The sequence below is a fragment of the Filicampus tigris genome, chromosome 1, assembly GCF_054856515.1.
Source record: "Filicampus tigris isolate MCC_2025a chromosome 1, RoL_Ftig_1.0, whole genome shotgun sequence".
Taxonomy (NCBI): domain Eukaryota; kingdom Metazoa; phylum Chordata; class Actinopteri; order Syngnathiformes; family Syngnathidae; genus Filicampus; species Filicampus tigris.
In genome coordinates, this window is record NC_141217.1 from 34,527,450 (window position 1) to 34,811,972 (window position 284,523).

Below are 284,523 nucleotides of genomic sequence, written 5' to 3' on the forward strand. Positions count from 1 at the left end.
ACACATAGAGTAGATGTGAAAACTGAACGAGAACTTCAAGTCTGATCTGAGAAACGTACCAAAGCAACTGAGAAAAATTGTAATATATTTTGGAAGGTTCCACAGTTTATAGTCTGATAAGGACAGAAAGATAGTCCAAATTGACCTGAAACACACTGTGTGAATGGAAAATGAACAGTGAGCGAGTGAATGAGATGTCTTGCAACATTTCTATTGTTGGAGGGGTGAGCTGTGTACAGAATGTGTTTTGTCTCGCAGGCCAATGAAGCAGTCTTATCAGTTTAGACTTTGTCTCCCTCTAGCGACAACGATCCCACATTTTATTTTATTGTTTTCTTATTCACGGTATTTTTAATCTGATGGTAAAAATGTTAATGTTTAGGTGGATAGGAGGAGAGAGCAAGACAGAGAGAGACTGTGTGGGTGTGTGGGTGTGTGTGTGTGTGTGTTTATGGATATGGATGAATGCGATTAACTAAGCGAACTTTATTGGTTGTCGATTGAATAAATTCAGTCCATTGAGTTTGCGGGACGACTCTGACACATTCAACATGGCGGACGCATTCACGTATCCTAGCAACGGGTCAACCTGCAAGACTGTGTCTATGATGGTGTAACGTCATATGTCTGGGACAACTATATGCCTACGTAATCAATTAGCGCCGGTCCGGTTTTACAACATGTGTGTGTCGTCTCAATCTTCTTTTCTAGCTGGGTTTCTTTGCGAAAATGTCTGTTTTTCACGACGAAGTTGAGATCGAAGACTTCGAATACGACGAAGACACCGAAACATATTACTTTCCGTGTCCTTGTGGAGACAAATTCGCCATAAGCAAAGTGAGTCACCGTGATGAGCGAACACATTGCTTCATTTTAGGACTGCACAGTAATGTACGTCATTTTAATTTGGATTATTTTGCCCGTTTGGATTATCCGATAAAACGTTCTGAAATAATTTAAAAGCTATGTCTACTACCACGGATATTGTATTTAATGATCAACCTTTTGTTGCTGAAAATGTACTAGTTCTTGTGCTAGACATGATAACAACTTTGTCATTGTTGGATACGAGCGAAAAGCGTTTTCTACTCTAAAATCACTACTGCTCTCAAAACTATATGTAACAGTAAGAATTATATACAATCTTGTACTGTAGAGTACATACTTTTGATTGCAAAAGAGTCAAAATTATGGAAAGTAAATGAATTTGTTAGCTACATCTAATTTGGTATCTCACTTATATGAGAGGCTGTGTGAATAAGTTTAAGTCATGTTTGCAGTTTAAACATGAGTACTATACATCAAATTTGTTATATATATTACCCCAGAAGATCATCAAGACTTATTTCACACAATTTACAGCCAGAGTGTAGTCCACGATTCTCGAAATCATCCGTGCATGTAGAGGGCGCACTCTCAATAGCCCTGCGATAAACAATGTGATTGAAGGATTATGCTGTAATATATTTTTCCTCAACCATATTCAAATTCATATTGATATAATTCATATTCAATGTAATAAATTCCCGCTTCCCCCCTCAGAGACTTCACCGCAGCAGCATTCATTGCTGTTAATTCCTCAATGTGTTTGTGCGTGTTGACAGGAGGAGCTGGAAAATGGGGAGGACGTGGCCACTTGCCCGAGCTGCTCGCTCATCGTCAAAGTCATCTATGACAAGGTTATTGACAGCTGATTGTCGCCATTGCCAGGAGCCACTTCCCAGATATTCACCTTGGCAACCAAAAGAGCAACACCTGTTTACATATCTCCTATCTTAAAAAACAACAACAACAACAAAAAAAAAGTACAGCGGGATCGAGACTGAGCCCTTTCGAGAATAGCGAAAAGCTGTGATTAATTGTAGCCCCCCAAAATATCTTTAATGACCTATATTAACTGTTCATTAACGTTAACATTAGCTATAACTACATCACTGTTCACTTTTCACAGCTTTGCACTAGCCCTTTTTTTTTTTAATGGGTATTTACATTACACAGACAGATAAGTCTCAATTGCTGATTAAAGGCACACGTATCTACACAAACTGATGATGTCATATGAGATATCTTCTGGAATTGCTGATTAAAACACACCTCACACCTAAAGAGAGGTGACAAAAGACGTGCATACACTCGGCTATTGCTTGTCACGTGAACGTATCGCGATTGGAATTCCCCCGCTTGCCAAATAAGGGGCGGGCGTTAATTCCCGCTGAATAAATTCGATGCGTTAAAAGGGACTTTAAAATTGATGCATTATTAATGCATACGTTTCGACAGTCCTAGTTTAAATAGGTTTAAAGAATGTGTGAAAGTTAAAACAATGTTAATTTTTTTTTTCTTTTAATATGGTCACTCAATATCGCGGATTATTACCAATTGCAGGCAGGTCAGGAATGTAATCTCCTGCCATAAAAAGGTTCGCTGTAGTTCTCTCAAAATCAGATTGCAACATTCCTCTAAAACAGGGGTCTTCAATCCTGTTCCTCGGGGGCCACTTTCCTGCCTGGTTTCCCCATCTCTCCCTGCAGCAACACACCTGATTCAAATGGTCAGCAAGGTCAGCAGAAGGTAGATAACAATCCTGACCATTTGAGTCATGTGTGCCGCAGCAGAGAGAGACGGAAAACAGAGGTAGGACAGCGGACCTCGAGGAACAGGATCGAAGTCCCCTGCTCGAAAATATAAATGGCTTCCAGAAAATTGGAATCAAAAAGAAAAACAGCACACGTAACTTTGGTGCCATCTTATGGCATTTTAGCACATTACAGTAAGAGTACAAAAAAAAAAAATTTGAATTGAAGTGAATTATAGGTTGACTGAAAATGTTTTTAGTAGAGGTTGCCTGGCACTCTCAATGATTTTGACATTTTGTCTTTTAGGAGTCTTTCATGTCAGGGGAAATCATCGAGGCCCCATCAGAAAGCAAATTGTCACTGGTTCCTACTTGACCAAGACTGAGCTTTAAGACTGCTGCTGATGTGACGATAACAATAACTTTTATTATCATCTGTAGATTGCTCGTGAGATCAACTGACGAAACTCACTGTCCCAAACCAGAGGAATTTGCAAAGCAGGAACAACTGATGTTTTTCTTTTGTTTTGTGTTTTCTTGGTTGAGCTTCGATGTTCACTTAAAGCGGAAGTCAACCCAAGCCTATTTTTTTCAAGAATATGTTCCCGGCAGGCCCACTAGTTGAAACAGGGCATTCTGATTCATTTTGCGTTTGTAGAATATAAATTAAGCAGCAAAATGCACTCGTTTTTAGCCATCTCCGGGGGCGGCCATTTTGTCTTCTGTCGACTGAAAATGACATCACAACTGCTCACAGCGACCAATCACGGCTGACCTGTTCCCTGGAGCTGAGCCGTGATTGGTCGTTGTGAGCAGTTGTGATGTCATTTTCAGTCGACAGAAGACAAAATGGCCGCTCCCAGAGATGGCTAAAAACGAGTGGATTAACACTTATTCCACAAACGCAATATTTATCAGAATGCCCCGTTTCAACTAGTGGTCTTGCATAGAACATATTCTTGAAAAAAATATGTTTGTGTTGACTTCCGCTTTAAGTAAAGTGTAAATATGTCATTGCTTATGTGCTCTTTTTAAAGTAAAAAAACAAAAAACGTGTGTTGATAGTATTATCGTTCTCATAATTTGTCTATGCACTTTAAACAAGATTGCTAACATACAGAGTTTTAACAACCAAGTTTTAAAATGCGAGAGACATTGGAAACGTCAGGAAAATACTCGTTATTTAAATAAACGGTGGACGACGTGGAAGCGGGTGGCTGTTGTAGTACCTTGAGTGAACTGTGAGAGGTGGCATTGATGCCAGACTGCCGGAAAATACAAAGAGGAAGAAATGAAAGAAGTTAGGCTAACATTTAGTTGGTCACTTTGCTACCTTTGTAAGCTGTAACATTGTGGCTATAAACTCTTTTTTACTGTGGTGAATGACTTGGTGGCACACGTTATGCAAAATAAATACGACTTTATTTTATGTTTCACGTCACAATTGTGGAGTCTGTGGTTCAGTCAAACTCGATATTGAATACTACAAAAGGAGCCCATAAACGGGCTTGTGCTGTCTTTGAACGGAAGATTTTCAGACAAAAAATTGCAAATTGTTGTAAGTGAGTGAAACACATGAACAGTTTGTGGTCAAAACATTCGCCCTATTTCAACAAAACCTGTGCAAAGTCAAAAAATGTTCCTTCAAGTATGCAAGAAGGCAATGAAAATAAAGATCAGTCACTCAGGAATTGATTGGTTATTTCTGACTGAGCATTTTGTGAGCTGTGGATTTTGAGCAGATTGTGTTAGTTTGACCCAGCAGATTGGGTAGTAAGATTGGAGGGGTTCACAATCGCAGCCCACCCACACAGGGCTCCCAGACTAACATTTTTGCACTGGTGCCCCAACTTTTTCTCTTGCGCTAAAGTTAGGCCCACCATCATGTTCTACATTCATTCGACATCTCAGTTTTACAGGTTTAACATGAGAGATTAAAATACATTTGACACTTTATTGATTGGTAAATGATTAACAATCTGCTCAGCAAAGTTCTTTAAAAGGGAAGTCAACGCAAACATTTTTTTTTCAACAATATGTTCTATGCAAACCCACTAGTTGAAACAGGGCATTCTGATAAATATCGTGTTTGTGGAATAAGTGTTAATCCATTCGTTTTTAGCCATCTCCGGGGGCGGCCATTTTGGCTTCCGTCGACTGAAAATGACATCACAAGTGCTCATAACGACCAATCACGGCTCAGATTCAGAAAAGAGGTCAGCCGTGATTGGTCGTTCTGAGCAGTTATGATGTCATTTTCAGTCGACAGAAGACAAAATGGCCACCCCCGGAGATGGCTAAAAACAAGTGCATTTTGCTGCTTAACTTTAATTCCACAAACGCAATATTAATTAGAGTGACGTGTTTCAATTAGTGGGCCTGCTGGGAACATATTCTTGAAAAAAATATGTTTGGGTTAAAAGTACAACTCCGCAAGAAAGGTACTGAAAAGTCTTCGTGCTCAAAGTGTTACTGCAATGAGGCAACGAAACAATAGTTATTGACACACGTAGGGCTGGGCGATATTCCTGCAAAGTGTTTCTCGATCAAGGATCGAAAATAAATTCATGCAGAGCAGTTTTGCAAATCGGTGACTTCATTTTTGGAGCAACTTTTAAATTTGTGGGGCATATTTTTTACAGGGACCTGAAGCAAGGGGTCAATAGGAATGAGCATTTTCTTTTTTTAAAAAATATAATCAACAGTTTTTATTCTTTAAATTCACATTGAATATAGCAGCACACTATTTTGTAAGCAAAGCTAAATTCCGGAGCTAGGCACTTTTACCCTTTTTGGTGATCCGTCCGCGACCTGGGTGCCCTTCCATCAACTTGTCCCTCTGTCCTTATAAATAAAATGAATCGTCCTGCGACCCCATCCGTCCTCGTCGTCCCTTTAAAACGCTTAGAGTCGATGAGAGACCCTTTTCTATCCTCCATCGGCAGATTGCACATGATGCAAACTCTGATTTTTTTTTTTTTTCAGTTGCACCATTGTGAAATTTGGGCACCCAAATTGGGTGCAGTCGGTGCGCCTTACTGCCATTCAGGTGCCCTGCCACAGAAAATGGATCAGTTACTTGAGTGACTTGCTGTGGTGACCCCTGATAGAGGAAAAGTTATGTCTTCTTTGAAAATGTTGGTAATAAAATGAGTGTTATTAGCCACAGTTATACTGATAACCGGGTAATCCATTTCTTGGCAGCGCTAATTCGTCAGTTTGGCTAGTTTTTACCCCTCAAACTCTTGACCCAATGTGCTGGGTATTTTGGACTCAGCACTGCGTTCCCTAGATTTCACCCACTTTGGGTGACTTTTGACCCAGCAGTTTTAAGAGTGTGTAATACTTGGCAGAATTTTTATTGGGGTGTATTTTTTTTTGCTAAAATTTCTCACGTTTGAGTTTTGATGCTGCAACATCATGGCAACCGTGTCCGACAATGTTTTCATTATCGTTTTACTTCATGTTTCCAATATTTCAAAGTAGAAGTCAAATGAAAGGCGACGCCCTGACAGATGCCCGCGGAGCTTCACACCTTAAAAAAAGCTGTTTACACTTTCATCCTGATGCTGCTGCTGCTGCTGCTGCTGATGATGATGATGATAATCAGGAAGATGGTGATGAGGCCTCAGCTGGTGACCAACCACATCAGCTGAGGCCTGTGTTCCCAGGCCAGGCTGACCTTCACATTGGTATTTTTACTGTGAAAAATCTCAGCGCAAACAGACGGCACTCGGGGGGAAGGTGCAGTAGCTTCACAAGACCCAGTCATGATGAGCGTGACATTACATTTATTCAAGATTGAGACTTGACACACACACACACACACACTGGTGGTAAATGTACTCACCCAAAAAAAGAAAAAAAAATGGTGATCAACCACATCAGCTGAGGCCCGTGTTCCCAGGCCAGGCTGGCCTTCACATTGGTATTTTTATTATGTAAAATAGTGGCGCCAACAGATGACACCCGAGGGGAAGGTGCAGTAGCTTCTCACTACCCAGTCATGATGAGCGTGACAGTACATTTTTTTCAAGATTCAGACTTGACGCACACACACACTGATGGGAAAAGTACTCACATAAAAATATGTGGCTGGATGGATGGATGGGGGTTGGGTGGGTTTGGTGGTTGGGTGGATGAATGGGTGGGGGTTGGGTGGGTTTGGTGGTTGGGTGGATGGATGGATGGATGGACGGATGGATGGATGGGTGGGGGCTGGGTGGGTTTGGTGGTTGGGTGGATGGATGGATGGATGGACGGATGGATGGATGGATTGGGGTTGCGTGGGTTTGGTGGTTGGGTGGATGGATGGATGAATGGGTGGGGGTTGGGTGGGTTTGGTGGTTGGGTGGATGGATGGACGGATGGATGGATGGGTGGGGGTTGGGTGGGTTTGGTGGTTGGGTGGATGGATGGATGGATGGACGGATGGATGGATGGATTGGGGTTGCGTGGGTTTGGTGGTTGGGTGGATGGATGGATGAATGGGTGGAGGTTGGGTGGGTTTGGTGGTTGGGTGGATTTGGTGGTTGGGTGGATGGATGGATGGATGGACGGATGGACGGATGGACGGATGGATGAATGGGTGGGGGTTAGGTGGGTATCTATAGATAGATAGATAGATAGATAGATAGATAGATAGATAGATAGATAGATAGATAGATAGATAGGATTTATGGTGGATATCTTTGCACATGAAAAGCGCCGTGCAGGCAGTTAATGAAGGCGGCTCCGTGGTATTGCAAAAGAGAGCAGGCTTTTTAAAAGAACCCATCACAACATGTTCAGTCGGTACTTGACCCGGTTAGGGACGGATGAAACCCCACTTCCCTCCTTGCTAAGTCCGTGCTTTTTAAAAGACTTCCGTCCGTCCGTCTACAAAATGGGCGTCCGTGCCGGACGGACGGACCGTTCCGTCCCGTGACTGTATGCCCATCTCTGGAGGTTGCACACCTGTGTCTTTAAGCCTTGACAGCATTTAAGCGCACGTTGGCTCGCGCTGAGCCAGTCGAAGCTGTCAGGCACACACGAGGGATGTTCATTGAGCGTCACGGGCGCTCTGTTCCTCAATAACAGGCGCACTGTCGAGCCTGCATTCCCATCACGTTTTCGGATGGGACGGCCATGAACCGGACCTCCGGCGTGGGCCCCTCCGGGCACGACTGGTGGAGCGACACGCCACGGGAACAGTTGACGCGCAGCGGTCACCGCGTGGTTTCGCTCTTCCTGGGTTCCATCATGGTGTTCGGCGTCTTCAACAACCTGCTGGTGCTGGTTCTGTTCTGCAGGTTCAAGACGCTTCGGACGCCCGTCAACATGCTGCTGCTCAACATCAGCGTCAGCGACATGCTGGTGTGCGCGTGCGGGACCACGCTGAGCTTTGCGTCCAGTCTGTGCTCACGATGGTTGTTCGGCCGGCTGGGGTGCTTGTGGTACGGCTTCATCAACTCCTGCTTCGGTGAGTGCAGTCCGCGCCACACCTGGCAAAAGTACTCGACTCACAAGTTGTGAGTCACAACATGAGAAGTAGAAGTGGATAGGCTACTTGTGTTTAAAAAAAAAAAAAAAAAAAAAGACTAGTAGAAGTTCAAGTAAATAAGTGCAAAAAGATGTTGTTTTCTTAACTATCAACGCCTATTTTGATAATTTGGCGCCATTTTTTTAAAATAAACGTAAAACTGTACAAACTCTGAAATTGACTCACTTTTATACTGTTCCGATCAAATATGACCAATTTTGTCATTTGACAGCAATAAAAAAAATAGCCCATTTGTCATTCTTTCCACAGGGAAATTTTACGCCTTTTACTTAAAGGGGGAGTTTGCCATTTAAAAAAAAAATACCCACACAAAAAACAAACACTACCTCCTATGTGTTAAAATCTTTATGACTTAACAATAGTACAGCTCATTATAAATAGTGTAACCTTCCTAAAATAATGAGCCACGTCTTTTTTCAGAAAGCACACAAAAGAAAACTGAACGAAACACGGATTAATACTGATGAATAATGCTGATTATTAATACTTATTAATAATTTAATTTCAGGGGTACACTGTCAAAAAGTACTGTTGGTAGGCTTGTGACGTGTAGTCTCTCGAAGGCACCGTAGTGCGTGTGCTTCAAGATGCAAGTGCTTCCATTTTAGGTCGGTGCATTTTATTAGTTGACCAGTAGATGGCAATGAATTATACACATTGTCCTTTTAATAAGACCATGAATGGGGAATAGCTTGATTCTCCGAATTTCTTGCTATGGTTGTTGTTGATGTTCACGGGTGGTCACATTGCTCCGTGGCGCTGTCCGTGGGACAGTAAGACGTCAAGCCAGGACCCACGAATCGGATCCCTCCAGGGGCACACCTGGCGTTTATTGCAATCAGCCATGTATAAAAGGACTGCTCCTTGTCGGATTATTCCTCTGCTTGCTCTTGACTTTAGTCACAAGTATTGCATCTTCTAGACACCGCTTCTTGTTCTCGCCTAGTATTTTTGCCCTTTGTGTTTTTGCCAATTTGGTGTTGTATTATGTTTTTTTTAAGTGTACTTTAATCGTGCATCGTACGGATTTGGATTTTCTCTTTGTTTTTTTTTACGACAAGGTATTTCGGTACGTCGAAAAAAAAGGCACGTCTTCTTTTGAAATAAATGCTTCCAGTGCCGTCAGCTGCTGGGGGTTCTACGTCTGTGTTGCTGGTCATTTAAAACAGAGATTAATGTTGAATGAAACAAACCATTTGTTTTGTTCATTTCATTTAGAATTGTTATGCGGATAGATTTACGTCTGAAGAGTGACACTGCTCACTGCTCGCTAGGATACGTCACAGCAAGTAAGCTAATTTGATTGGATGTGGGTGTGGCATGCCAGGCTACCTTCAAAGGAGCCTGTAGGTAACCTGCGCACACGTCACTGACGATCACTTCTGGATCCACGGCGCAAGTTAATTTCACAATCAAAGCGTGCCATATTTCCAAACTTGATTTCTATATGGAATTCTCACATCTCATGAAAACTCCACGATGCGTAAATTAGGGACACCCTCATACTTTACTGCATCACGCCCAGGGGCGGAGCCATGGGTGAGCCTGGGTGTGCACAGCCCCACCCAGGTTGACAGACCGCCCACCCAGTGAGATGCATGAAAAATATCTACTTTTTCGTAAATTATTAAATTATTTTTGAATTTGTGTTTTATTGTTTTGCTAAGTGGCACACTTATGATGGGAGAATCTTTCAAATCCAAACAAGTCTGACTTTTAGGCACACGGGCGAATGTGTCTCTTAAGTGATTTGTATCTGCCCTCAGGGATTGTGTCTCTGGTGTCTCTCGCCCTGCTGTCCTACGAGCGATACAGCACCCTGTTGGTGTGCAACAAGCAGAACCTGAACTACAGGAAGCCTCTGCTAGCAGTGTGCGCGGCTTGGCTCTACTCACTGGCGTGGACGCTGCCCCCCTTGCTGGGATGGAGCAGCTACGGGCTGGAGGGCGCCGGAACCAGCTGCTCCGTGACATGGACAGAGCGAACATCTCGCTCTCATTCCTACATCATCTGCCTGTTCATCTTTTGTCTCGGTCTCCCCGTCTTTCTCATGGCGTACTGCTACGGTCGCCTTCTGCATGCCGTTAAACAGGTGGGTCGCCGCAGTTGCGCAGCCATTGAGTGGCACAGTTACTCAAAGTCTGAATCTGCCTTCGGGGGTAGCAAATTATATTCACACTCTGTACCTAAATAGAAGTAGAGACATTTGAGTAAGAAAAAAACAAAAACAAAGGTAAAATTAAAGGTATCGATTTAGCTCAGGGGTGGCCTAGTCCGGTCCTCAAGAAACTACAATCCAGCCTGTTTTAGGTTTATCCCTACGGCAACACACCTGTTTCAAATGATCACCTCATCAGCAAGATTTGCAAAAGCCTGATAACGAGCCTGATGATTTGAATCAGGTGTGTTGCCATAGGGATAAACCTAAAACAGGCTGGATTGCGGCTCTTGAGGACCGGACTTGGCCACTCCTGATTTAGCATCTTTTCATCGTTTAGGTGACTCCACAATATGTAAATAGGTAGCAACATACCCTGTGCGCATACTAATAAATGCTGCGAATGGCTGTTGACAATGTTAGCGGGCTAATGTGGCTAACTGACCCACAAACAACATTACATGTTTTAACTGCAGGATACGAGCACATATGATTAAAAGCTACCCAAAAATAGATTACCAGTTTACCAGTGGTTCAAAATATTCATTTTATTACCAACATTTTCTAACTTTTTGCTTACCATTCACCCTGATTGGACTTTGAACCCCAGTCCCGCTGTCAAAGTCAGCGGTGTTACAGTACCAACCGAGCCATTTAGCTGCCATGAATTTTACAAGAAATTTACTTCAACAGCACAACACAAAAGCCCAACGTGGTAACCGACTTCAGCTCATCAGCCGGCACAACCTAATCTGCTGGGTCAAAAATCAAATAACCAGTCAACCTTGTATAAAAGTAACACAACCTGCTCAAATTCAACAGCTACACAGCGAGTGGGTGAGGGAAAACAAACCAGTAATGCGGCATCACTTGTGTCATCAGGTGGGTCGAATTCGCCGGACAAGGCGGCGTGAGTTCCACATCCTGTTCATGGTTGTCATCACGGTAGTTTGCTTCCTCCTCTGCTGGATGCCGTATGGCGTCGTCGCCCTGATGGCAACGTTTGGTCAGCCGGGCCTCATCAGCCCCGTGGCGAGCGTGGTGCCGTCCATCCTTGCCAAGAGCAGCGCCGTGTTCAACCCTGTCATCTACATCCTGATGAACAAGCAGGTGAGGTGGCAGCCACCATTTCAAAGGGAATTGCAGGAGCCTAAAAAAAAAAAAAAAAAAAAAAAAAAAGAGTAAAATATTTGAAATGTATAACGAACAGTTGTGCATTTGTCGTTACTGTACCATTAGCACTAAGGCATCACGGATCAATTTTTTTTACTTAACATTTTATAATATCAAAATAACTCGATCAAAACACATTTTTAAAATACAACTCAGCATTACGCTTAATGTTGCTACTGTAATTCGACATTCGCCTATGGCAGAGGTCTTCAATCCTGTTCCCTGAGGTCGGCTGTCCTGGCCGTTTTCCATCTCGCCCTGCTGCAACACACCTGATTCAAATGATCGGGATCATTATCACGCTTCTGCGGCTCTTGCTGATTATCCGATCATTTGAATCTGATGTGTTGCAGCAAGGAAAGATGGAAAACGGGTAGGACAGGGGACCTCGAGGAACAGGTTGAAGACCTCTGACCTTTAGGGTTGAATCCAACTGCTGCCCTTGTCTCATAAAGCGGAAATCAAGTCAATTTTAAAAAAATGTGTTCTATGCAGCCCCCACTAGTCTAAACACGGCTCAGCTTTAGAAAACAGGCAAGCCGTGATTGGTCCTTACCTGAGCCCTGGGTTGTTGTGATGTCATTTACAGTCGACAGAAATGACAAAATGGCCGCCCCCTAAGATGGCTATTAATCGGTGGATTTTGCTTCTTAACTCATATTCCACAAACTTAATATTAATCAGAATGCCGCGTTTCAACTAGTGGGCCTGCTGGGAACATATTCTTGAAAAAAAAAAAAATGTTTGGGTGGATTTCCACTTTAAAGGTACAAATTTAGCATCTTTTTTTTTTTGACAGTGAAGGACAAATAATGGCATTTGTTTTACCCGTCAGTTCCACCGCTGCTTCCTGATCATGTTCCACTGTCGGCACCAACTGATGGAGAACAGTCAGTCCATTCCGACCAAAACCACCATGTTCCATCTTAACCGTTTGATGGTGGGCGGCAGCCCCGTTGCACTTGACGATGCCACGGAAGCAGCTGTCAAAGCCGCAGAGGGCACTAGCGCCACCCGCTTGGAAAAAATGGAAGCGCCTGCGCTGTCGTTGCCTGACATCTCCTCGTAAGGTCTTGTGGGACTCAAAATTGACAAGAACATTCAACTAATGTCACCTGAAGCCATCAAGAAAGGCAACAAGTTGCAGCAGCTTCAAGTGCAGAGGACTTAGAGCTGTTGATTCTGAACAAATGTGAATATTTTCTGTTTAAAGTCAACCTACTGTAAACGTGGAATAAAGGTCTTTTTCATCTAAATATTCAAAACCACACATGAACACTACGTCAGCCTGGACACTCACTCTTTTGTCTGAGAAAGACAACATATCTGTCCAATTGTACGCTTTCGGTGTGATGGTGGAAACCCCTTTCAAACATGTACGCCATACATCGCGAGTCTGTATGGCCAATGTCAATTGGTATGAACCAACACTCACATTTGCACCACCAGCGAGTGGAAACTGAACCCACGCTACCTGTACAGAAGGCAGAACACCTTCAATGACAGCAAGTGAATATTTTTGAGGATATATATATACATATATATATATATACACATACATATATATATACACATATATATATATATATATATATATATATACACATATATATATATATACACATATATATACACACACATATATATACATATATATGTATATACTCAAAAATATTCACTTGCTGTCACTGATATATATATATATATTTTACTATGTTTACAATTTCTTGCAACCATTTGGGAGTTGTAAACGAGATGTTTTGTTTCAAGTGTTTATTGCAGGACTGAACAGGTACGCAGTTGAACAGTTTCGATGTTGCTTGTGACGAATCTGCAGACAGGAAAAAGAAAATGACTGGACTGGCATTGCCCGAACGGCCACAGCTGGAATCGGGAGCCAGTTAATGTGGAAGCCAGTTGAACTGTAACACAAACTAGTCCATTTACGTGCCCTTTTATTATTTTTTGGCCACTCAAAACAACTGTTGACCTGAATGTGAACAATACATCGCCACAATGCGCCGAGGCATTTCGCCGAAAACCCCGATAAGAATGGCAAAGCGCAGCAAACGTGACAGTAAACAATGCAATGGGTGACTGGCGACTCGAGCTCTTCTACTGACGTCACTCGCCGAAGATTACCAAAGATTGACGAACGCTTGCATTTTCGTTAAGCGCTTACTATGGGTTTGATTATGAATCTGGGTGGGTTAAGTCATAAAACGAAAGTATGCTTTAAATAGTTTTAGGCGTTAGTATTATTGAAAAGATGGTTGACCAAGTTTACTTGTGTTGTGCAGTGGTGGAAAAAAATATCAATACTGTAGTACAGTAGACAGTCACTCTACTAGTGTGTAGAAATGTCATACAGTAGTGGGAAAAAAATGCTACAATACCATTAAGTTATGCTAGTTCTACTAGCGTGCTGACCTGTCCATATGCTAGTACTCTCTTTGTCATCACTCATAAGACAATTCAGCGCACTAGTAGAACTACTACGGGCATGAGTGCAATGGCTATAGGGCACAGATTGACTACTTGTTACTAGTGTGGCAAAACTGTACATTAGTTGACATCTGCATGGCATGCTACAAGTACTACTAGTGAAGCACTAGATGTTAACATTTCATAATGCCACTAGTAATACTAGTAGCATGCAATTGTCAACCAGTTCACAGCTTTGCCACACTGGAAACTCAAGTCTCTGAGTGTGCACTGATGTCGTACAGTAGTAGAAAAAACATACTCCTAAGACATTCATTTGAATAGTGCGCTAAATTGTCTGACTAGTGAGGTCAATGACCATAAGATGATATTGAATAAATCCTCACTTTCCGTACCTCCCAATGTTAGAAGAGAAAGTTGATGGGGCAGAATTGGTTGGTTTTCAGCACCTGGCAGAGCAGGTGGGCGGAGTCTCAGGACAGCATAAGACATTCTGCTGTAGAGAGCCCCTCATTAACTGGTCACACAAAGTCCACCCACATGGTCCCGCACGTTGCTTAGAATCAAGCATCCGTCACCCAACAGAAGTGATTGTCAAGTCAAGTCGCAGGGGAAAAGATTCCGCAAGCTTTCCAACGCAGAGAGTTGTTTGGGAGTCCATCGCGGGACGAGGCGGTCTCCTCTTGGGGACGTCGGGGTCACTGCTGGGCCAACAGGATGCTGCGGTTGGCCTTCATCTTTTCCAAACGCTTGGCGAGGAGGCCATTCGTCACTTCCAGCTCCTGGATTCGATCCAGAGCAGAGCGCAACTGCGGACAGCAAACACGACGTACTTGAATTTTGAACTACAGTGAACCAACTATTAGCGCCTTGGAAAATGAAAAAGAAAAAGAAACGAAAAGGATGAACATGTAAAAAAAAAAATAATAATAATAAAATAAAAACTGAGCTAGCTAAAAACAGGTGGATTTCTCATATTCCACAAACGAAATATTAATCATAATGCCGTGTTTAGACTAGTGAGCCTGCATAGAACATATTCTGGGAAAAAAAATATGTTTGGGTTGACTTCCGCATTAAAGACAAAGCGTCTATGTGAAAATTGAAAACGTTTCCAAAATTGGACATACGTGTTTATCACAGGACAGTGACGATATACAACAGAAGTTAATCACCAGTTACTTTTTTTTCCTTTTTTTTTTTTTTTTTTTTTACTGAATTCTTATTTATGCTTACTGAAGTCATTATTTAAAGGACTACATTTTATTTTTATTTTAGTCATCTTATTAATTAATTGAGTAACAGTACTCTTACTTGAGTACAGTTTTTGGCTTCTTTACCCACCTGTGTGCAGTGAATAGAATAAAGGTGAATAGCCGGCAGTAAAGCCTCAAGTATGGAATTCCATAGCCGCTGTAATGCTAAATGAAAAAAGTGTTACTCTGTCTTTCCTGAAGCATTGATCAGCCTTTGGTTCTTAGTATAGATTCACTACTGGAAGCCTTCAACGGTGTGGAATGGTTGGGGGGGGGCCCATCATATTCATTAAAACCAATTGAAAATTGCCCGCAGCAACTCACAGCCGAATAGAATAAAAATATCCCGCAAGACTACTTCATTGTTTATTAGTTCCTGTACATACTGACTTTTGATTGCATTTAAATGCGGGGCAGTAGCGTTCTTATTTTCGCATTGACATTACAGTATTTCACAGTGTCACCGTGAAAAAGAATATTTTCATGTTGCTTCAACAAACAACGAAGATTATGCGGATGATTGTGGAAAGTACTTCTCTATGTAGTTTTCTCCTCTCGACCTTCAGCTCATCCTCGACCAACTCTGCGCTCTCTGACGCTGTCCTGTAGCGAGTCACCTGACCTTCCAGCCGGATGACCTGGACAATGGGAGACACCAGCGTGGAAATGGAATTTCAGTGACACAGAGGAGTTGACTAATATTCTCGAACATCTACACGATATTGCACGTGGGAAGAGGGAAAAAAAAAAATGTTACTTTGTAGAAGTCCAGGTTTGGAGGTGACATCCAAATTATATTGGAAGATAAAGGAACATCTGTTTCCTGCTTTAGTAATATAGTAAATCTCTCTCCATCACTGCACTTTTGCAGATGTTTTTTTTTCATAGTTATAGTAAGTTTAAAAAAATAGATATTTCTTAGAATGTGTATGTGAACTGAAGAAGGAATGAAATAAGAACAAGGCGAAAGGCGAACGACGTACATTCTGTTCCAGAGTGGCAACTTCTTGTTCGGATTTCACTAGTTTAAACTTCAGGTCGCTGATTTGTCTGTTTGCGTCTCCTGAGAGGAAAAATTTGCGATGGCAAAGTCAGCGAAAAAGCTGAACGTTCCTGTGAGCAAGAATGAGGGAAAAAAAGAGGACGGCTCACTCTGAAAGTCCGTGCCATTTTCCAGACCGTCTCCCTCTGGATTTTGGCTCCCATCAGGCCCATGTCTTTGTCTTAGAAGCAGTTGAGCCTTGAGCATTCTCACCTATAGAAGATGCACATTTTCAAAATCCTGCAGTCTGCTTGTTTGTCTCCCTCTTGTGGGACATTTTCAGACACATTGCATGATCATCATTGTGCTTTGATGGTTACGTGTTGATGTCATGTTGATAAAAAAAAAAAAAAAAAATCGCACCTGATCCTGGAAACTTTCTCTTTCTTCAAATAGCTTCTTCAGATGTAGCTCTGGAATGAGAGTAGCGAACGCATGGTTACTAACGGCCTCGCCACCAGCTTATTTGTTAATTCACTTCACGATTCATTAGAATGCAAATGATTTGAATGACAATTTGAGATTGTGAGAGAAATTGTATTACTGTGATCATTTAGTCAATTGGATTCAGTGGTGGTTTGATTCAGAAAATGTCAACCTGTTATTGTTGTCCAATTAGTGGACAGTTTGCATTCGTTTTTACAATTTCTTACCCCTAAGGAACGCTGTGACATCACTGTTGAGAAAACCATAACAAAGCGGCAAACATGATGTGGCAGTGGGAAAAAAAAACCATACTTAGAGCTCAACTCAACAGAAATCATTTATTGCTTTTCATCCCCCCCAAAAATATGAAACACCATACAAACGGTACTAGATCAGTACCCGGTAACTACGTCCACCTTCGTTCCAATCATTTGCCGCTTGCGAGTGTCGCTAAATAACGCAGTCGAATTATCTCAGTCCATAGAGTGAATAACGATTGTAGCACTTATTAGGGTGGTGGTGGGTAAGGTGAAGCCTATCCCAGTTAACTTTGGGCACAACCACTTACAACCTGGGCTGGCCGCCGGTCAAAAACACACATTGACAAGCTTACAAAATCGCATTCACACCTGAAGACTTCAGAGCAGAGGTGGTCAAATTTTTCCCTCCGAGGGCTGCGTACAGAAAAATCCAAGGATGCATAGGCTGCCTTGAAATTCTGCAACTTTCAATTTCTGACACACACTAAAACAATCCATCCAAGCTATTACATATTGTTGCCGCGTTATGAACTGTTATGGATTTCCCGCTGTGAACTGCTCCATCTCCTCACGGGCTTCCTCGCAACTGTCCATGTCCGCCGCTGAAGGCTCGTGGATAGCCCGCACGTTCCTCCCCGGTTTCTGGCTGGAGCCTTGCTCCTCAGAGAGATTTCCTTCGGGGAGTTTCAGCAGCACCCATTCAGGAGCCGCCATGATCTTGATTTCCTCGACAAACCTTCTGAACGTGCAACTCTGACCGACAGCAGCAGAAGTCGCCGAAGATCCGGGCCACTTTGTGCGGAGGTCTTCGGGAGGACCGGTGTCCTCAGCAAAGGGAGAATCCGCAAAAACAAAGTCAGTCACGTTTGAGCGATCTGCTTCTTCACGTGGCGATTCACGTTTCTCAGGGATATTTTCAGTGGCACTTTGCTCATATTTTGCAGGACAATCCTCACAGTCTTCACGTAGGAGACCCGCCGAGCAAGACGGCTCCACAGCGACACCGTCTCCCATCCCGGTGGGTGCAGAGAAACATTTTGCGAGCTTTTCATTCATATGGCTCTTCTGCTGGTCAGCCGAGTATCCGGATCTGATGTTCTTTTGGTCCAAGGTCAAGTCCGAGGCAGGCTTACCTGATTTGTGGACTTTTCCAACGGAAGTCCTACAAGCACGCGAGATGGATTTTTGCCATTTTGCTCGACTTTTGAACTGTTTTTTGGACAGTCGGGCGTCATTCAGTGACCCAAAAGACGACTTGACTTTGGGTGGAAACCCCCGGTCAGGATTTCCCCTTTGCTCCAATACTTGCTTTGTGATTGCTCTGTTCATGGGCACGCAACTTCCTTTGGGAAATGTCCTCATCTGATCTTTTCTTCTTCCCCCGTCATTCGTTTGTTGTCTTGCACGGGCATCTCGGCTCACGATCGACGCTCGCACGTGCCTGGCAGCCGAGCTGAAGCTGAGAGACTGCGGGGGTTTATTTATCTGGCAATGGTGGGATGTCATGTCTCCAGTGTTGCCTGAAAGACCACGAAGGATACATTGGAGCACCGAGCACAGACAAGGAGTCAACGACGGAGAGCGGGGACTTGACCAGACACTCAGGTAAAAAGCGAATGAGGTTCTCAGTCAACATAAGCATCGATTAGATTGATGAAAATAAACTGGAACATAGGAAAATAAACAATAATTGATCATGCTTTAGGGCAGGGGTGTCCAAAATGTTTCCTCTATGGGCTTCAAATTCTTTGACCTTAATTTATTACACACGATAAAAAAAAAAAAAAATCCATCAGGCAATTCAAGACTCAAAATAAGCGGTTTCGCATCGCTGTTTTCGCATCAAAATTCAGAAAGACTCACGCCGACCGTCAAAAGTAATGATGTGTATTGGGAGGTTGTCATGTTCATTTGGAAGAGCCCACACACGATTATCAATTACTAATCGTCAATTAGTCACGAGCCGAGCAGTCCCTGCGGTAAGAGCTCGCAGAGGAGGGACAACGCTAGCTAGTACGGAAGAGTGAAGAGATTCAAGACCATGAAGGACAGCAGGAAAAGGAGTTACAAATGGACACACGGATAACCTGCAAAAAAAAAAAAAAAAAAACGCTTCACAATGTTAGAAAGCTGCTCATCAAAGTAAGTTGTTGAGAAAAAGAAAAATGTTTCGAGCCTTCTCTCTCTCTCGCTCGATCAGATCAGTTTACCAGTATTAATTTGGTGACATAAAATGCTTGTCTTCACAGAACCATTACCAGGACATTTGAATTGAATTGTCATCAATATGAATACAAATAAATGCATGCAAACATAAAGATGCCAGCAATTCTTTCTGCATAAAATAGGATACCGGCAGTTATGCTTTCAGTATGAGTTTGAAATCGATTGTTAAATGTAGAAATAAAATAAACGTGCACATTTTATCAGAACATGCTCCACGCTTGGATGTATTCATTAAAATTGGCTTTTTCATCAAAAAGATGAGAGAAGATGTTATCTGAAATAATTTTATATCTGATGAAAAGGTTGAATTGTCAATGTTCAAAATCTACTGACAAAAAATGAAAGGATAAAATGAATGTCCTGACTAAAACTACACTAAAATGTGGACAGTTTTTACTGACTAAAATTAGACGAATAAAATTATGTTTACTCACTAAAATAAAGACAAAAATTCTGTACTCATAATCGACTGAAACTTAACCAAACAAAAACGGGATAAGGTTGACTAAATGCGGTAAAAGCTAACAAGCGCGATTATAACTGAGACAAAATTTTAAAATGGCTGATAAAATGTACACAGAGCTGGGCAGTCCGCCCCTGGGCCGGACCGGTCGGACCCTGCGGCCCGCCGGATGCCCATTTTTGGGGCGAGGGGGGCAGCAGGTGACAAATTTTAAGAAATGGCTGGACTAAGCATGGCCGGAAGTGGATTTTAGTCCGGCCCACTAATCGGCCCTCATGCGTTTGACGTGGTCGCGAGGCGGCCAAATTTCATCTCAGCCTACTCGGCAAAAGGCTTCTTTTTAGGCTTCTTTCTACTCCCGCATTGTGCTGTTGGCGACAGGTCTGCGACACATGCCACGCACACATCAGGAATTGTTGCTGCTCTGATCGCTCCATTATGTCACATGTTGCGATGACATACAGTTTCCCACAAGGAGAGGAGAGAATGCAGCACGCAGCTCGTTGCTGCTGCAAAGCAAACTAGTTTGGAAATGAAATTAAATGCATCGTCTAGTCATCTCGGTCCCTTTATGGTTGTAGCAGGCGCGATATCCATTGTTGTCGCTGTCTTTTTGAAGCGACGCGCCCCGACTTGTTTCAAAACAACTTGTGTCCACGAGTATATTCGAGCACTGACTCAAGGATGACGCTGGCACAAGGTGGAGTTCATGCACTTCATCTGGCGTCTTCCCGACTTCCGGAAATATGCCGTAGCAAACCTGCTGTGTATAGTGGTTTGCTGGTATGCTTTTATTTTGAAGGCCGTGAACGAAGGGAAGTGTGGAAAATAAATGAGTAACTTGTTGAATGCGACTTCTGGCCGTCTGTTGGACCCAAATAATTATACAATACGACAAAACCAACCCCGGGTCTCGCAATGGAAGTAATCACACGCAGTTGGGTAAGTAGTAAAGTACTAGTGGCGCATTTTGAAGCGTGTCCACAGCGGGTTTGAATAGTAAATTAGCCAGCTAATGATCCATCCTTAAAAGGCCTCTGCCGTTAGCATCTCTCCCGCGGCGGCGTCAATCACGGACCCTTTTTTTTTTTTGGGCCAGGGGGTGGAACGAGGTGGGGGGGTGATAATTTTTATGAATAAGGTTGGGGGGTCGCGGCCGGACCGGCAAAAAAGGGTCATGTGCCCAGCTCTGAATGTACAGTAGCGCACTTGCATCCCTGACTGTAACGAGCAGTAAGCTTTGGGTTGGTGCGGCCGCTTTAGAGCGATAGAAGTCACAAAATGGCCGCCGCCAGAAATGGTTAAAAGTGGGAGCATTTTGCTCCTTAACTCATATTCCACAAATGCAATATTAATAAGAATGTCCTCTTTCAACTAGTGGGCCTGTATAGAACATATTCTGGAAAAAAATATGTTTGTGCTGACTTCCTCTTGATGTTTAAAAAAAAAAAAAAAAAAAAAAAAAAAAAAAAAAAAAAACATAATAAAGAGTTAGGTACAATTTAGCAATGCATTATCCGTAGGTCTAAACATTAAACGTAACTACCGGGCAGAAGTGTCTCGACGTGACAGCAAGCTTCACAACAGCATTGCCGCTTTAGAGCCCCTCATTGTCAAAGCATGGAAAATCCACGCGACGATCCACTGGGATATATTCCTGCCATGGGGGGTTTTGATCGGATATATTTCGATTTTTATTACATAGAATAACTTTAACGTGATTTTTTTTAGTCTGTAATCGAAACGATTTGAAGTGCATCAATTTGCACTTATTTGTATTTGCAATTTAAATACATGAGAGCTCCACTGCCACCTGCTGCAGTGAATGTGCAATCACACTTACTTTATAGGGACTTCAATAGCGTTGCAGACCTTGTTAAATGTAATATTTGGGGCAAGTAAAAAAATGGAGGCAAATGGCCCTCGGGCTGTAGTTTGGACACCCCCGCTTTGCTGTCATTGAATAATAAAAGATGGATGATATTCTTTGCCTTACCCAGCATGCTCTCTCTGCTCCCAAGAGCTTCGTTCGCCAACCGGGGAGCGAAGCTGCTGCCGACTTCATCCCCAGCATCGTCCAATCGAGGCCCCCCATTGGTTGCGACCTCAGGAGAAATGACCCCTCCGTATTTCTGCTTGGGAGATGATCATTAATCAGTGGATCAGTGACTTGCACTCTTTCACCGATTGGCAGACCTTCCTTAAAAAAAAAAAAATGCTGAACGAGGCCAAATTGTTACACGTCGTGTCGTGTGACATGACCACACCATCGCGCGGCTTCTTTTTATGTACCTTGATCACATCTCGGAGGCTGAGCACCTCAACTCTCAGCTGGTCGCGCTCGATTTGAATGACGTCAGAGATTTCCCTCTGACGCTCTAATGCCTGAGAGGGACCAAGGACGATGAGTTGGTGTGCGGGAGGAAAGTCGCAAGGTAGGGAAAAAGGAGAGAAAGCCGGTTAAGTAAGGTTAATGGATTAGCGGTAATATTAGTATGACATTGAGTGGGATTCAAATCGGCTTCCTGTTTTGTTTTGATTTGATTTGATCGATATTTGAATGTTTGTAATGTTTGGACACTTTTCATCACGCCATACCGCAATCTTCTTTTCCTTCCACTGCAGAGCCTCCTGCAAGTCAGACACCTCCTGAGAGTAAGCATGCGTTTGTTCTCGTAACTGTGACACTTCCTGCGGGTGCGGAAGGAAGGAATAGAAACAGGAAGGAAAATAGAAAAGTAATGTGTTTTTTGTTGTTGTTGTTAAAAGCTGGTTAAAAGGTGATAAGTTTGCCCAAAGATGTTAATCTTGCGACATCTTGCTGAGATCGCATAGAAGAAGAATGTCAGCACTCCGCTTTGCACATTGTGTGTGTGTTGGCAATGTTTAGCGTTGAACTGACCATCAGCAGTTCTTCACTTCGTCTCATAGTCTCTTTCATCTCTTTAAACTGGAACTGAAGGACCAGGTGACAGTCACGCTCACGTTCATATGCCTGCCAACGCACAAGGGGGACATTAGAAATCTGTGGTGGGAAGTAATGACTCACAAATACTCTGTTACGGTACTAGTAGATTTATCATGTGCCTGTACTTTATTTGAGTATAATACATATCAGGATTTGTAGATCTTAAGGTAAGTAAGTACACGGCTTTTTAACCCCATTTGACATGAAATTAAAAGAGGAAGTCAACCCAAACATTGTTTTTCAAGAATATTTAAGAATGACCAATCATGGCTCAGCTTCAGAAAACAGGTGAGCTGTGATTGGTCGTTACCTGAGCCCAGAGCAGCTGTGATGTCATTTTCAGCCGACAGCAAGTGACAAAATGGCTAAATGGGTGGATTTAGATGCGTAACTCGTATTCCACAAATGCAATATTAATCCGAATGCCTTGTTTCAACTAGTGGGCCTGCATTGAAAATATTCTTGAAAAAAAAAAAAAAAAAAAAACGTTTGGGTTGCGTTCCTCTTTCAGGACATTTTCACCAGAAACGGGAAATCCAGGTCCAGAAAGTAAAAACCCTGCCACAGTTTGGCTTTAGCCACAGGTGCATCTACTCAACCGGCAGGTAAACGAACTGAGTTGATTTGAAGCATGTGGCTCAGGCCAAATGGTGGCAGGGCTTTTTTTTTTACCTTTCGGAGTTGGTGGGCCCACAGGCACCTGAGAGGATTCAAATGCGATGCAGGATAAACAACATTTATGTTCTGCGGGTAAGTTTATCAGTTTGTTTTTATTCTAAATTGTAAATTAATAAAATAAATAAAACTTAAAACGGATCACATTTAACTGGTGCATCTTGATTTTCGTGCAGGTGCGAGCCTCATTTAAACGGGAATTTGGCAGACCGCGCTGTGCCATGCTGGGCATTCCGGCGGACTGAAGGCGTTTTCTTTTACACGCTCTCAGCGCGACTGACAATTTGATGGCTGAAAGTAGACTCAACTTCAGAAAAGCTGTAAGGAGGTCTAAGTCGTGGCACAGGTGCAGGCAGATGATTTACAGCAGATGTGATATGTGCGGTGGATGTCGTCTTATTTCAGTCATCGAGTACACTGTGTGTGTACGGAGCAGTGGCCCCAGGCCTCTTTTCGGAGTTTGGTCGTTAGGTGCTTGCAAGCTGAGCCGTGATTGGTTGTTACCTGAGCCCTGAGCAACTGTTATGCAATTTTCAAGAGCAAGTGGCAAAATGGCTGCCCCCTGAGTTGGATGAAAACAGGTGGATTTTGCTGATTAATTCAATTTCCAGAAATGCAATATCAATCAGAATACCGTGTTTGGACCAGTGGGGCTGCATACAACATATTAAAGAGAATTCTAAGGCTGACTTCCTCTTTAAAGTTTTCTATTTTTTGGTGATGTTATTTCCAGTATTTTTGAGGCAAACCTGCCAATGAAATAGTGACTTTACAGACATATACCACTGTGTAGAAAATGTCCCTTTTTCCTCAATTGATTTGTCCCCTGTCTTGTCAAGAAACAACATTCTCCTTACAACTGCAATATATATATATTGAAAAATAATTGTGAATGACAATTTTAGCTAAACTTACACTGAATTATATTCATAATATAGCGTTACACAGCATTCACACCAGGCCTGGACAAGCATAAAAAGTGTTCTTGGACTTTAGTTTTGTCAGTCTATTGCTGTTTTACAAGAAGCAGCTGGGTCACCCGCGACTGCTTACTGCGGTGAGCCAGCAGCAATGAACTATAAAGTGTCCCGAAGATGAAGCAAAAGGACAAAGAACAACAACCCACCGTTTTGCCGGTGCTCAGCCCTGTTTATAAAACCGAGTAAAACGGGAGTTTGTACACTCATGCATCACTCATAAAATCAAGAGAGCAAAATACAGCAGTAACTGAAAATTGCATCACTCATTTTGTACTTAATAAACAGGTACCCACTCCAGATACACGCACAACAAAACTAGCCTCTCACACACAACAAGGATCCCTGCAGCAGGAAGAAAAAAAAAAAAACTACAGAGCGCATGCACGAGGGATGCATGCGACTAATGGGCAATCTAACTAAGCTCGTAACTGACAGTAGCAACGTCCAATCAGAGCGCCGAAAAAACAGCCCCCTTTTTAACAATGACAAATCTTTTTTTTCTTTTTTTTTTTCTTCCCCCTCCAATGGTACTTTTTCTTCGCCTGAGAAATGAAAGTAAACAGTGTGAGCGTGACATTGGACAGAAATGCGTGAGTGTTGACAGCTATGCTCATAGTAACGTTCCATTACGAGTAAGTCATGTTCATAACTTAGCAGCAGGGGTGGAGCCAGGACGTGGCGAATGGGTTGGCATGAATGTTTCCCTCACTGAGCACAATCCTCCTGTTCCGACATATCGTATACAGTGGTATCTCTAATTACGAAATTAATTGGTTCTGGAAGAAATTTCTGAAGTAGAATATTTTGTAAAGTAGAGACGCGTTTTCCATCTAAATGCCCTAATCAGTTCCAACCCCCCCAATATTCAGACATACATGTTTTATAAAGCATAAAAAGGCATCAAAACATGTAACAAATACATGTTACAATTAGATTATTGCACAATAAATGAGAGTTGTCCATGTCCGAGGTAAAGAATAAAAATGATGGTCGTTTACCTTTAAATTGCTGTCCTCATCGCTTTTTGCCCTCTTTGGTTCATGTTCTCTCTCAGAAGTGGTTTTTGAGTGGCGTTTTGTAAACAACTGATTTAATAACGTGGCGACTGTCACTACATTACGGTCATATTCTTTGGCGAGATCAACCAAACGCATCCCCTTTTCATACATTTCATTTCTATTATCTCTTGCTTTGTTTGTATGGACAAAAAAAATGATTTTCTCCTTTTTTTTTTTTTTCCTCGTTTCTAATTCACGTAAAAACACCTCATGGCCCGAGGGGCGAATGACGAAGACGCTGCATCGACATACCTATCACATATATATCTATCTACAAACATAGACACATACGGTTGAGGTCCCTCTTAGCCAATGGGATGCCAGGAAGATGCTAGGCTAGCCAATGGCAGCGCAGCGATGAGTATGTTGCGTTCAGGAAACTCCGGAGCTGCGAGTAGCAGCTCATACTGTATTTTTACCTTTTGTATCCTAAAATTTCTTTCGTAACAAGACGTAAAATATTTTCCTGTCGAGGCGTTTCGTAACTTGAAAATTTCATATGAAGAGACATTCGTAAGTAGAGGTACCACTGTATTCAAATAAAATGACAAACTGAATAATATGAAGTTCAGATCAGCCTTAGACAACAATTATGCCGTTCTTAATATCCAATACAATAAAGAAACACAAGGAAACACAAATTCAAAATAATTTCATAATAAATTACAAACATTTTTTAAGTATATATTCTTTCATGAATCTCATTGGGTGGGCAGTCCGTCAATCTGGGTGGGCCTGTGCACACCCAGGCCCACCCATGGCTCCGCCCCTGCAAGTTAGCAGTTGTGGCTAACGTCAACCTGTTTATAGTGCTAATGCTATCTTAGTATTGCGAGTGCTGCCATTTTATTGAAGCCGGATATGTGTTGTCTTTGAATTTGAGAATTGCGCTTGTGCATGTTAGTGAGGGGCACAGCTTTAGTGAGAGACTGAAGCGAGGCTACATTCAGATCTTGTTTGAACAGTTTGAACACCACAAACTCCCTCTTTCACAACAGAGAGTGAGTACTTTTCCACACCTCTGCGAGAAACATTCAAACAATGTCATCCTACTTACCTTTGTGCGCTCATCGGCATGCCGTCGTGCCTCCCAGAGCAGCTCCTCCATGTCGCTCAGTTCCTCCCGCAGAGTCTCCACTTGATACATTAAAGTCGACTTGTCGTTGTGCAGCTGAGCGTTTGAAACCATCGCTCTGCGATATTTTTCCTCTGCTTCTGCCACGGAGTCCTGAAACAATGTAGAATCAATCAAGAGTCAGATATTCACTTACACCTGAGAAGAAGGACAACATTTACCAGATTAGACATAGAAAGTGTGATTAGCCATATGTTTCCGGTCAGGTGAATGGCCGGTTAACGACTTGTTTATTTTGATGCATCTTGGACGATATGACACATGCGCCCACCATCTAAAAGAGCACTCCTAATTGACAGTTACATTTAGTGACTCTCAACCCAAGAGAAATGAACGCTTTTGCATTCAAATCAAAGAAAGTGTGGAGGGGAGGGGGGGTCATTTGACAGATTCAATATCAGTCCATCACTGAATTAACAGTAATCAAAATAATACCGACTATATGGATCAGTTAGGGTGTGGAAATGTTAGCACCTTCATCTCCCTGATTGACGCCTCCATCTCGACGGAGATTGACGTGTCACAGCTTCCTCTGCGAGAGGACGCTCCACCCAGGGAAGATAGAGTGGCTGCAGAAAGGTTCAGCGCTGTTCTGGAGCCCTAAGAAGGAGGACGTGTCAATACAATTCAATGGCGGAAGCAGCATAAAATAAACTTCCCACGGCTGAGCGATCCAGTCAAGAAATACAGTAGCTCTCTACAAGTGCCACATCAGAGATGGTTTTTGAGTGTCATTGTAACATGTGACAGGGCGTTCCTAAAGCCTGATGTTGTAGATTGACTTTTTTTTTTTTTTCTTACCAAACGTTTGTATGTATTTTTTTTTACATTTTCAGGGAAAAGGTTAATGGGGTAAGGAAGCAGCACTTTTTCTGCATCTATTGACAGTTTTGTTGGATGCACCGATTCCATTTTTTTTCCAGACCAAGTATAAATACAAATACTTACATTCAAGCACCGATACTGAGCACCGATATTTGATAATGCCATTACATTTTTTTTTTTTTTTTTTACATTTTCGGGGACAAAGTTAATGGGTTAAGGAAGCAGCACTTCTTCTGCATCTATTGACAGTTTTGCTGGTACTAGGGATGCACCGATTCCATTTTTTTTCCAGACCAAGTATAAATACAAATACTTACACTCAAGCGCCGATACTGAGCACCGATATTTGATAATGCCATTACAGCTTACAATTGTAATTATTTTGATTTTGTTCATCACCATAAAACACAAACTATTTACCGTCCGAAAGGTAACACTTTTTGGAGTAAAAACTTACCATTACTGACATTTTTTAACATCCATGTTTTCCTAACATTCCTGTCACACATTTCACTTAAAGGTAGCCTGTAATAAAAGGTATTTCAGTTATTTGGTGTCTCAGTCTGAACACTCGGTGGGATGATGTACTGTAAAAGCAGCACTTACAGTAGATAGAAAACAAAGAAGAAATAAGAGACAAAGACTAAAAGCGAGTCTGGTGGATATAAACAAGTACGAACAGATGACATGTTGCCTTCATGTGTTTCTAACTTGTCAGGTTTTCAGTATCAGTGCATCCCGAGCTGTTACATATCAATCCCTCCCAAAAAAACACGTGTTGACGTGAAATTGCCCAGCCCTACTTTTCATCTGAGCGTCAAATGAGCCAAACTCGACTTACTCTATCCAGGAAGTCTCTGTCCAGTCTCTCCTCCACCTAAGCACACACACAGTCAGATATTAGTGGCGATATTATATCTATTCACAAACAATTTGATCCGCCCTCAAATAAAACTGCAGCGAGTTTCCATCCATTACTCCCAGTCAGCTGCAACGACATGAGGTCAAACAGACCGAGCGAAACTTACCACAGGGCTCGCACGAGCTGAACTAGCTCTGGAGGACGCCCGGGAGCCGGAACCAAGAAATGAGCTGTAATCTGAAGGCTGCAAAGGTAGAAAGGAAGAAACAGGTGCAGGGATACAAGGATGGAAGGAGACGATCGGCGGGAAGAAACAAGGACGTATGCAAGGGAAGGAGAAGTGACAGGATAGATGCAAGGCACAAGTGTTTTAGAATGAAACCAGAAGAAGAAATAGAAGGGGTGTCAAAATCCCAAAGTGGACTGGCGAAGTTAAATCACCTTCAGGCTGCCTCGACTCCCCACAGACATCCGCTCTTCATCGTCCGACAGCTGAAAACACAAACACGAGCACACGTCGACATCGTAGCGTGCGAGACACTTGCCACGACGATGCGGCTTCACATTAAATCGCGTCTCTTTTCATACGCGGGAAAACCTCTCACGAAGCAAAGATAAGGAGGAAAAGGCCGAGACGATACAGACCGAAGCGATTCTCCGCGAGTGGCGAGAATAGCGCTCGCCGTCCTCCTGAAAGGCCGCGAAGAAGAAGAGAAAGAGGGGAGACGGTTACGATCAAGTGAAGAGTCACATTTCTGCCGGCACAAGAAAAAAACGATCAGGTGCTTGGTACCATGTTGACATGCAGACTAAAAAACAGAGGGCATTCAAAAGGAAACTTTAAAAAAAAAATAGCGTACGACTGCTGCGTAGCAAAAGTTGAAATGGAAAAACTACAACGTGGCGGTAGTGACGTCATCATCTACGCGAACACACGCACGGCAAGGACAACGGGCGACATGCAGTGTAGCTGACGCGTAAAAACCTTCTAACTCCACCCAGGTGACTTCATCAAGAGGTTGACATCTAACGTGAACATGACTACTTTATTACATTAGGGAGTTCTCGATTCTAAATGGCTACATGCTACATGCTACAATCTGTGCCGGGTCAGTACAACTGGTGCAATGCTCTTTTATTTGTTTTTGAAGCGATTAGGTGGTAGGAGGTTTTCATGGGCCAGCGGCAGATGCGTGGTCGTACCATCCACTGCTCAATGCGACCCCATTTATAATCCGGACCATAATACTTCTGTAGAGGAAAAGGAGCACAAATTAGAAGCATTTCTCCATTTTGAGCATCCTTAACTCATTCACTGCCAGCCGCTTTCAAAAGAGGATTCCCAATATTGTTGACAGAGCTTCCATTGCGTTCTGTGACAATTTCCGCATCAACCCGACCGGACAAAGGAACAGTCGCTCTTCTCTCGACAGACGCAAAAATGTCTGCTTCTAGCTTTTAACAGTTGTTAGTAATCAGTAGGAGAATGTGGCTTGGGTTCACCAAAAACACATTTCTAACCACAAAAATGGAGAAAACGAGACTTGAATAAAATGACACGTCAAACAGAATGGTGACTTTCATGCTAATATTTTTTTTGCTTTTGTGACACCTCAAACTATAAAACAAAAAAGACGGAAAAGGCATTTGACGGGAAAATAATAAATTGTTTTCAGATATGCATCTATGAAATGCACCGTGAGCGACGCCGACTCACCACTTGGCTCAAATTGAACAGGGGATTTTTTTTATATGTTGTTCCTCAGTCATTCCACAAATGTTGTCATTTTGATTAGGGCCCGCCCAATATGAATTCTTTTAATTCTGAATGTTTGGCAGAATAAAACTATGAGAACCGATTAATCGGATGATTAATTTAATGCTATATATTATATTTACCAGCTACGCCAAGTAGCCTACACCTGCTCCTTTTTGGCTTGTATTGGAAGCTGGCTGTGTTGTACAAGTCCCGGTGCCAAATGCAAATGATTATTTTGTCCTATTTTTGTCTTATTTCGTGGATCCGATCAATGATTGCGCAAATTATGACATTACAGTCGATCAGCAATTGTGCACAAAATGCGAAATATCGACCGATTTCCATCCAGTCAACCAGGCTGGTGTAATATCTAATTCAGGGGTCAAAAGCTTTTTGAAATTGACAGTTAATGTACTTCTTGGCTACTAATTTATGCCAAGCGCTACCAGTTTCATACACACTTCTGAAATAAATTTGTTCAAAATACCTGTAATAATGTTATTACTTTATGACATTTACAATAATTAATATTTATTAAGGTGAACATACTGATCATGTTAATAATTTCTCACAATAATTGGGAAACATAAATATCAATATCGTCGCTGTCCAGTGAAAAACACTTATGTCCATTTTTTTCCAGGGTACACCCTGAATTGGTTACCAGCCAATTGCAGGGTACACAGAGCACTTTTTTAAAATTTTTTTACGTGAATGGGGTTCCTGTGTTACAGACATCCCATTAAGGTGACATTATTTTTTTTTTAATTACAAAATTGGACATATGTGTTTTTTACAGGACAGCAACAACTATGCAATACTTTATTTCTATAAATCTTTGCCAATGTTTACATTTTCAAATGATCACTTCTACAACATTCCCAGGTATTCGCAATGTCCCATCACCAGTGAGCTATTTTCAGAACCGGCCCGTGGGCTACCCATGCAGGGGGTCCTTAAGGGCTACCTTTTTTTGCCAATATTTAAGGGGCTAATATCATCCACTTAAACTGGCCCTGCAATGAAATGATTGGGCCCTAATTTTTAGCACATTCATGACACACACTTTCTTCGACCTATCGCAACACGGATACAGATACTAGGGATATCATGATATCCAAATGTCACAATACGATAATATCACAATATGAACATCCCGATATGATAATTATCACAATATTGTGGGGAGGTTGGTGATATATAAAAAGCTCACGATATAGTATAAAATATATTGTAAAAAAAAAAAAAAAAAAAAAAAAAAAAAAAAAAAAAAGCTCATATAAAAAAAACATCTCAATATTGAGTTTTTGTACAAAATAACAGCATTCACAAGGAAATAGGCTAGGCCAGTCATGCTCTCCCCTATTGGCGATGAATGTGGGTCTTAAACATAGGTGGCATCAAATTAAACTGCACTAATAAACTAACCACCAGAGGGAGCGGCACAAATGGGAAAAGAACTTTTAAACAGATTTGCTGCTGTTAATATCATGACATGAATACAACGATATACATCGTGGCAATTTATCATTTTAATATCGCAATATATTTTGACATCCCTAAAAGATACTCTGTTTATACCATACATGCACATACTCTGTTCGAGTGTGAGGTGCCTAAACTTAGTTGGCATTTCTCTTTGTCATAATCGACGTGACAAGCCAAGATTCACCGCCTAATTTTTATATTCGATTGAAAACCTGAATTTCACTGACAGGCAGGGCAAGTGATAGAACAACATTATTCTTACAGCAAGACTCTCTTCCATACCTAAATGTTGAAAAATACACTTGGCACAATGGCAGTAAATGGTTGGCTTCCGATTCATGAATAATCATCCACAGCAGTGAATGGGTTAAGTAGAAGGTGTGTGGTAATTCCCAGCCTCAGGATTGGAGCTAAAGGTTTTTAAACTATGTGCAAGTTAGAGCGCAAAAATAATGATATGCTATTGTGAAAAAGGTCGGGGACAAAAAAAGAGCAGACAAAGAATGAAGGTTGGAGAACGACAAGAGAAGTGACTCACCGCGGGATGAATGCTTCTAATGACTGATGATTGAAGAACAGTCACACAGTTGCCTCTCCTACTATCTGACATCTGACCACAGGGTGTGTCACATGTTTACGTATTGTCACTCAATGGAAGTTAGTTGATTAGTGTTGATGAGCGGCAATGGTTTTTTTTTCGTACAAAATTTGCGGCGGAAACATTTCAGTCAATTTCACTGTAAGATGATTTTGAGACTTCCCTGTTTCACATTAAAAGTTGAGGTTTTCTATTCAACGTCTATCAACTCATATTTATTGAGTAGATGTTAAGATGTTAGGGATGCATATTGGTCAAGCTCCCATGAAGTCTGAGCGATTCTGATGAGGGCACCAAAAGCACATGGTGATATTAACCTATTCCTAGAATGAATTAATTACATGATTTCTAAAATTTGACAGACAAATGATAAGGGAAAAAAAAAAAAATCACCAAGTGGTGTACTTGATTTGACCAACACAGCACACCACCAGACATAACCATACCTTAACTTAGGGTTGTCACGATACCAAAAGTCGAGACAAAAGTCCAAAAAGCAGCAAAATTAAAACTGACAAAAGATCTTCAAATTAAAAGAAAATGTGTTATGACGGTAATTCAAAATTTTAGGATACGCTTGATAAGAAAAATTTTGAACAGTGTTAAACACTTGTGAACATTTGCACACACGTGGGTTAGTGGGATAAATATATTACCAGTACACTGTTTCTTTCTACACTTGATTATTTATATGTATAGATGTACATATAAATGTTAATCAAACTTTAAGAAAAACTAGGTCCCATTTATTTATTTAAACGTCACTAGAGAAAACGTGCACAGAGGTCTATGGAGCCATTAGTGTGACATCTACTGTAATAGAGTATTGAGCAGGTTATGATCATTTTCATGGCCAGATACGCAGCTGAATAGCCTCTGTGATTTATGGACATAGAATTGGCGAATTCTGATTTTAAGAATGACATTTCTTTCAATAATGAGATCAATGCCTGCACGTATATGTTTATATAAGCATAATTTATATATGTAAATGTATGTACATATATATTTATTCACTAAAAGCTTTTACGTTACATGACATATTCTTGACCTATTTGCATGCATTTCATGTCATCCATTGTTGATATCGACAACACATTTGCACCGTTACGGTCAAGCAAATACAGTATGTTTTTTTAATGTGTGTACCGCACCTTTAGACTGATTTAGATTTATGACTCAAACAATTGCGCAGCATATCGTCGGTGTCCTGTGAAAAACACCTTTCTCCAATTTTGGAACACTTTTTTTTTTTAATTTTCACATTAATGCGATGTCTGTAACGCGAAAACACCATTTATGTAAAAATACGAAAAATGATCAAAATTGAGATAAGTGTTTTTCACAGGACAGCGACGATATGTACTGGACATGCTCTACAATGCCGCCAACTTGGTCTGTGGACATTTTTTAAAAATTAGTTACACACCATCGCACCTTTTTGGGATAATCAGACTGCATCGTGAGAGATAGTAGCACCTCACCTCTTTGTGTTGCTTCTCCAGCTCCTTCATCCGAATCTCTCTGGCCTCTGCCCTTGCCGTTCGCCTCGCCGCCAGCCGCGCTTCTGCCTGTCACAGACATTGCCCACATCTAGATTAGATTTTTTTTTTTTTTCCACCTCTACAATTATCACCATAATGACCAACACTTAATAGGCCTAAGTGTTCATCAAAGACAAGACCGATTTTATTCCTTAAAGCAGAAGTCAACCCAAACATATTTTTTTCAAAAGTATGTTCCCAGCAGGCCCAGTAGTTGAAACACGACATTCTGATTAATTTTGCGTTTGTGGAATATAAATAAAGCAGCAAAATTGACTCGTTTTAGCCCTCTCTGGGGGCGGCCATTTTGTCTTTTGTCGACTGAAAATTACATCGCAACTGCTCACAACGTCCAATCACGGCTGACCTGTTTTCTGAATCCGAGCCGTGATTGGTCGTTGTGAGCAGTTGTGATGTCATTTTCAGTCGACAGAAGACAAAATGGCCGCCCCCGGAGATGGCTGAAACGAGTGCATTTTGCTGCTTAACTTATATTCCACAAATGCAAAATTAATCAGAATGCCTTGTTTCAACTAGTGGGCCTGCTGGGAACATATTCTTGAAAGAAATATGTTTGGGTTGACTTCCGCTTTAAAGTATGTTTAATATGCTTATAAGCCACTGTAAGATGATGCAAAACTAGTTTGAACATTAACACTGTGCTTAAATATAGGAACGTGAAAACACCGCATCCGTTTCTAAATCATTTAGCAACCAGTTTTTAAAGATTGAATACATATGTATTAAACTTCGAATTTAAATACAACTGAATTGTATAGTACCACTGATGGTACAATACATTGTGAACCACTCATCTATAATAAACATCAACCACACAATCAAAATCAATAGTCTTGGCTCACTGATGGACTGTTTTATTAATATTTTCTATTGGGAGTATTGGTGTTTGTTTGATGTATTATAGATAAAGGTTCATCATTAATAATTTATGATTATTGATGCAGACCTGCCAACCTGTGATGTAGGTAAGCATTTTTATATGGCAAGGCCTTGGAGCATTTATACAATATCCTACTAGTGTCCAAATTGGCCATGTACGCTCTTTGTTTACACTGGTACGACAACTTGGTGCACCTCTTGTATGACTAAGGAGCACTAGTAGAACGGCTGTCTCACCCATGACCTTTTTTTCCCACTACTTTATGACATTTCAGTGCACTACTGGAACAAAGAACAAATAGTAAAACAACATGTTGCTTGCTACTAGCAGTACTACTAGTGAAGCACTAGATGCTAACTTAAAATTTTATAATGTCACGGGTAGTACTTGTAGCACGCAATTGTCAACAAATTTTGCCTCATAAGTAACAAGTAGTTATTCTACTGGTGCGCTGAATTTTCTTACTACTGAGGACAAAGCGCATGGACAAATCACTGCACTAATTGGAAATTAAGGATGAACAATTAATGCAAAAAAGGCTAAATTTGGAAAGGAAAAAAATGCTTCATTTCAGTCAGCCGCTAGGCTTTTGTTTTTATATACATATACTGCATTTGTATTTTATTCATCCACCATCCATTATTTGAACGTACACTGTATATACCTACGTTAAGTGGATTCTACGTTTACATGTCATTGTTTCCTGAAACATGAAGAGTTAAAGTGATAAATCCAAACATTTGTTTGTATTATTGTTGCAAACTGACGTATGACTTACTCACTTATTTTAATGTCGCACTTGTTTGGTAGAATTTCATGAAGCTGTCGTGGAGGACTCGTAAAAGACTGTCAAAGTGTTTGGTAAGTTAACAAGTCGACTCTAATTGAAATAAATAAACTGTCATACTAGTTCATGGTTCATTTGCCTTTATTTTAGCAAAGACTAACCTATAAAACCAAAATATTTCTGTATCATAAATCTGGTATTGTTTATTGTAATACAGATTAATTTATTGCTTGTGTTTGTTAAAGTAGGAAGAGTTCAAAACACACGTTTGTCACACAACTTGTGGCGGCTTCTAGAATGCGCGATATGTGTGGCCGCACAGGGCAGCATTCCTAAGGGGCCGGAAAAACGCTGAAGCGAAAGGTTACGTCATGTAAGTATGTTCGTTGCTCGAATATCTCTGTATATGGGGGAAGAACTAAACATATAAAGAGGTTGAAAGAACATGACTGGGAGTCTCATGGCAACATGGGGGTGCCAAAGGAGGGTGGTGAAAAGGGTGGCATTTAAGATAATAAAAGGTCACTTCAATAGTCAATATACAGTGCTAAAGTAAAACCAACATGGACAAAGAATTTGACCCAATCTTGTCATGGGATTTTACTCCCACTCCCATGAATGAATGAGCGAGCATGACTGCACAACAATGTGGTGTAGACGTTCTGTTGTTCTTCCTCCTGACCCAAAACTACAACGGCAGGCTGGTTTGGATGATTTGTTCAACTTTTTTTTGAAAAGACTAACCATTGGATGCAAATCCCAATTATGAACAGGGTTAAACGAAATTGGCCAAAATCCATCCATCCACTTTCTATACCGCTTATCCTTCAGAGTCACAGGGATCTGAAGCAAATTCCAGCTGACTACGAGCAAAAGGCAGACTACACCCTGGACTGGTCGCCAGTCAATCCCAGCGCAAATATGCAATAGGACAGACAACCAGAACTTAATCTACGCAACCTGCATGGCAGGCACACATGAACCACCATTACACTTAACTGTGTCTTATATTGGTTAATGTGACTATTTATGTGGTGTGCAAGTTATTCACCACTATCATCTTCATACATGACTGTATCTGTCAGCTTTTTAGAAAACAACATAAGATCTAATTTACTACTGAGGTGCAAATGAGTGTGCACCCCCACTATTCCTTGGGTTGGAAATTTGGGAGGCCATCCATCCCCACCCATCCAGCAATACGGTCTGGATGACAAATGAGCCCAAAGCTGCAGTTTGTTTTCTCTCGCTGCTACAGTGACCTAGTGTGTGTGCGTGTGTGTGTGTGGGGGTGTGCGCGTGCGTGTGTATGTGGGGGTGCGTGTGTGTGTGTGCTGTGCCCGTGACCCCCATTCTTTAAGCCTCTAAACATTAATCTGCATCTCAACGGTCACATGACTGCTCTGAGAGACACGTTTTGTCTACAACACATTTTTATTGAGTTGTACATTTTACGTTTTCAAGGCAGAATTTATTTTCTGTTCAATAATAATTAATTTAAAAAAAGATGTTAAGGTATTATTATCAGTATTATTACTATACAGAAAATAAATAGTCTGCCTAATAATAGTGGAGGTTATTTTATTTTTACTATTAGTAGTAGTAGTAGTAGTAGTGGTAGCAGCAGTAGTAGTAGTAGTTGCTTTTAAAAACATCAATTATGATAAAAAAAAAGTGTCCTTTTGTAAAAAATTATTATTATTATACAGAACATAAATACACTAAATAGTTTACTGTATTATAATAATGCTAATAATAATCCATTTCATAATGATTAGATTATGCAGAAAATAACTATGCTAAAATGATAATTACACAATTAATGTGTAACAATAATAATAATAATCCATCCATCCATTATCTGTACCGCTTCTCCTCACAAGGGTCGCGGGGCGTGCTGGAGCCTATCCCAGCTGTCTTTGGGCAGTAGGCGGGGGACACCCTGAACTGGTTGCCAGCCAATCGCAGGGCACACAGAGACAAACATCCGCACTCACAATCACACCTAGGGGCAATTTAGACAGTCCAATCAACTTACCATGCATGTTTTTGGAATGTGGGAGGAAACCGGAGTGCCCGGAGAAAACCCACGCAGGCACGGGGAGAACATGCAAACTCCACACAGGGAGGCCGGAGCCGGGATCGAACCCACGACCTCTGAACTGTGAGGCGGACGTGCTAACCAGTCGACCACCGTGCCGCTAATAATAATAATAATACTTACAATTTATTGCAATTATAATAATTGCAATACCATTATAACAGTAATATACTACAAAATTGATACAAATTTTATAAAATAAAAGCATCAATTAATAACAATAAAACATTCAAATTAAAATAATTACGTTAGTTATATTATACAATTATAATTACAATAACTATTACTGTAATATTGTTTTAAAAATTATAATATGCAAAATAATTACAAAATTATTATACTACTAGTAGTAATAATAATAATAATAATAATAATAATAATAACAACAACAATAATAATCACCTCCCGGGCGATCTGTTTGAGAGCATCGTCCTCTGCGGTCAGCTTCTCGAGGTTCGGCAGCCTCTTTCTGCCGGGTCCTTGAGTCCCCATAGTCCAGAATTATCCAGCAACAAACCGTGCTGCACCTTATTCTCCGGGACACAGCACCCTTGGGATCACACGCTTCACCAACACAGACACACAGACGAAAGTGGCGCTCTTTAGAAGCGTGTGGTTCGGCTTCGCCTCCTTTTCCGGGCTCGAACTCTCATTGAAGGTTTGGTGTACTTGGCGGCGAAGCTAACATTAGCCCCGCTTCGGAACCACAAAACGCTTGAAACCGGCTCCGTCACAAATGTCGTCCCTCCTCCGCCCCGAAAACTCGTTAATCCGCCTCTTATCAACATCCGCCGTGAGCTTGGGAGCAGCCTACGTTGCTTCCGGGACGCCAAGAAGCAGGACACCCTTCATGGCTGCGACAGGTGATGTGCGGATAAGGACGCCAGCTGAAACGCTGCATCACGAACACCACCTGACCTTACCTTCCGCAGTGTGATGACGAAGGCGGGGGCGGGGAGCTTTTATAGGCAGTGGTGGGAAGTAACGACGCACAAATACGTAGTGACTGCACGAGAGTGAATTCGTCAGGTATCTCTAGCTGCCAAACTGCTTCTTATTGAGTTCAGTGTTATTTCTCATTTTTATCTTTGTTTATTTTTACTGACAAAGGAGGTTTGAAAAACAAAAAACAAAAACAAAATCTGTCTGTCCATTTGTTAAAACTGTCACTATAAGCCTGACAGGAGTGCATTAGTGAAATCACATGTGGGGGAAAACAAGGTCAACCCTCTCTGGTCACATCTTGTACCTCTAATTTGATTTTCAAGAAACCACCGTGTCCGAGGAAGTAAAAAAAAAAAAAAAACGTATATATAATCCTAGTGAAAAACTCTACATGTTTTCCTACAGTATGAATTTAAAATCACTGATAATGTTGTGAAGAGTCATTAATATTGAGAGCAATACAAAGTCTGACGTCAATCTAATTTTTGTGCTTTTAGATGGGTGATATTGATTATAATTGAATAATAATAATAATTATTATTATTATTATAATAACACCAATATGTAACTCTTTAAATCAATTTTATTTTTATAACCCCAATTTACAAATGAAGTTATCTGGAGCCCCATTACACAGTGAGCAGGTCAAGAACCACATATTGTACAGTACTATATACTGTACAAGAAAACCAACTGAACCCCACATAGGCAAGCACGAGGCAATAGAGGCAAGGAAAAAAACTCCCTCGAATAGGGGAAACCTCGAACCGAGCCGAAGCTCTGAGAGGCGACAGTCTACCTCAGCCGATTGGGTTGAAATGCAGAGACAGATAGAGGGACAGTGTGGGCAGAGAGAGAGAGAGAGAGAGAGAGAGAAAACAGGATAGAGAGACTTATAACTGCATTAGGAAAAAAAAAGAGAGATTTTCTACATTTGCCCACTTCCACCCCCCCCCCCCAAAATAAAATATTGAAAAAAAAATGTGCGAATACATGAATCCGCAGGTGCCAAACTGCAAGTATTTGTGCATCCACATTTTAATGAATCATCGCAACTGCTTATATTTTCAAATGATCTTTGATTCTGGAACATATTTCAAACTTGAACATCCTAAAAAATGAAAGATCTGAAATGTTGCTATTACAATCACTTCATTTCAATTATTTCCTTGATGGAGGAAAAAAGAAAAGATTTAAAACCTTTGAGACCTAACAGAGCAGAAGAAAGCTTCTGGTTCAATACATGTTGGATTTCCAAGCAGCTCCATTTCTTTCAGATTCTGTGGAGAGAAAAAAATATATAATTTTACTAAAATTATATACCGTTGAGATGAAACCTCCTGTCACAATTTGGTAAATTTCATATTTTTACACAAAGCTATACTATTGGTCAGTCCACACGTGCGGGTGTTATTTTAACACACTGTTGACTAATCTAAAGAGTTGAAAACGGCTTGCTCTCTCTGACGATGCAAACGTCGTTTTTGGGGTCTCCTGAAAAGTGACGATTTTGGAGGAACGAGGATTCCGCCTAACGCCGGCGATGTACTGTATACGTTAATGAAATTGCAAGAACAAAGTAGCCTTACTGCCATTGTGCTCTTGGCTTGACTTCTTCCTCTGTGATCCAGACACCTAAAACAAATCAAAACAAGAATTATATTCCGTGAAAGCGCTTCAAAATATCTCACTTGTTCTTTACCTTCTTCTTCGATCCTGCAGCTCTCAGAGCTGCAATCTTACTTTCGATATCGGATACCTGAAAAGAAAAGATAATGTAATTTTCCAGATTTTTTTTTTTCATAATACCTCAAATTTCTTGTATATTAAGACACAAGATCCAGTCCAAGAAATACTGATTGGTTGATGTGTGTGGCCCCGCCTACCTCACTTTCAGCACTCTGCACCCTGGCGGCTGTCAGCGCCACCACATCCTCCAGCTCGGAAAGCTCCGAGTCTGTTGTGCCGCCGAAGCGATTTTTGGCACTTTGTTCGAGTCGCCGCAGCTTTGTTTCCAGTTCGTAGGACTGGCCGGAAGCGATGTACACCTGTGACACGCGTGATGCATGAGGTGCCGCACAAGCCTATAATAACATTTGCCTCTCACACATACAAAGAAAAACTTGTCACACAGACTAAAAAAAAAAAATTGTTTCGCAAACAAAAAAATGTACAAAAGTGTTACACACACCCCAAAAATCTCTCGCTCACATAAAAAAACACCAATAACACTCTCACAAAAAAAACCCCAAAGTTTCCCTTTGGTGAGTGTAAAAGGCACCTCATAAGTCACATGCTACTTGACAATAATATGTTAGAGCACCGGTCCACAAGCCATTTGGTACTGGGCTGCACAGATATACTAGATATACGAAAAGAAAAAAAAAAACATTGTAGCAAAGCATATATGCCCTAAATGTAGAAGGCGGGAATGTTCATCACCTTGCGAGCAAGTTTTTATTCAATTTTACCTGTCGTTATTCTTTAAAATGTTTATCCTGTGTCATCGTCTCTTAGGGAGTTAGTATTTTCCTCTTGACGGCCTCATTCTGATTTTCGTGTTGGTTACCCCTCCACCAAATCAGAAACGGAGCATTGGACATTCGGCGCTAATTATCGTTTGAACAATCAATGCAATAGGACGCAGCTGTCAGTCACACGTTTCCATACGTCTGCTCACATGAAAAAAAAAATATTTTAAATGTACTATTATTAAATTTCTAATTATATTTATTTTTTTAGCTGTTTTTTTCCCCATTTAATGGAGGGCAGAACATTTTAGGACACGACTGCTTTGGCGGAGGACTTAGCAATACTACAAACAAAGAAACTTAGCGTGACCTTCACACACAGAGGTTAAGAAGGAGGAGTAGAGGCAAGAAGGCGTGCAATTTAGTGGAGTCTTACATTTTCCTCAAGTTGCCTGAACGCCTCATCGGCTTGTTTAGCATCAGTCCCTAACATGTGGGTTCTGTCGACCGGCTCTGCCAGGCCGAACTCAACCATCGCGTTTTCTGTGGCATTAATGGTTCTCAGGGCCTCAGTGGTGAGGTCACAGAGGGCGGCGGCGGTCGATCTCTGAAAGTCATGTAGAGGGACAGATGTTAGCTGGACAACACCAAACCTGCACAGAACTACCAGCCTGAACGCACCACTAGCCCTCCTCCCTAAGGATGCCTGCGGCAAACTGGAATTACCTCGGTGATATCTGAATTCAAAGCAGCTTCGGGTCAAGTTGATGGCTCCTCAACTCATGTTGCCGCTTTAGTTTAATACAAATCCTGTGACCAAGGCTTAGAAGTAGAGCACAGTATCTATTTGTTAAATTGAGAGCTTGACCTTGCAGGTTAGTGATTGCTTCATCACAACATCTGCCTTCTCAACTCTCATCAACAAGACCCCCAGAAACGTGAACTCTTTGACTCAAAAGCAGAGATTTGTGTTTTTTTTTTTTTTTTTGCATTTTTGCCTTTTAAACAGATAATATATCTTTTTATTTATTGATCTATTCGCACTATACGAAACATTGCGAGTTGTGCGTGTGAGGAAACGTTTTTGTTCTGGCCGGGGACTCACGTATCCAAAAGTCATTTAACGTATTTAAAATGGGCATGGTGTAATGTTCCTATCGACTGATCGCGGGCAATCATTTCTTGATTTAATAAAAAAGCAAGGTGAAAAGCAAGCTCATGCTTCAAAGCAAACAGAAGGTAATTTGACAGACTTTTGACATTGTTTTTAGAAAATATCGTGTTAGGACATAAAGGCACTCACATTCTGTTATGAGGGCAAGTAAAAGCAGAAAATGAAAATGAGCTGACATACAGAAAGCTTGATGTTTGACAAGTTTGTCCAAATTTCCGTGATTCAATCTCTTCCTTTGATCTCAAACCCAGCCACCCGTTTCCGGTCTGCTGCCACCCTGCCCCTGCGTTTGAAGTAGCACGCTCATCTCACCTTCTGTGCTTCACTCGGCACGTCGTCGCTGGATGAGCTCAGGTCCTTCATGGAGTCCAGAGTGGCCCCTGCCCTGCCACCGCCGATGCTTTTCCCTCCCAAAAAGGCCTTCTTGTCCACCTCGTCATCCGATGACAGGCGCTTGTTGCCTAGGTTCCCTGCCAACTCGCTCAACTTCTTCATCAGATTCTCTTCCTCGTTCGGTCCCGACGAGCCAGACGCCTGCCAAATATTGTTCACGCCCATGTTCAAATGAAAATAACATAACAACTGATAAGTTACAGGGAGTGGTAGGACATGTACGGTATGAGAACAGTGTTGACATTTTAAGTGGGGAACCGGGAAGTAGGGCGGCATCAAGGATCAGCTCTGAGCCCCTTCTAGTTTGCAATGACGACAGACAGCGATCTCTTATGGACTACGGTGAGAAAGGCGGAGGTGTGCACTGCAGAGGGACGGAATCAAGGGACAGACTGGAAGGTTTGGAGCTAAAGAGAGAGGTCGGATTGAGATGGCAGAGGAGGGACCGTGGATATGTCGGAAGAAGGATGCTGGAGGCAAGAGGAAGATCAAAGAGGGGATTTATGGATGTGGTGAGGGAAGACTTGGAAAGCTGGAACTAGATAGATGGATAGATGGATAGATCGATAGATAGATGGATGGATGGATGGATGATAGATAGATAGATGATAGATGGATAGATAGATGATAGATGGATGGATGGATGGATGGATAGATGAATAGATAGATAGATAGATGGATAGATGAATAGATAGATGGATAGATGAATAGATAGATAGATAGATAGATAGATGAAAGATGGATGGATGGCTTGATGGATGGATGGATGATAGATAGATAAATGAATAGATAGATAGATAGATGGATAGATGAATAGATAGATGGATAGATGAATAGATAGATAGATAGATAGATAGATAGATAGATAGATAGATAGATGAAAGATGGATGGATGGATTGATGGATGGATGGATGATAGATGGATGAATGGATGAATTGATGGATAGGTAGATAGATAGATGGATGGATGGATGGATGATAGATAGATAGATACCAAAATAGATAGATAGATAGATAGATAGATAGATAGATAGATAGATAGATAGATAGATAGATAGATAGATAGATAGATAGATAGATAGATAGATAGATAGATAGATAGATAGATAGATAGATAGATGGATAGATGAATAGATAGATAGATGAAAGATGGATTGATGGATGGATGGATGATAGATAGATGATAGATGAATGGATGGATGAATTGATGGATAGGTAGATAGATGGATGGATGGATGATAGATAGATAGATAGATAGATAGATAGATAGATAGATAGATAGATAGATAGATGGATAGATGGATAGATGGATAGATGGATAGATGGATGGATGGATGGATGGATGGATGGATGGATGGATGGATGGATGGATGGATGATAGATAGATAGATAGATAGATAGATAGATAGATAGATAGATAGATAGATAGATAGATAGATAGATAGATGGATAGATGGATAGAAAGAAAATGAAGAGGATGTAAATGAAAATAACTTGCACAGAGGAACAACTACTTTGAAGAAAGACCTCCTGTGTCACCTTGTCAGCAGGTGACATCTTTTCCTCCAAACGATTCAGCAGACCCTCGATGGCAGACATACGTTTGTTCAACTCGTTTATCTGCGCAGTCCAAACAACAACAAAAACATCACAAGCCAGTTGCATCATGGCAAATGCAAGGTTTTGGGAACAGGTTTCTCTCTTTAGGTACTATGAATGAAATATCAAACATTTATCCCATAGATTTCTTTTTACCGCATAGTAGCGTGAAGTCTAGTTTCCCCTATCAAATACATCATGGCATCTTTCACTCATTAACATTGTGTAAAACACTCTAAACATGCAACTTTTGAATCGCTACTCACTTGTGATTATTAACAAAGTACATAGGCGGAAAAACCTTTTGGCAGAGGTGGGCATTTTACGACATTTTCCTGGTCCGTCATTCGTCATCCGTCAGCGACCAGGGTGCCCGTCCGTCATTCGTCAGTCCGTCATTTTTCATGACAAACTGAACTGTAATCGTCCGTCCATCAGTCTGTCAGTTGGTCTGTCAGAAGTCCGTTGGTCCATCAGTCGGTCCACCCAAAAAATGTTAGAAAATATGTCAGTGACGGACTAACTGACAGACCATCGCTGACGGATGAGGTTGGTGACGATTACCCAGACCGAGGTGTCCCGTCATTCGTCAATAGTCAGCAAATCGGGTGTCCGTCTGAGACGGACTGAAGGACCAGTCCGTTAGTCAGATGGAACGCCCAATTCCGCTTTTTGTAAGTTGTAACTGTATATTATTACATAACTAGTTATATCGCTACTGCTGTGGCAAATTGGACTGTATTTATACTTTGTATAAATATTGTTTTATTGACTGTTGCTTATACTTTATTACTTTCCACAGCCTAACAGCAACAACTTAAAATCTGTCATTTCTTCCTGCTTTGATTAGATGTCAGCTTTCCTTGGGTCCCCCTCAATGCCGCTTTTGTATGTGTATAATTTCTTCTATTTTATTTAGTGGTTTGCTACAATATCTTGAATATATATTTTAATTTATAGAAAAATATGGCATATTTTGGAGATAGCTCGAATTACAATTAATTACGATTAATTATTTTTTAAGATGTGATTAACTTTTTTAACTTAAGTTTGACAGCCCTAATTATAATATATGTTGTCTTATACAATTATGTATTATAAAAAAAATCAAAACACCTATGACCAAATGTGAGTGCCTCAGTATATTATGCCAGTCCATCATTCATCAATCGCCGGCTGTCTGGCCACCTGTCCTCATGTCATCATCAGTCCGTCATTATTTCAAGCTCAATCCGTCACTCCGTCATCATTATTTTCACCGTGCTTCCATCATCTCTAAATTACTGTTAATAGCTTGCAGAAACTTTCTGCCCAATACTCCACAGCAGCTAATGCGTGCAGACACACTTGCTCCTTCTTGGCCTGCAACCGGGGGGATTGCGGGCGTCCTGTTTTGGTGACCACAAGACTAGACACCTGGGATCACCAGATATTTATCAAACTTTACAATATTGCTACGTTTCCCCAAAAATACCTCAAAATGGGCCAATGGAGGTATCCATTAAACTGGAACTAAAACAGTGAGTCAAATCACAAATGCTAATACTTAGCTTAGAGCATACATACATACCTACATAAAAATATACAGTATATGATTACATATACTGCTTGGATTAGATACATTTTCCTTGCTTGCCCTTCAAACGCGGCTTTGTGTTTGTCGTATACATACTTTATCTATCTAAAGACAAACAACACTAGGTTAGCCCATTATTTGGTGTTTAGTGGCATGCTTTAACAGCTGCATTGTTGCATTTTCTTTAGGTTCTTAAAAATAAAGCTGTCATTGAGTAAGTCATAGTAAAGTTCACAAACAGTAAAAAGTTCACAAAATTAAACAACAGATCACATACCTGTCAACCCCGGGGTGTACTGAATTTTACGACAGTTGTAATTTGCCCCAACATATATAATTACACAAAATTACACATTATTATATCACACATTCGAATGGCTGTTGTCACGTGAACGAAAATCAGACGTATGGCGTAAAAAGGTGTTTCCGCCTGTACAAATTATGCCGTTCATAGAATTTGTTAAAAAAAATAACTAGTTAGCTCCCTCCTCTTTTTTTTTAAGAACTGGAATCGAGAATTGTTCGAAACCGGAATTGAATCGAATAACCGGAATTGCCCGAATTCAAATAATGCCCAACCCAAGTGAGCAAGCATGGTGATTGTCTTACTGGAGGGTTTTGGCCAAGGTTCTCCTGAGATGAGGCCCGGCTGTTGCGACGGCGGTGGTGGGGCGGCTGGTACATGGGTGGAAACCGCGGACACTCCTCCTCATCAGATGTGTCGATGTACTGCTGACGAGCCATCGAGCTGATCTTGGACAAAGATCGAGTCCGAACCATCCGATTCTCACCGTAATCATCTGGAGCTGAGAAGAAACGCCATCATCAGTTAAAACAAGTAAACCTTTACACTACGCAAATGTATTGTTGGAGTTTGTTTGCACCACTTCTCATTGCGAAACGATCCAAACTCCTCCTGCGATTCATTCGCTGTTGGTTCATGTCATATTCTCCGTCATTCCTGTATGCTCGATCCTCCTGAATTTGCTAAGAAATGACACAGAAAAATGCATTTCTTGCGTAAATTATAGTTGCCCTGATATAAAATGTAACACCAGCTGTAACAAAAGTGATTCTTAAATATTATTGAAAATACTAACATAGCTCTTGAGCACCCCCTAAAATGGTTTGTTTCTCTTGTTCCTCCATCTTGCTGACCTTCTTCAGTTTTTTTTAAATCAGGTTGTGCTGTGATTTTGTTGAAAAATCTTCCTTGTAATTGCCAAAATAATTTCGTGGAAGGGGAAAAAAAAGCAAACTATGACTCAGCAGAAATGATATCAATCATACAAGCTAACAAGCTAATTGCTCTGACGATAGCTAGATCTAAGGTAAGTCGTCTCTTCTATTTTTCCTATTTTTATGATTTGCTGTTAGAATGTGTCACTGAAACCACCACAACCCTGTTACGCATGTCATAAAAAGACATACTATTAACGTTTTTTAGCTATTATATTCTTGACCAGTTAGCATGGTAGCTAACAGCTAACATGTACACTTGAGCAGAAACTTCATCAGCATTGATTTGAAACCTTAATGTAATTGGAGTGATCATACTAAAATGAAATTAATATTCAAATAAAATTTAACTTTTTTTATTTCATTGTAAACAATGAATGGATTGATGGAAGTAAAGGATTTATTTTTATTTAAAAAAATATGTTTTTCAGGTGCCTGAGCTTCTGCAACAGGGCTACACAGCACGTGATGAATCAGGGGCGTGTTGGCCATTGGGAATTTCGGGAAAAAGGGTTCAAGTCAAATTTATTTATATAGCCCTTAATCACAAGGATGTCTCAAAGGGCTTCATGCCCACAGTAGACAAATATTAACGACATCCCCTTATCTTAATCCTAAGGAGGGCAAGGAAAAACTAAAAAAAAAAACATCTGGGGGAAAAATTAGAAACCTTGAAAAGGGGCCGCAGATGGAGGAATCCCCCTTCCAGGATGATCAGGCTGCAATGGCTGCAGAGTGGGCAACATTTAACACAAAATATGATGCTATACAATGTTAATTGAAATAGTTTGTTGATTTACCCGAAAATCCGATCTATTTACATACAGGTCGAACCACGTGGCGGCCGATCCCCACCCCCATCGCCGATTAACTTTCGTAGTGTGACATTCCCAGTACGACACCCACTCCCCGACGTCGACGATTACATTTAGACGCGTGACGTCCGGTGTGAGTTACCTGCACTGAAGAGCGCCGTGAATAGGGGAAATAGTCCTCCGTGTCAAAGTCGAATGGATGAACTGACAACAGGCGTTTATTTTTACGCATCTAAAAGACAATTTACGTTAGAAAAAAAACAACAACATTAAATTGTCTTTTAAAAATATTTTGCTGCTTCGTTTTACCGATTTGTATCGTTGTGCCTCAGTTTCTCCTTGATCATCGTCGTTAGCGTTGTAATGGTCTGCAACACAAAATTTTAAGTTAAGGTTGTGCCAGGGTTGTACAAAACAGCTAATGAAATCAGAGTGCATTTTTCAGAATACTGAAAAAAAATTGGTCAGTCCAAAACATTTGAAACATTTGCTGTCTTCTTTCCAGGATACCATTGCGGAATCATTAAAACATCTCATCGATGTATTCCGAATCAACACTGGTCTTCATGGTAGGTGGTATCTCGCTTGCGAGTGTTTGCAAACGTAGCGAATGTTGATTTTTTATCAGGGTTCGTTTAAGATTGCAAAAGGTTCCAAAGACATTTACAAGCCGTTCTCAAACAGTTTGACTGGTCGCAAACATTTTTTCTTGTCTCCATCAAACTTTTAACATGTAAAAGATTTCTGCGACCATTAAAAATGTTTGCAAACTAATGGTGAATGTGTTTGCAACCTTTTGCAGCCTTTAATTAATGAACCCTAACAAAAAAAAAACAAAAAAAAAACATTCGCTATGTGTGCAGAAATTGCAACCAATCGCCGCTCAGTGAGTTGTGGGCTTAAAAGCTGTACTCTGTATTTACATGTAACAGACCCATCCTTATATGTGGGGGGTGTCTTGCATTGGGTACCATTCAAGCTAGGACTACCACTGCTCTTTTATTATTAGCTAACTAAGCATTTTTTTCCCCTTCTTCTCAGTATGGGTGTAGTCATCCCTTGTCATATCGTGGTTCACTTATTGCGGTTTGGTCTGTATTTTGCTGTTATTATTTTTGAGCACGGACAGTTACTGCTGACTAACGTAGCAATAAGTGCAAGAGTGGTATAACAAAGAAAATGTTCAAGGCGCACGCTTACAGTAAACATTGTTGAATTTATAGTCTACCACCGCTAGTTCGAGCTACTTGTAATCCACAACAGGCAGTTAGAATAGTTGGAGGACAGACACAGCCACTGGTGTTGTTAATTCATTTATAGTTTTATATTTAATATACAGTCTCTATTTGCATATTATATTTCTTTATTGAACAAACGGTAACAGAAGACGGTTAACACAAGCACATTCTTTAAACCGACCTGTCGAACGCCTTAACTGACACATTCACACTACAGACAAAGTGGCTAATGCTATTCATTCTTCCACGTCACTCAATTTACCAGGCTGTATACCAGCACGCCTGTTGAAAGCATAATATATACTGTAATAAATATTTGGTGACAACTTCACAATTTCGTCTACTACAGTAAGTAGATGCTCTGAACATCCCCGTCGCGATAACCGAGAGATTACTGTACTATATTAACTAACATACTACTCATACTGAAAAGAGGGTAACCTTTGTGTTCATACATTATTATTTCATTGTACCAAGTTAACATCATGAGTTTTGTACATATTATTGATTATTTGTCCGTTTGAATTTAAAAACATTTAAGGACTCACTGCTGCGGACATCAGGCATGCTCTGCGTGTCGTCATCTCGTCCACCTGTCACAAAGAAGCACTTTATTAGCTATGTTAGCATATCGCTGACATCACGCCAAAACTTCATAAATGGTGAAATGGTAAAATGTGTGACCATAACTATTTAATTGTTTACATTCTATGTAATTACCTCATATACGTGTTTCATAAAGTACAATAATATATAGTGCTATTTTTCTCTTTAAAAAACATTATTATTATTATTATTTTGCTGGGTGACTGCAATGGATTAATGGCATTTCCATCTGTGACGGTTGCTGGTCATTTTAGGACGGGAAGCTCATTTTTTTGCCCAGCCTACATCATAAGTTCCATGATGTGCAGCTTGCTCGCAGGTGGAGCTGCTAAATGAGACAACTTTGTGACCGGCTGTGAGCGTGAGTGATCTTGACGGGCGGACAAGCTCCGCAGCTGCCGCTGCTCGTTGGGGAAAGAAACCAGCAGGGTGACAGATGAGAGTAACATGCACTGATGTATATAACAACAGCCTATGGCTATAATCTGGCTTGTTTACGTCCGCAATTTGTATATGACGTTCATCAACTTGCGGTCCCTTCAAATAAATAATTTGAAATTGCAACCTGGACTGCCAATAGGCTCTCATGGCTGAAGCCATGTTGTTTTAATTGTCTCTATTATTGACAACGTCTGTTATTTGTTTCACTGAAAACACTATTATTAGTGCTTTTTTTTTACGCCAGGATCCATGTAAGGTGTAGCGAGAGCCTCGCTGATAGCAAAATTCATTGGCTGCATCGACCATTCAGAGTACCTTATGTCAGTAATGTATTGTGACTGACAGAGGTTAGGTTTACATTTCACAGCAATTTTTTTTTCTTGATGGACTTTTCTTTTTTTTTTCATTGCTGATGACTGCAACATGGTGCAGATAAATCTTTGAGTAATAAATGAGGTGAGCTTAAACATTGGCAATGTAAGATGGCCGCTGGTGGCTTAACTTCTCAAATAGAGCGTAACGTGGCATTAACAGTCCAGGTTATTATATACATCCATGGCGCTGTGGGATGAATGAGCTTCACTTGCAGTCTTTGAGCAAACGCCATACATTTAAGTTGGGAAAGACGATTTGTAATGTTTTGAGTGAGGTCAGGGAACAAATCAAAGTCATAACTCAAGGCACCACTGTGTCATCAAATAGTAAATAGTGTTCAGACTGCACCCACTCAGTACTCACCGTCTCCATTCAGTCTTTTGTACAGTGACCTCATCACCTTGGCACTGCCGAAGCGCTTAAAGCGGTTACGGATGTTGTCATGGTACCACCCTAGGGTGCCGATTTTCAGAACCCTGCAGGGGTGAACACACCATTGAGTGTGGTAGAAGTTGAACTGAGCTATACAGGAAAACACTCGCGCGCGTGCCTCACCTAGTCATGCGACAGTTGTCGCACACCCAACCGTGTTCCTTCTTGTTATAGCGGCTGCATGACTTGCAGGTGAACATGCGGCAGTCCAGGCACTGACGCTTGCTGTTCACCAGAAACTTAAAGGGTTGCAGGCAGCGGATACACAGCGACTCGGCCACGTTGTTCTGCGCGCCCAGCAGCTCGCGCTTGGTGTCCTCCTTCTCGATGGAGTCCTTCAATTTGCTGCGAAACAACAGCGGATTGTTAGTTCAGTGCAGTGGCGTGCAAAGTGATGTGAGCGGGGTTGCAACGGGGCGAAAAAAATGGATATTGATATACGCATTTATATCATGCAAGTTTGTTCTTCACATGACTGAAAAACGACTGAGGCTAGGTTCAAAAATTTTGATTTTTTTTTGTGTGTGTAAAAGAGTTCACATTATAATATAAATGCAGTCTTGGTTTTGTCTGCTGTATGAACACATGCGTCGATCGCAAAAGTCACCGAAGAAGAGTTGACGTCACTCACGTATTGTTTACGGAATTAAATGTGGTCCTACGTGTCGGGGCATTTCTACAGTGAAGCGATTCCGTTTGGACGTAGAAATGAATACAGCATTTGGGGGGGATTACGAGGCGAGGCTTTTCTATCTCATTTTATGGAGACATCACTAACGATGACGTCACGTCATAACCGTGCGTAAAAAATGAACCGATCTGAACCGTGGCTGAATTACTACTATCGCCATAAATGTCCACGCTGCTATGCTTCACGTTTTAAGTGAGATTAAATTAAAGTAAAATATAAAGTCAATACTGTTACTCAAAACAACTTTGCACATTCGATCACCCTTTTTTTTGCTCCGGATCACGTCAATGTCTGATAGATGCGACCTGGCCGTAAAGACCGCGGTCGCATTGCAAAAAATCAGACACGTATCCGATTTAGGACCACATATGAAAGCAACCCTGGTCGGATTTGAAAAAATCGAAAGTGAGCCGTTCAGATTGTCATAAAAAAAAAAAAAAAAGATACAGGTCGCAGATGGGGGGGAAAAAATCAGATCTTGGTACCATTTGCCTGGGGTGTGAACCTAGCCTGAGATTCTGACATCCAGTATATCAGTCATGAAAATCAAATTGTGCTTGTGATAATCTAATTGTGCCCTGAAAATCCAGTTATGCTTGTGATGATAGCAATTGTGAATGTGGTAATGATCATGTTATCATCAGAAGTAGCATTTTGGCATGTGGGCTCACCTACATTAATCCATTCATTGCGTGTGCGTGTGTGTGCATGCTAGGTTTTAAGGGATTTTGAGTCTGCTGTGGAGACAAGAGTGTCTTTGTGGCCTCTCCGTGTGACTCTCATGATGCACTGCAGCTTTCACGCTCACATTCCTTGATTGTTTGCATGAAAACATGTCGCATGACTTCAGTATGAAGACCTCCAAAAAGGCACATTAAATCTTAAAAGGGATAAAATGTCACATTTTTAAAGTACAACTCAACCCCCTGTGAGGTTATATTTGTGATATAACCCAAATTGGTTGCATTTGCACCATACACAATGACAATTAAGCATTTCTATTCTATTCTACCAATTAATTTGTTTAACATAAATGTTTCCGTCAGTATCAACAAATAGACCCACCCTAGTCGTTCTTCCTCGTTTTTTCGCAGGTTGAAGTCACGTTGAATCACCTCCCAGACATGTTTCGCTTCTTCGTCAGTCAGGCGAGACAAATCCAGTTTACGCTCCATGGTGAGGTCACTTTTCTGAGGTAAGAAACAAGTCCATTGTAATCGTTTTTTATTTATTAAACATTCAAACGATACGTTGCGAGATTAGTACATTTTTCATTTCAATTGTCTTTTCATTGTTTTTTGTAACACTGCTTAGAAAAACCCTGAAATATTGATAGCTTGAGAAATTCTAGGTCACCAATGACGATAACAAAATATATAATTAACATTTCTAAAGATCTGTGAAACACATTTAAAATGTTCTCAATAGAAGGTTCTCCAAAACACCTTCTGTATGGTTTAATGAAATCCCAGTTTAAAACATCAAAATCCTCCAACTTAAAAGGCTGATTAAATCAAAAGTAATTTAACCGACAAAGTGTCAAAGAAGCAATGTTATACTTACTCGTTCAGTTTAAATTAATGTTTCGTGATAAAGAAAAGAGGGAAGAAAGGAGGAAACTCACCTCAGTGCAGCTGCTGCTGAATCATCCAGCGTTTAAATGAGAAGGTCAGCTGCTCACATGTTCACATCCTCCTGACATCATCGGGATCACACTCACAATAAATACTTTGTTTGCTGAACGAGGACACTGGGAGGTTTTGGTATTCACTAGGTTCCATTAAGGAAAGTACTGACTGAAACAGTATTTATTTATGTATTGTCTGTAATATCTTTAGCGCAGAACCTCAACCTGGTTTCAATGGAATCATTCTCGAAGTTTTAAATCATTGTTCAGTGCACTATTACTTTGCACATCAGTGGATACATACGTTAGCAAAGATACTGGAAAACATTCTTTTGGTAGCATAAAAATACAAGCCAACACTAGCTACATAGCTTTTCGCTAGCTAGATAGCTTTCAGCTAGCTAGATAGCTTTTAGCTAGCTAGCTATTAACTATAGATAGGTAGCTATTGTAATTGACAGTAAAAATACACTTGTACTTTTGTACCAAAGCTCATTTCAGAGGATGTATTTGTACTTTTATTTAAGTAATCTAACCCAATTAGTACAGCAGTGTTTTTCAAACTCTGTGCCGCGGCACACTGGCTAGATATTGTCAGGTGTGCCGTGGGAAATTATCCAATTTGTGCGGTCTAGCACCTGGCAGTGTAATCATGTCTTAACTAATAATAATACTCTTCCATACCAGCAGGTGGCAGCAGCCGCAGGTAGCTAATTGTCTTTGCTTAGAGACAAGCGAATTAGTGACGCATGTTTATCCAAACAGGCCCATGTTTCACACTATCAAATGAAAGATTATAAAATACTTTTTTCTTTGTGTTTAATTCATTCCTATTCAAGACGTTATAACGTCACTCTTCAATGTTAAAAAATGCTTATTTAAACAATATAACACTTATATATTAAGATAAGCTTTTTCTTTTTCACAATTTCAGCTGGTGGTGTGCCGCGGGATATTTTCAATGAAATAAATGTGCCTTGACTCAAAAAAGTTTGAAAAACACTGCAGTACAGTACTTCAACTTTTCCCAGTGTCTGTCTAACAGAGGATTTTTTTTACATGTATCTGTACTTTTACAAGTGCAAATTCTGACTACTTTTTTCATGTTTGTGTATTCAGTTATAAAGCCACTTACTAACACACAAAGCTAAGCGTGACAACCATGCCTTGCCCCGTGGCTGCTTGCTTTATGCCTGATTATCAACTTTTCATGCCATATGTGATGCATTTGTCGGGGATGACGTGATGATAGTTGACTGGCCTCTCGCAAGTAACACCAGCAGCATGACGGAGGGACACCATACTTTTGTACTTTAAAACTGACATATTTTTTTGTTTAAAAGGTAGCTTTTTTTTATCCAAACGTCACAGTGGTTCATCCATGAATGTTCCAATACATTTCTTGGTACAATTAGAATTGTTATTTAAAGCGGAAGTCAAGCTAAACATATATTTTTTAAGAATATGTTCTATGCAGGCCCACTAGTTGAAACACAGCATTCTAATTAATAGTGTGTTTCTGGAATATGAGTTAAGTATCAAAATCCACCCGTTTTTAACCATCTCCATTTTGTCACTTTCATCATCAAATGACATCACACACCCTGAGGGCTCGGATAACGACCAATCACAGCTCAGCTTCAGAAAACAGGCGAGCAGTGATTGGTCGTTACCTGAGCCCTGACGTCTGTGATGTCATTTTCAGTCGACAAGAGTGACAAGATGGCCGCCCCCTGAGATAGCTAAAAATGGGTGAATTTTTTTGCTTAACTCATATTTTATATTAATCATATTGCCTTGTTTCAACTAGTGGGCTTGCATCCATCCATCCATTATCCAATCCGCTTAGCCTCACAAGGGTCGCGGTCATGCTGGAGCCTATCCCAGTTGTCTTCGGGCAGTATGCGGGGGTCACCCTGAACTGGTTACCCGACAAACAAACATTCGCACACATAATAACACCTAGGAGCCATTTAGAGTGACGAAATTAACCTACCATGCATGTTTATGGAATGTGGGAGGGAACCAGAGTACCCAGAGAAAACCCACGCAGGAAGGCCGGGCCCGGATTCGAACCCATGACCTCTGTACTGTGAGGCAGATGTGCTAACCAGTCAACCACCGTGCCGCCCTGCATAGAACATATTCTTGAAAAAAATATGCTTGGGTTGACTTCCCCTTTAAACAGCCCTCTTCATCTTGACGTCATGAAACCGAGACGACAAGTATCAATTGTTCAGGAATTCCTTGCTAGAGCAAATCTTCAATCAGGAAGTGGCCATTGATCTTACAATGTCTCAGAGAGCCATCAGCATGTTGCAACATAGATACAGAGACACAGAAAGTGTCATAGAAAGGCATAAAAGTGTATATCCTTGTAAATAATAATAATAATAATAAAAGCTTGCTGTTCAGGAGAGAAAGTTGCGCAAAAAGTACTCAAACATTGAAGAGTTGGATTCAAATTTCAAATTAAGTTCACCTGTAAATGTTACAGTGCACTTGAGGTTCATCCTGAAATTTCAAGAATGGCAACATTTCTTTGTCAAAGCGTGGAAGCATCAATGACACTATAATTCACCATCTTTCCCACAAGGCGGCACAACTACAACCGTGCGCTTGTGGCCAGTTACTTGATGGAATAAATGTAAAAATGCAGATGTCTGTTTGGATACATTGTTATAATTTGCAATAACCAAGTATTTCAGCATTTTTTTTTTCTTTTACAATGTTTCAAATAATCAGTTTTCTCAGAGTAGAATCCAAGTAGAGTGATCAATTATTATATCTAGCACATTTATTTTGTTTACAGTAGTTACAAGGAAAATTACAACGTTATACATAAACATTCAAGCACAGGTGTCAAACTCAAGGCCCGCGAAAGCTTGCCACAATTTTTCAAAACTGGCCTTAAAATGATAACCAAATGTGTGGGCAATTATGGAATATGATCAAGCAATTATTCCCACACTGAACATGTTAGGTAAGGGGCAAGAAGTATCCACACAGCCAAGTCCGCAAACAAACACAGTGCAGCTCAGCTTCTGACTAGCGGACGACATCATGGCTAGCCATATGTTGTTGTTATTTTAAATAGCACAGTGCAAATGCAACTTCCAGATGCATTTAAAGAGCCTAATAAGCCAGCATAAGAATTCTGACTGTTCAAACTGTTACTGTACTTGCCGGCGTCATTTCTCCAAATGAAGACAAATTGTTGATGTTGCGCTTTCCTAAAAAGAAAGGATTTCAGGCTGTCGACGGTTACTTTCAAATGTCAATCAATCTGTTCGCTTAACAGTTCGTTTCACTTTTTGTTCCCTTGCTGTATTGAATGTGAAGCAAACAATGACCTTAAAACCGAGGTACAGACAAAACTAATTTTTGGTGAACGGTCAATTACACCCTCTTAGGTATTTACTGTATGTGTGTCTTCCACTATAACTGGTCCACTGCAATTATGTGACTTTATAAAACCAAAACTAGTGATAGTATGTGACTATTCTATGCCCTCATAGCCATGAGACAAGCCTTGAAGTGCTATTTTTTTTTTTTTTTCAGTGATCAAAATTAATGGAATCTGGACCATATTACAGCTCTGCAAACGTCAGTGATTTTTTTTTTTTTATATAAATAATCATTAAAAAAAAAAAAAGACAACAGTCCAACCAATAATCAGCTCCAAGTGGACATTGTTGGCGTGAAAGTAAGCAGGGATCACTTGTTCAACCCTGCGATTAGTGGATCACCCACCATGTGGCGACTACAGATGCCAGCACACCAATCAGAGAACTTGCTGAGGCAGAATGGGCGGAGTTACACAAATCCGAGTTGCAGCACTTGAATGTAAAACTGGACACCTACGAACCAAAATGATAGGGATCAATATTTTGAGAAGACTGCTTCCTCACTGAATAACTTGGTTCTCTACCTGTGGGAACATCTGTCCCAGTCGGCTGTACTCGCAGTCTGAATACTTGAGGCACTGGCGAAAGGTCATCCCTCCTGGAACACATGCGCAAAAGAACCGGTTGAACGTCTCGTTATCAAACATAACTGAACACAGTCCGAATTTGTCATGAAGAATCTTCAAGGTATTTGCTGTCTTCACATTCTTATCTACAAGTTCGATTTGCTTAGTCCAGTGTTTCCCACTACTGATGCGAAGCCCACACCCATCCATCCATCCATCCATTATCTACCGCTTATCCAGAGTCGGGTTGCGGCAGGAAGCCCAGACTTCCCTCTCCCCAGCCACTTCTACCAACTCATCTGGAGGGATCCCCAGGCATTCCCAGGCCAGCCGGGAGACATAGTCTCTCCAGCGTGTCCTGTCTCGTCCTCGGGGCCTCCTGCCGCTGGGACATGCCCGGAACACCTCACCAGGGAGGCGTCCAGGGGACATCCTAATCATGATGCCCGAGCCACCTCTCAACGTGGAGGAGCAGCGGCTTGACTCTGAGTCCCTCCCGGATGACGGAGCTTCTCACCCTATCTCTAAGGGAGAGCCCGGACACCCTGCGGAGGAAATCCATTTCGGCCGCTTGTATCCGGGATCTTGTTTTTTCGGTCGCGACCCACAGCTCATGACCATAGGTGAGGGTAGGAACGTAGATCGACCAGTAAGAGGGCACTCCACCCTTTTCCGACTGAGGACCATGGTCTCAGATTTGGAGTTTCTGATTTTTATCCCTACCACTTCACATTCGACTGCGAACCACTCCAGTGAGAGTTGGAGACCACGGCTGGAAGAAGCCATCAGTACCACATCATCTGCAAAAAGCAGGGATTGCAAAAAGCAATACTGAGGCCAACAAACCGGACCCCTTCAACGCCTCGGTCGCGCCTAGAAATTCTGTCCATAAAAGTTATGAACAGAATCGGTGACAAAGGGCAGCCTTGGCGGAGTCCAACTCTCACTGGAAACGAATCCGACTTACTGCCGGCAATGCGGACCAAACTGACATCGGTGGCACAGGGACCGAACAGCCCGTATTATGGGGCTCGGTACCCCGTACTCCCGCAGCACCCCCCACAGAACTGTCTATATAAATATATATATATATATATATATATATATATATATATATATATATATATATATATATATATATATATATATATAGACACATATATATACATATATATATATATATATATATATATATATATACACACATATATATATGTATATATATACATATATATACAGTATATACATATACATACATACATACATACATACATACATATACATATACATACATACATACATACATATATATATATATATATATATATATATATATATATATATACATATATATATATATATATATATATATATATATATATATATAATATGCACGCCAACACACACATCATCGCTGTCCTATGAAAAACACCTATGTCCAATTTTGGAAAAAAAAATCATTTTCACATTAATACATTGTATGTAACGCAGAAACCATTCACATAAAAATAAGAAAATCCAGGACAGCGACGATATCTAGTAAAACAGTACATACGGCACTAACTGAGCGTGCCTTATTGTTTCACATGATCACGTGTTCTTTCACGGCCAGGGATCTATGTGTAGCGCAAGAAGTTGGGGGGATAAAAATGAAAAAAAAATGAAAACATTTCAGCACCTCTCTCTGTGAGCGTCAGACAGGCGTCATCATAGCTGCAGTCTCGTTGTTTGGAGCAACTGGCCGTGTAATCTTTACAACTGTAACAGCGAATTGCTGAGCCTGAAAAAAAAATCATGACACATTTCACATCACTGGTTCGTGCTCTCTCGACAGGATTCACACAAAAAACATGCACTTTTCGAACAACAGTTTTTTTTGGGGTTTGTCTAAAACAAGGTGGTTTATCAATGAATCAATTGCCATTCAACCAGCGCAGCGTCACGATATACCTACTAATAAGAAGAGGAAAATCTTGAAGGATGAAACATACCAAGTCCAATCAGGGTGAAGCAGGTCAGCAGAAAGATGCTAACAGAGAACTTCATGTTCACCTCACGTGCAGCACAAATTCTGAAATGAAAATGTACTTCTTTGAACTGCGTGTACTTTATTTACTACTGTGTGTACCACTGCGTATATTTTCTTGTGTGTCTACTGTAAATGTGTGTGCGTGGTGTGTGTGTGTGTGTGTGTGTATGTAGTGGAGAGTCCTCACCCAACTGCAGAACTTGAGTGATGCCAAGTCATTCGCTAACTGACCAAAACTGTAAGGGGCTGAAAAAATGAGGCTGTGAGACCACACCCCTAGGGAGGAGCCTGTAAGAGCAGGTTGGATTGGCTGGAAGAGACAAATGTCAAGATATTGTTCAGTGAATACTTCAGTACTTTCAAAGTGAATTTTTTTTTTTTTTTTTTTCAAGTTTAGAACTTTTTTTTGTCATAGCGACTGATTCATGAATGGACCAAAACATTTAAACAGTTAAAGGCGAAGTCAACAAATTGTATTTATCGTAATACTGTATGTTCTATGTAGCCTCACTAGTCTCAAAATTGAAGTCTGATTAATATTGTGTTTGCGGAATATGAATTAAGCAGCAAAATCCACCCGTTCTTATCCATCTCAGGGGGCGGCCATTTTGCCACTTGCCGCAAGATACTGAACCCCCAGTTACTCCTGATGCTGCGTCATCGGTCGGCAGATGAGGTACAGGTGTGAAGCGCTTTGAGTACCAAAGGTAGAACAGCACTATATAAGCGACAGCCCATAAAAAGCAAGTCAAGATCAAATAAACCAAAATAAAACCTAACTATGAGGAATCCAAAATGATTTTAACCGTGGTGTGAATTTCCGATTCCCAAGAGGGTTCGGTGCATGCATGCTGTCGTCATATTTCTGAATGAAATACGATGACATCCACTATTCTCGTCTGAATCCCGTCCGCCTGAGCTTCAACCAAATCCTCCAAAATCGCCACAACTTAGACCCGTTTTTAGCTGGTCTAAGGTCTTTCTTTTTTCTTTCTTTCACCAAACTGTCAGGTGTACTGGGGAGTGTGTGAAAAAAAAACATCCCTGGTCCGCCAGAATGCCCGGCACGGCACCGCGTGGTTTGCCCAATTCCCAAACATGATAAATTAGACTTAGCTTGGCACGAAAATGAAGATGTGCCCGTTTTTACGCCAAGCGCACTTGTGCCTGTAGAGACAGAGTGGAGGGAAGATCCGGAGAGAAAGCAGGATCGAGCAACGACAAGAGCAATGGGCACAACAACCGCCGTAGCGACAAGAGCAACAGTCCCGTAACGACGGCATCAAGAACGAAAACAATCCACTTCCATTACTACCATTCCCAGCTTCACCACCGCCAATAACAAGCATGAAATTGCAACAGACGGCTCGCCGGCCAGCCCCGGGTTCATATGCATTTTTTTCACACACACACACTGATAATATGCCATTAGCTGTGCCATGCCTGCCGAGTTAGAGAACATGAAGTCGGGGTCTGGATCAGAGTGGCACCACGCTGACCTCGTCACAAGCTCATTGATCTGAGAAGAAAAGTTTGAGTGTGTCGTGGTGCCACGGGACAAAGAAAGCATAGAAGACACAAACGGCCAGTGTGAGCCGAGACGACGGTTTGTAGCGCCAACACAAACAAAGAGGCCACAGACTGACACAGATTGTTCGCTTCAGCTACAAACCTGACTTTGATCCCCCCGCCCCCACCCCCCTCGTATGATGTCATCAGCCGTTCCGGCTGCCGATTGGTCCGCGGCCGACAGGTGAGCGGCAGCTGTGATGACAGATGAAACCAGAATGGCATTAAAGATTTAACAGCTTCAGCTAGATTCGATGCTAGGAAGGCTGCAGGTGAGTTTCTGCTTAACTCGGTGTATTACAAAGTCCCAAAAGAGCAGGCCATTATCAGAAATATTTAGTTTTCTGATTATGAATACCTATTTTTAACCATGAAAGGAATAAACTGTCATTATTGATTGTTTCCTTTATCTGCTGATATATGTCATAAATGCTATATGATCCTTACTGCAAAACGTGCTTTTTCCGATTAATAGAAACATTATTGTGACATTGTAACTTCATTTTCAGACTGTAACCCATCATGGATGTCAACAGTTTCAGTAAGTTATTTTCTTTTTTTTTTTCTCTCCAGTTTGCCAATCCCATTTTACTTTACGAGTTATAACATTGACACCGATGCTATTTGTTAGCCCTTCAATGGCGTTGTGCATTATTTGTTAGCATTAAGCCAAACAGACGTATGTAAGGAAAAGCTCAGTGATTGTTTCAAATACACAACATGCAATTACCTCGACTGTATGTTTAGTTTGACAATAAACGTCAACTGGAAGTGGAAATAAACATTTTGATGTCTCTTTATTGAAGAATAATGACCAATTCTGTCTGCAAAACCGCTGCTTGCTGCGAAGTGAGTTGAGGTACTGCTTTCCTACAGCACTGCTATCTCTGGTTTGTGCTCACAAGTAAAAGCAAAAAAAAAAAACACATTTAAAAATCAGCCCAACAACGGCTCGTATCTCCAAAAACTTGTCCCGTAAGTCGGGTCACTCAATAATACGCAATAAACAGCTTAAAGCTTCTTTTGGGAGAATAGTTCACTATCTACCTAACTGCTGTTTGTTGGGAAGTCAGTTGAGTTGATGGCCCACGTCTCGAAAAATTCACAAGGCACCATTGTGCAGTCAAGGATAAAATTAGCCTGGGTTGACAGCGGCAGTAACGGAGAGTCTTTGCCATTTCATCCTTTGTCAATCAAAAAATCTATAAGGCATTTACTTTGAAGGGTAATTTAAGATGAGTTTGAAATGATAAACATTTTCAGCAAGGACCATATTGTAGCTTGTGGTGTATTTTTATGGTTGAAGCGGGTAATTAAACGCCTTCCATTCCAGTGTTTGTTTGTTTCAAGTTTCAGGGCTCGAGGACTTCAACAAAATACGCCCACCGGCCTACAGAGTCGCAATGAAGCTTGAAAGTCTACAGAACATCTGTCACAGTCAGTTGAATGTGGCGTTTCCTCCTTTTTATTTTACATTTCATGCCTGGGTTTCTGCCTTTTGACTTTAAGTTACTTGTTGAGTTTGAGAAACGCGTTCTGCGTTGTGCTTCCAGTGGATGTTGTGTTGGTTCGCCACATCGAGGCTGCCTTTGACCTGGGGGCCAGGGCCAAGCGGCAGCAAGATTCTGTACTAAGCAAGGATGAAGTAACCCAGTGCCTAAACAGCATGTTCAGGAGCGTGTCCCCGCAATTTGCAGAACAGTCCACCGTGGAGCCGTCCAACAAATTATGCGGTCTCATATTCAGGATGTTCGATAGGTGAAATCTCATTGATTGATTAAAGGAGTCCCGCCCGCCCCAAAAAAATGTTTCACTCTTTGACTGGCCAGTACTCAAATACAATACAGTACTTGCAGCAATTTTTGCGAAACCCCGCCCACATTGTTGGTTTATGCACAATTGGGAGTGTTCTGTATGCGTGTTTCAGGAATCGGTTGGGTCGAGTAAGGGCCAGTTCCCTCCATCTTGCTCTCATCTGTTTATCGGCGGAAACCCTCCTGCTCAAATACGGAGGTGAAAAATATGTTCCTTAGGAAATAATATTTCCGTTCCTATCGATCGAATGTGTTTGCTAACACTGGTGACTGTGTCTCAGCCCTGGTGTGTGCAGCGGCGAGTGCTTCCGGATCCATCAATAGGTCGTCTCTTAGATCCGTGTTGGAGGATGTCAACCAGGTAAAACAAACTACGACTGCATTTGCCATCGTGGCCTCGTATTCCGACTCACGAAACGTGTGTTCAGGTTCCTGCACTCATCCAGGAGGAAGGGGTGTTTGGTGCTGTTGAAGAGGCAGTGAAGTCGTGTTTTCGCGGAGTGAGAAAACACTTTTTGGTTCAGATATCTATTTGGATAGAGAGTTTATGAACATTGTCACTTTCATTTGCTGTTTGTTAGTAAGTGAAAAGCAAGCTCTATTGGGCTCACATCAGGTCACTGACGAAGAATATGCAATGTAGTTACTTTTCACGGTAACTTGCAGTAAGACCACTAAAAGTGGACGGAGGCAAAATTCTTGGGTGAATTTAAAAAAAAAACAAGGTAGGTGGTTTATGCATAGCGATGCCTTCATCAATATACTTCCATTTACAATATACTGTAAAGTCCTAGTCAAGCCAAACATTTTTTTTCCAAGAATATGTTCTATGCACGCCCACTAGTTGAAACAAAGTATTCTGATTAATATTGCATTTGTGGAATATGAGCCAAGCAGCAAAATCATATCAGCGGGCGGCCATTTTGTTATTTGTGTCGACTTAAAATGACATCGCAGTTGCTCAGGGCTCAGGTAACGACCAATCACGGCTCAGCTTCAGACAACAAGTGAATTCCAACTTATTCGACATTCAAGTCAGTGACCTGATCTGGAACATGCTTTCATTTACCAAAGACAAAAGTGAAGGCAGTAAAATCCACAAACAAGCAGTTTAAATATTTAGTAACTTTTCCCAGTCATCTAAGCGATTATTTTTTCCCAAAAAATGCCATTAGCAATAAAAGTAGCAAGCTTTGCCTCCCAGCCGCCACGAATACAATATTTTTGAGAAACCTCTAAAATCAAGTTACACTTCAGTCACATCTTGATTGCATCATGTCAACCCAAAAATGTCTTCACAAAAATATGTTCTATGAGCCGCCACTAGTCAAAACATAGCATTCGGATTAAATATTAATCACAAGGATATGTTCCCAGCAGGCCCACTAAAATGCAGCATTCTGATCAATAATGCTTTTGTGGAAAATGAGTTAAACAGCAAAATCCGCACGTTTTTAGGGTATCTCAAGGGGGTGGCCGCTTTGCCACTTTCTGTCGACTGAAAATGACATCACAGTTGCTCAGGGCTTAGGTAACGACCAATCACGGCTCGCCTGTTTTCTGAAGTTGAGCCGTGATTGGCCATTACCTGAGCCCTGAGCAACTGTGATGTCATTTTCAGTCGACAGCAAGTGGCAAAATGGCCACCCCCTGACATAGACAAAAACGGGTGGATTTTACTCATATTCCACAAACACAATATTAATCAGAATGCTGTGATTTGACTAGTGGAGGTGCGTACAACATATTACTGTAAAGATTTTTTGGGGGTTGACTTCGTTTTAAAAAAAAATTAAAAAGTCCATATATTTCTGAACACTAGTGTAGCTGAAAGTTGTGCTTAGTCGTCATGGTGACAGTTGCACTTAATGTTCACAGGTGTTGACCTCCACCGTAAGCAGGGAACATGTGTCATCATGGCTGCAGAGTGAGCCTTATTTGTTGCTATGGATACCTGTATTGTATCGTCTGTTCATAAGTCAGAAGGTCGTTCACGCCGCCCGCTGTCATATCTGCAAAATATTTCCCATCAGTGGACTCAGGTGAGTACAAGAATCCACAGCCTATTTTTGAATTCAACTCTTTGGAATTAACTTATTCTCCATAATTTGCTGATAAACTCTTGTTTTTTTGTGTGTGTGCTTTCCCTAATGCTCTAAAATACCACTAAATAGCGCCAAAGCACTGTCCAAATTGGAATTGGTCTCAAGGACGTATGTCAAGCATATACACCTTGACAGAGACAAGTTTTGTATGTCAGGGAGGAGTTATCTTGAGCTTTGGTGGAAATTAAGAGTCTTGTGCACTTTTTTCCATCCCAAAATGAAATTATATATGTGATCATAATTTGTGGTATGTTTACAGTTTAAACCATTGCTGTTGGCAACACTAAACATTTTGGGGGACATCAAATAATTGCAGTCTTTCACCCACATGGTATTACAAAACCTTCCTCCAATCGGAAGCAGTCAAAGTGTTAGAGCTGCCCATCATATTTTGAGGACTATGTGTGTGTGTGTGTGTGTGTGTGTGTGTTCAGGTATCGCTGTGTGAAGTGTCTGAACGTCCACGTGTGTCAGAGTTGCTTCCTGTCGGAGCAACACACACGCAAACACAAGAGTCACCACCCGGTGATTGAGTTCTGTACACAGGTAAGGGACAACAAAGTGGGAGGCAGTGCGGACTTGAAATATACTAAGAAAATACTGAAAGAAGTCGGTGGACTGAAACAATATCCTACGCACCCTCTCCACGGCAGCCCACCTGGCGAGAGTCTTTCTCTTCAATTGTGCGCCGTGCTCGTCACTCGCTGTTACCGCGGCGATATACTCAAAGAGGAGCTGACAGGGCGAAAAGTCTAACGAGGGAAGAGGCAAAGGAAAGTCAAAGCCATAAGATGTGAGACAGGTTTGACGGCTATCCATCCATCCATTTTCGATCCTGATTGCCCTGATCAGTGTCTTGGGTTAGCTGGAGTCTATCCCAGTTGATTTTGGACTGAAGACGGGGTACACCCTGGGCGAGTTATGCATAGACAAGCCTTCACGCCTACGGGCAATTTGGAGTTTAGAAAATGGATGTATGAAAATTACAATGTAAATCAATCAAACAATCAAATATGAATTTGTTTCCCAGCGCTCCACCTCTCCACTCGGTTGCCACGCCCGGAGAACGTGGGAGCCCCCTTTCTGCTGTATGTGTTTCCCATGACTCCTCAGTAAAGCTTCATTCCTCTTCATCTAAATCCCTACAGACGGATGAGATGCTGCCAGAACAGGTGACCTCTGATGACCTCCCACTCAAACACTAACTTTTCACCATGACATCACAAATTCTTCCGGCTGGCAACGGTTCAGGTGGCAGTAAACAACCGTTTTTTTTTTTTAGTTTTTTTTATTTCCCATTTGACCAGCAGAGCAATTGAGAAAACATGAAAAAGGCTGATTTTAGCCTTCTTCTCTATACCGGTGTAATTTAAATGTTTGAAATGTCAAGCGAAAAGCATATGCTACGTATGTCAAGTAAATTTCTTCGAAGCTAAATGAAACACTTGCCATAATTTACATTCCTTACAGTTGATTCAAAAATAGGAACTCAGACATGATTAAGAGGAAATTGTATTTTCTATTGCTCAGATTAATCCGATACATGTTCCTCTTTTGATGCTGAAATGGACAGCGCCTTGTAGAGCTAGCCAATATGTTTTGCCAAATTACTCAGACAAACCAACCAAACATTCAAAACCTATCCGTAAGTAAATTACTGTAAAACCTGATGACGAAATTTTGATTCCCAGTCCGTCCCCCTAGTCACAGCGACTAAGTCTTGTGATCTTCTCTATTCATCTATTTACTCATCTATTTGCAACATCCACTTTAATACAGTTACACAGACTCCGCTTTTGATTCCCTAAACTTTATTGGTGAATATGTGCGCCAGTGCAACAACAAAGTCAACAACTTTTGATCATCGTTATTAGTTCAAGTCTATCACTTACCTGCCATACGGAAGTACCCTGCCACTTATTGTTTACAAACATTCCGAAAACATCTCTAATATGTGCTGATCATGTTTTATTTCTTAAGTCGGTGGTGTCCACTCTGCTCACTGAAGTCAGGGACCTGCACAGAGACAAACAGTAAGGGGGGGGGGAAGGGGGGGGATTCGGGGGTGGGGGGGGGGGGGGCTTCTGACATTAAACAATGGATCGGACAACAGGGTGTGTGTTCATCATCACGTGATTGTTCTTTGGTTCTTTGTTGAAGGCTACTGGAAGAGCAGCTGCAGGTGTGGCATCTCACTGTCCAATCAGAACAGGGTATGCTAAAGGAACGGTGTGCAGGGATGGAGGTCGCCATGGAAACAGTTAAAGAACACAACATCCGTCTGCGGGCCACATTCACTCAGGTGAACACATTGTCACAGTCACGACTCAAGAAGAAGCCCTACGATTGGACGGTTGTTGATTAAGCGCATTGAGAGAAAGTCAGTATCTGTGGTGACCAATGATGGCTGGCCAATAGAGGGCGCTAGAACACCGCCCCATTGCTGAGCCGAATCACCCTGAATAAGACAAAAATTAAATAAAAATTAAAACATTAAAATAAAAATATGTAAAAGTGAAAATCAACAAAATGTATTATATGTAATGTGCATTTATTTTTTAGGTGAGCAGGATAGAAAGTACAGTTAATGAGTTATAAAGTTGTTTGGTTGATCTCTTTTTATTTAATTTGCAGATGCAAAATCTCCACCTTATTGACTCCCATTAAAAGTTTGACATGCGCAGTAGGTCCTTTTTAATGCAACAGATACGGCCACTATAGATATGCAAGCATAGAATTGTCAGGTCATGTAGCTCAAGTCGAGTCGAGTCTCATAAATAGTAAGAAAAACTCATGTCAAATCCCAAGTCCTATAATTGGCAACTTAAGTCTGACTCGAGACAAGTCGCATGTGTCCCACCTGTGGTCGTCAACTTTCACACCTTCCAGTCTTCAACCTTTACCCATGAATATCTCCATTCTTCAGACACTGAACAAGCTGGAACGACAACAGCCCGCCAATGATACGCCACGACACCAGAATGAGATGGAGAACGCGGAAAACGGAGAGAAAGGAAACGTGACACCAACTTCAGACACAGAGACATGTACGGACGAAGATATAAACCAAGAATTCATGTTGAAGACAGACGAGCAGAGTGAGGATGAGGAAACTCCACCCGCAACAATAAACCGGGACATTGCTTGGTCGCATGGCATCGACTATGAGGAGGTGAATTGTGCAATTGACAGCCATCTTTGTCAATCGATTCAACAAGAGGATGTCCTAAAGGAAGTGGACCTGGGTATGGCTGATGAACAGAGTTGTGGAACTTGTAGTCCAGAAGAGTTGCTGCAGCAGACTGTGGACCGACTAATAAGTGTCCTAGGCACGGACAGGAAGAAGGAGAAACACTCAGGTAAGATAGAAGTCTGTTTCTTTACTTGCCTCGCTCAATAGCAGTCACGTATAAAGTATACGAAAGCGATACCGGAGTTAAAGTACAAATACCTGAACAGAAATCAACGTTGGAAGACGTCAAAGTTGCCTTGTAGAATATTACTTGAGCAATAGTCGAAGTATATGACATTTGCTGTACATCAGTATAGTAATATATATATATTTTTTTTTTTTCTGATATCAAATGCACAGTGGTGCCTTGAGATACAAGACAAATTACGAATCTTTCGAGATACGAGCCACCGTTCAGCTGATTTCTTTTGCACCTTTGTTGTTTACATTCGCCTCGATGCTCTTCACTGAATGACTAATTTTACTACGACTCACTGAGCAGTTATTGTCTCCATGTACATCCGTATGTCTGTATCATACTGCCTCCGGTTAGCCAAGGTGCGCACACGACAATTAGCAGCCCAATGTCCATTTAGCTGAAGCATTAAATGTGGCCCAAAAAATGGTTATGTTCTGTTTAATCATGTCATTACTGTATGTTTTCAAAAAAGTACACTATAGAGTGCTAATTTGTTTCGGTTTGTGCTCCATGGTTCAGGCATTACGGAAAGGAGTTTTTTTTCCCTAATTATCATTGTTATTGTTATTATTATTATTATAATTGCGTAATGAAGATTTTACCTAGAAATAGTGAAGTCAAAGTGTAAGTTGCCAGAAGGAGAATTTTTTTTTTTTAAGTCCAGACATTTGAACATCCTACTTTAGTAGAGTAACAAAGTATTTGTACTGTGTTAAATTCATTGCAAGACTAGTATCATGTTTAAGTCACAATAAATTTTTTTTTGGAACAGGTGATAAGGGGTCGGTGCTTATTGAGGCTGCAGACCATGTTGGAGACTCTTTACTCTACCTGGTGGACACTGTGAGACAAATCCCGAGACAGACAAATTAAGGAAAGGTTTACGCCACAGAGGAAAATGTTGAGGCTTTATGGATTTACCATATCCATTCTTCAACATCAACAATGTCAAAGGCACTTCTGTCTCCAGGACCAATGTCAAGTCGGATGATCGATTGATCGATCCATCGTCTATCTATTCATCCATCCATCCATCCATGAATGAAGATGTACTCTCAAATGTCCTCACATTTCAAAAATGTTTTTTTCTGTTCTGTTGTGTTATGTAAATGAGTGGCCAAAAGACATTTTTTTTTTATTCCTTTTTTTTTTTTTTATTTTCAAATGTTGCCTAATGCTACGTTCACACCAATCACGGATGAGCGTTCCGGTTCGCTTTATTCGCCGGCGTTTGACCGCGGGAAATTTGAAACCTGAATGCCGCAGCCGCTTCATTCGCGCACATCGGAGAGAGGAGGGGCTTTGCTTGGTAGTAGACGACAACGGGCAAAACGAAAAAAAAAGGTTTTGACGTCGCAATCAAGTGGCCGACGCTTGCAAAAGCTAATGCAAACAATATTGCCGTCTTGGTAAAGTTCAACAGCTTTAAAAAAACTAAAGAAAGAAAGTAAAAAAAATACCAGGTATAACAAGCTCCTCGATCACAGTTCTCCAAGCCTGGTCTCTTTTTTTTCTTGTCCAGGTCGTTGTAACTGGCCGTGTCATACAGCTCGGGATGTCCACAAACCGCGACGATAATCTTTTACTCCATTTTGCGCTCTCCACAAGACCGGCCGAGCGTACAGGACGCTGCGTGTGAGACGCAGCACTCCCCGACGCTGATCGGCTGCCGCGAGGGGAAAAAAGTTCAATGATTTCAGCCGCGCCGGATGGACGAATGGGCGGATTTCCAAACGCTCCAAACGCATCCTCCGCGGCGCCCCTACATTGACTTCGATTGAATCGCGCCGCCAGAAACGCCATCGACGGATTTGGTGTGAATGCAGCATAAGTGTTGACGTAACAAATGCGCTATTTTGCAGTCTTTTCACGGCCCCTCCCCCTCTGAGACCTTCCTCGCCGCAAGTTTGGCTCTGTAAGGGGTGCAGAGTCCTTTTGACGGAGTCCACATCTCTTGGGTGGTGGAGGCGTGCTCTGAACACTCGCTCTCCTCTTGGGGCGCCTTGGCCTTTCTTCGCCACCTATTCTTGCCTCCTCGGGCCTACTTCGATGCACCGGAGGAGAGGTTTCGCGTTTATGAGTTCGCCCTGAGTCTGTGCTGGGAGTGCTCGACAGCTTCTGACTTTTGACCCTGGCAGAATCTGAGCCGCCCTCCCCGGACCTTCTCTCTGTGTTCAGGTCTGGGCTCAGACTTCGAAACAGCTGACGTACACATGGAGGCAAAGGGTTGGAGGCGGCGGGGTCTTTACTCACCTTGAAACCTTTGGGCGGGTTCTTGATGACGCGATTGCTGCGGTGGTCATAAAATCGCACGGGAAATTGTTTGTATTTTACCTTCCGCCTGTGAAAGTCTGGCGGCCGTTGCTTTTTCCTGGTGCGCTTGGGTGTGGGGCTTGCGGCGGCGGCGGGTGTGTCGGTGGTGGCGGGAAAAGTAGGGGAGCAGAGGAGGTAGACCAGAGATGTGTTGGACTGCAGCGGCGTGATGACGGGTGAGTACGAAGGTGGGAGGCGAGACCATCGTACTTCGGGAGTCTTTTTCCCACTGTCCCGATTGCCTGGTTGGACACTAGTGGGCGTGTCCGCTAGGGCTGGTTGACAGACAGTCGGAACGACCAAGCGGACGGTCTGAGTGGCGTGACTCACTTTGACCACCTGGGGAAAAGAACAAGTAACAATTCCCCCACCCCCCCCGCAAAAAATAAGTTTATATTTAACCTTCTTATTTCCAGAATTCCATAGTTTAACTTCCCATGGAAATTTACCGGAAATTCTCCACCTCTTTTGGTAGTGGGAAAGTATGATTAGTTAATTACAGTACTTAAAGTCAAACATTTTTTTTTTCTCACGAATATGTTCTATGCAAGCCCACTAGCTGAAACAGGGCATTCTGATAAATATTGCGTTTGTGGGATAAGTGTTAATCCACTCGTTTTTAGCCATCTCTGGGGGCGGCCATTTTGTCTTGGGTCGACTGAAAATGACATCACAACTGCTCGCAAGGAACAATCACGGCTAGGATTCAGAAACCAGGTCAGCCGTGATTGGTCGTTGTGAGCAGTTGTGATGTCATTTTCAGTCGACCCAAGACAAAATGGCCGCCCCCAGAGATGGCTAGAAACAAATGCATTTTGCTGCTTAATTTGTATTCCATAAACGCAAAATTAATCAGAATGCTGTGTTTCAACTAGTGGGCCTGCTGGGAGCATATTCTTGAAAAAATATGTTTGGGTTGATTCCCCTTTAAGCAGATTTTTCAGGTATCTGTCCTTTATTATTTATTTTACTCCCTAAGTTTGAAAATGTACGGTGTTTGTGCTTTCTACACCTTTGACAAAATAGACTCCACACTTTTTGCAACCTCTGTGGATGACTACACATAAAAAACATAAAAAAAAGTTAATCAATCGCATTTGAAATATTGATTGATTGATTCCGATTGGACATGGAACATGAACCAGGGAGCATTAACAGCGGTGGCGTATATACTTTAATTGGCGGTTACCTTTATCGAAGGAGTTTATTCGGTACTTCAACTTTATGAGTGTTTTTTATAAACACATATTTTTCCTTTTACAGTAGAGTGTGTGAGTATGTTTGCCACCTCTAACTATTCGTAGATGTATCTGTCATGCTCACCTGACACCTTGACGCCATCCTGAAGTTCCGCCTTCTGGGCACTTCGTCCTCATCATGGTCCAGTAAAGGAAAAACACCTATGTCTGATTCCGCTACTGTCTGATCAGGTCCGTCCACGTTTTTGCTCCTGGTGCCGTACCTTGTAAGTAAGACATGTTCAAAGTGAGTAAGCCAGAAATGTTTCAGGTGACGGCAATAATGCCCATTAAGCGGACTAAATAAAGGTGTTTCCACCTTTGCTTAATCCATAGACTGAATGCCCCGGCTACGACTGTAAATTAAATATGTTAAATGAACGCGTTTAAAATGAGAAGTGTCACGTGGTGTATTTTCAAAGTTGCAACTAAAAATGTATGTGACCTGGCAAGGGATTCACTGTCGAAGTAGCAGACAAAACGACCTTGTCTGAACTGTCGGACCAGGTCATCAACTTTCTTCTCATCTTCCTCTTCGATCTGGGACCATGTCCTCCCTCTGAAGGACTCCGGCAAATTCTTTGGCACTTCTCTCGGCGCAGTCCTGAATAATCTGTGTTGGACTGCACATTGCTTGCTGTGGAGGACGGATTCCAGATGATGGGAGTACACCTGGTCTGTCAAGTCCACCTGAACATCAGTCAGATGGCTGAAATCCCTCAACTGCGTCTCGACCAGCGGGACACACGAGTCTACCTGGAAACACATTCCTTATCTTAAAGGAGACATCGTGTATTCTTTTTCACAATTCCAAAAAAGCACCCAGGTGCCGTAATAAAAGCTTACTGACATTAGTCTGTCAGAATACACACAGGCTAAAGAATTACAGTGGTACCTCTACTTACGAAATTAATTGGTTCTGGGAGAAATTTCTTACGTAGAAAATTTTGTAAGTAGGGACGTGTTTTCCATGTAAATGACCTAATCCGTTCCAAGCCCCCCAATATTCAGACATAAATGTTTTATGAAGCATAAATATGCATGAAAACATGTAACAAATACATGTTACAATTAGATTATTGCACAATAAATGAGAGTTGTGCATAATATAAAAAAACAAAGGATAGAGTAAGGAATAAAAATGATGGTCGTTTACCTTTGAATTGCTGTCCTCATCGCTTTTTGCCCTCTTTGCTTCATGTTCTCTCTCAGAAGTGGTTTTTGCCTGGCGTTTTGTAAACAACTGATTTAATAATGTGGCGACTGTCGATACGGTTATATTCTTTGACGAGATCAACCAAACGCATCGCTTTTTCACACTTTTCTATTAACTCTTGCTTTGTTTGTCTGGACCAAAAAAACGATTTTCTCCTTTTTTTCTTTTCCTCGTTTCTAATTCTATAACGCTGCATAGACATATCTATCTATCTACCTGTCTATCTGCACACATAGACACATACGGTAGAGGTCCCTCTTAGCCAATGGGATGCCAGGAAGATGCTAGGCTAGCCAATGGCACAGCAGCTATGAGCGTGTTGCGTTCAGGAAACTCCGGAGCTGCGAGTCGCAGCCCATACATTTACCTTTCGTATCCTGAAATTTCTTTCGTAACTAGAGTCAATATTTTCCAGTTGAGGCGTTTCGTAACTTGAAAATTTCATATGAAGAGATGTTCGTAAGTAGAGGTACCACTGTACAGCACAATTAAATGTCCACTTGTCACACACTGGTAGAAATCACTCGGTTTGGGTGAGGGTGGGGTTATGTCTCGTACAAATGCCGAGTACGGCTATGTAAATTAGCCTAACTGTGATGTCCCAATTCACAAAATTCTAATCAGCTCGCAGCAGACATTTTCATAAAAAGACAGCTAACAAACTTGATCATGGGTAGGAAGGCACTCCAGAGACCTCGCTATTTGTATACAAGCTAGTAAAACAATCGTTTGAAACATTTAAGGTGGGCTCGGCCACCCAACCTTTCCCTTCTCCACTCACCTGTCCAGGTGTGTCCCACTCACTCTGTGTTTGAAGAGAGTGAGGAAGACTGATGTGGAAGCTGTCTGTCTCCTCAAGCGGAAAGGACGTCAAACCGTCGCCATGACAACATGTTTGGATAACCTGGTGGCCGACAAAAGCATTTTGGATTTGAATAAAGTAAATAAAGGACCCTGAGAAATAACCCTAATAAAAACAAATTATGAAGTGCAAATTATGAAGTGCAAAATAATAATTCAAGTTTACTTCAGTAAATTCAGAATCCATTTTTGACATTCAGTACATGGTGGGAACAGAGTCTGGAATGGACTGCTTGTATATGAGTGCTAATATCTAAGATTTTTGATGTAGACCGATATAATCCGATACTGTTTTTTTGGGGGCGCGGTGGTGATATTGGACCGATATCCGATATCAATATTGGATCAGGACACCCATAAATGTGATTATCTTTGTCTTATGTAATAATGTGTGCGTTATATAACATAATAAAAATCATAAGAACAAAATCTGCAAATATTGGCAAAAAAATGAATAAAAGAGCAGATTTATTTCATGTTTTACAAGAGCTAATATCTCTGATTAATTCGCCTGCCCAATTAATAGTTTAAGTACAGTTAATGTACTGCAAGGGCCTAATGATGAACCATCTGTTTTGCATGGTTTTCTGCTTATGACGAAACAAAATGTTTAAATTTATGAATGAATATGATACCTTTTCATTAAATTATGCTCAATTGCCATTCATTCTTATGGATCATTTCAGAATTTCAAATACAGCGAACCCAGTATATTCACGCTTTGCTATTGGACCGAACGCAAGTGGACCGAACCGAACACGCCATAGCGAAACGTATTAACACACCCACGTGTCCCGTCGCACCCCTACTACGCACAAGATAAAACATTTGGACTAACCTCCTCAATAGTTTGGTCCACAAGGTCACTGTGTTGCGCTGAGAAGGCCTCCTCTTTGAAAGCCGCCCACCGCTCCTTCTGCCAGCCGTGCCAAGGCTGCGGCACGGAGTGGGGCACGGGGCACGTGCCTGGATGTGGACCCTCGGTTGAAAGGATAGAAGTCAGAGACTTGCTGGGTTTCCTCCTGTCAGTCTTCCTGTGTGCCTTCCTGTGCACAGGCAGAGAGGCCTGATGTATCGGCACAGTCGTATGCCTTGAGTCGATGGTCCTTGCTTCCTCCTGCTCTTTCGCTTGTGTACAAGGCCTCTCCTGACCGGCCCCCTCTGAAAGTCTCTTCTGTAATCGACTACAAGGGCCACCGGCGTCTTCATCTTGATTGCCGGTAGATGACACGTCGTTCGAGCTAGGCAGACGCTCGCGTGTGCCCAGTGACAAGTCGTCGTCGCCAGACAAGCAGACTTCGTCGAGCTCCTCCCTCGGCAAAGGAGGGGCGGAGATGGACGGGAGGTCTGCGTGAGATGGTCTGATGACACAAGAACAATCCATCACCTAAACCTGCTCAAAACCGAAATATGATCTGTCAACAGTGATGAATCACCTATTGATAACAAAGATGTACACTTTCTACCAACTTCATAAAGTCACGAGGTCTTTAAAAACAAGCTGAAGAATGACATTTTGGGATACGCCCTATTTAGGATGTTACCTGGGGTCATTGTAGCAGTGTGGGTGGTGCAACAGGACATCTTGCAGGAATCGCTCCAGCAGACTTCCTTTGGCTTGGCTGCTGTCAGCAGAGGACCAACTGGTGGAGCCCCTGGAGGATGCGCGAACACAATCCAGGTGTCTGAGACTGGCCAGATGCTGAGAACAATGGTCAGAATTTTATAGCCATGATCATGTACAGATTTAAAATGTTTCACGCCGAGACCACATTTATAAAAAAATTAATCAATAAATAAAACTACAACATACACTACAATGTATATGCTTATCATGCCAGTAGCTGGAGATGCACAGTAACATCTTGTCCTCCCAGACAAAACACATCCAGAAAGTTTTTTTTTTTTTCCCAAAATTCTACAAAAAAAATGTATCTATTCAACTCCACAATCATCTCAAATTGAACAGTTTAGACAAAAAAATCCAATCTGGTTTTCGCCCTTCACATAGCACTGAGACAGCTCTCATCAGAGTCAACAATGACCTTCTGATGACTTCTGGATAAATGAATTAATTCTATTTTCGAATAAGGTAACAACAAAATGTGGACCAAGTGAAGCGCTCCGATGACTTTCCAGATGAAATGTATGTGAATCAGGGCTGAACGCAGGGTTGGGTGATATGACTGTAAAGTATATCACGATTAGTGTTGGGCATCGTCTGAATTTGGACGATTCCGGTTCCTAACGATTCTCGATTCTGATTCTTAACCAAAAAAAAAGATATTTTTGGACAAATCGCATGAACTTCTCTGGTCTTTAATTTCATGAACTTTTTACTGTTTGTGAACTTTACTATGAATTACTCAAAGGGCTGTTTTTAACCAGTATATTTATTATTTTAAAATATTTTTTGTATTATTATTTAGTATTAGTTTTCACAAGAGCTTCATTTTTGATAAGTTCAAGACAATACAATAATGCAGCTGTTACCGAAAGCATGCTACTGAACACTAATTGATTGGCTAAGCTTGTTTTGCTTTAGAAAGAAAATAAATATATATGACAAACACAATGCTGCATTTAAGGGCAAGCAAGGAAAGTCTAACTAATCTAAGTGGACCGAAAAAATAACAAGCCAAGCTCCAAAAGGAGGCGGGGCAATTTGTCATAAATCTAATCACATAAAAGCCCTTAAATCACAACATAGTCTTTTGGGGGGAGAATTTTAGCACTGATGTCCTTTTTACATGCAAACCTATTATATATGTGACAATGTTAAGCTCATCCAAGTGTCTCTTTAAGGCTGCTGTTCCGTCTCCCTTGGAATTAATTTACCTCACATAACACCTCCTTTACAACTGACATATCACATATTTCGACTACGGCGGTAGAGAACAAGGCTTCAAATCAGCATTCAAGCCATTTAACCTGTTTTATCAATCACACTGCTTTCGACAAATGACATAGAAGGGTTTGTTATTGTGGTTCCGTTGAAGCTATCGCTACCTGGGAGTATGTGCGAGTTCATGGTGATAAATGTCAACAAACAAACGGAAAAAAACAATGTAGTTTCCCCTGCTAAAACCGTAAGTGTTAGCGGTCTTCAAACCCACCGCATCACAGGCCACGTGAAAAAGATCACACATCACCTGATCTAGGTCGCTGTAGAGGACTCTGCAGTAGGTGCAGTAACCTGGTCTGCCTGGTGTGCATCTGGATGGCCCTGGCTGTGACTCCGCCCACATCCTGTGATATACGTCCAATGTATTTTGTCATTATTCGTCACAACTTGCTATTATTTTCTTTACAGACAACTACTCATTCAGACAGAAAGACAAACTATTGACTGTTATCATACAAAATCAGAGGATTTGGACTTTTAAAAATGTTACAAAAGTTGTTCAAGACATTTTCACATGCTATGTATTTTGTGTCCAATTAGCTTTCTAGCAAGAATGATGTTTTGCGCATTTTTGGGGGGTCAGTGTTGCACTGAGTATTTAATTCCAGTATGTGACTACCTTTGATTTAATGTTATTTTGTTTGTATTTACCTCAAACAGTGTTGGACAGTTAGGTTAGATTATGACCATTACGGAGAGGTTCTCGTAAAAGTTTCCTTCATTATTATACTCTTGTATCATCATATCACTGGCATACAAAAAAAAAAACATAAATGATACTATTGTTTGCCATATGTTGTCCTAAAAATTTGTTATCATGACAGGCCTAGTTCCACAACTCTTCAGAACATTACTCTCAACCTTTAGGTGTCACCAATTCATAGACGTAGCATCTACTGCACCCTCTTATGGCTAAGAAAGCCCTTCGGATACTCATTCTATTTGTTACCAATTAGCTTTGCTAGAAATCTCTTGATGATGACCGCCATAAAACAAATAAAAGGAACAAACTTTGTTGTGAGTGGCACACATTGCCGAACTTGTCTTTGTAAGGCAACAGCAAAAGTCACCTCAATCTAAAGTAATTCTTCATTGAGTTATACTTAGCGTTTTGGGTGAAAATCAGAATTTCTTTTTTCTTTAATTAAACAGTGTTTTTGTGTGTGACTGGTTCATGGTTCATTTTGTGCAGTTATAAAAGATCATGTTTTGAATTGAGGAAAAACACATCTGGGTTAATGCGCGCGTACAAAATTTGTGGAGGGTGAGTACCTCCAATGGTTAAGAATCACTGGCGTAAGAGGTAAACAAAGACAAAATTATTGTAAAAACATACCCTTAAGTCAACCGCCCAACACAAACCCCATTTGAACTGTTAATTTTCATACAAAATATTCTAGGATGTTGCTGTATTCTTAGTTGTTTATACGTTCAGATATTTTAAAGAAAATAAAACTCATGGTCAGCTGACGTGGGTTTTTCACTGTTGTGAGTCAAACTCTAAACCAGTGGTTCTCGAATCCGGGGCTGCCGGGGGGGTCTGTGAGCCCTAAATTAATTTGGGCTCCGCAAAATAATTTGTATACATTTAAGTACTTGCATTTGTGAAATGACATGCAGGGTTGTTTTTTTTTTAACTATGAGAACGCTTTAACTTCTGCCACGGGGAACTATTACGTCATAAATATTGACATTGAATTGTTCAAAACAATTCCAACATTCAGGTGTGCACATGGTAGGCGTACTAGGATTTTGAGGGGGGGGTGCTTTATAATGCCCCGCTTTTAAGGGGTCCATTGACGGAAAAAGTTGGCGAAGCCCTGGAATACACAACGGCAGTTGTTCAGCTGTCCACGTTGACGGTGGATTGACATTCAGTGAGGTACAACATATAACAAGTATCGCTGCTGTTGGAGCTTTTTGGCAACTCTTCATTGGATTCGGACCCGCGTTAGCCTGGGAGAATCACGTGACGCAGTTTAATTCATGTTACGCCTTCTAAATCGGCCCTGTGCCTCGGTAATACTGTACAACGCGGAAGTAATTTAAAAGCGCATGGCTCGGAACAGATATGAGCATTTTATTTACCTGTTTTACTTTCAGAGGGAACAAACTCATCTTCCGCCGCGCGCTTTGGGCTTGCGTGTCAGTTTCCGCTGTGCTTCTTCTTCTGCGGCTTGCCACTCGATTGCGCTTGTCTGACGCCTCCAAAAGTCCACATGGAGAAATACACTTCATTTTCAAACGTCAAACGAATCAGAGCAACGCCCAGAAAATTCGAATTCTGCATTTTTCATTTGAGGTGAAACTAATTGTAAAGAGATTTCATCTTGATGTCGACCCGTGAAAAGCACATTGAAATTGCTGGCCTTTCATTTTGATCTGATTTATCAGGGAGGGATAAAATTACACCCATATCCCAAAACAGCAGGTAGGTCAAGTGTTGCAAACCCTTTAAAATAAAATCAGAAACATCAACTTTATCCAAGTGCTTTATTTTGCAGTTTTTTTTTTTTCCTTTTCAGATTTTGTTAAAAGCAGCAACGTCCATCGACTGGACAAAATCCTCAAATGCTGTGATTTGCTCCTCCAGAATGTCAGTGCCCACCTAAAGCAAAGAACAATAAAAAGTGAAAAAAACACACATAACTGTATACACACACGCACGGAAAACTTCATAAATTTAAACTACAGGGAGTCCTCATTTTACCAACGAGTTCCGTTCCTACACTGTCGATAAAACATGAATTTCGGCGTATGTCGGATTTCACCGTTAAAGTCAACATTTACGTCAAAATACTTTGTATTAAAAAAATGAAAATACATCAAAATAAAACGCATAAGACGCTGTAAAGATACTGCCGGGGCGTAAACAGACGCGATCGAGACACACTGCGCATGCTCATTGCTCAACCGCAAGGGAATGCTGGTCTTTGTAGTACAGGAAGTGTTTGTATGCGAAAGTGCATTGGCGTGAAACCCATTGCAAATACACGAGCAGAGGTAATCAAGTTGAGACACGCAGCACAAAAGCACACTTTGGGGCGAGGAGGAAAGCAGCTGCTTCATTCCTGTGGTGACTTTGAGTGACATGAATATCAAGTGTTCTATTGAAAGTTGAAAGTAACACGCGGAAATGACGTCCATTTGAGTCATGACGCCATGTGTCGCCGTACATAAGTGGGTTACTTAAATGCCGGAGCAACTCTGTCTGCTCATACGCGTACACGAGATATTCAGAATGTTTCAGGAATCGGAATTTTGATTTTAACCCGAATATTGACTATGTAAACGTGGTCACTATGGTGCTGGGGAGAAAAAGGAGGAGGGGGCACGGGTGTCGTAAAATCAAAACGTAATAGGTCGAGTACGTCATAATACAAGGGCTGCCTGTACAGTGAAATCGTAGAACGAGTCAGTCTGTCGTATGCAGGCTCCTTCAAGTTGAAAGCTTAAAGTAGAAGTCAATCCAAAAATTGGGCCCACTAGTCGAAACATGGCATTCTGATTAATATTGTGTTTGTGGAATAGCAGTAAAATCCACTCGTTTTTGCCCATATCAGGCGGCCAACATTTTGTCACTTCTGTTGGCTGAAAATGACATCACAGCTGCTCAAGTCTTAGATAACGACCAATCATGGCTCAGCTTCAGAAAACAGGTGAGGCGTAATTGGTCGTTACCCAAGCAACTGTGATGTCATTTTCAGTCAACAAAGTGGCAAACCGGCCGCCCCCTGAAAGGCCTAAAATGGGTGAATTTTGCTGCCTTAGCTCATATACCTGCCGTGTTTAAACTAGTGGAGGTACACAGAAAATATTGCAAATAATTTTGGGGGATTGACTTCCACTTTAAACTGTTTATGTAATGTGCAGTTTAGTTGCATTTAATGTCGAAGTACAACACAGGTGCATTCAATCTTTCAGAACTTTCTTTTGAAATATTTAGATTTTCAGTCTGCAATTAGCGCTTGCCTAAAGTCAGCTGTTAGTAGTTTTAAAATAATGCACCTTAGAAATACAATCTCTGCCTCATTTTTGGTTAAGATGTGGTCTATTCCGCTACTGTATTTTAATGTTGAATACTAGGGTTGCATTTGAGTCAAATACTTTTTGAAGTGGTACTTGGTGTAAGAACTACCGGCCTAGAACATTAGGGAGGAAACACTTGATATTGATATTTACTTCAGTGTCTTAACAGCCCAATACTGACCTTATCGTCTTCCACCACACAGTTGATCTGCAGCTTTTTGATGCCATATCCCACTGGTACTAGTTTTGCTGTGTGAGAATGCCAACAGATTAACATGAGTGATTCACTTCCAAATGTACAAGCTAACTGAACTCCACCAATTGTTTCAGATCATTGAAGTGGCATCACAATCTTCAGCCGAAAGATGGTGAGATAAAATCATCATCAAGTGGAGAACTGCCTGAAATCGGGACCCCGCTGCTACTAGAGGTCACCGCTATATCGCCACTTGCTTACATTGTCCCCAGACAAGTCCGTCCATCTGAATGCTGCGGACGCACTCCTCCAACTTGGCCATGTCGGTCTCGTCGTCCCACGGTTTGACATCCAAAAGGATGGAGGATTTCGCAATGAGGGTAGGTTCTGAGGAGAAAGGGGGGAGGGAAAGGGAAGTTACCAACACAGAAACAATTTAACAGGTGTACTCGGCCATGCCTTGGACTCAGTCAGGTAAGTACAGCGTACATCACACGTCAGCCGAAAGATGGTGATTGATAATCATCATAAAGAGTCCAAATTTAAACATTGTCATCAGCGCTATTGCTCCAGCCTGATGTCAAACAAAAAAAAACCAAACATTTATCACTTACTGTTTGCTTTCTTGGCAGCGTACGCTGCTACACGCTCCTCCTTTAGCCTTGCAGCTTCTGCATCCTCCTACACCACGACAGATGGCAGGTTAGCATTAACACCACCTTGGAAATACACTATAGTAGTACCTTGATCGATTGGCTTTCTTTCTCCCCTCTTTAGTGCCGAGCAATAGCTATGGTGGCGGTGAACTTCACAACAAGCAGCAGTTTTGTTTGGTAGAAAACACTTTTTCCTTGTGTCAACCCGTTTATCACCACTCAAGAGTTTAGGTTTACTGATTACACACACATCCAAAAAGAGAATTAAACTATTTCACCGAATATTAAATGTCCCGATGGAGCTTAGTGCTAACAAAACAAAAGGCTATAGAAATGCTAACAAAACTAGCACTCATGCCACAGCCAGGGCATAGAACACTCAGGAATATATTTATCCTCTGTGAAAAACACCTAAAATGGCAGGTTCAACACGGCCTTCTGTATTTCATCATCAAATCTACGTGTGCATCTATATATGTTGACTATACTGGTCTCCTAGTGGTCAAGCCACCCACAAACTGTTTCATTCTTTGCATTCTATGAAATCATATTTAGGGGCGCTGGAACAGATTCATGCCATTTCCATTTAATTAAATGAGAAAAGACAATTTTGAGAAATGTGATTTGAGTTACGAGCATGATCACAGAACAAATTAAACTCGTGAGTCAAAGCAACGCTGGGTAAATATCCTCTTTTAATGTATGAGTCATATTTCAGGGATCCAGACCCAACTTTTTACTAGGAGCACAGTGGCCCCTAACCTGAAATTTTAGGGGAGCAAGTAGAAAATTTAAGGGCGCACATTTTAAGTAGTCCACTCCACTCATTTTCACTGTATTATTGTTAAATGGTTCCGAATTTAAGCACGAGAAAATGAAATGGCAAAATGTCACCATTTAGGCACAGTCTGGAGCACTGTATTTGCATCCTTACCTCGTCGTCAGAGCCAAACAGATCAATATCGTCGTCGTCGTCATCTGCTTTTTGGGCCACCGATGCGGTGGAATCACCCACACCTGCTGGGCCGTACTGACCCAAAGGTTTCTTCACACCTGGAAGACTGACAAAACACGGGCGGTTGGTTTCAGTCCCCAAGAGCTTGTGTCTTCATCACCACGGCAACAGTACACACCTGTTCTTCTGACTCTGATAAGACTTGATATGGTTGAACCAACGGAGGGCATGGCAAAGGTCACCTGGGGGTGGTGCTGTGATTGCCTCAAAGACAGCAACATCTGCCTGGGAAGGCACATGCCTAAGAATAAAGATTTTAACAACTTTTTTTATTTATTGGACAAAGTCATACAATTTCGCTAAAAACAGGTTTTATTCTAAACACCTGATAATTCTGGTTTTACTTTCTACCACTTTACATCATTGATCAATTTTGGACAAGTTAATGCAATGTGCTTAATTTCCAAAAGACGCGATGGCTTTGTTAACGCCAATGGAACAAATGATGCAATTTTCATTTTATGCAGTGCATAACCCTTTGCCGGATGCACAAAGACTACTACCAATTTCAGATAAAAGGCAGAGGTGTACTGAGAATGTAATGGAAAATGTATACATTTTGGGGATAAACCTGTGCACTACGCAAACACATTTAAGTGTTAAAAATGATGCATGTTTTACTAAAACAATACCGCAATACAATAACAAAAAGTATTTCTAATAATAGCCACGAACAAGTTTAAAGGACACTAATATCGAAAAGGCCTGCGGGTAAAATATGTTACTATAACTTTACAATTATGTTTGTTTAGGTTGTGAGACCATAATCACCATGACTTGTTTATGCTATTGATTTGTGATCCTCAAATTGTGGGCTCCCTTGAATTGTACGGAAAAGAATCAAGGGTAAATGGACTGACGCTTGTACAGCGCTTTTCTACCTTTGGTACTCAAAGCGCTTCACACTGCATCTCATACACCTACTGATGATGCAGAATCAGGAGCAACTGGGGGTTCAGTATCTTGCTCAAGGATACTTTGACATGGTCACAATGTGCGGGGGATCAAACCTACAACCTGCGGGTTGGGAAACAACCACTCTCCACTGAGCCATGCCGCCCCGCCAATCAGAGCACAGTTCAGTTGTATTTAACTTTTTAGCACATTTTCATTTAATCTCAGACGGTTTCTTAAACATTAGATATGACGTTAGCTTGTGTGCAGAACATTTAAATTGAACAGTCATTAAAGTGGTGTCTTATTTTCCTAAATAAAAGCACTGTGGTAAAGTTCAAACTGAATAACTGAAATTAAAGTAATTTCCAATAATAGATATACTTCTTAGGAGTAATACCAGTCTTGTTTGTGATGAACACTTATGCTTATTGCACTGCAACTTAATGGTCGTCATGATAGTTGGTACTACGCGAAGTATTTTCTAGGTAGTATTTGGGTTTAAAAAAAAATAAAATAAATGAGGACCAGTTCTGTCATAGGTGTGATCAATGAAAATCAGATGCAACAAACCTTGGTTGAACCCAGAGGGAATGCACCAAAAATAATCAGCAATGTGGACTTAATACATCGAAGACACGCGACTCTTGCAAAGCGCAATCACCGATGTGAGGAGTTGTAATTGAAGACGTTATTAATGAATATTACAAACGAATAAAACATCGCTGAAAACGTGTCTTTTTGTCTACGTGTCCAAACTTTTGGGACACGCTGCACAACTGGCATTCACTAGCTAGCTGTTAGCCAGCATGTGGCTCATAGCAGTAGCGTCTCGTTTCTTCCACAAAGAGCGACGCGGACGTACCTAAACTCAATGCACCAATCGTAAAGATACAAATTTAAACGATACGTTTGTGCATCTAACTAACGACGTCACATTAAACTTTCCCCTCGATATTATTCGCATCGTTCTGGTTGTGAATGCTAGTTGTTAGCCACGCGTAGCCAAAATGGCGCTGCCCGTGAAGAAGAGCACCATTGCACTGCAATTCTTCGGACGCCCACCCTTGCTCATAACCTGATTTGTACGTATTAATGCCGCAGCTGCACTGACCCTTCTACGTAGCTGCGATCCGCAAGGAAATCATTCAGCACTTTGAGGCCGGAGGGTGCTTTCAGGTCACCGAAACCCATGGTGACAATGGAAAGCTACTTGGGGAGGAAGAAGGGCCAAACTGGTGGCAAACCGCCATTTTATAGCCGGAAAGTAGCTCCTCCTCATCCATCCTCCTGCTCCGCCCCGAGTCTTCGATACTACATAATAATACATATTTTGGAATCGGTCCAATGCCAAGTACATGCAGAGCAAACAGCTTAATCTAATTTTAATTTCTATTGCAGTTAAGTGGTTTTGTAATGGTTCGTTTTGTCTTTATTTTTTCAGTTAAAAGCCAGGATATAATTCAGACACGTTTATTGGTGAATAGAAAATAATACTTTTCCCCATACATTGTAATATGTCTGGATTTTTTTCCCACTTAAATAAACAAAGTGCAGAAATCGATAATCGGAAAACAAATAATTGAATAGTGCAAAAGAAATGGATAGCACAAAATGATTGAACAAACAGTTTAAAAACGTAATAGTAACTGCAATAACATCAAAATCAGTGATACCGATCACTGGGCATGAACCGCGATTTAGCGAGGGATCACTGTACCTCTTTTTCTGACAAAATTGTAGGCCTTTTACTCCCTATATTTGAAAATATATCTGTACTTTGAATTACTCTGTCAAAATAGTCTTAACCTCCACGAATCACACAACGTAAAAATGCAAAAAAAATAAAATATTAAATAAAAAAGAGAAATAAACAGAGGTTAGGTCTTGCAATCTCGGGACACTGTGTGAAAAAAACGGACAGCAGAAAGAGGGAGCTATGTGAACCAGGGAGCATTAACGAGGATGAAAACAGATTCAGAGAATCAAGATATTCCCTATCCCTAGCCAGCCTAAAACCACACAGCTTCTGGTGTTCAAAAATAGACTTTGGCATCTAAAGAAACACACCCAAAGTAGGCTAAGGTGTATTTTTTGGGCCTTTTCAAGTTCGTTTTTTTCCCCCCTTGGCAACTTTCCTTTCTTAGCCGAGTGCAGATGACGTGGAGGAAAGGTTTGTATGAAATTTCAATATGTTTAGGAAAGGTGCCTTGAGTGCAACCTTTACCCCACCTTAAGTTAGGTTCCTCCTGAACAACTTTTTTGAAAGGATGTTACCCATAACCTTTTACAATATTGATATTTAAAGCAACAGGCCACCAACGAATTTAAGCCACTGGAGAGTATGAAGCAAAAGAAAAGGAAATACCTAAAGTATGAAGAAAAAGCGATGGATCGCAATTTAGGTACAGTTATTTTACCATTATCTGGACTTTTACTTAAGTACGGAGTTGCCACCCCTGGCTTTAATTTTGCTTTGATAAATCATCAGGGGTTTTAAGGGTCCGTTTGTAGACACAGTTTCTAGTAACAATTTAACATGTTTGTTTTTGTGCTGCTTGCCTGAAGAACATGCAGTCAAACCAGTTTGTGATGTCATGTATTCCTTTCTTGGTTGCCACATTTATTTAGCAAGAAACCGACTGGATTCCGAAGTTTAAGGGACAGAGCAGAAGAGGAGTTATGGGTCTAACTCAGTCATCTAAGTGTCCACAGGTAACTCCAGCTGATTGATTTGGCATGTTGACTTAACAACCAGGTAACACTCACTTTGGCTTAACATGTTGAACCAACACCTGGATCCACCCTGAGACAGGTAAAAAAAAAAAAAAAAAAAAAAAAAAAGGCGCCACATTCTCGCTGTTTAAATGCATGAATGGAACAAACTTTAACAGACATTTCAAGTGTTTTGAGCCAAAGTGAAGTTTAGCTGTCATTCACACATTGTCAGCTTTTGTAAATGATACAAATGTCAATGTTGTTCATGTTGTTGGAATGTTCAGAAAATGAAATGAGATTCAATTCTGCCATTGCAAACAAACAAGCTGGTTAGTGGTTCACATCTGTTTTCAGATATGATCGCATCTGTAGACGGCGTCAGAATATTTGTCAACTAAACAAGCGTCTGGGTACTTCTGAGTGGCAGTAAAGCGATTGACTACAGCTGAGCTGAACTAAAACAACGTCAAAAACTTATGTTTGCCATGTTTGGGGTTGTGACGCCACATATATCTCAAATTAATCCAATGGAACCTCTTGGTAAGGAGGATAAATCAAGCGGCTGCTGTACAGAGAAAATCGTAGTAGACATTTTGTAAAGATGCAGACTGTGACCAAACCTCCATCATTGGATTTGTGGAAGGAAAGCTTTCAATGGTACTGTGTGTGAAAACTGTTGGGTTGGGTTGTCGGACTAATTCATGAAAATCTAATGGCTAGCCTTTGCGTAGACTACCGCGCCCTATCCATTTAATTATCAAAAGAGCATGTACAGGGATGTGCCGTTAATTGGCCAATTCCTCCATACTCATTCTTATTTTTTATTTGATTCTCTACTCATACTTACCTGCTACAATCAAAATTACGGCTACCATTGTGTCTCGCCTTTAAATAATTTACCTCATGTATCATCTTGTTTTTGTCTGACACCTCACACATTCAAACAACGGCGGTAGAGAAGAAAGCTAAAATCACAATTTTCAAGCCGGTTGTCTCAATCGCTCAACCTTTGTCAAATAACATGTAAGGATTTGCTTCCTTGTAGTGCCGTCACAGGTCGCTCCATATCTTGCCACTTGGAAGTATAGGTGGGACATCATGGTGAAAAGGTCTATTCGTTTTAGAGCTAAAATGCTAAGCTAATGGAATGATTCAGGTGATCCTGATTGGTTTGGACTCTGCGGGAAAGACGACTTTGCTGACTCGACTGCTGACTGGACAGGTGAGGCTCTGGCCAACATGACTTTGTGGTTTGTCTGTGCGCAACTGTGATCTGATTGTGCCCTGACAGCTGATGGACACGTCACCAACCATTGGATTCAATGTAGGATCGTTCGATGTGGACAAAAAGACGTCCCTGACAGTTTGGGATGTCGGAGGACAAAAAAGCATGAGGCCCAACTGGAGGTAATCTAGTGATTTGCTTTTGTTTGCCACGTATTCTTCCCTCCTTGTCATCTTTTTTAGGTTATACCTGGATGAATGCAAGGCACTGGTCTTTGTGGTTGATAGCAGCGATCCCCGTCGGATGCCGGAAGCCCAGAAGGCATTGAAGAAGGTTTTGAGTGAAGACAGGTTACGAGGCATTCCGTTGATGGTTCTCGCCAACAAGGTGGACCAGCCTGGCACCATGACTGTACAAGAGGTAGAATACAGAAAAAATTCGAGCCATACTGTGGAGCATCTAAGCTTGAACGTACAACCTTAGACTTTAAATTTGAATTTGAATTTTCTCGTGGAAAATTGTTACTTTTACTTTGGTTACTTTAACTACAGCCAGTGTTATAAACAGCATTTTAACGTTATTAAAGCGGAAGTCAACCCAGCAGGCCCACTAGTCGAAACACGGCATTCTGATTAATTTTGCATTTGCAAAATAAGTTAAGCACCAAAATGCACTTGTTTTTAGCCATCTCCGGGGGCGGCCATTTTGTCTTCTGTCGACTGAAAATGGCATCACAACTGCTCACAACGACCAATCACGGCTGACCTGTTTTCTGAATCTGAGCCATATATAGCTACATAATGTATTTATAAACGATTCACTTAATATGGTTTTGTCCATTGTTTTCATATTTCATCAATAACATACATTAGTTTTCGGGGTTCATTTTAAATGTACAGTATTTAATTCGGTATTGCTGTAGCTCCGTATAACCTAAGAAGGAAGGTCAGTTGTTTGAGAAATGTAGTTTACACAATAATTTTACTTCTTTACACAATACTTCCTAACTTTTTTTTTTTTTATCTTGTACTCAACAACTACTCCATATATTAAAAAAATATAATAAAACTAATTATAACCAAAGTTCAAACAAAGCACTTTCGAAAAAAAAAAAAAAAAAAATTTAAAAAACAAAATTCAAAATGAAATACAAAAAATACTAAAAAATCCCCAAACGATTATAACACTAGTACAGAAACAATACGATACAATACAATTTTATTTATATAGCGCATCTCATAACAGCTAGAGCTGTAACGAAGCACTTTACAAACAATACAATAAATAAAAAAACAAAAACAATAAAAGGCTGTGATAAACATAATAATAAATAAAAATATAAATAAATAATATATAAAATATAAATAAAAAAATAAATAAATAAAGTCAATAAATTAACATATAACACTACATACAATTGACACCGGAAACGAGCCGAAAATTTCAGGTCTGATCAAAATCCAGAGACGACAACGCATGCACTCTCCTGTGCTTCGTCATTATCAGTTGCAGTTATGGTTGTTTTTATCCTCTTCTTGCTATCCATTTGTGTTCCTTAGGTAAGCTCAAGAAAAAAATGAAAAAGCACACAAGGATATTTGACTTGATTCTCGAGGTTCAACTGTATTCTAATTAACCAAACCCCTTCATTTACATGTAGAAAAACAACTTAGATGTTATGAGATTTTTATAGACTACAACACAATGAAAGCAAGGTAGGATGAAGAGGTGTCGTTCTTCCTACTCATCTTTTTGTTCTCTGTCCTTTCTGCACACTCCCTTCGTTCATCGACACCCACTCGAAATCAGATCTCCAACCAACTGGGCTTGTCCAACTATCCGCAGCTGCAATGGGAGATTCAAGCATGCAGCGCGTTGCAAGGAATCGGTCTGCGTCAGGCCTTTACGTCCGTCGCCAAACTCATCAAGAAGAACTAACATATGGGTGTGAGGAGTAAGAGGGGAATAATTTGATCTTGAAAAGTTATGCGTTATAGTTGTATTAATCCCTTTTATTAAGCCAGACACAGGACATCGTGCGACACACTTTTATTTATCTATGTCTGCTTGGTACAATTAACAGGGCATATTCTTTGGTTGCAGAAGTTCTTTTTACATGAAAGGAAACAGTGTTGCGTTGCATTTGTGAAAGCCATCAGAACCAGTCCATTTCATACATTTTCAAACTGGTTGATCTTAGTGAGCTGAGATTTGCGTGGTTAGGCAGCAGCTGTGTAGGTTAAGCCATTGAAAGGTTAGCACGATGTGAAGCTCAAACAAGAAACACACTGTTACATTTATTGATAAATGATTTCTTGATAGATAAAAGATGGAATGTGCTCATGTTAAAGTTTGGATAAATGCTTTGCGGTCCAAAAATAAAATCCTCTTTATTTCTGGGTGACCATACTTCAGTCAACATCACAGGGATTTATTTCAAACAAGGTCCCCTCCAGTGTTTTTTTGCGCTAGATTTTCCTCTGTTATCCAACTAAGACTCAGACTCAGATACCCAACTCAGATAGTGTGTTTGTGTTCATGCTTTTCTGTGTAAGAAATGTGCTGATAATAAATCATCTCTAAACGTGGTCAATCTCTTATTCCTGGAGTGACACCGAAGACTCCTCCTTATTTTCCTGGTCTTGAGGCATCGTGGTGGACAGAGCGTACTCCTCACAAACCCCTTCGGATATTCCGCTGACCTCCGCGCATGCTTGCTCCTTCTCCTGCTGCTCGGGCGGGGCCAGCTCATTGTGGATCTCCGTGAAGGTGACCTCCTGCTCGTCACTGCCAAGCGGGGAGAGCTGGACGTGGTCCTCCGGGAGAGGGCACTCTTCCATCTGGGCGGGGTGTTCTTCGGGCTGGGATGCTGAGTTGCTGCGAGGCTGCAAACACGCACAGATTAGAGGTCGCACAGACGAAACGTGAGGTCAGGATCACTTTGAGGTCATACCTTCTTGATGCCGAAGGTAACAGGTGAAACCTTGAGGCTGGACGTTTTCTGTTTGATTTTCTCTCGTTGCTCGGCGGAAACAATTTTTGTTCCGATCTTGGTCATCTTTTTCTCGATGTTTTGTCGGGAGAATGCCTTCTTCAGACTGTCAACCTTCCGAGAGAGATGGAATCAGAATGATCCTTATTTGCAACAACACACATGGAAATTGTCTCCGGTAGTTCATTTTAGTTCTACAGCAAAAGAGCCACAATGACCAAATGTACAGTAGATTCAGGACAAACTCAAATGCACAGAGTTGCCATGGCAATAGCACGTGTCAAAAACTGATCAACAAGAAATTGTTAAACTAAGAGCGTAATTGCCCAAGTAATCTTTAACATTACCTTCTTCAGACTGGAGAGTTTCAGTTTCTCAGCTTTGGACTTCTCCATGTTCTCAAGGTCTTGAGGCCACATCTCCTCTTCTAGATCAGCCTCCAGGCCCACGTCCTCATCAGATGACAGGTCGATGGTTTGGAGACCACCCTCCGAGGGCTGATTGCCTTCGACAGCACCAGATTCATCCCCTTCTTCCAAAATTTCATCCCGAGGGAACGGCGGTGGATCCTTCACAAAGACACTGGAGGGGATCTCATTCTCCTCCTTCAAAGGACAAGCCAGTACCACAGTAAGACAAAAACAGGCCTATACTGAACATCCGGTGGTTCTGTCTGAGCCTCATCCAGACTAATCACATAATACTATAATAATATATAACTTGAGAAACGACGGACCTGACTTGCAACTTTTTCAAGATACAAGTAATGACATGTCAAAAGACTGATTTTGCTCGCGCAAAATTGAGATATGAGCATTGTAGGGTGGCAGCAAAGCAAATTCAACCCCGCAATCTGGCAAATAGTGAACAATTCTTAAAAAGAAAAAAGAGAGAGAGAGAGAGGGAGAGGCTTCGAGCTGTTTTATGCTACTACCAGTTAAGTTTACTGTCAGCCTAAAAGATAAAACAAAGACTCTTTATGTATTTGTATTTGCCATGAACAGGCTAACTGTTAGCACTGATAGTCGCTGTGTTATAACCCTGTAACTAATGGATATTTGAAGACTAACGATGGAGCAGAACATGTTTACAGACAGTCACACAATATCAACGGGCAAATAATGTTTACCGTCTGTGAAAAATAACACATAAATGCAACTTCTGGAGAAGTTGGAATAATTTGTAATGATACTGGGGAAAAAAATACAATATGTTGATTGAAAATGTGGAATTATTTTGAATGAAACTGAATGATGTTGAAAGATATGGAATGATATGAATCATTTTGAAAGATATGGAATGAAATGAATGATATTGAATGACATGGAATGACGTGGAAAGATATTGGTGAAAATGTGTAATATGTTGGTGAAAACTGTGAAATGATATTGAATAATATGGGTTAGGGTTATATCTTCCTATACCGGAGTATATGGAATGATAGTGAATTCTATTGACTGATATGGACTGATGTGGAATATAGTGGTGAAAAATGTGGATTGACATTGAAAGATAGGGAATGATGTTGAATGGTATCGAATGATTGATATGATATTGAATCATGATTTGAGATATGTGTGTTTTGAGTTATAAACATGGTCAAGGAACAAATAGAATTCGTATTTCAAAGACACCAGCGCACTTAATTAACACATACGCACACGCTAACACATGGCCATAAGGAATTTGGGGAATGTTGTGTCTTGGCGAGAGAAGCCAGAGTCATGGTTCCCTGTGATCTCATGATCCGTAAAAGGAGATAAGAGTAGACCACATGAACATAATTCCAGCTCACGGACCTGAAAGATGAGCACTTTAAAGTTGTTTCTGTTGATCAGATGGGCATGGTTCGCCTCCAGTTTCTTAACTTGCGTGCCCTGACGCTCCATCCTTTCTCGTACCTGAGACACAACCACATTTCATTCACAACATCCATGCAGACGAACCTGGCATTTGACGTGCCGACGTCATTGACTTCTAGTTACCTCCTTCATGGTGACAGAAAGCTTGCGACTCTTGTCCAGCAGCTTGCTGACAGTGTTGGAGGTGTGACTGTGACTTTTGGAGAGTTTGATCATATCAGCCTGGATCCCCCTGACCACGCCCTCCATCTCCACCTGGTGCCCCTAAAAACCAAAAGGACCTTTCACATACGACTTGCTAGTTGATCCCTGTGGCCGCACCCTTCTCAGATTTAACCAAATGCGCGCAGAAAAGAAATTGCACCAGACATCCGAGATTTGTTGAAAATGGGCAGCTCAGTTGTATTTGGGCCGGAGAGCAAACGGTTAAAAACATGACTACTTTTGAGCTGATCTTGAGTAAGGCTTTGACCCGTAGCATCTCCATGCTCAACTTTTGGGTAACACCCTTTCTGTGAAAATTCAATTTCCTTTCACGTGTACCCCGACAACTGTCCGAAGTCAGCTGGGGTAGGCCCCAGCACGCGACCCTCGTGAGGATAAAGCGGTTCGGACAATCGGATGGATAGATGGATAATAATGAGTAAAAAAAAAAATCACTTTCTAATATTGTTGCAAGCAGCGAATTGAAGTTTTATATCTTTTCCAGATAAAAAAATAAATAAAAAGAGACTCAAGCTGGTCATGTGAAATCCATTTTGTTTGAATTGAAAATAAGTCGTTTTATAGCTGGAATGGGACTGGCTCTGGAGCTTTGACAATTACCATTGGAGAGAATGTAGTCCAATAAAGTTAATAATAAGTAGGATAATAAGTAGGACTTGCTTCATCAAGTTGAGTCAAGTTGCGTGGAATGAACGCTTAAGCGCTTAACTTGGTCAGGAAAAACACGTCCTTCTTTGTAGAGTGCGAAATGAAATGTTTCACATGAAATGTTGTCTTATTGGTTTTAAAGTTGACAGCTTCTGGACCTTGTAAGTCCTCATAAAGTTAGGAGCAAAACACATTTTCTTGATCAAGTCTGAAGTCAACTGTCACAAGAGTTGAGCGCGGCCCCACCCTTCACCCACCTCCATCTTGTGCTGGTTTTCCTGCACAGCGTCCAGCATGTTGACCAGTTTATCCAGCAAAGTGAGGACCGTGATGGCGTTGACGGGGCCCATTTTCTCTGGGTCCAATCCAATAAGGCCTGCTAGAGAATTTTCCTGGTTCTCTGAGTTCTCTTGTTCTTTGAACTGGTCCTCCGGCTCTTGAACCTGAGGAGGGACCATCAGGTCCTGGTTCTGGTGGGAGTCAGTGGTCACCATGTTCTTGTTGGCCTGGGCGCCGTCCTCACTCATCAGAGACAGCAGTTGGTCAGAAAGTTTTGCAGGCTGAAAAACAGTGCAAACACTGTGTGCGTGCGTGTGGTGTGTGTGTGTGTGTGTGTGTTTGTGTGTGCTGAGCTCTGATTGGTTGGCACATGGAAAAACATTCCGCCTAACTTCCCTGTAGGGAAGTGCACACCCTTAACTCTTCCAGTGCCAGAACAGACCGGGACTTGTGCTTGTTCTGCAGCTTGACACAAGTTCCACAAACAAGACAAGGGTGAAACAATCTGGAGCCACGAGTCAATTAAACTGTCAAATGGGACAGGAAGTGCAGCAGAAAACTATGAAAACAAAGACTACAGTATTCAGATACCTAATTGTGGACTATTTAATTCACATATGAATATCTACTGTTTTGTATTAACAAAAGATATATATGCAAAGCATTACATGATAACTAAACGTGTACATCACAGGGGAACGAAACACACACCTTTTTTGTGACTAAAAATAAATAATAAAAAATAAATAAATGGTAAATAAAGAAATCACTGAAAATGAAAGACCTGGATGCAAAACTAGATCATAGTTAAATACAACAAAAGTACTCAAACACTCATCTTTTAAGGAAATGAAGTTTCATGGTTTTGTAAAACAGTACGTGGCGCTGTCAACTAGGGTGGGGAAGGAGTTAAAAAAAAACCTTACAGCCTGTTCCCATGACAACAGAGTGTAAGGGGGTGATCTCTCTCACCGTCATGCCTTCCAGATGAAGTCATCTGGAAAGAAAGTACTCTCCCTCGCCCTCCCTTACTTTAAGTTGTGGTTCACATACACTCATCATGCATATGAATGTCGTGTTAATTTTGGCCTTTACATGATTTATTTCAACTGTTTCTTTTTCATCTGAGGGCGACAGTTAGGTTCTTCTTCGAAATGTGTCAATGTTTGTACTGACGTTCTTGGAATCTGCAGTTGTTTTGAAATGGCTCCTAAGAGCTAAAAAGCAGTGTAAATTTACAATTTTCTTCTTCTTGAATGACTTGGACTTTCCCCATTATTGAGTATTGTACCAGCCGATGAGTACTTTCAAACAATTTGTATTTTTTAAGCTGCTGGCAAAGAGAAACTACTAGCTACAGTCAATCATGATATAATTATAATATTCAAATTCAAATGAATATGACAGTCATGCTCATGAGGAGTGCACAGTATGTAAAGTCCTGACCTGTATTTGCTTATTATGACTTTTTCCAACATAACTCTGCCTACATGTTGGGTTTGTGAAGTCTTTCTTGACAGACGAACTTTTGTGTGTTAAAGTCAAGTCATGTCAAACAGTTCCCGAGGGTCTCAACAATAACATATCAAACAGTGTAGTTCAGCAGCTTAAAGGCGTCTGATTTTCGCCCAGCCTGGCTGCCAAGTCATGGTTGAGAAACTTATATAAACTAGCCACACTGTGACTTCATGGTGGGACTGTAATTCAGAATGGCTTGGTCTCATACAAGATACATTTAAAAAAAAAAAAAGGCACATTATAAAAGACTGACTTGTCCGTGCATATGTTGAACACTTCAAACAAGAATCATGGAATGGAAGACATAAAGGAAGTCACATTATTTAGAAACACAATAGACTCGGGAGCAACTTCCTTGCAGTGTCGTGTTCAGTATTACTGTCTGATCTTGTTTTTTCTGTGGAAGTTGGATTCATGGAGGGACAAGCACAAAGAAACAAGTGTTGAAACTAGTTAAAAGTTCATAAACATATTGGCATTAGGGTCAGTAACAATCAGTGCAAGCAGTGGCGAAGAGGACAATAGTTCTGTTGAGTTGCCAATAGAGAATACATGAAATGTTATGGAATTACTAGAGAAGAGGTTCATGAGGATTCTGGTACACATCAGAATTACAGGAAGTTCGAGACCAAATATATTCACAAAGGGGCGGTAAAAACACAATCTGTTCACATGTGACATATCAAAGTCAGAGGGGAAAATGCATTGTGTGGAAGCAATTACTTAGTCTAAGGCAGACATTTACTGCGCATACACAAGGAAATAGAAAATGGTGGGACAAAATAAATAATTCACACAATACATTATTAACTGTGTGAATGTCAAAGAGCATTCACACTTGTGCCAAAATACTGGATTATTCAGACGATTTTTTTGTTTTGTTCTTCCACTCCTCCCACATTTTCAACTGATTCAAATTCACACAATTCCACACAAGATTTGACACAAGAAAAAAACGGTTCCTTTCAGGTGAATGAGATCATTCTAATCTTTCCATTGCAATTTCAAACTGCATTCAGGACATTTTGCCAACTATTTTTCACACGCTCAAAAACCCCAATGCTATTCAGACGATATTTTAAAATACCCTTTGTTGTTGATACAGGTTCATTAGAAAGGATATAGTTATATGCTGTACCCTGTACGTGTACACTGTTGTGTACAGTGTGAGTGGGGGTACGTTTCCTCGTTAAAGACAGCCGAGCCTTCCAAATTCATATGCGTTTCCCGTACAGTAGGTGGCGATATGCACCAAAAATATATAATCCGCCAGTAAATTAAAAAGAAGAAGAAGTGGTCCGTAGTAGTAATCAGCTGACCGCCCTCAAGCTAACAGCAGTGAAAAACACAAACCAATGCGTACAATATATATGTATGTATATATACCAACAATATTACAATTGCCAGCCTGATACGTTTAGGTCTCGTCGAGAAGAATACACAGCATGGCTCTAATAACAGCCAACTGGAATCCGATGGGAGAAGCTTTTTACCGGTAAGTTTCAGCATCACGGGGCGGCTACTGTCAGTGAATAAGATGTGGATGTAAACATGCAAGTGCATACTCAGAAAATAATGAACATGCTCTTTATTCACGTTCAAATATATTTCCCTGGCGTTAATGCTACTTTAGTCTGTGACGCGTACTCTCTCTCTTGTCATATTTGTCGTAATGTTGTTGATTTCATGTTTATTGGCAGCTGACAGATGGCATTCATTCCAGGACTGGAAGATGTATCAGCAAAAAAAAAACGTACACGAAACACAAGATATCAATCATCATGCTGATGAAACAAAACAAACAAACAAACAAAAATAAGAATACAAATTTGTGGAATCCAGGCCATGCAAGAACCCAGCAGAACCAACTGAGACTAGGAATGTTGATGTGGGATGAGATACAGGGTGATCCTAACCATTTAATAATATACACAAAAAACGTACAATAAGTAAATACAAGACAGGAGAATTAATCAAATACAGGGGTCCTTCCAGGGTTTGGAAAAATCGCTAAATATTGTATAGCGAGTTGTGACCAAATCGCAAAGTGGACAATACTGACTCTACTTTTGTAAATTGCTTCCGCCGTTTGCAACCAGAATGTTGTTGTAAGCAATTCACATCAGCGGGGATTCGCTCTCGATGCTCTGAACTATGGATGCAGTTCTCATATGCATTATTACAATCATGTTTGTTTCAATTACGATTAGGATGAATAAAAGATGTGAAGTAGAAATCGGTCTGGTTTGATATTTGACTTAAGTCAGAATGCAGACTCTGATAGAGAAAGACTTGGTGTATGTGCTTATGTGTTGTGTTTTGGCAGTAAATCTGAGCTGTACGACATGAGTTGGAACTTGAGAGATGAACTCAAAGACTGCTTGGTGGCGGCGGCACCATATGGCGGACCTATAGGTACACACGTGTATGTACAATATTGACTTAATTGTCCAACTGAGTGTTTTTGTTTGTTTGTCGTAGCTCTCCTCAGAGAACCTCTGAGACGTTCACCGAGTTGTCGTCCTCAGTTGGAGATTTATTCTGCTTCTGGAGTTGCCATTGCCAGTTTCCCGGTAAGCGCTAGTGGAACTACCCTTAAAGATGAACTCACTTTTACTGTGTGCTGACAGTTGGTGTGTATCTGTGGTAGTGGAAAAGCGGTCCTGTGATTCAGCTGGGTTGGACGGTCTCAGATGAGTTGTTATGCATTCAAGAAGATGGTTCAGTTCTGATTTACGACTTGTTTGGATCCTTCAAGAGGCACTTCAGCATGGGACAGGTAAGCAGGTTACCATTTGGCTAGTAAATAATCACCGTTACCCATCAACTGTGCATAAACGCCAAGGGCCTGATATACAGTAATAAGATTCTAAACAGCGGTCGCTAAGTTGCATGTTCATTCATGCTAGCAGATTGCGCACAGTGTTGGCAATAGTTGTAAAAGTGGTGGTAACCGCCATACTGTATTTAAAAGAGGGTTTTGCACTTCTGGTAGCTGGTATTTTTTTCACCATGAAAAATTTGGGGGTGCTCAGCAAGCGTAAAATGAAGTCTGAAGTGATGGAACTGGAAATGCTAGTCGAAGCACTAATATTATTGATTAACATACAAAAAAAGCGGAAAAGATCCATTCACATTTTGCGTAGTCGTCTTCGCCACTGTAACCACTGTTATGGTTACACACCTTGCACCCATCTTTCAGACTCAGCAATTTGTCTCATGTTTGAGCAATCACATTGCGTATGCTAAATGAAATCAGTTTGCATATAATATACTCCTCCTAGCATGCGCAACATGAACTGAATTGTGTTGCAGGAAGTGGTGCAGTCTCAGGTCTTAGAAGCCAAGGTCTTCCATTCGCCCTATGGGACAGGTGTTGCCATAGTAACGGGGTCTTTTCGGTTCATTTTGGCAACCAACATCACCGATTTAAAGCTTAGAAGGTTACCCGCCGTCCCAGGTAACACTTGCCCTGTGCCTCAACCTTCCCGCACCACCGATCATTTTTTTCACATGATCTGTGTTGTATGTCAGGCCTGCAGGCGACACCGTCCTGTTGGGTCGTCCTCACACAAGACCGCCAGACCAAAGTCTTGTTGGCCACTGGAACTGAACTCTATATCCTGGACAATACATCCTGCACTTCTGTGGTGAGACGGACGGACGGACAGACAGAGTGCTGGCTGCTGTACGTACACACAGGCGGACCAAAAAAAGTGACATACACGTTGTGTTCTGCCCTTGTCAGTGCGCTCCAGGACTCAGTCCTCCGTCGGGCAACATTGTCCATATGTCGGCGTCGTTCAATTACAAATATCTTGCTCTCTTCACTGACACTGGACACCTGTGGACAGGCTTAGCCCAGCTCCAGGTGAACCTTGTTGTTGTTTCATCACGTTTGTAGAATGGGCGGGGTCTCTGTGGGAGATTGATGTGTCAATGTGTCTCCAGAGCAAGCTGAGTGAGGTTGACACCAAAGTGAGGACACCACCCAAACAGATGGTCTGGTATGTACCCTTCTCTCGGTTTATGAGAAACTGTTGGAATTTTTGAAGCGTGCAAATGAATCTAGCGTTTGATACCAGCTTGTATGAGGTTATTTATGAAGGCTTGTTTCTTTGTTCGTATGAAAGTGCACTTTTCCACCCCTCATTTTTTAATGTGTGGTGAGTTGACACAAAATTAAAGGAAACTGTTTCTACTGTACAGAGCTGGGCCAAAATTGTACTCAAGTAAGAGTATTGTTACTTTAGAATAATATGACCTAATTAAAAGTAAAAAGACATCCTCTAAATAATTGGGTGAGAGTAAGTACCCACTGAAAGAAACTGCTGAAGTACTGAGTAGCTTCTAATTTATTATTAGAGCATGGACGTCAAATGTAAAGTAGGAATGTGCAACTTCAGATATTGCCCAACAATATCAATAATAAAATAATAATAATAAGTTATAAAATAACATAAGGCAAATTCAGCCACAAGAAATGGTCTCAAATTAGCATAACTTTGTTTGTACTCGTGAAACAGCACAATACAGTATGCACACTAGGTACAGATTACAGTACCTGGAAAACCGCAACCTGTTTTCTCCGATTTGAAGTAGCTTTCTTGCAGGCTGCAATGTCAATATTTTTAGGCAGACACAGATGACAGCTCACAACTCAGCAGTTATTTTTCATAGCCTATCCATTCTTTTTTTTATACTGTTTTCTTCATATAATTTCTTTGTTAGGAATCATTTTAATTGCTTCGAATGTAATATTCTAATTTCTTGAAGTGGCGAATTTGAGTGTAATTTATCTTTACAGTGTACAACTTTAACTTTTTGAATTGAACTACGAAAATAATTTGTATTTTACATGCTATTGTCATTTTTTGAGGTGCGCCCACAAATTTGCAATTGGCCTCAGTGGTGGAGATAAACCTCGCACGAGTGTATCTGTCTCTTTGTTTTTGTGTTACATGCTCATTATATGCGGCTGTCTGGACGTCCAGGTGTCGCCGACCAAAATCCCAGCAACCATCTGTGGTGATGGTGTGGGACCACCTCCTCCTGGTGGCCGGAGTGTGCAATGACATCATCCAGTATCCTGAACTGCTGTGACTGAGCTCTATAAACTAAAGTTCCGCTCTTCTTCGAAGTCTTTATTAGGGATGGACCGATTATCGGCCGGGCCGATTATCGGCACCGATATTTGGCTTTTTAACGAATATCGGCACCGGCCTTTTTTAAAACTTTGCTGGCCGATAATAAATCAATTTAAAACTGTGGAATTCAAAACAAAGATATGTGAAAGTTTAACATTTCTGTCATTTTGAAATGTTGAAATTTACTCAAGAAAATGTCATAGAGCTATTGTTTAAGTTTTCCTTTGAACCTTTTTAAGAGTTGCTGACAATCCTGGGTGCTCCCTGAACTTTTTGTTAGAATTTTATAACAGAGATGTATACTGTCAAACATTTCTTGTAATAATGATTTAAAAAAAAAAAAATCACCATTATGCAAACCTGAAACATCGTTCAATAAACATGCTTAAAAACGTTACAACAAAGTTAAGAGTACATTTTTCTTTAGATTTTGATGCCAATATTTTCCTTTTCACTGAAAATGAATATCGGCTCGAAATATCGGTTATCGGCCTCCTTGACTACTAATAATCGGAATCGACAATGGCCCTGAAAAAAGCATATCGGTCTATCTCTAGTCTTTATCCACGTTGTCCAGCAGTAACCACTTTTCAGAGGGTTTTTATCCTTGACCCCACTACAGATTCCCACTAGAAAGTCGGTGTGTTTGTGTGGGTGAGCTGGATGGCGTTCGGATCATCAGTTCAACCAGTCAGGAGCTGCTGCAGGAGGTTCCGATAGTCTGTCAGGACATCTTCAAAATCGCTTCGATGGCACCTGGAGCGTTGCTGCTCGAGGCCCACCGAGAGTATGAGGTAGCGGCACGTGTTTCCCTAACCGCTTGCTTATTGGTCCAAAAGTAACATATCGAATGTGTGTGTGTGTGTGTGTGTGTGTGTGTCTAGAAGTCGAGTCAAAAGGCTGATGAGTACCTGCGGGAAATCAAGGAGCAAGGCATGCTGGGAGAGGCGGTCAGACAGTGCGTGGAGGCGGCAGGACATGAATACGACTCCAACACCCAAAAATCTCTGCTCCGGGTAAGAACTCACATCATTTATAAACCTTTCCACCATGATGTCACACGTATGTCAGGCGAGTGGCAAAAAAGGCAGGAGCGGTAGAGAAAACGGGGTAAATGGCTTGAATGATGATTTTAGCCTCCTCTACCGTCGCAGTTTGAATGTGTCATTGTTTTCAATACAACTCGGCGGTAATCACTCACTTAGTTTCTGCCACGTTGAAGTACCCAGATGCCTACTGTTTACAAACATTTTGAAAAGGTCGATTGTTTGTAAGTTTAAACGTAGGGCCAGACCTATTTCATTTAAATCTGCTGATATTAGCTCTGTTAAAATTGGCACCCCCCAAAAAAAATCATCAGATTTTTGCATAATCATTATCTGCCTCCAGAGCTGGGCAGTCCGTCCCTGGGCCGGACCGGTCGGATGCCCATTTTTGGGGCGGAGGGGTGGGGGGTGACAAATTTTAAAAAATGGTTGGACTAAGCATAGGCTGAAGTGGATTTTAGTCCGGCCCACTAATCGGCCCTCATGCGTTTGACGTGCTCCCGAAACGGCCAAATTTCATCTCAGCCTACTCGGTGAAAGGCTTCTTTTTAGGCTTCTTTCAAAACAACTTGTGTCCGGGAGTATATTCAAGCTGCGCGCAGCACTCAAGTATGGCACATCATGCACTTTCCTACTTCCGGAAACACGCCGCAGCAAAACTGCTGTGTAGTGGTTTGCTGTCATGCTTTTATTTTGAAGGCCGGGAAGTGTGAAGGAGGGGGGAGTGTGGAAAAGAAGTAACTTGTTGAATGCTGGCAGACTTGTCGTCTGTTTGACCCAAATAATTATACAATACGACAAAACCAACCCCAGGGCTCGCATTGGAAGTTAGTACACGCAGCTGGGTAAGTACGTGAGTAAGTGGTGCGTTTGAAGCGTGTCCACAGCGGGTTTGAATAATAAGTTCAAAGCTAATTGTCCGGACGGGCAAAAAAGAGTCAAGTGCCCAACTCTGTCTCCCTATTCAAATTTACATTGTAATATGTTTTAATGGTGTTTTTGTGTGTGTGTAATCATGCATCCACCAGGCGGCATCCTTCGGTAAATGTTTCCTGACAGACTTCAGTCCAGAGCACTTTGTGTCCACCTGTCGAGAGCTGCGCGTCTTGAATGCCGTCAGGGAGTGCAGTGTGGGTCTGCCGCTCACGCACACACAGTATCCTAATGCCCAGCCTCGCAGACACACAAACTCACAGCGGTGGTCCCAGTTTGAGTGACACCCTATGCAAGACCCCCGTTTTGGAAGCTCATAAACTTTGGCTTTGTTTCCCAGCATGCTTGCTTGCTTTTGTGTTAATTAAGGATTCAGTTGTTGTTGCTTTTTTTTTTTTTTAACAGCAAATGATTCTAATAGGGCACACAAATTGTGACATGTCATTACCAGTACACAAAAGGAAACTATTTCACGAAAAACGTTTCTTTTCGTTTTGGGGCTGCAAATAACGCACATGCCAGAAATTGTCACCGCACACTTGGCAATGTACCCGCGTATATATTCTTAGTGACCTCCTTGACATTTGACAACAGATTCAAACAGATGACCCTGCAGGTGCTGATTGACAGGTAAGTCAACTTGACTTTCACCCCGGCATTTTCGTCAACACCGTTACAATTATGTCCGTGCAGGTTGGTGTACCGTCAGTTCTATCAGTTGGCAATAGAAATCTGCCGTTACCTGAAGATTCCAGATTATCAGGGAGTCAGCAGGGTTCTCAAGCACTGGGCCGCATGTAAAGTAAGTTCGGCACATGACCTCGTCACATCACACAGCGCTATCTTCGACCGATGGAACTGTCCTGCGTGTGGGCGCGGCCAGGTCCAGCAGAAGGAACTATCGGATGAGGCCATAGCCAGAGCGGTGTGCCTGAAGGTGGGAGACTCACTGGGTGTGTCGTACTCGCACATCGCTGCTAAAGCCTTTGAATGTGGACGGACAGAGCTCGCCATCAAGGTAGAAATGCTCCTTCAGACGGTTGAACAGCTGTCGGGTTTAGTTTACTTGACTCACTGTTATGCATGGGCACGAATTACTACACGCTGACACCTCCAACTGTTTATTTTTTTATTTTTATTTTTTATAAATCTGTTCAACCATTTCCAACAAACACAGAGTCAAGATACTGTACAACTAGAAGAGCAACACCCGATGTTATGGTATAAAACAACAAAGAACAGCTCACACTTACATATTACCACAAACCCAAAGCATAAAAAAACATTTGTTGTTAAAAAAAAAAAAAATAATAATTAGTTGGACGCCTCCAACTGTTTAAAAAAAAAAAAAATTGTTGTAAATCTTTTCAACCATTTCCAACAAACACAGAGTCAAGATATTGTACAACTAAATGATGTCACTATACAACAGACAGGGAAGAGCAACACCCAATGTTACGGTATAAAACAACAAAGAACAGCTCACACTTACATCTTACCACAAACACAAAGCATTAAAAAACATTTGTTGTAAAAATAAAAAAAATAAAAAATTAGTTGGATGCCTCCAACTGTTTTTTTTTTTTTTTTTTTTTCTAATATATCTTTTCAACCATTTCCAACAAACGCAGAGTCAAGATACTGTACAACTAAATGATGTCACTATACAACAGACAGGGAAGAGCGCAACACCCAATGTTACGGTATAAAACAACAAAGAACAGCTCACACTTACATATTATCACAAACACAAAGCATAAAAAAACATTTGTTGTACAAAAAAGAAAAAAAGAAAAAAAATTAGTTTGACACCTCCAACTGTTAACAGTCATCATAACAGCTTTGAATGACAAAAGTTGTAATGAAGATACTCTTGTGATCGATACAATTTGCCTTCCCTGTGCGTGTCGCAGCTTTTGGACTCGGAGGCTCGGTCTGGAGAGCAAGTTCCTCTTTTACTGAAGATGAAGAGGAGTCAACTGGCTCTCAGTAAAGCTGTAGAGAGTGGAGACACTGACCTGGGTATGTTTAATGGCCGCCCTCGCCTGCTAATTTACAAAAAATCACAGAATACATGACAGTTAAAATAGCAGAGTTATGTGGTTGTATTGAATAACAAAGCATAATTCTTTGTTTTATGTTTAACCCTTTCATGCACAGTGGCCGCTACAGCGGGCAGCTATTTAAAAGTGGCTTTCGCCTATATTAATTCATCTACATTTTCAAAAAATATTTCAACCCTTTCATGCATTAATTATGATTTGATGTAATTATTTAAAATCTAAATATATTTTTTAGATGACTAAGCTGCTTTCGCCTATATTTATTTTCGCCTATTTAAAAGTTGCTTTCGCCTATATTAATTCATCTGAACTTAAAAAAAATATTTTAACCCTTTCATGCACTAATTATGATTAGATGTAATTATTTAAAATCTAAATATATTTTTTAGATGACTAAGTTGCTTTCACCTATATTTAGTCATCCAAAAAATGGTTAAAGGGTTAGAATATTTTTTTTTAATTTAGATGAATTAATATAGGCAAAAGCAACTTTTAAATAGGGGAAAATAAATATAGGCGAAAGCAACTTAGTCATCTAAAAAATATATTTAGATTTTAAATAATATATAAAAAATATTTGATCCCTTTCATGCATTAATTATGATTTAATGTCATTATTTAAAATCTAAATATATTTCTTAGATCACTAAGTTGCTTTCGCCTATATTTAGTCATCCAAAAAATGGTTAAAGGGTTAAAATATTTTTTTTTAATTTAGATGAATTAATATAGGCGAAAGCAACTTTTAAATAGGCGAAAATAAATATAGGCGAAAGCAACTTAGTCATCTAAAAAATATATTTAGATTTTAAATATAAAAAAAATATTTTAACCCTTTCATGCATTAATCATGATTTGATGTAATTATTTAAAATCAAAATATGTTTTTTAGATGACTAAGTTGCTTTCGCCTATATTTAGTCATCCAAAAAATGGTTAAAATATTTTTTTTTAATTTAGATGAATTAACATAGGCGAAAGCAACTTTTAAATAGGCGAAAATAAATGTAGGCGAAAGCAACTTAGTCATCTAAAAAATATATTTAGATTTTAAATAATTACATCAAATCATAATTAATGCATGAAAGGGTTCAAATATTTTTAAAAATTTAGATGAATTAACAATAGGCGAAAGCAACTTTTAAATAGCTGTCCGCTGTAGTGACCACTGTGCATGAAAAGGGTTAATTTGGCGGTTACCGTCAACAGGGAGTGGCCATTAATAGCTGAAAACACTTGAAAATTGTGTGTGCGTGTGTGTCAGTTTACATGGTTGTTACCCATCTGAAGAATGAGATGAACAGAGGAGATTTCTTCATGACACTAAGAAACCAACCTGTTGCTCTGAGTCTCTACAGACAAGTAAGTGCCTTTCCTCATCATCTCCATCCTGGGCATTTGCCTCCTATCACGTGATCGCCGCCCTGATCCTTCCACACGCGGGTCTCGTGTTTTAGTTTTGTAAACTGCAGGAACAAGAAACTCTGAGGGATCTTTATAACCAGGACGACGACCATCAGGAGTTGGCCAACTATCATGTCGCCACCAGTTACAGAGAGAAGGTTTGACCCGCACACACCAGTCACATGTTGAAACCACTTCGATAAACTCTGCTTGTGCCACAATGATGTCATGGCGCAGTATTGATTCCCTAACGGGACTTGGCAGTCTTGCGTGTGTTTGAATTTGTTTGCCTAGAGGTTAGACAGCCGCCTGTCTCACCTGCAGAGTGCCGTCGACGAATACAACAAAGCCAAAAATGAGTTTGCGTCCAAGGTAAGAGCACGCTGACCGAACTCCGGTGAAAAAAAATTCCCGTCTTTCTCAGTGAGTATCGACACCGTCTTACCGTGCCAAATCGCCGTTTAGTGACGAACGACCATCTTTGCAGGCCACCGAAGATGAAATGCGTCTCCTCCGTTTCCAAAAGAAACTGGACGACGAGAAGGGGGCTGGGCTTATGGGCTTGTCGCTGCAGGTATTTATAACCTGTGAACGCTCGGAGGGCGACTCAGGCTGTCTGCGTTTAAATGAATGGCCGTTCTAATTGCAACGAATGATGTTGCTCCCCGTCCAGGCAACCATGGAGACTCTGCTTATGCTGGGACTCTACAAGCAGACGGATCAACTTTACAGAGACTTCAAAGTACCCGACAAGAGGTATGTCCAGTGTTCATTTTTGAACAAGGTGACAAGATATTTTAATTTGGTTTCAGTCTGTGTTGTTTTTGGCCGGCATTTTAGATTTAGTCGTAGTCTTTTGGGCAAAAATGCTTCTTAGTTTTAGTCACATTCGAGTCGTTCCTATTTGCGATAGTTGTGGTTGACGAAAAATGCAAAAAAGGTCTTAATCTAGTTTTAGTCCATTTTATTTGAAAACAGACATCCGAGGTTTCCACACAATAGCAAAGACTTTCTGATATTCTAAGGATTGTGCATTACACACAGATAAAATGGTAACAGTGGAATCTGCCTGTCTGGCTGTCCAGGTATTGGTGGTTGAAACTTAAATCTTTGGCAGAGAAGGAGGAGTGGGAAGAGTTGGAGAAGTTCTCAAAGAGTAAAAAGTCCCCAATAGGGTACCTGGTAGGTTGAAGTAGACCCCAATTGGTCTCAGTGATCCTTTTGACTTTTTTTTTTGTTTTAAGGTGAATAACATTGTATATGTTTTGTATCATCTTCAGGCCTTTGTGGAGGTCTGCATCAAGAAGAATAACAAACATGAGGCCAAGAAGTACATTTCCAGAGTGACGCCTGAGCAGAAGGTCAAAGCTCATCTGGCCGTCGGGTAAGATGTCACCCAACCCTCCGCCATGGCCAAAGGAGTTGTAAATTCTTTGCGCCAAAGAGAAAATGCTTCTGCTCTTCTTCTCAGCGACCTTGAGGGGGCTGCAGATGCAGCCATTGAACGTAAGAACGAAGCAGAAATATCGGCGGTCCTCGCAAGATGCTCCACCTCGGATCGATTGTTGACTGACAGATTAAATCGAGCCAAATTGTCCACTGGCAAAAAGTGATCTGACAGCCACCGCGTATGCCGGTTTTATCAGCTGCAACTTTGACCCGATATAATTGGTTACGGGAAGACAAACGTGGCGGTCGAACTGCATCATTTCTCCCGGCCAAGCAGTACCAAACTCAAGGCTGATCTGGCTGCCACGTTTTTATGGGGCCCACGAAAGCAAATGGGTCTTGTGCTGATATCGGAGTTGTTCTTTTCATTGTGGCAGAAAATCTGGACCAAATTTGTAATTTGTCTTGACTGGATCGATAGTACAAGCATTTTTTTCCTCACCAAATCCCTTCTTAACATTAATTGAACAATAATTCCTACTTATTTGCTTGCCATAATATTCCATGTAATTCTGGTTTTTCACAATATACATAATAATGAAATATACAATTGTGCATAGGATGTGAAATATGTCACAAATGTTTTTTAGTCACAACGGCACTCTGAAAGAAATATAAATACGATTGCAAGTGCCGAAAATGAATTTGACACCCGCTCGGGTTGAAAAATAATAACACATTTATCATCATGACAATTATCATGTCGTAGTTGATGCTGGATGCACTTCAGGACGTAACCCACCCAATTTAGCCATTTTGTGGACTGACACTGGAGAGCTCATCTCAATCATGAGAAAGTATATAATTGTTTGTCACAAAGCCAAAGTATTTCATGTTTAATGCCTCTAATGCTCAAGTCCTCTGTAAATAATGCGTGTGATTAAACCACTATGTTTGTTGAATCATGTCATCATCTATCTCAAAGGTGTTTCCACTGGTTGTTGTACTTGTTGACTGAAGGCCTTGTGTTGACCAGGTCATCATCACAGTGTTAAGCATCAGATGGTTTAGTGAATGCTGATTACTCCTTGGTGCCTTTTTAAGACAGTTCAAATCCTAGACATACATAAACTTGGCGAGGAGGCTTACCAAATAAGTGCACTCGGCCACGACAAGAGCACAAATTATAAGTAATGCCGTTTAACGTAGTGATTTTTCCAACCACTGTGCTATGAGAAATTATCCAATTTCACTTAGTGTAAAAATTATATACTACTGCAAATAACACTGATTGGCAGAACATTTTTGGCACTGATTTAAAAAATGTCTTCATAAATATTTTTTCCACCTTTTTTTTTCCAGCACATCTGGTTTTGGGGAATTTAGATTTTGCGAATTTATAGCTATGACTTCCGAAAAAAAACAACCCTTCATTTATAAATATTATTAGATAAATTACCACATCACATGTATTATCTTATATTATGACAACCTGATGTGCAAGAGAAAAAAAGGGAGAAAATGATAATCATCCAATTTATGTGGCACTTTTCTGCACACTGGACACTCAAATTCATGCGCTATCTAGAAAAGATGACTTGCATCTCTGATTAAATTAATTAGTAAACAATTGTTGACCAGTGTAATGTATCTTTGTTTCTCTATCCCAGTGATTTGTAGAGTCAATTTGTGAGTAAATTGAAACACAATCATAATTAAAGTATAATGGGTCTTTCAGGAATTGGTCCACATTTTGTGTGTCATACCCCCAATGAAAATCCAACTAACACATGCACAGAATATAGAACCATAAACTTATTGTGTAGAATACATTATAGTTGTCCTAAGTCAAAATGTAACTTAAGCTGTAGTAAAAGTGTTTTCTAAATATTTAAAATACTGTGAGCAAGTCAACGCAAACATTTTTTTTTTCAAGAACATGTTCCCAGCAGGCCCACTAGTTGAAACAGGGCATTCTGATAAATATTGCGTTTGTGGAATAAGTGTTAATCCACTCATTTTTACCCATCTTCGGGGGCGGCCATTTTGTTGTCTGGCGACTGAAAATGACATCCCAACTGTTCACAACGACCAATTACGGCTCAGATTCAGAAAACAGGTCAGCCATGATTGGTCGTTGTGAGCAGTTATTATGTCATTTTCAGTCGCCAGAAGACAAAATGGCCACCCCCAGAGATGGCTAAAAATGAGTGCATTTTGCTGCTTAATTTATATTCCACAAACGCAAAATTAATCAGAATGCCGCGTTTCAACTAGTGGGCCGAATGGGAACATATTCTTGAAAAAAATATGTTTGGGTTGACTTCCGCTTTCAAATGTTTTTTTCTCTCGTCTCTCCATCTTGATGACCAACTTACGTAAACGACAACAGTCTGAAAATTTGTTTCCCCACCGCCCCACCCACACATCCGGTACTAACATTTTGTTTTATATTAGTTTGTATTGATTATTCTTGCAAGTTGTGTCTCTCAACATACATGCAACCCTGTTACTAACTCCTTTTTACTAGATGAAGAGAAAAAACGTGAGCTACATGACAAAGCAGAAATGACATCATCAAGCTAATTGCTCTGAAATTGGCTCAGTAAAGGTTAGGAAACAGCGATTTAGCCAACCATTAGTCAATGTTTCCTCAATCGGAACAAATAACGGGGAGCATTTTAGCGTTGTATCAACGTGTTTTATTTATTTACACCAAATATAGACTTGACAACAGTAACAACAACCAAAACTGGAGAACCTACAAAATGTAGAAAACGTTGTGCTCTTTTGTGTTCATGTTAACGTTGTGAATGAAAAGACGAATAAGGGCAACATTGGGGTCTCTGATGGTTAAGAAACAAGCAGGCGGGAAACGGGGTTGGTCTGACCGGGAGGGTTGTTCGAGGTTCCGGGGTGGCCTCCTTGCCGAGGACGTGACGTCAGAAACAGAAACTTAGCACCTGTTTGGAGGTTTCGTGCGAGGTGAGTCAGAAAGGTTCCTGCCACAACTCTTGCTTTTTCTCTGGAAGGAATGAAGCAAAAGTTGCAGGATCTCTTTGTAGACGTGTTGGTTGATAGTCTGGCCGACATTGAAGAGGAAACATCATAGCGTGGACTTTGAAATGTGTCTTTTGTGACACCTAAGTCCTTGAACTTTTCTGACGCACTTTGTATGTGCTAGCTAGCAGTGTAGCCAGCTAGTAAGACTTCAGATGGATGAAAGGAGGCTTGTTCATGATTCATAGCAGTAAGTTACAGTATGGTCGGGGGGAGGGGAGGGGGGGCTTTGTTTGCTGGATTTTACAAAGTTTCATTGAATGAAATTTATAGTGACATTTGGTGGATAATAGTTTAAATACAGTACAAACCAAACCAGTATAGAACCCTGTACGCGTTTCACTTAACAAATCTTCTGAGCGCGACCAGAACTCTGGCTCACTCGCGAGATTCAGCAAAGCTTTTACTACCACACTCACATATACTTGTCCAAAATCTGGGGGGACACAATTGGGGATCGCAAGATATCAGCATGTGCTTTTTGCTGCTTTTTAAGGTCGGCGGTACCGCTCATCAAACCAAAGGGGGGGAGGAAAAAAAAAAAAGTTCAATTGTGGAACAGCTCGTCTTCAGTTTGTGAACATCTGTCAAAGACAAAAGTCAGCTTTGTCGACTGAGCAGTATACACGAGTGGATGAATTCTCCACAATGCAATTTGTACAAGGAATTGGCTCAGAAAGTCCCAAAAAATTTCAAGACCAGGGCGCAACATCTCGCTGACTGACCACTTAGATGATGCCATTGTGTTCCTCAATTAGAAATGTTCAAAGTGCTTATTGTTGCCATTAATTCAAGGTGGGCGAGGCAACGTGGAGGATCATCTTGGCCATGTCAGTAGTGTTCTTCAGGGTGGGCGGGGTCGCAGAAGAACCGAGAGCTACGTTTGGCAGACCGAGCTGTGAAGGGGCCGGTTTTCAGAGCTGAGGGAAAGAATAGAAAATGACAATTTAAATGGAAAAGGAGACAATTCAGACAAGTATAATAGATGGATAAAGATTAGAGTACATACACTGACTAGAGAAGTGAAAGCCCAGCCTTCTAGCCCATTAGATACATTATAGCTAGCTACATAACTACAGTAGCTCGCGAGTTAGCAAGACAGAGATGCAGATGCAAAGCAGGAATGCCGAATGACAATATTAACCCTCCTTATCTCGTTTTTTTTCTTTTACTGCAGAAAGCTTATAACTACTTTGTTATCATTACTATAAAATTTCCAGTTGGCCAGTGCAAAGGTTATAAATCAACCTCAAAAAGGAATTTTTCATCGATATTAACATTCAATTTCTTTTCTTATATTGTTAATACTCTAGTAGTTTTTTTTTTTTGCAGTGGGCAGAACAAATTTCTATTTAAATAAAAAATTAAAAAAAAAAAAAGTAATTCTGCCCCATAGTTAAAAGAGTGTACTTTGGCGTCCGTCTGTGCTGTCATGAGGTCGGAGGTCATTTACCTGTGATGATGTCCTCGATGGCGCCGTCCTTCCCCTCGTAAACGTGGCGGCTGTCCTTTCCTTGTCGTCGCCTCAGCTCTGTCAGAAGCTCCTGCTGCTGCCGTTTGCCCTTGTGAGATGGTGACTAGGAGGGGACAAGCAGGAATTTCAAAGACTTTCAGAAGCACCGGCCGACATTTACAATGTCAATTCAAAGATATACCCCCCACCCCCCCACCCCCCACCCCCACTCGCCCCCCCTTTCACCTTCACGTGACCACCCGTCGGAGAGCTTGGCCCTACCTTGGTCTCTTCGTCCTGCTGCTCCTCCTGTTCCAGTTTCTCCAACATCATCTGCTCCTGACGCCGCCGCTGTTCGTTCTCCTCCTCAGCCAGCTGAACGCACGCGCGAGTTAGCGCAAGTTGCACAAATCGCTCTGACTCAAAAGGCTTCCAAGTCTTTTTGGGACACTCACCCTGTAAGCTTTGATGAAACGAACAAAGATGGGGAAGAAGACGGACGGCGGCATGGTTTTTGAGCTCTCCCCAAAAAATTTCACCGCGTCTTCAAAGGCGTCCTTCGGAGGGTTCAAACAAACACGATGAGAATAAATCGACAGGATGTCATGATGTGATTTGGAAGACACTCACGCACGCGTTTCGCAACCTTTATTGAGCCAATGAAGGCACATCAGTTTACAAAGGGAAAAATGCCACGGCAGCGATCAAGAAAACATTTCACAAAAGTTATAGACAGCCGCGTCTTGAGCTAGGAGTGACCTGACTCACAAGTTGTTGGACATTCGTTCGGCAGGATTTTTTAGTGTTGACTTTAATACGGTTTCAAAGCAGGGTTAGGGTTCCAAACTAGTCTTTGGGTTTCAAATTAGGGTTTCAAACTGGGGTTATGCAAGGTAATAAATCGCAGGGTTAGGTTTTTAAATTAGGGTTTTAAACTAGGGTTAGGGTTTCCAATTAGAGGTTTGAACTAGGGTTTGGGTTTCAAATTGCGGTTTTAAACTAGGGTTGGAATTTCAAATTAGGATTTTAAAATAAGCACATACATTAATACATTTAATCTTATGGTTTTAAACTAGGGTTAGGGTTTCAAATAAGGGTTTTACTAGGGTTAGGGTTTCAAACTAGGGCTATGGTTTGAAATTAAGATTTCACATTAGGGTTTTAAAATAGGGTTAGGTTTCCAAGTAGGGTTTCAAATTGGGGTTTCAAACTAGGGTTTAGGGTTTCAAATTAGGTCTTCAAACTAGGGTTTCAAATTAGAGTTTTAAACTAGGGTTAGGGTTTCCAAGTAGGGTTTTAAGATAGGGTTAGGGTTTCAAATTCTGGTTTTAAACTAGGATTTGGGTTTCAAATTCTGGTTTTAAACTAGGATTAGGGTTTCAAATTCTGGTTTTAAACTAGGATTTGGGTTTCAAATTCTGGTTTTAAACTAGGGTTGGGGTTTCAAATTCTGGTTTTAAACTAGAATGAGGGTTTCAAATTATGGTTTGAAACTAAGGCTAGGGTTTCTAAGTCGGATTTCAAATTAGGGTTTTAAACACAGGTTTCATATGCTGCCATCTAGTGGAAGAGCATTTATTTATGCTGACTGTCTCTCCATGTTGCTGCCATATGGATACATGAATGAAGTTTACATTATTTGCAGTAAATGATATGCTAATGTAATAATGATTTTTGGACCGATACATTTCGGCTTGGGAATCACTGCACAAGTGTACGCGTGCGTGTGTGCGCGCGCGCGCGTGCGTGTACCTGGGCTATGCGTGCATCCTCCTGAAGTTTGTTGAGTCGCGATTCATGCCTGCTGATGAAATCTTTCAAGGTGGCGTTGTGCTGCACGCTGAACTCACGCCAGGTGAGTTCCATCCCTCGCTGCAGCTCCTTTACATCAATCAACACATTCTCAAGACTCACTGGAACAAACACACACACACGCGCACACACACACACACACACACACACGTATGCACTTGGTTGCATATGGTGCAATGCTAGAAAACGCCGCCGTCATCAGTCCACCTCTAACCTGCAGCCGCCTTGTCCACGTAGTGAAGTTCGTTGTAGAAGAGCGCCGCTGTGGGATATTTCTCTCTGACCACGTTGCTGATGTAGTGAAGCAACGTCTGTGTTCTGTCAGTTGACTTGGTCTCCAGAAGCTGAAAAACACGTAAACAGGCCACAGTCAGCAGAGGTCCGACTTAAGTCCCTCGTTTTTGGACTTGGCCTATATTTAGTAATCTGAAAAATATATTTATATTTTAAATAATTACACCAAATCATATTTAATGCATGAAAGGGTTAAAATATGCCCTTTTCACACCACACAAGCTCAGTCTGAAACAGTTGCGCGGCAGCGTGGAATGATGACGCCGCCCCGGTTGCCAGAATGCCCAAATTTGGAAGTGATACCGTTTAGCAGCACCAGGAAGTAAAAACGAAGAGTTGCTGCTGGTTTAGACGAGAAGTAGACTGCACCTCGACAAGATGCTTTCACTGTTCAGTCCCTTCAAGATTTCGCGAAGTTGCGATAGCAATGCAAAATCAAGAAATTCTTACAAAATCGAACTTTCCCACAACTTTGTTTGAAAAAACCCCCCCGCCAATTTCCCACAACAGCTACGTTTTAAAAATGAATATTTCGTCTGAAATGGCTCCACGTACGCCCTAATGGAAATAGTATTGGTAAGTGAATTCACGAAGAAGAAAATCCCTACGTCACATCCTGTTTGAGACGATGAGGAATGTTGACGGCAGAGAAATATGTAGAAAAAGCGAAACATTTACCAACTAAAAACACTGCGTAGGTCCGTGCAAACCAATATCCGGACCGGCAAGCAGGGGTAAACTTTTTTTTTTTTTAATTCAGTACAATAATAGAATATAAAAGAAAGTCATCCATCGACAAGCACTTCACGACTGTATCATTCCAATTACACGTGAAAGAAACATGCACACTCTACAAATACTCACGGAGGCGACGGAGACTTAGTTATATAAAATGTGTATGTGAATAACGTGTGTTATGTCGAGAGTTGGGCAATATGTTGACGTAAACAAACATTCTTTAAATGTGTTCGTTGAAGTTTAATCATCTGTCAAATTTGAAATACGTGCAAAATTATCAACTGAAGTATCACTAACTCCCTTGTGCACAAAATCATACTTGATTATAATCACGCTAAAAATGATTGTAAATGTACTATTATGTTTTCACATGCTCCCAACAACATTCACAAATTGTTTTGAAAATGTGATATATTGACCACCTGCACAGTACAGGCTGATGATGTGTTATTACATTTTATCAAGGCACGAAGTTAGGGAAAAAAGCCTAAAATGGCTAAAAGTTTTCACTTTCTTGTCAGATCTGTGAAGCTATCAACATCCCACTGTCTGTTTGTGACCACCCAGCTATGAGACGATCCCCGAGAGAGAAAGTCATCAATGGAGGAGCCATTCTGGGTTATCATCTGCTTGAAAAAAAAAAAAGCTGCGGTCTAGCTGAAAGAAGAAGAAGCACTGAGGAGCCACATGGAGAAAAAGACTCTTGCTGTCATATTTGATTCAACTCCAGATGCTGAGATGAGATGTGTGCTAAATATCCTGTTTCAGTAAACAATATACACATTTGTAAATCTGTTGCTTTTTCTCACATCTTTTGTAAAAATCCACTTAAAATTTGTAGAAAATTTGCTTAATTGTAAACAAATTAGATTTTGAGCAAAAAAAAACAAACGTTTATCGCAACTTTTAGGAAATTTGCCCGCGAAATCAGGCATTTTAGACCGCAACAATCACAACAAATGCCCGCACAATCCTGGCGGGTCTGTTGCAAAAGACAGCCCTGGCTTTGCTCATTTTAACATGGAGGAGACAAACAGCAGAAAAAAGGGAACTTTGCACCCTTTACAAATGGCTCGGTGGGAACTTGGAGTGTTGAATCTCGTTCATGAGCTACAGTTCCACCAAGACCGCTTTGAGGTATATTTCAGGCTGAGCAGGGAGCAGTGTTTTCTTAACACGCCAAGCTACGCCATCTCTCGCGTGTTCCAAAGCTTTGGAGTCACCGCATTTATGAAGGCTTCTTTTTTCCGCATGGTGTTATGTGTAAAGACGTACAGCAAAAATAACACAAAAAAACTCTGCCAGCCCCTCTCCTATTGTAGGCGTTTGTCTGACGTCATGGTGACGCCGCTCTCGAATCCAACATTTTTCATTTTGAGGCGCCTAACCGTCATGACCGAAGCCCTCTTATCGCGGTGCCCAGCAACGTTCCATTCCGCGGCGCTCGCCACTCACCAAATACAAAATGAATGTGATCATCCATGCCAAGTGCAGTGTGAAAAGGCTTTAGCCACCTCACGAAAGCAAGTATCATGCAGGAAGATTTTTACATTTGAATTCAAAGATTATGCTTTTGATAAAACTCTGAAAAAGACAATGGTAATTTTCAAAGGGTTGGCATATAAAGAGTCACAAGTACAAAATTTAACTTCACTATGGTCACAATAAAACCCACAAAAACAAATAAGCTATGTAAGCTTCTCATTTTAACTGGAGGTCTGCTTTGCTAGACACATAGTGATGGCTGTGCAAAAACAGATTTCCGTTTCTATTGAAAAAACTTTCATTGGACCATTTGGCCTTCATCCATTGGATTAGGGTTCAAGTCAATCCCAGAAAATTCTTTTTAATAATATGTTCTATGCGCCTTCACAAGTCTAAACATGGTATTCTGATTAATATCGCATTTGTGGAATATGAGTTAGGCAGCTATATCCACCCGTTTTTAGCCATCTCAGGGAGCGGCCATTTTCTCACTTCTGTCAACTGAAAATGACATCACAGTTGCTCAGGGCTCAGCTAACGACCAATTCTGGCTCAGCTTTATGAAACAGGTCAGCCGTGATTGGTCGTTACCTGAGCCCTGAGCAGTTGTGATGTCATTTTCAGTCGACAAAAGTGACAAAATGGCCGCCCCCGGAGATGGACATAAACGTGAGGATTAACTCTTGAATCCATCCGGCAAAATTGTTCATTATGCATTCAACTAAATACAAAACAAATTCAGACATAAAACAAATCGTTCTTCCGAAACAATAACATATTCTACTCGGTTTTGCAAAATTTCCTCCAGTCGATTATAGAAACCCACCTTTTAGAAACCGAGACCCCTAGACCGCCCCCCAGCCCCGTGTGTGTGCGTATGTGTGTGTTACCAGGTCTAAACTCTGTAGTTTGAAGCCGTACACAGCACCTCTCTTACTGCTGTTCATGTAATTCCCAAGTGCCAAGATGATCTGCAACAAAAAAAACAGCAATGAAATAAAATAACAAGGGCAGTGGTGAGCGCACTCTCACTATGGAAATAAACCGACCTCGAGTATCTTTTTCAGCTTTTGGGATGATTTTATTGAAACAGATGCCGCAATCATGGCATGGAGTTGCTGCGAGGAAACGTGAGCTTGTTAGAAAAAAAAAATAACACACTGCCAGGTCAGGTGCTTCTGCGATTCCATGCGTGACGTACCGGTGTTAACAGTTGTACATTGTCGCTGAAGTTTCCCATGAAGGTCATGATGGACATGCGCTGGTTGAGCCTTTCAATGCGACTGAACTGGATCATGAAGCTGTCTTCGTCACTCAGTGCCTCCAAAGGTTTTCGGTCTCTCTCGTACTGACGGAGAAGCTTCACCTCAGCTTCAGTTGGCAAGAAACGCATCAGGCACTCCACAAAGTCCACTCGAATCGTCCGCAGGTCAAACCTGCGCAAGCGCAATGCAGTTACGCTACGTCAGTTTTTTTCACAGGCAGTTGAGTAGATTTTTCAAGTTTTTATTTTTACTCCTTACATTTAAAAAAATGCTTGTTACTTGTTTTTCAACCTCCACATATGACAACAAATGGCACACTTTGGAGTCTGGCATGATTTCCCTCCCTCACTACATAAGAACTGAGCGCTCTTTTTCACATCAGCAGTTACCCGATGCAATTACAACAGGCGGTTAGCTTGCTAGTTATGCCTCCACTGTTAAAATGCATCTTTCCACTTCACACAGTCCACTTGTGTAGCAGCTTTAGTGTGCCTCGTTGTCACCGCTGAGAAAGGGGAAATACTGACGGCAAATCCACTCGCTTCTAGCCATCTCTGGGGGCGGCCATTTTGTCTTCCGTCGACTGAAAATGACATCACAACTGCTCACAACGACCAATCACGTCTGACCTGTTTTCTGAATCTGAGCCGGGATTGGTCGTTGTGAGCAGTTGTGATGTCGTTTTCAGTCGACAGAAGACAAAATGGCCGACCCCAGAGATGGCTAAAAACGAGTGCATTTTGCTGCTTAACTTATATTCCACGAACGCAAAATTAATCAGAATGCCTTGTTTCAACTAGTGGGCCTGTTGGGAACATATTGTTGAAAAAAAAAGTGTTTGGGTTCCGCTTTAAGTAGTGAGTGTGAGTACTTTTGCTCCCCCGCGCAGCTGATCACATGTCCATGCAAGTCTTACATGTGGATGGCCCGACAGATGACCTCTGGACCCTGACCGGCCTTCCTCAGTGTGATGGCCAGATTCTTGGCTCGGTTGGCGTCCAGCAAAGAGACCCTGGATGGAGCTTTCTGGGGAAGCTTCTGTCTGGACAGAGTTAAATCCATTGCTGGACCCTGAGCCTTTGTCTTGAAGAGTTCCTCAAAGCCCTCCACATCCAGATCCTGGACACAAGCAAACCGGTAACAACTGGATCCACGTTCACTAACACGACAGGTGGATTTAACCATCACCTGCAGGATGGATTCGTCGTCGATGTCGTTGAAGACCGTGCCGTTGATTTGACTTGGCTTCAGGGCGACCCAGTTCAAGACCGGCATCCGAAACTTGGTCTGGATCGGCTTCTTTATCTTCACCGCTGCACATGTGAGCAAACGGATCGGTCAGTGTAATGGACATTGTAGTGTTTGTTTTCAAACACGGTTGGGTTTGTTCACGGACTATGTATTGATGATTGGTGGAAACGGATGATGGATGGAAGGTTGGCACATGAATGATGGAGAGATGACTGACAATTGCTTTACATGGGTGTAGTCATTAAACGTACAGAATAACTTGAGTGGGCCCTCTGACAGCAGGAAAAAAAAAGAGAACAAACTTGTTAGTGGCAATCAGAGAGAAGTACCAAGTACCACCTAAAAAAATAAATAAAAATACTTAGCTCTCCAAGCACCGCCATCATGACCAACATAAAACACAGTAGCTTAGTTGGCCTGTGTTTTATTCCTATTAGGTACGGTATATTCGTTGCTATTGAAAGCAACTGTAGTGTTATGCACCGTTTGAAAATTAACACCCTGCTTGAATGTAGGAATATTTTTAAAAAACTGTACCAGAATATGATTCAATTAAAATGCAGTGCCCATAAAAGTCTAATAAAAAAATTAAAAAATTATAATGAACAGCTGCGCAAGATTAAACGCAAATTTACAAATTGAGAGTCACTGCCATGTGCGCTCACCTGCTAGCCCAGAGTTGAAGATGACAGTGGGTGACCCCCCTGGACCCGGAAGCGGCGGGGCCACTGGCGGAGGGGGAGGTGGCATTGGGAGGGTAGAGGAGAGCTCGCTGGTCCGACATGGAGGCGGAGGAGGTGGGGGAGGAGGCGGAGGAGCAGGCGGTGGAGGGGCAGGGTACAACCCGTTGGACACTTGGAAACAGAAGACATTCCACTGTTAGCGCATGTTGGACAGGAAGCTCTTGGCGCTCACGTAAATAAACATTTGTACTGTAATTAGCGGACGGAGGGGATTCCAGTGACATGACTTGAAAATGCCAATTTTGGAACTCGCTTCTTGTGAACGATGTTTTCGCCGCGCAAGCTATCGTTGTTATTTGGCTAGAAAAACTCAATTGGTCATGTTTGCTCACATATTCCTTTGGCGTCATCTGGTGGCATCATGGTGCCAAAAACATGTTGAACTAAGGGAAGGATCTTCATTTAGGCAGGACATAGCCTTGTCAAATAGAAACAAGTGCTTTGCCACCATATTCTGGCATCCATAGGCAAAAAAAAAAAAGCTTTTTGGGTGGGTGTCACTTTAAACACAAATTTGACAAAGCACTAATCCCCTGACAGCAAAGGCCACCTAACGAAGCCAGTCCGTCAACTTCACAATTTAGCTCACAGCTGGTCAGACATGAACATAGCTTGATGTTGTTTATGCGTTTTAATGAGAAGACTATAAAAAGTAGACAAATACGGAGACTGGTTTGGGGCCATTATAAACTACAGTATGTGATTGTGTATGTGTTTGTACAGCTAATTAACAAGTACAGCTACTGAGTGCTAATGTGGCCAATGTGTGAATACATGTTGTGAGGGAGCAAGATTGTATGACTTGACTTGCTTGCTTTTTGTCACAGTACCTTGGGACCTGCTTGAAACTTGGAGGTTAAGACGACTGACTTATGCCTGGCTCATATTTGACCTACTCCAACTTCTGTTAATGACTTTTTGGATTGACGGCACACAATTACCTGAGCCTGGCACGGGTGGCGGGGGAGGCGGCGGGGGTGGGGCCGGCATATCTGAAGCACCGCCCATTCCTGGTCCCATGTTATGATAGGCAACTGTCTCTGGGCTGGTTCATGGAAAGAATAATAATCATAATAATAAGACGAAGAATGATAATAATAATGATATTAACAACAAAAATTGACCATCTTGTTTTTGAGTTAAATCCAAATGTGTACAGGACGTTTGGTAGATAGACTACCTGGGCGAGAGAGTGGGGCAGGGAGGAGGCGAAGGTGAGGCAGAATTAGCCACGCCCCCATCGCCTTCGCCTCTTTGGGGTTGAGGAGCTCCGGGACCTCCTGCCTGTTGGGCCTCCTGGGCCTGTCGCTCTAAACGACTCTGACGGCGAATAGTCTGGTCCTTCTCCCTGACAATGCGTCTCAACGTGTGCACCTGCGTGTTGGCGCTGGCATATACGTCCTGCGCGACACAAAAACAGTCTCTTCAGCGTACGGTTGAGCATGTGGAAACATATTGAAATGTACTTCTAGTAGTAGGTGGAGAAGAAGTGATAGGAAGTGACAAGAATGTTTTTTTTTTTTTTTTTTTTTGGGTTCCGGAGACCCCGGCGGAGAAAAGTTGACTTAATCGATTTAACTTTACTGACCCGGAGTTGGTCCAGCTCTTTATTTGTTTGCATCAACTGTTTTTCCAGTTCCACGATCTTCAGCATTGCTTCATTTTCCACGTCCAGCAGACGCTCCGACATCTGCGTCGAGAGTCACATGAGTGGGAAACAGTCGCCCGCGTTAGCGTTGTGCCTCGTCAGCCTGGCTTACGGTACTCAGGTTCTCCTCCAGCTCTTCCACTCTTTCCAGAGCCGCCGTTTTCGTCTCCGCGTCTTCCAGCAGCGTGCCGACGTCAAACACGTTGTCCAGGTAGGCCTGGATCTGCACCTGTAGTCTGTCGCTCTCCGTGTGCTTCAACCGCTGGCGGGTGGCAGAGGCAGAAGACAAACTCGTGGGCACGATCGCTCCCGCTGGCTCACCCCCGGGATTCTGTGACTGGCGCCGACTGGAAGATTTCCCAAACTGAGGCGCGCGGTGCCAAAACTTACCTCGAGGTGGTCGTCCAGGTTGAGTTTGGTGAAGTCATACTGCAGGTGGACTCGGAAGTTCATGTCTTCCACCGAGTGGACCACAATGTTAATGAACTGCATGCACGCCACCTGAGCAACAATAACAAGTAGAAGAAGAAGAAGAAGAACTCATGTGCAAAACAACCAGTCAGTTATTCAAATCAAAAGTCTTGGTGACTAGCCGACTAGCTGAATTGATTTCGTGGTTTTGCCGCTAACAAGGGAAGATCGCTAGGTTGTCACGGTTGTTGATCTTACCAAGAAGTCGATATTGTCGTCTTCGTTTTTGAAATGTTCCATCAGCTTTTCAAAGCGCATGGACTCTGAGCACACCTGGAAAAGATCAACTGAACAATCAACCATCCGTCAACAAGGCGGTCAATCAATCAAACTAGAGAAGTCAGGAAGGCCCTGAAGTCACTTTGACTTTGCGTGTTTACAGTTTTAAAGTTGTCAAAGGCCGACAAGATGATCTCATGCCCTCCTCTGACCAAGCACACAGCCGCCAACAACTCCAACACCAGAGCCTTCGTCCTTAACGAGACACACAGAGTCAAGTTCAGCCGCTAGCTCTGTCGCGTACGGTTGCAGATTGTGCGTTGTGTGCTAGCAACCTTGCATTCCTGTTGTTGAGGCTCAGAGCAATTTCATTGACTCCGTGCGGATGAGACATGACCATGTTGAAACCGTACTGAGGAGATCAGAACAAGATGTTTTTTTTTAAATTTCCATGTTTTTGGATCTCGCGATTACGACGACTTTCGATCATTTTCTTGTATTGGTTATTCAAGGCGCATACGCGTTCGTCCCACCTGGTAGTTCATGATGGCTCGTAGACACATGATGCACACATGGACGTCGTCTTTCTTGCAGACGAGTCGGGAATTTTTCAGAGTGCGACTACTGGGCAGCGTGTTGGAGCGAGTTACCAAAGTGGAACTACTAACGAAAGAAAACCCGATCAGAGATCTTGAGCTGCAAAGTGTTCTCTTCAGCCGCTCGTTACCTGATGGAGTGCCGTGCCGTTCTGGGCGCGGAAGACGAAGGGGACGGGAGACTGCAGTCGCCATGGAGATCCTCGATGGAGCGACTCCACGGAGAGTCAATTGAAGCTGCGTCCCCCCCGGACTCCGACTGCTCGCCATCAAACCTGCACAGGGGAAAGTTGGTGACATGGTCAACTGGGTCTTTGTCTGGATCGGTTCCAAAGACCAAACTCGCACTGATTCACCCAAGGTGAGCTCTAGCTCACGCGCAACACTATGACGAGGTCTGGAAAATGTTTGGGTGGAATGAATAAATGCAAAATCTCAAGACTTACGTGACAGCATACTGAGCGAAGGACAAATACTCAACCAGGACATCCAGCCCTCGATTCTCCTCGTTTAGAAACTCGCGAACCCACCTGCACACCAAAGCACGTGTCGGACGAACATGCACTCGGGTGATATACATCAAGAGCCGGACACTCCCGCGGTACCCGATGTGGTTCGTGCGGAGGGAGATCTCAAGTTCTCGGAGTGTCTGAGTCGACTCCTGGACCCGCCTCCTGAACTTCTGCGAGCACAAAGACAAAGTTCTGTCGCATGAGGATAGAGTAAAAAAAAACCAAAAAAAAAACAAAGTAAGCTCATTGGCGGTTCCCAATGTTCTTGGCTTCATCTTCTATGACTGCTCTGCTGACTAGCAAAAATGCTTCACTTGGATTTAACAAAAGTCACAGCAGCAAGTGAAGAGGCGATAATGTTCTGGCCCCGATTTTGGCTGCCGCGCTACCACGGACAAGATAGCTCCGGCATCAGGGTAGGTGAGGGCCACGTTTTGTCTTGTGTTCTTGCTTCTCAAGTTTGTGTCACGTAGCTGCTCAATGTCAGAATCAAGCGTCGTGTCGATGATTCAGGTTCAGTTCAATTTCTTTCCATTTCCCACGAATCGTTTAACAGCAAGCGGCGGTCTCCGTCAGATGCTAACTATCGCTAGCTTACCTTGCGCGTGACAGCCGGGTCGAGGAATCCTCGCAGCTTCTGGATGTATGTGTGAGGAGGGTTTTTCACCTGGAATCGCTCCTAACGTCCGCAACATAACAATTGATGTGGACGTTACCGAACTGAAAAAGAATTGCCTTCAAACTCAACTTTTATGAGGAGCGCTGACCTGATCGCAGATGAGCTCCCACTTCTTCTCGCTGTCATAGGAACGCAGCAAGCGCACCTTGTCTGGAGGAAGGTTCATCGAATTCTGAAACACAATTTCATTTCGCAATTCCGTGGAATCAAAATGTCTGGCGACATAACCTTCTGTGGATGTTATCCTTTCCTGGTCTGAGCTCTTGGTTCAGCCGGTACCTTGTCTCGCAGCCGCCCTCAACAAAAAAAACTAACGCCGGTAGTCGACAGCTTGGTGTGTGTTGTCGTGTAGTATCAAACCCCCGACCCCCCCCCCTCCCCCCATGCTTCCAACGTGTGTGTGATTTCTTCCCGTTTTTGTGTAGTTACCAGTGCAATGGAGAACCGCTCCTCCAGCTCGGCGGCGTCAGGCATCGGGAGTCGGACCGGTGCGGCTCTGGACCGGATCACGGCCAGCTGGCTCTCCATACTCTCCGCGTTCCCCATCACGGACACGCTTCACACACGCTTCCGCCCCAACACACCCACCCACAGACGCAGCAGCGCTCAGCACACACACGGCGGCGGGAACATGTGGTCAGCCATAGCGCACGAACACGACTGGAGGTGATGAAGGCCGCGGGTCCGTCCCTCCTCCCGTCTCGCCTTCTTCCGTCCTTCTGTCTCTCTTCCCGTCTCCTCCCGGTATACCTGTCTCTCTCTCCTCGGATGCTGATATGATCCCAGTCCGAAAATCCCACCCCCCCCCCGCCCTCCCCCCCGGCTGTCTCACTCTTTGTCTCTCGCCTGCCACCGATGGTGATGGATGTTGATCCCGGTGATGCTGAGCAGTGTTTGGTGTGTCTATAAAATGTGTGTGTGTGTTGTGTGAGCGCGTGTTGCAGATCAGCCGGTTAATCCTCCCGCCCCCCCCCCTTTCCTCCCCCACATGAAAAAAGAGAGTTGTCGCCGCCTCCTCTTTGTCTATGTCTCTCCACCGCTCGCTGGCTTGCGCTCTCCGTCTTTGTGTAGCTGCTGGCTCGACCCTCCCTCCCTCCCTCCGTCCATCCCCCCCTCCCTCCCTCGCTCCTCTGCATCCTCAGACAATGAGGGCCTCTGCTGCAATAAGCGCCGCCCCCCTAGCATACTGACGCGCTCACATCCAGTTCGTTTTGAAAGGTTTTATTGGCTGTCTCGGTGATACAAAGTAGAAAATGTAGATGTGGATGACGTCAATCTGGACAAATGTGTTTTTTTAATCAAATATATATTCCATTTCCTCCTCCTTCCACATTTCATGACCAATTCAAAGAATTTTAACGTCGTCGTATTCAGATCGCCAGAACTATTCTTACATTTTCAAAATAAATTCCCATATTGAGAGCTATTCCACACTTTTATCTACTTCATCGATTCACTTTTTTTTTTTTTTTTTTACAGAAAATGAATTATGTCGTTTTACATGTTTTATTGGTTGGCCCTTGACAGTAAAAATCAATGAGAACAAAAATATATAAAATGTAATATCTTTTAATTAAAACGTATTTTACATAACTACCTTCGCCTCCATATTTCTTTACTGTTTCAAATCATTCAAAATATTCAAGTCATTCGGGACATTTCGGGAACTATTCATATCCCCCAAATCTTCACATTTTCAAAATAAAATTGCCAATTTGAGATGTTTCATGCACATGACCATAGTCCTTCCACATTTCACGACTCATTCAACTATTCTAAGTCACACGTTTTACATTTTTAATCATTTCACAACTTTCAGTTCAGCTTCTGGTTTTAAGCAGTCACACAAAGTTTCTACAGATATTTTTTTCCGGGAATTCTTCTTCACATTTCCCAACGTATAGTGATTTTTTTTTTAACAGCGTTTTCTGAAGAAAATTTGGGTTTGTAAAAAAAAAAAAAAAAAGTTTTGTTGTGCGGAACCCCTGAAATATCCTTGGCTCCCCTCATGCTCCCCCCAAGGAAAACATCCGAACCACATCAGTGCCTACTTTGTGCCTCCTCTTTAAGCAAACAAACAAAAAAAAAAATAGCCTCATTACTATTTAATTTCTGATTGTTTTCATTACGGTTGATCATTTCTGAAAACACCAATCCGGATCAATCTCGCTAGGATAGATCGAGTGATTTTGATTGCGGTTGGAGTATAAACATAGCATTCCAACACACTTTTGGTTTCTATGTGATGCATCGCACCTGCACGCAAATCAACAAGGGTGTGAGATTGACAATTGTGGGCGTGTCAATCGGTCAGTCATCATTCCACAGATTAAAAGGACATTGTCAGATACTGTTTTTATGTCACCAATCACCACGCTGTGTGTGTGTCTGTTGTTTTTGTTTGATTGTTTTCTTTATTTGGCTACGTGTCTGCTTATGCGTTGCCTGCATGTGATGTACGTCGTCTACGCCGATTGGTTGTCGCCGACGAGGGACGGACTGGGCTCACGTGGCCCTTCAACGTAACATTTTTTAAAAATATAACATAATACTCATTATGGCCTTTGTAAAAACGTTTTTTGGGGGGAAAAGTGGGGTAGCGCACAATATGCCCCCTTTAACGCGAATTGAATTTTAATTAATTATGATTGCACGACTCCGACGTTATTCAGAAAACCGTGTTCAGACTATGAGGGCGCATAGAAAATAGAAAACATTGAAAAGAAACAGTTTGACTTGATTTCTGCTTCGATGCATTTGCCCTCCTTGCATTACATTCACACTTGACACACATAAAATCACTAAATGAATTGCCTAAAATTTGATCACAATAAGGACCCCCGGTTTGAGTCGTGTGTTGACCAATTTGAACAAATGTGTAGCTGGGTCCAAATGCATTGGGAGACAAACGATGATGATTTCGATGCAAGACAAGTTTATTGGTATAAGCACCCTTCACACACAAGGCAGGTCCATAGTGCTTTTCAGAGGTAAAGAAATTGTGATTCAAAACAAGATTACGTGAACATTTCAAACACAAGATAAAATCCTAACATCGAAGTAGGACGAATTGAAAACTGTAAAATGACACAACGCAGAGCTTATCAAGTTAAAATCACAAAATAACAGCAAGATGTGGAAACAAGAAATGTTTGATTTATAAAAAAATATATCACCAGAACGAATTTAAAAAGACGACGAAAAACAGTGTGCAACGGAGCTAGCAATCGACCCAGTAAAGGGCTCTGAGATATTCACAGCATTCTTACAAATAAGATGATTTGCTATGTTCATATTTTTGGATTGTTTTTGATATCAATGTTAGCATTTGACATGCATAAAGTGGCGACAGTACGCGCGGTGTTGGATTTTCATCAGATGTTTGTTTGGTGATGGGAGTGTCTGCAAATTTCCTGGCGTGGTTGTCGACTGAGTGGGGGCGGTGTGGGGGTTGCGTGTGCTTAGCGTATCTGTCTTAAAGTCTCTAGGTTCCGTGTTGGGATCTTGGTTAAGGCCTTGTTCTGAAAACACGCTTCTCACCGAAGACAACTTGCAAATAGGCGTTATCTGTCAATCTTCTACCAGTACTTTGAGCCCCACGGCACCCCCCCCCCAAACTTGGGCATGACACCATTTTCTATTTTTCATGATGCGGCAACCTCAAACTATGTATTGCTGCATCTGCGCTGTGGAATTCTATCAGGGATTTGAAACCCCCTAAAAAAAAAAAAAAAAAAAAAAAAAAAAAAGATTTTCTACCCCCCCGCCTGTCATGACCCCTTAGCATTGTCGTCACATCCATTTGGGCACCCCCCGATCGCAGGCAACAGTCATCCATCTATAGCGGTGTTAAAATGAGATCACAGAGAAAAACCGTCAATCCAGACAATGAAGCAATTGGTCATGTTTGAAATGGTGGTTTGGAAGAAATTCATCAAAACAACTTTCTCCATGTTGAAAAGAGGTACCCGCTTGATACCGGATAACAGAAACGAAACCATATCCTCCAAGTGATCGGAAGTGAGTTTTACCAACAGACCGTTTCGGACGTTTTTTGTAAACAATGGGGGCCAGGGTACTTCCGGGTGGCAGAAAGCGACTGAGTTGGGACGGACGGGGAGTCAAATCTCCATCATGGGGAAGGCCTTTCCTCACAGTTCTGTATGTATAAAATCTTTGGTTGCGATATATTTGAGTAATCAGCTCGACATTTCACCGTCGGAATACCGCATCTGCGCCGTTAATCCGAGCAGCGGAAAAGTTCGTTATCCATCGTTTTTTGGTTTGACTGCCAGTGAGTCTTCTGGTTGCGGTAGTGTGATTGTCGTCGCAGGGTGAGCGGTTAGGTCCCACCGGTGGGCGTTAGCATGTTTCAGACCACCCGGTCTGGTCGACGTCCTCCTAGAGAGTGAAGTCTGTTCGGTTTTGTGGAGGATTTGAGCACTTTCCAGGTGAGGTAAGAGTCTGTTCTTTTCAGATCGAAGCCAGTCCGGTTCCTTGTCTGCAAGTTCCCCTGACATCTTCTCTAACTCTTTGCACCTTCACACTGGGTGTCCTTCCCAAGGTTCAAGGCGATATTTTCGGTGTAGCTTCTCAGTAATCTAGGTCATGGACATCTCTCAAGTGTCTTAAAATGTTTGCGGTCGTAAAGGGAAACGCAGAAATGGACAGCGAGGCTTTTCTCTTCATTTTTAGTCTGATTGCAAGATAAACCAGTGAGCAGTCCGTCCGTGTCACCCATTTCAGATTCAATCGGTCAATCAACGTGATCAAACTCTATCGATTTGTTCAACACCGTTTACGAGCTAATGATTGCTATTTCTTAAGAGTTGTAATTGTCCTTTCGACGTCTGTTCCTTTTATCTACGGATAATTCTCTTACATTCAACACTTTTTACATCTTATGTCGTCTCATTGACAGGGTGGTTCAAAACCTTGGCGCAAGCTAAGTAATAACACAGAGATTGGCTCCAAAGTGACCCTTTCAAATCGTTTCACCTCTAATATAAACCCTCTGGATTTTAAAGCTCACCTCTCGAATGTCCTTTAAACCCTGACAAACCTCACTCAAGTCTTTCCGCTCTTGCTGCTTGTATCCGCAATTTTCGAGGGATTTGCCGTTCCCTCGGCTTTGCCCCCGGTCAGGTCGCCTTTGCTGCCTGCGTGTGATCCACACACAGCTTTTAGGAAAAAATGGCCCAATTGGTGCCACGGGTGATCGTGTGTATCGCGGTGCACCTCACCTGTTTGGCCGCCTCAAATAACGCTTCGGCCTCAGACGGGCCCAACTGCTGGACCAACCTGTACAGAGCACCGTCTTTGTTCTGAAGAAGGTTAAACGGGCGATCCAACTCTTGTATTCTACCCTCATCCAGCACCTGTAAGCAAGGAAAACGGGGTGCTGGCTTGGGCGTATAGCGGGCCGGTTGGTGAGCTACGATAACGTAGCAGGAGGCGCGCCTCGGTTGTTTTGTCGGACGCTCACCAAGATGCGGTCGCTGTCTATGATGGTGTTGAGTCGGTGGGCAATGGTGAACACGGTGCAGTCTCTGAACTCCCGTCGGATTGTGACTTGGATCAGCTCGTCTGTCCTGCATGGTAGGGTTGAATGATTTTGAAGAAAAAAAAAAAAAACACAAAAAAACCCCCATAATTTTTCGCCCCTCAATATTGCCAATGCGATTTAATAAGCAATTGTTTTTTCAAGGTTCTTGTCGTATTTTTTTTTTTTTTTTAACAAACAATCAATGAATCAATAAGTATTACAATTGTAACCCTAATAAAGCTGTTCTACCTTGCCAAAACAACCGACACGGCAGGACAATGTTTCTGTTCTGTTTCTTTCTTTATTTAAACAGCCTCGCTCCAATACACACTCTCTCTCTTTTCTTCTTCGCTCATGAAAATGTGCCTAATGTACTAAAACACAACACTGTAGCATGTTAGGAAAACAATAAGTACAAAATAATATATGCAATCCCCAAAAAATTTAAAAAAATAATAAAAAAATAAAATAAAATATAATTTGCCAACTAAATCATGTGTTACGCAATAAACAATGTTAGATTTATAATACAGTATATACTTTGTATATGTTTTGATCTTATCGGTTAGGCTTATGCAAAAATAAAGGCAAATTAATCATGTATTAATATGAAAAAGTTTTTTTTTTTTTTTAATCTACTCCAATTAGAAGTTCATTTAGCACTTTTAGCACATTACAATCTCACAAGTCTATCAAACAAGCGTGGCGTAAACATAAATCAGCAAATCCCAATTCAGATTACAACAATAATTCAAACAAGTGGTCGGGCACCACTGCGCTCCAGCCCATAAATCAAATACTGGATACTCTCTCCACTAACTCATTACTAATGACCAGGTGAGAGTGTACTGCATCACCAATCCTGAAATCAGACGCTATTTTTATGATTTTATTTCTCATGTATTTATCTTCAATTTTACTTCCTGACGCCGTTTTTGGGTAACCGCAACCCGTTAGTCCCTCCTACCTGGGGTCCACGTTGGCCGTGGCCTCGTCGATGACGAGAACGCGGTTCTTCCTCAGGATGGCTCTGGCCAGGCACACCAGCTGCCTTTGACCAACGCTGAAGTTGGAGCCAGACTCAGCTAGGACCGTCTCCAACTTGGTGGGGAGTTCCTCCACCATGCACTTTAGCTGCACCTGTCGGACATGCCAAAACATGGTCAGGACAAAGTGCCAGTGCGCGCGCGTGCGTGCGTGCGTGAAAGAGAGTCAGCATCTACAGAGGACAAGACCGATATTTACCTGCTCCAAAGCCTTCCACAGGTCAGCATCTGTATGCTGGCTAAAGGGGTCCAGGTTCTTCCTCACAGTATCAGTAAAAAGCACCGGGTCCTGGTGTACAGGGGTACAAAGACCACAACAAAATGACTAACAATTTCTACATCCCTCCCCTCCTCATTTCATTCTCTTTTTTTAACTTGATCGTTTCCTTTCAGCCGCTGCTTACCATCGAGAATCGCAAGGTAGGCACCTTAACATACACCCTTACACTCTAAAAACAGTTGGGTTAAAAATCAAACCATTTTGGGTCATAAACGGACCGATACACAAATTGGGTCAATTTGACCCACTTTCTTGCATTGTTTTGTAGAAATCAGCCTCTTTTTGGGGTGGTGTTTTTTTTTGGAAGGAAGCTAAATTGACCCAAATTGTGGATTGGTCCATTTTTGACCCCAAATTGTGTTATTTTTAACCCAACTGTTTTTAGAGTGTACGTTTCATTATTGTTTATTTTAGCAATCAGGTTTCACTCATGAGAACTAACTAGCAAACACCTCACCAGTTTTTAAGCACAACAGAGACCCTATTTCACGGCATCTTATTGCCTATGTTGGTAGAAAATTAGAGAAAGCTGCTATAATTTAAGGGGAACATGTCCCTACAAAAAAATCTAAAACAAGAACAAACGTTAAGCAAATATGTGTTTCTGTAAGAGGTGTTGATTTGTGGAATAATTTAGACACTGAACTGAAAAGGTGTGAATCTCTTGGTGTGTTCAAAAACAGGTTCAAAAGTAAAGTACAAAAAATATATATAAATCAGATGTAAATTGGTAAATTGCCCAAATGCCGTAATTTTTGGAAATGTGTTAGATTGAGTGAAATGTAATGTTATAACGATATGTAAATGAGTCAGAGTGTGTGCTTATATACTGCATGTATGTCCAAATGTGTAAGTATAGTTGCATAAATGAGTACGGTATGTTTATATATGACTTTTTCCGCTTTTCTTTTCTTGTCGAGACACACTATATAAATGGTCAATCATTGTATTCATTTGAAACAAGTCAAAATACACAAAGACCAAGGGGTAGGACTTGATAAGTCCTTTACTTCTTCCTACTCCCTTTTGAACATACAAACTGTGTTTAATGATGAACAATTATGTCTCCTACACTTTATTATTATTTACTCATTTTTTGTAATTGTTATATCGTCCATCCGATTGTCTTTTTGTTATCTGTTTATATGTTCAATAAACAAACAAACAAACAAATCAATTATATCTATATGTAAAAATAGAGCACATCGCGAGAGTAAAACCTTTCAAATAGTTGATAGTTTTGTAACACTTTGACCCTTGTTATTTTTCACTTTGGTTAATTTAGTGTTTTTGATTATACAAGTACTCTGTTTGTTTTCTTCTTTTGAAAAAGAAGTACTGTATTTTCTGGACTATAAGCCGCACCTTTATATAAACCGCACCTATCTATGTTGAAAAATTAGATATTGACTCAGGGGCAGAGCCAGAACGTGTCTAATGGGTGGGCCTGGAAAAATCAGGGTGGGCCTGAATAATTCTCTCACTGAGCACAATCCTCCGGTCCCGACACATCGTATTTTCAAATAAAATGACAAACTGAATAATATGAAGTTCAGATCTTCCTTAGACAACCTCAATGATGCCATTCTTAATATTCAATAAAATAAACACAAATTCAAAAATTATTTAAAGGAGAAGTCAACCCAAACATATTTTGTTCAAGAATATGTTCTATGCAAGCCCACTAGTTGAAAGAGGGCATTCTGATGAATATTGCATTTGTGGAATAAGTGTTATTCCACTCGTTATTAGCCATCTCTGGGGGTGGCCATTTTGTCACTTCTCTCGACTGAAAATGACATCACAACTGCTCACAACGACCAATCACGAATGACCTGTTTTCTGAATCTGAGCCGTGATTGGTCGTTGTGAGCAGTTGTGATGTCATTTTCAGTCGACAGAAGACACAATGGCCGCCCCCAGAGATGGCTAATAACGAGTGGATTAACACTTATTCCACAAATGCAATATTCATCAGAATGCCCTCTTTCAACTAGTGGGCTTGCATGGAACATATTCTTGAAAAAAATATGTTGACTTCCACTTTAATAATAATTTACTAAAAATTTAAAACTATATATTTTGAAACTATATACAATGAAAGAATAATACGTGAAGCGTTGTGGCGTCTTTAAGCGCCGTCTGTTTGGTGTAGTGACCACCGTCGTAGTGTCGTAACCCATCTGTAAGCGTCTTGGGGGCGTTTACGCATGTTGAATCGGCGTCGCCAGTCGTGACATTTGGTCCCTCTGATTGGCTGTTAGCTAGCAAATCAGCGCGCGGAGCACCAACGGGAAATGACAAATGCGGAAAAACAGTGAGCACGCCTCCGCTGCCTTAATCTTGCAAGCACAAGAGCGAGGATTGACAATGTACGTTATTTCACAATACCGTGTCAAGAACGTGATGGTTTATTTCGCGTGGGAGTTCATCGTGAGCGAAGAATAGAGCCGAAAGCATTGTTTACGTTTTTATAATCAGCCGCCGGCCAACAGCCTTCCGGTTGGAGTTTTCTAACCATGAGAAATGGTGACTACCGCCGCCGATGGTATGGAAGGGTATTACATCTAATTCATGCGCAAAAGGTACTTTAACGGTCAGCGTCGCTGTCTGTGTATTCCTCCAGCGTGACGTGCCGACAGCCGGCCGGACGCCACAGCGGGGCGAGCGTCTGTCACTGTTGGCCAGCGTCTTTTTGATGTAAGCTACCTGAGGTATGATCGACATCTTCTGTCGCAGGTCGTGCAGGCCCAACTCAGAGGTCAACACGCCATCTATGAAGATGCTCCCTTGTGGCTCCGCCAGGCGGAACAGAGCCGCCACCAAAGAGCTTTTCCCGGCTCCTGTCCGACCCACAACGCCCACCTGACCAATGGAGCGCTCTCATGACGTTTCACGTTTTCTCTTGGGGTCTTTTATTGGCGTTGACAGCAATGGGAAATTTGCATCACCTTCTCGTTAGGGCGGAAGATGGCATTGATGTCCTTGAGGATAAGCGGGCTGTCGACGCTATACGACAGATGCACCCGGTCAAAGGTAACCTGGCCTCGACTGGGCCAATCGAGAGGAGGGCGCGTCGTGGTGACCCAGGGCGCTTCGCTCTTTAACTCGGTGTACTCCACCACCCTCTCTACCGATGTCATCTGAGGACACGGCATTTGATATTAAACATTGACACTGACCTTGTGAAAATCCATTTATTTGCATGCTGGGCAGCATATACCATGTTCTCTAACTCTGCACTTTGCCTCACGGTCCACTGGAAGTTTCCGACAAGGGTCACGGCGTACGTCAGCACGAGGCCCACCTCGCCGGCCTCCAAACCTGACACAAAAAGAAAGGAATACAAATAATATAAAGCAATTTGAACTATTTGTTGGTCACCCCACGTCAGAGATGGGGAACTTGAGTCACATGACTTGACTCACCAATTTTTTTTGACTTTGATGAAGTAATCATGAGATTCAACTCAGACGTCAACTACATCATTTGACAAGTGATGCCGGCTGAAAATCTGCATGTTCAAGGTAACATGCCATTTTATTGTTTTTTTGTTGTTGTTTTTTTTTAATGAAAGAAAACTTTGTTTTTTTTTTGGCAACCCACCAGCAGGCTACACTGCAGCAGGCAGAGACCACCTCACGACTTAGTCCAACCTCAGCCCACACTTAATGTAAACTATGACTGATGTACAAGTACACATCACCATCATGACAATGTTCAACAGGATAACAGTGGTGCCTTGAGATACAAGTTTAATCCGGTCCATTACCACGCTCGGAATCAAAACAATCGTATGTTATATCTTTTTCCAGTGAAACGAATTGAAATGCCATTGATTTGTTCCAGCTTACTAAAAATAAATCTTTATAATAATAACTCGACAATACCTAATACTATCATACTTGAAATGTATAAATATGTATAATAACATACTGTTATTAAACAGAATGTATAGATTTAAACTGTTTCTGCATCATGATTCATTCATTGAGGCTCCTTCTGTTGTGCAGGACTTGGCCACCGGGGGCAATATAACACCACCGCGGACAAAAACGAAGAAGAGTTAGTTTCATAACTACTGTAACCGACACAGCAAGCTGCTGTAATAGTCATTTTTCAGGATAAATAATGTTGTATTGTCTGTTTCAGAGCCGGGCGTCACCTAACTGCCACCGAGTTCCCCTCGGCATATTTAAACAACCAACGTGGTCCCATTCGAGTCCGAGTCAGCCGAACCGTGTCGAGAACCTGACTTAACCTGTACGTCACACGCAGGTGCCGCACTCCCGACACGCGGCCGAGTAAGGAAAAAATGAAAAATCAAATCATTGTTTTTCTTTCGCCGATCACCACGCCGTGGGTGTGCGTATGTTGTTTTGGTTTGATATTTTTTTCTTTGTGTGGCGGCGTGTCTGCGTGTGATGTAAAGATGACGTTCTCGACGCCGACGAGGGACGGACCCGGGCTGGTCTTTTAATTAAACTCTGGTCTGTTTACATGTGTTACACCTTGATGTTATTTGTTTGCTTGTCTCTAGCGTTTTGCCTTGTTTGTTAGCATTAAGCTAACCAGACTTTTCAGTCTGTGATGGATTTGATTCCTTTTAGTTTTCTCATGTTTTCCTCATGTCCCTCCTCATGTCTTGTCTGTATCGTAAGGTTTTTGTGTCCACCTGTTCTCATCCGCCCGGTCCCTCGTGTCTACCAATCAGCGCTACTTGTGTCTTGTCCTGGTGTGCCTTGTTGCTTCTCCTGCATTTAGGTCCCCATCCATGCCAAACCTTGACATACACTATATAACATCAACGAACAGAAGACCGTATTGTCCCTGTTTAGACTATTTACAGATGCCAAGAAGGTCGACACACAGCCGTGGATCCTTAATCAACCACACATGTGTAGAGGGTCTAATGCAGGGGTCTTCAATCCTATTCCTCGAGGGCCGGCGTCCTGTCTGTTTTCCATTTCTCCCTTTTGCAACGCGCACCTGTGTCAAATGATTAGTATCGTTGTCCGGCTTGTGCAGACCTCGCTGATTACCTGATCATTTGAATCAGGTGTGTTGCAACAGGGAGAGGTAGAAAAGCACGCGGGACACCGGCCCCCGAGGAACAGGATCGAAGACCCCTGGTCTAATGTGTCCAAAAATGATTCCCCTATTCATCTATTCTCCATTTCGCACCTTTCCTGCACACTTTCAAGGTGGCCGAGATTCCCTCGTCCAGACTTCTGACACACCCACCATTTTTATTGTGGGTAGTTTAAGGCACACCTGTGCTCTAATCATCGTGTCTAACCAGCATCTTGCACCCTTGCGAGGTGGGATGGATTATCTCGGCAAAGGAGAAGTGCTCACTGTCAGACTGGTTTGTGAACAATATTTGAGAGAAATGGTGCTATCGTGTATATGGAAAAAGTTTGTATTTGCGTTTATATTTGTATTGAGTGTACAATGACTGTATTGTTTGTCATCGGCACTTTAACTCAAAAGTCCATCAGCATGCGGGAATGCTCCTCACAGATGAAAAAAGTCAGCTGGCACTTTTTTTTTTTTCACCGATTAATATGATATAATGTCGATGTTTGGGCAGTTGGTATACGGGCCAGGTTAAAAAAAAAAAACGGTCTGAACTGATGTCTTGTATCTTGAAGAACCTGTAAGCCGAATGACTCGTATCTCAAGGCACCGCAGTACGCGACACCGATCGGCGAAGACAGTATTTTACAGTATCCTCACCCTCTCGGAGTAAAATGCACCCAAACGTTGCTACGGTGATAAAGACGGAGCAAATGCTGTCCAGGCGGAGGGCAAACCAGCGGGAGGTCATCAGGAAGAGAAACCACGCTTCTGAGAGCAACGACAACACAGTGGAAAACACGCTCCGTGTATCCACGCATGAAAACGCGCACACGACAGAAGAACCTGAGTGTCGGTCTTGGTACGAGTCGAAGGCTTTCGTTAATCTCTGCTCCCCTCCGAAGGCTCGGATGCTGCACAGACCCTGGAGGGACGATGAAAGATGGGAGAAGACCGGGCTGCGTGCTGCAAGGGAAGACGGAGAGTATCACTGGAGCGCCGTGCGAACCGGCACGGTCGCTCCAAAGCCTTGACGTACTTGTGGACTCCAGGCGTTTGATATCTCTTGACGTCGAGAGGTAGTAGCGTCGCAGGTACAGGAAGAGGAAGAGCAAGGGGGCGATGGAGACCAGGAGGAGCGGGATGATGGAGGCCGCCACGGCCAGAACGCCCACGTTCTGCAAAAAAAGCTACGACGCGCACGTTTTTTGTTTTTTTTCCAGCAAACTGCGCCAAAAATACGATTGACTTTGGCCTAACCCAGGGATTCCCAACCACTGTGCCTCTCAGATGATCAATTGTGCCACAGTAAATGATCCTATTTCGATTTGTTGGCCTGGAAGTTAAAACCTTTTGCGATTAAGCGTGTATAAATGATGAATCTGTGCCGATCCATCTATGGTAGCGAAGCAGATGTGACAGGGCTCTTCCACTAGATGGCAGAAGGTACTATGAACTTGTGTATCCATGTTGCCATTCATGCGATACAAAGCAACAGAATAGCTCGGTCTTCAACTCAACAGGCCTACATTTCACATTGAATAAGTCAATTTGTGATCAACAATTATTTTACATTATATTGTAATACAATACATGGGAGTTTATCTTGTTACATATTTGAAATAAAAGAAAAATAGCACTTTATAATGGACCGGGTCAACCGGCGAAAAAGCCGAAACTTGCGTGCAAATTGGTTTTAAAAAGTACACGTAACCCAAACAGCACGCAGTACAGTAGCGCCTTGTGTGCCTTAAAGGGGGCGTGGCCTAGTGAGTGATATGGTGTGCTCCGACTACAACCGTTTGGCTATTTTCCACATCCGTGCCATGCTCCTTATGTGCATTTTTATTCTGTATTTGTGCATTTAAACGTCTGAAAGTCCAACGGCAAGTGTGTCTTTCCTTTTTTTTTTTCCACTTCACCAGAGTGGCGGCGCATCTTGCGATTCCAATTTTGGCCCGCACGTCAGAGCGAAAAAAAATAAATAAAAAATGGTCAAGAAACGGCTCATTACCTGAAATACTCATAAATTGTGACACTCGGACTTGGCTCAATAAAGGTTGGGAAACGCTGGTCTAACCCGATGACTCCTCACTTGATAAAAGTCCACAAAGGTGAGTGGTAACAGGGAGTCCATCTGGCTGATATCCTTGGAAAAGCGGTTGAGGATTCTTCCTAGCATGCAGTGACACAAGCAAACTTTTAGATCAGCCTCGCAGCTGAAACAACGGCATAATCATAAAGCGTGACAGCGCCCCCTGTCTTTCATGACATGAGCTGTCAAAAAGCTACGCGTGACCCGAGGCACCTTGAAAGATCTACATTTCCAGCAATTAAGACGAGGCCTCAAGGTTTCACCTATGGGGTTGACATCAAAGAAGTGGACTGGGGTGCGGAGGACGGCATTGAACATGCGGTTGTGCAGCGTCTGAGTGGATCGCACTAGCCCGTGAAAAATCACTAAACTCCTGGCATAGCCCAAGATCACGGCGGCTGCGGTCAAACCTGCACAACACAGAGCACAGGGATGGGAATGGATTTGAATTTGGGGAAAGAATGAAATAATATTAAGGACGGATTACATTATTGTTATCTAGTTGATATGATTACAGTATACACAAATGTTTCTGAATAGTTCTGTGCGATATGGACGAAAATGTTATACAGCGCACCCCGTGGGATATGGGCCGGGCCGACCTAGGAATAGCGAAAATCTGCAAATTATTATCGGCCATCATAATTGCATAGAAAAATAAATAAATACATGAATTATTCTTTTTTTTTTAATGACCCCAAAAACGCTTGAATAAGCAGGGATATAGTGCCAATCAGCGTTTTCCATGAAAATACGGGTTGCCGCTACCTTAAAAGTAAAAAAAAAAAAAAATTTATTGGGTGCCTAAACGCAAATAAACGGAGGTCCATTGTAATCCCAATAACAATGCAAATGGGTGGTTCTCAGAAAATATGGTCCGCCTCGGGCTGCAGATAGTGACCCACTTTTTTTTCCTCTTTAAACTCAATCACCAGATTTGACTGTTTCCAATATTGCATACACTGTATACTGCAGAGATAAAATAAATAATCTTACTGAAACCTCTGCTGTCGTTTGTGTGTGAATGTATTTTGATCAGTAAAAAACAAATTGCCATCGGGATTACTTCTGTGACACGCTGACACCTCCAGTATACTCTCGTCATTATTGTGGGTGGGTAAGTGTATGGGGGGGGGGGGGTTCACACACGGATGCACGATCAGGAGGTTCAAAGGTGTTCTCCGATTGCCCACGTCACACACATGGCCAACTACATCATCCGAAAGGGGAAATTGTTACAGTTTACGTTCTAATGTCACGCACGAACTCCGGCGAGTCGAATTTCTGTTTCCGCATGTCACGCACGGCGTACTCAGGCGTGCGCGCCGTATCATTCTGATTTTAATGCAGATTAGGGATGCGCAAGGATTGGCCCAGAAAACACTACGTTCCATCCCACGCGCACAGTTAGACTGCGCGAATGGAACGAAGAACACTTGCGTTTGGAACGAATATAGTGCCCCTGTACCAAGTTTTCTGAGAACCACTCATAACTCGATTAAGTATTTTCTTGAAATTAAATGAAATGAATGACTATATTCTTAACCCTTTTCTCCATTTTTATAAGAAAGAGAAAAACTATTTTTGGGATAAAAGTTAAATAAATGAAAAAAAACCCAAATCTATAAGTCGATTTGCGGTCGATCCATCTGTTAAACCAATGCAAAAAAAAATGCAGCCAAAAAGCCAAATCGCCTTAACGTTTTGTGTATGGCGTATAACATGTAAATTGGGGGAAACGTTTCTGGACAAAAAGAGAAAATAAGAATTTTTGGACTAACCAGAATAAATGCCCAAATAAAATGGAAGACTGTTGCCTTGGTTTAAGCCAGTCTCATTGGCGCTTTTCTCAACAGTCACAACCGTGCTGGTGTTGTTGAGCTCATCTTTGGCCCTGTCCACAACAATACAAAGTCAACACGTGGTAACATAGAAGATTTAGTGATGTGTTTGTGTGTAGAGGCCGGGCCACTGACTCACCAGAACACCAACCACCAGTCCTGCAGAATATATGCAGCCTAGAAAGAAGATCGAAGACCCGCCAGGTGAACATTAGCTACCGGTATATGCAACTATATACAGCATGTCACAACTGGTACTACAAGCAGCAAAAGCTAGCCATCTCAGGGGTCGGCCATTTTATCACTTCTGTCAACTGAAAATGACTTCCCAGTTTCTCAGGGCTCAGGTAACGACCAATCATGGCTCAGCTTCAGAAAACAGGCTAAAAACGGGTGGATTTTGCCGGATTCCATAAACGCAATATTAATCCGAATGTCCTGTTTCAACTAGTGTTCCTGCATAGAACATATTATTGAAAAAAATATGTTTGTGTTGACGTCCCTTTAAGCATGCTTTTTAAACACATTGTTAAAAAATGATATTTTAACACAAAACACTATAGGGGTCATTTTCAAATAATGTCGAAATGTCTCTCATGGTGAAATAGCAATGCTTGAAATCCTATTTTCAAAAAGTTATTGATTGTTATTGATGAGAATTTTAGGCCATAGTAGTAGTGGTGGGCATTTTACTAAATTTTGCTGGTCCGTCATTCTTCAAGCTGATCCGAATTGTAATTGTCAGTTGGTCAGTCCATCAATCAGTCCGTCAGTAGTGCGTTGGTCTGTCAGTCGGTCCATCAGTCCGTCCACCCACCCCAAAAAAAACACGTCAGCAAAGTGAGCGTCCGTAATTGACGGACACGGTTAGTGACGATTTCTCTTAACAGCCGAAAATCAATTTCCGTCAGTGCTTAGTTCATCATTCTTAAAAAGTTATTTGTCAATCGTCAGCAAAATGGGCGTCCGTCAGTGACGGACTGACGGACCGGACGATCAGTCTGACGGAATTCCCACCTCTGCATAGTAGAACAGACGTCAATAGATCATAATCCACGTAAAGTATTAATACACCCACGTGTACCATTACACCCCTAATTCCTACCATATCATATCTGATGATATCGGTATCGGTTAGCACTCTCGGCCACAATATTGGTGCCCTATCAGAAGTGAAAAAAATTGTATCCGTACACCCCTAGACTAAACCGTCTGGTGGAGACCATAATTATATTTACTGTATATTTTGTACAAACTCCGCAAATAACGTCTTACTAACCTCAGCGATGACACTGAGCAGCAGAACAGCAAATAAGATCAGAGGATGACAGTGGGCGGTAAAATACTTGACATATATGTCCCTGCTGACATTTCCCTCAGCGCGAGACTCCTCCTCAGCAGCGTGTGCACTCTCAACCTGTAAAACACGTCAAGAATAAAAAAATCAGAAGTGAACGCAAACCACCTTCACCGAGGCAACAGGATTAGGATACTATCTTAAACAGCACGCTAGCACAAACGCTAGCAGAATTAAAACAATACGAGCACTTTCACAGCGGTTTTAAGTCATTAAAATGACCTTTTGGCATTTACGCGTGATAATAAATGTTAGCGAATACAGATCAAAGAAGACTACACCAGCTGTTTATGCTACGTTCACACCAAACGCGAATGAAGCGTTCCGAGTCGCTTGATTCGCTCGCGTTTGACCGCGGGAAATTTGAAACCTGAAATGCTGCAGCCGCTCATTCACTCACAGCGGAGAGAGGGGAGGGGCTTCGCATGGCAGAAGACTACGACAGCATTTTTCAACATCGCAATCAAATGGCCGACGCACTATGCTAATGCTAACAATACTGCTGTCTTGGTAAAGTTCAAGAACTGTAAAAAAACAAAAAAAAAAGCCGCCGAGTGAACAGGACGCCATTTGTGTGTGTGATGCAGTATGCCCGATGCTGATTGGCTGTCGCAGAATGCCCGATGCTGATTGGCCGTCTCAGTATCCCCGATGCTGATTGGCTGCCGCGAGGCGGAGCGGCGAAAAAAGTTGACTTGATTGATAAGCGACGAATGGGACGAATGGACGGATTTTCTGTGCTTTGCTCCGCGTCCTACCGCTCCAAACGCATCGTCACTACATCGACTCCAATACAAACGCGCCGCCAGAAACGCATCATTCGCGTTTGGTGTGAACGTAGCATAAGTAGCTGCAGCAGGAAAGTAGCAAAAAACGGACTTTGACTGTTCCATTGCATGAGGTGAATACAAGGTTAGCAAAAAAAAAAAAAACGAAGACATCTCAAATGTGATGGAAAAAAACAAAACAAAAAAAATCTGCAAATAGGTGAATATGCAGGGGTTGAGTGCGTTAGCAAAATATGGAATTCTGCTGCTTACAGGAAGCAGGTCAGGGCCGCTGCCTTCTGGTAGCAGGAGGGTGCTGTGCGAGTACTGCGAACTGTTGGAGTGATTGGTCATCTTGCTAGAGAGTGACTCCTTGTCACAGTTGGCTGACAGATATGGATGTTCCTGCTCCTGCTCTTGGCTTTTTAGCAGGAAGCCCACATCAAGGCCGGAGCTCTGCAACTCGCTGCAGGTTCCCTGGGCCATTATACGACCCTTAAAGTCAGTAAGAAATAGCGAAAAAGAGTCGGTAGTCACTAAAAACTCACAGCAGATTGATGTACAGTGGACCCGGATTTGCATATTTGTGGATCCGTTTTCAATGTTTTTCACTATTTTTTGTATTTATTTTCTGTACATATTAGTTTTTTTTGGTTTGTTTTGTTTTTCTAGTGGTGAGAGTGAGGTATGTGGCAAAGTTTTAAGCAATGACTATAAGAACCCATCGCAGCTCAAATGCTATCTTACAACCAAACACATGGCACTTAAGGACGAACCAGATGGAACTACCCCCCCCTGCCCCCCACAACACACACACATGCACGTACACACGATTCAGTAGTATTTAACTTTTAAAGGGGAAGTCAACCCAAACCTATTTTTTTCAAGAATATGTTCTATGCAAGCCCACTCGTTGAAACAAGGCATTCTGATAAATTTGTGGAAAAGGACTTAATCTCTTGGGGCGGGCATTTTGTCACTTCTGTTGACTGAAAATGACATCACAGTTAATCAGGGCTCAGGTAATGACCATCCACAGTACACCTGTTTTCTGAAGCTGAGCCACGATTGGTTGTTATCTGAGCCCTGAGCATCTCTGATGTCATTTTCAGTCGACAGAAGTGACAAAATGCCCACCCCCTGAGATGGCTAAAAATGGGTGGATTTAGATTTAATTCATATTCTACAAACACAATATTAATCAGAATGCCATGTTTCATTTAGTGGGCCTACATAGAACATATTCTTGAAAAAAAAATGCTTGGGTTGACTTCCACTTTAAGAACGGTTAAGTTTGCAAAACATTCCAATCAAATCACTATTTAATTTTTTTTTCTTTTACTTCATTTAAGCTCAATGTTAATGTTCAAACGGGTTTAAGCCTTTGTTTTTATCCAGTACATTACATTTTTTACTTTTCAAGTAAAACAGTACACTTTCAAAATAAAGTTGAGTTGAATTTAACTTTTCAGTACAACATGTTAGCATTTCATCTTAAAAATGTTTTATTCTTAAGCAATTATGTATGATTTTGATTTAACTGCCATGTGCAATACATTTCAATTAAATCATGATTTAATTTAATTGCAGCAGTTCAAACTTTGACTGGAGCATTTTCACTGGTAAGGCAACAGAATAATAAGAAATGGGCTGGTTGGAGCCCATCATATTTTTATTTTTGCTTCCAAAATCCTTAGTGAAAGCTCCACGGAAATTAAGCGAACATTTTCACCCCTACTTGTGACAATCGAACTGATGACACCAACCTCCTTGACCACCACTATTTGATCGACTGTCGACAGATTCTGAAGTTGATGAGTAACCAGGATGCGACACTTGTTCTTCAGCAGGCCGCAGATGCACCTAGTGAATTGACGAAAAGACTTACACTTAGGCTCAGGACAGAGCTGGGTAAGACAGCATTCAAACGTGTCGCTACCTCTTCATAAACTGGCTTACAAAAAGATCGGAACTTGCCAGAACATATTACTCTGGGAGAATTCAAATCTGTTGTAAATATGAAACAAATGCTGTGACTGCTTCTAAAATGGGCACCAATTTGTTGTTGAAATTATCTTGTACTAATTGATTGTGATTGTATGTGCTGATTGTGTATGACTGTTTTTTTTATTTTAGTAGCGTATATTTATCTTATTTAACCTGGTTAAATAAAAGAAATAATAACAAATAAACACTTCAACGAGACGGACAAAGACCTTTGAAAGACACATTCACATTAATAAGACATCTGCATGAGAAAATAATGTGCTTCCGGTGCCGTGGGAAATGATCTAATTTGTGTGCCTGTGCAGTCTAGCGCCTGGCAACGTAATCATATAGTTACCGGTACTACATTGTAGTACTCTTCCATACCAGTAGGTAGCAGCAGCTAATTGTCAGACAAGCGAATTAGTGAGGCATGTTTATCCAAACTCAATATGAAACATTATAAAATACTTTTTTCTTTGTGTTTATTTAATTCCTATTCATGACGTTATACTATAACGTCATTCTTCAATGTTAAAAAAATGCTTATATAAACAATATAACACTTACATTGTTAAAATAAGCATTTTTTTTTTTTTCACAATTTCAGCTGGTGGTGTGCCGCGGAACTTTTTTTCAATGAAATATATGTGCCTTGACTCGAAAAAGTTTGAAAAACACTGGTCTATACAAGTTAGCGCCCGTTATATTGGAGTCGACCTTTCACATCTTTGCTACATCACAGATTTCTAAGCGTGCACTAAGTCTGAATTTAGAGTTTTAGAGCACTTTCAGGGTATTGTGCCCACACATGCTGGACATGTTATTTTAACGACATTTCCGTCGGTACAGAACGTCAATCGAAATGCTCCATCGTGTCCAACATCAGTGACTTCTGATTCTACAAATGCTCCTTTAGGTGAGTGGAGGAGAAAATATGATATCACCGGGTCATTCCAGAATTAGAGGACATTTTCTGTCTGACCAGTTAGCATAGCAGCTAACACAGCTAGCATGTATGCTTGGGCAAAAACTAGCTAACAAAAATAACATTGATTTGCAACTCTGTTTCTTACAAGCTTGTTACTCTCATCAGAATATATACTAAAGTAAAATTAGTATTCAAACGAAATCTTGAAAACAACAACAAAAAATAACAAAAACAAAAAATAGTCAGTTTTTCAAAAATATTGATCCCTAAATTGTTCTCAAATTCTGGACATAATGCACGATGCAGAATGATGGAGCGACTGACACTCACGCTTCAAAGAGATATTTCCCAACTTCGGCATCCACAGCACTCAGAGGATCATCTAAGAGGTAGATATCCGCTTCCTCATACACCGCTCTGAGAACGCAGACACACACAATTATTCTCAATGAGTATGTTTCATAGAGCAAATACAAGATTTTCCCACCTGGCCAGGTTAATGCGAGCCTTCTGCCCCCCACTGAGGGTGCCTCCCTTGTCCCCGATGAGGGTCAGGTCTCCATCCGGGAGGAGCTCCAGGTCCTGCACTCCAATACAATGAACACAACACAATCTGCAGTGTAAGGCGATGTGATGTCTCAAATAAATGGAACCAAAATTCATTCGAAATGAATTGGTCCCCACCCCGCCCCACCCAGATTAGTCCTTATTAATACAAATGTTCAATTCATTCTTAACGAGCAAAATGTTTGACAATTTCACACCAAAGCTTGAACTCTGAACTGAAAAAAAAATTCAAAAGTACTGACCTAACTTAAGCCGTACAAAAAAGCCTTGTTGAACTTGATTTATTTTGTTAAAACACTCACTATGCTGCTTTTACAATTAAAGGGGGAGTTTGCCATTTTCAAAAGAATTTGTTAAAAAGTCTGACCTGACAGTAGTAGTGCATCAGTAAAAAAATAAATAAATAAATGAATTAAAAAAAAAAAAAAAAAAATCAGAGAAAAAAAAAATCAGCCCAGTCCTTTTCCAATACCAACTTACCTTCTTCAGAGCGCAGGCCTTCAGTACACGCAGGTACTTCTGGGGATCCAGCACTCTCCCGAACAGGATGTTACTGCGGATGGTCCCCGGGAACACCCAAGGCTGCTGGGATGCGTAGTTGACTTGACCTCTGACCGTCATCGTACCGGTGTCCTGAGACAGCTCGCCCAGGATGGCGCTCAGCAAGGACGACTGGCAGAAGGGGAGGTGCGGTAATTACAGGTGATAAATGAAGTCAAATTGGTTAGCGTCTCAAAAAAAAAAAATACTTGGCTCTTCAAATGACAGTAGGCCTGAGTATTCATCAAAAATGAGCAAAGATTTTATTCCTGAAAAGTATATTAAATATTATTGTAAGCCACTGTAATAGCAGTTAAATACAACTAAATGTTTTTATAGTCGGGGAAAAAAAAAATACACTGGCATAAGGAATTTACCACTCCTGTGAATCCAAATAATTTTATTCCGACTGGGGTGTTTATATGGAGCATTTTCATTCCAATTGGTCATTCGGATCCTTTCTAATCGGAATTCCATGTAAACCAGGATAATGAGTCCCACTCCAGCAGGGGTCGGCAACCTTTAACACTCAAAAGAGCCATTTCAACTCGGTTTCCACGGAAACGAAAACACCGGGCACCGCAAACACTTTTTGACATCTGAAATGAAGATGTTAGTCTTTTCGCCGCTAACCGCATCTACAAAGTGCATGATAAAATGAAACGGACTTACTTAACAACATAGGATTGCGGGGCTCTTTTTGCAACGAAGCATCCCATCGATCCATAATCAAACAAACAAGACAATGTAATCCAGCCAATGTAATCCGATTTTCACTTGTTATTAAGGAAAACAAAACACTACTCGACGGTAAATAGGGACGGCCATTACGCCACATGGCTTCTGCGTTCCACAGACGGGGGACACGTCATTATGTCGCACACACCTCGGGAACACGCAAAAAAAAGTTGCGGTTAAGAGCGGCCGTGAAATCGTGCTTTATTTGAGTATTTGCTATTTTTACTGCTTTAAATTGACTAGAATTGCATAATAATTACAGACGAAGTAGGGACGGACCATTAGAAAAAAATGAATTCGATCATATTTGGATTTCCGAGGTTTTCGACCAACAGCGACAATATACCAATTGTATTTTTCACATTTCGAGATCACAATAATCTTACAGTTTACCATTGCAATCAAACAAACGAACACACACGCAGGTAAGATATTTCGTTCAGATATCGTGCAGTTTTGGTGTCACCGGCAGAGCAGGCGTGTCAGCAGGCGGCCACGCGTGCCGGCTGCCTCCTGACACATCAAGTGATGTCAAACGTCTCTGAGGCCGGCGAATGCTGATCACCGAAATTGCACAAGGTCTGAAGTGGAGAAGACATGATACACGTTTTGGAGTCAAATAACATACTGCAACGAATTGGGTTATCCGTGTTGTGGTGACATTTGTGTTTTGCTAAATTGTGTTGTTTCCGCCGGATGGGAGGGGTGTGCGAGTGAGAGAGAGAGAGAGAGAGAGAGGAGTGAGCGGACGGCGAGAAGGACGAGAGATCTGCTGTGTACTTATGACGGAACCGTTGCACAGTAGTTGGCGTCGGCTACGCCTCACAGTAGCCGTGTTGGAATAATAAAAAGGGAGGTAATTAAGCTACGTCGTTGGAAGACGTTACAATACACTTCAATCGGACACTTATGATTCGTTTGCACAAGCCGACCCCTGTACTAGAGGGAGCCAACGTAGCACACTTTGAGAATTCCTGAACAAGTTTTAATCTCACCTTCCCCGACCCCACTGGTCCTATTACAGCCACGAGCTGACGTGACTCCACTGTGAGAGAGATGTTCAGCAGAGACGGTGAATCCAGAAGCTGAAAAGAAGACACAGTTGTGAGTAAAAATGTGCGTACGTTCATCATGGGTGGAATGAGTATAAAACGCACATCTTCAATTATCTTTTCCTTTTTTTTTTTTTAAACAAGAATTAGGAGCACAAGTTTGAATTCAGTTGTTTTTTTCCTTCCCTAATCTACACGGGGTCAAAAGCATACAAGCGAAGAAGACAAATTCAATTACTGTAATTGCAAATTATGCTGTGGATATCCACAACATGCGAGGGAACATAACATTTCCTGAGTAAATGGGCACTGCCGCCCTAAACATTCAGTTGACATTTTCTGTATTCCAACTACTCTATATAATTTGCGCAATAAAATGTGAAATCTGAATGTAGTTTGTGCATGTATTGTCCAAGTATTTATCAGTACGGGAATGGAGTGAAAATGAGAGGAAATGTGAATATTTACGAAGCAAGTCACCCCTAAAATTTTAAGTTAGAGGCCATTGCGCTCCCAGTTAAAAAAAAAAAAAAAAAATGTCCGGAGCCCTGAGTACTAAAGGATCTAAATCTATATGAATAGCTAAATATTAGCCTACAGGTTAACCAAAAACCAATATGGCAATTACACATTTACGGACATCGCATAATCAGTTAAAATTGTGTTAGAGTCAGCGTGCCCTGATCCGAGCAAGCTGGAGAGGATCGGCCCTACAGACAGGGCCAGCCAGGGAGGAGACCAGCCCACATTATGTTTACATTTTGAAAACAGGATAGATGTGAGGGCCGCATGGTAGACCGTGCCCCTTTTCTGCTCTCGCCCGTCTCGGGTGAAAGAAAGATAAAACGAACATGCATTGGTTAAGTAGTTGTTTTGTAGATTGCTAATTGTTCTTATGCCCTCAAGACCTGCAAAGTATTCCAACAGTACCTAGTAGAGGGTGATATTTTTTCAGGAATAGGAGTCAACATTACAATTAATCGCAGGATTGGGAGGCTATAGGATAAAATGTTAATGGGAGCAGATGGGAGGGGGATTATCCAGTAGGAAAAAATTATTCTGCCAGATGTGTAGCCATTTTTAATGTAGCTCACTTCCAAAATGGGAGCGGTACAGGATTTTTTTCTGTGGGAGTGCGCTGGGACGGGAGTGAAAATACACTCCCGTGTCACCCTCTAGTACCTAATTCTTTCACTTAAATATCTTAATAAGTGGTGCTAAAGTGTTAAGAATGTCTTTTTCCTCAAAAAGATCAAGCCTGATTAAAAACACTCATTGGCTTGACCGTATTAATGACGGTAAAAAAGTCCAAGGAATTCAGTCAAGATCTAAAAAGAAGAATTGCAGATTAGGATACACAAAGTTGGAAAAGTTGTCTTTCTGTAATGGCCTTCCGAAAGACATAATCTCAACCCAATAGAACATTTGAGTTCCGTGCTTAAAAGTGTCTGTGCAAGGAAATTAAAAATATTTGAATGTACTCTACCAACTCTGCCAAGAAGAGTGGTCAAATGCAGGAAGGCTAATGCTACATGCTAGCTGGTGGCTACAAAAAGTGAAAGCCAAGTGAAAGTTGCTACATTAGCATTGGTAAGCTACATATTTGAGACGGTTGTAAAAAAAAATGTTGTAAAAATAGTAAACTAAGACAAACATGTTCTTTTTGTAAACCGGAAATCTTCTAACACTGTCCTTCGAACATGATAACTACAACCTCTCCTTGAGCTCACAGAGAGCCGGCAAGGTCACAGGACAAATTTTATCACCGCAATAACGCATTTCAACGCCCTAGCCAACTAGCAACATGCAATTAAACCTTAGCAAATGCAAACCGTTACGCTGCAAAAAAAATGTACTCGTGTCAAGATAGCAATGTGCTCACGAGGGTTGGGCTATCAGTTCTATAAGAATAATCTGTCTTGCTCTTCTTGGTAGGGTCTAAAGGTATGCTAGGAGAGTGTTTTGTGTTGATGCTGGCAAGAGTTGCTTTTTTTTTTTTTTCTCCCTTGGACACTCGTAACTTTTTAGTCTAAAAAATTCTACTGCACCGCACGTACTGTACATTATTGTGGAGTCAAGAAAAGCCACGCTTGTGTGTTACTTCCTGTGATGGAACACATTGAGCCACATTTGATCCACAGAACAACACACAACTTTTAAATGATTCATACCATTGTTTGTCCCCTTTAATACCAGAGAGGCTGTTATCGTTTGACAAGAGTTAACGATTATTAACCTCGGATACCTCGAATGAGCATTTCAGGAAATTTTCTTGAAGGGTTAGCAGACGTAACAAAGTGCAACGTGCACACATTACATTCATATTATTCTCACACATATATTCTCAAATATGGATCAATTGATCTATCTTTGTCAAATAGGACCAGTCATTTAGATTTTTTTTTTTTTATTATTTAGCAAGAAAATTGAGATACGAGTGCTGTAATGTAGCAGTGAAGTAAACTCAAGCCACTTTAGAGGTAAGATCTTAAACCCGAGCCCGAGCCTGACCCGACCCGAAGCCTAAAATGTCAATCATTACGTTCGGGTCGGGCCGGGCTTCTTTCTCCCGATTTGACCTCTAAGCCACTTCACAGCAGCAGCAGTAGCATGGCGTGTATTCTTTAGCCTCTGCAAAGAATGACTAATATTACTGGGGCTGCAACAAAGGATTCATTTGATAATCTATAAATCTGATAATTTTGTCGGTTATGGATGGTCAAAGGTAACAAGTCTGCTTCCCTGGAGGACTATAGAAATCTGACAATATTTATTGTTGAGAGGCTGAAATTCAGAAGATTTGGACAATTTCAAATTAGACAAGGTCTCTAAATGATGAATCGAATATCCAAAAATGATGGATTAGCTTGATAATTGATTAGTTGTTAATCCTTTAATGCTCTCTGAGTTGGAGTCTCATGATAAAATGATGTCAGCCGGACGAATGACGGTTCAACTTCTGGATTTTTGTGTAGTGGTGTATTTGTCCAGAATATTAACGCATGAATTTCAATTAGTTTGGGGTTCGGCCTTAGAGGTTTCACTGAACACAGGGTAGAATTATCACCTTATCCCAGTAGCATGTCAACCTTGTCATCTCGATGCTGTTTGGGTTCTTTTCTTCCAGTGTCAACTTCCTTCTAGTCATTTCATCCAGCAGGAGAAAATTCTACGGGCATTTATAAACAAGAATGAGCAGAAATGTCCCTTTGCCAGCGCTAAAAAAACCAAGTCTGTCAGGATATGCAAAATACAGCAATGGTTCTTCTTATACCTTTTACACCAAGTACCACATTAAAAAAAACTTGAAGGCAAACAGCACTGAAAGTGTAAATGCAACAACATTGTTTTTAAAAGTTAAATACAACTGAACTGTACTTAACAAACTGTACTGTAAATGGATTAAAAACTCAATTTAAACCACTATAACTATGCACAGTTTGAACATTTAATTTAGTGCTTGTGCAGCTTTGAGAATCACTGCAGAACAGAACCGGATCAGAAGCCCACATTTTCTACACTCTTTGTTTTCCACTATTGGGCATACTCTAACATTAGTGCCGCTCGGTTACAAAAAAAAAAATATTAATCATGATTATTTTGGTAATGATTGAAATCACGATTATTCAAACGATCATTTGTTTTTTGGTACAAAACAAGAAAAAGTTTAAACGTAAACAATATCAAGACAAATTTCTTTGAAACGCTATAATTATGTAAGTTTGTTTTGGACCAAACAAAATTTATAAAATTATTAAAAAAAAAAAAAAAAAAGATGATTTCCTAGCGTAAGCATATATATATATATATATATATATATATATATATATATATATATATATATATATATATATATATATATATATATATATATGTATATATATATATCTTCGATTAATTGTACGAATTTCGATTAATTACTACTCTACATGAAGAAAATAATTGGAATTACACATACAGGAAGTGAAATGGGAAGAAAATATGTAATTTGTTCTGCCTTTGCTGCAAAAAACAATTTTCCTATTTCTACAAGATTGTGGAGTGTGGGGGATTTTTGGCGACTGATGTCATACAGGAGCGATGTTCTCAAAACTCAATCAAGTATCGGCTCAAACGTGGTTAGGGTTTATTAACATTTTTTTTTTTTTTTGTTTTAACGTTGTGTCATCATCCCCTGCAGAGGTTGAAAAGTAACAAGCCTATTTTGACTAAGTAAGGAGTAGAAAGTACAGAAATTTGTTTTCGAAAGTAGGGAGCAAAAAAGGTGGTCAGAAATAGTATTCAAGTAATGTACAGATACCTGAAAAGTCTACTTATATGCAGTACAGTAGTACAGCATTGTGTCATGTACTTCCCATCAATGAGAGAATGTGCCTGTGACATAAAAATGAATGTTTTCAAGTGAAAGTCGAAAATGTGAAGTGACAGCGTTACCTTGATCCTGTGAATGCTAACAATGGTCTCTGACAGTTTTTCAACGGCCAGCGGGAAGAACAGCGTGACGGTGAGCTTGATGGTTCCGTACAGGGACACGGTGACGAACACTCGGCTGGCGCTGATGCCGTTGCCCAGCACCGCGTACACCGCGAAGGTGACAAACACCACAATCTTACTGCTGGCGAAGAATGATGCCATGTTGAGTCCTCGCAGGTAGGAGCTCTTCATGATCTGGTTTATTTCCTTTCTGAAGAGACAAGAACAAACACAGGCATTTGAAGCTGCCGCGGCCTTCCACCAGCAGATGAACTTCTACAAGTCAAACAAAACAAGCAGTTCCAATCCGTGGGACATTTATTTATTTGTTTAGTTTACATTCATTCTTTCATTCCCCCCAAGATGAGACTAGCTCATTGAAACTGCTAACTTAAATGATTAAACCTATCTATCTATCTATCTATCTATCTATCTATCTATCTATCTATCTATCTATCTATCTATCTATCTATCTATCTATCTATCTATCCATCCATCCATCCATCCATCCATCCATCTAGCTAGCTGGCTGGCTAGCTAGCTGGCTATCTATCTATCTAGCTAGCTAAAATATTCCCTCTTGTTGTTGTCAGCAGAATTGTTTCCCTGTCCATTATCTTACCTTTGTACACCTTTCAGAAACATCTCTGAATTGAAATGTTTCAGCTGAGAAAACAATACTGTTTTTATTCATTCATTAGAATCTGATGAGGGACGGTGCGGATTCTACACACAGTTATTACACATAGCAAAATAAAAGATTTTTGGATGCGAATGCTTGTCCCTCGGCATTCACTCAATGTACAGTACAATTCATACTCAAAAGCTAGCGTGAGAATGTTGTCTTTCAGTACACCAAAAGTGAAAGTTTTATGAATGTGCTGAGATCTCGAGGGGCTAAAGTCCGAAGTGTAATCCACAACATGCGGGGAAGAAATAACTGGCAACTCAGAGCGAACATCCAACATTTATCAGGGGCAGGAAGTGAAAACAAATCAGATCAATTGAAACTTTCCAAATCCTCTTTCAAGTCTGAACATTGGTTTACATGGCACCAGTACAAAAGGCCTACGGTATGCTATTATGGAATAAAGCACACAGCCAAGAAGATTATTACTGGTTAACACTCAATGGCTAACACATTAAGTACACATGCAAAATCTGATGGAATTCGCGAATGTATCAAAGCACTTTGGATTCAGACAATCCGCTGGGTAGTCATTGAATTATGAAATGTACAGTATGTACACATACTGTACGTATTAGGGGTGTGCAATTCTCCAATAAAAGATGATTGATACGTCTCCCGACACATGGGCTGCAGATAGGGTTCAAGAACAGCATACTGTATTTTCAAGTAGAATGGTTCCATTCAGTGGGGTTACAATTTGATTCGATATGGTACGGCTTCATCTTTTCGTCATGTTAAATACTCTGTAACAACACGTAAAGTGCAAATGTTTGTTTACTTGTCTCCGTGTGCCCTGTGATCGGCTGGCGACTGAGTCACGGTGTACCCCGCCTACTGCCCGGAGACAGTTGGGATAGGGCCCAGCACACCCACCACCCTTGTGCGGCTAAGCGGTTGGGATAATTGATGGATAAATGGATGTAAAAGCTCTCCAAAACCCAAACTATTTAAGTTCATTAAATTCATTCCATACATCCATTATCTATACCGCTTATCCTTATCCGGACGTGCTAACCGGTCGACCACCGTGCCGCCTAATTCAATTCAAAGAAACCACAAATCACCAGCAACATCAAACCCAGTCATACCTGGCGTGTATCTCTAATAAAAGACGATTCAATACACATGTCGATACATGTGGTGCGATTGGCTTCAAGGATGGTACTTTTCAAAGTGGAACGATTCCATTGTAGGATTAACGCCTCAAGATAAAGAACTAAGAGAAATGGAGTACACGCTCTCAAAAACAAGCCAAAGTATACCATAAAGTCAGAACCTTGTTAACAAGACGAGTTGTCCAAGAGCCAAGGACCACCAGTGGAGAGCTTCAAAAAGACCCGCAATTAGCAGGTACTGTTGTCATAAAGAGAACAGTGAGTAATGCATTCCATCATCATAGCCTGTATGCATATTGCACGCTCTAGACCCTGTTGAAAAAAAAAAAAAGCATGTCAAAGCTCGTTTGAAGTGTGCTGAACAGACCGATTATCGGCCAGGCTGATATTCGGCATTTTGATGAATATCAGGATCGGCCTTTTTTTTTTTTTTTTTTTTTAAATATGATGGCCGATAATAAATCAACTTAAAACTGTGTTAACTTCAAGGAACTATTTGTTTAACTTTTCAGTTAACTTTATTAGAGATTCTACTGGCCCTGGGAACACTCTGCACCTTTTGGTTTTGTTTGAAATCAAAACAAAAAGTAGTGACATTTTTACATTTCTGTCGTTTTGAAATTTTGGAGAACTTTATTTACTGTCGAAAGCTGTGCAGAGCAATTGTTTTCATGCAACTTTTGAAGACGTGCTGATGACCCTGGGAGCTCCCTGAACTTTGTTCGAATTTTACAACAAAGATGCATTTTGTCCAAAAATGTATAATAAAAAACATCAAGATCATGCAAATCTGAAAAAAAAAAAGTTCAACAAACATGCGTAAAGGCATTTCAACAAAGTTAAGAGTTTTAATTTGTTTTATTTTTTGAAGCCAATATTTTCCTTTTCACTGAAAATGAATATGGGCTCCAAACATCAGTTATCGGCCCACTTGACGACTAATCGGTATCGGTATCGGCCCTGACAAAAACATATCGGTCTATCTCTACTTTGGATGCCATAATGCACACCACGTTTGGAGGAGAAATATCACTGCACATCAACATAAAAAACACCATACCAACAGAGGTGGGAACATGACGGTGGTTGGTTGTTTTTCAGCAAATGGTTACTGGTAAACTTCGCATCATTGAAGGAAAAATGAATGGGCAAATGTAGCGTGACATTCTTGACAAAAATCTGCTGCCATCTATACGAGGACGATGAAAATGAAACGAGGGTGCACATTCAAGCACGATAACGTACTGTCGAGGAAACTCCCAATTGGTCTCAAAGAAAAAAATAAATAAAGCTTGCTCGAATGGCCCAGCCAATCACCTGACTTGAATCCAATTGAAAATCTTTGGAAAGAACTGAAAGAACTTTTTCCCTGTGTCATTTCACATCATTCCACACAACTTCATTCCCGAGCATATTTGTTCTGCTTTCTTTGGATGTATGGATGACTTGGCTTGTTTCATCTGGTGAAAATGTCATGTCAATAGCATCTTTGGAAATATATTTAGTGATTAAAAAAAAAATGGTGGTGTGTTAAATACTTATTCCAGACGCTTATTCCATGCTCTGTCTGCATGTCTTTCTGCACCGTTTGTGTTCAAATATTAGTTGTTAAAAGATTTAAAACCAACACAATATTGAGAGATTGTTAGACCATGTATGTTTTTTTGGATTGTGTTAGCATTAAACTAGCTTTCATAAAACTAATTTACAGTATGTGGTTTGGATAAATATGTAAATACACTTGGTGTCCCTGCCAAAATGCACAAAGCACATTTAGTGAGGGCAGAATAGTCATGATGGTTAGAAAAAAGTTTACTTCTGGGCCTCTAAGTGTGGTGCAGAGTAGTTTTATAGTGTACACCCCTACAAACTAGATGAGCTGGGTAGTCCGTCCCTGAGCCGGACCGGTCGGACCCTCCGGCCCGGCCGGAAGCCCATTTTTGTGGCGGGTGACAAATTTAAAAAAATGGCTGGACTAAGCATGGCCGGAAGTGGATTTTAGTCCGGCCCACTAATCGTCCCTCATGCGTCTGACGTGCTCGCGAGACCTCAGCCTACTCGGTGAAAGGCTTCTTTTTAGGCTTCTTTCAAAACAACTTGTGTCCGGGAGTTTATTCAAGCTGCGCGCAGCACTCAAGTATAGCCCATCATGCACTTTCCTACTTCTGGAAATACGCCGCAGCAAAACTGCTGTGTAGTGGTTTGCTGGCATGCTTTTATTTCGAAGGCCGGGAAGTGTGAAGGAGGGGAAGTGTGGAAAAGAAGTAACTTGTTGACTGCTTGCAGACTTGCCGTCTGTTGGACCCAAATAATTATACAATACGACAAAACCAACCTCGGGGCTCGCAATGGAAGTAATCACACGCAGCTGGGTAAGTACGTGAGTAAGTGGCGCATTTAAAGCGTGTCCACAGCGGGTTTGAATTGTAAGCTAGCCAACTAATTGTCCTTAAATAAACCTCTTCCGTTAGCATCCCGCGGGGGCATCATGCATGGTTTTTTTTGTTGTTTTTTTTGGGTGGCGGGGGTTGCGGCCGGACGGGCAAAAAAGGGTCAAGTGCCCAGCTCAGCAAACTAGTTAATAATAATGAACAGTGTCAGTGTCTGGCTTTATTATCTTTAAAGGCTAAATTTCGGATCTAGCTCTTGCTAGGGATACGACAACATTGAGCAGCTGTACAGCACTTTAATTCCAGTCAGGATGTTGCTTATGTTTCTCCCAGTCAATTGTGTCCACGTGGCAGAAAAGTCAGTGCCGCCCCGCTTCAAGTCTGTCAGTAAAAAAAAAAACTCAGGTTCACTGCTTCGATCACGTGACACATGTACAATGGCGTTGAGCGGGTTGACATCAACAAGCCTTTGTTGATCATGTCACAATATCCACTCAGCATTTAAAGCCACTACTATGAGACCTTGACAAGGTGAGACATGCACGGCGGCTGATAAGAGCACTTGTATTCAAGGTCTCTCTTGTGAATCTGGCCGGGATCGAAGGACCGTCCTAGAGATAAGGACTTAGTACTTGTTCAAACCTTGAATATTCTCCAACACCAACAGACAGAAAGGCATGGCAGATCTAATTAAATTGCAGTAAATAAACAAATTCCAAAACCTGCATGTCAGACCTCAGAGGAAAAAACAGCTTGGAAGAAAAAAAAAAAAAAAAAAAAAGAAAAAGAAAGGCTGACTTTTACATTTTTTTTACCTCATTAATTTAGTTTCAAAACACTAATAGAGCCCAAGTCAGAGAACCAAGAAAAAAAAAATGCTCCAAGCTTGTGGACAGATGCACATTATAAAAGTTCCAGGAATACAAACAAAAACTTAATACAGACCATGTACTTCTGGGTACAAAAGAAAAAGCCATCTCAAATGGGAGCGTGACTAATCAAAACATTCAAAGTCATTTGACCAAGGCAGAAAGATTTTGAATTATATATATGTATATAAACCCATATATATATATATATATATATATATATATATATATATATATATATATATATATATATATATATATATATATATATATATATATATATATATATATATATATATATATATATATATATATATATATATATATATATATATATATATATATATATATATATATATATATATAATATAAACCCATATATATACTTTTTTGGGCCCTTTTGATGAGATTGAAATCTCATGATTTGCACTTGTACTCCTCCGTTTCTAGCGTAGCCTTGTACGTTACACTTTAACTTTTACTCTATGTTAGCTCTGGCATGTTCAAGGTTAGATAATTGCTAGGGGTTAGTCGATTGCTTTTCTGCCACAGCAAGTATCAATGCGCCGATTTCTTAAAATATGACCAAAAGCTCTGTTATGGTTACCTTCTGGACTCTGTGACTAGAGCTGAGAAGGGGGTTTCCCAAGCGTACATTTTGATGATTCGGATGCCTGACACCACTTCGTTCATGATGCGGATTCGACTGTCGGTTAGGACCGCTGTTTTGCTCCTACACACAAAAAAAATAAAATACGATAAATAAACATTTGGGAGGACACATTTTGGAGCATATCTGGACAAAATGTGGACATTAAGTGTAGTTAGTTCGAGCATTACTCATCTGTAGGGTTGGGAATTTTTTTTTTCCGAATATATGTTGCCAGCCCACTAGTTGAAATGAAACACGGCATTCTGATTAATATTGCGTTTGTGGAATACGAGTTAAGCAGCCAAATCCACCCCTTTTTAGCCATCTCGGGGGGGCGGCCATTTTGTCACCTCTATCGACTGAAAATGACATCACAGTTGCTCAGGCGTCAGGTAACGACCAATCGCACGTCACCTGTTCTCTGAAGCTGAGCCGCGATTGGTCGTTACCTGAGCCCTGAGTATTTGTGATGTCATTTTCAGTCGACAGAAGTGACAAAATGGCCGCCCCTAGTGATGGCTAAAAACGGGTGGATTAACTCTTTTTCCACAAACACACTATTTATCAGAATGCTGTGTTTAAACTACTGGGCCTGCTGGGAACATAATCTTGAAAAAAATATGTTTGGGTTGACTTCCAGTTTAAGGGGAGAAATACAGATTGCCTTGGGATACAAGGGACCTGATTTACAGGTTTGTTATTGCATTTTACAGAGTCAGTTGTAAAATCTTCTTTGTATGTGTTTCTCCTTTCTTTCTGTATTTTACTGCCCCACACCGGGGAGGAGCAGCACAAGTGAAATGAAGCCAAAATTGTGACCAAACCATTACGTTATATGCATTCTTTTCAATTATGTTAACGCTTTATAGAGTATAACATCACAGAGTGCTTGTTTTTTTTCCATCCGAAAAACAAAACTATTCCACCCCCTTTGCGAGCCTGCTCACCTGAAGATTCCAAAAAGCTTCCCAAACCATGTCTGCACGGGCAACATGAGGACGAGAACAGCCACGCCAGCTAGGCACGAGGGCCCAATTTCGTACCAGAGGAAAGCGATGACCACAACAGCCTGTAGCGGTCCCACCCACAGGTAGTGCAGATTGAGCGTAATCTGCACAAAAACGACGAGCATGCCATGAAACTGTATTTGCTTGATGGCTATAACCACAAGCTTCAAATATGCATTCCAGTAGCATCGCTAACGTAGTACTTTAGTGCAACACGATAGCATAGCACACACTCAGTCAATAAATTCATCGATCAAAGGGGTCAACATTTTTTGTGACAACAGTGCCCCCCCCCCCCCCCCCCCCGATGTCCTGTGTTTTAGAAGCCCCTTCGAGATGGTTCTGAAAAGCAGTTCTATTGTATCCGCTCAGCGCCGAAAAAGTCTCATGGAAAAGTGACCACTTGGGGCCAAGCAAGGCCTTCTTGGTGTGGAAAAGTGCCATAAGTGACTCAATAAGCTGCAGTAATATTTGTCTTTTTTTTTTTTTTTTTTGCAGAGGATATATAGTACAATATGCCTGTGAGTATTGTTATGTTGTCTGTCTACATGTGTTGCTCCACTGTGAGTGTTCAAATATCTGTTGCTTAAAGTGTTATGACACTACCACATAGATGCGACTCGTTAGGCCAACAATTTGCATTGGTTCTTATTATCAAGCTATTTGAGGCAAAGCTATGTGGCTGTTTTAAATACATGTAGAGTTATTTTGCTTTGATAGTTAATTTGACAGTAATCTTCAGATGCCACAACATGAAGACGAGGCAGAGAATGTCCCCTACTACACTATAGTTGTTGTCTCCGCAGGCCAGGGAGAATACTAGCTAACTTAATAAATAACACAACATCTCTACTAATTTCCGTTAGCTCGTTCATGGCGTTGCACATTATGTGTTAGCATCAGGCTAGCCGGGTTCCTTTCAGACAAAAATATAGGGATGAAATACACATTCTTTTATTTTTTTTTGTGTCACTTCAATAAATGTATGTAAGTGAGTCACATAACTCAAGTAAGCACGCACTTTGCGTCTTATTTGGAGAACTGCGAGCAAGAGAGCGAAAACAAATGCTAGCGGATACTTAAAAAGTGTTTCAATGACTTTAAAACGGAAGTCAACCCAAACATTTTTTTTTTTAAGAATATGTTCCAAGCAGGCACATTAGTTCAAACACGGCATTCTGATTCATTTTGCGTTTGTGGAATATAAGTTAAGCAGCAAAATGCACTCGTTTTTAGCCATCTCACAACGACCAACCAAGGCTCAGATTCAGAAAACAGGTCAGCCGTGATTGGTCGCTGTGAGCAGTTGTGATGTCATTTTCAGTCGACAGAAGACAAAATGGCCGCCTCAGAGATGGCTAAAAACAAGTGGATTAACACTTATTCCACCAACGCAATATTTATCAGAATGCCCTGTTTCAACTAGTGGGCTTGTATATAACATATTCTTGAAAAAAAAAAAACTGTTTGCGTCGACTTGCTCTTTAAATGTGACTTAATGTGCTGAAGTGTGTTTCAATAAATTTAAATATGCTTAAAAGTGTGTGGGAGTGGTAACAATCCATCAATGTTACAAATGTTTTAGACATGTCATTTCCTGTTCTAGCCTGACTGTGCCCATGGGGCTAATGTACTTGAAAAAAAAAGAAAAGAAAAAACTATATAATACGGCTGGTGGTTGGGGACCACTGGTATAGGGGGTGAGTCTGGAATATCTGCAAGATTAACTTGTCCAATTCTGTACAGTGGAACCTTGAGTAATGAATGACGCTTTTTACAAACTTTTCAATTCAGGCACACATTTTTTGGTCGAAAATCAGCCTCTTGTTATGCACATGTTTTGCTATGCAAACTGTCACAGCATGGATGAGCGAACGGATCAGTGCTACGCTTCTCACATTGTTTCACCCTCATTGGCTCTGTGCGTAACTCATTCTGAGAGTTTTCCTTTTTTTTTTTTTTTTTTTTTTACTCTTAATTAGACCTCAGAAATAACTTAAAGGTTACAGTTTGCTATAAACGCCCCAAAACTAAAAAAAAAAAACTCGATATCACCTTCGCGGCAAAAAAATATAAAGCTGTCGTTGTCGTGTGTACAGCGGGAAGTTTCGCTCCCACGTCTTTATGTTGTCACCTTTATTTTGTCATATAGGACTGGGCGTGGCCGGATGTCTCTCAGCATTTAAGTTCATGTTGCTCAGTGACATGTTGTCATAACACCAAGCTTTATTCCATGCCTTCTGCACCCAGCCCTGCTCTCTGTTGTTACTTTGTATTTTTTTGTATATGAAGGCTCCCTTTCTTTCCACATCCGTGACGTGTCTGCTTCTGGGACCAAATTGTGTTCCTCACGTGACAATAATCTCAGAAGTGTGAGGACGGTGTGCAAACCACTCATTCACCATGACACCGAAAGGAGTCATGCACATGAACGGAGCTGGGCACTTGACCCCCTTTTTGGCCGTCCTCGACCTGGGTACCATTCCGGCCTCGTCCCTCCGTCCTTATTCATAAAAAATATCAGCCCCCCCCGACCCCCCCGAAAACAAAGCGTCCATGTATGACGCCACGGGAGAGATGCTTGTATGTGTGTAAGGCGACAAAGTGAGCGAGTCGAGAGTTGTAATGTAACTTCTTGCTTTATTTAACAGCGGTCGTTATTTATATGTCAATGCAGCGGTCAGTGTTAAGACAAACTTCATGGACAAACTTATGTAGCTGTTGGCCAATAATTTGATGTATCCGAAACGTGATCGATGGTTTCATTAAAGTCTCGTTTACACTTCGTTTATTTGCTAGTCTTTTCTATGACTCTGTGAATGTCCGTCGTGTCGGTTACAAATACCAGCTGATTGTCATCTGTCGCTTTATCTGGGGCGTTTATATTTGCGATTCGCGGATGTGGGGCGCCTCGAGGTGCACCATCGATCGTAACAAAAATAAGTAACTGATATTTTCCGTTCGACTAGAGCTCCAACAGTGGTGCATTGGATCTTTTGTAAATGCCGCAGGAGCTGCAAAGTATTTCGTGAAGTCTGTGTGCAAGCGATCTTATTCTTATTTCTTTGATTTAATTGCTTTTCTGACAGGCGGCAGAGAGCCGTTGTGCGCATTAGCCAATGGCACTATGCATTATGGGTGATGTAGTTGATTATAGTTGGAAATTATTTTGATTAAATTTTATTAAAATAAAATGAAATGTGTTGTTAAAACAAATGTGCTATACATTTTCAACAGTTGGTAATGACTTGACAATCGTTATGAATATATATCTTATATAATAATCGTTTATAATGTAATTTATTAGTATAACATCTGGAATTCAACTGAATCGTTGTGAAATCATTTGTATCTGTTTGTGTCGGGTTTATGACCAGTGGTCCTCTGTTCAATAAACAAACAAAGACAAACACGAGTTGTAACATTGTGCGCTTCTGATGAGCCTTTTCGGAGGGCAGAAAATATAATATCCAACAGTCGGTCTCTGAACGGATGGGCGGAGACGCCCGGTCCAGGGAGCGCTTCCATTGGCCAGCCCAGCTCTGCACATGAATTCCCTTCACCAATCCAGTAACAGTTTTCAAACAAGCCACGTTTCAAAATACCGTAAATCACGATGGAAAAATGGTACTTGAAATGTTGCAGCACACCTGACCTCATCGAAACGGTTGATGTCATTTGAAAGGAGGTTTACAATTTGGCCTGTGGTAGTTTGTCCCATTGCTTGGCTGCTGAGACGAAGAGCCTGAAGAGAGCCACAAAGACATTTAATCACTGGTGGGAATGAAGCACACCCCAAGCACAATACTTCATTACTATACAAGCAGACTTTTTTCAGGTATCTCTAAAATACTTCAGTATTCATTTTTCAGACCAGTACTTACTTAAAAGGGAAGTCAACACAAACAGGGCATTCTGCGATATTGCGTTTGCGGAATAAGTGTTAATCCACTCGTTTTTAGCTATCTCTGGGGGCGGCCATTTTGTCTTCTGTCGACTGAAAATAACATCACAACTGTTCACAACGAACCAATCACGGCTGACCTGTTTTCCAAATCCGAGCCGTGATTGGTCGTTTTGAGCAGTTGTGATGTCATTTTCTGTCGACAGAAGACAAAATGGCCGCTCCCAGAGATGGCTAAAAACTAGTGCATTCTGCTGCTTAATTTATATTCCACAAACGCAAAATTAATCAGAATGCCGTGTTTCAACTAGTGGGCCTGCTGGGAACATATTCTTGAAAAAAATACGTGTCGGTTGACTTCCGCTTTAAATCCCTACATTTGAAAACACACATCTATCATTTCTATCCCATACTTAGTCAAAATGGGCTTTTTTTTTTTCAACTTCAGTGGATGACAAAATGACCGTTAAGGGACCAAAAAATAAATTATTTTATTCATTAGATATTTTTCAAATTAATCATCATTAATTGGTAATTGGGTTAACAAACGTTAATAAAATAGGGAAACTATTTTGTGTGCTGAGGAGTTTTTTTTCCTTTGTGCCAAAATATCAAAATGAGTATTATTTATAATTGACAGTAAAAAAAAACAAAAAAAAACGTTTTAGTTTTCTACCTACGTAAATTTCAGTCTGCGGTTATTACTTGTACTTGAGTACATAAGTTGAATGAATACTTCTAGCCATTTTTTTCCCAAACGTATCTTAACTTCTGCTTAAAAGGTACAGTGTGCGTACTTTTGCCACCTCTGCATTTAATCACATCACAGCAAATGGTAACAGTCATTGAAAAAAATAAAATAAAATAAAAAAATAAAAAAAACATCTGCATCACCCTCACTAACCTTGCAGTATATTACGTGGCACAAGGCCACTCTCATCTTCATGCCCGTCCTTTGGACAAAATAGTAATAGAGATGCTGGAGGATAGTCAAGCCGAAGGTGGAGACGCTCATGGCAGCAGCGCAGCCGTATGCCATGCAAAGACTGCTCCGGTCATCAGCATCGTAATTCTCAAAGAACATTATTATTCTGCCTAGAAGAAGTGGCTGGATGACTTTGATGGCCTCCTGTAAAAGAAACACACATGCATTAACCCTTTCATGCAAAATGGTCACTACAGAGGACAGCTATTTAAAAGTCGCTTTCGCCTATATTAATTCAACCAAAAAAGATACTCATATTTCAAATAATAACATGAAATCATAATTAATGCATGAAAGGGTTAAAAATATTTTGAAAAATGTAGATTCATTGATATAGGCGAAAGCAACTGTGAAATAGCTGCCCACTGCAGTGACCACTATGCATGAAAGGTTTATTATTTGTTTCTGTCACTTGCTCAATAGTCAAAGAGGAAATAAAGAATTTTCGGTGGAGAAGTCGGACAACAGCAGAGAGGAGCCCGTGTGTTATATTCCAAAAAGTGACATCAGCAGGATGCCATTATGTCATGTACCTCACTGCTCACTGGACTGGAAGCAGCAAATATGTGCCTGGTCTGCCAATTCAAATTTGAGATTATCGGACAGGCTTTCTAAGACAGACTCCTGCTGATACCTCGGATGGCTTGGAATTCAAAACGGCAATGAGGGACTTTTTAGTTGTTGGGACTTTTGGGTTGTCTGTCTCCGCAGCAAGTCACCCGCATGATTTGTTTAGCACGGTTTTTTATGCAACCAGTTCTTTTTTTTTTTTTTTACCCACATTTGGGACCGGCAAAGGCTGGATATTGGGAATCAAAGCCTTGCTATCTGCATGAAACGCAGCAGCATGTACCACTAAACTAGCAGTGTTAGGACTTGGACAAAATATATTTTGTTGTAAATCTTTATAAAGGGCTCAGAGAGGGGCATGTTAGTGGCATTGTTAATTTTTTTTTTTTTTGGTAGTGGTAATTCAATGAAGACATCTACCAAATGCAATAGAATAATCACTTATTCTTTAAATCCATAACAACATCTTGTCATTGTGGGTCGTTGTGTCAGGAATCCATGTTTCATGACTACTCAAAAACAGTACGTGCTAAATTTGGCTAAATCAGGTCCTAATAAAAGAGGTCAATCCCCAAAAATGATTTGCAATAGTATGTTCTGCATTTGTGGAATATAAATTAAGCAGCAAAATGGCCACGTTTTTAGCCATCTCAGGGCGTGGCTATTTTGTTACTTCTGTTGACTGAAATGAAATCACAGTTGCTCAGGGCTCAGGTAACAACCAATCATGGACGGCTCAAGCGTTTTTTTTAAGCTGAGCCATGATTGGGTCGTTATCTCAGCACTGAGCAACAGTGATGTCATTTTCAGTCGACCACAATTGGCAAAATGGCCGCCCCCTGAGATGGACCAAAATGGGCAGGTTTTACTGCTGAACTCATATTCCACAAACGCAATATGAATCAGAATGCCATGTTTCAACTAGTGGGCCGGCATAGAACATGTTTTTGTAAAGAACATTTTTGGCTTGACTTCCACCTTTAACGTGTGGATCCAATGTTTCTCTTGAAAGTTGCAGCTCGACATAACTGCAGTCCATTAATAGTCATTGGTGTTGTTTTTCTACACGCCATTACTTTTTCCAGTGTCTCAGTGGATGCTCCTGTATTTGTAATGTTGACATTAAAAACGGAAAATGTAGAAATACTGTAAGTCGCAAAAAAAAAAAAAAAAAAAAAAGAAGAAAACTTGGACTTGTGTTTTGACGAGATTTCCCTTTTAATCCAGAAGGCTTCTTTAACTCTAAATTTTAGGTATGGAATCTCCCTATTTATTCCTGAGTGGGTGTCCCCCTGGAGGTGGTCACAGCAAAGTGTTCTTGAGCTTTATTAAGAGAACTCGTTTTTCACGGATTACGAAAAATATCGTCAGCCTCTTAAAAGAATGGCCTAAGTCATATTTTGACAAAATGTATCTTTTATTTGTATTTATTATTTTTTGCCTTAAACATCTCTTAGGGATGCTGGCCACATGCTAGGCCCTCTTACGCCTGAACTGGAATTATCAAAACATATAAGCTCATCATAATGTGGTTCACTTTTTCGTGTTTTCTGAAAAAAAACAGGAAAAAAATGAATTAAGCGATTATTTTAAGAGGGTGATGATATTGAGCAGGTGTCCATTCTGTTTTTGAAGTCTCCCGCCTCCAACACGCCTGATTCGTAAGCGAGATGATGCATTCAGGGTGCGCTCACTACATAGGACACCGTTTGACACATCGTTTCAATTATGATGTTGTAATGTAACGATTGTGAGAAGCCAAAGTCAAAATTATTATCATTTTTTTATATTAATTGTTCAATCCTACATGGTATGGCGTGAGACAATCTTTGGGAGGAGGCGTGTCAGGACATTGTTTTACGCAGACAATAGCTGATGCCTGAAACCTCCTCCTCCGATGTTTTTTTCTAGTTTGACATAGATGGCTTCTTTTACACCTCTTTCCCTCCTCCCTATCACAACGTTTGACTTTGCTGTCCTCGAAGCAATGTCCCTTCTTCCTGGGATGCTTCCTGAAACGTCGACCTCTGGACCCAAAGAAGCCAGTCGCCGATATTGTGCCATGCGCTTTGTTCAACAGCTGCTTGGTTTCTCCGATGTCGAGGTTAGCGCACGACATTGGCTAGTTTGCTTCGGGCGTTTCCCTCCCTGTGGTGAACCAGCTTTTGTCTGTTTGATCATGGGTTTGAAATTCAACGGTATGTTGTGTTTGGAGAGAATCCTTCTCAATTACTCAGACAAACTAGCCACGCGGGGGGGCCGACACATTTCTCCTCCCGTTTCTATCTTCAGGCTCTGGTGTGGTGGCCACCAGAGACGCCGCGATGGCGTAGTCATAGCAGGCAATTGCCTAGGGCCCCCGAGCTGGAAGGGGCCCCGAGGGCAGCGCTGTCGTTTTGTCAATGACAAAATGACTGAACTTTTTAGACATGCAACATCGATGCACTGAGAAAAAAACGAACAGAGGCCCCACTAGCTGTCGCTACCTAGTGCGTTAAGGCCAAGACATGGGCCAATATCGATATATATCAATAACACATGTAACCTGAAACCTCCATAGACGCTGCAGCGACACGTCGAAAACCCCCCCCTAAAAGGGGCCCCGACTGGCCGTGGCCAGCTTTCTGCGCTACGTCAAACTCGAGGGAAAATGAAGCGAGCGTATCGGACCGTCAGGGCATGCAAAAAGAAAAAAAAAAAAAAAAAGATGAAGAAAAAAGAAAACAGGAACGTGTATAATCTGACGTTGTTTTTAAAAAAAAGTTGATGCCACTTATTTGTCCCAGTCTGTAGGCCCACGAAGCGCAACTGCGCATGACATGTTTACGCTTAGCCTAGCTTATTTAAGCACGCTAAGCTAACCGGTAAATCATTTGTTTTGGGGAAAGCGCAATGTCATATATCTCCTTGAATTTGATGTATGTTACATTAATCAAATATATTATCGGGAACAGTGAAGTTGGCTGTTCATTAATGACTCCAAACAGATCTTAATGTTTAGTGTGTATAAACAATACCGTAGCATACACAATTCTTGCAGTGTGAACATAAAGCCAGATGACAAAATATGTAGTGCTTCTCGCGTTTTTGGGGCAACAACAAAACAACAACAGCAACATCTTATCCCTGTAGATGAAGGTAGTATTAACGTTGATTAAAAAAAAACAACCTACTTCGGGTCAGCCATGTGTCAAGAGAGGCTCACGGGACTGGGACTGATCTCAATAGAACGCCATTACTGCATTTGCACAATTAAGATAAGGCCCGCAAGCAAACGTTTTTAAAACACATTCCACCAGGAAATGGCTGTAGATATGGAACAAAAGACAACAAGCGATTTTTTTAATTTTATTTCCTTTTTTTTTTCTTTTTCTTTTTTTTGCTTTCTTATTTTTTGTTTTTGTCATTCAGAAAAAAACGGTATATTTCAGTTGCGTTTGTTATGTGATATTGTATTTAAAGTTTTCTGACATGATTGTGCAATTCTGTTATTTAAAATTATAAAAATATTTAAAAAAGATTTCTGGATTGAATGATGATCTTGGTGTTTTGGGGGCGGGAGGGCCGCCGTGGTCACTCTTGCCTAGGGCCCCCAAGGTGAATAAAAACGCCCCTGGTGGCCACTTTTCGATTTGTGAGCGGGACAGCCATTCACCAGCTGCCCTGGGCAAAAACAAAACTCTATTGTGACCACCCCCAGGGGACACCCACTGGGACATAAATGGAGGATCTCTACACCTAAAATTTGATTTGTGTTTAAGTAATTAATTAATTAATCAATGAATGTGTTTTGTTAACGTTGTTGTCATCGTACAGTCTAGTAATTATTATAAGCCACTTTTGTTGTCTCTGCGTTGCTTTTGAATGTCGTTAACTGTTGTGTTTGTAAATGCTTATAGGCGTCGTGTCTTTGCTTGCGTGAAGCACATTGAGTTGCCTTGTGTATGAAATGTGCTATAAAAAGAAAAACCGCCTTGCCTTGCCTTAAAGGTGAAACGCCCTCATCGACAACAACAAAAAAAGTCCAGTTGCCTAGATTCAACCCGCGCTGAGATGCTGTTCTTATTTTTTCTTCACATAAATATACATAAATGTTTTGGTGTCAAAGACAACAGACAATGCTAATTCAGAAAATGATTCATTAGGATTCCTCGTTGACTTTGGGTCACTTCAATCCTTCAAAGAGCCTATCAGTGCATACCAAGGAAAACGCAAAGATTCCCGCTACGGCGTAAGATTTCCCATAGCACTTAATAAGGACTTTGGACAGTTTGGGTTTCCGTAGTTGTTTAGTCGCCTTTTTAACTTCAAGATCCCAGCACCTGCAAGACATGTGAAAACATATTGTTTTTGCACAGGCGCAAATTACCGTGAAACATCGAAAGCAGGGTCAGTCACAGAGAGGGTTGCAATGTTGTTGTAAGGCAATTTTCTAAACTGGACAGTTTCCATGGTAATTAATGAGATAGAATAAACTAGGAATTTACTCAATTGATGGTAAAGAAGAACATTTGTGAGTAAATGAGAGATCGTTGTGAGATGAGATCTTTGAATCAGTAATACAGTGGTACCTGACTTACGAGTTCTTGAATTTCGGGGAATTGGACCACTTGAATAACAAATATACAAGTAAATACCAAAGTATTAAATGCTGAAAGAGCTTAAAGTGGAAGTCAACCCAAAGATATTTTTTTCAAGAATGTGTTCCCAGCAGGCCCACTAGTTGAAACACGGCATTCTGATTAATTTTGCGTTTGCGGAATATAAATTAAGCAGCAAAATGCACTCGTTTTTAGCCATCTCCGGGGGCGGCCATTTTGTCACTTCTGTCGACTGAAAATGACATCACGACTGCTCACAACGACCAATCACGGCTGATCCGTTCTCTGAATCTGAGCCGTGATTGGTCGTTGTGAGCACTTGTGATGTCATTTTCAGTCGACACAAGTGACAAAATGGCCGCCCCCAGAGATGGCTAAAAACGAGTGCAATTTGCTGCTTAACTTATATTCCGTGAATGCAAAATTAATCAGAATGCTGTGTTTCAACTAGTGGGCCTTCTGGGAAAGATATTCTTGAGAAAAAAATATGTTTGGGTTGGCTTCCGCTTTAGATTGTAGAGATGAACTTGTTTTCCCTAACAATCAATGACTTATGACTTTTAATAATTAGTAACGATTATTACTCCGATTGTTATTTTCTTTTAAATGAATCATGCAGGTATCTTTATCTATCTATCTATCCATGCCAGCGGCATATCGTGATAGACAGAAAACATGACGTGCTTGTCGATTGGTGTGGATGCGTTTTGTTTTTTTTCTTCAACAAAGGAGGCAGTGCGGACGGAATGTTTTTCCTACACAAAAAGGGGTTCAAAAAGTATTCGGTTCTAAAAAAGCCGACCTGGGATTCCACACCACCTGAGTCCGCACTGGGATCCCTTTCTGTGAATTTACATATGGAATCCCACACAAAACCCCAAACCCTTCCTTGCCCCTCCCACTTCACCCGATTCACTCTGTTCCCAGTGAACACTGCTGCTGCTCTCTCTCTCTTGTAAAGCCCGTGTCCAACTGAGCGGCAAACGTTTGCGAGTGTTCTCGAGGGGAGCGGATATTGATTTGTCATCAGCATTCGTTCAGTGTCGCAAAGATGTTTGCCGGATGCTCACCGACAGTCCTAATGGTCGCCGACAGTTTTTCGGGTCGCAAGGACATTTTGAACACGTTCAAAATGAATCAAACTGTTGGCAAACGTCTGGCGAACCTTTGGCGAACGTTTGCGACCTTGAACGAACCCTGACGAGAAATCAACATTTGCTACCTTTTTGCAAACACTCGCACGCGCCCACCCCCCCCCCCTTCAGTGGGATACAGGCTTAAACTTAAAAAAAAATCGATTTTAACGATTTTTAAGGAATCGTTGCATCTCTAGCGCTGGCTTTTGTGAATTAGACGTTATCAACGTAGCTCATTTGGATAGAGATGGGCATTTTCTCTACCAAATATATGCATATTACCTCATTTAAATACGTGCAAGTGCCGCCGGAGCACAAAGACGTGAAGCCTTTCATCATTTGCGCGTGCTTTGTGAATTAGACGCTATCTGTTTGCTCCATTTTTACCGGTGAGCGCCATGCAAAAGCCACACAATCATTTTGCGAATTCAGCCCATAACGTGTAATTGTCTGGTTAGCACGTCTGCCTCACAGCGCAGAGGTTGTGGGTTCGAATCTGGACCCGGCCTTCCTGTGCGGGGTTTGCATGTTCTCCCCGTGCCCGCGTGGGTTCATTGAAATAAAGTGATTCAACGTTATCATTTCGCGTGGCCGATTCAAAGTCGCGTTGGGCTTGCTCGTACCCCGTAAATGTCTGTAAGTGCCATTACCTCCTCCTCCGTTCACCGATCCATTTTTTTCCCTCTCCTTCCATTCTCGAAATACGAGTTAATATTGAAATATAGTGATTGAAACCAACTGAACACGAACGCCGAGTTGCGTAATGGCAGCCGGAGGTGTGCCCAAAAAAAAAAAAAGCAGATCCAAAACAACACACCCACAAGTTCAACCGACCAATCAGCGTTCATCAGCACAGCACGCCCACCAGTGATGGGACATTGCGATTATCCAGGAATGTTGTAGAAGTGATTATTTGAAAATGTAAACAGTGGCAGGTATGTACAGAAGTAATGTTGCATATTGATATTTATGTTTAGTAATTATTGAGAGAAATAATTAACATGCTCAGTGTATTCACATACTGTCAAATCTGAAATCTAACTGGTAGCCCTTCCCATAATCGGTACCCAAGAAGTAGCTCTCAGTTTCAGAAAGGTTGGTGACCCCTGTCCTCTTCGTTCTTGAATTAGTTCCTGCGGTGTGAAAGGGGCTATTGCGAGTGCCGATGTTTGTTTGTCTCTGTGTGCCCCGCGATTGGCTGGCAACCAATTCAGGGGGTCCCCCGCCTACTGCCCCAAGACAGCTGGGATAGGCTCCGGCGCGCCCCGCGACCCTTGTGAGGAGAAGCTTGTTGTGAAGTGAGTTGTGATTAAGTCACTGCCACCATACAGCACTTGTATCTCAAGGTTGTGCTCACAAGCCAAAGCAAAAAAATAATCCAAACGGAAAAACCCGTCGGTCGGGTCGATTGTGTCTCAGGGCACCACTGTATTACGACATTTCGGTGGAATTCCGACTCACGCTAGCCCTTTTGTTGCGCGGGTGATGCATGATGAATGAAAAGGCGCAAAAGGAGAACAGTACCTCTGCAGCTCTTGCCCCAGTACTTCCGATTCATCTTCGGGAAGAATTGTGTAGAGGTCACGTTCCTCCAGTCTTTGCTTGCGACCGAGGTGCAGCAAAGGACTCACCCAGCTGCAAAATAGACATTATGATCAGAGGAGTTTGATTTTTTTTTTTTTTTTTTTTTTTTTTAATCCATACGACACTTGAGTGGTTTCTTGTAAGAGAACACAGGTCCACCAATTGGCTCCTGGCCTGCTTCCAATGATGAGTTGAACGGCTGAGTTGCTGTGACTGAACAACAGCTGATCAGGGCGAATGTCAACGCGGGCACGGCAATTTGGAGCCTTACTTTGTAATGTTTGGGGGCGGGATTGAACTCTTCTTCGCGACGGGCGCTACCACGCTGAGAATCGCTAACTACAGGGCAGACTGGTTTCCAAAAAAATGAGCAAACACTTCTCAGTCGGTGATGCGGCCTGTTCTTGCCTTACAACCATTGAAGCAGCATTCAAGAACGTACAGTGTAAGTATTCTCTCCACATTTGAAACAAAAACGTTGCTGTTTATTAAACCAAGCAGATTATTTTGATAAGTTCCTACTGGGTTGTGAAATTGTTACATAACATAATAATGAAAAGCAAAAGCTCAGGTCATTTGGAGAAAGCCATTCCAGTAAAACAGCAGCACTTTCAAGTTGACGATTGCATGAAATAATAATAATAATAATAATAATAATAATAATAATAATAATATTGAGAGTATTTCAAACTCCAACTGAAAACATATTTGTGCAGGTACAGGAGGTCCTGAGTTTACACCGGACTTCTGTTCCTATGGTAGCAACGGAAACCGAATTTGTACGTACATGGTAATCTAGAGATAATTCACCAACGCAGTAGAAAAGTCACAAGTTTGTTTATTTGGATAAAATTGTTTGAAGCCACTAAGTACAAAACAGATATCTGTCCTTTTTTTTTTTTTCTCCATACTTTGTCAAAATAGGCTTGTTTCTTTTTTCAAACTGTATGGGTGACCACGTGACATAAAAAAAAAAAAAAAAAAAGAAAAAGACTAGACTAAAATAACTAGAGCGAGGTAAATTCAACCATGGTTGAGGTCTTGACTAATTGATTGAAAACGAGACTTGGAGACGATGCGACGGATTCAAAGGAAAAAAAAAAAATCCCTATCCATCATCATCACGCTACAAGGATGATTCATGGCAAATGTGTTGTCAAAAACGCTAGCTTCTGGTGTTCAACAATGTCTCTTTCAAATCTGGAAAAAACACAATCAAGATTTTTTTTTTTTTTTGTCAGTTGTTATTCGTTACATTTGTTGTTACTCAGTTGGCAAAATGACTCTGCACCACAGCTGTGGTTTGAACGCACAAACCGGAGTGTGTCTGCCCACTCAGTAAGCATCCTCTAGCCGGGACTTTATCACCACTGACATCAACAGTGTCACCGCTCTTAAAAGGGTAACAACGTTCCCTATTTAGAAGCCTCGGATGAATATAGAAATGTGCCTTTTGCTGAAGGCATTTGATACTTCCTTCAGATTAGGCGGTGCTCAAGTTTACAGTCCGAGAGGACAAGGCGCAGCCGTTGGTTTAGAATTGAGGGGCACTTCATAAACCGAGGCCGACGCAAGGGGCAAGGCATCCAGGCCGGATTATAGAGCCATCAACCCTAACCCCCAAAAGCAGCGGAATCTCCTTCCTTGATGCTTAACAAGCTTCGACAAGGACAATGAGGAGGTGGCCCCCAGCCCGTCACGCTCTCCCCCACTGCGCAACACTGAGCAGGATTAATGAACGCTAGGCTGCTTGCTTGCCCCGATGGTGCCGCGGACGCATGCTCTGGGCCTGTGCTGAGAGGCGATGCAAGTCTTGACTGACATCTCACGGCCCATTGTCATTTCTTTCTCTTAACCCATATGGGGGCAAATGGCAGTCGCGCCCATTTTGCGGACGGACGGACGAGAAATCTTTTTTTTTTTTTTTTTTTTTCAGCCGTCCCCGTAATCGTCCCGACCTGCCGACTGAACGTGTTTGTGTCGGGTTCTTTTAAAAAAGCAAAACCACTGTTCTCTTCTGCGATGCCACGGAGCTGCACAACAGTTGCAAATTGAGGTCCAGTGATGGGCGGTTATAGCAAATTTGTCCCAAAACATCAAGCTTGCTTTTCTTTTCACCGTCATACATTTTGCTGATTTCAGTCATCACTGCAGTTCCGCACGGTGGTTTGTATGATGGGTCGTTAGATGCTGTTTAAAACACCTCGATTAAGCCCTCGTCTTCAACTATGTTGATCAGCCTGCAGTTCATCGCGATTTACTTGGCAAGAACATTTGTCAGCCCGTCGGTCGCAGGCTTGCTCATATGTGGGCCGTTCTCGAGTGTAGTTTGGCAAAGAGCTTTGCAACGGCTCGCTACATTCGCGTCTCTGTTGTTATCATTAGCTGTGGCTTCAGTCGCGGCTGGTTACTTTGCATTTATGTGGTAGGCTTGAACTGCTTCTTTGGGAAGCAAAGTCCTTCTTACAAAGAAGGCATATCACTCTGCCTTTATCAATAGTGCCGTCAGGGCGTTTTTTAAAAATGTACCATTCATCGGACCGACAACTCTCACATGCTCCTCCATTTTCACGTTTTATCTCAGGTCCTAAACTTGCTCCTCCCACCTACAATAGGAGCCTATCAGATTATGCCATACACAATGACAGCCAATCGGTGTCCGGAAGCGCTTTAAAAGGATGAGGAAGGACGGGATTGGAGAACGCTTGTTTTTATGAATAAGGACGGAGGACGGACCGGCAAAAAAGAGTCGAGTGCCCAGCTCTGGCGGATTCATTCCATCACGAATTTTCATTTGCGAATTTCATGCAGTTTTACCTTGCTATTTTGCAGGTTTTCATACTATTTTTCTTCCTTCTAAATCAGACCAGTCAATAAATGTTGATTTATTTATTTATTTTTGCAGGGGAAATCTACTTTAAGTTCGATTTTTTTTTTTTTTTTTTTTTAAACCGAGACCACGAACATTAGGGTCACATTCAGAAAGTCCCTCTGACGCCCGTGCACTCCCCTGAGAGTGCGTGTGTTCAGAGAGGCAGAGCCTCGATCCTCTCATGAATTTCCGAACACAGCCTACGTTCTAAATCAATCAGCAGCTCGCGCCGCGTCCCCAGTAGGAGCGCCTGGAACCCCGGAACTCCATTTCTGGTGTGCTCTCAATAAGCGAATGTCACATTTCAGTGAAGCAGTGCACGCTCGAAGATTAGGGTGCGTTCGGAACTACGCCCCCAAGAGCGCTACTTCACTCACACTGTTTGGAAACTCAGAACGTTGTTCAAATGTGCTGTTTGGTTATTCAAAGTACCCCCCCCCCTCCCCAAAAAGAAAAATAAAACGGAGCCCAATGCAGGCAGTACAAGCCGGACAGTAAACAGCTGCGTTCAGAAATTGCGACAACCTCCGACAACACACGAGGACGACGTAATGTCGGCAAATAACTGTTAAAGTTTGTCTTAAAACACATCGCTTAATTCGAATCCCAAATCGCATGGTAGCCAAATGTACAATCCTGGTTCTTTGATGTGCCTTTTAAATCATTGTTGTTATCGTGCAAAGTGAAGGTAAAACGCATGACTACTTCCAGCGAAAGTGCTTCTTCTTTAAAAGTCTTTAAAATATGTTACATACTTGAAAGCCCGTGTTGTTAATAAAAACGTTTTCTTAAAAAAATCAAATAAAAATAAAGAAGACGACGACGAAGACGACAAAAGCAATGACAGTCACGGCAACTCATTTAGAATGTGTCACCGGCGAAAACTGAGGGAACGCTGTAATCCGATTAGTTGATGACGGAAGGGTACCCTCGCTGCTGATGGATGACGGACACTCAATTTTTTTTGTAAAATGCACAGCTCTGGTTATTCACTATACATACAGTGCCAGGGAATGCAGAACCTGAATTAGATCTGTGTGTGTGCATGCGTGTTTTTGGGTACCGGTACATTTTTGTGTGCTTGTGCCAAGGCACCCCAGGAAAAACTGTCTATAACCGCCAGTGTGTAAACGCCAGTCCAACAAAGCAATTAATGATGCCAAATCGTTTCACATATCCCAGGTGAATTTAGCCATACTTCATTCCATGGCTGGGGGAAATGAAATGAAGCTGCTGATCTGCACCTCCTGGCTGGCACACAGACATTCATACAGGATGGTTCCATGTGTATTTAATGCCGCAAAGTATGCGACGCAGTATAGCACATTACACACCAGGTCGCACGTAACATTTAGCAAAACCTAAAGAAACAACATCTCCTTCCTACCGGCGGATAAGCTTCGAGTAGTTGTAGAAGGGTTTGTCAAAATGTAAATGTAGTGGCAACAGATGAAAGCATAAACCACACCAGATGGATTATATTAACACAAGGGTTACTTTCTACTCCATCTGAATGCAGGCAATATGTATTGTCAATGCTACATTGTTTGACCTTCTTGTGGGCTTCCCGGGATCTGTGCGTGACAGCAGTTTTAGGAAGAATAGCCCAATTTTCCCTTCACCTGGCTCCATCCACTTAAACCCCGAAGAGGACACAGAACTTCACCTCCACAATTCGTCCGGATTTCTTTGTTTTACATTTTGTCGAGAACATTGCTGCACGGCAAGTTATTGCGGCGTATTGATGGAATCTAGACGAAAACGCAAGATTTGCTACCTTCGCAAAACACTCAGCGGTAGAGGGGCTTCAGCAAGCTGTAGCTTGCAGGGAGCTGAGGCAGCACAAGATAACAATCGACCAAGCATTCCCCCGATCCGAACAGCGGAAAGCAGGGAGTTTGGGCGATTGTGCAATGTGGACAATGCAAATAAAACTATTATTGTTATTTTTCATAAAGATGTAGTGTTCATTTCATCATTTACTGGTTAGCGTCTTGGTGGCCCGACACAGCGCTTCTGGTAATAATGTTGGATGCTGGATTTATTTTTAAATACCCGGAAGAATCAGCAATATGGCCGGAACAAGTTGGAATTCACATATTTCCGTAACAAAATACGATGGTGGGGGTCGTCGCCAAACAAACAACAGAAAGACGCACTGCAGGGAAAGCTGTATATATGGCACTTGTTCCCTATGCTCATTAAACTGAACTCAATATGCTTATTTTTTTCTCTACTATATCTGGGGATTTGGTAAAAAAAAAAGATGGCTTTTTTTTTTTTTACGTATGAGCCGATTTGGATCGGTACTACCGAGCACCAATTTACCTGAAATCAAACGGTGCTGTGTTTCAGTTCCGAAGCGGACTTGAATAAATATTCGAGGGGAAAAAAAATCGTGTGGCCTTAAACTGATTAAACAGCGCCACCTGCTGTTGTGGAGTGTGAATTACAGTCAATTTCTCTGAAAGTTTTCTGGCATTTGGGTGTGGATCTGCAAGTCCGAAAATTTGTGCCAAAAGTCACGTGACAGTTTTCCGTAGTTGTAGAATTGCTTTTTTGTATGCGATGGATTTTTTCATTGTACTTGAGGGTTGTTCTGTTTTTGTACTTGAAGGATTTTTTTTTTGTACTTGACAGATTTTAGATTGTACTTGACGGATATTTTTTTTTTGTAATTGAAGAAATGTTTGTTTGTATGTGCAAAACATGCTGTATTTGTTTCTGAAGCAGGATGTATTTGTTCGATAGGTAAACTTCTTATGTGCAGAACAGAATGCATTAGTTTGTGAATGATGTTTTTTATTTGCAAAACTAAAACACACTCAGTTTGTTTGTAAATTGTTGGGTGTCTCATGTGCGATGTGCGATTTTGGCATGATTGTAACCCCATAGAGGTAACCCAATTGATTGCGTCAATGTGACAACATAACCGGGTTAGACATATGTGGTAGTCTTATACGGGTTTTCTATCCATCTATCCATCCATCCATTCATTCATATATCTATCTACATTTGAATTATCTGGTGTTACCCACAGCCTAATTTACCAGGCAACAGTCGAATAACGGGAGTACCGGCACTTTTTCTCCACTTAACACTGCTTAACGCTGTTGCGAAAACTAGTTCATTGCGCACCGTTCGTAACCTCAAAACAGCGTACGTCGGGACCGGAGTACAGTAAACCCATCCACGCCGGAGCGACGGTGACTACATTTACTGGTGGAATGAAAGGATGAGAAATGCACAAGCTCATTAAAGTACTGCATTAAGAAAATGCGAATTTACCTTCACTGAGCGCAACGGGGAAGGAGCCCAGTATTAACTCCATGCGTGTTACACTATACAAATAGTACAGTATTGCTTAAACACATGTTAACCCCGAGCTGGTGCTGTCACGACGCGTCGCTGACTTACCACAGAAAAAGCTGTGAAAAAAATCCCGCATTTGCCAGAGGATTGGGTTTCTCAATTTTTGTGCTCTCCGGGAACATTTTCTAATGCAGCGAACCTCTTGAGTGACCTCGCCGTGGCGTGCTGCTACACCAGACATGCCACAGACACGTGTAGTTCGATTACATCATGTAAAACGGAAACTTGCAGCTTTTTGCTGCATCTTTTCATCTTGAGTCGTTTCCTTTAGCCGAGGGCATTCAAGTTAAGTTAAAAGGATAAATATTTGGTCTAATTCTTTGATATTTTCTTGGGAATTGTCATCAAAAACTATCGATATGAGTGGTCGTTGTTTTAACGTCAACAGGTGACAGGGAGGAACACTTGAATGCAGCACCAGCACGTAAAAGAAACCCCTCCCTGCAATTACTGTAACTATATTAACAATACTTGGAAGTGTTTTGGTAGAGTTTCCCAGTGAATATCAACTATATCGTATTGGGAAATATTGTACACATTTATGTGTGAAATGGTGAATAATTTTTAAAGGTTGCTGTTAATGGCAGCCAGATGTTCAGGCTTCCTACATGTGGTCCACATGACATGTCATGTGACCACGTCCCAAACTGGATGCTTGTTTTGATAGGATAGCGCCACTCCGTGGATGCGGATAACAGCAACATTAGTATTATTACTACATTAACGAAAACAATAATAATAATAATAATAATAGTCATAATAGTAATAATAATAATGTCCATCCATTGTGGAATTTTCTAACCAACACGTTAGCTTTTACGCATATTACATGCGGTGCTGTCTGAACTCATCATCAAACATTTGATCAGTGATGACATGTCCCAGATACTTAGTTTTTCAGGAGAAACAATTCGCCCTGACAGGTAAAATATGTAAATTAAAGCCCTTTGCCACCTTTTGCTCTGCAGATGATAACAAAACACTTTTTGGCATTGTATCTTTACTATCTTACATCAAATTGAACATCATACTCAGCGCATATCATAAACAGCTGTTGAAATGCAGCAATGCTAGTAGATCAGCATACATGATTTACCAGGGTGTCACCAGTACTCACACATTCTGTTTTACAACCTCTAAGTTATGGGATAAATCATCCATGTACACATTGAAGAGATGTGGTGAAAGTTAACGAACTGCAAACTTATATTGAGCATTGGTGAGCTTCTTAAGTTCCAACAGGCCCTGCTCTGAGCCTACCTGCCCGGGAGGCCTATATTAAAACACATAATGCTGTTTTATGACAAAAAAGTAAAAGGTTTAATATCATAGTTAGCTTCTTTAACATAATGCATAGTTTGAACATGACATGTATAGCAATACAGTAGAAAATGTATGTAGATATATTGTATGTAGATGTATATAGATATAGAAACTATAGAAATTCTATACTTAAATAACAATAATAGGTGTAATTTGACCTAAATATTTTTAAACCAACAGGTATTAAAGAATCAAGAATCGATTTTTTAACTATACATCTACTTTAAAATTGTAACTGGATACAGATGATTTTATTTTGTGCAACCTCTTGACAAAATAAAATAGAGTAAATGAAACCATCATTTTTTTTCAGTGTACACTTTTCACAGTTCCCAAATTTGAGATACTGTAAATATTTACCTCCTCATCCACATTTTCCAAGTAATTAAAAACATTCAAGTCTCACTTTTTGCATTTCAACAATTCATTTTACAGCTATAATTCAGCTTTTTAGAATTCACACTTAAACTGATTCCTTAAAGAGGAAGTGTTGACTGAAAATGACACCACAGGTGCTCAGGGCTCAGGTAACGACCAATCAGAGCTCACCTGTTTTCTGAAGCTGAGCCATGATTGGTCGTTCTCTGAGCCCTCAGCAACCATGATGTCATTCTCAGTCGACAGAAGTGACTAAATGACTGACACCTGAGATGGCTAAAAACGGGTGGATTAACTCATATTCCGCAAATACAATATTAATCAGATTGCCTTGTTTCAACCAGTAGGCCGGCATAGAACATATTCTGGGGGGGAAAAGTATGTTTGGCTTCCTCTTTTAAAAAAAAAAAAAAAAAAAAAAGTAGCCCAATTGCTGCTTATTGATTGATTGAATGCGTAGTCGGTCCTGATTCTCCTTCTGTACTTTTCTTTTGCCGCACCTGCTTGCAGATACTCAGAAAACCTTTGATTATCAACAAGTCCGTCACGGTTCACTCACATTTTATGGTTCAAACGTACTCAACTCAGACTTTGAAACATACTGTAAATGTCAGCAACGTGTAAGCAACACACAACCTAGACAAATTAACTTGTGGTGAAGAACATGAAGTAGGCCTATACGTCAAGATTTTCTTTTTTTTTTTTCCTTTTTATTTTTAAATTACCAAGAAGCATACCAGTCAACAGAGCTACCCTGAAAAAAAAAAAGGTTTAATTTACTCAATTTTATTTTGTCAAGTGCTTGCACAAAATAAAACCGTCTGTATCCAGATACATGTTTAAAGTAGATGCATAGTCTGCTTTAACAGAACTATCTGGATTCAGATGATTTTATTTTGTGCAACCACTTGACGAAATGAAATTGAGTCCTGAAAAAAACTATGGGTGAATTTACACAATTATATTTAGTCAGGTGGTTGCACAAAATAAAATAATTTGAACCCAGATATATTTTAAGTTGACTATACAGCTACGTAAAAAATGTATCTGGACCCAGATTTCATGCAAACACTTGATGAAATAAAATTGAGTAAATGATGCACAGCATTTTTTTCAGTTTACTCTTACTGTTACTGTAATCCACTTATTATATGACCTGTTATACTACCCGTTTTTCTTGAAAATCCAAAGAACAAGTAAAATAAATGGTCATTCTTTCAAAACTGAAAACTAAATTGTGCTCCAGTTCTGGTATGAACCAGACATTTATTATAATATATTTGTTACTTGAACCCCACACAGTACAACAAACACTTGTTTTTTTCTTCTTTTTTTTTTTATTTATTTTTTTTTAAATCTAGAGAATCACAGATACAGACGCCAATAGAGACAGCCCACACCAAAATAAATCACACCATCTCGAGCAAAAATGGATGACATGATTATTTGCCCCATAGACATTTCATTTGACAATATTTTCGTTTTCAATTAAACAAACAGCTTATAGACTAGATTGTGATGTTTTCACAAAGTAAAATAGATCCCGGGCGTCCTTGTTTCTAACCGGATTCGTCGCGACTAGCATTGACGTATGTTCCGGTTATCAGAAGGTAACAATAGTGACTTTGACATGATAGTTCTTCCAGTCTAGCGGACTACTGGAAAATTGTGACCGTCAATGGCAATGGAGGATGTTTGCTCAGCCGAGATGTCAAGTCATGGGTGGACAAGTTCTGAATAGGGGTGGAATTATGTAAAATAGGTAATAGCTACAGTGTTACAATACTGTATTGTAATCTTGGGAATTTTCGAATATGGCTCACTTGCAGACACGTTTTCAGAAATAGGAGGACAAAAATGTACTTGCTTAAATTCATACTTGGTGAGTTGGCAGGCACCCTAGAGATCACTCAATTATTTTCATACCAGTGATTAAAAAGTAAATTGTACTAACAATATGGCCCCTTTTCTATAGTGATACATGTGGTTGTTAGGGCTCAATATCAAATTTTATTTTTTCATTTTTAAACAAAACAAAAAAAAAAAATTTCACTCATGATAGCAAAATAAAAATGCTATCTGCTATCATAATAAAAGGTTGTGTTCACATCACCTTGACATCCAACAGTCTGTCTCAATATAGGCCGACTGCGAGAAAGTTCCTTCACGTGTGACTGTGAGACTGACCCTGCCATGTGCGCACGTGAGATGAGATGGGACTTTCATAACCCGCAACGAGCAAATGATTCATAGGACAGATTGTGTATTCATTGCTAGGTTAACGCTTGAGGCACCTTAACATTTGGTGAATGTTTTAGCTCTTCAGGAACAACAATATAATGTTGTACTTTAAAACACATTAGCTCTTTTCAATAATTTCCAATCTAACTATAGGTATAACATTTGTTCTTTTTTTCATAACCACTGCATTTTTAAGGGATAAACATAAAATGTGTGTTAGGGGCTTTGGTAGTTCAATAATTCAGAACCTCGCCAATTTTAATGGATTTTTATTTTTAGAGCAATGGCAGTTTATTTGGAAAACGCACAATCAAGCTCTTAGGGATGCAAGATGGACCTGGTCATTAAAGTGTTAAAATATCCAATATATTCATATTTGATTTGACATTGAACACTCCCTCTCTTTTCAACAACTTCAGAGCCAACTACAGATGAAGACAGGTTGAATTATTTTTTTATGAATTACAACCTGGAATAGGTCGATAACTCATAACCCTGATGCAAAGATTATTTTAAAAACAATTTCACGTCAAGTCAAATTTATTTATGTAGCCCTTAATCACAAGAAAGTCTCAAAGGGCTTCACATGCCCATAGTTAACAAAATATTAACAGCATCCCCTGATATTAACCCCAAGGAGGGCAAGGAAAAACTCAAAATTCCCCAGTCGGGGAAAAATGAGAAACCTTGAGAAGGGACCACAGACGGGGGAATCTGCATAAGCCAAAGACTATTCCGATGTGCATTTTGCATGCACGTCATCCACGTTTGGTGCACTGGCTGGAAAGAGGAGTTTAACGTTAGGTTGATAAGAGAAATTAGAATCACAAGTGAGACTGTTCAGTCTTCAGCATATAAAAATCCAAATGACCATTCAACAGTTTTAGTCTACGTGCCAAATATGTCCCCACACATAGTGGTGGCGTCTGCGAGCTTCTTCACTTGAGATCTCATCATTTGTAGTGCTTGGCCTTCCACAGTGAACTGTTGCTCTCATCAACTTCTCTTGCAGACTCGAAACACGCATGTGAATAAACTTGCTCGGCCACGGGGGTGTCTTGACGCTGAAATGGGAGAGCTGAAAAGGCGCTTTCATATTGGCTCTGTGGCAGAGCATGTGTCTGCATATGCAGGAGGCCCTCCTTGGATCGCCAAAAACAGCAGAGGACATTTGGTCTTTGCTTTCAATTTTTCACACCCACGCACAAAATTTATTCTAGATCCCAGGCACACAAAATTTCAGCTTGAACACATTATTCTAGATCACTCCCATTTCATCACGATAGCTTTCACTATCCTTTTTTTTTTTTTTTTTTTTTTGCAGGCTTTTTTCAAAGTAAAAGCATTTGTATCCAAAATGTCTTTACTTTTTATTTAAAGCTCTATCTTGTGGTATCGCGGTTCATTCGCCCGGTTTGTGTGCGTGCAGGGAGTGGGGGTGAGTTGGCCCTGCGTGACGATGCGAGTGTGAATGGTTTTGTGTGCCTCTTGCCCTGTGACTGACTGACAACCAGTCCAAGGTGTGGACCCCTGTGGCATAGTGCTTCCTCCCAACGTCGCCATCACATAGTAGTGGTCACATCCTCCCTCCTTTGACCTAGTTGTTGTCAAACCCAATTTAGGTAGGACCAACATTGAGGGAATTCGGTTCGACTTGATTCACGCGCAGCGCAAATATTTTTAAGAGTCCGAAAACGGGACGAATAATAGATGTCGTCCGGATCGCTCGTCTTGGTGGGTCCGCTGTCGCCGCGCAGTCCACAGTCAAACAAAATGTTTTCTTCACATGCCAATAAAATGGAAAACGTCATTGACGTGCTCACGGCTATCATCGGTATTTGCCGTTTTAGATTCATTTAACCGGTGGATACTTCAATACATACAGTGAAGCAACACGTCAACAACACACGATACATATAAAAAATACTCACAGGCATATATTTTTCATCTTCTACGGAAAATGATTAAATGCCCTGCATATTTAAGCGACCACGTGGTCCCGGTCCACCCCTCGTCGGCGACAGCCAATCGAGTCGAGGACGTAATCTTCACGTCACAAGCATGGCGGCGCACGAGCTGACACGCCGCCAAAAACAAAGGAAAAATATCAAACAGAAACGACAGACACACACGCACGGCGTGATGATTGGTGAAATGAAAACAATATGGGGGCACATGTCATTGCGTCTGTGGCAAGGTACACAACTGTGTTTTATTTATTTTTTTTCCTTACTTAGCCGCGTGTCAGGAGGAGCGCGGCACCTGCGCGTCACGTGGTACAGGTTGAGTCTGTTCTCGACGTCGTAAAAAAAAAAAATAATAAAATAAAATCTGTATTTTGGTGGGAGGCTGAAATGGATTAATGGCATTTCCATTCATTTCAAAGGGGAAAGATTTGAGATATGAGTGTTTTGAGTTACAAGGGTGCACACGGAATGAATCCAACTCTTATCTCAAGGCATCACAGCACAATATTCATCTTTCTAATTTTTTTGTTGTTCTTAGGGACAGATTTTTTGTTTCAGCCTGGATTGGAAACCGTTTCGGTTCCTCCTTTCTTCAAATGAGATGAGGGGGTCAAGTCCAATAAGGACCTCGTTTCTCCTCAGCGTGATGTGAAACCCATACTTGGCGTCCATCATTTAGCGGGTAGGACCGTCATCGGCTACTCGAGTTCCGCACTCCATCATTGTGCGGTAAGGCGAGGAGCTCCTGGATCCTCTTCAAGTCGTGCTCCGTCCCCTCTGCCCGTGAGACCACGCTCAGGTCGCCTATCAACTCATCTGTCAGGCCGAGCCGTGCCGTCCTGATGATTGACAAGTCCCAAATCAAGGCTTTGTCTATTGTCCGTGTGACGATTATCGGATCCAACTCACCACTCCGCAAGTTTCGTCTCATAAGTCTCCCTGCGCTCTCGCCTCCTCCTTTCTCGGGCATTTTCTCCTGTCAGCGAGTGCATGCTGATGATCAGAGCGCCCGTAGGAATCCTACAAATACAATTCATTTATGCTTTGATGCTCTGTTCGCTTGATCCTGCTACGTGCCTCAATTTTCCACCTGTAAGATTCTTTTAAAAAAAAAAAAAATTTCATGCACACATATTTATTTATGAGCGATTACTTTGTCAACTTTTCGCAACGGTTGGCCTTATAAGCGGGCTGCAGACAGTGCGTCACTAGATGGCGGCCGCGGCATTCGCAACAGTCGGCCAGCATCGTTTCAAAGACGCTGGAGCCCCCACCGCTATCCGCAGGGATAGGGGCAGGGCCGGCCTGCGAATAGCAAAAATCCACGTCTGATTGACGCCCATTCAAAATTGAATTGGGAAAAACAAAAAATATTTTTCAACCCCCCACCCCCCACCAAAAAAAAAATTGCTGTTTTCTACAAAAAAAAACAGGGGTTGGCTCTATATCTATCCATCTACAGTTTTTTTTTTTTTTTTTTTCAAACACACACAAAGAGGTGAATCTGCCGATGCTGAGCCACAAGTACGTGAGGCTTTACCGTACGGGTATCCGTTGTGCTATATACTTGCATTTTTTTTTTTTTTTTTTTTTGTGCAGGTAAAAAGGCATACGTGCGGACATCAAATTGTTCCAAACAGTGGACAATCCCACTTGTGCGCGCTAAAATGCGGCGAAAGAGGAGGCAAATCGGCGCAAGGGAAGCATTAGTCCACATTTGAAGGAGCGGAGAGGCTGGAATCACGGCGACGGTAGAAAGAAAAGGGGCAGCTGCTGCCTTGGCCCGCCTCTCCGCTCCATTAGCCAAGCCGCAGCACTACTCCATGCACATGAGCGCCTCTGGCAGCCGGCACAGGGTTGAGGACGTGGGTCGGGGGGGGGGGGGGGGGGGGGGGCACACTCAGCTGGGGCACAGAGGGTTGCTGGAAGGGCCGCAGCTGGCTGCCAGAGTGCTCGTTGCTCTCGAGCTCCGTGAACATGCACAACAAACACGAGAGTATAAACATGGAGGAGTTCATGGCGTAAGCCGCAAACGGACGAGCGCAGGACGACGGGCTGCTTACCCGAGCGCGGCTCCAATGATGGTGCCTGCCACCAGGCCTCGCGGGCCCAGGTTTAGTCGGAAAAGACCTCCGGTCACAGCTAGACACGACACACACACACACACACACACACACAAATTCATTTTGGGGAGTTTTTCAATCACATAAATGGGAAGAGGCTTTAATATCGTCAATAGAGATGAAGAAAGGCCGCGACATTTTGATCACAATGAGCCTTTACCGGGGGGGGGCTGTACGGGTGTGCGTCCCTCCAACAACAAAAAAAAAAAACGATACGCGCCTGGATGCATCGGGTGCCATACGATTCAAGACCGATCGCATTCGGTTCGATGCCGATTTGATTCAAAATGGCACAGCTCGGTTTGAGAATTGTACAGCGTTGTCGTGAGTTTCTTGTCGTTTTCCATACGTATGAACTTGTCAGGACAGTAAATGTGGCATTTCGTTCAAAGGTATGTCCCTTCACTGGGAGTGATGCATCTCGATATATTTTGAAGTGGACTCAGTGTGGAACGCCGCTAAACACTCGCGCGGCGTGCGGACCGTGGGGTTCCGCCTTCAAAAGGGGCCGATGTTTGGTTTCGCAGTGATTTCAAATTTGAATGGCAGTCGCATAATGTGACAAGGTTGTAAATTACAGCCAATCAAATTGGGCAGAAGATTTCACACAGGCAAAAAATCTATTTAAAAAAAACAATCAGTCGCCCACAAAGTGATAAAAATCCATTATAAACAGTACACATCTTGTGTTTTACAAAAATTCTTAACCATCCTTCTAATTTCATATGTACTGGTGGATGAAATCGCAAAGCTTGTAATAAAAATATCTGCGAGCGGCATACATGCCACACAGGTTCAAATTCAATGCACGGGAATGAGCCCCTCAATTCGATACATCCCAATTTTTCGTCTTTATTCTTGCCTGTGTCCGCAGCAATCGTTGTTGACTGACACGCCGTCATTTTATGGATTAAAAAAAAAAAGCGATACCGTGCAACATATCGTATGAGGAGCCTCACAAAGTAATACAGGCTGTCACAGTTCAGACAGCAAAGAGTCCGGATGCTAAATCAGCCGCTGCGCCAAGGGGGGAGTGGCCAACCGTCAATTCCTGCGATGGTCGCATCCTAGCCGGATTTGGAAGCATCACGCAAGTGTGCGGCAGTCATTTGGAGCGAAAGCTCCTGCTAGGCTCAAAACTAGTGTCTTTTTTTTTTTTTTTTTTTTCTTCCCTCTATTGTTCTTGTGCGAACGTAACCTAAAACAGCACAATTTGGAGGTTGACCAGCATCTTTCTCATGGATTTATCGTATTCAACATTCGTGTTTCCCCCGCACTAATCAACTAACGTTAGAGCAGGTAGCGTTTAATTGTCCAACCAAGGGGATCTAACGTCGCGAACAATATGAACGGCCATCGGGTGCACGGCATGAACTCACCTCCAGCTGCAGCAAAATTGCTGAGCGCGTACTCGTCGCGGTAAACCGACAGACCTGTGCTGACACAACTGGAGGCGGGACAGAGAAAACATATGGCGGCACAAAATGACCGTCGACTTGATATGTCAGAAGTTGCTGTGATGATGTTGGCATCAACACACACACACACACACACACACACACGGGATCATGTTACCGATCTTACTTGAAGAGGGAAACAAAAGCGGCAACCCTCCAACTCCATCGGAGGCCGTACCTCACAAAACCTCGGATGGCTGCATTTTGGGCCAAACGCTGATTTGACGAAACACACAGAAAAGAAGAAAATAAATACAAAATCAACAATCACCTCCCTTGTAATGGTCGCGTGCAATGCGAACTTGAAGAACTTTCATCGCTCAATGCTGACTCAATATGCTGCTTCGGACTTTGTGGCTCAAGCTACCCGGATTTCAAAGGTGAATGAGTCCGACTTTTTTTTTTTTTTTTTTCTTTGAATTGCGGATTCCCTTCCACATTGCAGCTCCCCCAAATGCTACTGTGCATTGTTTTCAATGACTTTCTGCAGTACATTACAAATCATCCTCGTCATGCATACAGCACGGCGGATTCATTTCCAAAGCGGTACCCCAACACCATCATGAATTACAGTGGTGGATGTACGAGACAAGTTCCACTGTCCCCCAACTTTTTTTTCTGCCGGGGACCAGCTCATGGGGGGCTGCTGAATTCTGACGTACGTATATTTATGATCGGGGGGGGGTTTATGTTCCGCCAGGGGCGGAGCCATGGGTGGGCCTAGGTGTGCACAGGCCCACCCAGTGAGATTGATGAAAAAATATATACTTTTAATTTTTTTGCAACTTATTAAATTATTTTTTAATTTGTGTTTCATTGTGTTTCTTAAAATGTTGTTATTATTGTTATTTATTATTTATATTATCAAGAATGGCATAATTGTGGTTGTCTAAGGAAGATCTGAACTTTCTATTATTCAGTTTGTCATTTCATTTGATTATACGACGTGTCGGGACAGGAGGATTGTGCGAAGTGAGAGAAATATTCAGGCCCACCCTGATTTTTCCTGGCCCACCCATTAGCAACATTCTGGCTGCGGCCTTGTGTTGCGCCACAAAAAAAATATATATATCACAACTCAGTATTTTGCAGATTTTTTTTGATCATGACAAAACAATGAACGTATTGCTTTGGCACCTGGTGGATTCTTGGTATCGAGAAAGTATTTAAGAGACATGCGCACAGTTCTTTGGACCAGGTATGGGCTGCCGGGGGCCCGCACTCTGAGTGGCCCCTTGATTGATTTTGTTTTGGGATTAGTTGCGGATTTTGCGCAATCATCCAGACTATGTTTACATGCAGTCAATAACCCTTTCAAAACCCGAATATTGGCAGTATTCAGGTTATGAAAGGCCATGTAAATGAGCGCAAAAAAACCCAAATATGCTCTTGTTCAGGTTTTTAAAAACCTGTATAAGACCCCTGGGTTACCCCTTTTCAAACCCACATATTTGGTTATATAAATGCAATTGGGTTACCGCGATAGAGTTAAAATCATACCAAAACCGCACACCCAACAATTCACAAACAAACTCAGTGTGTTTTGCAAGTACAAAATATCATTTTCAAACTAATGCCTTGTTTTGCACATAAGAAATGTACCTATCAAAAAAATACATCCTGCTTCAGAAACAAATACAGTGTGTTTTACAAATACAAAAAATTCATTTCAAGTTGAAAAAAAAAAAATCCTTCAAGTACAAAATCAGAACCCTCAAGTACTAAAAAAATCCTTCACGTACAGAAAAGCAATTCCGCCATGTTTTCCCCTCCAATATTTATTCAAGTCCGCCAACAGGAGAACTTACGTTACCCATGGACGCTGATACCGATGAAGTTTCTCACAATGAGCAGGTGGCCCAGCAGGCAAAGTTTTCTTTTTAGCTTAAAATGGCTTACCTAACTAGAACACGACATCATATCCTGGTCGATTATTTCGCCCTTTGGTGCTGTGAATAGTAAATCTTTGTGGCAGATGCCGGATGCTATACTAGCGAGCTAGCTGGGGAGACGGTCCCTTCGTCACACATCAGCCGCATGGGCTCAGATATGAATGGACTAACAATTGGCCCCTCATTGGCCCGAAGCCTAAGGGCAGCCATCTTACATTACCTGACAACTTTGGTTCAGTTTTCATTGAAAAAAGAAAAATGGTTATCGGTGCGTGTTTAAGGCTAGAATCGCCGTATGGAATAATGAAAGCCTTTCAAAAGAACGAATGTTGCCGTTTGCATCAAACATTCAGTGTATATTATCTCAATATGGTGAATCGTGGTTAGGTTTATATTTCAAATTTTGTCCCCTAGGGCTTTGTTTTCATTTCATCGTTGACGGACACATTTTTGAGTCGCACTTGGACATAAACCGTATAAGAGAAAGCTTTGCATTCTTAACTATGAAACGCGCATGTAGCGTGGTACTTCTTAAAGCGGAAGTTAACCCAAGCAGATTTTTTTCAAGAATATGTTCCCAGCAGGCCCACTAGTTGAAACACAGCATTCTGATTAATTTTGCGTTTGTGGAATATAAATTAAGTAGCAAAATGCACTTGTTTTTAGCCATCTCCGGGGGTGGCCATTTTGTCTTCTGTCGACTGAAAATGACATCACAACTTCTTACAACGACCAATCACGGCTGACCTGTTCTCTGAATCTGAGCCGTGATTGGTCATTGTGAGCAGTTGTGATGTCATTTTCAGTCGACAGAAGACAAAATGGCCGCCCCCGGAGATGGCTAAAAACGAGTGGATTAACACTCATTCCACAAACGCAATATTTATCTGAATGCCCTGTTTCAACTAATGGGCTTGCATAAAACATATTCTTAAAAAAAATACGTTTGCGTTGACTTCCGCTTTAAAAACAAATCTATTGTTGGTGTTTCTTTGAGAGTGCCGTGGCAGTCAAATGTTGGGCGTCAAGATCATAGAAAAATAAAAAAAAGGCATATCAAGCTTTGCAGCGCTCACTCACCACTGCTTCCACGCGGCTGCTGTAGATTTCTGCCTGGCTCAGCTGGATGTACCGCTGCTTAGCATGGCGAGCCGCTGGTAGTCCTCCGTAGATCAAGCCCGCTAGGGAGGCAACAAGCCCACTTTTTACCACATTGGTCACCTCCTCTGGGTAACCCTGGGTCGCACTGAGGGGAAGGCATACAGTGGGTTAGAGGTCAAGGTCAATGTAGCATTTAAAAAAAAAAAAGTTGATTGGATTCTTTAAAATTGCCTCTAGGTGTGATTGTGAGTGCGGATGTTTGTTTGTTTTATATACACTTTGCGTTTTACTTGGAGAAGAGTGCGAGCCAGAGTCTTTTTGCTTTTGATGCTATAAGTCCCTCATTTCTTAATCTCTTAAGAGAGTGAAAACAGGTGCTAAGGAACAATGTGTGTTTCGATATGTTTGAATGTTTTACATCAAGTGAGAGGGGTACATTTTTTGTTTTCTGTATCACAGTTTTTCCCCTTAGGACGGGCGTGTGTGGAACAATACGTATTGCCTGCGATAAATGGGCGTTTACTAAATGTTTCTCAATAAATTGTTTCAGTGGCTTAAAGTGAGAGAAGAAAACTGTCAAATAAAAAAAAGGTCCGGACAAAATCACTCACTCTTTTTGAAAGAGATCCTTAATGCGGTCCCAGCCCGTGTCTGGGAATTCTGGCTTGCCTATGTTATTTGGCAAGGTGCTGGCAGTGATGGGGTGTGGAGGAGCTGCACAGGTGGAGGAGGGAGACGAGGGCATCTGTGCAGGCTGGGCAGAAGCCACGTCAGCTGCATGGACCCTAGGGAGCAGGAGGCAGAAGCGAGGAGTTCTGGCGCTCTGGATAAGGCCCTGAACTGGCCTCAACGTGCCCCGAGGGGCCGAATCTGCCAGTCGTCTCCGAAGGGTGAAGCCTGTTGTGGGCTGCTCTGGATGCATCACGCTTCAGCTGGCGTCAAGGCTGCGGCACAGAGGCACAAACACATGGCTTAACAGTTTAACAGTTGCAGCAGCAGCTTCAAGCCCACCCCCTTTTGCCTTAAGGCAGAAGAAACCCTGGCACAGGCAAGACAGGCTGTCCAAATAAGCAGATGTCAAGTGGTGCAAGGTCTTTAAAAACATGCAGGCTCTCAGCTATACTATTACTCTATAGTCTCTACGTGGCCTTTCAGTGGACAGGGTAGTACTGTTTGTGTTTGGTTTGTACAATATTAAGTGTATTAATACCAAATAAATATGGCATGATGAATTCATCCTTTTTTTTTTTTTCATATCACTTAAATAGCAGAGAATGTATTGCTGGAGCGGAGGTAAATAATGTATCCGCTCAGGACCGATTCCTGCCATAAATGGAAAAAAAATAATCAGTGAGCCCATGCAAAAAGGTCTGTAATTACCCATAGATGCCTCAAGATGACGGCAAAATACTTTTTTTTTTTAAATACTGTAGACAAAACTATGGCCTGGGTCCCGACTTGACTTAATTAAATGAGGTATGACCAAAATGAAGCTCCTCCATCTCAAATCCAACATAGGCGTTGGCAAAAGGACGCCACCAGATGGCGCCAAAGTACTATTTAAAATGAGACATGGCTTTGGCCTGAACAGCACATTGACAGATTTTCTGGGAATAACAACGATTAGCTTCATAGTTATTGTTTGGCAAGATTTCCAAAAGGAGCAGTCTTTTGAAAATAGGAGAAAGATTAGGAAAATTATAGGACTACAAAAAAGGTCAGAGCAAAAATAATCTCGATTCGCAAATCAGTACATTTTCACTGCTTTTAAAGGGTAACAACTCTAATATTTACAACAGAACGGGCTTGCCCACTGATCCAAAACTAATATGTAAGTGATGTGTACTACTATGCAAGGGTACTCCACTATGCAGCAAGACCCTATGCAGCAAGAGAAAAAAGAATAACTAAGACAGAAAATGCTAGCAGTAAGTGCCTTCATTGAAAGGCTACGCCTGACTACCGGTAGGATAACGTGAGCAATGGAAAGCTAATGTATTGGTTATCTTAAAAAAATTAAACGTACCTCGAATAGGTTACAATCCAGCCCCTTGTGTGTGCAGGGGTTCGTTTTAATCAATTGTTGTTACTGCCATTTCCCTTTGGACACTTGTTTCGTAAAATCGTCCTTGCTACTTCACGACCTCTCAACTTTGGCTTCTTCTTCTTTGGTGTGTATGGCGGTTGACAAACCTGCTTTAAAATGCATTATCGCCACCAACTGGACGAATGTGGACTGAGCGAATGAACACAAATGAATGCATTAAAGAGAGGGGGTACATACATTATAGCCATGTAAAGTTGGCAAAAGTACTCGCAGTCTGTACAAGACTTTGTCATAAGTAGAAGTACTGATTCAACTCCTTAGATAACAAAAAATAAAATCAAAAAATTACATGCCTGAAATTAAAGCCAAAATTTGTTTTTCCCAGAATATTATCTATGCAGGCTCACTAGTCTAAAAGCGTTTGTGGAATATGAGAACTCCATTATCGTTTTTAGCTAGCTCAGGGAGCAGCCATTTTGTCTTCTGTCGACTGAAAATGACATCACAACAGCTCACAACGACCAATCACGGCTCAGGTTCAGAAAACAGGTCAGCCGTGATTGGTCGTTGTGAGCAGTTGTGATGTCATTTTCAGCCGACAGAAGACAAAATGGCCGCCCCCGGAGATGGTTAAAAACAAGTGCATTTTGTTGCTTAATTTATATTCCACAAACGCAAAATTAATCCGAATGCCGTGTTTCAACTAGTGGGCCAGCTGGGAACATATTCTTGAAAAAAATGTATTTGTGTTGACTTCCGCTTTAAGTGATTGATGATGGTGATGATGATTTGAAAAAAAAAAAATCTCTGCACACTAAATAGTTTCCCCTCTTTTAGTAATTTAAAACTAGTTGTACTAAGATAAAAATAACCACATTACATGTTAAAGTTTCAGAGCTAGCTAACATGTATTTAACCTTTATTTATTCAGGTAAGGCAACTAACATTCTCTATTTGCAATGCCGACTTCACCGCAGACAACAGAACAAAACAAAGCAAAATGTAAGTACTGGCTCGACTTTGATGCAATCGAAACTTGTTAACTGACAAACAAAAAATGCTAGATGAGTTAATAACCACGTTTTTTTTCCTCCAGATTACAGATAATTATTTTTGTGCTTTTCTTCTGTCAGAATCTCCATCTTCAACAGCCTCCTCTAGCAACTCCTTGCCCCCCCCTCTTCTTTACATTAGTAGTTCAATGGGAAAAACAATTATTTTAACCTGCAAACCGCATGGGTATCGATAAAAACAGTATCAAACATATTCAAATGCATAAGATCCGAGTAAATGTTAACTTACAGAAAATAGAGGATGTCTGGTCAAGTATGCACCGTACAGTATTAAGTACCACACATTTTTTTTTGTGAAGAAACACAAACTTATTTAAAAAGTTTGGGTGTCCTATACTTGGACACAATAAGTCATCACAGCTTTTTGGTCAGATAAATATGCTGTGTCTGCGGGATATTAACACATTTGTTAAACAAATACAAAACTGTGCACACTATAATGTGAATACTACAACATATTCAACGTAATGTAGTGTAATATAGGCTTTAGCTCCCCATAGGAATAAGAACACGGCTTCTAATAGAAAAAAATGTATTTGGTTAGAAAAAAAAAAAAAAAAAAAAAAGAGCAATTGCTCCATTTACAATCATTGGTTTCCATTAACTACAGCTTGCCGGGTCTTTATCATAACTCAGTATTTCTGGGCTTGGGCATTATTTGACTGTAGTTGTTCCGTTTTTGGGGTTGGTAGGTGAGAAGTTGACTAAACTCTGTGAGGAGTCGCTCCCAGTAGCAGGAAACATCTTGCATTTGCAGGTGCTCCAAGACAAACTCCATACCTCTGTTCAGAGTAAAAGAGAAACAACAATAGCGCCGGTTAATCCTGGCGTCTGTGCAAAAATTGAAAGACTGTTTTTGAGACTCTTCAATTAATTAGTGCCTTCAAAGAAACAATAGATTACCTTATGGCAATTTCTTGTGCGATGGAATCATTGTCTTTGACAAATTGCAGTAATTCTCTGTGAACACATTTTCAACATGTGAAATTCAATACATGCTGCCTGTGTGCATCTAGTAACTGAAATCATTGTAATTCACAAACTGAAAGGCAACTGGACATAAAAAAAAAAAAAAAAAAAAAAAAAATGAGGACCATCACAGGACTTTGAGTGCGTCTTAAAAGTACATGAACCCCAAGTAAACCGACAGTCAATTCAATGTGATAAGACTGGAGGTGCTAAAGGCCAGTTCGGAATTTGCTATTTTTAAAGAAGCATTATGAAGAATGCCTGGCACAAGAGTTCTAAGAATTCCTACAACGAGGGAATCGTTAACTTGCAGGAAGTTGGCAAGGGTTCCAAACGCATCTCTAAAAGCCTTTATGTACATCAGTCCGTGTGGAAATCCTAAAAAAGATGACTGCAAGAGCAAAGCGCATCATTCTTGACAAGGTGAGGAAAAATCCTCAAATATGTTTATGAAAATGTTTCACTTTTTGTTGACATTGACCTTAAGAAAGGAGAGTACCTGACATCAGAGAGATCCTGCTTCACCGGGATGTAGTGCACCCAAGGCTTGACTTGTGGGTAGAAAAACTCTTGCCATTCGTCCCCCACGTGAAACACCAGCGATCCGCAAAGAAAGAGATGTTTGAAACGAAAGCTTGCCGCCACTCCTCGGAAGTTGAATAAATACCTGGAGAGACAAAACACAAGCCGTACGTTTGGGTACCAAATACACAAGCATTCTCATAGCAAACAAACCCTTCTATGTCAACTAAAGGTAAGCATAGAAAATAGAAACTTCAGAAAGCACTGTGTGGAAGACATGTTAACCGGAACACCAATTTGCTGAGGATTCAAAATCAATTTGTAACAAGCCACATCAATTCAAAACTTTTTTTTTTTTTTTCAATGGAAAAAAAAAGCAGGCAAGAAATTTGACTTACTTATACTTGCAGTGCTCAACTAATGGGATTTCTTTGGCTGGTGGTCTCCCAAGAGTGTCCTAAAATAAATGGTCCAACATTTGAAATACAAGCAAGCACTGCATTTTAAATTCACGTAAGAAGAAAAAAAAATAAATAAATAAATAAAAAAAAGAGACTCTGACCTTGTCAGACTTCCAGGCCTGGTTTTTTGTGTATTCTGCATCCACCAACTCTGGCATCTCTCGAGAAAGCAGGATCAGAGGGTCACGCTCTGGACTTGTTCTACCAGCAGACAAAAAAGGGCAATTTGATGGTCTAATAATAAATCCGATCTCCAAACAGTTTACATCAAATCGTCATGGGCATGAATGTCATTCCATTGGGGTTTTTAAGGACTTATTTGAAACATTCCTTTTCCAGCGTGGAAATAATAAAACGCCAATGATTTAAATAAAAAAATAAATAAATAAATACAGGTGCTCAAATTTAAATTTATAATGGATTTTTTTGAACCCACACAGGGTCAAAACTACACATACAGGCTCAGATATATACCTCAAATAGAAATAATAAAGACATTAATGCCCATAATGAATGGATGTAAAGTTCTGTCTGACTCCAACTGCAGACAGAAGGTTGCACACATGACAAATAAAAATGTTGGTAGCGGCAATAACATTTAAAAAAAAAAAAAAAAAAAAAAAAAATCTGAAAATTCATTATTACACAAAAGAACAACTAACCTAGATCCTCTGAAGAATCCTTTGGACTCTTTCTTCTGCCATGGCCACTGAGCTGCAGACCTAAAACATCATTCGACAATCGTACCCGACTTTAAATTGTCAGCAAACGTACCCCGGCTACACAAAGACATGCTGGAGTCTTACTTTTTGAGATCATGCCTCATTAGATCCCATCTTCCAAGTCCAGTGGGATATATGGGCCACACTGCAGGGCCGCCCTCCCAAAACGTCCACGCCGGGTACATGATGTCCTGGTAGTCTGAAGTCTACTCATGCCACACACATACACACGCTTGAACGATTCTAGGATATATTTTTTTTTAAAGTGGAAACTTCCCATGGGAATTGATGGGAATAATCCAACTATGTTTTACTAGTCATGTTTTTTTTTTTTTAATTTTATTTTATTTTACTCTTGGCTGACTGTCAGAGCCCCCCACCCATCCCTTTGCAACCCTAGTTCATGTCCACACTAACCTTACTGAAGGAGAAAATGGGTAAGGTTGGCTGCACCCAATTGGGCACTTGAGGATAATCCCTGACATTTACCACCATCTCCAAATCAGGTAACTTGTCAATCACTTCTAATATGAAATGCTCAACCCCACTGCACCTGAAGACACAAAAAGAAATGAAACCAGTTCAAACACAATTGCGGCTTTGTCCGCTCTGACTGGATGCCTGTTACCGGGCAGAACTGACCTGGCTGGAAACATGCAGTTATGTTCTCTGTACAATTTATGAGCAATGATCTGGTAGTGAGTTCCCATCCCTCTTTGGATTGTCGAAGCCATGACATTTTCTGAAATTCCTCCCTGAAAGGGAGCCAAGTCTTGCTGCAAGACCCTGACGTCGGAAAAACATTCATTGTCCATGTTTTAGAGCAAAAGCAACGTCCTAAAATCATAGTTAGTTTATGTGCATTACGGTAGATCATTGTTTAAATAGCTGATTATCACACTTACTTTAGATGGCAACTACAGTTGGCAGAGTTACACCGAGTATAAACTTTAACAGCCTCAGATATCGTGTCCCTTATTGCCTGTTTTCCTGGAGCAAGAGAGAAAGAGGAGAGAAATGCATGAAAACATCTCCGGGTTGTCCGGCTTCCACATACCGCGTAGTTTCATTGAATTGTCCTTAGGTATGAATCTTTTTTTTTTTTCTTTTTTAATGGCTATGCAGTGGTTATAAAAAGTCTACACACCCCTGCTCAAATACCAGGTTTATGTGATATATGAGACCAAGATACCAAATAATAAAAATTAAAAAAAATTCCACCATTGATGTAATTCATAAACTTATGACGTCAATTGTCTTTTCGAGAAGGGAAGTCAAAATCAAAAACTGAAAATTGCAAAATTTTGCACACCCTCTTCTAACCTGGGATGTGGCTATGTTCAGAATTAGCCAATCACATTCAATCTCATGTTAAATGCGAGTCAGCACACACTAGCCACCATTTAAAGTGCCTCTGACTAACCCCTAATAAAACGAATATGTTCTAAAAGGCTTTTCCTGACATTTTATTACTATCATGAATCATGATGATGCTGCCACCATCATGCCTCCTATATGCTAGGGATGGTATTCTTTTGGTTTTGACCACTAATGTGTTTGCCAAACATACCTTTTGGTATGATAGCCAAAAAGCTCAACCTTGATTTCATCAAAACATAACATATTTTCCGCATGTGTTTTTGAGATTATCTGTCATTTCAAAAGTTCTGTAATTATGCACAACGGCTACATTTGTAACTGGCTAAACATCTGAAGCAGAACTCGCGTGTTGCCAACGATCAATTAAACAAACAGTAGAAAGTAGAAAATTAAATATCTCCTGTGGACTTCTACGAGGTGAAAAAAGTACACGAGTGCAAACATGAAAAGTTGGCCGAATGGTATATTTTAGATGGTTTAGTTCGGAGGTAGCTAGAAGCTGGCTAGCTTGCGAGCTAATGAATGAAAACGAAACTGTTTAATTAAACAAAACAAAACAAAAACGAAGCCACAATACTGTACCTGCTTCACAAAGCAAGGACAAAATGTACACTTGCAGCACAAACACAAAGACCCACAAAGAGAAGCGTTCCATTTTTTTTAAATCCGGAATCTTTGTCTAAAATTAGAAAGAGGCGTGTGTTCATCTGGAATCGACTACTTCTCTCTGAGAGACTGAGCAGGGCAGGGATTACGGTAATGTGCACCACAAAACCTTGCCTACCGTAAAGTTTAATCAATGGGCTCAAACGGGTTCCATAGAAAATTTGACCACTCATTTAGATTAAATTTGGTGAATTGTGTTTCTTTTTAAAATTATTTTTGTATTTTACCAAAATATTTCATGGGGACGCCATGATACAGTAGATATGATAGATAGGTAGTGTTTGATATTTCAGCAGGTCACTCACTTGGGATGTAAACTCAAATATTAGTTCAAAAAAACTATTATCCGATGCGTGTTATTTTTCTTTTTTACTAAAATATTTTATAGGGACGCCATGATACAGTAGATATGATATTTAGTGTTGGAAATTTCAGCAGATCACTCACTTGGGATGAAAACTCAAATATTAGTTAAAAAAAACTATTATCCAATGCGTGTTCGTTTTAATCCTTCAAGAAGGCGTCCAATGTAAATCAAGACTCACACAAATTGATTGAATTTGCTCGTCTATTTCTTTCAATCTCTGAAATGCAGGAATCAGACAAGGTCAGATCTGGTCTTCTTTCCTTACCTCGCTAACACTTACACCCGTTGAGACGAAGTGAGAAAAGGGCGCTGTCGAAGATGCAACCCTCACATATTTAGTGTTGTCCTGTCAGATAAATCTAATGAATGCTTGTTCTGATCTTCTCCATCTATGGTTTATCACTTCAAGGACTAGGTCGTCTGGGCCGGTGACATCCTTGGTCACAAGGTTCTTCTACCTCTGTCAGATATCCCTCAAAGCCACATTCCATTCCACTAGACAAAGCTGTGTGCGCGCGGTTATGCGAAGGCCTGTTGGTGTGTGTTGTAACATAAGACACAAATAGTTTTCCTTCTTCGCTTACTATTGATTGTGATGCGATTGCTTATGTGTAAGCACTTTTAGCTGTTTGTGTGTGATGACTATAAATGTGTAACGCAATTACCGTCTGATCAACATATGCCATAGGTAGATGACTGGTTGGTCTGTCGGTTGACCGAATCTTCATCATTGTCTGTCTTGTATGTGGGTGAGGAGGAGGAGAAAAATGCCTCCCCTGAGATATGACGTGGTAATGGAGAGAGAAGGAGAACAAGCCCAGGTGGATAGAGAAAGTACAGAGCAATAGCTGAGAGGATCACAAAGTGGAGCCACCGTGATCCAATTAGTGCAATTGTTTTGAATGCCATTGCTAGACCTTAAAGTTTGACGTGCGCCGATTACTCGATCCACCCTCACCATCCGACAGCAATGCCGGAAACGCGCCTGTCTCTGCTTTGTACCCTCTGCCTTCATTTCATTTTGCTTTGCGCTGCAGAGGAAGGTCTGGAATTCCCAAACTTTGATGGCAGGGACCGAGTGTTGGATATCAACGAGCGCAGCTACAAGAAGGCTCTCAGGAGATTTGACCTGCTATGTCTGTTCTATCATGAGCCTGTAACTGCCAACAAAGGCCTGCAGAAGCGCTTCCAAATGACTGAGCTGGTCCTGGAGGTGAGAAACATCTGAAACAAAATGCTGTCATCTTGTGATAGTTTTGATGTAGTGCGGAATGGACTTGACTTGCTTAATTTTTGCCACAATAACTTGGGACTTGCTCACAAACGTGAATGTTAAGATTGAAGACTTGCACACATACTATGACTTATTCCAACCTCTGGAAATAGCCTATTATTAACTGATTTAAAGCGGAAGTCAACTCAAACATATATATTTTTTTTTCAAGAATATGTTCACAGCAGGCCCACTAGTTGAAACACGGCATTCTGATTAATTTTGCGTTTGCGGAACATAAGCTAAGCAGCAAAATGCACTCGTTTTTAGCCATGTCTGGGGCGGCCATTTTGTCTTCCGTCGACTGAAAATGACATCACAACTGCTCGCAACGACACAATCACGGCTGACCTGTTTTCTAAATCTGAGCCGTGAATGGCCATTAATGATAATAATAATAATAATACATTTTATTTGTATAGTGCTTTTCATATGACTCAAAGACGCTTCACAGCAAAAATAAGTGAGTAAAATAAAACCTGCTGTTAAAACAAAAACAGTTAAAACCAACAGAAGAAGAAAAAAATAGCAAAGATTAAGCCGTTGTCATTGTGAGCAGTTGTGATGTCATTTTCAGTCGACAGAAGTGACAAAATGGCCGCCCCCCGCGATGGCTAAAAACGAGGGGATTAACACTTATTCCACAAACGCAATATTTATCAGAATGCCTTGCTTCGACTAGTGGACTTGCATAAAACATATTCTTGAAAAAAAAAAAAAAAAGCCCTGTAATGACTGTTCTATGTGAACACCAACTAGCTGACAGCTCAGGTACTGGAGAACAAAGATATTGGATTTGGGATGGTGGACGCTCAGAAGGATGCCAAAGTAGCCAAGAAGCTAGGTAAGCCATTTCACTTGTACGGTATCTCTAGTGTACCTTGAGTGCTCTCCTCTTATAAAACCATTCTTGGTCAGGCCTAGAAGAGGTGGGAAGCCTGTACATCTTCAAGGACGATCGTGTCATTGAGTTTGATGGCGAACTCTCAGCAGACACTCTTGTGGAGTTCCTCCTGGATGTGAGTGTACCAGACGCAGAGCTACCTTGCCTCTGTATATGTTTGTTGATGTTCACCCCACCCCACCCCCCCCCCCCTGCAGGTGCTGGAGGACCCAGTGGAAATAATCAACAACGCGATGGAGCTCAGAGCCTTCGAAAGGATAGAAGAAGACATTCGCCTCATTGGTTACTTCAAAGGAGAGGATTTATGTCAGTTTACCACCGTTTGCCGGCCCTGCTAGCACGCACGCGCTCATTAGCAGCCGATCAGAAAAAAACCCAAAAAACATAATGTCCTCTAATAGCATCATGCTGTCTCCCGATAGGCCTTTAATGGGATCTCCATCTCTCGGTCTCCTGATGTTACTGTGTGGTTTCTCTCACGAGAGGCTTTAAATAGCATCTAGTTCACTAACTAATAGGTCAAACTGCAATTACGATCCGGAGACAAGATGCGAACTGGTGCACTGCGGTCGTGATGTGATATTTCAGTGTCGTCTTGAGCAGCGGCTCTCACGCCGGCGTCTATGAGCCACTCTCTGTCAGTCTGTTGTGGTGACGAAGGAGTACGAGCAGGGCAAAGCTCTCGAGTGCTTGGCAGTCAATACGTTCCCACCCTCGCCCACGCTAGCTGTGGGTCATGACTAAAAGAACAAGATCGTGGCTACTTTGCAGGGTGTCCAAGTGCTCCCTGAGAGATGGGACGAAAGGCTCAGGGAGGGCTCGGAGTCGAGCCACTGCTTCTTTGCATCGAGAGGGGTGGGGCGAAGTGGCTCGGGCAGCCCTTTGGGATGCCTCCTGGGTGCTTCCCTGTTCAGATCTTCCAGGGAGGATCTTACTTCTCTTAACTGGCCTAGAAAGGTCTTGGGCTCTCCTTGGAAGAGTTGGACGAAGCGGCTGGGGAGAAAGACGTCCGGGCTTCTCTGCTTAGATCGCTGCCCTTGCGACTTGACCCCCCCGAAAGGCAGAAGAAAATGGACGGTAATGAGCAGTGTACGTTATATTTAGCGAGTATTAGGATTATGAGAAGGTTGGAGAACCATGATTTAAAGATATTACATCATGGGTGGGTGGATGTTTCGAAAACAGCGTCGCTTTGACTCTGTGCCAGTGTGGAAAAAGTAAGATCTTGATTACGAAAAAACAGCAGACGAGGCAGGTTGTTTTCCTAGCGATCTATTTGATCCGGGAAATAGTCGAACGCAATCTTACTGCTGCGTAGTGCCACTCTGCCAAAAGCGACACTCGGGGCTCCTAACTGTCTCTTCCCGCCTCTCAGACTACAAAGCTTTTCAGGAGGCCTCGGAGCGTTTTCAACCTTACATCAAGTTCTTTGCCACATTTGATAAATCTGTAAGTGCAAAGCAAGTTGTCACATGTAGCGCGCGTGCGGCGCGTGAGTTCCCTGATGAATTTCGATGCGTTCCAGGTGGCCAAACATCTCTCCCTCAAGATGAACGCGGTGAATTTTTACGAGCCCTTCATGGAGGAGCCCGTTGTCCTGCCCGGCAGACCTCTGTCCGAGACGGACATTGTGGACTTTGTCAATCAACACAGGAGGTTAGTGTCTTTCTTTTTACTCGTATCGTTCAGAGCCGGCGCCGGATTTGAAATTCGAGTGCCGCTTGCAGGGCCACTCTGAGGAAGCTCCGGGCAGAGAACATGTTTGAGACATGGGTAAATAGAATTCAACTACTCGTGCTGTGACGCATGCCGAAATGGTGTTGAAAATGGCGACGCATGATTTGTTGACCTCCAGGAGGACGACATGGATGGAATCCATATTGTTGCATTCGCTGAAGAGGAGGATCCAGGTGTGAAAATATTTTCGTCTCCTTTAGTCCCAAAAGGTGGTGATGTGTAAATTTGTTGCGCAACCCAAACCCCACAACCCCACTCTCAGATGGCTACGAATTTCTGGAGATCTTAAAGGACGTGGCCAGAGACAACACCAACAACCCGGATCTCAGCATTGTCTGGATTGATCCCGATGACTTCCCTCTGGTTGGTCCTCGTCAGTGGATTGATATTTAATAACAGTGATCGACAAATGTTTCCTACATTTTTTAAAATCAGAGATGCAAGTTAACTTTTTGAGATGTTTTTTTTTTTTTTTTTTTTGCGCCGTTTCCAAATCTGCCCTTGTTTTTTTATTTTCTCTAGCACATCAGGTTTTCATAATAATAGTAATGTAATTCATTCATATATTTAGATGTTTTTATGAATTAAGGGTTAGGTTCAGCAACAGGTTGAATTTTGTTATAAAACGTCATAGCTATAAATGACAAGGCATGGTAAAATCGGTGTTGCGCAAGTCTTTTATAAGTCAAATTTGAAAACAAAACAATGGAAATATCCTAAAAGGTTGACGTGCTTGAAAAAAGACACTTTGGTAATGAGCATCAAAAATACGTTTAGGGACACATAAATCTATCTCTGATTAAATTTGCTGTTGACCAATGTCTTAGGAGGCCGCAAGCACCACAGGTGGTGTACTTCCTGTACGTCCAAAATCGTGACGTCATGCGCCTCAAATCAGCTTTTCATTTTAGGGCTCGGGACTGAAGATTAAGTCTTGAGATTTACTTACGACTTGCACATACTTTATGTGACTTAATTCCATCTCTGGTAAGCAAGCGCAGCACAATATCGTTCAATTGTGAGCAGCATCTTGTCTCATATTTTCTAGCTCACCACTTACTGGGAAAAGACCTTCAAGTTGGACTTGTTCAGGCCTCAGATCGGTGTGGTCAACGTCACAGATGTAAGCCAAACACTACTCGGCTACATAGAGTGTATAGACCTTAAAAAAGATGTCCCCTGTGCACTCCAGGCGGACAGCGTGTGGCTAGACATGTCCAACGATGAGGACTTACCCACTGCCGAGGAGCTAGAGGACTGGATCGAGGACGTCCTGTCGGGCAGAGTTAACACAGAGGACGATGATGACGACGACGACGACTTTGAAGATGATGGCGAGGACTCGACGGAAGACAGCGACAAGAGCCTTGAACAAGATGATGACATGGATGACTGAGTCGCTTAGCATATTTATTATATCTCTTTACTTCTCTTTCAGATTAGATGTCCTCTTAGAGATCGTATGTGAATGCTGAGAGATTTGATCTCTTCTATAGAGATGACATTAAGGCAACCTAATGCTTAGTAAGTGCAATGACTGTCACACCACATTATTGCAACATTGGCTTTGTTACTGAAGTAGATGTAAAATACTGCACAGAGGTGCCTTGACTTACTACTTTAATTTGTTCCCTGACTATGCTAGTAACTCAAATCAATCATCTCTCAAATAATCTTTCCAATTTTGAAATGAATGGAAATGCCATTAATCTGTTCCAGCATCCCAAAAAAACACCCCACCATAAAAACATTGTAACTTTTTTTTTTTTTTTTAAATCAGTGCACTCTACAGTATTATACTTTATTTTTTTAAAATCCAGTGAAATGACAATTTCATAAAGTAGCAGTAAAATTTTAAACAGTTTCTGCGTCATGATAATTCAATAGGCATTGCGCTGCTCATTTTGACCTCATCCCATAATGCTCCACGTTTTAAGATGAAATCTTTTCCCTTTAATGCATGCTCCAAAATGTAGAGTTGTTTTGTTGTTGGTTAATAAAATGGTGTGTTTTACCTCTTAATTATTATTTTTTGTTAACAATTTCTCCTGCGTTTCTCCTGCCACGTCAGAGTTTGGACGTGGATGGTATCGATTGCACTTCTGCACTTTCGCCTTCGAATCTACCTCACCTGCGCGTTGCGTTTTTACTCTTTTTAATTTTTGGAGACTATTTTTATCTTATTTTTTATTTATTTAAATTTTTGTTAATCTCTGGGTCGCTTGATCTCGCGGACTAGCATACAGCTAGCGTGAGACGGAAACGGGCTAGCTTGGGGCTAGCTTGGAGCTAGTGTATTAAAATGCCTTCAGACGACAGCGACGAACACAATGGCCTGCTGGAGAAGGCAAATAAGACAATCTCTGACCTAAGAAGGGATATTCGTCGTCTCTCAGAGGAGCTCCATGAGAAGGAATCGGTCATCTCTTGCTTCGCGACCCGTTTCCCCGAACTCTCCGCGGTGGTCATGAGAAGGCGCGCTCGTGAAATCCTGTCGGCGACAATGACGGCTGAGGCGGCTGGCCTCTCGGACACGGCGAAGTGGGATCCAATTGCCTGCCCGGGGCCATCCTGCTCGACACCGTTGCAGAGTGACACCTGGGTCAAGGTGGTGTCCCGCGGCCGGAGGGCCGGGGAGCAACCCCACCGCCCCCAACTGGTCCTGGGGAATCGGTTCGCCGCCCTGGCGAGTGAGTCTCCTGTTCCCATCACTGCACTACAGCAGTCGGAGACACCGACTGCTGCGTCCGACGCTGGGGCTGTGCTCCCAGGGGCTCCCTCGGATTCCCCGCCACCCACGGCGACGACCTCGGCCGGGAACCCCATGTTGGGCGGGTCCGCCGGTGACACGGCCGTCCACTCACGCGTCGGGCTGCTCCGGGACGCGGTGTCCCGGTACAAGGGTGGTCGTCATCACCAGCATCATCGGCGACACTCATCGGTGTCATCCACCGTCTTCACTCGGCCTCGGCGGAGCCATCCTGGACAGTGGGGTCGTGAATCTTCCGCCGGTGGTGAGTCCCTTGGCGTTCCCTCCTCACGTCACCCACCGACCACCGTTATAATTGGCGACAGCACCATTAGACGTACTCACTATCCCGGCTGCGTCACCCGCTGTTTTCCCGGAGCGAAAGTCATGGGCATAGTTAACATCCTGCCGGGTGTTCTTGACCCTCTGCCATCATCCATTACCCGGCTCATCGTTCACGTTGGGACAAACGAGACAATACGCCGACAGTCTGAGCAGACGAAGAGAGACTTTCACGCCCTCTTTGCCTTGTTAAGAACCTGCGATCTCTCGGTCTGGGTGAGTGGCATTTTGCCGGCATTGTCTCGCGGAGCCGAGCGCTTCAGCCGCCTTTTAAGCTTGAACACGTGGCTCCTACGCACTTGTGGCCACCTTGACTTTGCTTTTATTGACAACTTTAACCTATTCTGGAATCGCCCGTCTTTTTACCAGCCGGATGGTGTTCATCCGAACTCTCTTGGTAGCAAGATTTTAGCCGCTAACATCCACCATGTCGTAACCAATTCCACTCCCAGCTGACTCTTGTTTACCAATCATATTTCTTCTTCTACTCATAAACGCTGCAATGACAATGTCACTACCATCACTTACAGGCCAATACCAGCTGCTCACAGTACCACCACCCTCACTAGCTCCCCCTGCAGGCCCTCATTATCATTACCACTATCGGACAATTTTCCCATTGAAACCATCACCGGCAGACGCTTCCCTTGCACACACAAACAACGTGGTTTTAACAGTGGTAATCTAGTATATGTTAATACTGCTCATTCGTACCACCATGAGCGCACGTCCAGCACAATAATTAATCTGGCCGTGCTGAACGTGCGCTCCCTTTTAAACAAAACTTTTATCATAAACGACCTGATTTTAGACAATAATTTACATGGTATACTTTTGTCTGAGACATGGCTTGGTACAGATGCTCCAGTTGCTCTCAACGAGGCTTGCCCACCGAATTTTAACTTTTTATTTTCTACAAGGGATGGCAAAAGAGGAGGCGGGACTGCATCAATTTTTATTAATACTCTTTTATCAAAGGAGATCATTTTTAGCAGCTATTTATCGTTTGAACACCATGCCTTTGTTTTTAGCAGTCCCCCTATTCTCTGCATTACCGTCTATAGACCTCCCCACCATTCCACTTCTTTTATTACAGAATTTTCAGAATTCTTATCCATTTTATATTCCAGTTATAACAGGATATTAATAACTGGCGATTTTAATATACACATGGACAACATCTCGGACCCACTATCCAGAGATTTTTCAAACCTTTTAAACTGCTTGGATTTTAAACAGCACGTCTTGCAGCCAACTCACAACAGAGGACACACCCTGGATTTGGTTATAACCTATGGCTTGTCTGCTGGTGTGTCCTCTGTTGTTGACTTGGCAGTGTCAGACCACTACTGTGTCTATTTTAACATCGCCAGTTTTAACCATCTAGCAGTCCCGGTCAGAACAGTGAAGAAACGCTACCTATCTTCTGAGGTGGCAGCAAATTTTATCGAGATCTTAAAAAACACTCCTGCTGACATTTTACCTGCACCCTGTGATCTTATTGTTGACAATTTTAACCTACATCTTAAATCATCATTAGATTCAGTAGCTCCACTTTTAATTAAAACAACAAAAACAAAGACTGTACCCCCGTGGAGAAACAATGCTATCAAAATATCAAAGAGAAAATGCAGGAGTGCAGAGAGGAGGTGGAGAAAAAGTAAACTTACAGTACACTATGAAATTTTATGCGAACAACTGAAATCTTACAATAAAACAGTAAAACTGGCAAGATCTTCCTATTTCTCAAACCTCATTACAGTCAATAAAAACAACCCCAGGGTTCTCTTCTCCACCTTTGAACTTTTAACTAGTTCTGATTTTAATAAGTCCCCACAGAGACCAACAGATGCTCTCTGTGAGGACTTTGCAGACCACTTCAGAAGTAAAATCGATGACATAAGATCCAGTCTTTTAGCCCGTCAAAACACAAGTTTTAATAAACCCGGACAATCATATTTACATGAGGAAACACTGGAAAGTTTTGCCCTGGTTGATGCAAGGACACTTGTTCGAGTTTTCTCCCAGGTAAACCCAACAACCTGCCTTTTGGATCCAATTCCCACATTTCTTTTTAAGACATTTTATGGATTTTTTGAAGAACAAATTTTAAATATAGTCAATTGCTCTCTTCAGACAGGCGTCTTCCCCGCTGCCTTTAAAACGGCGGTGGTGAAGCCCCTTCTGAAGAAGAGCGGTTCTGACCCGAGCGTTTTTAATAACTACAGACCCGTATCCAACTTACCGTTTTTAAGTAAGATTTTAGAAAAACTGGTTTTCATCCAGTTGAATCATTTTTTAAATACAAATAATATTTTTGAGAAATATCAATCTGGTTTTAGGATGAACCACAGTACGGAGACTGCTCTTTTAAGGATCTTAAATGATATTAGGTGCACTGCAGACGTGAGAAAACTCACAGTCTTGGTGCTACTGGATCTAAGCGCTGCTTTTGATACAGTAGATCACCAAATTTTATTAAATAGACTTAAAAATCTAGTGGGCATCTCTGGTACTGTTTTTGACTGGTTTTATTCCTATCTCACAGACCGATATTTCTTTGTAAGTATGGATACTTGTTCCTCTAAAACTCATGAAATCAAATGTGGGGTTCCTCAAGGTTCGATTTTAGGCCCCTTACTTTTTAATCTTTATATGCTTCCCCTCGGGGATGTCATCAGGGGACACGGCATCAGCTTTCACAGCTATGCTGATGACACGCAGCTGTATATTGCCGTGTCTCCTGATGACACAGGACCCATTGATACCCTTTTAAATTGCATTTTAGATATCAAGTCATGGTTGGCAGATAATTTCCTACAGCTCAATGAGGACAAGACTGAGGTTTTAGTCATCGGTCCCGAAGGTCAGAGAGAGAAGCTTTTACCAAAACTACACATTTTTAATCCCTCACACTGTGTGAAGAACCTTGGCGTCATTTTTGACTCTGAGCTCAGTTTTATTCCTCATATTAAAAATGTAACCAAGATTGGTTTTTATCACCTTAAGAATATCGCCAGAGTCCGCCCGTTTCTCTCTCAGGCTAACACGGAAGTGCTGATGCATGCCTTTATTTCCTGTCGTTTAGATTACTGTAATGCCCTGCTCTCTGGCCTCCCGAAAAAGAGCATTTCACCACTGCAACTACTGCAGAATTCAGCCGCTCGGGTGCTGACGAGAACCAGAGGGCGGGAGCACATTACGCCAGTTTTGAAATTGCTGCATTGGCTCCCTGTGTGTTTCAGGATCGATTTTAAAGTACTTTTATTAGTTTATAAATGTGTTAATGGTCTTGGGCCATCTTATTTATCTGATTTGCTTTTATCATACCAGCCCTCGCGGATCCTGAGGTCCTCTGGCGCCGGCCTTTTATTTATTCCAAGGGTGAGGACCAAAATGCATGGCGAGGCTGCATTCAGCCATTTTGGTCCTCACCTTTGGAATAGCCTGCCAGAGGATGTCAGGTCTGCAGAGACTGTTGATATTTTTAAGAGGAAGCTCAAGACACACCTTTTTAGTTTGGCTTTCAACAACTTTTAAATAATTTATCTTTTCTTTTGATTGAAGATAATTCTATGTTTTGCTTTGAATGTTTTAAAGCACTTTGAGTTGCATTTTTATGTATGAAAAGTGCTATATAAATAAAATGTGATTGATTGATTGATTGAATTAGCTTTGTTAAACGTGCAACTATGCATTGTAAACAGACCATGGTTGAAATTGGTGTGTTGACTGACTTATGGCTTTTGTTCACTCATCACTGCACTCTGGTGGCCAATGTCAATGATCGTTTCTCATGAGAAAAGACTCTAAAAATACCCAGATGGTAATTTTCTGAGTAGAAAGTCACTGCAGAGAAATAAATTCCTGTAACTCTTTTTTTTTTAAATGAGCCATTTGTAATTTGACTACTGGAAAAGTTATAAAAAAAAAAAAAAAAACACAACGCAGCAAATCTATTAATTGCAACTTTAATCAGACTATTGATTTTGAAACACTGACGACAAGGTAGATTACTAGCAGTTATTCAAAATGGCCACCATTTTAGAGTTACTTCATAACGCGTTACCTGCATCACTGGTGCTAGCATTAAGCGAGTGGACTTTCATAAGACAAATGTTAATGTACGTGTTTTATGTCCAGCTTTTAAAGTAAACGTTAACTAGGAGCAGCACTAAACAGATTGAAGACTCATTTTAAAAGATGTGTTCACCATCTGCAGCTTGTGGCGACGTTCGCTGCCACCAGAGCGTCGTAAGTGTCAGGGAATTCCACTCGGAAGACCGAGACAAGCCTAGCAGTATGGGGTTCCATTTGTGCCAAAAATATGTTACGTGTCATGAAACGTGTCTATGTTATATGCTATGTGCCGATGTATGCGTCTATGTAGACGTCTATGATTCGTGTCTAGTTTGTGTCGATTATAAGTGTTTGTTAGACGTCCATGTTAAGTGTTTGTTAATCGTCCATGTTAAGTGTTTGTTAAACGTCCATGTAGACACGTATCATAGACGTCTACATAGACACATACATCGACACATAACATAGACACGTTTCATGACACATAACATATTTTTGGCATAAACGGAACCCCATATAGTAGTAGGACTGTAAAAGCAAGTCAGACCAGCCAAGATTGACTTTTCTTACGCGCGGGACACCGGAGGCCACTCGAGGTGGTCGCTCCTCCAGTCTGTCAGCCTCTGTGCCCCCCTTGTTCTCCTTTTTATTCAGTTCAAGCAACATCAATTCGGAGAAACAGACAACGGACACACGACAATAGAGGTACTTAACTCTTTGTCTGCACTTTGCAACTGTTGGTTGGTTTTAGCGTCAACTGCTAACAGCATCCTGTTTGTTGCTGTTGTCCAGCAACTGAGTTGGGTGAGTTCAACTAAACGTCACAAGAGGAGTATCAAAATAAACTTTTTAACATGATATCATTGTAACTGTCGATTTCTCTCACAGTAAGTTAGATGTTTGCTCAACTCAAGACAAAAAAAAAATAATAAAATGTCCCCGCAACTGCTCGTATCATGAAAAACGAGTAAGTCGCGTGACTTGTAAATTGAGGTACCACAGTGAAACTGAATGGGATTAGATGTAAAATAAGCAACTGCTGCATGCATGCAAATTTTACAGGGAAAAATGGCTTTAATCAAAGGCATAATTGTGCTAATTTGTCTGAAAATTGATGTTGAATTTACCATTTTATCTTTACGGGATTTAGGATTACAGTTTTAAACTGTAAAATGTACAGGTTGTTCTATGTTTTTTAACACTCTGCTGTATTTTTTACAATATTATTCTGGCAACCACAGCTGCCATTTTTTCCCCCATAAAAACAATGATGTTTTTCTCACAGTGTAGATTTGGGCCGTATTACGGTGATACGATATCATGGATTGGACAACATACGGTGTAGAGAAAGCACTATAAAAGTGGACTCCATTTACCATTAACTATTGTAATTAAATTAGATGTTTCATTTTTTGTGAATAAAAGATTAAAAGGTAAACGAACATCGATTGCGGATTTGGGCGACGAGTCCAGCCTACACTGGACAAGAAGCGGTGATTGGCACAAGCTACAAAATAAGTCTATTATTACTGACGGCATTACCACAAACACCGGTGTAGGAGATGGTGAAACTGTGTCAAATAAACAAATAACTCTCAAAGTTGAAGGAAGTTTTCCCCTTTCACGTAATCATTTTTAGCTCATTAAAACAAAGAGCAAACCATTCTTTCAGACTTCCAATGCAGACTGCATGTCGTATTTGATCTTTCTCACCCAGTGTCAATGGGACTAAACGAACTACCTGGTCTGAGTTGTTTTGACCATATAGTTTAGCCCGTGTGCCGCTCAGCCAGGACAGAACATTTGCTTGAAGATGAAGCCAACAGAGGAGGCGACGCATCCGTCTGCAGATAACCACATCATTACCAAACAAATAGGAGGAGGAAAAGCATTCCATTTAGATGCAAATGTTCATTTTCTTCTCGACCCATTCCCATCTTGCAAGGAAAAGACGGGTATATATATATATATATGGGAGAAGGGGAGGCGGGGATTAAGCCAACGACAGATGAGTTCCGACAGGCGGACCCAGACACTGTATTTGCACGGGGCCCGTGCTATTTATTTTTAGCACCAGACATTAATATTCCGGCCTGACACAGCAATTACGGAAAACTATACGTATGATCTTTGTGCTGCGACATAACATTTTAGGAAAAAAATAGCGCCTATCGTATATTACCAGTGTGGTAAACCTCATTCAATAGCAACCATCTTAAGACGCAGCAGTTGTACAAACGGTCATAAAAGTGTTTTAATTTTGTCCCCCAATACAAAGGCCCATGTCATGCGTCAATGTAAAGCCCTTCAACACAGGCATGCCGTAAATTGGAAACAGAGTAAAACAAATGGTGATGTGATGGGGACATATGAGTGACATTCTTAAAATAATAGCCCAAGTCATATTTTGACTGTTTTTTTGTTTTGTTTTTGCCTTCAACAACTCCTATTGACGCTGATCACCTTAGCTAAACAGATCATTAGAGTCCACCCCTGAAATGAATGATTCATAAATATAAAATAATCAGCATTATTTAGTTCAATTTTTTTCTGAAAAAGAAAAAAGAAAAAAAAAAGACATAGGCCATTATTCTAGAAAGGTGATAATATGAGTAAACATACATACAGTTTGTGTACACACAAACAGATACAGTGTATTGGCATCCGCAAAGCATTCACCACTCAGTAGTTCTGTTCAATGTTCACCAGGTGGCAGTAGCATACAACCCTGATGTGGAGACATGAACACACGTTTCCAGTGACTAGAAATCACTATGATTTTAAACTTGTCTTTTTAACTTCAACTAAAACTCCATCCAACTATCCAACTTTGTACTCAGGCGTGGTGTACAGGAGGTCTGTCTCTGTCCATAGTCTTGAAGTTGTACTGAAGCGGTGACGAGTCGACTTGTGTAATCCAGTCCGTCCAAGGGACACGGAAGTTTGCAAACTTAAACGTCCCAATGTTGCCATCTAGTCTGATTCAGGCTTATCACAAGCATAACATACACTGACATTATTTTTTTTCTCTCCACGCGTACAAGTCATCATTCATATTTCTGTCCAAATCCAAGATTAAAAAATCCTGAAACTTAAAAAAAATAAAATTCAAAAAAGGGTGTGATATAGAGATCCATAAAAAAGACAAGTAAAAATAAACCTAAAAAGACCTACACAGACGTCTCCGATTGTAACCGTAGGACAAACTTGTGGGATTTGGGGTCAATGTACTCCTCTGACATGCGGATGTAGGGGATCTTTTTCACCGTCACCACCAGGCCGAAGTCCGCGCACTTGAGGACAAAGACGGTGCCGTCTCTAAGGCCGCTGGTGACTGACGCCTCGCTGACCAGCGTCCACTGGCGCGCCAACCAGTGGTCCCGGCTGTACTGCAGAGTGGGGCCTGGTTTCAGGTAACTCTCCAGGAAGGCCTGCGGAAGAGACAGGGAAGGAGTTCACACAAACATGCTTTTTCTTCACCTTTAATTTATTTAACATGAAAAAAAACAATCCATCCGTGTCAGTAAAGATATGCTGAGTAGTTACATATTGTTCAAAGCCATACGCACTCTAGACAAATATTAGTGTAGAATGTGAGGATAGCAACCTCAAGTGGACAATAATAATACGTGCACCTCACACGCGCTTTTTCTCGTTTAATAATTCTAAAATATTTGCTCAATACAACCCTCTATTACTCACGGAAATCAGCATGGAGATTTGCAGTGAAGCTCGTCATAACTTCCACTGACAAACCGGGCAAATTTGCTCATCCCTGTCATACAAAGCTGGTCTATGAGTCGATCACTTCGTCATACTTGTTACTACTTTCCTATTTAGGCAGACTTTGAGCAGCATTGGATACAGGAGGCGTTTTTTTTTTTTTCAGCAAATAGCTGCGGATGGCTTCCACTAGGCCTGTCACGGTAACATTTTTTTTCGGATGATATATTTTCCCAGAAACTATCACAATATAAACGAGAGTATCGTTTTTTAAAAAAAAACATTTTTAAATACCTCATATATTGACGTTAGAGCAAAATTAAGTAGCCGACATCCTGTTAAAGAGCAAATTTTAATTCAATGCTCAAGAATATTGAACATTGGCATTTAAAATGTACAAGAGGAGGGGCTCCTCCGACAGAGAAAAAAAAAAGTTTGAAGATTGCTAGTCAATCTGGTGATTGGTGGTTGCGGTGGCTGCTAAAAGTTATCTTGGTTGAGGGTTCAACAGCTGTAAACGAGCCAATTTACTCACAAGATATGTCAACTTTCTCGCTCCCGGTTCTCCAAGCCTGCTGCTTTTTCACATCACTGGCCACTCTGAAATATGTTTTGATCCACCATGTTCTAGGCCGGATAATTGATTTTCGGATTTTTTCCGATTTTTCAGTAAATTACACCCCCCATCCCCCATTCTCCGTAGAGAACATACAATGAATGTCTATCAGTGTTTTCTGAAGAACTTTTGGGGTTTGTAAAAAGATTTATTTTTGTTTTGCGGACCCTCTGAAACAGTCCCCCCCCCCATGGCTCCCTCAAGGATAAAAGTCTAGCTCAGCCACTGCAACCGATGGGACACATGCAAAGTAAACTGAAACAGTCGGAACAGAACGGTGTAAACGATTTATTTATTTTTTTTCAAAATCTATTCCACCACTAGTATAAATATGTGCGCGCGAGTGCCAACTCACACAGCGACAAGCAATAGGAGTGACAGGAGAGGGAACGAATCAGCACGATCGAATGTCAACGACGTACGTAAACAAACGTGGGAATCACCATGTCCGGAAAAAAACCAACAATTGTTTCCATTTCATTTATTGAACGATAAGTCGATGTAGTAATTATTGAGATAGGTCTCGGTTCTACTCATAAATAAATATATATGTAAGTAAGTAAGTCCGTAAATAAGAGACTGTGAATATACAGTGGACAAATATTGAGGTCTGACCTTCGGCGACATGTTGTTGCTGATGCAGAAAGCCAAGTGCTGTTGGATGCTCTCCATACTGTGGCAGTGCTGCTGTTTGGTTGTCCTCAAGTACTTCTGCAGGGCCCGTGCCATGGACGGAAAGATGGCTTGTGCTGCTTCTCGCGGGTCCATCACGTCCCCCGGAGCTTTCTTCTGCTCCTCTTCCTTCATGTGCTTTATATGAGTGAAGGCCTCTTCTACAGCGACCACCAGTCTAGCAGCAGAATGGAGTGCAAGGGTGACATCACGGGTCGATGATATATGAGATACCTGCTATCTGGCCATTACACGGACAGGAGGAGAAAACTGAAAAAAAGGCGGGAGTTTAAAGGTGCCATTTGCATCATTGAAAGCGATTCAACTCCACCTGTGCCTTGCTTTGACTTGCGAGGCAAAACCTCAAGATACGAGCGCTGTTTGGTGCAAGTGAACTCAACTCCATTCACTTGACAACAAGCAGCGGTTTGGCAGATAATGAACAATTTAAAAAAAAAAAAAAAAAAAAAAAAGCTTCAAGCTGTTTAATGCCCTTCCACTAGGTGATATTCACTGACACACTAAACAGTAAATTACACATTATGCATTTCAAACAAGCAAATAGCTTTGCCTTATCGTCTGCTAGCTTCAGAATAGACATAGACGAGCTAACGAATATCATCGGTATTGCGCTGTTATAACATTTGAAGCAAAGGATATTTGAACACAAACGGTGGAGGAGCACATGCAGGAAAACCAAAGACCGTATTTTCCGGACTATAAGTTGATTTTTTTTTTTCCCCATAGTTTGGCACAATTAATTTCCTCCAAAAATGTGACTTCCAGGAAGATGCATCAAAAAACACAACCCCCCCCCAAAAAAAAGTTGAAAGCTGTTTTAGCCAATTCAGTCAAAAGGCCTCTTTATACTCCCCCGTACGTGCGGGCGAAAATTGCCGCATTGCGCCAGTGACAGGCGCGTCGGCGACACGTCTGCAACACATGCTGCACACGCGTCAGAAATTGTTGATGTGCGTGGAATGCAGCGCGCACTCTCTCGTGATTGGTCCATTTAGCAACATGCTGCGATGACGTGCATAGCTTTCGCTGGCCAGGTTCCTCAATGGCATTTTGTAAGGGTAATTTATTCATCACCATGCCGGAGAGGATCCGCACCACGCAGGTCGATGCTGCTGCGACGCAAGCTAGCTTGGCGGCGGCGTAAGTAACGCGGTAACGAGTATAAAGGAGCCTCAAGTCTGCGGAACATTAAGTAGTAAACTAATAAACTACAACTGTGGCAGGATTCAAGAGATTCTGATAAAGACGAAGCCAAATGAAGATGCGCAAGTTTTTCCTGATTATCGCCACTCACCGGGCTCTACGTTTGCGCACCCGCCTCTCGTGCTCGGCCTCCTCGTAGTAGAGTTCGTTGTGGCTTGAGTCACGGCAATGGGCGGCGGCTGCGATCATGGCTCTGGACTGGGAGTGTGCCAGTCCTGCAGCTGCGTTGTTCCCCGGACCTGTCACAGCACACGGAAATGAGGGATATGGATATACTTATACAGTAGATATATACATATACGTACAGTACATATATACATACAATACATATAGTACATATACGCACGCATGCACATATACATATAGTAGAAACATATATACACACTAGTGCTGTCAAAATTACCGCGTTATCGGGCGATGATTTGTAATCGATCGCGTCGAAATATCGCGGGAGTATAAAGAAGCATTTCAAAAGAAGAGGGCAGCTTTAAATCTCAGAAATGTGAATAAGTTGCTTTGCCTCAGCGACTGAGGATGAGTAGAGAAGAGGGCTGTCTTGTTTTGTGTTCATAAGGTCAGTTTAAAGTGCATTTCTCCAATAAAAGACAATTTGATAATTATCTTGATACAATATCGATACATGGGCTGTGATACCATTCAAGGACCGTACATTTGAAAGTGAAGTGATTTTAACTGATTCGATGCACTCGGGGTCTTTTAAATCAAACCAGATTTTACAATTAAAATCGTTTTTGGTTCCATCCTTAGTAGGGATGCGTTTACATAAAATGTGCATAAACCTTAGACTTTTCCTCTTTTCATCCAGCACACCCTTATAAAGTTCAGAACGGTTCTGAGCACTAACAAACTTCAAAGCTACCGTTGCGCTGTCGCAAGAGGACTCCAGTGCCTGATCCTGACTGGTGCAAATGCAGGTTAAAAGATGGCAGCGCTAGTAAATTATTCATGTGGGCCGGAGCAGGCGCACGAATGGAATAATTCATGGCGAGATCAGCGGGGAGTTTTTCGGCGATATCCTGCTTAGAATGACACGCTGCTTAGTTGTGATTATTATGTTCCAAACATTGAGAGATTTGGAACTCCTTGAAAACGAGACAAGCGGCCAGTAGCTTGTCAGGCATCATCAAACGTCCTCAATTGAAGTTGACGAGCGATTCGACAAGAGTGGAACTAAACAGCACGGGCTTGAGAGGGGATGCAAGGGAAGCGGTGCAAGGGGGGAAAAACAAGTTGTCAGCCATTTTCTTCGAACATGAAGACAAATGTTCGGGGGGGGGGGAGGGGGAGTGAGCCAGGTTAGTGCACTTGAGTGTTGCCTGAGTACACTTTAGGACAGGTGATAATTTAACAACAGCTGAGTGTTACATTCACACAGTTGACTGAATATTTGACATTAACCCGTGGCATGCCATGAGCGTGAGTGTGTGTGTGTGTGTGTGTGTGCGCGGGGCATCCCAATCCAAATTCAACATTTAAAAAGGTGCACGCAAGTATGTGCATATACGTAAATGAGAAGCGTTGAGTGGACTTACTGTTCAATAGATAGGCTCTGAGTTTAGCTTTGAAGACTTAAAGAGAAAACACCGGGAGAGGACGACACACACAATTTAGTGAAGCAGGAGGGTTAGAGGCACGGCAGGAGCTTGCGCGAAATGACAACACACACACACCTTCGGCGGGGGCCGCTGGGAAGTCGCCATCCACGTTATAGACCTTGAGACCAGCCAGGTGTTTGGCGGCGCGCGACTTGGAGGCGGAGAGCAAAGCCGGGTTATGGATGGCGAAGTCACAATAGTAGTGCTCCAATATGGACAGCGCTGCCCGCTGAATACTGCGCACACAAAGTGTAAGCCGTCACTTTTGCAAATTTGACACGATTCAAACCCACATATTTAATCTATTCAACTATTCACTATATGTGCGCCTCTGGATTATTTTGTTGCTTTGGAGACCATAATTTGTTTACTTTTTTAAAACCTGATGTTTTTCTCACCGATTCCAATCAGCTGAAAATGAGGTGATCGGGCTCGATTGACGATCGCGTGGGACATCCCTAATTTAGATTCATTTATTGCTTGTGTTTGATTAAAAAAAAGATACAGAAAACCTTGAAAAAAAATAATCACAAATTCAATTGCAATACGAAATATTGTATAATAAAAATACAGCAAAAAGATCACAATTAGATGATTTTAAATCGTTCAGCCCTAAATGTATAAAGCGGTGCCTTGAGGTACAAGCAACCTGACTTTCAGACTTGCCAGCAAAAATTTCAGACATGAGTGCTGTATATGGTTAGTGAACTCAACTCACTTCTCAACAAGCAGCAGTTTGGCAGATAATGAACAATTCTTCAAAAAAGAGGTTCCAAACCGCTTATTTCCACTTCCAGTTGAACTTTACTGTCAAACTATATATAAATTAACACATTTTGTACAAAACAGAGGTGGGCGTTCCGTCAGACTGACAGACTGGGTCCGTCGGTCCGTCCCTGGCGGACGCCCAGTTTGCTGACGGTTGACGAATGAATGGACGCTCTTTTTAAATGACAGACTAAGCACTGACGGAAGTGGATTTTCGACCGTCAGTGTAATAGTCATTAACCGCGTCCGTCAGTCCGTCATAGATGGACGTCCGTTTTGCCAACTTTTTTTGGGGGGGGTTAGTGTGTGGGACGGACAGACGAACTTAACTGATCGACTGGACGAACTGACAATTACAATTCGGCTCGTTGCGAAAAATACAAAAATGTTTTAAAATGTCCACCTCTGCTACAAAGTATTTAAAACAATATCATAGCATTGCTTTAGGAAAGTTGGCTTCGTTTAATGCTAACAAACAATGCAAAACAGCACAAACAGGCTAACAGATAGCATCAGTGCTGCGGTGTTATCCTATAACTAACCTCTTGCGCAACAGATATTTGAAACCAAGGAGGAATACATTTAGACGGATAATTTAACAATACTCGCAGTCAATTATACTATCCTCCACGATACTGATCACTTTAAGAAACTTTGCAATCGTTTACCGAGATCCTAAATAGCGGCTGCTAAATAACTCATTTGGACAGACACAGTCCCGACAATTTTTAAGGTACGCACACTAATGAGATCCATTACAAAAGCTACCTCAAAAATGAGCTCATAGGTCTTAGAGGTATATCGAGTTTTGACAATATTTTGTTTTAACTCATTTGAAAACGTATTTGTTATTTACCCCCGTACCCAGTATTCTCCAACAGTCCCATTGCTTGCCACTTCTCTCACCTGAGTTGTCCCAAGTTGTAGTGCCTGGTCTCTCCGTCTGTGGCACGTGTGACACACGCAGAGTAGTAGGGCTGAATCTGCCTTAACTCCAGCAGCACGATGGCCAGGTAGTGAATGAAGAGCAGCGCGTCCACCAGTGACACGGCGTATTGTACGATGCCCTGGTAGTCTTCATCCTAGACGGCACAAAAGTGAGCATGAAGAGTCACTGAGTTTACAAAGACAAGCAAAACGCAGGCGTGAAGCAAGACATGTAGGACAAGATGTAGAACACATGAATATTCAAATATATTTCAAAGTACCGCACGATTTGTCTATTTCCTTACAAGCATGCTAGCGTTCTAAAATAACCACACGCCACACCAGGGAAATCAAATGTGTCGGTCGTATTGTGATCGAGTTGTTTTACCCCAAACTTGAAACAGTTGAATGTAATCTATTGGGCAAAAGTCATGGAACATGACATTTTACATCACTTTAATCAATTAGAGGTTGTACTAAACCCCTCAACTAGCCCTGTGTCTTAGGCTAGGTTCACACCGCAGGCAAATGCGACCCAGATCGGATTTTTTTTTGCCCATATGCGACCCAGATCGGATTTTTTTATATGACAGTCTGAACGGCTCAATTCCGATTTTTTCAAATATGACCTGGGTCGCTTTTCGTATGTGGTCCTGGATTGGATACGTATCCGATCTTTTCCAATGCGTTCGCGGTCTGAACGGCCGACATTGACGTCATCCGGAGCCCAAAATGTGCTCCGCGCAGGCAGAGGGAAACTGCTGGGCAGCAGGGGATCGAATGTGCAAAGTTGTTTTGGAGATCACTATTGACTTTATATTTTACTTTAATTTATGCCCACTTGAAACATGAAACATAAAGTGGACATTTATGGCGATCGTAGTAATTCAGCCATGGCTCGGATATTCATTTTTTGCGCACGGTTATGACGTGACGTCATTGTTAGTGATTTCTCCATGAAATGAGATATTAAAGCCTCGCAATTTCCCCCAAATACTGTATTTATTTCTACTTGCTACCTAATCGCTTGACTGTATAAATACCCCGGCACGCTGGACCACATTTACTTCCGCAAACAACGTCGGGACTCGGGAGTGACGTCGTCTCTCCTTTAGCACATGCGCGTTACTTTGGCGACGCATATGTTCATACAGTAGACAAGCCCCAGGTTGCATTTATAATGTAATATGAACGTTTACACAAAAAAAAAAAAATAATAATAATAATAATCCGAATTGAGCATTAAGACCTGCGGTGTGAACCTAGCCAGAGTTACTCTTCATCTTACAAAGACATTTCTACGATTCTAACTTCACAGGACTAATGTGTGGAATGTACTCAAATGTGCTTCTGGATGACTGACGTGGATAAAAATGCATGCCATAAACTGCACGCTCGTGGAGAAAGTCTTCCTGCTAAAGCTAAAGCTGTTACAGCCTAAAAGGAGGGCGGACTCCCGATGTTATAACATTTGTAGTTCAGGCCACATATCCCAATACTTTTTGTCCTCCGTGCGTATTTATCATGCATTCAGCAGCACATCATGTTCTCACCTGTGAATCTAGTATCCTCACGCCATAGAACAACCAATAAGAGAGCACAAAGAGCAGCACCAGAACAGCAAGCAGTGCCCGGAATACAAAGAGCCGGGGGAGGCTGGCTCGTGGCGGCCGGAAGAAGAGGGCCCAGATGGCAAGCAGCAGGATGAGCAACTTGAAGGCCACAGAGATGAAGAGGCCTTCGCAGGCCGTGCCGCAGCTCTGCAGCTTCTCTGGCCAGAGGAGGTGGGGGAGGACCACGAAGGCCAGCGGCGAGAGGAAGACCAGGAGGCCCAGCATGACGGCGAGGGTGAGCGTAAAATAGCGGCGGCAGTCGAGGCCCACGCTGTCCTCCAGGTCCTTCGTGATGCGCACAATGTCTTCCTGAGAGAGGCTGTGTTCTGATGTGCCGGTAACGGCCGTGGTGGTTTCACCCCAGTTGTCATCCTGCAAATGCAAGCAAGACATTTCAAGACAAATGAAATGCGCAACATGCTCCTTTAGCTTACTTTTTTTTTTTTGGAATTACCGAAGTCATCCATCAATTAAATACCCACTGAACTAGACTAATTCCAGGTCAAAACTTCAACCCAATATACACTTTCGAACTGAAACAATTAATTGAATAACTCAAATAATTCAGTTACAAAAAAAGGTGAAGAAAAATCTCTGCCTCAAAATTTGCAGTGATTATTTTTCCACATGGACTAACTAACATCACACACTTCTGCCTGGAGAAACAAGTTGGCATGTTTTTTTAATTGTTTGATCAAACAAATGATAAAATAAACATATTTAACAGTAAAAAAAAAAAAAATGGATAACTATTAATCGAAGGGATAATCTGCAGCGTAATTGATCCTAAAAATATTTAATAGCTGCAGCCCTTCAAATCAGTCTACTGCATCTCATTATATTTTCCTTTTGACAGGATATTCATACTACAGCACATGCCGGTAAGCTTTTTTGAGACACATCAAAATAAAAACACAATAATTAAAACATTTAAAAGTGTCAGATAATTTAGACAAAACTCAGACATTTTTCGTGGTTTTGAGGTTTATCCACATTTTTTCAAGAATTTTTGGGGGTTGAAAAAAATTATACGTGGATTTTTGCTATTAGCGGGCCAGCCCAAGGGAGGTCCACTGTATTAATACTTTAATTATTGTCTATACATTTTTATGTACAGCAGTTTGTCACAGCTGTGGTTGTTGCGAAAGTGCTATATAAATAAAAATGACCATTACATAGGTGATTAGTAGTTTATTACACAGTAAACCCGTATGATAGTTAACGCACCACCGAACTGGATCATGTTAAATCTTTTTCCGACACATTGAATGAAAGAGGAGGTTGTCTAATCGCGACAGAAAGGAAAGGATCAAAAATGGAAAGCAGAAAAAGAAAACAGAGTGCCATGCCAACTGGGCTTGACTGACGTGAGGGGGAGACTGTATCCGCAGATAATGAAGGTCGGCCACGTTGGAGTGGAGCCCTTATAACAACAACGATAAGGACTCTTTGCACAGCAGTCACAACAAGCCGCCGGCACAAAGAGGGGGAAACACCGGCTGTCGGGGGTGGGGAATTGGGGGGGCGGGGGCTGGTCTGGCTGCAAGGTGCGTTGGGAAAGAAAGAAGCCTCTGGCGTCAGGGTGAGAAGAGCATGACGAAGTACAACAATGGAAGGTTTGAACTGGAAGTGCGTATGTTGACTCACTCATTACTCACTGAATTTACACTGCCCTAAAAAACACCAAGTGGTCGTAGAAAAAAAACAAAAAAACATGATTGATTGTCTCTTCATGGAAATAGTCTCTTTTTTTTTTTTAATTCTCAAAGTTTTAAAGGGATACTTTACTAATTTTCAGCAGTAAAAAAAAAGTTACCAGTAATTTGTTGTCTATAATGGATTTGATAACATATTTCAACTTATTAACTTATTTTTCAGGCGGCACGGTGGTCGACTGGTTAGCACGTCCGCCTCACTGAAAATGTGTGTGTGTGTGTGTGTTTGGGCAGAACTGCAGGTGTTTTTGTAAACAAGTGTTTCTATATAGCATTCACCTGAAAATCTGTAGCAAGAAGGCAAGCAATGGATGTCATTTCTTTCACAATTCTTTACAAATCTAAAAGTGAGATGTGTCATGTGATATAGTATAAAATATTCTAGGTTAAAATTAGTGTTCTTTAAATTGACTAGTTGGTCTTCATGGACAAACTTGTTGCTTTCAGCAGTTTAAAATATCTCAGGAGTTATATGATTACAAGTGGCAAAGCAGACAGTAGAATGTCTGGCTTGGACTCATGTATGACCAACAGCTGAAACTCTACATCGTTAGAAGTACATCAAAGCACATTTTAGGCATTAAAATATGAGATACAATCATGATCAAATCACTTACATTAGTCTCCGCCGTCGGCACGCTACGTCTGTAATCCGTTCTGGACTGCCAGACTAAAAATAGACAGCGGTGACCCACATTTGTCCACAGGATAAACCAATTAAAGACAACAGGTTCTGAAGTTGTCTTCATCACATGAAAGTAGGTGAAAGAGAAGAGGCAAGGAGCAGAATGTGCCCCAGAGCAGTTCAGGAACAAGACCGCTATTAAAAGCGAAAAGAGGGAACGAGCCAGTGAAGAATTTGCCTGAAATATTTATATTAGATTACTACCTAGATGAGGGTAACTTAGTTTTTTTTTTTTTTTTGCTAACAATTCTATCGCGGGTCGACTGCAGTGGTGACTAAAATCAGCAAGACGTACGACGGTGAAAAGAAAAGAAAGCTTGATGTTTTGGTGGGGGATTCGGACAAATGTATTGCTATAACCGCGGATCACTGGACCTCAATTCGCAACCGCCGTTATTTTGGGGTAACTGGACACTTTATTGATGGTGAGTGGAACTTCAACTCATTCGGCACTGGTCGTCGTGAAAACAGAAACTAGGGACTTGGCTGATAAACGCGCCAAACAGTTCCTCAAGGTGGCAAATGACTCGGTAATTGAAAAAAAAAAATGATATCCACCATAAATACAGCTACACGCATACATACAATGGGGGCTTTTCTCAGCAATTTTTAGGTATATCTATATAAAAATAAATAAAAAATTCCTTTCTTGCGACCACCTCCACCTAAGAGAGTATTGTTGCTTTTTTTTCCCTCTAGCTGAGTAAAAATAACAGCTAATGTAAATCAACTGTCCATTAAAAGCCTCTTTGTCAATCTGTGAGCTGCAAACAAAAGATTGGACAAGTGCACTCTACTTACTCCAGGGAGTTAAGATGTGTGTGTGTGTGTGTGTGTGTGTGTGTGTGTGTGTGTGTGTGTGTGTGTGTGTGTGTCTGTAGGAATTGCCAGAATAAGAAAGGCCACTCAAACTATCAAAAATTTCCCAAACTCAGAACAGTGACAAGGCTTGTAATGCTTCAGTGCTTGTGAACAAGTGCCAGCGCGAGGTCAAGAGAACACAACCTACAGTTGAACCTCAATTCTCCATCACCCTCCAACTAGAGCTTTTCGATTATGCCTAATAAGAAAATCCCGATTATTTTCTCTCAAACCCAATTTTATGATTACGATTTCTTTGTAAAATACAAAATAATGAAAAATGAAGTATTTTGAATGTCTTTTATTTAAGCTTAATTTTTCTTTCTTTGAACTCCAACTGACGGTTCATTTAAATTAATACGCAGAACAATCCATTGGGATTAACAGCATTTTACTTGGTTCAGTTCTATTCCAGGCAATTTCCGAGTTTCAACCCTGGGCTCCTAGCTCACCATCGAGCTAGCCAATTGCGTCGGTTGAGCATACGCTCCACTTCACTTCCTCACTCACTCGGCAGTCGGCTCAGATAGTCGGCTCCTGCGGCAAACAATCCCCCGCATGTGACACTTTCTCCTCGGGGGGGGCGGACAATCGCTTCCGCATTTCAGCAATTGGATTGAACGCGCTACTCACGTGAGCGCATGACAAACACGTAAGTAACCGCCGGAAAACAGAGATCTTAATACGAAGAGAAGAGTAACAGAAAGTACAAATACGAAGAGAATGTACAAACAGAACACAATACAGAAAGTACAACTGGGCTACACTTAGATACACCAAAAATAACAAAAAAAAAAAATCGAACGTACAGATTTGAACGTTTTTAACATGGTTTTATCCAGAAAATTCGGGTACGGTTCAAAATCGCTTAATCGAGCGGCCCTACCTCCAACAAAGGGTCCGTATCATGCAAAAATCAACAATCCTCACCAAAAACACCCCTAAAGTGGTGTTTTCCTCTATCTATCCTCTATCTAAACAACAGCCTTGCCCAATCCAAGAAAAAGAGTGGATCCTCAATCTTCTACGTGTAAGATTGAGTGACATCCCCGTACTGCCCCTGCTGACTAAACACTTTCTCGAGCAGACAGCGGGATGCCTGACAAGCGTATCCGGGAAAGTGACACTATGAGCGACCACCTCTGCCTAAACGCAAGCCTGCCCGGCAACAAACCATCCATTTGTCTGATCGCCATTTCTCAGAGGACTGCCTGGTGAACCTTGGCCAGTACAAAAAAAGTGGATTGGCCCGGGAGACTAAACCTTAAAACTGGTGCAATTCCCACCATCAAACCTGCTGGAGTGGCCAGAGCACGAAGTAAAATAAACCGCTCGCTCAATGATGACATACTCGTAATATTAGCATTTATACACGAATACTAGCTTTGAAGTCAAGCACGACAATGATGTATTTCAACTTAGCGCTGGCTGCATTCGGAAATTATGCATCGATGTAAAAAAAAAAAAAAAAAAAAAAGATGAATTTAAAGAAACGATATGGAAATTTTGATCACAAAAGGATTTATCATGATTGCAGTCAAATCTATTGCACATGTATTTATTTTCATGTTTAGTTCTACCAAAACAAGACAAAACTGTAGTCAAAATGATTCATTCCTTTTCAAGTTGTGTTTTTTGTAGAGTTACAAAAAGTTACTGTTTGTAACAAGGACAAAATGCAGATCTTAAAATAAAAACAGCTTTTGGTTGGAAAATAGAGTCATTCATTTTGTTATTTATTCATTTTTTAAAATCGAGAACTAAAAACCGAGTCGAATCGGGCCTTGAGTGAATGGTTACATCCCTACCCTTGAGTGATTTTTTTTTTTGTTTTTAAACCAAATAAGAGTACAATGACTTTCAATACGATCGAGTACCGGCCAATGCCAAGTACTGATACATGATAATGCCATTATGTCGAGCAATTGTGATTAAAAAAAATTTTTTTATTGTTGTTCAATAACACAAACTTTCACTCCAAAATAACATTTATTAGAGTAACAAACTGACATTGCCATTTGAACGTCCAACAATTCGTTTTTCCAACAGTCTTGCCACACATTTCACTTCAATGTAGCCTGTAACACACGGCACCTTCGTTGCAAACCAAAACTGTGGCTCACCATCTGTTATGTAGAGCATGATATGCAAATGCTTGCAGCGTTGTCATCCATGTTTTCCTTAAAGTATTATTAGTAGTATTACTATTTGGAAGCTATGTCTGGCAAGTAAAGTGGTATCACTGTCATCGTATCGGAGCGCCGTTGCAAGGCCGACAGATGTACAGTTAATCTGCATTAACACCAATATCGGTGTCAGCGAATCCCTACTTTAATGCATGCCACATAAATACAGAAACTCCACTGTAGGAATGGCGTGATGAAACATTGCAGCTAACAAATCAAAAGGTGTTTACGAAGCAAACATAAATAAATAAAAAAAACGTCCTCCGAGGAAGTGCTGACCCACAGGCTCAAATAAACACTATACACATATGCATAACTAATATAATGTTAAACTTATATATGCGTGACTAAGCTTGCCCTGTAGATAAAAGCAGTTGTCCTACCTTTAAATGGTGCAAATTTGTCACGAAAGTCTGTTTGGACCTAGTAGTCCTACCTGTCCTGATTTGTTCCCGTCTCCAGTGTTGACCAATGGAGGAAGGTTGGCGTCTCCTCCTATGGTCGTGACAATAACCTCCTCCTTCTCCAACGCAGGTTCCGTGACCTCCAGAACCTGCAGAACCTCATCGCCCGTCTCCATCACACTAGCTGTGTACGTCGCAAAATCGTCAGCCATCATACTTTGTCCTCAACCGGTCCATCACAGTGGTCAGCAAGACCGCGTAAGGCTGACTTGGCACACAATGCGGATTTGAAGCCGAGTAATGCATTAGACCACTTTATATATATATATACACACAATTTTCCCATCATGCCTGGGGAGGTAGTGCACGTCACTTGCCTCTTCATGTGTGTTTGCGTGCGTCAGGGTGGAGGGGGCTGCTCTTTATGGAGGTTAGAGAGAACGGAGAAAACAGGGAGAATGTGAGTGATGAGACGATGTCATGGGATTTGAGATGGAGGGCGGGAGAAAAGAATGGATGGATAAAGAGGAACAGGGGGGGGGGGGGGGGTAGTACACTAAACAAACATTGGTGCACACCATCCCGGCGGGCTAAGAATAAACAAAATAGCGATTAGTAGATGCACTTCTCCCATCATCTTCTTCTTCACTCTTCGCCAATCCTTTTTTCTGTCATTCCCTTGAGGCGTCCTCCCTCATTCTTCTCCTGTCGTGCCTCAGCACCACTCTCCGCCCATTGCTTCTGACCCAGTGAACACCGGCCAGTGTGTGTGCGCGCGTGTGCGTTAAAAGGTAAACCAATATCAGAAAAAGGAAACTGGCGAATTTTACGGCGAACCCAAAATGACAAAAGTGTGACTGGGGCAGCGCAGGCCGACAGACGCGCACAAAACGTGTGTCTAAATAGTCAAAGGTGCAATCGTTATTGGCAACAGCAACATTCACCGCACGACTAACAGCATTAGCTTATAGTGTTTGATTCTCACGTTGAACAGCGATAACAACTTGTGTCACAAATTGCTAGCATTAAAATCTGCCTTTTTGTGCAGGGAAAACATACAATACGGTTCCTGTGAAAAAGAACAAGGCCAAATTGACTTTTTCCACAGCACAGTATGTTTGGATTATGCAAAAAAAAAAAAAAAAAATCAAAGCCGAGTTCCTTGAAATTTTGTAGAGGCAAAACTTGTTAAGTTTAGGTGAGGATCTGGATAAAGGTAAGGATAAGGGACTGAACGACAAATGATTCCACTATAATGTAACGCAAGTTGAGTTGAAGTCAATAATCAATGAATCATTGACATTATTTCAGTATAGCGGTCCCCAAACCTTTTTGCACCATGGACCGGTTTCACATAAGGACTACTGACAGGCATAATTAACAATAATTCAAAATACAACTCACTATTACACTAATTGTAGTAATAGTTTGTGGGAGTCATGTACAAATGTTCCAATCGTATCTTGTACTCCATATTATAGGGTCGCTTTTACTGTCATAAAGTGTCACAAGTGTATTTTTCAGAGATGCACACTTTACCCTATTTTGCCAGTCCATCCTCCGTCCACGACCTGGGCACCCTTCCGTCATCATTCCTCTGTCCTTATTCATAAATATAATCATCCTCTGTCCGTCCTCGTCCTTTTAAATCGCTTCCATCAGTCCGTTAACCCCCCCCCAAAAAAACAAAAACAATTTAATTCCTATGCACATCCACTTAGCGGCTCAGAGAACTGTGAGGGGATTGAATTGTTTACAACTGTTTAACCAAGATAGCATTTAGCTGCGGAGACCGCCATGGGGTCAACATGAGAATATTGAAGCTTGCTTTATAATGCAATATTATTGTGTTTTATTGCAAAACGTTTGCGTTATAACGCAATTAGTTTTCAGTTTTTATTGCGTCATGTCACAGTAAAATGATTGCAAAATAACGCAATGTTATTTTAGGAGGAAACGAAAGACTTCCACTCCAGGTCGTAGCTTTAAGTGTACGGCAGCGCTGTCAGAGATTTTTACGCGCTAGAGATGTCAATGACGACATACTTTGCATGCAAAGGGATAAAGTATGTACTAAATATTAACAGTTAACAAAACAAAATTGCTGTCCACCTTTTACACCCAATATTATTTCCCGGCTTCCACACATAAGACATGCTAGGCGTGTTTCTGTCAGTCGTCAGAAACATGGCGTCCTGCGGCGCAAGCCATGGCATTACATGTGTTGAACCACTAGAGGGCAGACCTTGCCTGTGCAATGTTACCGCAGGGAAGGCACATGAAAAGTGTTGCGCAGGCAGTTAATAAAGACAGCTCCGTGGTATCGCAGATGAGAACAATGGTCTTGCTTTTTAAAAGCACCCAACACAACACGTAAATCGGTACTTGACCTGGTTAGGGACGATTACAGTCAAAACTCTTCTATGAATTGGCTGGTTGGAAGACAAAACTCCAAAAACACATGACTAGCAATTAACTCCAAGCATTAAACGTCAATGTGGAGCGTTCAAGTCGACTCATCGACTAAATGGTTTAATGTCTACTGTGGTTAACGGAGTATATTTTCAGTTTTCAGCCACAATGGCATCAATTGGAAGAATCCACACCCCTGAATCATAAAGGCATTGCGAGCCTGTTGGTCATCCTCCATGAACCACAAAGTACTTCCAGAAGGGCAAACAACCATAAATCAATTTTGTTAAGAGCTTGGCATTGGCGGATGTCTGCGCTCTACTTAACAGACATTCTATTTAATTATAGTCATTTTGGTACGCTAAAACATCTCATATAACAGTTGCCTAAGACTTACACAGCGCTCCAGCATGTTTAAGACATTTTTGCCTTTCTGTCCGGAGGTGCATGTTTACATTAAAGGGTGACTTATGGCAATAGAGGGGGTACACGCAGCATCGCATAACTACGAAAGGTCCTAAGTAGTAAAAGTATTGTATTGACAAGCTTCAGAAGCATTCAGTGATTTTTTTTTTTCTGTGCCATTGAACACCACAACAAAAGCAAAAGCCTCGGCAGAGCTAGTCTTTGTGAAAATTAAACAGTTATCGTACGAGTTGGACAGAGCTACAAAATGATTGCCCTCAATACTTAGTGTATATATATACACACACACACACATACACTATACATGCATATGCATACATGTATGCATGCTCTGTTTGTAAGAAGTTACACAAAGTGATGTCTTTACTGTTGTTTTCTTTGTGCAGTAGCATGAAGTGCAAACCTACATTTTTCTAGATCCAAGCGAGTCATTTTGGGTGTGTCTACTTTGTGTCCAACAGGAGATCTTTGTCTAGAGTGCTTCTCTGTCTTTCATAGGAATTAGGTAAGAGGCTCGCTCTCTGTCTGGTCAGTATCAAAGTGAGCTGCCTGACACTTTTCCACAGTTTAAAGAGAGCAGTCAGTGAGAATGCCAGCAAATGATCACACCTTTGCAAAAATGGAAATGGAAGGTGGATTCCCCCCCTTCAAACAAAAAACATCCTTTTTATACCAAGAACAACACAAAATGCTGACTATCTACTGTCTCTTCTCCCTTTACTTTATTGAACTGTGCGCTATAGAGAACCAGGTACTGGTGGGCAATTGTTAGTTGTATTTGCTTCAACAAAAGATGAATTGTTTTAGCAAGGGAACCGCAAACCGCACAGGTCCTCAGTAGTTCTTTCTTCTGCCAGTTCCTCTGATAAAGTGCAAATTGCCTCCTGTTTGACCCAACAATCAAACCGCTTCAACCAACGACCGCAATGCAAAATGCGACCTGGACTTTGCCACTTCACCCGAATATCCACTTACAAACAACAACAGGAACGGGACTAAGTGACCCTAACCACGTACACGACTGTGGCATCACAGTTCTCACTCTTTGTACGTGTCAAAGTAAATCCACAAGCAATGTCCCCCCGCAGGCCACAGCATCCAGTAAAAACACAAAGGAAGGCAGCAGCGCTCCATTAAAATTAGACACAGGCATAAACAAACACGGGCAACGCTAACGAGGCTTTCCACAGGGGAAAAGTACACGCCAAGTAGGTCAGTAAAATTACCGCGGCGTTTGATTTAGTTCCGTCTTTACGTACTCCTGCGCCAGCCCGCTGTGAGAGATGCTCCTTTGGCAACGGCAAGCGTATGATGTCCGATGATGGACAAGGCGGCCAGACGAGGTCACCTAACTCTATATGACCTTAAGCTAACAAGCTGTCATCATTGGACCCGGGTAACTCACTGGGCTCATATTAGGAGCTCGAATTCGTGAGGAAGGTGGAGGCCTTTGATGCAACGTTGATAAGAAAGACTGGAATCTCGTAGGAGCATCCTGGCTTCAAACGTGGACCAGTACGGCGAGATGGCGGATATAAAGTAGATAAGTACAAATCATTAAATCAATTAGACATTTGAGGGACTCTACTTCATTTCCTTGTCTTGGGGTGTAAATGGATCCTTTATTGTATTTTCCTATCTAAATGTAAGTTAAAGCAGGTGTCTTATATGATAAATGTGGATACTATAAAATAATTAAATCCTGTATTTATACAACTATAGGTACTCCTGCACCATCTAATGAGAGCAATGTAAGAGAGGTATCAAATATTCCGCCTTTACAAAGACAATAATACTTAGCAGCAACGGAGAGGTGTGTGTGTGTATGCAGTGGCTAACAAATTCATTAGACCATAACCTGCCCAAAATTGACAACACTGTTAATTACCAAAAAAATTACAATATTAATACACCAGTAAGTGATGATCATTTCAATGCTAAAATATAGTTATTATTATCCGTTCATTTGAATTTTCAAGTACTGCTTTATGACCCCTTGTGTTCATTAAGTTGACGGTGGGAGCCGAACCCATCTGACTTTAGCCAAGAGGTGGGCTACACACAAGACTGGTGTTGCCAGTCAATTACAGGGCAATTGTCATGCATAAATGAGCAGAAAAATGTTTCAATAATATATCTGACAAACAGAGAAGCCCAGTAAAACGGCAGCAATTTGGTTAAAGGTTCGATCCGGCTTGAAATCCATCACTGTTGTGGAAAGCATTTGGAGCGTGCTAAAAACGAAAGACTGCATGAAATCACTTCATGACGCTGGATGGTGTCTTCTCATTTTCATGACAGGTGGTCTCATAAATTTACTCAGCACTGTATATTATTGGGATTATAGTGGTGGACTGCACAGCATCATACTGAAAGCGGTTAATAATACTTTGCCACAAACTCCATTTAAATAAGGTGACAAAAATATTAATAACACCAAAAAAAAAAAAAAAAAAAAAAAAAAACAGCTGAGGTGATATTTCTTTCACCACTGCACACAACAACCACAAAAACTAAAAAGTTAAATTATGACTGTGTCAAGGAAACTTAATTCTTTCTTTAAAGCCAGGATTTCTTGGTACACAGCCCGTGTGCTGTATTTGATCTCATTGTCCAAGTAATCCAAAACAATTTCGAGCGGAAATAATAAATACAGCAAGACACATATTGCATCATATATATATATATCATCGTATGAGAAAGCTGAATAATTCTCGTCGCCATGTGAATAGGATCCAATGAATGCAAAATGAGATCTGTTGAATAATTTCTTACCTTATATTTGTCATTTATCAAACAATCCATCATATAATACATGAGTTCATCTTCTATTGACATGCATGATGATTGAGCATCCAATTTGAGTTGTATCAGCTAAGCAGCTTGGCCTGGTCCATTTCTGGCGGGGGCCAAAGTAGCATTTGTGACAAACTGACTGACTCCTCTCAAGGATTAACACGCATTTCCCCACAAAATGACAAATCATGCATCACGAGACCAACTGGGCAGCCTACTACAAATCTGCATATTTTGTGCGGATAATTTATCAACTCAAACGCAGCCACGAGTGGACCGGTCCCTTCTAGTAAATAGCAGATGGCCTGTCGTAACACCGATAAGCACATTTACCACGTCACCTCATTTTAACTTGTGCTAAGTCTCTTGAGTAACAAACCTTTTCAAAATGAGATCATATTACGGGCAACAAATAATATGAGGCTTGTTGATTTGAAGTAAGATGACGTAGAAGACGGTTGTGGGATAAGTCATTTCCTGATTGGCCTACCTGGGTCTGTTCGCCCCGAACGGCGGCGTCACCCAGCAATGGCTCTGCGGGGGCGGGGTTAATGGTTACTGATTTTTCTGAGCGGCTGTCCTTGGTGCGAGACTTGTGGCGATCCCGGCTTCTCTCCCTGAAAAATAGTTAAAAAATAAATAAATACAAAAACATTTGAAATATAATTTGCTGATTTGTCTTTTCTTTTGTCTGGACAAGCAAATATTACAGCAAAAATTGTCTATTTCGTTGGATTCAGAACAGAACGAGAAAGAACAAGCACGATGAGCGCCAACGTGCCCTGCTAGCTAGTGTGCAGCGGTTAACAATGACAATCAGTGACAGAGACGATCGATATTCATTTTCAAACATTGTTTGCTTTGTTACAAAATCTAATTCCCGACGACTTAATATGGGCACTCTGACCCAAATACAACCCCAAACATGCGCTCCAACATATGAGCTCCATTGACCTTATGCACTTACAACTCTAATCCTGTGTCAAATGTAACCAGCAGGAATCGGCATCCTCGCTCCAGCAGCACTTTGGCTACATGGCACCGTGCCCAATGTGGATCCATTACCACTGAGAAGCTGGCATGCGTGGCCTCAGTTAATCCCTCATCTGTCTTCTTCTTCTTCACATTTTTGTCTACGGCCATTTTGTATACGGAACTAAAAACGGCAAATGACAATTCTTGAATTCAAACAAAGCGCAATGAGGTTAATTGTTAACAAATTAGTAACCCCCTCACTTCAGATGTGGCAGCAATTTCAAAGGGGCATAATGTACGTATTGAGAACATTTACTCAATTGATTTATCAATCAAAGGTTGGGCCAAATTCTTTCCAAGAGAGGATGCTGAAAACCAGCACAATATTTTCCTCTCTTTGCACTTCCTGTAAGTGTCATGGCCACATGTCCTTATACTTTTACAGTTAGTATTAGTAAAATTATATTACATTTTGGGATTTTAGGAAATCTACATATTTATCATCTTCTTTATATTTATAATGACACGTATTATCCAATGACATATTACACATGTTTTTCACAAATTAAAACAGTTACAAGTGTCTTAATAAAAGGTCTTTGACGGCACAATAAAAGGAGAAGTCGAGCTAAAAAATGTCTTTACAATAATATGCTCTTTGCACCTCCACTAGTCTAAACATGATTCTTCTGATTAATATTGCGTTTGGGGTATATATATTAAGAAGGAAAAATCCCCCTGTATTTATCCACCTCAGGGGGCGGCCATTTTGCCACTTGCTGTCAACTGAAAATGACTAAACACAGAAAACAGGTGAACCGTTGGTCATTATCTGAGTGAGCCCTTCGGCACGGTGATGTTCCAAACGGAAGTCGGTGTTGTCACACAACCGTCATGCTTCTGCTGGAAAGCCAAAAAGTCAGGAAAGCCTTTTAAGAACATCTGAAATTCATGTGGGATTAATCAGAGGCAATTTACAAAGGGGCAGGTGCACATGTGGTCACATGCCAGACACAAGAGGGTTTACTTGGTCATTTTCACTCAATTTTGCTGGTCCGTCATCTGTTGGCGGCCACGGTACCCATCCGTCGAAAAAATAACAAAAAAGTCAGCAAAATAGGCGTCTGTCAGTGATGGACCGACGGACCGGTCCGTCAGTCAGACGGCATGCCCACTTCTGGCAACCACATTATAATTTATTTTGACTTTGCTTCTCAAAAAGATTAATAAAAAAAAAAAAAAATCAATTGTACATGTTTTAGGTCACAATGGTGGAAAATGTTTTGTAATGATTGATCTTGGTCTCATTTTACAATATATAGCAAAAACCTCTTTTTGAATAAGGGGATGTGGACTTTTTATATGCACTCCATGCATGAGCGTCAATCGGACCGCTTTTATGATTTATAATTTTATTCTAACTCTATCAAGATGGAGTAACTGCACATTTTTTTCCTGACATTAGTAATCATAATAATTGTTTCTAACTGGGTTTAGCAAAAGTTGAAGGAAAGTTCCTGACACTGCACTTATAAATGTTGCCCTTGAATAAGAGCTCAAACTTCGTGTAGTGGCCCTCGAACGTTGCACCCTTACACAATAACAAACCCCAACACGAAGTTACAGGACATCCTGGCGGTGGGAGAAAAGGCGGAAACCGACCAATGAGTGACAGCGCCGGGATTGCTACAGGCTACTGGAGCTGTGTTTTGTTTCGAGGGTGTGAACCACACTGCTTTCCGCTTCTATTCTTGTGCTTTCCTTTCAATATGAACGTGGCTGTTAATCACACAGACACAAGTGAAAACATGATCTCCTTCGCATAGGGGTGATCAAGCTAGGAGAATAAGGGATGCTGCGTGCCTTTAAACTCTTGCAGTTACCGTGACGCGTTGCTATCAGGACTTCGAATAACATTGTGGCATGGGCTGCTCCGGCAGGAGTTGCTATATTCGCTGATTAGATTCATTAATGGGGGACGAGAGAGCGCAGGAAGCTGCAAGGGGATTTGCGTTATTCGCGATCATAGGGAGGATAAGAAGCTGCTCTGATTAATGGCAGCGTTAAGGAGTAGAACAATCAAAGTGAGCATGACCAGCGGCACTGTGCCAAGTGCGTTTGGCATCTTGGCTGTGTTCTTGAGCGGCGCATGTGGAACAATTAAAAGTTGCAGTCGTGACGCCTGTGCTACACCTATTTTGTAGATGTGATTCACTGTGACAATACGCTGTAGTCCGTAACATCGGGACGGAGAACATGGCCCCTGCATGAACATCAAGTGTGTTGGAAAGAGACGCAAAGGTGCCAACGCATTTTGGAATGCTCCGCTGTGGAATTACGCAGAAGTGATTTGAACACATAGTTCTCCCTCTCCCAACACAAACCTTCCCAATTACCTTCCCACATCTCGCTTCCGCTTCATTAGCATGCATCAGCCTCATTGATATTCCAACCCAGCGCTATCCTATGATACTCTGGTCTGATTAATGCAATTTAGTCAGCTGCATGGATCCCTCAAGTGGATATGGCTTGTCTGCCTGAGATGGGGGGGGCCACCGGGACGTTCGGCTCCAGATCAACACTTTCTCTTCACCTCAATCACCCAAGAACAATGCAGCGTATAATTGTGCGGGATAACCAGTTATCCATCGCTTTAAACCCGGACGAAAGCATTTTCCCAAAGACTTTACGTGTTTGTGTGTAGGACAGGGGTCGCCCATGTGGTGCCCGTGGGAAGCCTCCAAGGAGCACATGAGTAGCCTGCGGGTCTGTTCTAAAAACAGCTTACCAGTGATGGGTCATTAGGATCTTCTTGGAATCTTGTAGCAGCAAATGCAAACACTATCAGAATGTTATGATAATAGCGTGTTGCAGATTGATGTTCATCTGTTTCCTAATTATTGTCAGAAATCAACATTATCGGTGTCTTCACATGAATGACTTTTTAAATAATCACATTGTTGAAGGTAATTGGAGCAAATGTGTCATTTCAAATCTCTGTATCAAACTGGTGGCCCTTTGCATGAATCGGTAGTCAAGAAGTAGCGCTCAGCTTCAAAAAGGTGGTCTAGAATGTGTTCAAAGAACGCGGGAGGGTAATTTCAGACTAAAACATCTTTTTAGCGGTGATACCCAGTATTCTAAGATTTTCACTTTTCACCGCAGTTTTTGGAACATAACCCACTGAAAGACGGGGATAATAGTATATAATCAATAGCATAACTTTTTTTTTTTTTTTTTTTTTTTTTTTAATCATTCACATTTTATGCTCGAGTGAGTCATAAGTGATAACACTGATCGTGTGCGTGCGTGTGTGTTGCAATAACAGTACTTTTCACGCCTGCATCTGTTCCTGAGAGTGTAATTAGACAACAGTGATCCGTATCTGCCTCCTGCATGGCACCCTTTGGTGGTGTATAAAGATTACCTTCTGACTACCATGCCAAGGGCTTTGAAAGGCAACAACCCTCGTTTTCTCTCAAATTAGGCACCAGACGGTGGATTTGGCATCCTAAAAAGAGGAGTGCAAAAAAAGCACCTAGTAGGGAATCCTTCAATGTTCCATTGCAAATTTGCTGCCAATCGCTTAAAGGCCTCCCCACTGTCCGGAAGCCGCGGCCAAGTGGATAAGAACAGCGGTTGACACCGTGGGGACCCCAATCCACACCCACGGCTGCCGTGCCCCTAAGTTAACTTTGAAAATCCTGACCTGCTCCCCGGGCACTTGACGTTGCCCTGTGCTCTGGTGCGTGCTACTGAGATAGCAACTGTATAGAGAACACATTTCAATAAAAGACGATGATTCTTAGAGGGCATTACAAACATTTTCAAACGCTATCGTCCATTCCAGTGTGACGACATTCCTGCCATTGAGGCCAGAAAAGCCATAAAAGAATGGGAAGCTTTGTACACGTATCAAATAATTAATCATTTTCAGATGGTGGGTTAGTTCCCTAACCGACCCCGGAATCGATCGTACCAAGACATTTTTATTTTTGTCCTATGCCATGTTTTGCTCGGTGTGATTGTGTACAAAGCAAGGTTCATAAAGACATAACCGTACGACCATTTGCAGTGTGTTGAGATCAACTCCTTCGGAAACATGCCACTACCAACAGAGCACAGGGGTTCTGAAATGTTCAGTACAGTAAAGTTACATGCAAAAAAACGTCACCATCTGGTTCAAAGTTTAAATGGCGAGTGAAAATCACCGGGAGAATCTTCCAGGGCAGCCTTTGTACAAGTGCGACTGTGTTCACAGGGGTGAATATCTCCTGCTCTGGCTGCAAGAGTTTCCTTGTTTTACTCTGCTGTCTGTCAGCATTAAATTAAATTCTCTCAATGGACTTGCCTGAATAAATAAAGGTTCGTTTTTTTTTTGTTTTTTTTTTTAAAAGGGAAGGATTGTCATAGTCTCAAAAAGACTAATAACACCGGGAGAAAAAATGCCACATTTGTCACAGGAGGGGTCTGAATGTTCTTCCGCCCTTTGTTTGTATGTACATTTCCAATAGCTAAAATACTTGTAAGAACCGTAAAATTGAGACACCCTACAGGAATAGCTGTAATTACTAAATGTTCACTGTTAAACAGGTTAAACTTTTGTGAAACCTCTCAAATTAAAGCTAAAAGTCTAGGCTTCATATAACATTCTGGCTTGGTCCGATGGTAACAAGAAAGGGGGTCTCTCTCATCTCAGACTTTCATCCTATCTGCAGAGCCATCAGAAATTAGGCCTTATCGGGCCGGTCGAGCAGAGCTGTGGTGACACACTAATGCATAGCCAGAGGAAGATGAGCAAGATAACCCGATAGCAGCTTCGAGCATGGTTCAACATTAAAGGGGAGGAGGATTCAATTTTACCCGTGCCGATGGGAGCCCCGCGAGCGCCCAGAGTGGTAGGAATAGCCAGAGTAGGTTGACTCCGTGTCCATGGCAACACTGTGCTGCAATTCAGCTGGACTCCGTCCGTCCTGTTCGCAGAGCGGCAGAGTGTAGCTGACTTGCTCAGGCGGTCGGCTTGGAAATGAACCCTGAGGCGGGGAAACACCAACCTGGGTGGGGCGAACATAAAAAAGAATGACATTTAAAATGGGATAGAATCAAGAAAGTGAATTTCAGCAGGTATTTGGCACCCTGTCTGTCTTTTCATCACATACACAGTACACTCCATGGTCACCTCACCAGATTCGCTTCACAATCACAATCTAAAACTTCAGCCTTCACAAAAAAAATAGTGTAACTAAAATAGCATTATAATACAGCCCAGACCTGTACCAAGTTGGAACTGTGAACAGAAATGAATACAAAAGTACCGTGTTTGTCTGACTACTCGCAGTAAAAAGCGCTCCGACAAGAATGAGGCGCTCAATAATTATGTTTACATGTGGTCAGGATTTCTGCAGGAGTCACCAAATTTAATGTGAGAGTCAATGTCACGACACAAAACCAAAGAATACAACAAAGAAATGTAATCCAAAGTGATGTTTACGTTGGTCATGTGTGCCTTGAAGCATTGAACCACAAGAAAAAGAAAAAAAGACAAATGCATATACTGTACTACAATATCTGTATAGTGCAGATTTTTAAGTCATCATTTTTTATGGATTTTTAAAAGATATTGTAAACAAATCACACATTCAGTATAATACGACGTTTTGCCGCAACATGCCCAAGGGCACTGTACTCTGCCGTGATGTTTAATGTTCCCCCAAAACAGAGAGAAAATATTCCTCAGAGTATTGTCGTGCTCTCTGTTTGGATGTCTTGCAGCTTTGTTTTCAAGTGTCAGTTCTTTAAAGGTTTATAATGACAGCAAGACCTATGCTAATTTCTGTTAGCATGTCGTTTTGAATTGCATCTTAGCATTAAGCTAGCACACTTGTCAGCTGGTATTAGATGGTTTGGCGTTTAAATGTTTGATTATATTTTGTCTTATGTGTCAGTTTTACAGTCAACTTTAACTGGGAGTGACAAATCAACAGCTAGAAGCGAGCATGTGTTGCCTCTTCTTTGGAGAACACCTATCGCGCGTACGTCTGCAACATATTCCCAGCAATAAACGGGGGTTTACCGCGATATATATTGCGATGTTGAAAATAGAATTTTCACCAGATGATTTGTTTGGGAATAATTTGGTTAACTCAACATCGTTTATATAATATAACATCGTTTAATCCAGACTAAGAGGGTTCATCTGTGAATGATGATTGCGGTCATGTCTCGGTAACATAATAGATTATTTAACATTGTATTTCGCACTTCAATGTAAACAGCAGCAAAATATTAAACATATTTTAAACAAAAAATAATAAAAAGAGCAGGCGCACTAGACCCTTGAGTCATTTCAAAAAATAGAAGAAAATAAAAAACCTCTAAAGCAGCAGCAGAGTTATAAACACCTTTAAACTAAACTAGCCTAACCAGGTGTACTAGCGCCTGAGTTGTTTACAAAAATATAACATTAAGATAAAAAAAAACCTTTGTGAGACTGCAGCAAAGTTGTAAACAAATTAGAACAAAAATATTAAAACTTAAAGAGCAGGTGCATTAGTCCCCTGAGTTGTTCAAAAATATATAACAATAACTAAAACTGTCTGTAAAACATAATGCAGCCGTGATTTGTCGGTGCCGTTTGTACTTCTTATCATAAGAAGTTATGCTGGCGAAGGCGTCTGTAATTGTTTTTCCGAGTAGATGAAATTTCCCCTCGGGTCCCATTTCTTAGTTTGAACTGCTCATACTTGTGACGGCGATTGCAGCAACAACGGCGAGGCGCTGTTGGCAAAGGATGTTTTGTTGTTTTGAATCTTCCTTTTTATAGCCGAAATACTTTCATATTTTGGATGTTGACTTTCTTTTGGGGACTAAATCCACTGCCGCTTCTGCCGCTGCTCTATGTCGCCTGTTATTTTCAGAGCAGACAGCGGAGCGGAGGGGGAGGGGCCGGTGACTGATTGGCAGGAAGGAGGGGGTGAGCGAGACAGGCTGTGTAAGAGCACGGAGTAGCTCGCTGCTTTTTTGAAGCAAAACAAAAGTTTGCATGTTCTAGGAAAACAAAAAAAAAAAAGTTAAAACATCGCACGTCCTACGAGCAATCGCGATGTTCAAAAGACACATCGTGCAGGCCTACTGTGTAGTATCTTAAAACCACGCAGTGGTTGAAGTCAGAAGCCCGTAGCCCATGTGCAGGGACACTGCTAACTTCTAATGGCATGTGACTGATAGATTAATTCATCATGGTCATTAAATCGCGACCCGCTTTTATACAAGTCAAACAAAGCTAGCTTATTTATCAAATGTACTCTTTGAAATCACGCATATGCAATCTTGTTGACCCAAATTTCTGTTTTCAGAGAACGAACTGAGGTGGACCGTAAGAAAGTAGACCTGTATAAAAGCATAACATTTCAAAAAAGTGAAAATTAAAAAAATTTTTTTTAAAGTTGTGCATGACAAAGGATCGCATTTTAAAACCAGACATATTCAAGCTTCACCATCTTAGCATCATCAACCATTGTTCACGAATCCCGTTTCATCATTTGCACATTTTCTTGCCTCAGAATTTCAGCCCGTACGAGGTGATTGGTGGGTACTTTCAACTGAAACTTGTCAGCCAACATGAGAAGGGCTTCCCCAAGAAGCAGACAGAACGAGAGGGTCGAGGGGATTCTGGATGCTGAGAAATACATGAAGGCGCCTTTTGACCTGATTTTCTGCGGGTGCTATCAGATAAAAAGAGATACAAAAGACGAAAAAAACGCTAGTCACAAGATGCGCAAAACTGCATCGCAAGGGATCGAACAAAAGTCACGCTTATAAACATTTGGCACGCTTGCGCAGCACAAAGGGATAGCCACGGCTCTTCAACTGAAGAAAAACGTCAAAAATGAAACAGCAAAGAGATACATACAAGAAGTGAAAATAAAATTCACATTCCGGGGCATGTGCACACTCACCTTGAACCTCTCCACCTCCACTTGATAGGAAACAGTAATAAATACTAACATGAGAAGACAATTAAACAATATCTGATTAGAAAAAGCAAAACAAGAATCAAGATTTGAACGACTGTTTTTTTTTTTTTTTTTTTTTTTTTTTCCACTCCCTCGCCACTGGAAACTTCCACTGAAACTTTGCTGGTCATGCTTCCAGCAGTAAGCAAAGATTTATGGCGTATTTTGTTGGCGGCGGAGGTGCCCTCAAGGTGCTTCGAAAGCGGCCGTGCATTTTCTCCCGACTGGGAACATTGTTGCGTTCTTAACTCTCATGCATAACCAACTCTCGACTGTCCAAAAAGACATCAAGTTCACAATGACCCACACTTCTAAGAAGCGTGGCATCAGGACAGCTGCCAGTGACTTCGTGGGCGGTCTGCGGGCACGTCTGCTTGTATGACACTCCTATGAGGATGGGGGGAAAAAAAAACCTAAATACTCCTTGCTGGTTTGTCTCAACTCATTTTAAAAACGCCAACTCACTGACGGACAGTCTTACAACTGGTTGTCCTATCTCAACTTGAATCAAAGGCGACTGGAATTCTACTGGGTTGCTGAAAACTATTTGCCTGTCACCATGAAGGCATATTCAAATCTTCGATAGAGCCAAGAAGTCCAGTTGCCGTCTTTTCTCTTCAAATCAGGATGACTGACAATCTGCAGACATCAACAGTCATCTGAAGTGCAGATTCCAGGGATTTTCCGTAGAGTCTCAAGTGCTGTTCCAAAGCACCGAAGAGCAAATTAGAGAACGGCTTTAATGTATGCCTCTTCTCACCCACGAAGCTGACGGCATAAATCAGTATTTGTCCTGGAGACATAGTTTGTCATAAATGAATTATTTCATCTTTATTTGGCATCACTGGTGTCAAATAAAGGCAGACAGACGCACAGACACGGGAAGTGGCCGGGCTTTCTGCCCGTGATGCATCAAGAGGCACGGAAAAAACCTCACAATGCAAATTGTAGGGTTGAAATCCACCGTACATTAAAACGCCGTTGATTTTTGAATGAGAATGTGAACACTGGAACACAACATTCATGGAATTGTTTGTGCTGCCTTTGCGGGCGAAAAAGAAAAAAAAAAAAAAAAAAGATCTTTTTTTAAGACGCATAGTTTGGAATTTACTCGGGACTTACACGGCTGTCATATTGCGCAAAACCAGAAAAGGGTCAACCATATTATCCGCAATGAATACAGCCTTATGAGCAAAGAGCATTTACACAAATACGGTGACAAAGCAAGAAAGCAGTTTGATTCACAGGACATGGCTCAAATGACACTGATGCATTTTTTTTTCTCCCATGTGGCTCAGTTCAGTTATCATTGGAGCGCAAGAAAAAAAAAAAAACCCACAAGGAATCAGATCTCCTCTGATCAGAATCAAGACTTGATCATATGGTGATTTTCTTTTTGATATCTGCTCAAGTGACTGCAGAATAAGCAGGACAGATTATAGAGGGTGTCATTGACAACAGTGCTTGCAGTATGGCATGAAAACAGAGGAAACAATTTGGAACGCAGCAAAGAGCGAGAGAAATCAGTCCAGGTATAACTAAACACTGTGATGTTTAACAATGTCTGTTGACTTCCGTATATACAGAAACATCGAGTACGGGTCATTAGAAAGCAGATGGAAATAGAAACTAATTGTGCTCCTGGGGCTGTTGGGAAAAGCCACTGCTTGACAGGCCGCTGGGCCGACGTGCATCGTTGCTTACTGACCCGAAACTTGTGGATCCACACACTGACAACACAAACTGGCGGCTGTGAATAGGTTTAGCAGTCTGCCACTGAACTGTTGTTACGGATTACACTGGTTTTGATTCCGTGTTTGATATCTTCATGTAATCCATCTATTAGCCAAACCGCTAATAATTTTCCATAAAATTGATGGCAATTTTCTGTGATCTGTTCCCTATTTATCTTTAAAAAAAAAATGCATATTTTATATAGGCTACATAATTAAATGCATAAAAAGTTAAAATAAAACACAAACATCCAATGCCAAATAAATACGGTTCAAAATCTCTTGTAATACAACCACTTATCAAGGAATGCAGTAAAAGGGAAAAAAATGTAATTAAATACAACACAGTGCTTCAAGCAACATTCAAGTATGCCTTGCATTTACCCAGTAAACGTACAAAGCGGAGTGAAAAATATTACAGGATTCCCTCAGTGGCAGCAAGGTAAAGTACAGTACTTTCTGCGCATGCGTGAGATGTAATACCCTTCCATACCATCGGTGGCGGTAGTCATTTCTCATTGTTACAAAAATCCAACCGGAAAGCTATTGGCCATGGGCGGGTTATAAAAACATAAACAATGCATTCAGCTATATTCTTCACTCACGATAAACTCCCACGCGAAGTAAACCATCACGTTCCTGACACGGTATTGTGAAATACTTACATTGACAACCGTCGCTCTTGTACATGTAAGAAGATTAAGGCAGCATTTGTCATTTCCCGTTGGTGCTCCGAGCGCTGATTTGCTAGCTAACAGCCAATCAGAGTGACCAAGTGTCACGACTCGCGGCGCCGATTCAACATGCGTAAACGCCCACCGGACGCTTCCTGACGGGTTACGACACTACGACGGTGGTCACTACAACAATCGGACGGCGCTTAAAGACGCAACGACGCTTAACGACCTGCGACGTCGGTTCGGTCTATCTAGGCCTTTAAACTCAATTTATGTGGGGACTGCTAGAGAAGAGAGTCTTGGTGTGTCTGGGCTGCACCAAATAAAAAGAGTCAAACACACCATAAAGTTATATATACACATACATATATAAATATATATTTTCGTGAAAAATTACCTGATCGGCATATTCGATCAGAGCCTTTTATTGCCGATCAAAGAATCCTATCACCCGCAGCTCATGCGGTGTGCTGTATGTAGTTTGCGTCTTGCAATATAAGCCATGAAAAGATACCTTTTTCAACACAACCAACTTAATCCGACATTGCAAGAACAAGCAATTGGAAGACTATGGTGGGTTTACGAGGCTCACTGCAATCAAGCAGCAGCAACAATGAAACGGCAGCTAACGCAGCCCCTGCTGACCGACTCAAGCCCATACCAGCGCGGCAGGCAAGATGCAACGCAAATAACCAGGAAAATAATGACATTTATCGGACTTGATGACCAACCATTCTCGGTGGTGGAAGACAACGGGTTCCGCCGTCTGCTCGGCCACTTCGCGCCTCGCTAGCTACGTGCTACCGGGACGCAAAGACTTCACAGACGTAGCTCCACCAAAGACTGTATTGGCGCATTGGAAGATTCCTAAAAGAAGGCCTATTATCCTGTTTTAAGTTTTACAAGTGTTAATTGGAGCTCGGGTATCAGTCCTGTTTTTCGCCCGCGTACTGCTTTTAATGACAATGTTCGAACGAGGCATATGCATTCCAAAATGTGTTAGGCATGATGCGTTACTTTTTTCTCGTTGACAAGTGCGCAAGATAGTTTGTCTATGCACAAGACAATAAACCAAGTTCCTGAGTTGTTTCAATTCAGGAACTCATTGAATAGTTTACTCGAGTGAAGCCATGTCCAATGTGACTATTTTTTCTACTTTGATTATATTCTGAACCATGCAATGTTTAGGTGGCATGTTATTTATTTGACTTTTTGTATAATTAAGTATTTTGAGACTGCTGATTCTTTTGATCTGTTTAAAAACTGTGTTACTAAAAGCTGTTTTTTCAACTATCTTTGTGACTGAGTAATTATTGTATTGTGCCAGCAACGGTTTTGTATTTCTTCATGCTTTTGAAAATAAATATTGATTTTTGTCAAAATTACGGCAATAATATGGCTGGGGTTTTTTTTCCAGATAATATTGCATAATAGCAGTCACCATAAATAAATGGAAAAATATACAGGTATTCCATGTGATCGGAATCGGCTGATCTCACTCATGCATGATCGGTATCATAAAACCTTGGTGAATTTGAATATGCGTGGGTCCACTGCGCTAATTTGTTGGACAGCGACATCTCACGTTACTGTGATGTTTCAACTTAGCGTCAGATGCCGTGCTTGAACACAAAAACGATCATGTTGCTATAGCATACATTAATAGGCTTTGGGATATTGCCGTCTGATAATATCTTAGTCCACATTGAACGCACACTGCTCAGGCTTGTTGAAAACATGCACGCTACCCCATGATCTGTAGTCATACTTTTATGCTAGAAATAATGACGGGCTTTCCACCAAACATGACTGCAATTTTTCCCCCCCTCATCACTTGCTTTAATCTTTTTAAAGGCAGCGGCAGCGTCCTCAATGTGGGATTAAAAGGTCAATGGGTCCAAGTTCATGCAGAGTGCAAAAAGGAGTTTGGAGCACCAAAATTAAAAGCTAATTTATGATCCACGCCTGCATTGCAGTGCCTATTTTTCGAATGTTTACTGCCAAGCTAACAGTTCCATGGCCTGGTATTGAACTGTTATTATACAGAAGATGTTTTCTACAACTGGTAAAGACATTTTGTACAAAGAATTAGGGCTGTCACAATGGAATATTTTTAGAATCGTTTATACGATTCAATTACAATACAATACAATTTTATTTTGTATGAAAGTGCATTACAAACTTAGTTATGTAATTTTTGGAAAAAAATAAAAATAAAAATAAATAAAAAAAATCTACCATTGAACAATATTCCATGAGAGGAATTGAAGGTTGTAATTGCCAACCTTTTGAAAAAATTATTTTACTGGTTCGGTCATTGCTTTCCAAAGTAAAAGCAGATGTTTTCAAATATCTTATTGTAATTAAACACAAAAGATGATCTGTCTGTTTTCATGACGGACGACAGAAATCAGAATAATTTGTACTGAGAGGCTGAAATCAGAGGATTTGGACAATTTTAATAATTTTAACACAATGGCTGTAAACGATTACACGAGTATTAAAATAGTTGTCGATTAATTTGATAATCAGTTAGTTGTTGATTAATTATGACACCTCTCCACAGACTCACTCCAAGTTCATGAGAAGTAAAGTGAACTCCATAAATATTGGCATCCCTGGTTTAGATGTGTTCTTTAGCTTTCATTTTTTTCAAGTCATTTTTTGCTAAACATAGGACCAACATTTAAAAATAATAATAATTTAAAAAAAAAAACACCTCTGATTGTGCAATACTTTGCACAACCCCTTTTGGTCAACAAAACAACACCTCTCGCAAGAAAGAGGGCTCTTCCACCATTCCTCTTTGCACAGTCCATCTAAATCTTCTCTGCACTCTCCTCTTTAGCTCAATTCACAGGTTTTCAATGGGGTTGAGGTCTGGGGACTGAGATGGCCATGGGAGGAGCTTGCTTCTGTATCTGGTGAAGCATTTCTAGAATTTTTTTAGTATGATTATGTTTAAAAATGGAATTCATTTTAATGCATGTTAACCAGGAGTGCCAAAAATCACAGAGTGTACTGTACGTGCATGTGAATTAACGTTTCATTTGGGATGAAAAGGCAGTTTAATCTTTCATGAAGAGTACGGTCTACCTTCCCAATGGTTTAATATTTTGTTACAATTGTCAAAAGGGATGCGAGCAACAAAGTTTACACTGTTCTTGTCATAAAGAGTCACGCGAGGAAAAAAAACACCAAATACAGAATGTCCTCCATTGCTGTCCTTTGTTTACAGTGACCCAGTCCTCTTCTTAAAGTAGAAATCAACCCAAACACTTTTTTTTTTAAAGAAAATGTTCTATGGAGGCCCACTAGTTGAAACACAGCATTCTGATTAATATTGCGTTTGTGGAGTAAGTGTTAATCCACCCGTTTTTAGCCATCTCTGGTGGCGGCCATTTTGTCACTTCTGTCGACTGAAAATGACATCACAACTGCTCAGGACTCAGGTAACGGCCAATCAGGTCAGCCGTGATAGGTGGTTAGCTGAGCCCTGAGCAGTTGTGATGTCATTTTCAGTCGACAGAAGTGACAACATGGCCGCCACCAGAGATGGCTAAAAAGGGGTGGATTTTGCCGCTTAACTCATATTCCACGCATATCGTGTCTGCTACAACAAAGGGACCTAGATGACGAGACGACCCACGTGTACCTTCTTTACACACACATACGTGACATAACACCCACGCCGCTGCCCAACTAGTTTGCTTCGCGGCAGCAGCAAGCTGCGTGGTGGGTCCCCTCCTATGTGGTGACAAATAAATAGCTGGGCCGAGCCGGGGGAAACTGTACGTCATCGCAACAAGTTACATAACGGACCGATCACGAGAGAGAATGTGCGCAGCAACAATTTCTGACGTGTGCGCGGCACAGGGTTGGAGCCAGAACGTGGCAAATGGGTGGGTTTGGAGGAAAATAAATAAATAAATAAATAAATAAATAAAAAATAAAAAATCAGGGTGGGCCTCAATATTTCTCTCACTGAGCACAACCCTTCTATCACGACGCATCGTATATTGAAATAAAATGACAAACTGAATAATATGAAGTTTAGATCTTCCTTCGACAACCGCAATTATGCCATTCTTAATATTCAATAAAAATAAAAAACATAAATTCCAAAATAATTGTGTAATTTACAAAAAATTTAAAAGTATATATTTTTTTTCATGAATCTTACTGGTGGGCAGTCTGTCAATCTGGGTGGGTCTGTGCACACCCAGGCCCACCCATGGCTCCGCCCCAGGCGCGGCACGTGTTGCAGACCTGACGCCAACGTGTCGCGCAGCACAATGCGTCGGTCACGTGACGCAATGCGGCCAACTTTTACATGCAGCCAATGAACCTTTTAAACCCGGAATATTGGCAATATTTGGGTTTTTAAAAGCCGTGCGAACGCGCACAATAACCTGAATATTCCCTTATTCTGCTTTTTAAAATTCCGAATATCATGCCTGGGTTACTCCCTTTCCAACCCGAATGTGTGTATTAAGTTAAATTGACTGGCATTTTGAGTTCAAAGAAAGAAAAATTCAGTTTAAATAAAAGACATTCAAAATACTTTTTTTTTTTTTATTTTACAAAGAAATCGTAATCGTAAATTCGGGTTTGAGAGAAAATAATCGGGATTTTCTTATTCGGCAAAATCAAACAGCCCTAGAAGCAAAGTAACAAGTGGAAATGACGTCTATTTGTGTCATGACGTGCGTGCGTCGCAGCTTCAAACGGTTTGCGCAAATGCGGGTGTACCTCTTTCCACTCGCGCATGAAAAACAGATTTTTTTCCGAATGTTTCAGAAATCAGAACTTTGACCTAAATCTGAATATTGACTGCATGTAAACAGACTTCGAAAGCCCTTAAACTTGACATGTTACAAGCGGCTAATTAATGAAAAAAAAAAAGTGACCGGACCTCATTATAGTGACCAGCTCATAAACTTTCAAAAGACAAGCTTACGAAACGAGGGTGGAAAGCACAAATATGATAAATGAGGCGCGTCTCATGAATAACAAAGAACGATCCTGTTGTGTTTCAAATTTTGAACTCTCTTCCAAAAAAAGCCATTCATCTGTTTTTCGTTAAGTGGAATCAAAGACAAAGTCTTTTTTTTTACAGCATTACTTACAAGCAAAAACTTTGAACAGTTGACTTGCAACGGCACACTTTAGCTGCCTCTAACACCGCACAAAGTGTCTGCAAAAAAAAAGTGACTTCCCTCGAGTAAACATCAAAGCAACATTGCAGATGAAGTCATGAGACAAGCAGCAGCATGAGGAGAATGAGCATATCGTGTCACATGTTTGCTGTGTTGATGTTCACGGCAGAGCAAATGAGGGTTATTACTGCTGTGGAATTGGATTGGCATTCCAGAATGTCAGTAATTCAACCTCCAGTTGGGCACGGACCATACTTCGGCTACTCCCGAGCTCTACTATCCTATACTTTATAATAGAGGTGCAACAAGTAATCGATTAATTGAGAACTAATCGATTAGCAAATGAATCAACAAGACCAATTTAAAATCATCCAAATCCTCAGAGTTTCATCTTGTCAACAATGAATATTCTCCAATTACTGTCGTCCTCCAAGGAAGCAGACTGATTATCTCCGTTTAATAGGGATGCACAATAACTACCAGACAGATAACTCTGGCTAGGTTATCTAGGCTAGCAGGTCTTAATGCTCAATTCGGATTTTTTGAAAGAAAGCTGAATTTTTTTTTGTATAAGCGTTCATATTACATTATGAATGCGGCCTCGGTCTTGCTGCTGTATGAAAACATGCGTCGTCAAAGTGGCCCGCATGCGCAGAAGAATGACGAAGACGACATCACACCCGACGTTGTGTTTGCCCCCAGGGACAAAGATATGAACATCAATAGATAGTTTTATATTAAACGAGTTCAGATTTTGAGTTTGTCTCAAGGACAAGAGGCAGAAAAAAAAAAAATCCACATCTACACAAGTGGTGGGATTCAACAAAAAGCTTGCCATTTGTTTATTAATAGAATGCCCAGTTTTTTTGGGTTTTTTTTTCGCAACAACTATTGAACTACAAATCTGGTTGATATTTCACAAACAACTCTGCTGGCTACAATTAGCCACCTTTCATTTGTAAATTGTCCATTACCTGCCAAAGCAGCAGGGGGGTACGGCGGGGTGACATAGTCAAATGTAAAGCAGAAATAGTCAAATGACAGGCTTCTGGGCATTAAGCCTGGTGGTACAACCCCTATTTGTTTACAAAAATGAACAGGAAAAAAAGGAGACCATGTTATCTCATGGGGTGAGATGACGGCATGGCGGCAAGTGGCGACCACAACAAAGGCAATGCCCGTGGACGTTGCTTCTTTGCGACACAAAGTAAGAGAGCTACATTACCCAAATGACTTTTTAACCAAAGTTGTCATTGTTATGCAGAAGCAGGAAGCAGCTGAAGTAGACTTGCTAGTCTGTATAATAGTTACATTAACAGCTGACTGATGTCATATAAATGTTATTTATTAAGGTAAATGATTGTAACTGGCTGATTGTGGCAACCCGTGTGGTTGATAAACATGACCCGCAGTCCGTTCTGATATTCAGTGACCTCAGTTTGAATGTAACGACTGAATGCGCAGAGAGGGGCTGTGATCAGAAGAGGAGGTCACATCAAATTGATTCCTCTGGAGATGAGGCGATATTAAATTTCATATCACGATGTTCACAGTTAGAAACTGTAAATAGCAGAAGCCATATTAATTTTCAAACATGCAAGTCGGACTTGACTTGATTTGATTTACGACTTAACCACAAGTGCCGACTTGGCTCGACTTGCTCGAATTTTAGTGGCAACTTGACTTACTTGATTTTTTTGTCACAGTAACTTGGGAAACTTGAAGATCAACACTTGAGACTTGCTTCTTATTCGCACCTACAGTATGTGACTTACTCCTCCTACCTCTGCCCCACTGTTATCTCACAGTACGGTAAAGTTGGAGTGACATCATGGAGAGACAAGCAGTAAGAAGTCACATTCACCACAATATGTCCCCTTTCTAGCTTGGCCTCACTAGAATCATAAACTATGCACATTTGCTCATTGAAGTTAATCATTTAAGCGTTTCTTTTGTACATTTATCAATGACAGACTGTTTGAGCCTATCAATGGAATATCCTGAAATGAAATGAACTAACAAGCGTGAACAAGACACACATTTATATGCAACTTGCATCCTTGGACAATCTATGCCTTTCACTCGACTGAGTGAATAATAGACGAATTAATGTTTCATTTCAACTCGACCCTCTCAACATTTAAGGTACTTCACTCTCAAGTTTGCTGTTTCCATGGTGAGGTATGACATGCCTTGAACTGAAATAAATAGTATTATATATTATATTAAATATTACGCTGTACTGCCAAACTTTATTTCATTTTGACAGTGAGTTTGTTATACATAGTTCATGTCATTTACACGTTATTGCTCACATTGCGTTGCTGCATAAACAGTAAAGTCTAAGCAGGACTGCTAGCGTAGTGAACATAGAGTAGATCACTCCGCTGCTTGCATTTCAGCACTGCTGTCATGTATCCCTGCGCTGCTTCCACTTTAACAGCTGAGTCCTGAAGCGGTGAAATAAGATCACGTTCACCAAACAACATTACTACAAGTAAATCCACTTAAAAATATACACACATGAACTCCGTCATAACAACGTGACATGTCGTAGCCGTACGCTGGACTCCGCTTTGGTTAGTGCGTCAGTCTTGTAAAAATCATACAGGTAGATGACAAAGGCGTATCTTTTCCTTCCAACAATCTTGTAACTTTTCTCCATTTACACGAGTTATTGAGCTAGCACTCACAAACACACACACACACACACACATAGTCGTCTACAGCTGTGAAGACAGTACATTAGACTAACACAGAAACCTTCACACACCACTGAGCTAACTTGCTAATTAATTAGCTCATCACATACGTGCACCACAGCGTTTTTTGAAGTGACTCTCACCTGTTGTGCGGAACAATCTCATTCCTGTGCTTGACTCGACATCCAGAGGTTGTGAAAGAGTTGGGCTACAGCAGGGAAGCAGCCCTTGCTAACAGTAGGGCGGCGGGGGTGCGGGGGGTGGGGGGGTAACACCGCCAGTTTGGAATGTTCAGTGGCTTGCAGCACCGCTGAAGTGTAGTGATGCGGTCGACCGCTAGAAGGGGCCGCTCGCTTAAATAGACGGAGAAGTGGATCATCTGTTATGAAATGCGCTATGTAAATAAAATTGTTTTGTATTGTGTTGTATCCCTGGGAGATTTGTCTCCCAGGGGTGTCCGAACCTTTTCCTCAAATGGCCACATTCAGAAAAATGGAAGGATGCAAGAGCATTAAATAGGATGAAATTGGGGGGGGGGAAAAAGAAGAAAATAGAAAAGAAAAAAACATGTGGGGAAAGAAACTATAATCCATATTAAAGGCTTAAATAATACAATAGAACAAGTAAAAAGAAAAAGTAAAGAAAAAGTACAGAAAAAGTAAAGTGGTGTCTTGAGATGCGAGTTTAATTCATTCCGTTGCCGTGCCTGTAACTCAAAGCCACCTCAAATGGAGACAGATGTTACAGTGCCTATAGAAAGTCATCATACCCTGTGTAAAACTTGACATTCTGTCCCTTGTCACCTTACACTCTGGAAATAAAAAAAAGTAGTAATCTAAATCAAATTTGTTCAAACTAGGTGCACATACCTGATTGACCATGTGAAAATTACATTTTTAAAACATTCTGCACAGTTATTAAAAAATAGTAACCAAAATACCTGGTTTGGCTAAGTAATCACCCCCTCTAGTGTCTACCATGATAAACTCACTCAGGTGCACCCAGTCAACTTCCAGATCAAACAACAGGCTAGTTGCCCTCGACCTGAAATTAACTGCAGTGGCATACCTGTCAAGTTGTAGACTTTCGGCGTCATTTGTACAGGTGGAAACACCTTTTCAAACATGTACGCCGTACATCGCTGACTTACATTCAGGTGATAGCGGCCATTTGAAAATAATGTGTAAAGTGTAAGATTATACACAGATATGTAAAGGCAAATTACAACTTTTGTAAGATTCAGTACAACCCGGGTTTGACATCTAGGCAGTGGTTTTGATTACTTTACAATAAAACTGGCTGTTTTCTTGAAAATGTCACCATTCGTAGTGTATGGTAGAGAAAGGATCCAACATGGTTTAAAAGGTAAATTCAAAAGAACTCCAGGATAAAGTTGTAAAAAAGCACAAGTTAGGCTGCAAAAAGATTTTGAAGGCTTTGGCTATTCCTCTGAGTCAGGGGCGGGGCCAAAACGTGGCTAATGGGTGGGCCTGAAAAAAAATCAGGGTGGCCCTGAACATTTCTCTCACTTCACACAATCCTCGTGTCCGACACATTGTATATTCAAATAAAATGACAAACACCTTGCCTGGATCAGGCCGTCCGTCCAAACTGGATGACCGAGCTAGAAAGACATTGATCAGAGAAGCTACCAGGAGGCCAAAGGCAGTTGCCTTTGAAGGACTTACGAGACTTAATGGCTGCGGCTGGTCGGTCTGTGCACGTGACAATCTCACAAACTTTACATAAAGCGGGTCTGTATGGCAGGGTGGTAAGAAAGAAGCAATTTGTGAAAAATACTCAGCTTCATCTGTGCTATGCAAAAACCACATCTGGAAGATCCTGTCACCCTCTGTAAAAGGGTTTTATGGTCAGATGAGACTAAGATTGAACTTTTCGGACTGAGCTCCAAGCACTATGTTTGGCGAAAACCAAACACAGCATATCTACTGTGTAGCAATGGTGGGGGCAGTATTTTGTTGTGGGTATTTCTTTGTGGGGACTGGGCAGTTGGTCAGGATTGAAGGGAAAATAGATGCTGCCAAGTACACCTAAATTCTTGAAGAAAACCTGCATCCCTTTGAGAGACAGTTGATATTCCAACATGACAATGATCCTAAACATACTACCAAAACAACAAAGCAGTGGCTTGAAGTTGAAGTCTACCCAAAGATATATTTTTTTAAGAATATGTTCTATGCAGGCCCACTAGTTGAAACACGGCATTCTGATTAAAATTGCGTTTTTGGAATATGAGCAAAACAGCATAATCCCCCCCATTTTTAGCCATCTCAGTGGGCGGCCGTTTTGTCACTTCTGTCGACTGGTGATGACATCACAGATGCTCAGTGCTCAGGTAACGACCAATCATGGCTCAGCTTCAGAAAACAGGTGAGCTGTGATTGGTCGTTCAGCCCTGAGCAACTATGATGTCATCTTCAGTTGACAGAAGTGACAAAATGGCCGCCCCGAGAGACGACTAAAAACGCGTGGATTAACTCTTATTTCACAAACGCAATATTTATCAGAATGCCTTGTTTCAACTAGTGGGCCTGCATAGAACATATTATTGAATAAAAATATGTTTGGGTTGACTTCTGGTTTAAGGATAGGAAGGTGAGTCCTTTAGTCAGAGCCCTGATTTAACCCTATACAGGAAATCTGTGGATTGATTTGAAGAGAGCAGTACATCGCTGTCCCCCACACAATTTGACCAATTCTGCAAGGAAGAATGGGCAAATATTCCCCAATCGGTGTTCAAAGCTAATAGAGACATATCCAAATAGATTGATGGCTGTAAGTAAAGCAAAAGGAAGCTCTACAAAGAATTAAATCAGAGGGGCTGATGACTTTTCTCTGTTAGTCTATCTTTTCATTTTTTATACATTTATTTTCATAACTGTTGCGTTTGTTTTCATTATTTTGATGTTGTACGGCAACATTTATGAAAAACACTGGAAAAAGATCATTTTTAATGTGTTTTGATTTCTGGTTGTATGACAAATAAAGTAACTATTTCAAAGGGGGAATGTTTTGTATACGCACCGTACACATACGCACAGGTGCGCGCACACGCATACGGGAACACGCGCACACGCGCGCGCACGCACACGCACCCCCCCCCCCCCCCACACACACCCACGCCTACACACACACACATACACACACGTACACACGAAGCAACAGATGCCCCAAGCAATGAGGTGGCTGTGTATAAATCAATATTTTGTCCTCCTTTCAACGCCCCCCACACACAAACACTCACTCACACACTCCTAGCCTTAGAACTGATGCCCTCCAGAACACAATAGAGGTCATGACTTTTGTATGACCCCTCTCCTTCCCCTCGGAGACCCAAATAAAGCCAATACTCTGTCGGGGATGGGGGCGTTGCAACTATAATTATAATAAATTCTTTTGCTCATTCTGCACTAATATTTACAAAATGTGAAAATGTGGTTTTGTACTCACTTTGATACATACAAGCCGCATTCAAATCATTCCCAACGGAATGTGTGAATTTGATTAGAAACATCTGGATACTTGGTTTTGTCAAGAATGGATGGATGGATGAGAAACGCAATTATGGCGTCTCCCTTTTGTGTAAGATTCGTGCGCCATCGCGCGGTATAGTTTGGCTATTACAACGTTGGCGAATTAACCTCGGAAAATTGCTTTAGAATATCAATGACGTGCATGATTACACTTTTTCAAGTAACCCTCCATTTTTTTGACATCAGAATGTTTCATTGGGTTCAAATGTATGATCAAAATCATTACAACTACATTTTTGCCCCCTGCCATCTTTTCCTTCCTGACCTCCTTCTTTCTTTTTTCAGAGTTGCTTTTTAGCCTTGCATACTTCCATTTTTTCATTTGCCAGAACCTGCTCCTCAGTCTTTCTTCCTACCTCCCCTCCCTAACTTTCTGACCTTCTTCCTTCCCTACGTTCTTGCCTTCCTTCCTTCTTCCAATCAGACACTCTTTACTTAAACTTAGTTTTCTGCCTTCCCGCCTTTATTCCCTCTTTCATTTTATTGATTCATTCCTTACATCCTTCCTTCTGTCACTAAAATCTTATTTACTGTCTTCCTTCCATTTCAGATCTTCTTCCTTCTCTTCTACCTTTCTTTCTGCTTTCGTTTCTTCCTCCCTTCCCATAGCCATTTTTTTTTTAAATTTCCATCGTTCCTTCCTTTGCTTAAACCTCTTTTTTGGCATTCCTTCCTTCCTTCTGTCCACCACAGATGTGATTTTTCCTCTCTCCTTCCTGATCTCCTTCCTTCTCTCCTTTCTTCCTTCCATCAAATTTGCATCCTTCCTTCATCAGGCAGCTGAATTTCTGCCTTCCTGCCTTGTCGCCTTCCTTCCACCTCAGAAATGCTTTCTTTCATGACCTCCGTCCGCCTCGCCTATTTTCCCTCTTGACTTCCTTCCATCAGTTCTGCTTTTTCCTTTTTTTTTTTTAAATTGCATCCGTCCTTCATTTAATGCTCATTTTCTGCCAACCTTCCTTTCCTCAGACCCAGTTTTTATTTTTCACCCTTCCTTCTTTTTCTTCAGCCTATTTCCCTGCCTTCCTTTCTTACCTCATTCCCTCCACTTCAGAGATGATTTTTGCACTTTCCTTCCTGACCTCATTTCAGCTCTTCAAATTTCTTTTCTACCTGAGTCCCACCTTTGTTTATTTTAAATTTTGTATCATTCCCCTTTTTTTTGTGTGCTTATAACTACGATACTTTTCTGCCTTTTTTCCTTCCTTTAGTATCTGTCCAATTTCAATACTGCTTTAAAATCCACTTTCTTCGTTCTTTATTCAAAATATTTCCCATTGTTCACAGTACTTGAAAAAACGTTTATCTAAAAAAAAAATGTATACCTACTTTTGTCCCATATAAATACATGCAATTAATTCTGATGTGTGTATGTTGTCCAGAAGCACGTGCTGCCACTTTTCGTGTTTATTCAAAGTGGGAAGCGCGTGCAGATGGTCCCGATTGAGAAGGCGAGGTGCCATGCCCCTCAACCCCCACCCATACTCCCAGATGAATTGGATTCGGTGTCCGGAAGATGGATGGATCCCTCCCCAAAGACACACAGTTTATGAGTTTGGGCTTTTTGGTAAATAGGAAGAGAAAATGAAAGCGTGTAAAAATGAAGATAAAGTGGGAAGAGATGGCTTTGGAAGACCACACGCACATGATGGAGGTGATACTAGATGAGTAAAAGTTGCACTCTAAAAACAGTTGGGTTAAAAACAACAAGAATGTTGGGTCAAAAATGGACCGATCCGCAACTTGGGTCAATTTGACCCAACTTTCTTGGTTTGTTTTTGCAGAAAACAACCCAAAAAATGAGGACCGGTAGTTTAAGTGGAAAACAACCAAAAAATGGGTTGTTTTGTACAAAACAATGTAAGAAAGTGGGTCAAATTGACTTCATTTGTGAATCGGTCCATTTTTGACCCAAAATGGTGTTGTTTTTAACCCAACTGTTTTTAGAGTGTGTATATTAATTATTTTACTAAATATTTATTTAAATATTAATTACAAAATTGGCAAGATCATAACCAGAGGGACTGGACCTGCATGCAGCATTTATATCAGATTATTGCAATATTGGTTCAAATTTGGTTGATAATCTGGACTGATTTGAGCATTTTTTGATAGCCGCTGTTTTAGAAGTAATTTGTATTTGAATACAAACATGCATGGAGCAACACACGTTGACAAACAACATAACAGCACATACAAGAATAATCTCCACGAAGGAAGTGCATCTTGACGTTTTCTGTAAACTAAGACGAAATGTGTGGAATATTAGATGAACAAATGATCAACCCGTTTTCTGAAATAGCTAATGTCAAGACGTTATTTGTTGTGTGTATGAGAATTTGCAGCCCAGAAGCCAAAAACGTCAGGTGTAGGCGAATGCACCGGAATTGGTGCATCAAGTTTTCCGTAATTAGATTGTACTATTATTTACTTTCGAGTAGATGAACGAAGGATTTTGCGAACAAGATTGGCTTTTCCAGGTCATCCGTGATGTTTTGCTACTCGTACCGATTGTTTTGAGAACTGCACTCAGTGTTTTGCAAGTCAGGAGGATGATTGGAGAAATGTTCCAAAGCGAAAAATTGTAAATCATGACGCATGAAGTGTTTAATGTTGTACATAATATTCATTTATTTTATAATCGCGTTGGGCGGTATACGGTGGGGAACCGGTGAGCACATCGGCCTCCCGTTTCTGAGGTTGTGGGTTCGGATGCGGACTCTGGCCTCCCTGTGCTGGAGTTTGCATGTTCTCCCCGTGCCGACGTGGGCTTTCTCCGATTTCCCCAAAACATGCGTGGTTCGAACACTCTAAATTGCCCCTAGGTGTGAATGTGAGTGTGGACGGTTGTTTGTTTGTACCCCACCTCTCATCCGAAGACACTTTTGGAGACAGAATTGGCTCCAGCACATGACCCTTGTTCAGAAAATGGTTGGAGGGATACCATTGTTATTTTAATTTTATAGAGTGCTATTTAAAAACAAACAAATATTAACATTATTTAGGTGGGTGGCCTTGAACCGATTAATGACATTTCCATTCTTTTCATTGGGTAACGTTGATTTGGGACACCGCAAATATTTAGCCGAGATTGCCTTCCCTCTGCCGCTTTATACGAGACTTTATAAGGGAGCTAAAAAATAACGTGCACATGAGTTGTCAGATTGACATGATGACACGTCACAATCATATCAAAGCTTTTAATTGGCTAAGGTAGGAGCACTAATTGGTTTAGTATGTTTGTTTTCTCCCTGCGCCAGTCCCCATATGTAGGTAAGTGACACAATAACGTATTGATTATTTTTGGACCTAAATGGTCCAAAAAGAGGGTCTGAATAAAGTCACCTTGTCGCGGGCGATGATGCATCTCCCAACAATTGGATTTCAAAGATCTAAAGCAAATGGAAACGTCATGATTATAAGCGTCCAGATTGGGCTCTGTGGTTCCGAGGCCTCTAATGTATGCGCGCACACCTTATGACAAGCCCCGGTACAGATGGTCCGAGCGTGAGTCTGAATGAGAAGGGAACCATCCGCCGCTCCTGACGCATTGTGTGCGCGTATGTGTTGGGAGGGGTCTTCAATACAGCACTTAATGAGAACAGACTGGCCCTTTCTCAACCCCCTTCCCCTCCCCTCTCCCCGACACCCTCCCTAACACACACACACACACACACACACTCTCGCCGTCTGATTCTCCGTTTCTCCTCTTTGCCCATTCCCATCTGTTTGGAGACAAAGGGCCACGAGCCAGCTCGGGCCTCGGGACCCGGCTGGTGAAGTAGGCCCGGATAATACGGCCCATCCCGGGGGCTGCATTTCAACACATGGACAAGGCTTTGTACTTTGTGTACCTATGCTGCTCAAGCCCTCTTCATCGATGGAGGGGAGGGGGGTGGGATGTGGGGGGGGCGGGGGGGGTGTCCTAGAAAACACACACCTCCGTCAGGTGTTTACGTGTGCGCTTTGAACATGAACACACATCCGTGCGGTGCGGAGTATAAAAAGCCCGGCGAGGAAAAAAAATGACAGCTCTCCAACGTCGTGAACATATGGCCGGCTTGTTGTCACACTGTCCCTGTCCAATTTGCACAAAGCGTGCCACTTCTCTGAATTAAACGGGCGCGGAGTGGAACGCCACGTGCATGCTGGCGCGGAGCGAAACCTCCGAAGCGCGCCCAAGCGATGAAGAGGATGATGACGACGGCGGCCGTGCCGTCTATTGCGGTCTGCACGCTCCCTGGCATATGGTCGCTCCTCATCCTCCATCATTACATAAGCCCGCTGTGTGTGAGTCTGAAATGTGACTCTCGCGTTTTCTATTCTCTCTGTCTCTCTCTCTCTCTCTCCTCATTCACACACACACACACCACACACACGCAGCAACAGCAGCCTGCCTGTCAGCCAGGCTGTTCAGCGCCCTCAGCAGTTTGGGGTATGGAGGGAAGGGAAGGGGGGGGGCGGGGCAAAGGGGTGAGTGGTGGGGGTTATGGGGTAAGGAATAAATTGAAGGAAGCTGATGCTAGCACAGCTTTAGAGATGAGTCGGGGGGCGGGTGGGGGGGGGGTGAACAAATGGCCTTGTGGTGCCTTTAATGGAAGTGTACAGATGGACAGAGCCTTTGAGTGGACTCAAGCACAAGTCCAAGCGATGCCACAAGTTCACAGCTTGTTTTGGTTTTCTATGGAAGGCCACAATCTGTCAATGTTGTATTTCATTTGAATTTTGGTTAAGGTATTGCAATGAGTCAACTTTGAATCGCGTTACAATGGGACTTCAGAGGTGGAGCTACTTTGTAAATCCATTCCAGAGCCCGTGATGGCCGGTGGAAATGGTGGCATTGAAGTCAACTTCACTACAGGAAATTGGTAGACGGAAACGCTAACGGAAGCCCGTTTGAAGTGACGAATGAAATACATGAAAACAAAAAAAAATTCCCTGAGGAGGAATTCAAACTTCAAACTCACACTCAGCTTGTGTGTTTGTGTTGCGTACTACACAGAGAACCATATCGCACACATGAGTATGCACATCATCTAAGCTAGCATAACTAAAAGCACTTTGCTACGCTAACAGATTTAGTCACAATCATTTAATCACAATCCTGTCCGTTTACATCATTTATATGGATACATGACATGTACAATATGGCATTTTCCATCTTGACCCAAAATAAACGCCACAACTGCTGTACCTGTGCAAGATTACCAGCAGGCAAATATGGTTAGCATTAGCGCTAGCCACCCAAAGCCATGATAAACACTAAAGGAAAAACGTTGTGTTTACCTTCATAGTTTGGACACAAACATCCTGAAGACTTTGTCCTTCCCGGTAGCTGGCGTGGACGAATCGGCTTTGATGATACAACGTACGCCGTTCAGCAAAAACAGAAGTAAGGATAGAAGCGATCTCAGCAAGAGCACAACTCGCGCACCGGTGGTTGGGGACCACTGGTTTCAGCAATGAATACTTACCGCAAACGGTGCAGCAACATATGCAGGCAGGCCATACAACAATCCAGTCATATATTATTTACTCTCTGTGAAATATGACTACTTATTACTGACTACTTATGAAACTCTTCTTCGTGTGTAGGCCCCTGGTGGCCAAGGTGCACACATCAAAAGAAAGTGGGGCCGGAACAGATTCATGGCATTTCTATTCATTTAAATGGGGAACGATGATTTAAGATATAAGTGCTTTGAGTTCCAAGCAAGGTCACAGAACCAATTCAAAATGTAAAGTCAAAGCACCATTAACTGCACAGCAAATATTTTAAGTAACATTGGTACAGGGATTTGTACAAACTATTACAACGATGACAATTCCACCCCATTTTCTACTATTGTGTAAATACTGAGAGCCAAGCATTTAATTTTATCACGCCACTGCAAAACAAAATTCTGTGTCCTATCATCTGGAAAATCATCACATTTATGAAGCGTCCAAACAGATCGCTTCCTTTTAATTTTTTTAGAATAACAACTGATGAGCAGCTAACTGGTGAGCTAATTTTAGAACAGGCCCGCGCGCTTCTTATGACATCCTTGAGGGCTACCTGGCAACTTCAGGCACAATTTTGGTAACCCCTGACATTGACCTCTTGCAAACGTCCAGGTGACCTGTAAAAAAAAAAAAAAAAAAATATGTACAGTAACAGTGAAATGTCTATAATGACTTTGACCTTCTTTACTGCTGTAGTCTGAATTTGTGACGCGTCAGTCGAAAAGAAAATGTTATGTGAGGCAAACTGCTTCAGAAGAAGACAAAACACAATTTTCATTTCAACAGGCAAGTTGATTCAAAAATAGACGCCGGGCGATATTCAGACCTAACGTGATCATTAAGGAATTGGCTAATCAATGTGTAATCAATTGACTTTTCTGTTGCTCGCTTTAATGGCACCGATCTTTTGACTGAGAAATGCAAAGCGTGTTGCAGAGCTGACGTTAGCTCGTAGGCTAGCCGTTATGTTTTGCTAAACTGCTCAAAGACAACCTGACCAATCATTTTATACATATCTTTTAGAAATAGATAGATAGATAGATAGATAGATAGATAGATAGATAGATGGATAGATAGATAGATAGATAGATAGATAGATAGATGGGTCTCTATCACAAATTAATATAAATATTTTGTGCATTTTCGCTCAAACCATTTGGCCATATTATACATCTCGGTGGTGAGCTGGCTCATAAATTTCCATGTCTCCCATCGCATCCCTCCCTCCCGGCTTTCCCACGGGAGGTGCCAGACGGCCAGTAATTTGGTTGTCTTGGCTCGTCTGGAGTAACACCTGCCCCCTCTCTGGGGAGGGAGCGAGCCTTTCAGCCAGGAGCGCACGCGAAGGAGCCTACTACTACTACTGCCTTAGCTGCTGACCACTGACGCCGAGTGTGTGTGTGTGTGTGTGTGTGTGCGCGCGTGCACGCGTGTGTGTGAGCAGTACACCCGCCACATGCACGTTGGACGCTTTCCACGCGTGAAGCTGAAAGTCATCCTCTGTGCCAGTGCTTCACATAATGCGTTAAGAGTTCAATGAGTTGGACGGGGGCTCCCTCTAGTGGTCCGCGAAAGAATCGCTGAATTAAATGTTCAAAATGGGCATATTGTTACAGTATCTTAAACATGTTTTAAAATCCAGTACATTACACTTGTTGGGTGGAGTTCAGTTTTATTTAACTTCAAAGTGCTATATATTGGCTTTTAATACTTGGGTATTGATTGCTGTCGAACATTTATTCAGGCACAATTTTCATGTGCTGTACATTATTGAATCGTTATTAAAGTACAGTTTTTAAATGTCCCTATATTTAGGGGCAGTCTTAATGCTCAAATAGGCGTAATGTTTCTGTTGCTTACCTACAACAATATTAAATGTGCTTTTTATGACGATATTAAATATACTCAGATCTGTTTGCATATTGTTATCCCCACATTTTGAAATGTAAGTTTTATAAGCAGAAGAAGAAAAAAAATTACAAACAACATTTCTTTTCAAATATCTCCGTTTTTAATTGAAAATAACACCGGAAAATATGAAAAGTTTGTCCTTTAGAAACCAGCAGTCACACGCTAGCTCTACTACAAAAGATGTGCATATAAGCAACAAGTAGTCTACACAACCCTGAAGAGACAAAAAAAATCTTTGGATAGAGGATATGTTTTTTTTCTCTTCACTAGGAAAAGCACATCATTAATTTCCAAATACAAAGCAGAGACAATTAAACAAATACCCCCCTCCCCACCTCAATAACATCAAAGTATTGAACATAATCAATTGTACAGAGTACTTCTTGTAAATTATTAGGCTTTTTTTTGGTCACAGCAAAAAAAAAAAGAGGTTGAATCATATCAATCCCTCGGTGGTGGAAGCCGTTTGCCATAATCGGTTTTTAAAATGAAAGTTATGAGCGGTCCATTCCTAACCTCTTAACTATAAGGAAATAAATATTTTATATAGCCAGTGTGCTCCGTCTTGAAGTGCTTATCGTTGCTATTGATAGACAATAGACATCAAATGATGACAGTAATAATAATAAAAACATATACATATCAGACTCACACGAAATAAATAAACAGAAAGTGCAATTTTAAAGAGGACCACCACTTTCCATGTTGAACTCCAGAGTCTAAAATATAGAAGCGAAACCAATACACACACACACACGCACGCATACACGAGCACGCACACGCACACGCACACACACACGCCCGAGGTAAACATAAATAAGTGTAGTCTTAAATAGCAACACAATTAAATAAATAATTCCGTTACGCTTAAAAAAATAACAATTTAAGGTCGCCTTTTATACGTCACAAGTGGCACTTACGCATGTTCTTATTCTTCCCCCGTGGAAAACTAGAATGAATAAACTGACATCTCCAGTTTCCGCTTTGTTTCCATCGCCCACATACATGTCACGAATTTTTGACTGTTATTGTGGACAGATCAATTCAATTAAAATGGGACTTGTTCCCATACTCGCTTTGGGATCATCGCTACATGACGTCACAGAGTGGCCCGTTCATGCCCCTGGGCCACGTGCCGCCACCGATCTGAAATAATGAGGCAGCAAATTGCAACGAGCCTGTTGCGTGATGTGAAGGGGACAACATTTTTTTTCAAATCATCGTTCACCCGCTTAACACTATGAGGAGCAAAGGGGAATATTTGAAAATAGAGAATGAAAAAAAGAAAAAACACTGTTCAAGAAAATCTCAAAGGCCAAATGTATATTGTCATTTGCTCTTTTGTCTTTCCTTTTTTTTTTTTTTTTTTTTTTTAAACGTCCAGGACGTGGTTGAGATAGGAGATGTAGCAGATAGCAAGTCTCAGGATCTCAATTTTGGACAGTTTCTTGTCCGGTGGCAAAGTGGGCAGCAGTTTGCGGAGCTCGGCGAAGGCCACGTTGAACGCCTCCACCCGGATCCGCTCCCTGGTGGCGTGCGCTGAGCGGTACTTGGCGGTGGCTCGCCGCCGTCGCCGCTTCTCTTCGCGGCTCAGAGGCTGATCCGCCCGGCACTTGTTCGCCCGCTCGTCGCCCTCCGCGGGCTCCTCAGACGAGCATCCCGCCGACTTGAGGCCGCTTAGCAGCGTCTCCGGGTCGGATTGAGTCCACGAGAGGTCCGCCTCGGCCTGGTCCGGACTGAGCATCATGTTTAATATCCTTCGTTTGTACGGAAGTTTCTACACTAAAAGGGGGGCGGAAACACACGATTTAGCATTTCTTTTATGTTCTTCTAATGTAATCGCAGGCATTGAAAAAAGTTAGCTGAATTTACTAAACTGAACATATAGGTTGCACACAACTGACGTAATTTTCGAGAACAGGGGCAAAGTACGTCCGCTGACCACATTTTAATCAACGAACATGGTCACATTGAGTAAAGTCAACATTTTTTTTAAGTGGCATTTCTCAATTGGAAATAAAATTAAATGCAGTCTGTTGTTAACGCATGATGACATTTAAACTCTACACATGATTAATATGATCCTTTATAGATCTTTAAAAGGGCAAGGGGCTATGGAACAGAATTTCCCACTGTTATGATGGGGTTTTTTTTGTTTGTTTTAGAAAAATGAATAATATGACTTTTATTTCTAAATGCCAAACTCCAACATGCAAATCTATTTATCAGCGAATTAACATAAGACTCGGCCATCTGTCAGAGTGATAACACAACTGTTTGGCTGAATGTTGCCAAAATGTTGCTGTTTGTTCATTTGATATCATTAATACAAAAATAAAACCTTTGTCAATCAGAAATTAAGCATTTTGATTAATCAACTGGTACAATGTTCGCGATTTCCTCGGTGGAAATATCCCAAGCAAATTATTCATATTTATGCCCAGATTTGAGACTCACCTTGAAACAGTTGTCAGTTTTTTTTCTCTCTCGCAAATATCCTCAAAATATGCTCAACTTGAAGTCATATTCCAGCTCGGTGTTGCACATGCAACTTCAATGCCAACTTTTTCCTTTCCAACTTGCACGCATGGGAGTGGATGCGCGCCGGTGAAATATTTGGAGAGGAATTAGCTACTACAAGTGATTTCGCCCGCCACCTTTTTTGGAGTCGTCAGAAGGTTCGCTCCGCCACATGTGGTGATGGAGAGACAATAGAAGCGGATCGCCGGCTACTCCTCCATCCGCGTGCAGGAAGGTGATGGTGATGGAGATAAAGATGGAGATAAAGAGTCTTCAGGATGGGAAGTCACTTGATGTGCATATTAACACTTCCTTTCGCTCCCCTGGTATCACGTGTGAGATAAGATCCAAAGGACCCCCGCCTAATAAAGGCTCACTTCACGGACGGAGGGGTTGGAATATATTGGAGGAGAGGTATTGTCTAACGCCCCCCCCCCCCCCCGCTCTCTCACTCTCTCTCTCTCTTTCCCTCTCTCTCTCTCTATCGTGCACGCGCTTGTTGTTGTGACCCCCCCCACCCCCGAGGGCTTCCTGCATCCCATGGGGTGGGGGGGGGGGGGGTAGGGCTGCGAAGATGCGCGTGTATGATAATGAAGAAAGGGAAAACATGACACATGTTGGTGCACATTTGCGGTTTTTGTGAATGACAGAATAGAAATACAATAAACTCATGATGGATGCCCTTAATTTATTTTGATATGTGAGATGGTTTTATTTATTTATTTGTTTGTGCGCAGGTGTAGCATATTTAATATGCATATCTGCTTTTTTTTTTATGATGGATTAAGATTCTTGGATGCTATAACCACTTTTTGTGAGAATCCAATTGAGTCATCAACAATAACGCATGATTTATTTGTTTAGTCTTATTTGATTTGATTTAATGGAAGCGGTTTGTAATGAAGTTCAGACAATTTTTGCATACTTTGTCAAAGCTACGAGTTGGTAATTTGCAGCGTTCGTAGCATTAATAGCTAAAAGAAGGTTTATCAATATTTAGAGTTTTATCTGGATCCGAGGCAACAAAACGAAATGATTGACTGAACGGATGGTTTTTGCATGTTGTTGTTTGAATATAAATGAGACCTAATTGTATTATTTTCCTTTTGTTTTTCATGACGTACTTTTTCATTGAGGGATTGTCTTGAAAAACAACTTGAGAGCAATAGCTACAGCGATGCCTTGAGATACAAATTTAATTCATTCTGTGACCACGTTCGTGACTTTAAAAATGTGTATAGAAACGAATGCAAATGCCATTAACCCTTACGATCATTACAAATTGCACAACAATGTGCTTTTAATAAAAAAAATACCACTCTATAGTACCGTATATTATTTAAAAAGTACATTAATTGCATAATTAAAAAATAATCATCCAGTTTTTGTCACAGTTCAGCTTTTACTTTTTTTATTTTTTGACCTTTAGTCACTTTTTTTCTGTGAAAAAAAATTGGGAAAAAAAAATCATGGCAATTATAATGATACCTTGCTAACAGTATATCAGTCATTCTTCACAGAGGATAAAGAATATGCCTGCGAGTTTTGTGGTGGTATCTGTGCACGTGTGTTTCTGCAGCATTTGTGTTCAAACATCCGTTGTATAGAGCGGTTATAACACCGCAACACAGCTGGTGTTCATTGTCTCAAATATGGCTTTTCCCATTATGAGTTAGCATTAATATAGCAGCCTTCAAGGCCAAGTTGTGTGGTTATTTTCAACACACAGCATGGACCCGTCTTTGTTCTACGCTTAGTTCGACAGTCAACTTCAACCGAGAGGCAATAAACTCTAAACGCTAACAAGCTCGAAGCCTTTTTTTTTTCAAGAATTTCCGTCTCTGCCAAATCGCCGCTTGTGAAGCGACTGCAGTGCAACGCATCTCAAGTCAAAGCAAAACGCCGGTTCACTTTCAAGGCACCGCCGTATTTGACCGAACGGAGATCAGAAAAATGGAGAATGACTCCAGTGCCCGTACAAAGTCCCGCCTATTGCTCATTTGTGAGCTTTCGGTCCCCCTATTAGTCCTGCTGACCACCACACCTGCCATCCATTCCTCTCCCTGTCAAGCCAGGGGGAGAAGAAGCTGCATGCCAGTATGTGTGTGGACTATCGCTGTGCCTAAAGAGGTGATTACAATTATAAGAGCAGGCTCAATGACTGGTCATGGCCCGCAGCCACCGCGCGCACCCTTACCGCGATGGACGGACAAGTCACTACATGCAGTGCCAGAAGGACAAAATCAGTGCCAAATCCAGCATGCATGAGAGAGAGAGAGAACTGACTGCGTAAGAGATGACGGACAGGTCGCCGTCGGCTCTAAGTGTGTGTAAATGTGTGTGCGTGGGGGTGTGTGTTGGTGTGACTTGGAGAGTCTCACAGCAGGGAGTATCGGAGACATGTCAGGACCAGGAGACAGAGGCCTCTTGACAGCTGGAGCCCATGGACACACACGCACGCACGCACACACACACACACACACACACACACACTCTGATGCTTGATCCGTGGTGGTCCGTGCTGCTGGCCTGTGATGCCCAGACCCCTCCCCGGTTCATGAGGCCCCTGGTCAAGAGCCTGACAAAATGTGTTAGAATTGCATCGAGGGAAGATGCGCCCACGCCCACCCCTTTTGCCTCAAAAAAAAAAAAAAAAAAGACACGTATTCAAAATGTGTTAATATATACTATACATACTACAGATGATCGAACCTAGAACAAGTAGTACTCACGTGGACAAGTTTGTTGGTCTGTTAATGAAAAGAAAAAAAAAATACAAGAAAGTGAAATAATATTAAAAAAAAAAAAATCATGAAAATTAGATCCAAGTATGTTAAAGGTAAAGGCGATAAGACCATCTCCAAGCAACTTGATGTTCCTGTGACTGCAGTTGCAAATATTATCCATTGATTTAAGATCCACAGGAATGTAGCCAACTTCCCTTGACATGGCCGCAGGAAGAACATTGATGACAAATTGAAGAGACGGTAACAAAAGAGGCCAGAATAACCTCCAAAGGAGTTAAAGCTGAACTCCGAGGTCAAGGTACATCAGTTTCACGTCCCACCACCTGTAATTGTTTGAGCCAAAGTGGACTTCATGAGAGACTGTTGAAACCGCCGTTGAAAATGAATCATTCAAATAAAACTGCCAAACTGCGTGTTGATCAGTCGGCCAAGCTTCTGGGAGAATGCCCTATGGACAGACGATACAAAACTGGAAGACACGTCAGATCAGTGTTCACGGATGCAAAAATGAAGCAGACCAAAAAAAAAAAAAAAAAACTGACCTACTGTCAAACCTGGAGGAAGCTCTGTTACAGTGTGTCTCGGGGCTGCTTTGCTACATCTGGCACAGGGTGTCTTGAAGTTAAGGGTACCATCATTTTTGTCCAGATCTGTAACATGAATTAGTTTTTAAAAAAGAATTCATCCATCCATCCATCCTTTTATCAGTAGGTAAGTTTGAATTTTGGAGAAGTTGCCTACAGGAATTGTTTGACCACGACGGCTGTGTTACACCGCCAACAGAAAGCCCAAACACCTTCAACCCTTATGATACATACGTCCAAACGTCACATGGTCAGCCACCAGCCCCAAATGCGAACATAACCAGGGAGCCGGGAGCAGTCGGATGGAGCTGCGAAATGGGGGGGATTAGTCACTTTGTCACACTACTCTCGGGTGGACGGCGAGCCGCTGGGGGCAGCGGCGAGAGAGATAGTCGGAAGAAAGATGGCATCCGAGGCCAGACAGAGGGGGCAAAATGGATGAGAACAACAAAGTAAGTCATTTATTATATCAAAACACACTAGGAGAGACAGCCATCCACACACACATTTCCCACGATTCCGTGCGTTCTTCCTTAAGGCCTAGATAGACCAAACCGACGTCGGAGGTCTGATTGGTGTTTAGTGACTACCGTCGTAGCGTCGTAACCCGCCAGGAAGCGCCTGTGGGCTTTTGAGCATGTTGAATCGGCGTCGCCAGTCGTGACGTTTGGTCACTCCGATTGGCTGTTAGCTAGCAAATCAGCGCTCGGAGAAACCGACGGGAAGTGACAAATGCGGGTAAACAGTGAGCACGCCTTTGCTGCCTTAATCTGCTTACAAGTAAAAGGGCGAGGGTTGACAACAGGGGCGGAGCCAGAACGTGGCTAATGGCTTGGCCTGGAAAAATCAGGGTGGCCCTGAATATTTCTCTCACTGAGCACAGTCATACTGTTCCGACGCATCGTATATTTAAAAAAAAATGACAAACTGAATATGAAGTTCAGATCTTCCTTAGACAACCACAATTATCATTAAGAAGTGGAAAGCTTATGGCACAACCAACACCTTGCCTAGATCAGGCCGTCCGTCCAAACTGGATGACCGAGCTAGAAAGACATTGATTAGGGAAGAAAAAACACAACGAAACATAAAATCAAACAGAATTTAATAATGATAAATAATAAAAATTTAATAATAATACAATTTTTAGTAAATACAAATTTCAAAGTATATTTTTTTTTTCATGAATCTCACTGGGTGGGCAGTCTGTCAATCTGGGTGGGGCTGTGCACACCCAGGCCTACCCATGGCTCCGCCCCTTGTTGACAATGTAAGTATTTCACGATACCGCTTCAAGAATGTGATACTTCGCGTGGGAGTTTATCGTGAGCGAAGAATATAGCTGAATATATATATATATATATATAGAGTCACACAACCAGGGGCGGAGCTAGGGCCAACAAATAGCCCAGAGTCTGAAGAGTAAAACGAGAAATCAAAGTATTATTTGTGTTTTCACTTATGGAGTCATCACTTCATCACCAAGCTGCCAAAATACACTTGTCAAATTTGTGTTGTGTATTCATTCGAGTAGGTGCCAGGTATCTTAAGAAACACTGTTAGCTAACAAAAACGTGCTAACATTGCAGCTCTGCTTCCCTTTTGACTTTGACATAACAGTGCTGGACGCCAGAGTTGCGAGCACAGACTACAGTCACACGCTATAATTGGGGGCTGTGTACTTCACAACAAGCCGCAGATCGTGTACAGCTCCTCAAAAAAAAAAAAAAGAGGCCAAGTGCAAGTGAATGTAAGCCGACCGCGTAACTTTGAACAAAAATGATGCAGCAACACATGTAATGTAGAGACCAGGGTTCACCGGGCAGCCCGCAAGGACCACATGAGTAGCGCATGGGCCTGTTCCAAAAATAGCTCACCAGTGATGGGGCATCATTCTCGAAATGTTGTAGAAGTCATCATTTGAAAATGTACGCCAAAAAAAGTGTTGCATATTGATATCGATCCGTTTCCTATGAGAAAGTATTATTGTGATTTTTGTCTTCACATAAATGTATATCATTAATTAGTCATAACACACAATAATAACATTATTAAATGGAATTTGAGCAAATTTCTGAAGTGTGTTCAAAATGGTGGCTCTTCACATTAATGAGTACCCAAGAAGCAACTCTGAGTTTCGAAAAGGTTGGTGACCCCAGGTATAGACACAACACCCCAAGGCATATATTCTTTATCCTCTGCAAAAAATATTACTGCAACTGACTGAGTCATTTAGTTGTGAAACTTTTCTTTCTTTATTTTGAATGTCTGTGCAATACTACCCTCTGGTGGTCAAGGTGCACACACAAGGAGGAGCTCAATGTCAATGGTCATTGAACATTATGATGCACAAACTGTTCCTTTTTGCTTTTACAATACTGTTAAGTGCTATTTTTCTTATTAAAAACACATTTTTATTTTTTTATTATTTTTTGTGGGGCTGCAGCGAATTAACGGCGTTTCATTCTTTTCAATAGGGAAAACTGATTTGAGATATGAGTGCTTCGAGTTATGAGCATGGTCCCGCAACAAATTAAAATCAAGTCAATGCACCACTGTATGATTTCAAAAAAAAAAAATAATAATAATGCAGCGCAACCAAAATAAATGCATTAAAAATGCCGTCTGAGTTGTGTTGTGTTCTTACACACCATTGAAACACATAGTGACCTTTGTGACGACTGCGTGTGCGCGCATGTATGTGTGTGTGAGGGGGAGAACAGGAGGTGCGGGGTCCAGAAATCTCTTGGTCCCATGTGAAAATGTGGCCATCGTCGGCACCATCTGTGCACCCAGCAGGGAGCGCTCTCAGTCATATGGACACACAAAGGTGCTCACTTTCTCTTTCCCTACTGCGGACGCCCCCTCCTCCTCCTCCTCCTCCTCCTCCTCCCTCTCCTCCATATATACACACACACACACACACATCATACTTAATTTGGGACATGTCGTGTGTTCAGGATGATGGCGAGAGTGCTGTGACATCACTCAGGAATTGGAGCTCAAAACGCCAATTTTTATCGGCATTATATCCGACAACCACAAAATTGGGTACAATCGAATGAGATTCAGGCCGAGAGCTTTAATATTCGAATGTTATTGACATTGTCACATTTGATAATTGGTTCCTTTCAGTGGTTTGGAACTGCACTGCACCTTGGACACAACAATTTCTAATATTTTGCGACAGTGTATGTTAGGGTGACCATATTTTGATTTCCATAAAAGGGGAAAATCGGCCCGGCCTTGAGATACCGAAATGATGCTCAAAGATGTCATAAATTATGATGTCTCTAATACATTTAAAATAGGGCTGTACAATATTGAAAATACATGCGGGATGCATATTTCAATATTGACATTATTGCGATATTTAATATGTACCCAAAGAAATGACATCTTTATTACCTAATGAAAGAAATGCATTTTTTTCATGCATAAAAATATGAATGTATTCTTATCCAGTAAAGTTATTTAGTGTTAATAATGCCCCGAGATACTGCTCTCCTATTGGATGGCGATGCGCAAGGTTGCATCCGATTGGTCAAAGTTAGATTAAAGCATACAATTCCCTATGAATCAATTTGACGTCTTTTACATCGGCACTGCATGTGCCATTATCACAAAGACAATATTTTTTTTTTCAATTTATTGTGCAGCCCTAATTTAAAGCCCCCCCCCCTGTATGGTTAGAAAAAAACAGAATCTCTTTTGAAGTCTTACTTAAATATGACAATGTTCTAAATAATACATCTTCTGTAGAAAATCCAGCTTTCGCAAAATATATCTTACTATCTTTTCAATGTAATAATGTAAATAATAAATCAGTAGTCTCGCAAAGACATTCATTTAACAAAGAAAAAAAAAGTCACTTCAGTCTTTCATTTTCTTCCTCACAATTGTTTTCATCTCCATCCGGTGGTCTAACAATTAATGACCTCAGTCAACTTTGCAGATACTCTCCCACAGCTTTTTGGGTGTTTTTTTCTGCGACGATACGAGCTTTGAGATCCCTCCGATCGGCACCTTTATTAGACATTGAAATATTTACACGCGAGCTTTGCACACTGTTACCCTTTACGTGTGTCATCACTGTCCTCAGCTACGAACCGTAATCGGAACGCACCTCTCGGTCCAGTGACATCAATGACGACGGTGAAACACAGACGGATGAACGGCATGTCTTTTTTTTTTTTGTTCATTCGATTGAGGCTTCATTCCATTCCATTTCAGCAGCAAACAGTTTTCTCTGGCACTCATGCTTGGAACTGAGCGCACCTGCTCCACACGCTTGTCCTAACTGCTGCCGTCTTCTCTTCCGGATTCTCCCTGAAAGAAAAAAAAAAAAAAAAAAAGGAAGAAGCCCTCCGTTTCTAATTTGTCACGCAAAACATCAGTCAAATTAACACATGCTTTTTGGTCTTGTGAAAAACAATTAAAGCAGGACATTTTCATGAATTTATATAACTCCCCCGGACGTCCTGACAGGGTGTAAAAAAGGGGACATGTCCGGATACTAGAAACAATGTACAGCTAGAGGCTGCAAATATGTTCAAATTGAAGAACGTGAGGAACAAGTCACCGAATAGTCCATGCCGCACAGATGAAAGACAGAAACTTACAGTACTTTGGGTTTATTCATTATCTGAGGCTGAAAAAATATGTTATTTGGAAAAGTGAATGGATTCTCTCCTTTACATCTCGGCTAGATTACTGCAATGCACTTTATTTTGGAGTCAGCCAGTCCTCCCTCAAACGTCTCCAGTTGGTCCAAAATGCTGTTGCCCGCCTACTAACTGGAGATCGGAAGACAGAGCACATAACACCAATTCTGGCCTCCCTTCACTGGCTCCCGGTGCATTTCAGGGTTCAATTTAAGATTTGTCTTTAAATCGTTAAATGGCCTCGCCCTGGCGTACCTCTCTGAGCTCCTCCACTCCTACGCTCCTTCCCGCAGCTTCAGGTCTGTGGACCTGTTTTATGTTAATTTATTGGCTTTATTTATTTATATTTTTATCATCTATGTTTATTAATACGTGTATCACAGCCTTTTATTGTTTTTTATTTATTGTATCGATTGTAAAGTGCTTTGTTACAGCTCTAGCTGTTATGAAATGCGCTATATAAATAAAATTGTATTGTATTATAAGTTCTCTCGGTCACGCTAATATTGAATTCACAAGCTAGCAAAATGAGTCAAATATACAGACGTATTAAGAACGTTTCTTTGCGATGGGGAAAAAGCCCAGTGAGCATTCAACATCACAGCCTATGCCCAAGAAAAAAAAAAAATCATTTCACAGACAATACCAAAAGACCTACCGGTACTTGCGATATGGGTTACGGTGACAGGTGGTTACCACCCGTGAATGAAGCCCGTTCTGCACGATATGCGGCGAGCGCCTCTCCGATGAGTTAATGAAGCCTTCGAAACTGATTCATCACTAAATGTGCCTTGAGCGTGTCATGGTGGCTAACCGCATTGCAAAGGCTATAAAGTCATACAATATTGGTGAAAATAAAAAATAAAAAATGTGCGTTTACTGTTGTAGCACTGCACACCATTTCTGGATTTGGTCATGTGATGTTCGCGAGCTGAGCCAGTGGGCTCTGTGACGTCATTTTCAGTCTACAGCGTGGACTGGCAGTACAAGGCAAAATGGCCGCCCCCTGAGATGGATAAAAACACATGGCTTTCCCTGCTTAATTCACATTCCACAAACGCGATATTAATCAGAATACCATGTTTAGACTCGCATGGAACATATTATTGAAAAGAAAACATATTATTGACTTTCTCTTTAAATATTAACTGCTCTTGGGAAGCCCCTAAAATGTTTGTTTTCTCCTATCCATTCCTCTTGATGACCAACTTACATCAAATGTAACAAATAAATTGAGGTTTACATCAGCATTTTTGGATACGGTTTTGTTAACATACCTTCCTCGTAATTGGTAAACATTTTGTTTTTTGTAGTTGTGCTTTGAAGTCGTGTCCCTCAACATTAAATATTCTTAGCCAACGAGAAGTGAGCTACAAGACTCGGCAGAAATGATACCATCAAGCTAATTGCTCTTCAGCAGTACCGCTTTGTAACATGCAGCAAAATATATGATATGACGACTAAAATAACTCATAAAAAGTTTCCCATTGACGATTGAGCTGAGTGAATCCTGCTATATAATGATTTGTTATTTTTTATTTTTTTGAAACAATGACAAAACATTATGAATTAAATGGTGAGAGTTTCAAAAATGTTGGTGCCCAAGGTGTCTTCCAACTCTGGAACGACCCAAGCAGTAATTTATTAATGGGGCGTACACCACTTGGGGATAACCACTATTTACGAGGAGGTAGGTTAGGGAAGTTTAATTCTCACATGCTCTCTATGGGTCCTTTTCCCTGAGTTCTTGGAGCAGAATCTCATCATTGCAGTAGCCACTTTTATCAGCACAGCGGCCACATTATTTCTTTTGAACTACATCTCTTTCATAGATATACCTAGAAGACCCACTTATGTCCATGCAGGTCCAATATGAGCAGAGGGTCAAAATATCATTTTGTGGTATGATGTGGTGCACCTACCGCAAATATTGGAACCAGTTAGGGCCAATACTTTTATTTTTGCTGTCGAATAAAAAACATTGTATGCGCTTGACATAAATAAGTTGAAAATGAGATGTAAGAACATTTGAGCTTTTATTTAAATGTTATTAACATCTGCTTCGAAACCAAGGTTTTCGGTCCGCACAAGCACTAGAACCGATATAGGCAATTGAAGTGAATAAAGCTGAAAATACAACAGCATCAAAGCTAGTTTCATTGGCCCCGCTATGACGTTTTATATTAAGCTTACAGACTTTCATAAGTTAGTAGGAATTGTATACTATCTGCTAGAAAAAGAACACTCTAATTGTAATGTTGCACAAAATATACAGTAATGGTATGATTAAAAAGAATTTACAGAATTAACAAATTTTGCCACATTTTGTGCTCCAATTTAATGGACATTGTGCTTCTCCTTCTGGTGTGCACGCATTGGCCACCTGGGGGCATTATAATGCAAACATACGGGTATACCTTAAATGGCGTCGGTCATCACCTCAATCAGCCAGCAATTTAATCATTCTTTGATAAAGAATATATGCTTGAGTATTGTTATGTTATCTGTCTATATGTTTTGCACCGCCATTTTTGTTCAAATGTCTGTTACTATTTCATTTGTAAATGAAACTTACAAATTTGTACAAATTTGTTCCAATTTTGCGTACACTTTTTTTGTATTGGGCTCTACACCCCGCGACCCCATCCCCAACCTTTCCTGCATCCACAGCCCCCAGCTGGCTGATGAGTTCATTAGGTCGATAGCTTTGCCAAGGATCATGGCACCGCTCTGGCCAAACTGGGAGGCATCAAGGGTTTCCCTGGTGCCCATTGGGCCCAAGCCACGGTCACTGGAAGGGGGACAGGAAAGTCTCAGATCTCTCAGGTCCATTCGCAGGGGCCAAGCTTGTTATTTTGCACATGAGCAATCTGGTTTGGGTCTTGTTTGTCCCTAGAACTTGAGCAGGAGAAGCGCAAGGGGCCAGGGCTCTAAGGGGTCCACATAAACAATGAGGCAAACAGATTTGTAATAATCCCCACAGGTCGCGGGGACATCTGGCCCGCACTCACAGCATTGGCACAATTAATGCAGAAAAGACGAAACAAAAAGCGCCAGGGGCACAGATCTGTGGGATTTTAACAGGCTGCTTTGTAGGTGTGTTTGTTAGCGTATCGATTGGGGCATCTGAGTCAATTGCTGTGCGAATTTTATTAGTTTGATCAGCGCTTCGGACTGGTCATATTAACTTGAAAGAAATTTTAATTAGGTCCTGGCCTCAAATACAGTATACTTCACCTGCATCATTTCTCTTTTCTTCCTCTCCCCCTGTCCTGTGTTCCCTTCTTCACAGGTCGGCCAGGGTCGGGCCCTTGGTGGATGGGCTCAGGTGGAACCTCAGCTGGAACCGGGGGGGGGGCGCGGGGGTTGGGGGGTGGAGTCGTGACTCCGTCCTACGAGCCAACCAAGAGGCTGTGCGTCAAAAAATAAAAACGAGAAAACAAACATGTGCAAGCAAAAGTAAAAAAAAAAAAAAACAGCTTTGTCCCTTACGCTTTTTTCCACACCTCCCCCATCTTCTCTCCCTCGTTCTCCGTCTCCTGGGAGAGGCCTGGCCGGGGCCCGGCCTGGACGCCATCTGCTGCATAATGTAACAGGATGGAAGTCCAAATCCTTCATTTCCACTCACTGTCTGTCATGCGTACACGTGTGTCCACTCGCACATGCACCTATGCGCATTAGCATGACACGTTTGACTGATGGCTCTGATGCAATTATCAACACATTTGCGCATGTTTACGCTTCCTCATCATGCCTGTCTGTTCAACGGCAGCAATTTTTCTTCTCCAAAGCCAAAAAAGAACACTCCAAAACAGCGATGGTCAATTTAAATGATGGAGGTGGTCACAATGTTTCATTAGCACTACGAGGGGGCCAGATAGTCCCGTGCAGTTCTTGACCAGATGTATGACAAACATACATTTTTTTAAAGATGGAAAAAATATGTACATATGTTTTTTTTTTTTTTTTTTTAATGGAACCAATGTTACATATATTTCATGCTCAAACTCATGCATAGAAGATCAACTCTTCAACAACAAAGGGTCTGAAGCAATTAAAAAAAGAACAACATCCTGTGATTTTTTTTTTCCTTGCGCAAAGGGCTCTCATGCAATAAAATTACCATTCAAATGAATTCGCAACTCTTCTTGCGAAGAAAAAAAAAATCATTTTGTGTATTTTTTTTATTTGAGAGCATGGTAGCGTCAGTGTATTTCGCACATGAATTTCATTTCCCAATCTGCATGATGCCGTTCAATCCAAAGCTTTTGCCATTATAAGGACTTTAATCGTTATTGTTCAAATGTGTTTGTTACCTGTTGTTCCTTGATGCGTGTCCTGCTTTCAGTTATATTACACTGTGTTTACATGAAACCCTGACTGAGTTGTTGTGTAACCAGTGCTTTAATTGAAAAAAAAAACCAAGTGCCGTACTCCCCTCATTCGATTGCCAGGATAGGTAAAAGCAGATCATTAATTTAATGTATTAATATGTAACAGTTAATAAATATATACTAAATATATGATGCTATATATAGTGGGCTTCTACATTTGTCTGCAGTCTATGTTGTGACATCACGCCGCACACTATTAGGACCCATTAGCTGACCAAAAACATGCCTGATGTAAAATACACGAATCAAGGAGCAAACTTACCTACATCAAACGAAACAATAGTCATCAATGTCAGGTTATAAACGATTACATAGACGGGCGAAAATCCACTAAAATATAATAATAAAATACTATTATTTGAGGGGCCACTCAGAGTGCGGGCACCCCATGCGCCCTGCTGGCGGCCAGTTGGCCTTCCCTGCTCCAGATGAAAGAATGGCATCCAGCCAGAGGAGTCACAAATTTGCTTTTTGTTGACAAGTTAACACAATAATAGCGCATAGTGTTTAAACACCCCGCCCCACTCAGTGGCGCTGGTAACCCGGAGGTTCAGAGAGCTGTCCGTCCCGGTGGGGCCGCTGTAAATAGTGGGGGCCATCTGTTTTCTGCTAATAAGCCTTCTCTTCACTCGCCCTTTCTCCCCTCACCTCTTCTTTCTCAAGTCTGTGTTCTTTTTGCTTTGTTTGCCCTCTTCACGTAGAGTAGTGTCCACACAAACACACTGGCACAAACGACAAAATAAAGGCGGACATTTGCGTGCTGGCGCAAAAACAGGCTGTGTGTTTAGAGGAGTAGAGCCGCACTGGAATATCAGTGTTGAACCTTGACTCTTGACCAGCTATCCATGTTATCCATGGCTGTTGACATAAAGTAAATGTGACACGTCCCTCCTCATATGAACCCAAATACTGCCCAATTCTCCCCACCCTCACAGCTGCTCCAGGCAGCACTGCTATATTCTCATGTCATGTTATTATTGTGTTTTAGAAGTAAAGTCCGATTTTGACGGGAAGTGGATGTGGTAGCACGTCAGCACATGTCACGCAGTCATAAAAACAACAACAACGACAGCGAATCCATTTTATTGTATTTTTCACTTTTCATACACAAGCCACACAGGAGTCAATATCACCATAAGGTGTCTTTGACGCTTCCCCATGTCAACAAATAAATTGAGATTTTCCATTGAATTTTATATTACTTATATGAAGTAGACGTTATGCTGTTGAAAATTCAAAGGGGTCAAATTCATCCTTTTTAAAAAATAAATTCCATGCAAGCAGAAAATGTACAAGCAAAGAGCAAAAAACGCGAGTTTGCTGACAGGATGGACAATAACAGGGTGGACATTTTTTTTTTGCTAATGTTAGCGTTGTTGTAGCACATGTTGCACCTACACTTTGCAACATGAGTCAGTTAGCAAGCTGACGGTATTCTATTTGACAAATACAGTACATTCAAATATTTGGAGAGTTTTTTTTTTTTAACTTTAATTGATAGTTGATTATGAGAGCTTGGACATGTAGAGTTTGACAACATCCAACTATACACATAACATCATGAAAATGACAAAACATAAGTGTGAATATTTGTCTTACAACTATCCAATGTTACAAAGACAAAATGTTGGTAGTAATATCACTTAAAATATCAGAGGGTCTCTTAAAGGGCAATTTCAAGGACATACAGAATGTTCAATACGATTATGAACATGCAATACACATGATCAATGTGAGTGTTTATCAATTACCTTTTAGTGGAAAAATCATACCTGTCAAGTTGTACACTTTTGGCGTAATTTGTAGAACGCCTTTTCAAACATCGCTGATTTCCGTTCACGTGACGGCAGACATTTGAAAATAATGTGTAAGATCATGTACAGATATGCAAGGGCAAATGACAACTTTCGTAAGATTTAGTACAGGGGTTGACCTGTATGGAAGATAAAAACATGTTTTTTAGGCTATTTCGAAATTTAGTATCATTTAGCCACTTCTCACACAGTGTTATAGGACATGCCAAAATCACGTACATCTCAATGGGGAAAAAATGGATTAAAACAAAGGGAAGGAAAAACATTTTAAGAAACTGGTGTGCAAATATGGGCACTTATAATAAGACCTCAGTTTCACTATTTTCGGACCAATTCATGAGTGATTCTCAAGAGGGCACCAAATGTAATTTATAAAGATATTAGCCCATAAAGAGAAATGTCCACTCAGTAAATGTCGTGCAAAGATACAAAAACATGAACACACGCAGCAATGTCGAGGATCTTTCTTAGCCTTGAGTAATGTTTGCCTCTATCTGCTCTTCTTCTATTTTCTTTTTGGAGTTCAAACGAGACTTGAGACCTTTGAGCATGTAAAGGACAAACTTGAAAAGCGGGTTTCGTTGGATCTTTTTTTTTATATGTGCTGGATTTTGTGTTTGTGAATTATGACACTCAATCAGCATGATTGCTGATCAAAGAAAATCTCTGTGCGTCCGTCACTGTACAACACTGGACATTAAAGTGTAACTACACGAATGTTTTTCTTTTAAAAATACTTGGACGACAGTTAAGACTGCTGAGCAAATATTGATTGGTCCGGACAGTTTCATGATTTGCTTTGAGAAAGTCGGAATTCACTCAATGAGCTGTCAACTCATACATAAAAAAAAATAAATAAATAAATAAAAAAACCCGAATAAATATGATCATCATAGAGCTATTAATATGGCACCGTATGTCTGCTTTGGAGTAACACTGGTCTCAGATGGCCCTGGATCGATCAGAACTGTTGCCATGACTACGCAGTGATGTGACATGGAGGGACTGAAGACAAACCGAGCAGGGGAAGGTGGATTTAGGTTCACGTGTGCACACGCGCACACAAACACACAGCGGCCTTGAGCTGTCCTGCTCACACAGCGCAGAGGTGTTGAGTACAAAGATGTTTGTCTGCTCGCGCACATCTCAAACGTGAGATGAGGCGACAGCCGACGCACGCGTGCGACATTAGCGCTGCGCATGACAACATCCATGCGTCTTCTGATATTGTTCATTATCCGGAGCTGTTGCATTATCTGATTTATGCCTTCTTGTGGCGCACCTCAATACAGTCGAGCGCTATTTCACGATTATGTGCCCATCCTGTTTGAATCTCATTCAGGCACAATCGAGGGGATCAATATACAGACGGGGTTGCAAGTGTGTGTGTGTGTGGGATGTGTGCCATTTGGAGCCTCGCAAAATACGCACACAACTGCGCGACTACTTGCAGCTTCAAATAACCATTCACACACACGCGTGCACATGCACACACACTTTTTATAAAAGAATAACCTGACGTTTTTGGATTCGCAAGAAATTACCGCACCCAAGAAAAAACAACCGATTTAATCATTTCTTTCCAACAATCTACTATGTTTATTTCATAGCGTGTCTTCGCCGACCATCTTCCAGTCGTGTTTATGTTAAGTTTTTTTTTTTCCATTCAGATTTCAGCTTCTGTGTGTTGCCATGTGAATGTAATCTTCCCGGGGCCTTCAGAATCCCAAATGCTGGTTCATGACAAATAGACTCCATAACTAATGGCCTTTTTTTTTTTTTCTAAACCAATCAGATGTCAGATTCACCACTCTCATTTCATCTCATTTTTCCATCCTCTGATCAGACCTAAGTAGTTTTGCGAGTGCAGCCAATCAAATTGCAGCAGGGCTTGTCCTGCCTAGAACTCAGTCCGATTCATGATTGCGCAGGTGCCTGAGGTGGACCAATTTTGTATCTGACTTCAGTAGAAATGTATTTTCAAGGTAGACTTTTCAAGGAAAAGCTGGCCATTGTGGTAGGTCGGTCAACAGTGCACCTTGCTGGCTTGTTTCGACACGGTGAATGATTTATTTGTCACTTCCAGAGCAGCAACAACTAGCTAGCGTTGACTACTGAATTATCAAAATACTAACAAAGTCTTAAAAATAGGGTGGGGGAAAGCAAAGTTTAAAGTAAAGAAATCACGACTAGGGTTACGTGACACATGACAGAAACAAACTTTTTGGTCTGTGTCCTTCTGCACGACATAATTACCCCGTGAATCCGGATTTCAACAAAACGATCCTCTGATTATTGCGAAACAGTCTTGAGAAAGGCAGACGACGGGACCTTGTTGTTTTGTTTGATGAGGTCTTCTGTGACAATGAGGTTTTCATCAATGGGACTTGAGACTTTCATTTCCTCAAAGACAAACAAAACACAAACACGCATAACTGTACATGTTTACGCCTGTTTCTTACAATTACATTGATGTAATGCTTCACTCCCGTCTATTAATCCCAAATTCTGTTCACATTCTCATTCAATGCGCTTCCCTCCCAACAAAAGGGAGGTTAGATTTATGTCTCATTTGGGTCCATGTGGGATTGGTGGAGGAGGGTATGTCTGGTTCATGCATGGGCATAACCTGGGCCCCTGAAGAAAAAGGCCCCCACTGCCAGCTGCCAGCCATAATCAAGCCACCCCACTGTGTCTATCACTGATGATGTTTGACCCGTCTAATAAGGCGAGTGTGTGCCATCAGAATGTGAATTCCCCCCAGCTTCAAAATAAGACCTCCGTTCATACAAATGGTGTTTGAAGTCACTCTAACGTGCTCATTTCAACAAGTAAAATGAATCCGTTTTCTGTGACCTCAAACATAATGATACTTAAAATATTCACGCTGTTTCATGAATCATTTCTGTTTTCATCCACAGCTAAAAAAAAAGAAAAAAGAAAAAAAAAGTGTGTCCCGTTGGCTGCTGTAACACGTTTCGACAATTTCCTCTCGTGATCAGGAAAGGATAATTTGCTCACATATCTTAAAGACACTGGAAAGTGAAAATATACGTCTTATATATTTGGTACGCCACAGACAAGATAGTGTTGTCAACGACCTTGCCACATTTCAATGATTCAAAAAGTATTTGAAATGAGACCTTGTGCAAAATCCACCCTTTCTCTCCGCTCTCAAATGCTGTGGGCGTGTCTGCTCAATTTGCTGTAACCACGCCCCGCCCAGCGGTCAACTGTCAATCAAAGAGTGGGGTGAGTTGAGACACTTATCTTCACCAGTAATTCAACTTTTGGGGCGGAAAACTAACATATGAATCGATATTTCAGGATGCTGCGCCTCCTTACGAACAAGCAGATTCAATGTGAACATAACTGTTTTGGTGATACGGCCCCAGAGATGGGAGGTAACGTACAAAGTAAAGTACAAATGCTTCGTTACTGTGCCAGTCCTTCGTAAATTTGAGTAGTATTTTCCAGTCCTTTGTAAATCGCGGAGTATTTATCTTTTAGAATACTTTTTACTTCTATCACCAGTATCTGTATTTTTTTTACGCGACACATTTTTAAAACAGGGTCCTTACTTTTGTTTTACATGATGCATGACGATTAAAAAATAAAGTTAGACCCGGTCCCTGTATAGCCTGTCAAGAAAAGTTGTTTGTCGTACAACTTACGGGGTAAGTTGACCCATCGGCCATTTTTTCCTCCCTACATCCCCAAGCCTTTCCTCCTTTCATCTTTCATCCTCCTCAACCATTCTTTTTCTTCCTCCTTCACTTCTACATAGTCCTTTCTTTTCATCTATTTTTCCCTTCTCTCCACCACTTTTGCAATCTCTCCAGTTTACTCTACATTCTATTTGTCCAGGTTGCAGGAGCATACAAACAGACTTTCCCTCTCTCACTTCCTTGGCTACTTTGTCAAAACATAATGTCCAGGTCAATTGTGACTTTTAATTCCCTTATGTGAGGTCTAAATTTTTTTAAATGTTATGTCGACAAAACAGACAGGCCTGAAAAACTACGGGTGGACAAAGGAGCACAAAACAATTAGTGTCAAAAAGAAAATTGCTTTAGAAGTGGTAAATTGCCGGAATAGCTAGCTAGGTAACAGCATGTCATCGGTACGTCGGATAACCGCTAATGCGTACGATGGAGCTCAAGTTCTTGTGTATTGGGGGCGTGGCGACTCATGCGGACGCCCAAATGTGTCAACGGGTGCCATTTTAGCCACGTTTAAGAGGGAGACAACCCAAAAATGATCTTTATAAGAATGTTCTATGCAGCCCCACTAGTCGAAACACTGCATTTTGATTAATATTGCGTTTGTGGAATAGGTATTAAGCACTAATATCCACCATTTTTTTTTTTTTTTTAATATTTCAAGGAGCAGCCATTTTGCCACTTGCTGTTGGCTGAAAATGACATCACAGTTGCTCAGGGCTCACAGTCCTTTGTATTCAGAACAAAATCTCTGAATTCACCTTACAGGGAGATGCATTGATGAATTACAAGTAATTCAAACAACTATTTCCCGGCTATGTAATATCGTCGCTGTCAGGTGAGAAACACTTATCTCCATTTTTTTTTTCATTTCCTTATTTTTACATGAATCGTGTTTCCGCGTTACAGCCATCGCATTAAAGTGAAAAATAAAAACGTTTCCAAAATCGGACATGAGTGTTTTTCACAGGACGGCGACGATATATGCCTTCGGCGCCTCCAAGACAACTTAAAAACAAGTTTACAGATAATTCCGCAAGAAAATATTACTCAAACTCATGAGAACCTCATTGCAATGTCCGCCCAAGCAAAGAATTATCTTGAATAGCGTCCTGCACTCATCTGTACGGCAACATTGCTGCCATTTCTTTAAATTAATAATCAGCGAATCAAAGCGCCTCATTTAATGAAAGCGATGAAAGATTTATACGTGACATTATCAAAGCTGCTCTGCTGTGAGGGAGACGCCCTGCACGCCTGAGCTAAACCAATCACAGTTCTATGAATATGACATGAGACTGATTTGATGTTACATCAGCGCCAGGCCAAGGCAGGAAGTCCACTGACTGAGAGCGGTGGTCTATTTCTGCCTTTCTCCGTCACTGGCTCGAGAGGCGAGAGATCAGTGCAGGGTGGAGGGTAGCTGGTGTTTTGCCTGAGGGGGACATGGACACGCATTCTGTCATTGTTCCGCAGCTGCCACGCCACACCATCCCCTCCCCCTCCCTCGCTCCCCCTCGGTGGCCATCCTCACCTTTAGGGCGTCCCCTGCTACCCCGCCTCTCTAATGAAGAGTGACACGCATCCACAGAATCTGATGGGAGTCTGAAAACGGGGCCTGTGCCTCTTCTGTTTTGTTGCCTGTTATTGACCGAGCTGGCTCATGCTGAGTGGAGGTGATGAGCACGCCGCATACCCATGAGGCATTGCGCAAGAGCTCAAAAGGGCAGATGCACTAGTATGGAATCATGAGAGTCTCATTTTCTTTATTCATGAACAGAGTGATTGATATTGGGAGCAAATGAAAGACTCTAATTGCTCCCCTTTAAATGAGGAATAACTTACAGGCTCATCCTAAAGCTGATGTGTGCCTGTGCATGTGTGTGTGCCTGTGCATGTGTGTGTTGTGCGTGCATGTGCACTTGGTGAGATATCAAAGTGACAACTCCTAAGGCTGTAGGCTCCCGACATATCACTTCAAATAATTCATACGCTCCTTTGTGACAGTTTCTTGCCTTTGTGTCACCAAGACACAGTGTTGTTCTCAACATAGTGACCTTTTAGAAAATAAAGGAATAACAGAATGAAGCATCTGTGCTTTGTGTAGTTCTCACAGAAGCCAGGAAAACTAAATAGCAGAGGTGGATATTTTATTCAACTTTGTGGGTCCGTCACTCTTCAGTCTGTCATTTTTCATGATGAACCGAATTGTAATAGTCAGTTGTGTCATTGTCAGCCAGAGCTGGGCATTCTGCCTATGTGACGGACCTGTCCACCTAGCTGCCGAAGACGGACGCTCAATTTGTAGGCGATAAACGATAAAAGGGAAACTTATAAAAAGTCGGACTCAGCATAGTCGGAAGCCCATTTTTTTCCCCTTCTATGTAATCGTCTATTTTTGCCCCAGTGACGACTGAGAGGTTTGTGACTGACGGATGTGGATTGATGACGAATTACAATGACGGATGAAAATCAAGTTGCGTGAGTAATTAGTCCGGAATTTTTAAAAAGTGTCAGTCGTCAGAAAAACAGGCGGACTGGTCCGTCAATCTGACGGAACGCCCACCTCTGCTAAATCCAGTGGAACTTGGATTTA

At 41.5% G+C, this 284,523-nt stretch overlaps 18 protein-coding genes and 5 long non-coding RNA genes across 53 annotated transcripts; 9 read left to right on the top strand and 14 right to left on the bottom strand.

Moving 5' to 3' along the window:
* Positions 1–620: 620 nt before the first annotated feature.
* On the top strand, positions 621–3,298 carry dph3 (diphthamide biosynthesis 3). 2 transcript variants are annotated; one of them, XM_086044814.1, is made up of 3 exons: positions 621–891; positions 1,605–1,679; positions 2,883–3,298. In XM_086044814.1, exons 1-3 carry the CDS (start codon positions 730–732, stop codon positions 2,949–2,951), a joined length of 306 nt encoding a protein of 101 aa, XP_085900940.1. In that variant the 5' UTR covers positions 621–729; the 3' UTR covers positions 2,952–3,298. The 2 variants fall into 2 exon arrangements, with proteins under 2 accessions (XP_085900940.1, XP_085900947.1); XM_086044821.1 differs by having other exon boundaries at positions 636–837; positions 2,883–3,288.
* A 4,295-nt stretch (positions 3,299–7,593) lies between these two features.
* Positions 7,594–12,704, top strand: LOC147153759 (opsin-3-like). Of its 2 annotated transcripts, none has more exons than XM_086044836.1 (4): positions 7,594–8,036; positions 9,884–10,209; positions 11,158–11,385; positions 12,284–12,704. In XM_086044836.1, the coding sequence occupies exons 1-4, from the start codon at positions 7,703–7,705 to the stop codon at positions 12,515–12,517; spliced, it is 1,122 nt and encodes a 373-aa protein (XP_085900962.1). In that variant the 5' UTR covers positions 7,594–7,702; the 3' UTR covers positions 12,518–12,704. The 2 variants fall into 2 exon arrangements, with proteins under 2 accessions (XP_085900962.1, XP_085900971.1); XM_086044845.1 differs by having other exon boundaries at positions 11,287–11,385.
* A 502-nt stretch (positions 12,705–13,206) lies between these two features.
* Positions 13,207–38,194, bottom strand: lrrfip1b (leucine rich repeat (in FLII) interacting protein 1b). 10 transcript variants are annotated; one of them, XM_086035894.1, is made up of 18 exons: positions 37,650–38,192; positions 33,399–33,485; positions 29,273–29,320; positions 28,715–28,759; positions 28,511–28,561; positions 28,236–28,313; positions 28,049–28,084; positions 26,857–26,982; positions 26,305–26,475; positions 22,469–22,561; positions 22,165–22,257; positions 21,859–21,951; positions 21,563–21,698; positions 16,555–16,604; positions 16,302–16,404; positions 16,133–16,212; positions 15,683–15,787; positions 13,207–14,702 (listed from the first exon to the last, which is right to left on the bottom strand). In XM_086035894.1, exons 1-18 carry the CDS (start codon positions 37,737–37,739, stop codon positions 14,592–14,594), a joined length of 1,596 nt encoding a protein of 531 aa, XP_085892020.1. In that variant the 5' UTR covers positions 37,740–38,192; the 3' UTR covers positions 13,207–14,591. The 10 variants fall into 10 exon arrangements, with proteins under 10 accessions (XP_085892020.1, XP_085892028.1, XP_085891952.1 ...); XM_086035902.1 differs by lacking the exons at positions 21,859–21,951; positions 22,165–22,257; XM_086035826.1 differs by lacking the exons at positions 13,207–14,702; positions 15,683–15,787; positions 16,133–16,212; positions 16,302–16,404; positions 16,555–16,604 and adding an exon at positions 16,930–18,397 and having other exon boundaries at positions 37,650–38,194.
* LOC147153761 (uncharacterized) lies at positions 23,165–23,877 on the top strand. Its single transcript, XR_015087481.1, has 3 exons — positions 23,165–23,284; positions 23,386–23,529; positions 23,615–23,877. It is a non-coding gene; the product is annotated as an uncharacterized LOC147153761 (long non-coding RNA).
* A 996-nt stretch (positions 38,195–39,190) lies between the features above and the next one.
* On the bottom strand, positions 39,191–53,484 carry mlpha (melanophilin a). 3 transcript variants are annotated; one of them, XM_086035935.1, is made up of 16 exons: positions 52,867–53,484; positions 52,308–52,432; positions 50,675–50,896; positions 50,483–50,595; positions 49,246–49,290; positions 47,769–47,827; positions 47,602–47,691; positions 46,290–46,392; positions 46,015–46,211; positions 43,770–43,850; positions 42,150–42,371; positions 41,100–41,270; positions 40,079–40,240; positions 39,895–39,951; positions 39,782–39,827; positions 39,191–39,472 (listed from the first exon to the last, which is right to left on the bottom strand). In XM_086035935.1, the coding sequence occupies exons 2-16, from the start codon at positions 52,415–52,417 to the stop codon at positions 39,429–39,431; spliced, it is 1,722 nt and encodes a 573-aa protein (XP_085892061.1). In that variant the 5' UTR covers positions 52,418–52,432; positions 52,867–53,484; the 3' UTR covers positions 39,191–39,428. The 3 variants fall into 3 exon arrangements, with proteins under 3 accessions (XP_085892061.1, XP_085892070.1, XP_085892075.1); XM_086035944.1 differs by lacking the exon at positions 52,867–53,484 and adding an exon at positions 52,806–52,858; XM_086035949.1 differs by lacking the exon at positions 41,100–41,270.
* A 2,164-nt stretch (positions 53,485–55,648) lies between these two features.
* LOC147153763 (CD59 glycoprotein-like) lies at positions 55,649–59,204 on the bottom strand. Its single transcript, XM_086035999.1, has 5 exons — positions 59,059–59,204; positions 58,834–58,913; positions 58,521–58,622; positions 56,801–56,874; positions 55,649–56,729 (listed from the first exon to the last, which is right to left on the bottom strand). The coding sequence occupies exons 1-5, from the start codon at positions 59,088–59,090 to the stop codon at positions 56,607–56,609; spliced, it is 411 nt and encodes a 136-aa protein (XP_085892125.1). The 5' UTR covers positions 59,091–59,204; the 3' UTR covers positions 55,649–56,606.
* Positions 59,205–60,659: 1,455 nt separating this feature from the next.
* Positions 60,660–69,043, top strand: dytn (dystrotelin). The gene is made up of 15 exons (XM_086036009.1): positions 60,660–60,712; positions 60,950–60,981; positions 61,791–61,877; positions 61,994–62,198; positions 62,368–62,453; positions 62,536–62,615; positions 62,683–62,754; positions 64,133–64,296; positions 64,794–64,905; positions 65,013–65,152; positions 65,390–65,531; positions 66,340–66,392; positions 66,520–66,661; positions 67,286–67,718; positions 68,563–69,043. The coding sequence occupies exons 2-15, from the start codon at positions 60,963–60,965 to the stop codon at positions 68,661–68,663; spliced, it is 1,836 nt and encodes a 611-aa protein (XP_085892135.1). The 5' UTR covers positions 60,660–60,712; positions 60,950–60,962; the 3' UTR covers positions 68,664–69,043.
* Positions 68,685–78,504, bottom strand: zdbf2 (zinc finger, DBF-type containing 2). The gene is made up of 8 exons (XM_086035922.1): positions 78,412–78,504; positions 76,571–76,667; positions 74,963–75,120; positions 74,257–74,779; positions 73,339–73,461; positions 71,787–72,097; positions 71,427–71,565; positions 68,685–70,442 (listed from the first exon to the last, which is right to left on the bottom strand). Exons 2-8 carry the CDS (start codon positions 76,664–76,666, stop codon positions 69,642–69,644), a joined length of 2,151 nt encoding a protein of 716 aa, XP_085892048.1. The 5' UTR covers position 76,667; positions 78,412–78,504; the 3' UTR covers positions 68,685–69,641.
* Positions 78,505–78,802: 298 nt separating this feature from the next.
* Positions 78,803–84,395, bottom strand: eef1b2 (eukaryotic translation elongation factor 1 beta 2). The gene is made up of 7 exons (XM_086035968.1): positions 84,228–84,395; positions 82,338–82,460; positions 82,139–82,265; positions 81,163–81,229; positions 80,810–80,935; positions 80,534–80,601; positions 78,803–78,931 (listed from the first exon to the last, which is right to left on the bottom strand). Exons 1-7 carry the CDS (start codon positions 84,305–84,307, stop codon positions 78,845–78,847), a joined length of 678 nt encoding a protein of 225 aa, XP_085892094.1. The 5' UTR covers positions 84,308–84,395; the 3' UTR covers positions 78,803–78,844.
* LOC147153767 (uncharacterized) lies at positions 81,169–82,319 on the top strand. Its single transcript, XR_015087485.1, has 3 exons — positions 81,169–81,250; positions 81,326–81,381; positions 82,106–82,319. It is a non-coding gene; the product is annotated as an uncharacterized LOC147153767 (long non-coding RNA).
* Positions 84,396–85,499: 1,104 nt separating the features above from the next.
* arl11 (ADP-ribosylation factor-like 11) lies at positions 85,500–89,644 on the top strand. Of its 2 annotated transcripts, XM_086035981.1 has the most exons (6): positions 85,500–85,518; positions 85,745–85,828; positions 86,988–87,053; positions 87,123–87,238; positions 87,299–87,476; positions 88,866–89,644. In XM_086035981.1, the coding sequence occupies exons 2-6, from the start codon at positions 85,796–85,798 to the stop codon at positions 88,992–88,994; spliced, it is 522 nt and encodes a 173-aa protein (XP_085892107.1). In that variant the 5' UTR covers positions 85,500–85,518; positions 85,745–85,795; the 3' UTR covers positions 88,995–89,644. The 2 variants fall into 2 exon arrangements, with proteins under 2 accessions (XP_085892107.1, XP_085892115.1); XM_086035989.1 differs by lacking the exon at positions 85,500–85,518 and having other exon boundaries at positions 85,789–85,928.
* On the bottom strand, positions 89,091–93,384 carry LOC147153769 (caveolae-associated protein 2-like). Its single transcript, XM_086035958.1, has 6 exons — positions 93,041–93,384; positions 92,034–92,174; positions 91,848–91,949; positions 90,396–90,653; positions 90,010–90,162; positions 89,091–89,941 (listed from the first exon to the last, which is right to left on the bottom strand). The coding sequence occupies exons 1-6, from the start codon at positions 93,308–93,310 to the stop codon at positions 89,654–89,656; spliced, it is 1,212 nt and encodes a 403-aa protein (XP_085892084.1). The 5' UTR covers positions 93,311–93,384; the 3' UTR covers positions 89,091–89,653.
* Positions 93,385–95,842: 2,458 nt separating this feature from the next.
* On the top strand, positions 95,843–107,524 carry vps16 (VPS16 core subunit of CORVET and HOPS complexes). The gene is made up of 24 exons (XM_086036016.1): positions 95,843–96,075; positions 96,907–96,995; positions 97,062–97,153; positions 97,231–97,359; positions 97,896–98,040; positions 98,115–98,230; positions 98,329–98,451; positions 98,532–98,587; positions 99,575–99,664; positions 100,350–100,521; positions 100,612–100,743; positions 101,802–101,929; positions 102,301–102,336; positions 102,400–102,508; positions 102,590–102,724; positions 103,620–103,728; positions 105,034–105,131; positions 105,227–105,331; positions 105,468–105,545; positions 105,661–105,747; positions 105,847–105,929; positions 106,259–106,355; positions 106,454–106,557; positions 106,645–107,524. Exons 1-24 carry the CDS (start codon positions 96,026–96,028, stop codon positions 106,784–106,786), a joined length of 2,505 nt encoding a protein of 834 aa, XP_085892142.1. The 5' UTR covers positions 95,843–96,025; the 3' UTR covers positions 106,787–107,524.
* A 1,717-nt stretch (positions 107,525–109,241) lies between these two features.
* Positions 109,242–123,856, bottom strand: fmnl2b (formin-like 2b). Of its 6 annotated transcripts, none has more exons than XM_086036060.1 (28): positions 123,218–123,855; positions 122,877–122,960; positions 122,708–122,788; positions 122,203–122,279; positions 122,044–122,127; positions 121,729–121,872; positions 121,535–121,661; positions 121,337–121,413; positions 121,163–121,256; positions 120,981–121,055; positions 120,702–120,812; positions 120,424–120,573; positions 120,252–120,353; positions 119,844–120,064; positions 119,605–119,708; positions 118,586–118,774; positions 118,172–118,192; positions 117,858–117,982; positions 117,586–117,788; positions 116,606–116,840; positions 116,454–116,522; positions 116,295–116,375; positions 113,102–113,231; positions 112,828–112,988; positions 111,531–111,632; positions 111,358–111,450; positions 111,076–111,199; positions 109,242–110,542 (listed from the first exon to the last, which is right to left on the bottom strand). In XM_086036060.1, the coding sequence occupies exons 1-28, from the start codon at positions 123,332–123,334 to the stop codon at positions 110,454–110,456; spliced, it is 3,270 nt and encodes a 1,089-aa protein (XP_085892186.1). In that variant the 5' UTR covers positions 123,335–123,855; the 3' UTR covers positions 109,242–110,453. The 6 variants fall into 6 exon arrangements, with proteins under 6 accessions (XP_085892186.1, XP_085892182.1, XP_085892190.1 ...); XM_086036056.1 differs by having other exon boundaries at positions 121,535–121,664; XM_086036064.1 differs by lacking the exon at positions 118,172–118,192.
* Positions 113,798–114,710, top strand: LOC147153772 (uncharacterized). Of its 2 annotated transcripts, none has more exons than XR_015087496.1 (2): positions 113,798–113,915; positions 114,441–114,710. It is a non-coding gene; the product is annotated as an uncharacterized LOC147153772 (long non-coding RNA). The 2 variants fall into 2 exon arrangements; XR_015087497.1 differs by having other exon boundaries at positions 113,800–113,915; positions 114,487–114,710.
* A 1,850-nt stretch (positions 123,857–125,706) lies between the features above and the next one.
* On the bottom strand, positions 125,707–177,059 carry LOC147153773 (ATP-binding cassette sub-family C member 4-like). 4 transcript variants are annotated; one of them, XM_086036076.1, is made up of 31 exons: positions 176,879–177,059; positions 170,530–170,640; positions 167,470–167,590; positions 162,618–162,842; positions 161,465–161,554; positions 157,750–157,913; positions 156,758–156,883; positions 151,047–151,296; positions 149,680–149,781; positions 146,556–146,645; positions 144,763–144,954; positions 144,203–144,297; positions 144,046–144,132; positions 142,565–142,661; positions 141,072–141,293; positions 139,954–140,091; positions 138,814–138,851; positions 138,615–138,727; positions 137,097–137,243; positions 136,834–136,913; positions 135,778–135,928; positions 135,585–135,704; positions 135,399–135,509; positions 132,883–132,983; positions 132,611–132,802; positions 132,369–132,524; positions 129,579–129,668; positions 129,301–129,473; positions 128,274–128,379; positions 128,032–128,166; positions 125,707–127,947 (listed from the first exon to the last, which is right to left on the bottom strand). In XM_086036076.1, the coding sequence occupies exons 1-31, from the start codon at positions 176,953–176,955 to the stop codon at positions 127,930–127,932; spliced, it is 3,918 nt and encodes a 1,305-aa protein (XP_085892202.1). In that variant the 5' UTR covers positions 176,956–177,059; the 3' UTR covers positions 125,707–127,929. The 4 variants fall into 4 exon arrangements, with proteins under 4 accessions (XP_085892202.1, XP_085892203.1, XP_085892205.1 ...); XM_086036077.1 differs by lacking the exon at positions 141,072–141,293; XM_086036079.1 differs by lacking the exons at positions 167,470–167,590; positions 170,530–170,640; positions 176,879–177,059 and adding an exon at positions 166,442–166,550.
* A 5,894-nt stretch (positions 177,060–182,953) lies between these two features.
* On the bottom strand, positions 182,954–191,668 carry timmdc1 (translocase of inner mitochondrial membrane domain containing 1). Of its 2 annotated transcripts, none has more exons than XM_086036091.1 (8): positions 191,342–191,668; positions 189,927–190,259; positions 189,295–189,460; positions 186,450–186,538; positions 186,245–186,360; positions 184,806–184,884; positions 183,652–183,762; positions 182,954–183,581 (listed from the first exon to the last, which is right to left on the bottom strand). In XM_086036091.1, the coding sequence occupies exons 2-8, from the start codon at positions 190,235–190,237 to the stop codon at positions 183,434–183,436; spliced, it is 1,020 nt and encodes a 339-aa protein (XP_085892217.1). In that variant the 5' UTR covers positions 190,238–190,259; positions 191,342–191,668; the 3' UTR covers positions 182,954–183,433. The 2 variants fall into 2 exon arrangements, with proteins under 2 accessions (XP_085892217.1, XP_085892222.1); XM_086036096.1 differs by having other exon boundaries at positions 186,245–186,312; positions 191,342–191,650.
* A 577-nt stretch (positions 191,669–192,245) lies between these two features.
* Positions 192,246–197,236, bottom strand: poglut1 (protein O-glucosyltransferase 1). The gene is made up of 11 exons (XM_086036175.1): positions 197,072–197,236; positions 196,015–196,099; positions 195,752–195,895; positions 195,527–195,662; positions 195,194–195,315; positions 195,050–195,109; positions 194,489–194,588; positions 194,325–194,383; positions 193,904–194,071; positions 193,339–193,395; positions 192,246–193,217 (listed from the first exon to the last, which is right to left on the bottom strand). Exons 1-11 carry the CDS (start codon positions 197,142–197,144, stop codon positions 193,061–193,063), a joined length of 1,161 nt encoding a protein of 386 aa, XP_085892301.1. The 5' UTR covers positions 197,145–197,236; the 3' UTR covers positions 192,246–193,060.
* Positions 197,184–203,443, top strand: LOC147153776 (calsequestrin-2-like). Of its 2 annotated transcripts, XM_086036162.1 has the most exons (12): positions 197,184–197,245; positions 198,560–198,735; positions 199,555–199,639; positions 199,714–199,814; positions 199,897–200,005; positions 201,075–201,148; positions 201,225–201,355; positions 201,427–201,472; positions 201,555–201,609; positions 201,699–201,799; positions 202,485–202,559; positions 202,629–203,442. In XM_086036162.1, the coding sequence occupies exons 2-12, from the start codon at positions 198,715–198,717 to the stop codon at positions 202,830–202,832; spliced, it is 1,002 nt and encodes a 333-aa protein (XP_085892288.1). In that variant the 5' UTR covers positions 197,184–197,245; positions 198,560–198,714; the 3' UTR covers positions 202,833–203,442. The 2 variants fall into 2 exon arrangements, with proteins under 2 accessions (XP_085892288.1, XP_085892279.1); XM_086036153.1 differs by lacking the exon at positions 197,184–197,245 and having other exon boundaries at positions 198,112–198,735; positions 202,629–203,443.
* Positions 203,444–210,636: 7,193 nt separating this feature from the next.
* LOC147153777 (vang-like protein 1) lies at positions 210,637–259,596 on the bottom strand. 5 transcript variants are annotated; one of them, XM_086036116.1, is made up of 10 exons: positions 259,541–259,596; positions 259,353–259,419; positions 237,090–237,199; positions 231,742–231,868; positions 219,707–220,138; positions 218,133–218,308; positions 216,534–216,694; positions 214,934–215,081; positions 213,562–213,796; positions 210,637–212,038 (listed from the first exon to the last, which is right to left on the bottom strand). In XM_086036116.1, the coding sequence occupies exons 1-10, from the start codon at positions 259,573–259,575 to the stop codon at positions 211,778–211,780; spliced, it is 1,752 nt and encodes a 583-aa protein (XP_085892242.1). In that variant the 5' UTR covers positions 259,576–259,596; the 3' UTR covers positions 210,637–211,777. The 5 variants fall into 5 exon arrangements, with proteins under 5 accessions (XP_085892242.1, XP_085892233.1, XP_085892260.1 ...); XM_086036107.1 differs by lacking the exon at positions 259,541–259,596 and having other exon boundaries at positions 237,090–237,280; positions 259,353–259,375; XM_086036134.1 differs by lacking the exons at positions 259,353–259,419; positions 259,541–259,596 and adding an exon at positions 250,656–250,823.
* Positions 259,597–261,602: 2,006 nt separating this feature from the next.
* nhlh2 (nescient helix loop helix 2) lies at positions 261,603–264,379 on the bottom strand. The gene is made up of 2 exons (XM_086044853.1): positions 263,940–264,379; positions 261,603–263,264 (listed from the first exon to the last, which is right to left on the bottom strand). Exon 2 carries the CDS (start codon positions 263,227–263,229, stop codon positions 262,855–262,857), a length of 375 nt encoding a protein of 124 aa, XP_085900979.1. The 5' UTR covers positions 263,230–263,264; positions 263,940–264,379; the 3' UTR covers positions 261,603–262,854.
* A 2,911-nt stretch (positions 264,380–267,290) lies between these two features.
* On the bottom strand, positions 267,291–276,487 carry LOC147153779 (uncharacterized). Of its 2 annotated transcripts, XR_015087513.1 has the most exons (5): positions 276,314–276,487; positions 275,490–275,577; positions 275,235–275,389; positions 271,460–271,662; positions 267,291–267,399 (listed from the first exon to the last, which is right to left on the bottom strand). It is a non-coding gene; the product is annotated as an uncharacterized LOC147153779 (long non-coding RNA). The 2 variants fall into 2 exon arrangements; XR_015087512.1 differs by lacking the exon at positions 267,291–267,399 and having other exon boundaries at positions 270,308–271,662.
* Positions 276,488–281,974: 5,487 nt separating this feature from the next.
* LOC147153780 (uncharacterized) lies at positions 281,975–283,711 on the bottom strand. Its single transcript, XR_015087517.1, has 2 exons — positions 283,462–283,711; positions 281,975–283,362 (listed from the first exon to the last, which is right to left on the bottom strand). It is a non-coding gene; the product is annotated as an uncharacterized LOC147153780 (long non-coding RNA).
* Positions 283,712–284,523: the final 812 nt, after the last annotated feature.

Bases quoted from the DNA above. Each gene is read 5' to 3' on its own strand.
- dph3 (XM_086044814.1), top strand. From the start codon at position 730: ATGTCTGTTTTTCACGACGAAGTTGAGATCGAAGACTTCGAATACGAC. The intron at 892-1,604 runs GTACGTCATTTT...GCGTGTTGACAG, and splicing joins TTTTAGGACTGCACAGTAAT to GAGGAGCTGGAAAATGGGGA. The intron at 1,680-2,882 runs GTTATTGACAGC...TTTGTCTTTTAG, and splicing joins TCAAAGTCATCTATGACAAG to GAGTCTTTCATGTCAGGGGA.
- LOC147153759 (XM_086044836.1), top strand. From the start codon at position 7,703: ATGAACCGGACCTCCGGCGTGGGCCCCTCCGGGCACGACTGGTGGAGC. The intron at 10,210-11,157 runs GTGGGTCGCCGC...TTGTGTCATCAG, and splicing joins TTCTGCATGCCGTTAAACAG to GTGGGTCGAATTCGCCGGAC. The intron at 11,386-12,283 runs GTGAGGTGGCAG...TTTACCCGTCAG, and splicing joins ACATCCTGATGAACAAGCAG to TTCCACCGCTGCTTCCTGAT.
- lrrfip1b (XM_086035826.1), bottom strand. From the start codon at position 37,739: ATGGGGACTCAAGGACCCGGCAGAAAGAGGCTGCCGAACCTCGAGAAG. The intron at 26,476-26,856 runs GTGCTAACATTT...ACATTGTTTCAG, and splicing joins CGTCAATCAGGGAGATGAAG to GACTCCGTGGCAGAAGCAGA. The intron at 21,699-21,858 runs GTACATAAAAAG...TCTCCCAAGCAG, and splicing joins GCCTCCGAGATGTGATCAAG to AAATACGGAGGGGTCATTTC.
- mlpha (XM_086035935.1), bottom strand. From the start codon at position 52,417: ATGGAGCGTAAACTGGATTTGTCTCGCCTGACTGACGAAGAAGCGAAA. The intron at 50,596-50,674 runs GTGAGGCACGCG...TCACCCCTGCAG, and splicing joins GACAACTGTCGCATGACTAG to GGTTCTGAAAATCGGCACCC. The intron at 39,473-39,781 runs GTAAGGCTACTT...TTCTCTCCACAG, and splicing joins AAGCCAAGAGCACAATGGCA to AATCTGAAAGAAATGGAGCT.
- LOC147153763 (XM_086035999.1), bottom strand. From the start codon at position 59,090: ATGACTTGGCATCACTCAAGTTCTGCAGTTGG. The intron at 58,914-59,058 runs GTGAGGACTCTC...TTTTCATTTCAG, and splicing joins CACTCAAGTTCTGCAGTTGG to AATTTGTGCTGCACGTGAGG. The intron at 56,730-56,800 runs GTAGAGAACCAA...TTTGGTTCGTAG, and splicing joins TGGGACAGATGTTCCCACAG to GTGTCCAGTTTTACATTCAA.
- dytn (XM_086036009.1), top strand. The intron at 62,199-62,367 runs GTGAAATCTCAT...TGCGTGTTTCAG, and splicing joins ATATTCAGGATGTTCGATAG to GAATCGGTTGGGTCGAGTAA. The intron at 64,906-65,012 runs GTAAGGGACAAC...TCTCCACGGCAG, and splicing joins TGATTGAGTTCTGTACACAG to CCCACCTGGCGAGAGTCTTT.
- zdbf2 (XM_086035922.1), bottom strand. From the start codon at position 76,666: ATGTGGGCGGAGTCACAGCCAGGGCCATCCAGATGCACACCAGGCAGA. The intron at 75,121-76,570 runs GTGATGTGTGAT...CATTGTTCTCAG, and splicing joins TCTACAGCGACCTAGATCAG to CATCTGGCCAGTCTCAGACA. The intron at 72,098-73,338 runs GTGAGTGGAGAA...ATGTGTTTCCAG, and splicing joins AGTGGGACACACCTGGACAG to GTAGACTCGTGTGTCCCGCT.
- eef1b2 (XM_086035968.1), bottom strand. From the start codon at position 84,307: ATGGGTTTCGGTGACCTGAAAGCACCCTCCGGCCTCAAAGTGCTGAAT. The intron at 80,936-81,162 runs GTAAGTGATAAA...CTTTCTCCTCAG, and splicing joins CGCTGCCAAGAAAGCAAACA to AACCTACCCTCATTGCGAAA. The intron at 78,932-80,533 runs GTCAGTATTGGG...TCTTTGCTTTAG, and splicing joins GTGTGGTGGAAGACGATAAG to GTGGGCACTGACATTCTGGA.
- arl11 (XM_086035981.1), top strand. From the start codon at position 85,796: ATGGGTCTAACTCAGTCATCTAAGTGTCCACAG. The intron at 87,054-87,122 runs GTGAGGCTCTGG...GTGCCCTGACAG, and splicing joins CTCGACTGCTGACTGGACAG to CTGATGGACACGTCACCAAC. The intron at 87,477-88,865 runs GTAGAATACAGA...ACTCGAAATCAG, and splicing joins GCACCATGACTGTACAAGAG to ATCTCCAACCAACTGGGCTT.
- LOC147153769 (XM_086035958.1), bottom strand. From the start codon at position 93,310: ATGAGTGAGGACGGCGCCCAGGCCAACAAGAACATGGTGACCACTGAC. The intron at 91,950-92,033 runs GTAACTAGAAGT...GTTGTGTCTCAG, and splicing joins TTTCTGTCACCATGAAGGAG to GTACGAGAAAGGATGGAGCG. The intron at 89,942-90,009 runs GTATGACCTCAA...GCGTGTTTGCAG, and splicing joins TTACCTTCGGCATCAAGAAG to CCTCGCAGCAACTCAGCATC.
- vps16 (XM_086036016.1), top strand. From the start codon at position 96,026: ATGGCTCTAATAACAGCCAACTGGAATCCGATGGGAGAAGCTTTTTAC. The intron at 98,231-98,328 runs GTGAGACGGACG...TGCCCTTGTCAG, and splicing joins ATACATCCTGCACTTCTGTG to TGCGCTCCAGGACTCAGTCC. The intron at 101,930-102,300 runs GTATCCTAATGC...ATTTGACAACAG, and splicing joins CTGCCGCTCACGCACACACA to ATTCAAACAGATGACCCTGC.
- fmnl2b (XM_086036034.1), bottom strand. From the start codon at position 123,334: ATGGGGAACGCGGAGAGTATGGAGAGCCAGCTGGCCGTGATCCGGTCC. The intron at 118,775-119,604 runs GTAATTGTGTGC...TCTGTTTCCAAG, and splicing joins GCCACCCGTGCCAGGCTCAG to TGTCCAACGGGTTGTACCCT. The intron at 117,789-117,857 runs GTGATGGTTAAA...GCTTGTGTCCAG, and splicing joins ACGACGAATCCATCCTGCAG to GATCTGGATGTGGAGGGCTT.
- LOC147153773 (XM_086036076.1), bottom strand. From the start codon at position 176,955: ATGTTCCCGGAGAGCACAAAAATTGAGAAACCCAATCCTCTGGCAAAT. The intron at 141,294-142,564 runs GTTGGTGTCATC...ACTGACTTTAAG, and splicing joins AAATAGTGGTGGTCAAGGAG to GGTCGTATAATGGCCCAGGG. The intron at 138,728-138,813 runs GTGAGTCAGTGG...TGTTGTGGACAG, and splicing joins GACTGGTGGTTGGTGTTCTG to GGCCAAAGATGAGCTCAACA.
- timmdc1 (XM_086036091.1), bottom strand. From the start codon at position 190,237: ATGCATCCAGAGCAGCCCACAACAGGCTTCACCCTTCGGAGACGACTG. The intron at 189,461-189,926 runs GTGAGTGATTTT...CCTTCCCCTCAG, and splicing joins AAGGATCTCTTTCAAAAAGA to TGCGACCCAGGGTTACCCAG. The intron at 186,539-189,294 runs GTGAGTGAGCGC...TCGTCAAATCAG, and splicing joins GCAGCCGCGTGGAAGCAGTG to CGTTTGGCCCAAAATGCAGC.
- poglut1 (XM_086036175.1), bottom strand. From the start codon at position 197,144: ATGGAACGCTTCTCTTTGTGGGTCTTTGTGTTTGTGCTGCAAGTGTAC. The intron at 196,100-197,071 runs GTACAGTATTGT...CTCTTGCTCCAG, and splicing joins GTCCTTGCTTTGTGAAGCAG to GAAAACAGGCAATAAGGGAC. The intron at 194,384-194,488 runs GTCAGAGTCTCT...CATTTATTTTAG, and splicing joins AGGCCTGGAAGTCTGACAAG to GACACTCTTGGGAGACCACC.
- LOC147153776 (XM_086036153.1), top strand. From the start codon at position 198,493: ATGCCGGAAACGCGCCTGTCTCTGCTTTGTACCCTCTGCCTTCATTTC. The intron at 199,815-199,896 runs GTGAGTGTACCA...CCCCCCCTGCAG, and splicing joins TTGTGGAGTTCCTCCTGGAT to GTGCTGGAGGACCCAGTGGA. The intron at 200,006-201,074 runs GTCAGTTTACCA...CCCGCCTCTCAG, and splicing joins CTTCAAAGGAGAGGATTTAT to ACTACAAAGCTTTTCAGGAG.
- LOC147153777 (XM_086036116.1), bottom strand. From the start codon at position 259,575: ATGGCCTGCCTGCATATGTTGCTGCACCGTTTGCG. The intron at 237,200-259,352 runs GTAAACACAACG...CTCTGCGAACAG, and splicing joins TTTGTGTCCAAACTATGAAG to GACGGACGGAGTCCAGCTGA. The intron at 215,082-216,533 runs GTGTGTGTGTGT...GTGCTGTGACAG, and splicing joins CCCAGCGGCCCCCGCCGAAG to GTCCGGGGAACAACGCAGCT.
- nhlh2 (XM_086044853.1), bottom strand. From the start codon at position 263,229: ATGATGCTCAGTCCGGACCAGGCCGAGGCGGACCTCTCGTGGACTCAA.